This window comes from Neofelis nebulosa, chromosome 4 (genome assembly GCF_028018385.1).
Source record: "Neofelis nebulosa isolate mNeoNeb1 chromosome 4, mNeoNeb1.pri, whole genome shotgun sequence".
Classification (NCBI taxonomy): Eukaryota; Metazoa; Chordata; class Mammalia; order Carnivora; family Felidae; genus Neofelis; species Neofelis nebulosa.
The window spans coordinates 151,596,003-151,829,620 of record NC_080785.1 but is presented as its reverse complement, the minus strand read 5'-3'; the positions used below and the strand labels follow the sequence as shown (position 1 = coordinate 151,829,620).

General features: G+C 45.1%; 11 protein-coding genes, 1 long non-coding RNA gene, 1 other non-coding gene and 2 pseudogenes across 43 annotated transcripts; 5 read left to right on the top strand and 10 right to left on the bottom strand.

Moving 5' to 3' along the window:
• Nucleotides 1-7,714: 7,714 nt before the first annotated feature.
• Nucleotides 7,715-15,563, bottom strand: CCDC71 (coiled-coil domain containing 71). Its single transcript, XM_058726985.1, has 2 exons — nucleotides 15,437-15,563; nucleotides 7,715-12,856 (listed from the first exon to the last, which is right to left on the bottom strand). The coding sequence occupies exon 2, from the start codon at nucleotides 12,802-12,804 to the stop codon at nucleotides 11,383-11,385; it is 1,422 nt and encodes a 473-aa protein (XP_058582968.1). The 5' UTR covers nucleotides 12,805-12,856; nucleotides 15,437-15,563; the 3' UTR covers nucleotides 7,715-11,382.
• A 3,357-nt stretch (nucleotides 15,564-18,920) lies between these two features.
• Nucleotides 18,921-24,127, top strand: KLHDC8B (kelch domain containing 8B). 3 transcript variants are annotated; one of them, XM_058726997.1, is made up of 6 exons: nucleotides 18,926-19,394; nucleotides 20,352-20,860; nucleotides 21,934-22,098; nucleotides 22,452-22,676; nucleotides 22,775-22,876; nucleotides 23,268-24,127. In XM_058726997.1, exons 2-6 carry the CDS (start codon nucleotides 20,485-20,487, stop codon nucleotides 23,462-23,464), a joined length of 1,065 nt encoding a protein of 354 aa, XP_058582980.1. In that variant the 5' UTR covers nucleotides 18,926-19,394; nucleotides 20,352-20,484; the 3' UTR covers nucleotides 23,465-24,127. The 3 variants fall into 3 exon arrangements, with proteins under 3 accessions (XP_058582983.1, XP_058582980.1, XP_058582982.1); XM_058726999.1 differs by lacking the exon at nucleotides 18,926-19,394 and adding an exon at nucleotides 19,430-19,863; XM_058727000.1 differs by lacking the exon at nucleotides 21,934-22,098 and having other exon boundaries at nucleotides 18,921-19,394.
• A 712-nt stretch (nucleotides 24,128-24,839) lies between these two features.
• Nucleotides 24,840-39,364, bottom strand: C4H3orf84 (chromosome 4 C3orf84 homolog). 14 transcript variants are annotated; one of them, XM_058727002.1, is made up of 5 exons: nucleotides 39,051-39,364; nucleotides 36,134-36,169; nucleotides 32,734-32,854; nucleotides 25,622-25,678; nucleotides 24,840-25,249 (listed from the first exon to the last, which is right to left on the bottom strand). In XM_058727002.1, the coding sequence occupies exons 1-5, from the start codon at nucleotides 39,083-39,085 to the stop codon at nucleotides 24,842-24,844; spliced, it is 657 nt and encodes a 218-aa protein (XP_058582985.1). In that variant the 5' UTR covers nucleotides 39,086-39,364; the 3' UTR covers nucleotides 24,840-24,841. The 14 variants fall into 14 exon arrangements, with proteins under 14 accessions (XP_058582985.1, XP_058582998.1, XP_058582995.1 ...); XM_058727015.1 differs by lacking the exons at nucleotides 36,134-36,169; nucleotides 39,051-39,364 and adding exons at nucleotides 31,809-31,840; nucleotides 33,038-33,566 and having other exon boundaries at nucleotides 24,840-25,228; nucleotides 32,741-32,854; XM_058727012.1 differs by lacking the exons at nucleotides 36,134-36,169; nucleotides 39,051-39,364 and adding exons at nucleotides 31,809-31,840; nucleotides 33,038-33,549 and having other exon boundaries at nucleotides 32,741-32,854.
• On the bottom strand, nucleotides 29,222-31,796 carry LOC131510193 (large ribosomal subunit protein eL34-like; annotated as a pseudogene).
• Nucleotides 39,365-39,577: 213 nt separating the features above from the next.
• IHO1 (interactor of HORMAD1 1) lies at nucleotides 39,578-74,441 on the top strand. Of its 2 annotated transcripts, XM_058726954.1 has the most exons (10): nucleotides 39,578-40,138; nucleotides 41,176-41,209; nucleotides 43,473-43,543; nucleotides 46,304-46,374; nucleotides 50,197-50,371; nucleotides 52,218-52,381; nucleotides 64,854-64,902; nucleotides 65,317-65,404; nucleotides 72,591-72,694; nucleotides 73,157-74,441. In XM_058726954.1, the coding sequence occupies exons 4-10, from the start codon at nucleotides 46,319-46,321 to the stop codon at nucleotides 74,294-74,296; spliced, it is 1,776 nt and encodes a 591-aa protein (XP_058582937.1). In that variant the 5' UTR covers nucleotides 39,578-40,138; nucleotides 41,176-41,209; nucleotides 43,473-43,543; nucleotides 46,304-46,318; the 3' UTR covers nucleotides 74,297-74,441. The 2 variants fall into 2 exon arrangements, with proteins under 2 accessions (XP_058582937.1, XP_058582936.1); XM_058726953.1 differs by having other exon boundaries at nucleotides 39,578-41,209.
• Nucleotides 54,907-55,010, bottom strand: LOC131511187 (U6 spliceosomal RNA). Its single transcript, XR_009261391.1, has one exon. It is a non-coding gene; the product is annotated as a U6 spliceosomal RNA (small nuclear RNA).
• Nucleotides 74,442-77,414: 2,973 nt separating the features above from the next.
• On the bottom strand, nucleotides 77,415-86,062 carry C4H3orf62 (chromosome 4 C3orf62 homolog). 4 transcript variants are annotated; one of them, XM_058726952.1, is made up of 5 exons: nucleotides 85,726-86,062; nucleotides 84,917-85,337; nucleotides 83,888-83,979; nucleotides 82,488-82,749; nucleotides 77,415-79,396 (listed from the first exon to the last, which is right to left on the bottom strand). In XM_058726952.1, exons 2-5 carry the CDS (start codon nucleotides 85,330-85,332, stop codon nucleotides 79,315-79,317), a joined length of 852 nt encoding a protein of 283 aa, XP_058582935.1. In that variant the 5' UTR covers nucleotides 85,333-85,337; nucleotides 85,726-86,062; the 3' UTR covers nucleotides 77,415-79,314. The 4 variants fall into 4 exon arrangements, with proteins under 4 accessions (XP_058582935.1, XP_058582932.1, XP_058582933.1 ...); XM_058726949.1 differs by having other exon boundaries at nucleotides 84,917-86,062; XM_058726950.1 differs by lacking the exon at nucleotides 77,415-79,396 and adding an exon at nucleotides 80,283-80,684 and having other exon boundaries at nucleotides 84,917-86,062.
• A 146-nt stretch (nucleotides 86,063-86,208) lies between these two features.
• Nucleotides 86,209-136,443, bottom strand: USP4 (ubiquitin specific peptidase 4). 8 transcript variants are annotated; one of them, XM_058726943.1, is made up of 22 exons: nucleotides 136,247-136,423; nucleotides 133,057-133,184; nucleotides 128,073-128,203; nucleotides 126,803-126,929; nucleotides 126,039-126,184; nucleotides 125,853-125,914; nucleotides 114,464-114,604; nucleotides 113,487-113,604; nucleotides 109,987-110,160; nucleotides 105,614-105,772; nucleotides 104,520-104,744; nucleotides 103,704-103,787; nucleotides 102,438-102,532; nucleotides 99,985-100,176; nucleotides 98,968-99,056; nucleotides 94,169-94,396; nucleotides 92,605-92,675; nucleotides 92,224-92,342; nucleotides 91,716-91,865; nucleotides 90,582-90,685; nucleotides 87,324-87,412; nucleotides 86,209-86,962 (listed from the first exon to the last, which is right to left on the bottom strand). In XM_058726943.1, the coding sequence occupies exons 1-22, from the start codon at nucleotides 136,345-136,347 to the stop codon at nucleotides 86,801-86,803; spliced, it is 2,895 nt and encodes a 964-aa protein (XP_058582926.1). In that variant the 5' UTR covers nucleotides 136,348-136,423; the 3' UTR covers nucleotides 86,209-86,800. The 8 variants fall into 8 exon arrangements, 6 of the variants coding, with proteins under 6 accessions (XP_058582926.1, XP_058582927.1, XP_058582930.1 ...); XR_009260925.1 differs by lacking the exon at nucleotides 86,209-86,962 and adding an exon at nucleotides 89,820-90,003 and having other exon boundaries at nucleotides 136,247-136,426; XM_058726944.1 differs by lacking the exon at nucleotides 114,464-114,604 and having other exon boundaries at nucleotides 136,247-136,424.
• A 25-nt stretch (nucleotides 136,444-136,468) lies between these two features.
• On the top strand, nucleotides 136,469-141,085 carry LOC131510176 (uncharacterized). The gene is made up of 2 exons (XR_009260928.1): nucleotides 136,469-137,299; nucleotides 139,862-141,085. It is a non-coding gene; the product is annotated as an uncharacterized LOC131510176 (long non-coding RNA).
• A 3,635-nt stretch (nucleotides 141,086-144,720) lies between these two features.
• GPX1 (glutathione peroxidase 1) lies at nucleotides 144,721-145,842 on the bottom strand. Its single transcript, XM_058726937.1, has 2 exons — nucleotides 145,515-145,842; nucleotides 144,721-145,278 (listed from the first exon to the last, which is right to left on the bottom strand). The coding sequence occupies exons 1-2, from the start codon at nucleotides 145,773-145,775 to the stop codon at nucleotides 144,919-144,921; spliced, it is 621 nt and encodes a 206-aa protein (XP_058582920.1). The 5' UTR covers nucleotides 145,776-145,842; the 3' UTR covers nucleotides 144,721-144,918.
• A 1,003-nt stretch (nucleotides 145,843-146,845) lies between these two features.
• On the bottom strand, nucleotides 146,846-211,405 carry RHOA (ras homolog family member A). Of its 2 annotated transcripts, XM_058726938.1 has the most exons (6): nucleotides 211,213-211,405; nucleotides 206,386-206,463; nucleotides 158,910-159,066; nucleotides 155,200-155,320; nucleotides 149,045-149,175; nucleotides 146,846-148,105 (listed from the first exon to the last, which is right to left on the bottom strand). In XM_058726938.1, exons 3-6 carry the CDS (start codon nucleotides 159,063-159,065, stop codon nucleotides 147,932-147,934), a joined length of 582 nt encoding a protein of 193 aa, XP_058582921.1. In that variant the 5' UTR covers nucleotide 159,066; nucleotides 206,386-206,463; nucleotides 211,213-211,405; the 3' UTR covers nucleotides 146,846-147,931. The 2 variants fall into 2 exon arrangements, with proteins under 2 accessions (XP_058582921.1, XP_058582922.1); XM_058726939.1 differs by lacking the exon at nucleotides 206,386-206,463.
• On the top strand, nucleotides 180,623-182,529 carry LOC131510163 (eukaryotic peptide chain release factor subunit 1-like; annotated as a pseudogene).
• Nucleotides 211,406-211,508: 103 nt separating the features above from the next.
• On the top strand, nucleotides 211,509-214,926 carry TCTA (T cell leukemia translocation altered). 2 transcript variants are annotated; one of them, XM_058726942.1, is made up of 3 exons: nucleotides 211,509-212,040; nucleotides 212,365-212,419; nucleotides 213,543-214,926. In XM_058726942.1, exons 1-3 carry the CDS (start codon nucleotides 211,818-211,820, stop codon nucleotides 213,583-213,585), a joined length of 321 nt encoding a protein of 106 aa, XP_058582925.1. In that variant the 5' UTR covers nucleotides 211,509-211,817; the 3' UTR covers nucleotides 213,586-214,926. The 2 variants fall into 2 exon arrangements, with proteins under 2 accessions (XP_058582925.1, XP_058582924.1); XM_058726941.1 differs by having other exon boundaries at nucleotides 212,317-212,419.
• Nucleotides 214,927-215,824: 898 nt separating this feature from the next.
• AMT (aminomethyltransferase) lies at nucleotides 215,825-220,565 on the bottom strand. Its single transcript, XM_058726932.1, has 9 exons — nucleotides 220,067-220,565; nucleotides 219,797-219,964; nucleotides 219,185-219,265; nucleotides 218,164-218,295; nucleotides 217,687-217,765; nucleotides 217,238-217,383; nucleotides 216,973-217,153; nucleotides 216,510-216,665; nucleotides 215,825-216,411 (listed from the first exon to the last, which is right to left on the bottom strand). The coding sequence occupies exons 1-9, from the start codon at nucleotides 220,154-220,156 to the stop codon at nucleotides 216,233-216,235; spliced, it is 1,212 nt and encodes a 403-aa protein (XP_058582915.1). The 5' UTR covers nucleotides 220,157-220,565; the 3' UTR covers nucleotides 215,825-216,232.
• Nucleotides 220,566-220,681: 116 nt separating this feature from the next.
• On the bottom strand, nucleotides 220,682-225,014 carry NICN1 (nicolin 1, tubulin polyglutamylase complex subunit). 3 transcript variants are annotated; one of them, XM_058726935.1, is made up of 6 exons: nucleotides 224,795-225,014; nucleotides 223,437-223,607; nucleotides 223,068-223,181; nucleotides 222,546-222,617; nucleotides 222,106-222,210; nucleotides 220,682-222,032 (listed from the first exon to the last, which is right to left on the bottom strand). In XM_058726935.1, exons 1-6 carry the CDS (start codon nucleotides 224,924-224,926, stop codon nucleotides 221,991-221,993), a joined length of 636 nt encoding a protein of 211 aa, XP_058582918.1. In that variant the 5' UTR covers nucleotides 224,927-225,014; the 3' UTR covers nucleotides 220,682-221,990. The 3 variants fall into 3 exon arrangements, with proteins under 3 accessions (XP_058582918.1, XP_058582917.1, XP_058582919.1); XM_058726934.1 differs by having other exon boundaries at nucleotides 223,437-223,613; nucleotides 224,795-225,011; XM_058726936.1 differs by lacking the exon at nucleotides 222,106-222,210 and having other exon boundaries at nucleotides 223,437-223,613.
• Nucleotides 225,015-233,618: the final 8,604 nt, after the last annotated feature.

The following is a 233,618-nucleotide window of genomic DNA, read 5'->3' as shown; positions in this document are numbered from 1 at the left end:
CTTTCTCCCCAGCATTGTGAGTGCTGTGGAAGTCACCATCAACTAGGCTGTTCAGTTCCAGGGTTCCAGCATCAGCAGGTAAGTGAGAGAGCACACACGGAGGCATCAAGCTCCTCTCTTTAGGGATGTGGGAAGCTTTAGGCTGGCCTGGCCAGAGCCACAGGACAGGATGGAGGTAGGACGAGAGATGGAGAAAAGCCATCCCCTTGCCCAAGTCACTGTTCCAGGAGGCTCCACCTCCCTTAGTCACTACAGCAAGTATGCACAAGAAGTGCTGTCTCAGTTTCCCGGTGTGAAAATGGGTGCTGGGCAGCTGACAACAGAGGCAGGGAGTGAATCCAGATCTTATGGCTATTCATCCGTTCCGCACTTTCTGGCCTGCCAGGAGGCCAGAGCCCGGGCTTGGAATGCGAGCTGCCGGCGAGTGCCCCACCCAGGCCCCTGGGACCACAGGCGGACCGTGGACTCCGCAGGTCTATAAGTCCAGGCCCCTGTGGCTCTGAGCTGCCACAACTGTGCCCACTCTGTCTGGGGCCAAGTGGAGAGTACCCAGAGCTGTGGAACTGGGGGGTGGGGGTGGGGGTGGGTGGGGGGTGGGTGTGGAAAGCTGGAGGTTCTTCACAGGCATCACCAGGCTTCTCAAGGAGTGTCTGAGCAGGGGGCAGTCAATCTGATGGACTTACAGGGTCTCAGGAGCTTACTCCAGTTTTCTGAAGTAGGGGTCTCCAGTTACCCTGAGGGTCATGTAATCAACCTGAGGGGCTAGGGGTATTAGAGGTGATTCAATTTTAGATCACTCAGAAAAGGACCTATCAGTGTCAAAGGCACTTGATGGCCTCTGTGAGTTTTATGTCATCTCTGGTTTCTCAAGGACAGATCACTGGAGGATATCATGGAGTCACATGGGGGTTACTCGAGGTCAGTAGGCACTCAGTGGGGTCCCTGGTCCCTCAAGGTCAGGAGATTCTTGGGTCAATCTGGAATCATTCAGGTAGTCTGAGTTACTAGCTGGGATCATTCAGGAGTCTGTCTTACTAGCTCCATACACCACAGTCAGCAGGTGGCACATGCGTTTGCCCATAGCCACATGTGTTCAAGCAGGTTTGCTGCCCTCTGTTCCAGGGCCCCAGGATGACACCTGCTTGCTCAGTATCTGCTCATTCTGCACCAGGTGGTGCTCCAACCTTGAGGATCAGGTCATCTGAACCAGGTTCTGACCTTTGGCCCTAATCTCTGACCCTGGTCCTCAATTCTGTCATGACTTTAACTCTGACCCCAGCCCTAAGTGAGCTCTAACCCTAATTAACATTTGAGCCCTGTTGTGAACTTTGACCCCAGCTCTGATCCCTACAAGAATCTGGACCTGACCTGGACCCAGCCCTGACCCTCCTACACCATCCCTGTTCTGACTCTGACCTGTCCATCTGACCCTGATCCCACTCCATACCCCACCCCACCATGGACCAGCCATGCACCTTTTAGCCAACTCTAGCTGTTAGGCACCCACTTCAGCAGCTCTTGGGCTCAGCTTGTGCCTGCTGTACCCACTCTCCTGCATCTTGCCCTGTGGCCACCAGGCTATGTGTGCCCTTCTGCAACTCTACCACGCCTAACTGGGCCATCTGCAACTCCTAGAGCAGGACTTGAACCGAAAACCCACCCCACCTAGATCCTACTATTTCAGACAGATTGCTGCCCAAGGTTCCTGGGGGCGGAAGGGGGCTGAGACTCTGCCTCAGCCCAGTATAGCCCAGTCCCAGCCTAAATCCCACCTCTGACACCTCAATGCCCAGTGTACCCATATCACCTTGCCCAGGCCCCCAGCCATGCCCATGGCATGTACTGCTTGCTCTTCTGCCCTCTCAGCCTGCTGCTGACAAGGCCAAGTAGGTCTTGAAAGCCACAGCTGCACTGGACAGATGCCCCAGGACTGGGGTCACATCCACCGCCACTGCCAGTATCATCCAGGCCAGGTGCCCTGCCACCTGGGGCAAAGGTCAAAGATCACAGGGAGGTCCCAGCAGGGTAGCAACTAAGTAGGGTGCTCACATGGTCTGTGTATTTATTAATGCCAGGGTATCATAGTGGTTCAAGCATCTCAGGGGGAGAATGGAGAAAACAGCAGCCACTGAACTAGAGGTGTGAAGGAGCTGGGGGTAATGAGGCCTCCAGGCCTCGGAGTGTCTGTTTTGCTGACTGCAGTCCTTGTTCTGCAGCCCTTGTATGACTTCCCACCTCAGCCAGCTGAACATCCAGTGCTTGGTCCTGGGCCCTAGCTGTCCCCCACCCCAAACCCTGAAGGGGACAGATGATCAGTTGGACATCCCTGTCCTCCCCATCCTCTGACCTCTGCCTCCAGTCTCCTGGCCCTTCACCAGGTCTGCTGTGCCTGATGGAGGACACCTTCAGCTCTGGGCAGTTCCTGGCCTATGGTGTCTGGTGCAGGGAGGGCACTCTGGATCTGACTCAGCAAGAGGGCAATGCTCACTGTCCCACCTTAGGGGAGGGGCACTGCCAGCCCATGCCATGCACCAGCTGCACACTCACAGCATCTGCACCTTCATATGTAGGAACTGGAGTAGGAATCTTGGATATGAACTCGATTCCTGACCCAACAAACCCTGACTCTAACCTCTCACTGACCCTGCCTCTGACATGACTACATGGTGTGCTGGGGGTTAATAAGAGCCAAGTATTAAATTTTCAGGAATTTTACGGGGCGCCTGGGTGGCTCGGTCGGTTAAGCGGCCAACTTCGGCTCAGGTCATGATCTCGCGGTCCGTGAGTTCGAGCCCCGCATCGGGCTCTGTGCTGACTGCTCAGAGCCTGGAGCCTGTTTCAGATTCTGTGTCTCCCTCTCTCTCTGCCCCTCCCCTGTTCATGCTCTGTCTCTCTCTGTCTCAAAAATAAATAAACGTTAAAAAAAATTTTTTTTTTAATTTTTTTTTTCAGGAATTTTGTGAATTAGCTGATAAGTGGTAGGTAGACTAAAATCAGCCATGGTGGGTTTGCTCACACCATGCAAATTGATAAACACTACAAATCAGTTCCCTCTGACCTCCAACCAGCTGTTAAACATTTAGGAGCATACTAGTGCTCCCATCTGACCCCTGGTTAGCCCTTATGAATATTTCTCATTCTGGAAGGAGTATCACAACAGTGTTCTAGATGCCCACCTGCCCCTGCCCTCAGCTGTGAACAGACACACAATAAGCAGACATGTACCCAAGAGGAAACACTGGAGGATCTGCACAGTTGCTTGTAGAGGGGCTATGGTGGCCACACCCCAGGACCCCCTTACACGATGTCTCCCAGGCCTGGATTCCTGTGGAGCTTGCTGTGGCCTGAATTTGCTGCAGCTCGTAGGGGTGAGTCAGATGTGGAATGTATCTCCTGCACCCCTATGACTCCCCGCTTGGCTCCCATGCATGGCCCCAATGGCTCTGTACTAGTTGGTTAATGCTGCCCTAGGATTGTGGCAGCTATATCAAGGCTATTGGAAGAGTTATGGGAAGCAACCAGAGCCCACTGGGTAGTGGCAGGGTCCCAGGGCAAGAGGCAACACTACAGGGTATCAGGAACATAGGCCAGTCCAGGTCCCCAACCCCTGCATTCCTGTAAACAAGCCAGATGATCCAGTGAGAATTGTATGTCCCAGATATCCCCTATTGCCCTACACCCAGGTTTTGGCTAGAAGAAAGTCCTCGCCTTGGCGAAACCCCCTATAGTGATCCATCTCTCCACCCACCACTTCAACTTTGACTGAGTCTCAGAAGCTATGGACACAACATCTGGATCCTGTCAACCAGCTTCATCAGTTTCAGCTCCCACATAGTTGCTCCTGTCCCTGGCTGGCCCATCCCCCACAGCAGCTGCTCTGTCCACCACCAGTCTCTTGGGCCTGTCCTAGGATGCTGTCTCATTCTCCAAATGTGGTCACAAGCAGGGCCTCTTGGGAAAGCAGGCAGCTGAGGAGGCTTGGGCCTCAGCATCTGCAGGAGATGGCAGGGATGGATAGAGGGGTGGCTCAGGACTCCACTAGTTGAGGCAGGGTCAGTTAGACTTCTGGGTTTCCCCAAGGACATAAGCAAAAGCACCTGGCCCCTTCCTTCTGCCCCAGCCTAGCCCCTACCCTCAACTGCTGCCCATTCACCTGCTCATTAGGCCTCATCTTGGGCTCCTGTTGCCCTCTTGGGCCAGGCAAGCCCTTGACACAGTTTAGCTCCCAGGATAATTCTTCCAGACGTTCACACTGCCTCGTAACTCATGGCTCTCTTTCTGCCACAACCTGTCCTGTGGCCCACAGTGTCTGAGCCAAAGCAGTCACTTTCTTCCTGCAGGAAGGTGTACTCTCCTTTATGACTCCTCACTCAGGAAAACCCACCTGACTCCCAGACCCAGGACGCAAGACAGGCCGACCTGAGACCCCCTGAATCCCCAACCCTGAGAAGCTAGCTGGAGACCTCCCCCTTACTGACCCAAGACCCCTGTCCTGAATCCAGCTATCCACTCTGTTAGTTGCTCCAGAGTCCCCACAATGGGTGAAGAAGATTCCAGGAGAGTCTGTGCCTGGTGAAGTACTACCTCCAGGGCCTGTAGGTGTCCACCCTAGCCCTGGGCACCCCAGCCAGGCATCCCCTTGTGTAGGGGGGCCACCTCTTGGGCCACAGTTTCTAGCTGCAGCTGGAGCAGAGCTAGACGTTGGTCCCAGGAGGTGAAACAGGTGGGGCCTGGATACAAGACACAAACTCACAGGCCCAGACCACCCCAAGACCTGGAGCCCCAGGACTTAGGTTCCCATTAACCGAAGATCCCAGGGATCCCATCCCTACTAAGGCTCTAGTGTCCTATGACCCCACCCTATTTCTCAGACTCCTCACCTGGGGCAATTCACTGCTGTAATAGGTTTGCCATCAGGATGGTGGGCACATGGAGGGTCATGCTGTCTACAAAGTTGGGGCCAGAGCCAACTAGGAGAGGCCCCCGAGATTGTAGAGTGGGGAGGAGCAGGCTAGGGGGCTCTCTGGGGACAAGTCGAGTGTCAGTGTCCTCTAACATTCTGGCTCTCTCCTCTCCCACACTGCCCTGAAAATATGGGCTCTAAGACACCAAACCTCTGACCATGCTGATGCTCCCACCTAGACTTCCTCACCTTCCTAACCCAGCCCAGCCTCTTGTTCAAACCAGTCGTCTCCACACACTCCCTCCCTCCCTCCCCTGAAAACCAAGTCTAAGCTTTGGTTTTCTCTTGCCCCTGCTCCTCCTGGACACTCATAGGCAACAGGGGGTCAGCTGGCTGGAAGCCCTGGCCAAGTTCAGCTTCAGCAGTGGTTTGGTCAAAGGCAACACAGAAGTGCCCAGATGGGAATTCATGGCAGCCATGGAGGTGGGGGTGGCACAGGCAGAGGCCCTCCCCGGCAGAACACCTGAACTAATGTGGGGGCAGGGAAGGAGAGTCAACTCCTGACTCTTATCACTTGATCCCAACTCCCAGGCCCTACCTTGTACCCATTGCTGTAGGCATAGTCACAAGGCCTGTAGCCCAAAGAGTCACCGCTCAGACTCCAGAACTCGGACTGTAAGAGAGAGCAAGTAGGTGGAGAAAGGACAGGAAGATCTGGGGCCTAGGGGGTCATATGCTGGGACTGCCTGTTGCAAGAGGAAGGGGAGTGAGCACAGGGCCTCAATGCTCCTCTGGCTGTAGCTGAGAGGGGGTGAGGAGACCTCAGTATACTCCTGCACAGCTTCATAAGAGGTAAGATGAGGATACTGCAGAGGCTAAAGTAAAAGTTAAAGGATTTATGTTCAAGGAGAGGCAAGAAGTGGATGGAATTCTTTCTTGGACTGAGTCTTCCTCCAAATATGTTTGTTGCGAAACATCTTTAAACCCAGTGCACAATATGTTGTAACTTGCTTCATTGCTTTTCCTTTTATGTTCCCAAAGCTCCCACCTGAGGGCATATGCTGGTTCAGCTAGCTGAGGTGGTGTTGACCTTGGTAACCAGATCAAGGAGTAGAACCAACCCATGTGCAAGGCTCAGTCTAGAGTCACACTGATTATACAGCCTTATACTTGTCAGCTGCTAGAAGCCTAGTGCCCCAAATCATGGTCAAATCAGAAGGTGGGGCAAGGCTTACCAGATAAAGTCTGCAGTCCCATCCAGAGACAAAGCGTTTGTAGTGACAGGCACTGCTGGAGGTATCACAGGCATGAGTGCCAGGGACCTGGCCTCAGGGGTAGTGTCTACGGGCTAGGGCACAGGGCTCGCAGGGTGCTATTGGGATTCCTGCAGGGATAGGCGCATGCATGTGTCATTAGAGCAGTGATTGGGGGCAGAGCAAGGACATGAGGGTTGGGTCTACTCTCAGGGTAACTCACACTGACAACCTTCTGCCTGAGTGGGGCTTAAGCCACAGTGACCAGGCCAGCAGAAGTCACAGCACTGGCCCGACATGAACTCTGCAGCGACACTGCCCAGAGAGGAGGCTGCGGGTCTTTCTGTGTGGGCATCACACAACCCCCCTTCCAAAGTAGCCATAGAGTCATAGTCACAGGCTGAATCATGGGTCAGAAGTGAGGACAGAGTTAGGTCAGAGGTCACCATGGAGCTAAAGGATCAGGGTCAGAGGTGGGATTGGGGATTGGAAGGCTCACGTTTGCAAGAGTGAAGAGAATGGGGTTCCTCCTGGGGATCTCAGTGGAAGGGCTGGCAGAGTTCACAGTGGCACCCAGCTGTGTTGTGCTGACATGTATCACACACGCCTCCAGTCACATTGCCAGATGCCAGATACAGGGCTATGTCAAAATGACAACTGTGGGCGTGCCCATTACACTTGCATTCTGGGGCAGAACAAGGAATGGGGCAGAACAAGGATATGGAGCAGGCTGACTTAGGCGATTATGGCCAGGCACAGAGGACACGGCACGTATCCTGCCACGTGTGGGGGTGCCCAGGCTCTGCTGCATGCCATAGGTAGTACTAGCATAGGTCCTACCAATGCTCACAGTGGGTACCAACTGTGTGGTGATGGCAGACGCAAAGGCCACGCACCTGGCAGGGAGGAGGGCAAGATGAGTCTGCCCCAGTCCCCCAGCTTGCCCACCCCAGCAGCCACAGGATGCCTCTTTCATGGCACTCACCACGCCTTTCATGTTGGCTGGGGCCTTAGCTGTGGGCCTGCACTCAGAGGCATGGCCATGGCATAGGCACCTGCCTCTGGCCACAAGCTCCTAAAGGACATAGTAGTAGAAGGGGTGTCCCTTTAGGCTCCTCCAGCAGCCTATCACCCAGTGTGTGCAATTTGGAGTTCACATGGAGATTTGTCACATGCAAGAGTTCTGGAGACACGGACTGGGGACCTCAGGTGCACTGATCATCATCCCTCTATGGCTGGGATGGAATAGGGGTAGGATTTCTTCTCTCTCTGCATCATTGCAGCCACCTCCTCCAGCATTCATGCTGTGGGACTCCCCCATACCTGCTCCTCTAGGCATACCATCTTAGGATGACCACAGCCTAATGGTGATAATTCTACCTCTGCACTGCTCCAACCATGACATCACTCCTGAGGGGAGACCTGCACATCCCACCTCTTCCTGGATACCCCATCCTGGCATTACTAGTTGAAAACTACTTCCCCATTGCAGTAAACCATTCCATTCCCCAGTCTATCATCAAAACTAGAAATCAGTTTACCATCCAGCCAAACCATATATGGTATTAGTTTGCTTATTTATCAAGTTTTTCTCATTTTCATGTCAGATCCAAGACACTTTATCTGCTCCCCGCTGAACACTGCTCAGAAGACAGATGTCTGGCACACAGTGGAGCTCAATGGGCACTTGTTCAATGTACACATGGGACAGATGGGTCCATGGCTCCTTTCTGCTCCACAGCTTAAGTCAGTTACTGAACCAAGCTTCCTCTTACACCTCCCTTTGCTGAGTGTCTCTCTCCTGATCAGAAGAGCAAGCAAGACCTGCTTGGGAACCTAGCATGGGGGCTCAGGGCAAGTAGTTGGTAATAACCAGTCAAGGTAGGTGGAGAGTAGAGAAAAAGCCAGGTTGGGGGATGTCATGCTTTAGTACTCACCTGGCCTGACTCTGGGTTGCCCTGCTGGGTTATGGTTATGTGTCTTGTCTTTCAAGACTTGTTTTACAAGAAAGAGGTCACAACCCAGAGACGCCCTGGTGCCACCTAGAGGCAGCTGCAGAGATGCCAGACACCAAGTAAGGCCAGGGTGATGAATCAGGATGAGGACTCATCAGGGTGATGAGTCAGGGGGACCAGGATAGGGGCTGCGATGGAGGCTCATAACAGGGACAGTTATAAGGTACAGCGACAGGTGCAGAAATGGGGTACATTGTTGATAGCTGGCATAGAAAGTAGTGATGGGAACCACAAAGGGGTCCCACAAAGAATTTGTGATGGGGCAGAGATAGAAACTGCCAGTCCCTATACACTGGGCATAGGTATGGGGAACAATGATGGGACAGGAAAGGGGGGCCATATTAGGTCCATAATAGAGGACCATGATGGGATAGAGCCAGGGAATAATGCTGGGGGACGGAGCTGGCTTGCCTCCCACCATACCTCACTGGTGTACACACCCAAGCAGGACCTCACCTCCCTGCATTATCTGGCTGTCCTGACATGCTGTGGAGAGGATTACCCTGAATCGTGGGATTGTTTAGGTTCTCCATCAAAATGGCTGGGTCCAGAACTTTGAAAATAACCTGGAAGAAGCAAACCTGAGCCTCTGGCTTCACCCCAGGGCCCAACCTCCCTTCCTCTAGGTTGACCTTGCCCTCAGCGGAAGGCTCAATGTTGGAGTAATGCTGGTCACAAACCAGCCCTGTTTCTGTGGCCAGGGGTGGGAGGGATCCCAGGAAAGAGGCCTGAGCAGCTGTAGGCAAAGTATCAGCATAGATGCCGAGTGGCCATGGTCATTGAATGCTCCAGAAGGAGAGTTGCCAGGCAGAATGTCTAAGGACAAGAGGGGGTCCTTGGGTCACCAGAGGGAAGCATCACTGGTGGCTGTGAGGTCAGGAGGCACAGAGCAAGCCTTTAGGCTGGGGCATGATGAACGTCATGATGAGGTGGGTAACATAGAAGGCACTCTCTAGGTCCAGCTGGATGGTGACGTTCTCAACACCTGTAACCACAAGGGCCAATCAGAGTGACTGAGCCCTGACCCTAGACCTGCACAGAGGGGCACATGGGTACCGTCACCTCTCTCTGCTGGCCGTCAGGTCTTGTTTCTTCCACGACCACTCCAAATCACATTCTCAGTGCCATGGCCTCCCTGATCCCAAATGTCACAAAAGAAGGAATTCTCAGATTCCTGCAAGAGGTACGTGGTTGGCCCCCAAGCCCCAAATTTCACAGCACAGGCCTTCCCCTCCCAGCAATGATCTGAACCCCCATAAAGCCAAACCTGCCCAGGAAAGCCCAGAGATACCATCTCCAGGGCCCTCACCCTCCTCCCCACCTGGAGGTGACTGACAATGCAGTAGGGCTCAGAGACCACAGGAGGACAAAGTTCTGGCCATGGTCAACAAATTGCCAGTAGGTGGGTAGCAGCTGCCACTTGAGCATTCAGGTAGGGGAAGTGTGTCTGACACCTCCTCAATTGTTCTGGAAGCCAGGACTGGGAAAGACAGCATCTGAACAGAGATCCTAAGGGTTCCCCCACCTCATTCTGCCCCATAAGAGGCCTGGAGATTTTTTCTCCCGCTCTGGATGGCTCTCAGGGAAAGAGCCAACCTCTCACCCGCTGGTGGCAGAAGCAGAACTGAAAGGAGCTGCAGACTGGAGAGGAGGCCTAGCCAGGCTGGGGGTCCTGGGCCATGGGAGCTGAAATCAGACCTGAGAGAGAGGATGAACAGCGGGCTGCCCTTGAGGAACTGGGTGTGGCCCCATACTCAGATGGTAGATAAAAGCAGGATTGCCAGAGACAAGGAACAACAGGGCTGTGAAGCCATGGTGAGGCTGGGAGCAAAGGGGGTCCCAGAACCTGGGAGCCAATGGAGGTCACACCTTATTAATTGCAGCCACCAGATGCAGAATAAAGGTGGGGAGGGCGTATCAAGAAACAAACAGAACTTCTCTACAGGTCTGCCATCCAATATGGCTGGCACTAGTGGGGCCAGGATTCAGACTAACCCATACAGGCAGAAAAGATCCAATTCTCATTCAAATGAGGCTCCCACCTCTATCCCTGAAAGGCTGTAGGTCTCTAGGAGCCTCTGGGGAATGTGTCCCTGTCCCTGCCAGCCCCAGGCACTGCCTTTGGGCTGGGCAATCAGGAAAGGAGGGCAAATGGGCAGAGACCTAGTTCTGCTTGGGGCCCAGCCCCCTCTCCAAAGCATGAAGAGCGGAAATGTCTGAAATACACAGGCCCCTGTTGGGAGGCATAAGGCTGGACCTGGAAACAGAGTGCTTGGGACCCAGGCAGAAAGCACTGCTGATGGGGTGAAGCAGTGTGGAAACTCTCCTGGTTCAGTTAACAGAGTACCCAACTCATCCAAGGCGAAAATTCTGCAGTCAGTGGACAGACTCTGTGGCTCTACAACCCAGAACCCTGGCCTCTGACTCAACTCCCAACCCCTTGCTATCAACTGGGGAAGATGAGGCTGGAACAAGGAGAGGCAGAAATACTATAGCTAATTTAGGCCTGGCCCTGCCCCAGACAAGCTCAGGCAAAGCCCCAAAGTTTCAGCCAGAGCAGGGTAGGAGACAATGGCCCCTGGGGAGCAGTACCACAAAACCCCCTTTCCCTGGCCTAAAAACCTGCTGGCTGCAAAGTTCCCCACAGAGCCACCTACTGTCCTCCTGCAGGGGGCCTACCTGGTCAGTGCAGACCTAAGGGGAGGAATAGAGTGGCTTTGCCCCTGCCCTCAGGGGCAGCTTCTCACACATCTACAAAGGCCAGCATCTCTAGAGAAGCCTGGGAGCTACTCTTTTCACTCACATCCAGGACTTGTCAGGGGCTACCAGGACCCACTTTGGCAGCCCTGTTCCTGGGGCCACTCCTCCTATATGCTCAAGCTGGCCTACCAGCAGCTATAAACACAAAAAAGACCATGAAGGGTGGGCAGGGAGACTGGAAGGTGGAAAGGTATAAAACGTGATAGATGGAACAGTGGAGGTACAACTTGAAGAGTAACAAATCACAGTGCATCGCGCCATGAGAACACCCCTCCCACCCGCCCATACCACCCCATATCCTCCAGTCTCTGAAAGGAGAATGGTGGCTCTCAGAGCCCTGGAGAGGCACCCGGAGTCCTTGGGGTTGTAGAATCCATGGGCATTGCACACTGTGCCACTGGTCACACAGACAACTGGGCTCAGTTTCCCCAAACATTGCTACATGAAGGAATCAGAGTGCTGAGTATGGCAGCAATGGCTGGAGCTGTATTACAGGGGACAGGTTCACACGGAGGATCCGCTGAGCCCGCTGCCGAACCTCATCGTCTGAGGACCGCCTGTCCACCTTGATGGCCCGGAATTTCAGCAGCTTTGCTGTTCCAGGCCCTAGCCATGCCTTAGAGGATCGGGACCCAAGTCGTGTTCTTTTCCGGGGAGGAAGATCCTTTGCCTCCTCAGCCCTTTTCCTCTTCTGCCCCACAGTCTCAGGGTGGCTTTTCTGGCCCCTTCTTGCAGTCCTGGTCTGAACAGACCCTTTTGGCCTGCCTCTGCTCCTGGACTGGATCTGAGTTACCTTGGCCTTAGATCCCACTGCCTTGGCCTTGGCCCGCACTGCCTTGGCCTTGGCCCGCATAGCCTTGGCTTTGGCCTTGATCCGTGCTGCTTTGGCCTTGGCCCTGATCCGTGCTGCCTTGGCCTTGGCCCTCATCTGTGCTGCCTTGGCTTTTGCCCGGGCCTTGGCAGCTCTGGCCTGTGTTCGAGCCACCTTGGCCTGGGCAGCTTTGGCTAGTGTTCGAGCTGCCTTGGCCTGGGATGTTTTGGTGCCCAGGGCAGAGCCACTTTTCATTTGTAGGCCACTGAGGGACCCAGTAGCTTTGCAGGTCTTTTTCCGGGGCATAGTGCCTTGTTGGGGTCTGGCCCTGGGGCCTCTATGAGTCAGACATTTGGGGCCCTTGCTTGTGCCTTTTTTGGGAGCTTTGGGCCGAGAGTTCCCTGGTCTCTTCCCTGGACCTTTGCGCAGCTTCAAGGGAGAGTCTGTAAGTGAGAGCTGCAGTGACTGTGCCTTATGCTTGGCACCCAAGCAGGGCATGGGAGTCTTTAGTGGAACCAGGGCCTCAAGGACAACAGAGAGCCGCATGGCAGGGTAGACACCTGGATAGAGGTGGGCAGGGAAGCCCACTGCTGCACCCCGGGCACGGCTGGCACTTGACTGCTTCAGGGAGCTCAGCAGCAGGTTGGTGGTAGCATGCTTGGCAAGGGCTGGTGTGGATGCTTTGGCCAGCCTTCCAGATAGTGGCATAGGGAGCAGTGTGGCCCGGCCTGCAGGCAGTCGCATGGCAGTTCGGGGAGCACTGGCTGGAGGTGATGTGGCAGCTGGGGTGGGGGCACGAGCTTGCAGCTTCGTCTGGCTTGGGGGGTTAGCTGTGCATGAACTATAGCCATAGACATCACCGCTGCGCAGGATGGTAGGTTGGAAGCCATCATCCCGCAGGCCCTGCAGGAAGGCTACAAGCTGGGCCTCTGTGGCACTGAGATCCTGACTCATGGGGTTAAAGACAAGCAGCGCCTCCTCCAGGGCCTTCTTCCCTGCCGTGGAGATCCGCGACCAGGAGTGCACAGCTTTCTCCTCCACATGCTGCACCACCACGCTCATGGCATTAGGCACTGCAGATCTGCCTGGGTATCCGCAAATCAGCGCTTGGCACCTCCAAGACAAGAAGAAAAGAATCAGTAAGAATGGCACTGAAGGGCGTTTGGGATGGTACAGCATGTTACTCTTGATTTCGGGGTTGTGAGTTCAAGCCCCATGTTGAGTGTAGAGATTACTTAAAGAAGATATATCATTAGGGGCACCTGGGTGGCTCAGTTGGTTAAGCGGCTGACTTCGGCTCAGGTCATGATCTCGCAGTCCGTGAGTTCGAGCCCCGCATGGAGCTCTGTGCTGATCGCTCAGAGCCTGGAGCCTGTTTCAGATTCTGTGTCTCCCTCTCTCTCTGACCCTCCCCCGTTCATGCTCTGTCTCTCCCTGTCTCAAAAATAAACGTTAAAAAAAAAATTAAAAAAAAGAAAAGATATCATTTAATTAATTAAAAAAAAAAGATTGGGGCACCTGTGGCTCAGTAAGTTGAGCATCTGACTTTGGCTCAAGTCATGATCTCATGGTTCATGAGTTTGAGCCCTACATTGGGCTATTGTCAGCGTAGAGTCAGCTTCGGATCCTCTGTCTTCCTCTCTCTGCCCCTCCCCCACTGGTTTCCTCTCTTAAAATAATTAACTAAACTTAAAAAAAAAAAAAAAAAGATGAGCACTGGGATAAGGGACAAGGCATGTAGATAATAAGTCCATCAGGGCCTGTGCTCTCCTTGATAACAACTATGGATACAGAGGGCTCTTGCCATAGTGAGCCACTGCTTGGGGCAAAGCCCTGGTTTCCTGACTTACTATAGTGGCAGGGTGAGGATTGGGGTGGCAGGAGGGACCCACATGGGTCAAAGGCAGTTTTGAGATAAATGTCCAGAAGCTCATCAGAGCCATCTAACATGCTGTTGGGTCCCTAGGAAGATTTGGGCTTGGTTGGCCCATTTTAACTCAATTCTCTATTTTCTGAGACCAGAAACCTGGTATTAGACTCAACCCTGGGAATAGAGGTGAATATCCATCTTCAAGGAGTCCTGTACAGAAAGCAAGACAGAGACCATGAAAGTTCTTGGGAGTGCACACTGACACCCAGCTCAGCCTTCCAGTGGGTCAGGGAAGGATTCCTAGGAGAGGCAACACCTAGGTGGGACATGAGTGATGAATAGGAAGGACCAGATGGAAATGGAGCAAAAAGGGGAACAACCAATACAATGTCTTAGAAATGAGAAACAGTAAGGCACATTTAATGTGTGTGACTGGAGTCTGTGGTCAGGGCTGGGCAGTCTAGCTGTGAAACCAGCTGAGAGCAGGGCAACATGAGCCTTTAAGTCTAGTCAAAGAGCCCAGACCTACACTCAATGTCAATGCCCACCTCTGTTCCTCCAGCTGCTGTTATCCAGGTGCTCAGGGGTGAACCTCCCTGTCCACCAGAAGTTCTGCTTTTGGAGTCCCCAGACAGGCTCAGAAGCCTGACTCCCAGGACTCAAATCATAGAGACTAACCTCAAAGCAAGAGTCAGACTCTCCTTCAACAGAAACTAAAAAGATAAGTAGCAGATACTCATGACACATGTCTGGGCAATCAGGCTGCCTGTGGGTCAAGCAGCCAGACCAAGAGCTCAAGGTGTGACAGCCAAAGGCTCCAACAGGATGGCTAATAAGGTGGACACTAGAAATCTGAGCTGTCCTAACTAGGGTCTGGAGGGCTGCAGACCTCAGTACAGCCCAGATGGAGCTGTTTGGGAACACTCAAGTTGTCCCAGGCTTCTCTGAAGAAGCCACAGGCCATCAGTCATGACTAATGTCTAATGCCTAACCTGGTACTGAGGGCTCCCAGAGGGAGCCTGATCCCAGCTGTACCACAGCATTAAAAGATCAGCTGGGATCAGGCAGGTCCCTGGGGCCAAGAGGCGCGTCTGTGCAGCTTCTTCCCACCAGTTTTCAGAATCCCCTGGAGGAAGTGCCCTGGGGCTCTTTGTTTGGAAACATTCTTGGATCCTCAGGTGTCTCTGGCACTTCCTCTCTCCAGAGGCCATTCTCCAAACACAATCCTTGCACATGACTTTACTTCTTTTATTTTTTTCTTTCCAGGGGATGTAGTTTTCAGGGCTGTGAACTGTAGAATAGGGAGGAGCCTGTTTCCCCGCAGGCACAGATATTAGGGGTGAACCGGGGGCTCTTCCGCCCAGGTCGGTCTAGACTCTTGGGAGGGGTCTTCTGGGTTTTCCAAGAGGCTCCGGAAACAGAGGCTGCAGTCTGGTCCCCGACTTCCCTTCACACGTGCCCCCGGGGCGACAGGGAAGTTGATGAAAGATGGGAGACTGGAGAGGCCTCATCCAAAGGGGACCAGGTTGGGGGGCAGATCAGGGCCACTGGCCTGGGAGTCCGCGTCCCTGGGGCCTGAGCCGCGGGCAGGAGCGGGGATCTTGAAGGCAGCGAAACGCGCGGGGCGGGCGGGGCGAGCCCGACCCGGTCGCGCAGTCCCAGGGTGGGGTCGCTGAGCAGGGGGTGGGGGTGGGGGTGGGGGAGGATCTTGGCCGGGCTAGTGGAGGGCGCGGGTCCCGAAAGGGCCGACCGCCCGGCCCATCCGCCCTGTCGCCTCGCGGACGGCCCCTCCGCGGCGCGGCTAGGCCCATGGCCCCAACCTACCGGCGCCGCCGCGGGGACCCAGGACGCGCCTCTGCGCCGCCTCCGCTGCTCCAACATGGCCGCCCGCTGCGCACCGGAAGTGCGCCGCGCTTCCGCTTCCGGGACCTGGCCCGCCCTAGTGACCCTTGACCCCCCGAGACCCCGTTTCCCCCAAAGTCTGGGAACGGGGTAGGTGGGTACCTAGGAAGGCTTCCTGGAGGAGGTGGCTGCGGGGACCGCTCTAAATCCATCCAGTCCTGTGCAGGAGTCTGAGGAGCAGAGGTGCTCTCAGAGGCTGTGGACAAGGCCTGCCTCAGTCCCAAGCTCCTGACTTGAGGGAAAGAGGAATGTCCCCTGCCTCGCTGGGAGTGTTGCAGGGGTATCTCCTCTGAGGGCAGCAGGCCTGCCTCTCTTCCTGAGAATGAGGCCCACGTGAAAGGATGGTGCTGGCGTGCACACAGCCCAAAACTGGGCATGTACAATCTGAGAGTCCTAGCATACCAATGTGGGCCTGAGGGTACTTGCCTAAGAGCATGTACATGGGTGTGGTGGGAGAACCCTTGCCCAACCTCAGCCCTGTCAAAGGCAGGAAGTCCTGCCTCCCAGAATTCCTGTCCTTTGCCTAGGAGACTGGGACCTCAGTCTCGCTACCTGTACCGCTGGGGCCAGCAGAGGCGTGGTGGTTACAGGGCCCATTGCCCAAGCAGCACCAGATGAGAGGACACAGGTCAAAATTAACTCTAGGAGTCTAAGAGGTCAGTCTCTGATCAAAGGCCTATCTTAGTCAGGGGTCCCCCAAGTCCAGGATGGGAGCCAGCACGGAAACTCTGGTTTCATGGATGAGATAGTTGGGGACATTTGTACTTCAGTTAGAGCCTGAGCTATGAGGCAGAAATACTGCCACAACTCTTGGACCCTGACATGTACAATGGTGCCAAATTTAGTAGCTGAGGGTAGGTGGAAGCCTGTGGGCAGTCACAAGATGCTTCATTTAGGGACTGGTTAATAGCTTTTCTCCCTCCCCATATGACCCCAGGATCCTTAGGCATAGAAGGGTCTAGGCACCCCTGAAGGGAAACACTCACCCCCGCCCTCCCTAGGCCTCAGCTGGCACCTCTGAGCTTCCTAAGGCCTCAACACTCATGGTAAGGCCCTCAGTGCCTTCAAGCATAGCCAAAGTGTGCAACAGTAAATGCAAACTCCTGTTCCTTTGGGGTCAGTGCTTCTAACTCTTCATTCTGTTAGAAAGAGGAGAATGGTGGGGTCCCAAGGGCCAGGATCTCCTGGTACAATCAGGAAGTCCCACCTTGGTATGCCCAGTCTCCAACTGTGGGTGAGCCCTGTCTCTGCCCCATCCATGGTTGAGAATTAGCTGCTACTCTCAGGACCAATCCAGCCTCATCTTCTACCCCAGTTGTCTTCCACAGCTTCTCCAAAGTCAGCAGTGTTGGCCCCCTGTATGTAGGTGGTTCCAGGACTGTGTAAAAAAAAAAAAAAACAAGTCCCATGAAGAGGTAGAGCTCAGCCATCAGGGATGGCATGGACTTAGGTGTGTCCTGGAAAGGGGAATCCCTCTCTGGTGATGTCCATCCCAGAGTTCAGTGAAAAATGGAGGACTTAGCAGGGTAGGTCCATCCCCAGGCTGTATCCCTTGCAGACATTAGAACTGAAGGGATAGTAGGGGTTAGGGGTCAGGGTTATGGGTACCTAACACTCTGAGGGAAAGCTGACCCTTCTGCCTCTTGGTGCTCAGTATGTTCCAGATGGAACCCTGGGAGCATTCATCAGAGAAAAGTGTGACCTGACCTGGAATTTGGTGGATGCTGACCCTGTAGGCATAACTGGGATCAGACAGGATGAGGTTGGCAGAGACCACAAGGTTGCCTCAGGATCCAGCTCTTGCTCTCCATTTGGCATCTTTTACAGCCCTGAGTGATGGGACCTAGACCCATTTCCACCTAATCAGAGATCTGGTGGATATCTAGTTGTGGGCGAGGCCAGTGGGCCTGGGAGGGATCACTCAAGGAGGGAGTCTATGTGACAAAGAGAAAAGCCAGGGCTGGATCTTCAGGAGCCACTTCCAAGGGAGAAGAGGAACCAGAGCCTGTAAAAGACTCTGAGAAGCAGCACAAGCAGGAGCAGAGGTGCCAAGGTCACAAGGAATGAAACTCTGAAGATGTCAGCAAGATTTCAGTTGAGATGAAGACCAGAGGGACCTGTAGTTTTAGCTATATGGTGTTCCATAGAGACTTTGACAAGAGCAATTTGGGGGGAGCAGTGGACATGAAGTAGCAGGTATCAGGTGATTGGAGGGGAGGAAGGGGAGGCTGGAGGGACTTGGGGGTACTGGGATGTGTCTTAAAGTAGGAGGCTTTTAAGCGCTTAATTGCTGGAATGGAGAGGGGAAAGGGCCTGGAAAGGGAATAGTGGGAAATGTGAGGGTTCTGCAGGGCAGTGTGAACACCCCGTGGAGGAAGGTACAAATGTGCTAAGTGAAGAGCAAGTGAAAGGCAGAGTGAAGTGAGAGGATGGAAGCCACCTAGTCAGGTTCTGAAACCTGCCTTGATACCACCATTTCCATGTAGTCCTTCCAACTCCAACTGCCAGCCTGTGAAAGGAGCTGGACTCTCTCTCTAGTCATGGAGAAGGCTCTGCCCACACTCAGGGCAGGCTTCAGAAGTTTGGCAAACCAAGGACTTAGTGCCTCCCCCCCCTCCCCCCCCAAACAGCTCTCAACCCGTGACTGATGGAGATTTGAAAATGAATTCCTCAAGCAACCTTTGCTCTGGGAGAGAACCCAGCAAGATTTGGTCCCAGTTGCCAACAGTGGTAACTTGCTTGATGACACACCCTTTATTGGCTGCTTTCTCTTTCTGCCACTCCTCTGCTGGTGCTTCTTGGCCTCATCTCCCACATTAACTATATATACTGCTATCTTTATCTCCAGATGTGCTTCTGGGGAAAGTGAGACACACACTGTCCATGAAAGAGGGACAAGATAGTAGCAAGCACAGAAACCCACAGGATTTCTTCTGGGTGACCACCAACCTGCACGAATGGGCTCCCAGCTCACAGACTTAGCCAATACTCTGCATGCTCAGAAGATAGGCTGGGCCAGGGTCTGGGTCTGAAATAAACAGGCCTCTGTCATACCAACTTGCTATGAACAGTCACAAAATGTCTTGGGCCCCAGAGTAGCCCAGGCCTCAGGCCCTGGAGAGAGACCTGCCTGGCCTCTGATTCTTGAAGTTCATCCCTTACTCAGAACTACCCTCCCCACAAGAACTTTCCCCACCCAGGCCTGTGGAAGGGCCTGTCAAGCACTGAGGCCGGCACTGTGTGCTCCTCCATCCCCTGCTAGCCTCACTGTCCACCATAGGACTTACTCAGCGCCCTGCTGTGTGCCTGGGGAAGTGCGACCCAGCCGCCGACCCCACCAAAGGCCCAGGCCACGCCCCAAACGTCCTCCAGGGGGCGCCGCCGCGAAGCCGGTCTTTGGGCTCTTTGAGCTTAGTGCTGGTGGGCGGGCGCCGGTCCCCCAAACCTGCTGGTTCTGCTAGCCCGCCCTCCGCCCCTTCCCCCGCGGGTCCTCCCCAGGCTGGGTCCCACTCCGAACGATTCCCCATCACACACGTGTTGTGCTGCTCACTGCTGCTTCATTTCTCCTCCCACCCGAGGTCGGACCCTAAATCCTGGACAGGCCCAGCGTCCACATGTCCATTTGTCTGTTTACCGGTTTGCGTGTGACTGTGGGTCGACGCGCCCTGCTCTGGCCACGGCAGGTGCAGGGTTAAGGCGGGGGGAGATTTTCCCCAGTCGGGAGGGGGGACGAGGGGCGGACCCGGTCCAGCCCCGCCCCGCGCCGAGCCGAGCCGGAGCCCCGCCGGAGCCCCGCGGAGGCTGGCCTCAGCCCCAGCCAGAGCCGGCACGGAGCCGGAACGGCGGACCCCGCGTCCCGGCGGCGCCGGAGCCCCGGCCGGTGAGTCCCGCAGGAGCCGCGCTCAGGGGAAGTTTGGGGCGCTGGGCGCAGAGCCCCAAGCGCGCTCGCCTGGACCCGCCCCCCGCCTCCCGCGAGCTGGAAGTTTGGGGCCAGGAGGCCATCACGCCAAGGGTCCCAGGAGCGTGGCCCCCACGGGAAAGGAAAGGCTGAGGAACTTGGGGATCTGCTGTGGAAGTCCAGCTGCTCATTCCTACTGGAAACGCCCTGGACTATGGGAGTCTAGAGTCCTATGATCATGGGATCCCCAAATCAACCCTCCTCCCCTACTTCTGGACACCAAGGAGACTGGCCTCTGGGAACCTGGCGCGAACAACCCCCTGATAGTAGACCTGAAGGGGGAATGTGGGGCCCTGGCGTCCATCTCCTCCTCTCCTAGTCCCAAACGCCCTGATCTGGCCTTTTGCTGGTGGGAATGGATGATCTCTATGGAATGGCCCCCAAAAGGGTTGTAAGTATACCCTGGAGTCTGATCCCTGGCAGCATGTGGGAGACCCACTGGAAGCCAATAAAGGGAGGGTACAGTAGGACTCCATTCATGCAAAGCACCAGAATGAGGATTGTTGAAAGGAAGGGAAGGGGGCCAGGGTGGAGTGTCTTATCCTAGTCAACTTACCTACCACCTGGACCTAGATTACTTACCTACCACCTAGACCTAGATTTGGCTGGGGCGGAGGTGTTAGGTGAAGTCAGGGGGTGGGAGGAGAATCCTTCATGCCCCATAGGAAGAGGGGAATTTGCCTGAGTATCTGGTAATCTGCCTTCTTTCCCACCCCAGAAGCACCTCAGCAGTGGTGTGCTAGCCAACAGGGGTACGTCCTCCCCCATGCCTTCCCACCAGTGATTCTGGCCAGTCCTGCCCTTACCTATAGACTGCTCAACTGTACCCCAAGGGACTGGTCAATGGCCCTGACCCTTTGTTTTCCCTCTCTCCTCCAGGTGAAGGCAAGGTCCCTGGATTGGTCAGACACTCCCTGTAGTCCTGATAGAGTCAAGATGAGGCCGCATCATGCCCCTCAGTGAGGCCTACAGCCTGAGCAGATAGTATGGCCTACCACTGGAGGTGAACACCATGGCTACAGGAGGTGGCCGGGACTTTGCTTGGCAGGTGTTCCCACCCATGCCCACCTGCCGGGTGTATGGCACAGTGGCATACCAGGATGGGCACCTGCTAGTGTTGGGGGGCTGTGGCCGGGCTGGACTGCCCCTGGACACTGCTGAGACACTGGACATGGCCTCGCATACATGGCTCACACTGGCACCCCTGCCCACTGCCCGGGCTGGTGCGGCTGCTGTGGTGCTGGGCAAGCAGGTGCTAGTGGTGGGCGGTGTGGATGAGGGCCAGAGCCCTGTGGCTGCTGTGGAGGCCTTCCTGGCTGATGAGGGCCGCTGGGAGCGTCGGGCCACCCTCCCTCAGGCAGCCATGGGGGTTGCAACTGTGGAGAGAGGTGAGTGGCCTTAAGGAGGTCCCTGAGGTGCTCCAACACCCTCCATTCTTTCCTTGTTCCCTTACTCTTAGAGTTTGGAAAAAAGATGTAAATTTTGTCTGATTACCCTGGACATAGATTTGATTCTTATAAAGACCCTCTCCTACCTAGCTCCGAGCTGAGCTAACAGCAGCCTTAACTGCCTTTTCCAGCTGTGAAGTGGGAGAACGAGCCCAGGCTGGCCCCCAGAATGATGGGAGGCACCAACCACCTCCCTGACCATTCCTCCTCTCTAAGACACAAGGAGGAGTAGTTCAAGGACTCTCAGGGTTATAAATAGTCTGGGGGAGGGGGATGGGAACAGGGCCTTGGCTCAGAGCCCAGTAAGTGCTTAGATTCCCCCCACCTTCCTCCCATATACACACTTACCAGGGAGCCTGAGATGGGAAGGCCAAGCTAGCCTGGGGATAGTTGCCACGGAAGCCCTCAGCTGACTGATCCGGTTCCCCAAGGCCCCCCAGACATGCTCCCAGCTGACCCTGAGGGTGTAACAGGGCAAGAACCTACTCTAAAAGGGCAGGATATAGAGGTGCTGGCAGGGCTCTTTGGCAGAAGGCTTGCAGCCAGCACCTCCATCCTACAAGCCTAAGCTCCTCTCCCAGCCCCCAGCTGATCTCCAGAGTTCCCTCCCCAGTCTGAGCTCTATGCTGAGCAGATCCCCAAATGCCCCTCCCCGACTTAAATCATCCTCCACCTTCCTTCCCCTAGGGAAGTCCCCACCTTGTGGCCTCCAGGTCTGACCACCGGTCCTGCTTAGATGCCAGATTTGGTTGCCATAGCATCTCCAGGGAGACAGAGATGGATTATAATTAGATCATCTGCCTCCTGCTCTTCACTTGGAGGGGCCCTGGCCAGAGCAGGAATCCTAGCTCTCCCAGACCCCACTCTGGGAAGTAAGGAGGGTTTCTGCTGCTTGGGAGACGTACTACACAGAAGCGGGTCCCCACCCACCCCCAGACCTGACCAGTGCAGCTGTCAGGGTAGAGTGCCCTGGCCAGGCTGAGGTGCACTCTGAATCGCTCTTTTCTATGCAGATGGTATGGTGTATGCTCTGGGGGGAATGGGTCCTGACACGGCCCCCCAGGCCCAAGTTCGGGTGTATGAGCCCAGGCGGGACTGCTGGCTTTCACTACCCTCCATGCCCACACCCTGCTACGGGGCTTCCACCTTCCTGCACGGGAACAAGATCTATGTCCTGGGTAAGGGCCTGGGGGTGGGGGCGGGGGAAGGATGTGGGAAAGGGGCTCGAAGTGCAGAAGCACCTATCTTCATAGGTTGGCTGGGATCAGGCTTAGTCTGGGATGGCAGAACAAGAGAAGTTTTGGGTGAACCAGGCTTGCTTGGAGGCTCTGACCTCTGGTGGCCCTACTAAGGCTGGAAAACCAAACCCCAATGCCTAAGGATCTTCAGGGTGGGTGATTCATGCTCTGTTGTGCACACAGCTGGGTATGGGTAGCTAAGGTGGGCAGCAGTAAAAGCTTAGCAACCTGGTGAAGGAGGAGCCTGCCAGGACTCCTAGGCTCCTTCCAAGGTGCTCCAATTCCATTGGCAGGGGGCCGCCAGGGAAAGCTCCCAGTGACTGCTTTTGAGGCTTTTGATCTGGAGGCCTGTACCTGGACCCGGCACCCAAGCCTGCCCAGCCGCCGAGCCTTTGCCGGCTGTGCCATGGCAGAAGGCAACGTCTTTAGCCTGGGTGGTCTGCAGCAGCCTGGGCCCCACAATTTCTACTCCCGCCCACATTTTGTCAACACTGTGGAGATGTTCGACCTGGAACATGGTGAGCAGTGGCTGGCCTGGGCTGGCCTCCCACTTTCCGTGGGATGGAGGGGCACAGTGTGTGTTGGGGGACTTGATCTGACCTCCCCTTTCCTGCAGGGTCCTGGACCAAGCTGCCCCGCAGCCTGCGCATGAGGGATAAGAGGGCCGACTTTGTGGTTGGCTCCCTTGGGGGCCACATCATGGCCATTGGGGGCCTTGGTGAGTATCTGTGGGACTAGGGATAGGAGGCGAGTCCAAGACAGGCGGGAGTAACCCCAAGCATGAGCACTCCCTCCTGCCCTTCTCCAGGTACTCCAGGGATCAGGGCTTTGTGAGCTTCCCTTTCCCAATCTGTGAGGCAGGCAGGGTGTGGTCTGCACGGCCTAACTCTTGGGGTGTCCCTCAGCACCTGACTGAGGGCTTTGTACCAGCAGAGGTTTAGGAGACAGACACAGGTCAAGTGACCACTGAATGAATGGAAAAATACAAATACGAAGAAATGAACGAATGATGAATGGGAGCGATGAGTAGCAAGGCCCTAGTAACCCAAGCAAAAGAGCTGGAGTCCTTGCAGTCTGTGCCATTTACAACTTCTGTCTCTTTCCTGCAGGAAACCAGCCATGCCCTCTGGGCTCCGTGGAGGGCTTCAGCCTTGCACGGCGGCGCTGGGAGGCCCTGCCTGCCATGCCCACAGCCCGCTGCTCCTGTTCTAGTCTGCAGGCTGGGCCCTGGCTGTTTGTCATTGGGGGTGTGGCCCAGGGTCCTAGCCAAGCTGTGGAGGCACTGTGTCTGCGTGATGGGGTCTGAATGCCTGATGGGACAGGTCCACTGGAGCAGCACAGTGCCAGAGACAAATGTCTGTGGCTCCTTTTGCTGCTGAAGAAGCTCACTGTGGCTCTGTGGGATGAGGGAGGCACAGGGGCAGGCAATTGAGACAAATGTCTCAAAGGGTGGGGGGGGCTTTGTCTTTAGTGCAGGACATATATGCTTATACCCACTTTTATCCCCATTCATTCATGGACCACGCCTAGCTCCACACTTGCTCTGGAACTACTGGGCCCTCTGTCTAACTGGGAAGTGGGAGGCTGGGAGAGCTGGCCTCATGTCCCACAGGATTAGTGCCTACCTAGAGTTGACCAGTCTCACCCCAATGGCTGTTCCTGAAAAATCCTAGCTGCCAGCCTGCCTTGAAGGCCTCTGTGGCCCCAGGAGAGTTCAGAGAGGGCAGGGGACACAGAGGGGATGGAGGAGTAGATACAGGAACCTTTAGAGGACCGGAAGAATATAGGCTTTGGGCCCTTTACACTGTTGACTGTGTGATCTTGAGCAAGTCATTTCACCTCTCTGTGCCTCAGCATCCTCATCCGTAAATGGGGATCTCTGAAACCTTCCTGCCCTACCTACCTCACAGGGCTGTTGTGAGGACCCAGGAAGTTCAGACATGAAAGTAAAAGTGCTGCTAAAATCTGGTGTGTGGCCCTGGTGTGGACTCCTGTGTTGCCCCTGCAACATTTGGCCCTCCTTCAGAGGTCTCAACTCTCCCAGGGATGAGGGTTCAGAGTAGCCTTTTGAATCTGGCCTCTGATGTCTTAGCCCCACCTAAGCCTCAGCTTCTCTTTTGGTGACATAGGATGACTGCTGTCTACCCCACCCCCACCCCCCGCAACTGTCCTGGTGTTAGAGGATACTCACACGATAGTCAAAGAAAAGCTCAGAAAACTACAACAAAGCACCCCAGGGTCAGGATGACCTCAAGGTCCATGTCACCCAGCAGCTCCTCGTCTGCTCACCTCCATAGGGAGGGGTAGTCCAGCGTAGGCTGTGGCCAGGGCAGTCTCCCCCTGTCCCAGCTTAGGCATAACTATGTGGCCACCCACCAGACCCCTAGAGACATAATAGCCTCCTGGAGAAATCAAAGCTGCCATCCTTTGCCTCCTCCTCCAGTCTTTGCTGGATACAAGTAGGGGTCACTGACTCTGCTTTCCCTGCAGCCACACTGAGTGCAAGGTACTCCCAGAACTGACTTGCTTTGGCCATGGTACTTCCTATAGACTTTACCCCTTCTCACTTGGTGCCAGGGTTCCCAGGGCACATCCTCCCCTGCCCAGCACACAGGCGCCGTGGACCTTACTGCTCTCCAGCTTCTAAGACCCCTTGGGCTGTAAGCACAGATAGGCCTCTGTGTTAGCCATCCTTGTTTAATGCTCTGGACCAGTTTAGACACTCAGAGACCCCAGCATGAAGGTAATGCTGCAGCAGCTTGGGTCTTGGGATCCCTGGGAGGTCAGGCAATGTGTTGGTGACTGGCCCCACATTGTTGCTGCCACAATGGCCACCCTGGGATGGTTGGCAGAAGTTCTGCTGATAGGTGGTGCTGGTGCGGGGAGGCTGGATCTGCACAAAGTGGACAAGGCGCTGGGGGAGGTCACTGAGTCCAGGGCCTGACCAGAAATTGGCCTGGTAGGAGGATTCAAGGGGCTGCTGCTGGCTCAACTCCAGCTCACAGGGTGCCCAGCGCAGGAAGGTGTGCCGCTGCCACAGGTGCTCCAGGTCTTTTCGCCTTCCGATTCCCTGCAGCAGGCAGTAGGGGCCCTCCTCAACGGTATGGGCCATTGGCCCACAGTCCTGGCACCACACACCTCCCTCCTTAGGTCCTCCTCAAGCCAAGCCTGCTTGGTGATGCCTGGCTCCCCTGGCCCATACCCCAGCCTCTTTGGCCTGCTCCCCAGCCATGCCTTCCATTCCAGGGTGAAGCCTCTAGAAAGTCAGTGGGCCCCAGAATACTTGCACATTGTCAGGCAAGCTAGTGGCTGAGACCAAACCTCTGTTGGGGGAATGGGCTATTTTCCAGACAAGAGAGATTGTCAGGAGCCCTCCCTCCCCACAGTGTCTTATCCCCTCCACCCTACCTCAACTTCAACCTAGGCTGAGGGTCTGCCCACTCTCCTTCCTTTCTTCACTCACTTTGTCGAAAGAAGTACGGTTGTCATGCTTGGAGAAGAAGTGTTGCTGTGCTGGCTCCTTTAAAGACAGTGAGAAAGAAGGTGAATGGGGGGAAATGATGCCTACCTGCCCTTAAGATGTTATCTCAGGACCCATAATGGAGGGAAGCTGCCAGGAGCTACTACCCCTAAACTGCTAAACTTGCCAAAATCCTGAAAGGGCAGTTACAAATTAAAGCACCGCCTTACTCCTAGGACATCTCATGCTGGCATTTGCCTCCAAAGCAAAAGTCTCTAGGGCTGCTGATTGAGGATGGGGCTGAGGCATCTTCTAAGACATACTGCCATCAGGAGGGCAGTGGTTCAAGGTTCGTGTCAGACCCTTTATCTCTAGATTGCCCAGGACCAGGACCAGAGGCTTCCTTTCTGTCCACATTTAATCCCTCATCAGCAACCCAAACTCTTGGCCCTGAGTAAGTACCACCTGAAAACTGTCAATTCTCTCTCTAGCTTGAGCTCTCTCCTGAATTCTAGACTCAATAGCCAACAGCCTATTTCATAGCCCCTTGTAAATGTCTTCCGGGTATCTCCAAACACATGACTGAGCTCTGGATCATTCCCCAACCCCCCCTGCCCAGAGCCTCCCCCAGCTCAGGCCATGGCAGCTAGGTCCTACCAAACACCTTGAAGTCCCCTTGATTCTTTTCTTTCATACCCTACATCCAGTGTGTCAAGAAATCCTGTTGATCATTCCTTCAATATGAACCTAGGATTGGACCATTCCTCAGCAAGTTCACTGCTTTCTCTCATCCAAGGGCCACCTCCTTCTCTTGCTTGAATTATTGAAAGAGCTTCCTACCTGGTGTCCCTGCTTCCGAGCTTTCCCCTCCAGTCTGTTGTCCTCTTAATAGGCAGAATAATTCTTATGATACATAGATCAGATCACCTTCCTTGTTTGCTGAAAACCCATGACAGTTCCTCATGTTTGTAAAAGACAAAGTCTTCACAGTGGTCCATGAGACCCACACTATATTGATCCCTCCATTACTTGCAACTCGCACTGGCATCTTTACTGCTCCTCAAACACACCAGCTATTCCCACCTTGGGCCTTTGCACCACCTGTGCTTTCTGTCTGGGACTCTTCCTGCCACTGGCCATAGGACTCCCTCTCACTTCCTTCTTGGGAGGGCTTCTTCAAGCACTACACCAGCAGTGCCATCATGCCAACTCTGCATTTTTCACTTTCTGGAATACTATGTGACTACATAGTATGATGTTGCTTACCAGCTAATACTCCTGACTAGAACATAAGCTCATTGTCTGTTTTGCTCACATCTGTAACTCCAAAACTGAGCATAGTGCCTGGCACTGGGCCTAATATGTGTTTGCTGTTTAAATCATGAACAGGGACAGAAGGTCCCTGGGGCATTTGCTTTGGCCCAGCTGGGAGCCAGAGAACCATGCCCTATCCCCAGGCAGAGAAAGACCACCTCCCAAACCCCCAGACCTCAATAGAAATCTCTCCCAAGACCATCAACCTTGCCTTTGTGCCTGGTCTCTGCCCCCAGAGTCCCCAGTCTCTAGTCAGTCATTCAGCTTCTCCTGCTGTAGACTTGAATGAAGTGTCTGATCTGATGAATTCAGGCTTTCCTGGGTTGGGGTATGAGCAGTGGCTGACAGCAGGTTCCTAGAGTAAAGGCTGGGGCTAGATCCATCCCAGATCCCTGAACCAGATTCTTCAGGGTGGAGCCTGTGGTGTGTGTCTTTAACAAGCTCCTCTATGGGAGATCCTGCCTTAGACACCTGGTGCCGGTTTTCCAGGTAGATTGAAAACTCCATGAAGGTGGGAAGCCAGCCAGCCTTATCTTCCATTCCTCATAAAGCAAGCTGACATGACAGAGATTAAAAACCCAGGACCCTTTTAGAAAAAAAACATAGGAAAAAATCTTCAGAATCTAGAACTAGGGAAAGAGTTCTTAGACTTGACACCAAAAGCAAGAGCAATAAAAGAAAAAATTGACAAATTGGACCTCATCAAAAAATTTTTTCAAGTTTTGCTCTGTGAAAGTTTACATAAAGAGGATGAAAAGCCAAGCTACAGACTGGGAGAAAATATTTGCAAACCAAATATCCAATGAAGGAATAATATCTAGAATATATAGAGAATTCTCACAATTCAACAGTAAAAGAACAATCCAATTATGGGAATGCAAGCTGGTGCAGCCACTCCAGAAAACAGTATGGAGGTTCCTCAAAAAACTAAAAATAGGGGCGCCTGGGTGGCGCAGTCGGTTAAGCGTCCGACTTCAGCCAGGTCACAATCTCGCGGTCCGTGAGTTCGAGCCCCGCATCAGGCTCTGGGCTGATGGCTCGGAGCCTGGAGCCTGTTTCCAATTCTGTGTCTCCCTCTCTCTCTGCCCCTCCCCCGTTCATGCTCTGTCTCTCTCTGTCCCAAAAATAAATAAAAAACGTTGAAAAAAAAAATTTAACAAAAAAACCCCTAAAAATAGAAGTACCCTACGACCACTACTAGGTATTTACCCACGGGATACAGGTGTGCTGTTTCGAAGGGACACATGCATCCCCATGTTTATAGCAGCACTATCAACAATAGTCAAAGTATGGAAAGAGCCCAAATGTCCATCGATGGATGAATGGATAAAGAAGATGTGGTATATATATATACAATGGAGTATTACTCGGCAATCAAGAAGAATGAAATCTTGCCATTTGCAACAACGTGGATGGAACTGGAGGGTATTACGCTAAGTGAAATTAGTCAGAGAAAGACAAAAATCATATGACTTCACTCATATGAGGATGTTAAGAGACAAAATAGATGAACATAAGGGAAGGGAAGGGAAACAAAAATAATATAAAAACAGGGAGGGGGACAAAACAGAAGAGACTCATAAATACGGAGAACAAACAGAGGGTTAAAGGAGGGGTTGTGGGAGGGAGGATGGGCTAAATGGGTAAGGGGCACTAAGGAATCTACTCCTGAAATCATTGTTGCACTATATGCTAACTAATTTGGATGTAAATTTAAAAAAAATAAAAAGTAAAATTAAAAAAAAATCCAATTAGAAAATGGGCAAACAACATGAAGACATTTCACCAAAGAGGATATACAGATGGCAAATAACACAGGAAAAGATGTTCACCATCATTAAACGTTAAGGAAATGCAAATTAAAATCACAATGAGATATCATGACATATTAATCAGGATGACTAAAATAAAACATAGAGACAACACCAAATATTGGGGAGAATGCAGAGAAACTAGATCATTAATACATTGCTGGTGGGGATGTAAAGTGGTACAGTCATTCACTCTAGAAAACAGTTCAGCAGTTTCTTTTAAAAACTAACATACAACTACCATGTGACCCAGCAATTGCATTCCTGGACATTTATTCTAAAGAAATGAAAATTTATGTTCCCCCCAAAACCTGTACACAAATGTTCATAGCAGCTTTTTTTATAAGAGTCAAAAACTAGAATCAGCCCAGATATCCTCTAATAGGTGAATCGTTACACAAAGTGGTATATATGTACCATAGAATACTACTCAGTAGTGAAGAGGAATGAACCATGAACAACTTAGATGAATCTCTAGGAAATTATGCTGAGAAAGAAAAACCAATGTCCAAAGGTTTCATGCTGTATCATTTTATTTATATGATCTTTTTTAAGGTTTATTTATTTTGAGAGAGACAGAGATAGCGTGAGTGGGGGAGGGGCAGAGAGACAGGGGGAGAGAATCCATGGAGCCCGATGCAGGGGCTCAAATTCACGAAACTATAAGATCATGACCTGAGCTGAAACCAAGAGCTGGACACTTGACCGACTGAGCCACTCAGGTGCCCCTATATAACATTTTGAAGTGACAAAATTTTAGGGAGAAGAGAGTGGTGGTTGCTAGCGATAAGAGACAGAAGAAGGGTGGAGGAGCAGGAGGCTGGTGGGTATGGTCACAAAAGGCCAGAAGCAGGGATACTTGTGAGGTTGGCCAGTATCTTAACTGTGGTGGTGGATACACAAATCTACATAGGTGATAAAATTTTTTAGATCTTAATATACACACAGAAATGAAAATAAGTAAAACTGGAAATCTGAGATAGGTGGATTGCATTAATGAAAATGTCCTGGTTGTGTTATTATACTATAGTTTTGCAAAATGTTATCATTGGGGGAAACTGGGAAAAATGTAGAAAGGATTTCTATTATTTCTCATAACAGCTTATGAATTTATAATTGTTTCAATAAAAATTTCAATTAAAAAAAAACCCTGGGAATCTGCAGCAAGTTCCAATTGATCCCCAAAATTCTTTTGCATCTCTATCCTCAGCTGAAGAATTGTACACAGCCCTGGAATGTGGATGCCTCTGTTGTTGGAGGCAGCCCTGACTATGAAAACTCACTATATATATATTTTTTGTCTTTCGATTTAAAAAAAAATTACTCAAAAAAGTTTTATTAAAAAAATTAGCTTTCTGACTGTGCTTGTGCCTTCAACACTTTAACAGCGTTTTTCTGCTCCTCAATAAGGAAAGCACACTTGATCTGGTCATGGACACACTTAGCATATGTGAAGTACCACTCTGCTGACATGGTTTTCTGTTTTAGACAACCTCATAAGAACTTTAGGTCTCACGGCACAAACTTCTTGAAGTCAGCCTGCTCATGTGCCACATGCAGATTTGGGGGCTTTTCCAATCTTGTTGGTATAAAAGTACACAATTCTATTACCATGGATTCAGGACAGCTTAGTTTTGTTAGAGACTGTATTGTAGGATGGCCTATGATGGTATGCCAAACTTTGGATCATTCTGAATGCCTCTAGACACCATTCCCAGAAAAGCAAAACTCACTATTCTTACAGTGGCAGGATAATCTAGTGACTCCCACTGACTTAAGTTTTGTTCTCACAATAGTGAGAGCCTGGTGAGAAGTGTGGTCATTTCCTTCCACCCAGGCAGTTCTGAGTATTCCTGTACCTGGAGAGAATTTCACCTGCTTCTTTGCTTCTAAACCACCTAATGCTCCTGTTCCATTGAGGTAGTAAAGCCTATAGTCTCTGAGCAGGTGCAGCTTGGGCTGGGGTTCCAACTGAAGAGGCCTTGGAGGAGAAGTAGATTTCTTGGGAGGGGGCAGTATTTGTGTATGGGAAGGCTAAGGGACCCTGTGGAGGCTGGGCATTTTGCAGTCAGTAGGGTGCTGAGTGAGGAGCCCCTGTAACAGACTGAGGCATGGCAGGGGTTGCACCGCCAATGAAAGACCTACTCCAAATCATGGGTCCCTGGGACTCTTGTCTGATCTTAAGAACAAACAGAACCAGGATTACATGTCCCAAGAGTTAGGTAGGTGAAAGCTACCAATAAATTAATCTCATCTAGAAGATACAAAGAAGAAAAGAGAAATTTCTTGTGTCTAAATGACATGAACAAAATTTCTACCTGCTCCAAACTAAAGAAAAGTGGTGTCACATCTTAGAAAGGTTTTCAACAATAGCTATAATCAGCTGGCTGAAATCTGGTATCTCTCAACTAATAGGAAAATAAAATGTGCACCTTCCCCAAGCAGTCCCACTAATTAGAAGAGCTTTAGACCCAGAAAGAGCCACTATACTTGGCATTTATACAATCTGAGCCCAAGATACATAGATCATGCTGTTTGGAGCCAGTGGTAATGCTAGTAAATGCTTTGTGTAGCAAGTCTTCAATTAAAATATGCCCCAAAACATGTTCCCTACTTCTTTCCTGGGGACCAGATTGAGAGGATGTTCCAGTTTTTAGGATTACAACTGCCACTGGGCTACTACAAAAACCTAGCCAGAAGTCCCCGGTTTGCCTCTATCCCTGCACTACCCCGGTTCCATTACTCTCAAGGGGAGGTGGACCCAGATGAGCTGTCTGGAGCTGCATTTGGGCCTGGCTCACTCAGTAGGCATTGCCAGCCAGTGCTTCCAACTGAGAATCCTAAGGAGATTCAGGCTCCATAGCATGGCAGCCTCCAGGACCCTGTTCTTGGCCTGGGAAAGCAAGTGCTGGAGAATTCAGATGGCAGATCAAGTAGGATCTGTCTAGAAGCTGGGAAGCAAGAAGCTGTAGTGGGCAGAGCATGTTCCAGACACTCCTCCAGGTCCCTTTCCAAGGTCTTCCCACTGCTGTTGCCCACAGGGATGATCTGAGTGCATTCCTCACCAGGCTGCCTTCCCTCTGGCCACTGGAAAGCCCTGGGAGGAGATAGAGAGAAGAAAGGAGGAGGTGTTTCTTCTCTTAACTCCCTCCCAGGCTAGCCCTTGCCTGTCTGTGTCTCTCCACCCAAGATCATGACTCCTCTCAGTGTGGTTCTCTCCACACCACCCTCTCTTTCTGGGTTCTAGGAGCCATACCTTCCCCTGTCCCTTTGGGTCCAAAGGTACTGACCACCTGGTTGTTACCAACTTGTGATACCACCTTTACCTGAGGCTCTTACATCTATTCCTTTGCATGTACATTCTTCTGAGTTCTCTTGCATTGAGTGAGCTTTTTACTGTTGGGACCCCCAACTGATGCTCAGTGCCCTCTCCTTGTCTCCAGGCCTAGAAGCAGTGGAGGGTCTGGGCCCTGCATCTCTCTTCTGTTCTCTGGAAGGCTTTTCCAGCCACCTCTGCCATCACTCCTTTCTGGTCCTCGTTGGCTACACATGTCACTTTATATGCTGCTTCCCTCACCAGAGAAGGCCTCCTGGGGCCCCCAGACTATAAGGCTGACTGTGTGTTTGACAATGGGCTTTTATGACATCAAAGAATCTAGGCTTGAGAGCAGTTGTTGGCAAAACTCAAGGCTTACATTATGGATTCTGGAAGCTCTCTTTCCATGGCCACTTACCCAACCTGGGCCCTGACTCTCCCTACATCTAGAAAGAACATTGAGCAAGACTATCTAGCCTGGTACTGGCTCTTCTCCACCCTGTCTGTAAGGGGAAGACCTGCCACTTCAGGGAAGAGGAGCCAGGCCTCATGCATTTCCTGGGGATAGGCTGGCATAAGATGTCAGTCCAGCTGTGGTAGGTCTAGGGATGATGCTCTTGGGGTCTGAGACAAGTAGAAACTGGCCCAGCCACCCCAGCTTTCCCCAGGGCTACCTTGTACCTGACATCGCCGCAGGAACACTGCTGGAGGCTGGGGCTTGGCTGCAAGACGGTATTCTTGAGCACTTTCACTCTTGAATTGGCCTCTGTAGTGCCCATAAAAGCCAGTGTTGTGCTATAACAAGGCAAGTATGAGGGTGAATCCTTCACAAATCCTTACCCTGAGTCTCAGACCTCAGGGTCTCCCGGCTAGAAGACTCTCTTGGGAGCTACTGACAGAATAAAAAGAATCTGAGAACAAGAGACACCCGTCTGCCATCCATCATTAGAACAGTTGGCTTTAGCTGTGCTGGCTCACCTGGGAGGGCTATGTGTGTGCAGGGAAAGGCTACCTTTTTTTTTTTTTTTTTCTTTCCCTTCTTTCCTTTCTTCCATCTTTCTTCACTATCTTTCCCTTGAGGCCCTAATATAAGCTGGGGAGACAGCAGTGAAAGGACTGAAAGATCCTGGCCCTTGTGAATCTTCCTTCTAGTGGAGGAGTCAGACACAGCAAATAGGGTCAGGGAAGAAATAACCTGATGACTAGGATCAATAGTGATAGAGAACAGGGATAGCCCCTCATGACATTGAGGGTGGGACCTGAACGTGAGAAGGAGTCAGCTGTATGAGGAACAGCAGAAGAATATTCTATGGGATGGGAACTGAAAGAGTAAAAGGACTGGAGGTCAGAAAAAGAGAGATATGTTAGAAAAAACAAGAGGCTTTATGACTAAAGGATTGTGAGCAAACAAGTGAGGTAAGGTCAAGGAAACACTGGTTTAAAAATATGCATTCTCGGGCCACCTGCATTTTTTGGGTTGCCTGGGTGGCTCAGTCGGTTAGGCATTCGACTTCAGCCCAGGTCATGATCTTGTGGTTCATGGGTTCAAGTCCCTCATTGAGTTCTGTGCTGACAGCTCAGAGCCCGGGGCCTGCTTTGGATTCTATGTTTCTTTCTCTCTCTGTCCCTCCCCCATGCATGCTCTTTCTCAAAAATAAATAAACATTAAAAAAATTTTTTTTAATAAAAGAAAAAAGAATATGGATTCTCTTCTAAGAACAAAGGGAGACTTCTCAGCAGGGGAGGGGCTCAAACAGGTTCTGAGCTGAGGTGATTCAAAGCACTGAGCAAAGTTTTGAGAACAGGCCACTGTCCAGTGATACGATCTTTCGCTGGGGATTGAATGGATCCATCTTGGGCATCCATTGACAAAGTCATGAATACCTGTTTGCCACATACCCTGATGTTCTGGGGCAAGAAGGGCGCCCTCTGAAACTGGGACACCTAAGCAAGGGATAAACTTTTCAAAATAAGTACTTCACTAACGGTGATACCTTCTGGAGAGAATTTCAGAGACAGGGACTGGCAAAAGACAGAAATGAGCATTTATCAGGGGTCTAAGAAGGAGCCATACTGTGTTGATGTCATTAGGTGGACACCCTATGGACAATAAGCATGTCTAGTCAGGGAACTCCTAGAGCCCAACTCTTTGTCCTGAGAGCTCCCTGGAGAGGATAGGTGTGGTTGGTCCTCCATGATCATAGCCCTGAGCAGAAAGAAGCTCTCCCAAGTTTGTCCTCTGGCCATTACTGTGGGTTCTTATACATGACTAAGAGGCCCTTTATCTTTTCATCCCACTGAGGGCTCAGGTTGCCCAACTTGTCTGTCCATCTTTCTACTGTCTGTTGGACGCTGCTTGCTCAATATTCAGTTTAATTCAATAGTATTTACTGGGCCTTTACTGCATTCCAGGCATGGGATATACACATGGAAGAAAACAGTCTTTGCCTGCAAGATGTTCCCAGTATAGAGAACAGTCAAATTTCAGAAGTATGGGAGGACCAAGCAAAGAACTGGGAATAAATGGGGTGGCTATTAGACTAGGAGGTTCAGCTGGTTAGCATCAGAACAGGACACATAGAAAAGGACATGGCATTGTAAAGACTAGGTAGGCTACAGGGGTGACCTCAGAATGGCAGAGGGGGAGTGGGAAGTTCAAGGTCCTTCATGAGCCTGTGTGCTCAATGAAACCTGTCTTGCTAAATTTATTCTCATGATTCATTCAAATTTCAGGTACTACCCTAGAGCCAAGGGGCAGGATTAATTGTAAAATGCACTCTTACCCAGGATCCTACTAAAGCACTTTGCATCTTTCCAGGAAGGAAGCAGAAAAGGCAAACTTTCCTCTTGTCTTTTTGAGGCTATGCCTGAGGAAAGAGAATCTCAGAGGTCAACCTCTTGTTGCTTAGTGACAAAGAGAGGTTGTGACTGCACAATGCTGCTGGTTGTTGAGGCAGTGTCCAGTCTGCTACCCCTTTGTGCTTCCTGCTTGGTTTTACTTCTTTACTTCTTTATGAGAGAAATATGCCCCTCATCATTAACATTCTGGGAGAGTCCTTACATATAGAAACATAGTCCACAGTGGAGTGTGATGAATTCAGTCAATGAAATATCAAAGAACATTTTAGAGGTGAATCTTGCATTTTAGAATTGTGCAACCATACTGCCAGGGACATAAATTTAGAAAGCATTCCGTGGACTCAGAAGAAATGTTAAAAGGGTTTATGGCTCTTAGGATAAAAGTGCTGCTTCAGAATAAGGCTCTCTAAACTTTTCTCTCAGGAGTCTATGATGCCTGAGAACACTGGGGCAGGTGACTGTTACCACGGCCCCAGTGAAGAAAGAGAGCATAATAGAGCAGCAAAAGAAGGAGCATGAAAATATTTGACATTGTGGTTCCATTCCAAGCTACTCTTTGGCAGATTATTGTCTCTTTCTCATTTGTAACACAGGGACATGAAGAGTTCAGCCTTCACTAACCAAAAGAAGAGGCAATCAGCCTCTAAAAATGTACCAATAAAACGCAGGGGTGCCTGGGTGGCTCAGTCAGTTAAGTGTCTGACTCTTGCTTTCAGCTCAGGTCATGACCTTAAGGGTCAGGATCTCATAGTCAAGATCGAGCCCCATGTTGGGATCCATGCTAAGTGTGAAGCCTGCTTGGGATTTTCTCTCTCTCTCTCCAGCCCTTCCCTGCTCGTGTGTGCTCTCTTTCTCCCAATAAACAAACTTTTTTCTTTAATTTTTTTAATGTTTATTTATATTTAAAGGAAAGAGAGACAGAGCATGAGCAGGGAGGGACAGAGAGAGAGGGAGACAAAGAATCTGAAGCAGGCTCCAGGCTCCAAGCTGTCAGCACAGAGCCCAATGAGGGGCTCAAACTCATGAACTGTGAGATCATGACCTGAGCCAAAGTCAGATGCCCAATCGACTCAGCCACCCAGGCACCCCAAAGAAACATTTAAAAAAAAAGAGTTTAGCAGGAGGAAACATTTAGACCCAGCTGGTATCACTGGTATAAGCCCTACTAGCCAGAAAGCCCACCCTACTATAGTTACCCTTAAGATCCCTTCTCACATGTATTCACAGGTACAGAAATGTTCATTGCAGCATCTGCATAGGGAAAGAAACAAAACTGTAAGCAGTCTGAATGTTTTACCAACAGGGCAATAAGAAAGATACTTGAATCCACAAAGATATGTCTTAAAAACGGTGAGTCAAAAAGTCAAATTGTAGAAATATGCACAAATTATACCATTTATAAAATGATTCAATCATGTAAAACAATGTTATATATTGCTTATGGATACAAACATATGAACTAAAAGTATAAAACATGCATAGAAATGATAAGCATCAAATTCAGGATAGAGGATAGATGAGATCATGGCTTGAGCTGAAGTCAGACACTTAACCAACTGAGCCACCCAGGTGCCCCTAATATATGTACACATACATATATATATATATATATATATATATATATATATTTTTTTTTTTTTTTAATTTTTTAATGTTTTTATTTACTTTTGGGAGAGAGAGCAGCATGAGCAGGGCAGGGGCAGCGAGAGGGAGACACAGAATCTGAAGCAGACTCCAGACTGCAAGCTGTCAGCACAGAGCCCGACGTGGGGCTTGAACTCAAGAACCATGAGATCATGACCTGAGCCGAAGTCAGACGCTTAACCGATTGAGCCACCTGGGCACTCCTATATGTATATTTTAAATAGACTTTTAGAGCAATTTTAGGTTCACAGCAAAATTGAGTGGAAGAGATTTCTCATATACCTCCTGCCCCACACATGCATAACCTTTCCTATTATCAATATCTCCCACCAGAATAGCACGCTTGTAATTGCTGAACTTAAATAGACATGTCATTATCCCCCAAAGTCCATAGTTCACTCTTGGAGTTGTATATTCTATGGGTTTGGACAAATGTATACTGCCAATCACACGAATGCAATTACACGTATGCACCATTATAGTATCATACAGAACTGTCCTAAAAACTCTCTGTGCTCCACCTCCCAACCCCCTAACCCATGGTAACCACTGATCCTTTTACGGTCTCCATAATTTTGCCCTTTCCACAATGTCAAATGGTTGGAATCTTTTTGATATATATTCACTTAGGAAGATATATTTAAGTTTCCTCTATGTCTTTGCCTAGCATGATAGCTCATTTCTTTTTAGTGCTTAATAATATCCCATTGTCTGAATGTACCACAGTTTATTTATTCATTCACTTACTGAAAATGATATCTTGCTTGCTTTTAAGGTTTTGCAATTATGTAATAAAGCTGCTATAAATATCCATGTGCAGGTTTTTGTGTGGACATAAGTTTTCAAGTCCTTTGGGTAAATACCAAAGAGCATGATTTGCTAGATCATATAACAAGACTATGTTTAGTTTTGTAAGAAACTGACAATCTTCCAAGGTGGTTGTACTATTTAGCATTTCCATTAGTGGTGAGAGTTCCTGTTGCTCCATATCCTCACCTGCATTTTGTGTTTGTTCTGGATTTTGGCCATTCTAACAGGTGTGTAGTACTAGCTCATTTTTTTAAAGTTTATTTATTTTCAGAGAGAGAACACAAGCAGGGGAAGGGCAGAGAGAAAGAGAGAATCCCACGCAGGCTCCACAATGCCAGCATGAAGCCTGATGTGGGGCTAAAACTCATGAATCATAAGATTATGGCCTGAGCTGAAATCAAGAGTTGGGAAATCAAGAGTCTAGTCACTTAACTGACTGAGCCAACCAGGCGCCCCTCATTATTGTTTTAATGTGCACTTTCCTAGCGATATATAATATTGAGCATCTTTTCATATGCTTATTTGCCATCCATATATCTTTTTTTTTTTTTTTTTTGGTGCATTATGTTAGATTTTTAGCCCATTTTAAAATCGGGTTGTATTCTTATTGTTGAGTTTTAAGGATTCTTTATATATTTTGGATAACAGTCCTTTATCAGATACCTTGAATCCACACACTTAGTTATAATCAGGTTTTTGCCCCTACTACAACGATTAAAACTGCTTCTGTCAAGGTCACCCATAATTAATTCTTACTTTTCATTTTCCTTGACCCATCAGGAGCATCTGACATTGATGAAGTAGGCAGTTAGTTAGACGTGATAGGTGCAGAATGTGCACTCTCACTTCAACCTCTGCCCCAAAGTGACTCCCTAGGTTCATTATAATATATTTACATTGTGGGTTTCACACCCCCAACCCCATGGGCAAGATGGCCAAGACAATTCCAGCAAGAACCTTGTAGGGCCAAAAATTCCCCCTCCCAACCAGTAGGAGTCCTCCCTTCTCAGTCAGAGTTGGCCCTAGCTATGACCCATAAACTATGCAAACATAAAAAGAAAAGACACCCATCTTAAAGACAGTTGCCATCTCTGGGCCTGCCCACTTTCCCATCTTAATAAACCTAATAAACTGCTTTGTGCTTGCTACCTTCCTCTGGCTGTCTTTATTCCAGTGGGGATCCTCATGTAAATCTTTCCTGGGGAATCCAAGAACCAGCCTTCCAATCAAACCTCCATTCTCCCACCTAACAAAATAGCTGGTCTCCTCCTCCTCTTTGAAGGATGGTCCAGGAGGCTTCCACAGCACCTCACTCTCCTGGTGTCCCTCCCCTGTCCCTGACCACACCTACTTTGGGTCCTTTACTGCTTTGTCCTTATCTAGGCCTCTAAAGTGTGTGTCCTGGGGCTCAATCAACACAATGTTTTCCATCCATGCAACTTTATTGGTGAACTCTCTATTTCACGACTTTAAAGGCCATCTATAACCATTAGAGGCAGAGTTACATAGACCCCCTCCGCCCAACACCCTTTGCCCCTGTCCACTCTGCCCTCAGGCTGCCCCAGTCAGTACCTAGCAGGCAAGGTACCTTGGACTATTTCTTTCCCCAACAGGCCAGGCCCCCAGTTCTGTGTTCCCTTTTGACCACAGCTCCTCTCTTCCCAGCGGCTCCCCTTACCCAGCTCTTGTTAGGACCACTTGGGCCCTAGCCATGTCCTAGCCGCTGGGCACACAGTCCTCTCCGCATGCAGCAGGTGTGTGTCAGGTAACTCCTGAGCAGTCTGCCTTGCTGAGGCGATGCTGGGTGGGGTGTGGGTGGCAGCTGGGTGTGAATGTGGAGACACACAGGTACCTCTTGAGAGGTACACGTGGGACAGGTAAGGCATGCAGCAGTACTCGCCGCGAGGTAGACCGCCTGGCCTGGCCAATGAAAGTGCTGGTGAAACCTGCACGCCCGTTAAAACCTTTAACGCGATGCGGCAGAGGGGGCGGGCCCAGAAGGCGGGACTTAATCCTCATTGGTCAGATAGGGCCTTGGGGGCGGGACCACGCATGCTCAGGCAACTTCAGTGGGACTAAGTAGCCTTGAGGTAAGATCAGAGACGCCCCAGGTGGGGCGCGAGCTGTCCCTCAGAAGTGGAGGCGGGAGGGGTTTGGCCTGGAAGGGCAGGGAGGGGGAGGGGGTGAAGGTGGAGAGGTCCGGGAGCCATACGGGGGCCTTGAGTACAGGTTCGAGATTTCTGGCGACGTCGAGGAGTTTCTCGGGACGCCGGGTTGTCCAACTTGATCCTTGTCCTGGAATTCCTAGCCATTCATTCTTTCTCTGTGATGGAAGACCTCTCTGGCTCTTCAAGGAGACTTTCTGTGCTCACCTTTGGAGTTGTTTTCGTCAGATTCCCGGGTGTCCACAGCCTCTCATCCCGAGTCTGGGATTAGGAGACGCAAGAAAGAGAATCGGCCCAGAAAGCGTGAACAGGAACCCGGGAAACTGGGATTTGCCTTATAATTATGCAGTATCCCTTGGAGGCCTCTGGAAAGGACATCTGAATGATTTAGTCTGGGAGCCCATAGCGTGTCTCCTAATTGAAAAGAGACTGAAGATGAGAGTGGACGGTCGTATGAGGTTTAGGAGGGCCTGGTCGAGGCCCAAGGGGCACAAAGTCTGAGAGAGAGAACTGTTTTTTTCTGTGACCGAGTGGAGGAGCCAGAAGAGCACCTGGAGGACCTCACACTGTGGCCTCAGGAGTCTCAGTGTTGAAGATGGGGGTCAGATGATGGCGGTGGTGTACTTCCCCTTAGGGCATTCTCTTCACACATGTTTCTCCCTTGTCTAACTCCTTGCCAGCGCCCTTCCTAGGGAGACAGTTGTATACCTTGCATGCACTTAAACGTTTCCTCTGCTTTTATGCTTCTTCTAATAGGATTGGGAGATGAGAGGGAGAGAGAACCCTGCCCTTGAAAGTTTGTAATGTGTGCATTTCAGTTTTCATTTACCTAGTGTCCTACCTAAGAATGACTACTACTTCATTGCTAGTGTGCTAGCATCTACAAGGATAGGTATAGGCAGATGGGACTTCTGCCCTCTGGGAATTTAAAGCCTATAATAGGTAGCATGGTGACAGGTAAATGCATAGAGAACAGATAAACCTGAGGCTGAGCACATCAAGCCCCATGTGGTCCTTAGACATAGGCAAGGGTGCAACCATGGGATTTTCTCAACATTTAAGAAATCTCTTAGGAGTAAGTTTGGTCTGGAACCCGGAGCATAGTTATTCTAAACCCCAAGCCACATACTGCATAAATTATTCTCCTTTCTCAACATAAACAGAAATGGAAGATGATAAAGGATTTACATCTAGATGTAGTAATAATGGTCTTGTAGTGATGTATGTAAAATTGTCTAGATGCTAAATCAAGACTCTAGAAGGAAGAATTTCTGAAGTGTTGATGGAAGAAAAAAGCTCAGACTATCAAAGAAATAAGTAAACATGAGTCAGGAATCCTAGATTTACTTCAATTCTTCCTCTTTTTTTAAATATGTAATAAGTCTATGCAGATCTAGGGATTTGAAATGTAATAATTAAAGCCAAATCATATGTATTTTTAAATTTGTGGATACTTGGAAAGTTTTGCTCTATTGTCCTAATTTAGTTCTCATTAAAAAAAAACCAAACTGATTTAACAGTAAATATTTTCTGGGCACCTATTATGTGCCAGGCACAATTTCTAGAGTCTGAGGATATAGCAGTGAACCGAACACAAAAATTCCTATCCTCAAAGAGCTTAACATTACATTCTTGTAGGCTTGGATGTGCGTGCTGAGACAGACAAAACAAGGTAAATTTTAAAAATATATAGTGTATTAGAATAATGGTATGCTTTGGAGAAAAAGCAGAGAAGAAACATTGATTATTGAGGTGCTACAGTTTTGAATAATTTGAGAGAACCCCTGGAGGTGGTGGATGTGGTTTGGCCTGTTATGCTGATAATCTGAAGGAAGAGTGAACCAAGTGGAGAAAACAGTATGGGAAAGGGGCCTGAAGCTGGTTGTGTGCCCAGCAAGGGAAAGCAGCAGTGAGAAGCCCCATAAGAAGCGTGGAATGGAGTGTAGATGGAAAAAAGCAGGGCTAAGGGGAGATTGCAGACACCAGAGATAATCATGGGAATTCTGGCTTGTATTGGAGTAGGGTAGGAGCAGGGATAACATGATCTGACTTAAAGTTAGAGGAACTCTGAATCTAAAGTTGTCAGATTTAGCAAATAAAAATACAGGACACCAAGTTAAATTTGAATTTCAGGTAAACAATATTTTTTTTAGTACAAGTGTGTCCTGGGCAATATTTGGGAAGTTCAAATTTGAGCATCCTATATTTTATCTGGTAAACCTATAGAAGGAGGAACTTAAAGTGGACAGATTCTGAATATGTTTGAAGGAATCATAGTATTTGCTGACAGACTGGATGTGAGAAGAGAGTCAAAGAGGACTCTTAGATTTTGGCTTGAGCAACTAGAAAGATGGAGTTGCTGTTAACTGGAATAGGATGACTGTAGGTGGAGAATGTTTTTGGGGGAAAAATGACGATCTTAGTTTTGGACATGTTGGTTTGTGGTGCATATTAGTCACCCAAGTAGAGATGTCAGGCCAGCACTTGAATATAGGAGTCTGAAGTTCAGGAGAGGGGTCTGGGCTGGAGGTAACAATGTTGGGTGTTGTCAGCTAATACAGGCATTTACCAATTCATACATCAATTTTTTGTGTGGAAAATTTCAAACATGTCAAGTAGAAATCATTGGATGAATGAATGCCAATGTACCCATCACCTAGCTTCAACAGTTATCAACCTAGGGGCAGTCTGTACCCCTTTCCAGGTCCCCTAATCCATCTCTATTATTTTAAAGCAAAACAAAAGTTTTGAAGATTATTTTATTCATTTATTTATTTATTTATTTTATTTTTTATTTTTTTTTTTAAAGAGAATTTATTTTATTTTTATTTATTTATTTTTATTTTTGGGACAGAGAGAGACAGCATGAACGGGGGAGGGGCAGAGAGAGAGGGAGACACAGAATCGGAAACAGGCTCCAGGCTCCGAGCCATCAGCCCAGAGCCTGACGCTGGGCTCGAACTCACGGACCGCGAGATCGTGACCTGGCTGAAGTCGGACGCTTAACCGACTGCGCCACCCAGGCGCCCCTATTTTATTCATTTAAAATTTATGTATGTATAAAAGATAAGGACTCTTTTTATCATAACCACAATATCATTACCACACTTAAAGTAACAATTTATTGATATCATTAAGTAGCTAGTCAATGTTTAAATTTTCTAGGGGCGCCTGGGTGGCGCAGTCGGTTAAGCGTCCGACTTCAGCCAGGTCACGATCTCGCGGTCCGTGAGTTCGAGCCCAGCGTCAGGCTCTGTCTGGGCTGATGGCTCGGAGCCTGGAGCCTGTTTCCGATTCTGCGTCTCCCTCTCTCTCTGCCCCTCCCCCGTTCATGCTCTGTCTCTCTCTGTCCCAAAAATAAATAAAAAACGTTGAAAAAAAAATTAAAAAAAAAATAAATTTTCTTAATTGCTTTCTTATAATTCAGGATCCAAACACATTGTATTTGGTTGGTGTGGCTCATAAATCTCTTCTAATTTATAGTCTCCCACATCTCTTTTTTTTCTTGCCTCTTATGCTTTAAAAGAATATGATCATTTAAACTGTAGGATTAACCCCTCTGGATTTTGCTGATTCCATTCCACTGGTTCTATTTAACCACTGTATTTTCTGTATACTGGTCCTTACATCTAGAAGGTTAATTAGATTAGGGATCAATATTTTTGGCAAGTATACTTACTTCTTTGGTAATGCTTGGCACCTCTTGTTGAACCTCATCAAGAGGCTCATACTAGGGCTGGTTTCTGTCTTTGTGAATAAAAGATCAACTGAAGGGTTTAGGTGTTTTCAGCCTGATCTATTCATTATAAAGTTTCCTATTACCTTTCACCTCATGGTTTAAACAGCCATTTATGATCATTGTCTAGATCCATTATTTTCATTGCACCTCCAAAATGGTAATAATCTAATTGTGCCATTCATTCTGTGTTTATTAGCTGAAATACTTCTATAAAGAACATTCTCACATCTATATGTTGGTTACTTTGAAGTGCGTCTTTCTAGAAAGGTAAGAGAAATGATTCTTTTGTGTACCCTACCAGCTTTCAAAATGATAAGGTGGTTGTGTATCTTCCAAAGTGACTGACGAAGGTTTTAAAAACTATAAATTTAACAGAGGAAGCCCTTTAAGCTAGCTCTCCAGTAATCTTTGGCCCTGGTAGTCTTTGACAGCTTCCTTGTTCTCTGGGACTAGATATCCCAGACTCAAGTTGTACATTTTCTGCCCCAGAACTGGTTCCTTTTAGTGGTGAATGGTATTTCAAGACCAAAAGCTGGGTGCTAAGATTGTACATCAAGAATTACTAATAATTTTCTATTTATTTCAGACCTAGGATTGTAGGGTTTTTGCCTAACCTTATTTTGTATTTCTATCTCTTTTCTCATACACTGAAAATTTTTATTCCCAATGACTACATTAATATATTATTGATTTGCTGTATTCTGATAGATGCTACATGTATATATGTATGTATATTACATGTATGTCTATATACATGTATATTATACATATATATATGTATATATATATTTTTTACTAACTATGATTGCTGAAAACACACAGATTCCTTTACTGTTCATTTTGTCTTTAGGCTACACTTCACTAGAGATGTGGTATCAAATTATCATATTTAGAGGCACTGGAAATAGACCCTCCTTGTGGGGCTCAATAACCAACTTGTATGTTCCATTTTGCTCCTTTGTAGGAATTGCTTGGTTTTTCCCATTTTTTATTTAATTTCGTTTTGTGACTATGTGATTATATGTACTTATATTATAGTATTTACATTATTCTAAAGTTGAAACTGTAAAAACTGCTACAGTTGGAGAAGTCTAGTTTTCATTTCTAGCCTCTCCACCCTATCTCTGCCCTCCAAGGTAAACGTTTTTGTTGGTTTTCAGTTTATCTATTTTTCTTCTCTCTCTCTTCCTCCTTGCTTTTCTTCTCTCATTACTTAAAAAAAAAATAAGCACATTGCTATGTGTGTATATTTATTTATATTCATGTTCCCTTGACATTTTTGGATGAAATATTGCATACCACATACACTATTCTTCACCTTACCTTTTTTTTTCTTTGTGCTTAGCAATATTCTGGGAGGTCACTCCCAGAGTATATTGAAGTATATCTTATATACACAAGAGTATATATTCCTTTTAACAGTTCCTTAAAACTCCATTGTATGAATATACCATAGTTTGTTCAACTATTCACCAACTGATGGGTATTGAGTTGTTTATGGTCTTGCTATTATAAATGGTATTGTATTGAAGAGACATGTGTATATATAATTTTCTATTTCTGTCAAAGTATTATTGGCATAGATCCCAATCCTTAGAAGTAGGATTGCTGGATTAAACAGTAAATACATTTGTAAATGTTCTAGATAGTGCCAAATTCTCCTCCACAGAGGCCTTCCCAGCAGAAGTGCTTGAAAGTGCCTCTTTCCTTCCAGCCTCAGTAACAGAGTACATTATTATACTTGCATTTTACCACCTTTATACAAAAGAAAACAGTCTCTATGATTAACAAAAATTTTTTAATGTTTATTTATTTTTGAGAGAGAGAGAGAGTGCACAAGTGCGCAGGGGAGGGGCAGAGAAAGAGGGAGACACAGAATCTGAAGCAGGCTCTAGGCTCTGAATTGTCAGCACAGAGCCTGACGTGGGGCTTGAACCCATAGACTGTGAGATCATGACCTGAGCTGAAGTTGCATCAGCTTTCCCTCTGGTTCTTTTATGATTTCATTTTTATATTATCTCTGATCCATTTGGATATTTTGTAGTGTATGGTGAAAGGACTAGATCCAATCTTAATCTTTTTTCATGTAGCTATTCAGTTATCCCAACTCTGCTTTTTTTTTTTTTTTAGGTTTATTTATTTTGAGAGAGAGAAAAAAAGGCAGGGAAAGGGGGAGAGAGAGAATCCCAAGCAGGTTACTTGCTGTCAGTGCAGAGCCTGATGCAGGGCTGAATCCCACAAGCTGAGATCATGACCTGAGCTGAAATCAGGAATTGGATGCTTAACCAACTGAGCCACCCAGGTGCCCCTAAAGATTTTTTAATGTTTTAACGTTTATTCATTAAAAAAAAAATTTTAATGTTTATTTTTGATTGAGAGAGATAGTGCGCGAGCAGGGAAGGGGCAGAGAGAGAAGGAGACACAGAATCTGAAGCAGGCTCCAGGCTCTGAGCTGTCAGCACAGAGCCTGATGTGGGGCTTGAACCCACAGACTGTGAGATCATGACCTGAGCTGAAGTTGGATGCTTAACCAGTTGAGCCATCCAGGCACCCCATAAAGTTTATTCATTTTTGATAGAGACAGAGTGTGAGTGGGGGAGGGGCAGAGAGAGAGAGGGAGAGACAGATCTGAAGCAGGCTCCAGACTCTGAGCTGTCAGCACAAAGCCTGACTCGGGGCCTGAAACCATGAACCATGAGATCATGACCTGAACCAAAGTCAGATGCTTAATCGACTGAGCCAACCAGGCACCCCCTAAAGATTTTATTTTTAAGTAATCTCTACACTCAGTGTGGGGGGTCAAACTCACAACCCTGAGATCAAGAGTCACACATTTCACTGACTGACCCAGCCAGGTGCCCCCAAAATACCTGTTTCTGACACATAGGTAATGGGAATTTTCACCAATTGAATGGGAATATAGTTGCTGAAATGTCCTCATCCATATATAACAGTCACCAGTAAAGTCATCTTTGGGGGGAAAGTTATACTTAACCTTTTAAATTAATATTCCTCTCTTTTTAATAGGGCTAACCATAAGAAATGAATTTTAACGTCTGGAATATCAAAGAGATGCTCAGTATTCCCTCAGGTTCTGGGTAAGTTATATACTCTGATACTTAATGAAGGTCTTATAGTTGTATTGATTTCATTGAAAAAGGCTACCTTTCCTATTAGTTTATTAGTAATAGGGTGACTTCATACAGCTTTTTCCCCTTCTTTTCCCTTCACTACTACACTCTCCCATATTTGTCTTTTTCCTTTTGCCTATTTTCTTTTCTTTTCTTTTTTTAAAAGTAGGCTTCACACCCATCATGGAGCCCAATGCAGGGCTTGAACTCACGACCTGGAGATCAAGACCTGAGCTGAGATCCAGAGTCGGATGCTTAACCGACTGAGCCACCTAGGCGCCCCTCCGCCTATGTTCTGATGATAAAAGCAATGTCAACTTAGCTATTTGTGTTAATTGAGCAGTGGCTCTGTGTCCAGAACTAGGCCTCTGGAGTATGAGGCCTGTGAGAATTAGAAATGGCCTAACAATCTAGAAACTCACCTCAGTTGCAGTGATTTCTATTGAAACAGCAAGGATCAAATCAAGACAATGTTTAGATACGTATTCATTTGTGTGGTACCATTTGTAGGTACTGTGGAGTTAAGAGCTACTCCAGCTGTTGACAAGGCTCACTGAAATACTGCCCCTTCTACTACTCCACTGAGGTACTTATATTGGTGTCCATCAGCCATGCAGTAGACTTGCCATTGCTAACTTGGTGGATGTGCCCCAGAATTAGTATATATTTAAGGGATTTTTAATTGCTTTTGGTATGCTTTTATTATTAGTTTCTTTTCTTCCTAATACCTTCCTGAAGACAGTTATTAATTCAGCAAAAACCTAGAGCATTGTGCTTTTTATTTCTCAAAAAGAAAAAAAAAATGCTTTCAGTTGATACAGAGAAAATCTTTGTTAAATTCCAGATCCTAGCTTTAAGATGTAAATCCTACGTGGTTTCTGGAAGCTCACAGTTTTTTTTTTATCCAGCACAGCTAATTATTCTCTTTAACCTAAGAGGGGAGTCACAGCTATTTAAGCTATTTTGAGCAACGATTATGCAACCCATATTATAATATATGTGTGCAGCCCATTACCTTAGCTAATCTTAGAAAATGGTTCTATGAGTGAAAATAATTGCTCTTTCCTGTGCTGAATTATTAGAGTTTCTTTTTGTCTTGCATTAATATATGTTGGCTTGGATTATGTACTTATATGCTATGTAATTACTTTAATTTAGCTTTATTAAAAGGAATGATTTGTGTTTGTGCATTTTAATGAAAAGCATGTTTTTTTAGGTTACACAACAGCATTAAGTAACCCAAGTTGTTATTGAGATGTTTCTTTTTTTTTAATGTTTATTTATTTACTTTGATAAGGAGAGAGAGCGCATGCAAATGTGCACAAGCAGGGTAGGGACAGAGAGAGAGAGGGAGAGAGAGAATTCCAAGCAGGCTCTGGGCTGCCAGCACAGAACCGGACTCGGGGCATGATCCTACAAACTGTGGGATTATGATCTGAGCCAAGATCATGAGTTGGCCATTCAATTGACTGAGCCACCCAGGTACCCCCATATGTGAGGTTTAAATGTATATATCTGTGGGAAGCAAGTTGGAAGTCCACAGCTGGAAGTACTTAGAGCAAGCAAGAATAAGACACTAAAGGTGTGAAACGGAATACCACCTTGTTTCAAAAACAATTTTTAATGGATCCTCCTGTGCAAAAATCTGAGTTGATCATATTCTTCAATCTGGATGAGGCCTATTAGTCTGATGGACTGCCATAACAAAGTACCCTAAACTGGATGGTTTCAACAATAGAAATTTATTTCCTCAGTTCTGGAGATTGGAAGTCCTAGAACCGTATGCCAGGCAGATAATTTCTTATGAGGGCTCCCTTCCTGGTTTCCAGACAACTGTCTTCTCTCTGTGTCCTTACATGAAGGAGAAAGAGAGAGGTGTCTGAGTGGCTCAGTTAGTCAAGCATTCAACTCTTGGTTTCGGCTCAGGTCATGATCTCACAGTTTGTGGGTTCCACCCTGCATTGGGCTCTGCACTGTCAGTGGGATTGGGATTCTCTCTGCTCTTCCCCTGCTCTCTCTCTTTCTCTCTCTCAAAGCATAAATATATAAACTTAAAAAAAAAAGGGGGGGTGCCTGGGTGGCTCAGTCAGTTAAGCGTCCAACTTCAGCTCAGGTCATGATCTCACACTCTGCGAGTTCGAGCCCCACATTGGGCTCTGGGCTGACAGGTCAGAGCCTGGAGCCTGCTTCAGATTCTGTGTCTCCCCCTCTCTCTGCCTCTCCCCTGCTCATGCTCTCTCTCTCTGTCTCAAAAATAAATAAAAACATAAAATTTAAAAAAAAAAGAGGGGTGCCTGGGTGGCTCAGTCAGTTAAGCCTCCAACTTTGGCTCAGGTCATGATCTCACAGTTCATGGGTTCGAGCCCCACGTCAGGCTCTGCTGGCAGCTTGAAGCCTGGAGCCTTCTTCATATTCTGTGTCTCCTCTATCTTCCTCTTCCCTGCTTGTGCTCTGTCTCGGTCTCTCAAAAATAAATGAACATTAAAAAAAATTTTTTTTTTTTTTTTTTAATTTATTTTTTTTTTTTTAAATTTTTTTTTCAACGTTTTTTATTTATTTTTGGGACAGAGAGAGACAGAGCATGAACGGGGGAGGGGCAGAGAGAGAGGGAGACACAGAATCGGAAACAGGCTCCAGGCTCCGAGCCATCAGCCCAGAGCCTGACGCGGGGCTCGAACTCACGGACCGCAAGATCGTGACCTGGCTGAAGTCGGACGCTTAACCGACTGCGCCACCCAGGCGCCCCAAAAAAATTTTTTTTTAAAAGAGAGGGCAAACTCTGGCATCTCTTATTGTAAGGACCTTAATCTCATCATGAAGGCCTGCCCTTATGACCATGTCTAACCCTAATTACCTCCCAAAGACCCCATTTCCAAATACTATCACCTTAGGAATTAGAACTTCAACATAATAATTTGGACACAAATATTCAGTCCATAACTAAGCTGTCCTGTGTTTTTTCTGTTATGATTCCTACTCTCCCTCTAATTCTGGTCCCTTCCTTCCCTGTAGGCATACTCTAAGAGAGTTAATGAGAGTTCTGTACACGTCTATACACAGTTACATACTTGTTTGGTGTGCTATGATGTATATTTAAAAGGTTATATAAATGATATGTGAGTTCATTCAGTTTTTACTCTCTGTGCTCAAAATTACATTTTTGAGACTTATCCATGTGGCTATATGTAAATTTAGCTTATTACTTCAGACTAATGCATCAGTTACTTTATTCCCTTAGTGATTAACAAATTCAGCTTTATTTAAAGTTTAATTATTTATTTATTTTGGGAGAGAGAGAGAGAGAGAATATCCCAAGCAGGCTGACACTGTCAGCACGGAGCCCAACATGGGGCTTGAACTCACAAACTGTGAGATCATAACCCAAGCTGAAATCAAGCATCCAATACTTAACCGACTGAGTCACCCAGGCGCCCCAATAGATTCAACTTTTTGAAAGATAATGTTCTTTTAATCCCTAAAGATTTCAGGAACTTTGATCTCCAAAATGGTGTCATAGCCCACAGTGCTCTTGTACCACAAGTAATAGTGTCAGTCCTTAATGTTTGAATTTCCATCGGATTGTTCTTAAGTTGCTATAATCAAAATGTCTGACATTCAGAATTTCTTTGTGTTTCTTTGTGGGTAGTGCTGGCAGTGTTCAGGAGATTAGATCAGAACAAACTAGTACTCGGCCCAGGATATTCTGAAATGAATAGTTGTGAATTATGATTTCATTTGTTCAGGATGTTTGTCTACTTGCTATACTTTTCTTTTCTTGCTTAATTTCAGGACCACTAATTCCTCTAGCTGGAATAATAATCAGACTGATCACTCCAGTCTCAGTGATTCCCAGTTCCTCTTTGGATCGCAGTTCTGTCCAGAAAGTTCAGAGACTCTGTCAGCACCCTTGGACTCTGGTGTCTACTTGAGACACCCAAAACAGTCACAACAGAATTCTCTGGACGTGAGTCTCATTTCCACAGTTTCTCTGCATGCATTTCATAGTCATTATGGAGATAAGCTATAAAGACTTATTCTGTTGGATTGTTTTTTAGATTTATACATCTCTAAGGATTACTCTTCTAAATGGATTTGTGCTTGTTTGGTGATTCAGTACTCCGGTAGTCTTGGGATCAGATTTGGTAGTCTGAAATGGAAAAAAATATTTATTTGCAGTTTCTTCTATTACTAAAGCAATATAGAATATTGCCAGTACCTTGACCCTCTTAGAGGGAGCCAAATATTGCATGATATTTTCTTAAAAAAATTTTTTTTAATGTTTATTTATTTTTTGAGAGAGAGAGACACACACAGACAAGGGTGGGTGGGGTAGGGACTGAAAGAGACAGAGACACACAATCTGAAGCAAGCTGCAGGCTCTGAGCTGTCAGCATGGAGCCCGATGTGGGCCTCGAACTCACAAACTATGAGATCTTGACCTGAGCCGAAGTCAGATGCTTAACCAAGTAAGCCACCCAGGTGCCCCCTGCATGACATTTTCTAAGACATACTATTGTTTGTGAAAATTTCGTAAGAAAGAAGAGCTTTAGAAAAATAGGAATAAGGTAACATAAATTTTATTTTATATGGACATTTTTTCCTAAGAAACTTTAGATGCTTTGTGGATTTTAGTCTACTATGCTACATTATTTCCTTGAAGAAGGACATGAGGATTCTGAGGACTTGGTTAATGAATAAGGGCCAGAATCAAGAATAGAGTCTCAAAAAAAAAACAAAAAAAAAAAAAAAAAAAAGAATAGAGTCTCGTGAGTCCTCAATTTTCTGAGCCCAGCTTGTCTTCTTTAGTGGGTCAGAAATATTTTTACATATTTATTTATTTTGGTTTAAAACTATATTTAACTTTATATACAGACTTAACATGCATCAAACAGAGACTCCATGGATAAGATTAAGTCAGTGCTTTAAGATAGTAGAGTATGCTCTCAGATAAGTATTTCAATACAAAAATTGGTACCCAGTGATATGAAGGAGTATATGTACTCCCTGAATGTTTCAGAGTAAGTGTTGCCTCAAATGCAGGAAATGGCTTGCCATATGCCAGCATGCCTACTGTCCAGTTCATGTGAAATTTATTAAATTTAGTTCAACAGTAATTGAGTTAAACCTATTAATGTGAAAACTTTAACATATCTCAGAGACAGCATAAATAATTCAGTTATTGCCTTCAAATTTGTGCAACTGATTTTTTTTAAGTTATTCAAAGTTTATTTTGTGACAGAGAGAGAGAGAGAAAGAGAGAGCAAGCGGAAGACGGGCAGAGAAAGGGAGGGAGGGAGAGAGAGAATCCCAAGCAGGCTCCACACTATCAGCACAGAGCCTGATGCGGGGCTCAAACTGACAAACCGTGAGATCATCACCTGAGCCGAAATCAAGAGCTGGATGCTTAACTGACTGAGCCACCCAGGCACCCCTGTGCAACTGATTTTAAGCCATCTTAGCTGATATTTTATTTTTATTTATTTTTTAAAGTAGGCTCCACACCTGACATTGGGCTTGAATTCATGACCCCGAGAGTAAGAGTCACATGCTCTACTGACCGAGCCAGCCAGGCACTCCAATTAGCTGATATTTTAAATATCTCTGTGCTGGTAAGGCATAAACCTTATTAATAAAAAGAATTTCTTTAATATGATTTTCTGATGAATATGGAATAAAAAGGAAATACTATATGCCATGTTGTTTTTTAATGTTACTGTTTACACTTAAATGTGACTATATTATGTAGAAAATAGTGAATGCTATAAATATTTGCATGCATGAAATGCTATGATTTTTTTTTCATTTAACAGAGTGAACCAAGTATTTTCACAAAATACCAGACAAAACCCCAGCTATTTGGAGGAAATACAAATGATAGAGGCTTATTTCCTCTTCCTTTGTCAGTTGGAAAATCAAAGGGCCTCTTGGAACAATTTGAGGAGAAAAAGAAAAGGGCAAAAGACAAATGTGACAGGTATGCAAACCTTTCAAGTGGATGTGACAGCTCATCTTTTCTGAAGGAAACAAAATGGAATACTAACAGTCAAGTAATTCTATTTTAGCATATTAGCATTCTTGCCTTTATAGCTCAGCTAATAATTGCTCTTTATTTCTTAGTTGTCAATGTGACTTATGGCAGATTTGAATATGGGTGCCACAGTTCTGGCCCCCCTGAAAAGGAATTCTTAGAGAAATACAATATTCAAGTAATGATGTTTATTCTGCCTAAAATTCTGCCCTTTAATTTGTTATCTTTTCAGATCATCACAGTTGGGAAATTAGATAAAAGTTGTTTTATGGTTGGGCACCTGGGTGGTGTAGTCAGTTAAGCATCTGACTCTTGATTTTAGCTCAGACCATGATCTCACTGTTGGTGAGTTTGAGTCCTGCATCGGGCTCTGTGGCTGATGGCATGGAGCCTGCTTGGGATTCTGTCTTTCCTTCTCTCTGCCCCTCCTCTGCTTGTTCTCTCTCTCTCTCTCTCTCTCTCTCTCAAAATAAATAAATAAACAACAAAATGTATTAAGGGGTGCCTGGGTGGCTCAGTCAGTTCAGCATCCAACTTCTGCTCACATCATGATCTTGTGGTTTGTGACTTCAAGCCCCATGTCAGGTTCTGCTGACAGCTCAGAGCCTGGAGCCTACTTCAGATTCTGTGTCTCCCTCTCTCTCTGCCCCTACCCTCACTTGCAGTCTGTCTCACTGACTCTCAAAAATAAATAAACATTAAAAAATACATTTTTTTAAAAAGTTGTTTTTGGGGACACCTGGGTGGCTCAGTCGGTTAAGCGTCCGACTTCAGCTCAGGTCATGATCTCACGGTCTGTGGGTTCAAGCCCCACGTCGAGCTCTGTGCTGACACCTCAGAGCCTGGAGCCTGCTTCGGATTCTGTGTCTCCTTCTCTCTCTCTCACCCTCCCCTGTTCATGCTCTCTCTCTCTCTCTCTCTGTCTCAAAAATAAATAAATGTTAAAAAAAACATTTAAAAAGATGTTTTTGGCACAAAAACAGACACTCAGATCAATGGAACAGAATAGAAAACCCAGAAATGGACCCACAAACATATGGCTAACTAATCTTTGACAAAGAGGAAAGAATATCCAATGGAATAAAAACAGTCTCTTCAACAACTGGTGCTGGGAAAACTGGACAGTGACATGCAGAAAAATGAACCTGGACCACTTTCTTAACCATACATAAAAATAAACTGAAAATGGATGAAAGACCTAAATGTAAGACAGGAAGCCATCAAAATCCTTGAGGAGAAAACAGGCAAAATCTCTTTGACCTTGGCCGCAGCAGCTTCTTACTTAACACTTCTCCGGAAGCAAGGGAAACAAAAGCAAAAATGAACTACTGGGACCTCATCAAAATAAAAAGCTTCTGCACAGCAAAGGAAACAATCAGCAAAACTAAAAGGCAACCGACGGAATGGAAGAAGATATTTACAAATGATGTATCAGATAAAGGGTTAGTATCCAAAATCTATAAAGAACTTCTCAAATTCAACACCCAAAAAACAAATAATCCAGTGAAGAAATGGGCAAAAGACATGAATAGACACTTCTCCAAAGAAGACATCCTGATGGCCAACTGACACATGAAAAAATGCTCCACATCACTCATCATCAGGGAAATACAAATCAAAACCACAATGAGATACCACCTCACACCTGTCAGAATGGCTAACACTAACAACTCAGGCAACAACAGATGCTGGCAAGGATGTGGAGAAGGAGAATCTCTTTTGCACTGCTGATGAGAATGCAAACTGGTGCAGCTACTCTGCAAAACAGTATGGAGGTTCCTCAAAAAAATAAAACTAGAACTACTCTATGACCCAGCAATTGCACTACTAGGTATTTATCCAAGGGATACAGGTGTGCTGTTTCGAAGGGACACATGCACCCCCATGTTTATAGCAGCACTATCGACAATAGCCAAAATATGGAAAGAGCCCAAATATCCATCGATGGATGAATGGATAAAGAAGATGTACACACACACACACACACACACACACACACACACACACACACAATAGAGTATTACTTGGCAATCAAAAAGAAGAAATCTTGCCATTTACAACTATGTGGATAGAACTGGAGGGTATTATGCTAAGTGAAATTAGTCAGAGAAAGATAAATATATGACTTCACTAATATGAGGACTTTAAGATACAAAACAGATGAACATAAGGGAAGGGAAACAAAAATAATATAAAAACAGGGAGGGGGACAAAGCATAAAAGACTCTTGAATATGGAGAACAAACAGAGGGTTACTGGAGGGGTTGTGGGAGGGGGGATGGCCTAAATGGGTAAGGGCCATTAAGGAATCTACTCCTGAAATCATTTTTGCACTATATGCTAACTAGCTAACTTGGATATAAATTTAAAAAATAAATTAAATTAAAAAAAAAAGTTGTTTCAGGGTCAAGAATGTAGCACATGAATTTTTTTTTTCCTTTTTATTTCTTTCTTTCTTTCTTTTTTTTTTTTTTAATATGGAATGCTTCACGAATTTGCCTGTCATCCTTGTTCAGGGACCATGCTAATCTCTGTATCATTTCAATTTTAGTATATGTACTGCTGAAGTGAGCACAGCACATGAATTCTTTAAAAAGCTGATGCAGGCTATTCAGGCTCATTTTCTCACTTTGAAATGTTGGTATTTTTTAAAAAGATTTTATTTTTAAGTAATCTCTATACCCAACATGGGGCTCTAACCCACAACCCTGAGATTGAGTCACATGCTCCACCAACTGAGCCAGCCAGGTGCTGCAACATGTTGGTATTTTTTAAGATAGACCCTAAATTTTACATACAGTCTTAACTTGTTAAGTTTTTTTTTTTTTTAATGTTTATTTATTTTTGTGAGAGAGAGAGAGAGAGAGACAGAGCAGGAGCAGGGGAGGGGAAGAAAGAGAGGGAGACACAGAATCTGAAGCAGGCTGCAGGCTCTGAGCTGTCAGTGCAGAGTCCCATGCAGAGCTCAAACCCACAAACTGTGAGATCATGACCTGAGCTGTAGTCAGATGCTTAACCGACTGAGCTACTCAGGCACCCCTTATTTGTTAGTTTTATATTTACTCATTTACCTTAGCAAATACATGAGATACATTAGGGCTGCTATATTAATTTGTAAATAAATAAGTTGAAGTCACTGAGGATATTAACTTGTTCATTTTTGGGTACTAAGTTATCAGGGCAACATCTTTACATATCATGAAATCCTAACTTTCAAGCACAGATATACTTTATTATTTCTGTGACAGTGAAGATGTATCACTTAGTGTCACCACTAGTATTTTTATGTTGAAAGAGCCAGAATTTCTTTAAAAGTTCTTTTGTTTTTAATTTTTAAACATTTTTTTTTGAGAGATAGCATGAGTGGGGGAGGGGCAGAGAGAGGGAGACAGAATCTGAAGCAGACTCTAGGCTCTGAGCTGTCAGCACAGAGCCCAACGCAGGGCTCAAACCCATGAACCCTGAGATCATGACCTAAGCCAAAGTCAGATGCTTAACAGACCAAGCCACCCAGGAGCCCCTCTTAAAGACTTCTTAGACTAAGTATCCTTTCTCTTGAATACCTATCTTCCTTTAGTGAGAAAAGCAAAATGCTCTATTTGGAGTGTTTGATTCTATTGGTAAATAAACATTTTCCAGACATTGAGAGACTTCTTTCCCCTAGGAATTCAGGCTCTAGGACCCTACCAGTTTTTCAGAGGCCCCTTTTGGCTATGGTAGGGTACTGCAGATGAGAAGCTATACTCACTTTCTTCTTCAAATAGATCAGTGTTAATTTTTTTCCCTGTGGGCATGGGATTATATCTTATTTGATTAAGATTTCTGCAGCAGGGGCAGGCTGGCCAACTCATTTGGTAGAGCATGTGACCCTTCATCCTGGGGTTGTGAGTTTGAGCCCCATGTTGGGCCCAGAGATTTTTTTTATTTATTACTTTTTTAAATGTTTATTTATTTTTGGAAAGAGAGAGAGAGAGAGAGAGAGAGAGAGAGAGAGAGAGAGACAGAATCCAGGCTGGGGAGGGGCAGAGAGAGAGGGAGACACAGAATCTGAAGCAGGCTCCAGGTACTGAGCTGTCAGCACAGAGCCTGACATGGGGCTCAAACCCACGAACCGTGAGATCATGACCTGAGCTGAAGTCAGACACGTAACCAACTGAGACACCCAGGTTCCCCAACAGAGATTACTAAAAAAAAAAGATTTCTGCAGCTAAAAAAGGTTTTTTGAAATGTGAAGTTTATTTCGATATTTTCTTCCTTCCTTGCTCTCGCTCTCTCTCCCTATATCATTTCCTTTTTTTTTTTATAGTGAAATGAGTTTCTGTTAACAATTATTTACAAGATAGCAAAAATATATATAACATTTATACAGAGAGAACAAATTATGAGGACTCTGAAGAATCTCCATGAAAAAAGTCAAGCTTAAGATATTGACTATTATGTAGGCAACAAAAATCATAATTTTAATAAATTCTGGCAAAAATAAAACCCAAGATTCTAGATTTTAGATTTTTTTTGTCAATAAGTGCTTGTCAGAAATGTGGTGAGAATGGGGTACCTGGCTGACTTAGTCAGTAGAACATGCAACTCTTGATCTCAAGGTCATGAGTTCAAACCCTATGTTGGGTGTGGAGCCTACTTAAAAAAACTGTGGTGAAAAGGATTGAGAAATTTTTAAATGAGAGAAAGAAAGCATACCGCTGTAAATATGGAAACAGGAAAGTGATAAGACACGGTGCAGGATTCAAACATAAGAGATGCTACAAACTTATATGACATGGATTTACATATTGTGTTTTGAAAATACATATTTTCCCAAACTTATAGAAAGGGCTTATGAGGGTAAGAAATCTCAAAAGAAGCCTAAGCTTTCAGATTGCGTTTGTTACGACTCTTTTGGTGACAAATAAAAACTCACCTCAAACTACCTTTGACAAAACAGAGGATATATTAACTCTTTTAACCAATCTGGGAAGGACAGGAAATGAAATCAAATCAGAATCTCTTTTCTGTGCTTCTCTGTCCATCTATTCTTTGTTCTTTCCTGTTAAAGACCAGCTTCCTACCAACACAAAGAATGGGATTCTTTTTCCATAGTTTGAGTTTGAAAAATCCTAGTGGAGGCTTCTGGTAGGCTTGCTTAGGTCATAGGGGTGAAAGGAGGGAGGTGTGACTGGAAATCCTCACCAGAACCACTTTTTGGATGCATAAAGAATCAGTTCCCCATTAAAGGAGGACTCTGGGTACACCAGTGGATGGCCATTACCCGGATTATTGTTTTTTGCCTGTAATATTTGAGAAAACAGATTAGTCTCATAACTAATGAATCACCTAAGAATGACAAATAGATTATAAAAATAACCATGTTCTTTCAATAATTGTTGATTACCATAGTGAGATTCATTCATTCATTCATTAAATAAACACTGTGCTGGGCCCAGTACTACAAACTTGTCTTTGAAGTTCTTAGTCTGGTTAGGAAAACAGGCATTTGTTGGATAAATTATACAATTAGACCAGAGTTATTGTTTGTAAGCAATAGAAATAAGTTCATTTCAATGGAAAAGGAATTTTTTAAGAGAAGATTTGAATGGGTTGTGGTTCTGGGTATGACAAAGTAAGCATACTCCATCCCATCTCTCCCACTGAATGCACCTAAAAGCCCTAAACACAGTTCATGTGGCGTTTGAGGACTATGAAAAATAAATGGTAGCAGGTGGATTGGGGAAGGAAACCTGAGTTCAAAGTATGAAAGTTCTGGCTTTGAGTTTCCTGGGGTTTTGTTTGTTTGTTTTTTAAATGTTTATTTATTTTACTTTGAGAGAGTATGTGTATGTGAGCAGGGGAGGGGCAGAGAGAGAAAGGGAGAGAGAGAATCCCAAGTAGGCTTCACACTGTCAGTGTGGAGCCTGATGCGACACTTGATCCCATGAACCACGAGACCATGATCTGAGCAGAAATCAAGAGTCGGACACTCAACTGACTGAGCCACCCAAGCGCCTCTGTTTGTTTGTTGTTGTTGTTTTAATTTTTTAACATTTATTTGAGAGGCAGAGAGAGAGAGAGACAGAGAGACAGAGAGAGCAGGAGTGGGGGAAGGGCAGAGAGAAAGGGAGACACAGAATCCGAAGCAGGCTCCAGGCTCTGAGCTGTCAGCACAGAACCCTATGCAGGGCTTGAACTCACAAACCGTGAGATCATGACCTGAGCTGAAGTCAGATGCTCAACCCACTGAGCCACCCAGGTGCCCCTCTGTTTGTTTGTTTTTAAGCAAAATTTAAAATGCTTGCTCTACAACAATCACTGTTAAGAGAATGAAAAGATGAGCTGCTGTGCCAGTACAGATTCTGCTGCCCACCCCTATCCAGTGTAGTAGCCAATGTCATCCTGTACACTTTTACCATTACCCTGGAGCTCTATCTTCCTTCTACTGGAGCCACAGCCACTAGAGAGAGAACTCACGGTCTTTTTCTCCTGACTCCTTGTTTGCAAGTTATATGTGAGAAAAGAACCTAGGCTATGAAAGCAAGTCCCTGGCACTTCAACCTCTAGAGGAAAAAAGAGGCTCTTCTCCCCAGGATCCCTAACCTGAGGAACTACTTAAACAGAAAATAGAGTCAGATACAAACCAGCCTAAAATGAAGACTCTGGACTTCCTACTCTAAATACAAAGTTGTAAATGGTGTAGTAGAGCCTGCATCCAAATGCTCTGAAGGCATGAGGATTGGCTCCCACCTCTGACTGGGAGAGTCAGGAAAGACTCTATCCAAAGGAGCACATCTAAGCTGAGTGGGAATTTTGGGCAGAGATCTTGCCATCTGTCAGATTCTCAAGCGTGATTTTTGAATCAGCTTACTCTGTGAACCACCATTAACAACGTTTTATATAACTCTGCTCTATTTTTATGTATTTAAAAAAATAAAAAACGGTATCATTTCCTACGGACTGTTTTTCAATCTGCTTTTTAAATTCAGTAATCTTTAACGATTATGTTTCTGTTTCATCTACAAAATCATTTCTAATGATTTCACTGTATTCTATCATATAGACCTTTCAAAGGTTATGTTTTAAATATTTAATACAGCATGAGAGAGTGCCAAGAATACATGATGGGGAAATATTAATCTTTTCAACAAATGGTGTTGGAAAAACTGGATCCATATGCAAAAGAATGAAAAAGGACTTTTATCCTATACCATGCATAAAAATCAACTCAAAATGGATTAAAGACTTAAACATAAGACTTGAAGTTGTAGAAATCCTAGAAGAAAAACATAGGTAAAAAGCTTCTTGACATTAGCTTTCTGAATGATTTGTTGAATATGATACCAGAAGCACAATCATCAAAACCCAAAATAGACAAGTGGGATTACATCAAACTAAAACATTTCTATGCAGCAAAGGAAATAATCAGCAAAATGAAAAGGCGGCCTATGGAATGGTAGAAAATATTTGTAAACCATATATCTGATAAACTGTTAATAAATATATAAGGAACTCCTACAGTTCAATAGTGTAAAAACAAATAACCCAGTTAAAAGATGGGCAAAGGAACTGAATATACACATATGTAAAGAAGACATACAATGGCCAACAGGTGTATGAAAAGGTGCTCAACATCACTAGTCACCAGGGAATTGCAAATCAAAACCACAGTGAAATATCATCTTACATCAATCAGGATGAATATTATAAAATATTTGTTTGTTTGTTTGTTTGTTTGTTTATAAGTGTTGGCAAGGATGTGGAGAAAAGGGAATCCTTATATATTGATGGTGGAGAAAAGGGAATCCTTATATATTGATGGTGGGAATGTAAATTGGTGCAACCCCATTTCTAAGTATATGTCCAAAGGAATTATATACCAGTATCTCAAAGAGATATCTGCACTGCCATATTCATTGCAGCATTATTTACAATATGCAAGAGATGGGAGTAAACTAAATGTCAATCAGTGAATGAACAGTTAAAGAAAAAGTGGTATATACATATAATGGAATAGTCTTCAGCCTTAAAAAAGAAAGAAGTTCTGTCACTTGTGACAATATGGATGAACCTGAAGGATGTTATGTTAAATAAGTCAGACACAGAAGGACAAATACAGTTGACCTTTGGACAACACAGGTGTGAACTGTGCAGATCTGCTTATGTGCAAATTTTTATATTACAGTATTGTAAATATTTTTTCTTACGATTTTCTTAACATTTTCTTTTCTTTAGCTTACTTTATTGTAAGAATATAGTATTATTCAGTCAGTATGGCTCAGTCAGTTGAGTGTCTGACTTTGCTCAGGTCATAATCTCTCAGTTCGTGAGTTCGAGTCCCCCATGCAGTTTATGGGTTTGAGTCCCCATCGGGCTCACTGCTGTCACCGCAGAGCCCAGTTTGGATCCTCTGTCCCCCTCTGTCTCTGCCCCTCCCCCTTCAAGGTCTTTCTCTCAAAAATAATAAACATTTAAAAAATACAACTTGAACACTCACCATTCAGAACAAATGCTGACTGTAAGCAATTAATACAGCTATGTCTTCATGCGAGGTTGCTGTCAGCTCTGCATGTACTATAATTTACTTAAATACATTGTTATTGAACATCTCAATAAGCATATTTGATTCAATAAGCTTCGATCATTTTTTTAAATAAAGATCATTCAATTTGAATGGATTTTGAAACTGCATTAAAAACATTAGCTAGGTAAGCTCCTTGAAGGTAGGGAGTTGAGTTTCACTCCACATCACTAAAACTTATAACCAAAGACCTGCCATAAAAGAGGGCTCAATAAATAGTTGTTGAATAAATGAGTGGATTTTCAAAGCAAAATAATTCAACATAGGGCAGTAAAGAACTTCCTTCCATTCTTAAAAATAGGTTGTGTGTGTGTGTGCGTGCGTGCGTGTGCGTTTTAGCTCAGATGAACAGAATTTCCCAATTGACTTTTTCTAGAGAGAAGATTAGGTCACAGTTGACTTCCATGAACTTATATATAATATTGGGGAAGATGGGAAATCTCTATTTTTGAGCATTATTTTTTATTTTATTTTGGTAAAGAATAATAATTGCTTCCAAATGAACAGTAGCTTTTAATGAAAGTTTCAATTATCAAGCACTCAATGTTTTTACTCTGTTTACTAAGCATCTTTTAAGGACTTTGGATAAATCAGAACTTGACATTTCAATTCAGACAAGGTGTAATCAAGGATTAAAAAACAGTTAAGGTAATGGGAGCTATCAGATATATATAAAACATTTCAATATAAAATTATATACAAACAGTATTTAATTTGTATAGTATAGTTTCATGTTGGGAACACTGGTTTCCAATTGTACTAATAAGGAGTGAGGTCGTTACATATTATATTTAATAGAGGCTTTCATGGGCAGCATTTTGGTAGCATTATTAGACTTTAGACATCTTTAAAATTTTATGTATTTTTTCAATCAAGTTATTACATGTACATAGTTTTTAAAAAATATAATTAGGATTATAATGAAAAACACCAGGCCTATCTTTATCCATTTCTTTTTTTTTTTTAAGTTTATTTATTTGTTTTGAGAGAGAGAGAAAGAGCAGGGAGCAGGGGAGAGGTAGAGAGAAAGGGAGAGAGAAAATCCCAATCAGGCTCCCCACTGAGAGCTCAGAGCCCAACATGGGGCTCAAACCCACGAACTTATGAGATCATGACCTGAGCCCAAATCAAGAGTCAGATGTGAGCCACCCAGGCACCCCTCTTTCTCCACTTCTAATTCCCTTTTCCTTTTTGCAACCAAATTGCAACCTTTTTAGCTATGACAGTACTTAACCTCCATATATCTTATGGCATATGTTAGGTAACTTATATTATCATTTATTGATTTTTCAGCTTCAGAGAATGACTTGCTACCCTGGAATAAAAAGTTGCTTCTCTGCCTCCTCCATCATAAACTTCTCCTCTTCCATCATCCCAATATAGTTGTATGGACATTTTCAGTTAAATTACTTTTCTTTTTTAAAAAAATTTTGTTAATGTTTATTTATTTTTGAGACAGAGAGAGACAGAGTGTGAGCAGGGGAGGGGCAGAGAAAGAGGGAGACACAGAATCAGAAACAGGCTCTAGGCTCTGAGCTGTCAGCACAGAGCCCGACGCGGGGCTCTAACTCATAGACCGTGAGATCATGACCTGAGCTGAAGTTGGACGCCTAACCAACTGAGCCACCCGGGTGCCCCTCAGTTAAATCACTTCTCAATCTTTAAATCCTTATCTGGATAGCCTAGAAAAATTATATATATTATGATTATATTTTCCTAATGTTAAAAATTGTCTTGTTTTCTTTTTTGCTGAGTTTTCTATGTAGGAATCTGTCTTTCCCCAAATTCTACACAGAACTTTTAGTTAAAAAGCTCCTTGTTTGGGGTGCCTGGGTGGCTCAGTTGGTTAAGTGTCCAACTTTGTCTCAGGTCATGATCTCATGGTCCGTGAGTTCGAGCCCCATGTCGGGCTGTGTGGAGCCTGCTTCAGATTCTGTGTCTCCTCTTTCTCTGCCCTTTCCCCCTCATGCTCTGTCTCTGTCTCTCTCTCTCTCTCAAAAATAAATAAACATTAAAAAATTTTTTTAATAAAAAATAAAATTAAATTTAAAAAGCTCTTTGTTTTATATTCAAACACATCAGAAATTCTTTCAGTGTCATTTTCTTCTCAGAGCCATTCTTCCTAATTCTTATCTGAACTTGCTCTGCAGTGCAGCTGTCGTTCTGAATCTTCCCTTCACCATTGTCCTAGGCATTCCTACCTCTTCTCTCCAATGTTGGATTCTCTGTTACTTGGATCCTTTTCTTTCTTAGTTTACTCCTTGGATTTGGTGGAGCATATATTCCAGAAACTTCCTGACAACAGGTGCATGGCACCTAAGTAATTTTTTGAGATATTGCATATCTGAAATTCTTTACTTTCCCCTCACACTTGATTGCAAATTAGAATTCTAGATTGGTTCATTATTTTTCTTCAAAATTTCTAAAGCATTGCTCCTATTGCCATATCACTTTATATGTTGCTTTTAAGAGATTTGATGCAGGGGGTGAGGGGGCCTGGGTGACTCAGTTGGTTAAGCGTCCAACTCTTGATTTCTGCTCAGGTCATGATCCTAGCATTGTGGCAAGGAGCCCTGTGTCGGACTTTGTGCTGGGCATGGAGCCTGCTTAGGATTCTCTCTCACTCTGTCTCTGCCCCTCTCCCCTGCTTTCATGCTCTCTCTCTCTCTCTCTCAGAAAAAAAAAAAAGATAAGTAAATAAAATAAAATGACAATTTTATAGAACAATTAGACTGACTTTAAAAGGAAAATATTAGGGGCACCTGGCTGACTCAGTAGGTTGAGTATCCAAAAGACTTGGTACGAATAGTAGTTCTATTTGGATTTAAAAATTGATGTTTGCGTTTATATTGTGTAGATTAGAGAAACAAAATCTGTAAAATTTTTAATGATAATCCATGTATGAATCTTTTCAAAAGTGGGATATTCATTTGAGGAATAATTGTAATAGTTTCTTTTTCATTAGAAATTAATATTGCTCCCAGAATTGTCTCTACCCATTCTTACAGTCAAAATAATAGTCTTTAGACTAAGATATATCCAGGAATTTTGTACTACCAGAAAGAAATCACTATCTTCTGAAGCCATTGTTGCTATAAAAATAAAAGCTGGCCTGTTTTACTGTAGTAATTACTTGAGTTGCTAAAAAAAAAAATTAGCAAAAAAAATTTTTTTTAAGTTTTATGTATTTTGAGGGAGACAGAGACAGTGTGAGTAAGGGAGGGGTAGAGCACAGAACCCAATGTGGGTCTTGAATCCACGAAACTGAGATCATGACCTGAGCTAAAAACCAAGAGTTGGATGCTTAACCTACTGAGCCACCCAGGTGCCCCTAATATTTAACCTTTTTAAAGATACATATAGAGTAAATTTTATTTTCTTCTTCTTCTTTTTTTGGTATCTGGCAGGTTTAAATGTTCATTTATTTATTGAGAGAGAGAGAGAGAGAATGAGGGGGGAGGGGCAGAGAGAGAGGGAGAGAGAGAATCCCAAGTAGACTCCATGATCAGCTCGGAGCCTGGCACCAGGCTTGACGTGGGACTTGATGTGGGACTCAGTCTCACAACCGAGAGATCATGACCTGATCCCATATCAGGATTCAGATGCTTAACCAACTGAGCAACCCAGGTGCCCTAGAGTAGATTTTAAAAAGAAAAAAGTGGTTTGCTTTGGCAATGGTCATGAAAAGTCTATGTTCTAATTTTTTTGTAGCTGGACACTAAAGTTTTTCAGGGTTGAGTCTCCCAGCTCTAACTAAGCACTGTTTTACAGCCTGCCATGTTCATGGAATTGAATTCTGGTACATTTTCAGTACTTAACAAAGATTCATTTTCTTTTTTTTCTTGCTCATTCTAGTGAGACTCTATACAACTTCATTTCCCATATCAGAGAAAGCATTCACAAGGTAAGTATAGCTACATGTCAAGAAATTAGAACATTTTACATTTTAAGAAGTTTAATAATTACATTGCACTGACCTTAATTCAAATAGAATAGCAAGATTTTAACTCTTTTTTTTTTTTTTAACGTTTATTTATTTTTGAGACAGAGAGAGACAGAGCATGAACGGGGGAGGGGCAGAGAGAGAGGGAGACACAGAATCGGAAACAGGCTCCAGGCTCTGAGCCATCTGCCCAGAGCCTGACGCGGGGCTCGAACTCACGGACCGCGAGATCGTGACCTGAGCCGAAGTCGGACGCTTAACCGACTGAGCCACCCAGGCGCCCCTTAACTCTTTTTTTAATCATTAAATGACAATACTCCAAGTTAGTAAAATAAGGCAACAGTCTGAATTTTTTATTAATTTCGGGTTTCTTAGTTGCAGACATCTGTGGAAAAGTCTGAGGAACATCTCAGTTCAAGAAGTCAATCTATTTTAGATTGTTTGGAGACTGTGGCCAAGACATGTGAGTATCTCGTGTTTGAGGTTACCAGCAGAGGGCACTAGTAAGCAGAGAACTGAACTTTCTGACCCTAGCCAAGTTTCTGCCAGTGGTGAGGTTTCACAGTATTTCAGATGAGAGGATCGGTACATAAGGTTAGTCTTGAAGAGATGTGGAGCACACTGAACTGGATAGTAGGAACCCCTATGTATGGGGATGTTCCTGGTCCTTAGATGCCCTCTGTGAACCACTAATCCTCCACCCAGTAACCCCACTGCCTCCGGGTAGGCTAGCTCTGCCAGATTTCTCATCCCACTGCCTGAAGTGGATCAGCAGCATCCCTGAGTCCCAAATGAATTGCTGGTTATGCTGTCTGTAAAGACATTGTTCCCTTAGGACTTAGAAATAAAGACTCTGCTCACTTTGGAGTTAGAAATACTCCAGTCACTGCCTCTTCTTCTTTCTGTCTTGGTTTCAGTGAGAGCTATTCCGTAGTGAATCACAGCATCTTTCTCCATTTCAGTTATAGTTAGTGGTTTGTAAAGTCCCATGCTCTGCCAAGTAGTGATTTATGTTTACATAAAACCATGGCCCTGTCTCTTACTAAACAGAAGAGAGCCATAACACAGCTCTCCTTAGGTGGACACCTCTGTAGAACCAACAGCTTCTCAGCTAAATGGCAAGATGATGACTGCATCTGCACTTGTTTGCATTTCTCTGTGTGTTTATTTTTTATTTTAAACAAATTGAAGTCAACTTATTTAAATGCTTTGGGATGGATTGCTCATGATTTACAAAAATTAATGCCTTTGTATGGCTTAGAAATTAATCTCCATCTGTCTGCAAAAAAAGCACTGTACTGTCTGCTGGCTTCCAACCTGGGTATCCCCCACACAGGGCAACTGTGCATCTGTTTGGAAATCAGTTCTGGAAGCCTGGGACTATTATCCTCACAAGAAGTAACAAGACAAAGAGCAGAAGCAAATCAGGAATGCTTCCTTTGTGTAACATGATAGAATAACTCATTTGGAAGTGTCCAGGGAGAGTACTCTTCTCACTTTCTACATTTAAAACTAGGTGAAATGCAAAAGGAGGGTTGCAGCAAAAATGTGACATTCTTAGTCCAGTACGGGAAATGGAAGTGCTTAAGTCCTAATACAAGGTCAAGGCAGAGTGAGGACTAGAACTGGGTCTGGCTTATAGTAGGCATAGGGGTCCCAATCCTTCACCCCTGATGGTTCCTTTTTAGAGGGTAAGATTTAGGAGAAGGAGCCACATTGATAGGGAAAACAGTAACAGACAGTGTAGCATCATATTAATTAGAAAGCCAGATCATTCTTGAAAATGAGCACAAGTAGTCTGTCCAGAGTCATTCCCTTTCTTGGTAGGTAGTGATGAGGATCAGGAAGTTAGTCATTGAAAGAGGAACCAGACAAATCCTCTATCATCATCTGGTCTGGCCCAGTCCAGCTGACCTGAAGCCCTGAATTTGCCAGTCAATACATTCTGCAGCCCTCAGTATGCACTGACTGTGGCTTGTAAGGGAAAGGGAAAGAGAAAAGATGTTGTGTGAAAGTACTCTCTTGTGCTATTATGTAATTGGCGCCTTCACAGAATGAGGTCATGAAATCTTTCCCTAGTCACAGTCTGCCTGTTCAACCAGAAGGATCACTCAAAGGCATCTAATCTAACTCCTCTTGTTCTTTAGCTGAGGACCAAGAACGAGAATAACAGAATGAATTGCCAAGGCCATTCACATCCTACTTTAGTTTAGGTTTAGTTAGCCTTAGTAGAGAGCAGTACAATCTAATAGGTATCGGTTCTATTGAAAAATACGATCATTAGGAAAATAAAAATGAGGGGCTGTACTGAAAATCAGAAAATGTCTCTTTTTGAAAATAGATAACTATACATAAAAATAAATTCCATATGAATCAATATATTAAGTGTAATTATTAAGTCATAAAAAGAGCTATAAGAGGACCTCCTGGGTGGCTCAGTTGGTTGAGTGTCCAACTCTTGTTTTCGGCTCAGGTCATGATCCCAGGGCTGTGGGATAGACACCTGTGTCAGCCTCTGCTGAGCATGGAGCCTGCTTACGGTTCTCTCTCCCTCTGCCCTTCTCCCCACCTCAAGCACATGCACGCTCTTTCTCTCTCAAATTAAAAAAAAAAAAAAAAAAAAAAAAAACTATAAGAAAGCAGTTTTATAATTTTGGAGTGCAGCAGTGTCTTCTTTTTTTTTTTTTATTTTTTTTTTTTTTCAACGTTTATTTTTTTATTTTTTGGGACAGAGAGAGACAGAGCATGAACGGGGGAGGGACAGAGAGAGAGGGAGACACAGAATCGGAAACAGGCTCCAGGCTCTGAGCCATCAGCCCAGAGCCTGACGCGAGGCTCGAACTCACAGACCGTGAGATCGTGACCTGGCTGAAGTCGGACGCTTAACCGACTGCGCCACCCAGGCGCCCCAGCAGTGTCTTCTTAAGCAAAGCACATATAATCATTAAGAAGAATGAGGTCTATCTTTGTGAACTATGTTAAAATGGAAATATCTATTCATTGTTAAATAATAGCAGTAAGGTACTGCTCGTGTGTACATGGTTTACTCCAGGACACATCTTGTGGAGGAGTGTGACCAGTCAGTGAAAATTGGGAAGGGTATCCCCCCTAAAAATGAGAGACTGAGGAATCTCTTCTTATAGATGGAGGCTCCCAGACTTTTCATCAGGCTTTCACTGGCACAGCAGGGAAAGCAAAACTACGGGGTGTGTAAAAGGAAAACTACTGGCCATCACTGCAAAAGCATCAGAATCTCATCTGATGTCAGTAGAGCCCTTGTCAGAACACTAAAATAGAAATGAATAAAAAAGTCATTTTCTAAGAAAACAGTTATTGTGCAGAATATGGAACTGGATTTTAAATGGCATTGTTATAAAAAGCTAAAAATATCTGATGTTTACAGCCAAAGCAGAAATGAAATGAGTCCCCTTCTAAAGAACCACTCATACACACACATATACACACACAAACACAATCTGTAATCTATATATGGATATACAAATGTATCAATGTATCCATGCAAAATCCCAGAAAGTGCTCATAATGTTAAAATCTAGGAAGTGGAACCGAGGTCTGCATGGAAGAAAATGGGTCATTTTTCATTGTATGCCTTTTTATACTGTTACAGGTTTGAGGTTTTTTTTTAATGTTTACTTTTAGAGAGAGAGAGAGAGAGAGAGTATGAGCAAGGGAGGGGCAGAGAGAGAGAGGGGGACAGAGGATCCAAAACGGGCTCTTTGATGATAGTGGAGAGCCTGATGCGGGTTCAAACTCAGGAACCATGAGATCGTGACCTAAGTTGAATTCGGATGCTTAACCAACTGAGCCACTCAGGGACCACTAAGTTATTTTCCTAAACAAATTTTTTTAATGTTTATTTTGAGAGAGAGTGTGTGTGTGAGCAAGTGGGCGGGGGGGGGGGGGGTGGGACAGAGAGAGAGAGGGAGAGAGAGAATTCCAAGCAGGCTCCATGTGTCAGCAGGGAGCCCAACGTGGAACTTGATCCCACAAACTATGAGATCATGACCTAAGCCAAAATTGAGAGTCAGGTGCTTTAAAAATAAATAAATAGTCAAGTGCCACCCAGGTGCCCCTTAAATAAACTTTAAAAAGGGGCGCCTGGGTGGCACAGTCGGTTAAGCGTCCAACTTCAGCCAGGTCACGATCTCGCGGTCCGTAAGTTCGAGCCCCGCGTCAGGCTCTGGGCTGATGGCTCGGAGCCTGGAGCCTGTTTCCGATTCTGTGTCTCCCTCTCTCTCTGCCCCTCACCCGTTCATGCTCTGTCTCTCTCTGTCCCAAAAATAAAATTAAAAACGTTGAAAAAAAAAATTTAAAAAAAAAAAAGCAATTTTTTTTAAAGTTTATTTATTTTGAGAGAGCGAGGGAGCAGGGGAGGAACAAAGAGAGAGGGAGAGAGAAAATCTCAAGTAGGCTCCACACTGTCCACACAGAACCCGATGCAGGGCTCAAATTCATGAACCCTGAGATCATGACCTGAGCTGAAATCAAGAGTTGGATGTTTAACTGACTGAGCAACCCAGGCGCCCCAAATTAACTTTGTAAAAGAAAAAATATATATACATATATAGACTTTGGAAGTAATGAGCTCAATACAAAAAATCCTGTGAAAGAGAGGATCCCAAACATAGGTTTCTTAGGGGACAAGGAAAGAACGGGACCACAGATAGATGCTTTCTGAGTACTGAATCTAGAATTGAACACTTTGCTGGCCTTCCTCGTTCTCTGCTTTTGTGGTTGGTGATGTTTACTGTTGCTAGGAAACATTGCTATTTAGGAATTTATCTAGGATAGGATAATTACATTTGCTTCCTACTACAAATATCTGCAAGGATGTCTGAAAGAATATTTGACTGATTGAGTTTAGGAACAGGAATCCAGTACTTGAAACATAAGTAAACAGCCTTTTTCTAATTGGTTGACATACGGAATTTAACTTTGTATTGAGGAATAGTAGAACATTTGCTTTCTAAAAAATTCTTACTTTTTTTCTTGTGGTAAAGTACACATAAAATTTACCATTTCTTACTGTTACTTTGCAAGACTACACTGGCTTGTCTATTTCTGTCATAACAGGCTCTTTCTTGCCTCAGAACTTTGCACTTGCTGTTTTCTCTGTCTGAACAACCTTCCCCTAATCTTTGCAGGACTAGCTCCATTTAATCCTTCTGGTTTCACCTTAAATATCCCCATCTCTGATGATCTTATCTGAAGTAGATGCCCCCCTCTTATTTTTATTATAATCTCCATCATAGCATTTATTACAGTTTTTCACTTATTTATGTTCATGTTTATTTGTTTATTGCCATTTTTTCCTTTTCAAAATTGCAGAATTCATGTATGGAGTAGGTAGTTTTGTTCAAGACTGTTTCCATGTTCCTAGCACAGTATCTGATAATAAGTTTCAGATAAAACTGTAAATCTCCAATTAATGTGTTCAAACACATCAGGAATTGTTTCATTTTCTCATTAGAGACATCCTGGCTGGAGCTCAGTCTTCCAGCTCTAGACTGGGCAGATTACTCCTGAGGTCCCAGTCTTAGGGCTTCTCTTCACCATCATTTTGAGGATCAAATTATTTTTTCATCCCCAGTCTTGGATCCCTTTGTTTCCTGGACTTTGGCTTACATTTGTATTTGGTGATACACATCTTCTAGTAGCTTTCTGAGAAAGTATATGGGAGATAACTTTTTTTATACATTGCGTGTTTGAAAATGTCTTCTATCTCCACATGGGTCTAGAATCCTAAGTGAGAAATTCTTTGCCGTTAAAATCTCTAAGGCATGGCTCCATTGTCTTCTAGTTTTAGTTTTGTTATTGAGATGTTTGATGCTATTCTTCTTCTTGATTCTTTATGTTATCTGGGTACCCCCCCACACACACACTATCCTTTAATGGACATTTCTTGAGCCTCATGTTTTCCCTTGATATGCTTTTTAAAAATTTTTTTAAAATGTTTATTTTTGAGAGAGAGAGGAAGTGAACACATGCCTGGGTGGCTCAGTTGGTTAAGTGTCCAACTTTGGCTCAAGTTATGATCTCATGGTTTGTGGGTTTGAGCCCTGCATCAGGCTCTCTGCTGTCAGTGCAGAGCCCGCTTTGGATCCTCTCTCTCTGTCTCTGCCCTTCCCCTGCTCATGCGTGCTCTCTCTCTCAAAAATAAATAAGCATTTTTTAAAAATCTGAAATGTAAGACTCCTTTTAAGAAGGTAATCATGTTTTATTTTAAAGAGAAACTCTTAAGTAAATCACTTAAACTTTATGAGATACCATGTGGTAAATTCCTGCCTTTGGCTGATAAGAGAAGACAAAAGACAGAATAATTAAAACATGGGGAACTAAAAAAGCACCTATCAGAGTGAGGGAAGTTTTCAAGTAAGATCTAATTTGAGTTTATTATCCTGTCTTTTCAAGCACCAGATGTTACTTTGGTTTTCCTTCCATTTATTGTGAAGAGTTAAGTACTCTCTTGTTACCAAATTGTTTTTCACCCGTCTAAAATAAAAACATTTTGTCAAGAATCTTGAAACACTCTTTATATATATAAGAAGATAAAAGGAATATCTGGTGTATTATTCCAGATTATTTGTAAATTATACTTGCTATGCATTTAAGACGTATGTGAACTTACAATAGTTTATAGCATATAGTAGATACTCATCAAGTATTTGTTGAATAAATTTAAGAGCATCTTCACATGAGCTGCCATTTAGAAGAGGATGACAATAATTGATTGCAACACAATGTGTTATTAAGACTGTGTGTGTATGTGTATGTTTCAAATCTCTCTATGCCAGAGAGAGGAATCAGTATCAGTCCTGAGTGGTTAGCACTCAGGTCACCAAGTTCATTACAGCCCAAGTGAAAAGAGGGGATACATAAGTGGAGGGTGATAAGTGATGGTAGAGCACACACATGGTGCCAGCAGCAGAGAGAAGGAGCCCCCAAGCCAGCCAGGAAATGCTATTTTTCAAGGAGGGGACTCCTGAGAGAAGGAAGAATGGGAATGAGTTGCACTGAGGTGGTGGCTGAAGGGAATGGGTAAAGTTGACCTGGGTAGAAGCAAGGATAGATTCCAAGCCAAGGGAACGGCATGCACAAGGCCAGTGGCGAGAGGGAGATTGCTTAGGAAACAGAGCTCAGAGATGTGGAGGTGGATAGAGAAGGTAAGAGGAAGTGAGCTTGGGTCTTGATGGCCAATTTAAAGATTTGGACTTCATCCAGTGGCCAGTGTGGTGCCATTGAAAGTTTCAGCAAGGGTTTCAGAGGATGCATGATCATATCTACATTCTTGAGAGAATACTCTGATGATGGGACCAAGAAGGTGGGCCAAGGAGGAGGTTGGTGCCATCATCTAGGCAGCAGGTTTCAGGGTCCCCAGGAGGTGCTGAGATTGAGTCTGCCTTGGCCAGGATGTTCTCAGGGAGGGAGGGAAGAAGAGACAGTGGAGGAACTGCCCTACTCTGCTTTCTCTCCTCACCAAGGCTGATCTGGGTAGAGTTCTGGGCACTAGCAGAGTAGGCTCAGGTGCCCCATGCCAGATTCTAGCTCCTCCCTCTCCACACTGTGGTCCGGGAAGGGTGAGGCATGCCATAGTCTTGGTGAGGTAATTGTCATTTTTCTGTATTTAGTGCAAGAGACTGTGCAGGCCCAGAGTGATCTGCTGTTGGGAACTGTGCATGACAAAGGCAACATGGAGCAGGTTATCCTCGAGATACGGAAGAGATTTGAAGCTGTAAGTGTGGATCCCAACCTCTTTCCTCAAGTATGTTGTTTTTTTAAAAAACTTTTAATTATTTTTTGATGAACCTGTTTTCTTTTTTATTTTTTTAAATTTACATCCAAATTAGCATATAGGGCAACAATGATTTCAGACCTCAAGTATGTTTTTGGCTTTGTCACTAAGTCCCAGAGAGACACCTTTAAAGTTGCAATTTTTTTCAGCCAAGAACAGAAGCCAGACAGGACTTCTTGTAATGGACCAAGGTAGAGGCCAACTTCCTCCTCAAAGGTTCTCCGGCATGATGTGGGGCCCAGGGGCCCTACTCCAGAGTGTTACCATGCTTCCTCTGTAAAGCACCCAGCAAAAGACAAGCTGTGGTTCTGCCAACACATCCTTTGGTTGGTTTGCACATTTCACTGTGCATTCGGAGTTGCAGTGTCCATAACTCTTTTCTTTCTCGCTGTCTTTCCCTAGAGACAAGCAGAATTTACAGAAATGAAGTCCGACCTGAAACACCTTGAAGTTTTAGTTGCCCAGCAGAGTAAGGACTTCCAGCAGCTGTGTGAGCAGCTAGGCCAGCTGAATGTGGCCAGCGTCCTAGCAGAGCTGAAGAGATTGATTTCAGTCCCCCAGGTACCTGGGCATGTGAAAGACAGCACTTCCCAGACCTCACTACCTCTGGCCCAGAGCCTCAGTTTCACCAGGCAGGACAGATATGCCTCTGAGGAACCAGATATGGGGCAGACTCAGGCCATCCCTGCTGTCTGGAATCTTAGTATGGGCTCCCTGCAGCCTGGGGAGTTTGCTATCTATACTGAGGGAGCAAAAAGTGATGCTCTCCAAGGAGAGGCTGTGCTGATGGCTGCTGGAACCGGCAAAAGAAGCAGGCAAGTAAAGGACAAGGCAGTGCAGACCAACTGCCAGAATTGGACTCTTAATAAAACCAGCCCTGAGAATCATGGCTCTGGTTCCCCAGGCCACAAAGTTCCTTGTGACTGGAGCTGGGTTTCCCAAGGAGCCTCAAGGTTTATACCCCTGGACTTTGAATCCAGCATTAAGAACACTTGCCAAAAATGTCAAGCTGAAGGTGTGCTTTCGTGTGCCCCTTGTGAACAAAGGCTGGTGACTGCACAGAAAGGCAGAACTATGGAAAGAGGGGGGAAAGGCAAGAAGCAGCAGCCCAGGAAAGCCCGCAGAAGCAGGCTCCTAACCAGGAAGCAAGAACAAACCCCTAGCAAAACCTGTGCTTTCAATTCTAAGTATCCTCAGCTTCCAGTTTCTGGCCCACAAAGGCTCCCCCTGGAGCAGCAGGAACCCTTTGCTCAGTCCCTGCATCTGTGGGGCTCCAGGACTCCCACAAAACCAGTCATCCCTGTTCTGAGAGCAACAGTCATGCCCAGTAAGACAGTGAGGGCAGCACAGGAGAACATCTTGCAGCTCAGTGGGCATTCTTCCAAAAACAACAGCCTGCTTTCTAAAAGTTCCCTGGGGGACCACCAGATGAGCTGGTTCAGTGACCTCAACCTTGGAAGTTCAGAGTCTCCTCTGTGCAAGGATCCAGGGAAGAATATGCTCTATGATCTGGGTTTTGACAGCAGTGATGATGGCTTTTGACCAGCCCACAATCTGACTTCAGCTGATAGTTTATTGGTCTCAGCTGGAAAGACAAATTCTAGAACACTGGGGCTGGCTAACAGCAGAAAGTCCCTGAAGCCTGATTGGAGCCCTCAGGCTCAGAGGGCCTGCTGGGGGGTGGGGGGGGGGGGTGCGTCAGTGTAGGACAGTTGCAGGGCGGGGGAGTAGCTCTGGTGTTCTGGGTACCAGGTGCTGCCCGTGACAAGCATAAGGGATAATTGCATCCTTATTTATTGGAGTGAAGCACGTGGAGAAATTATTGGAGTGAAGCACAGTGATGAGCTGGAGCAGCAGCCTGGGTGTAGGGCATCAGGAGGAGGGTGCTGATTTTGGTGAAAGGAGGACTGGCCTCCATGTGGAATACTGAGTGGCAGAAGGGCTCTCACAGAACTGTTGCTGTGGCAGCCAGACTCCCAAACATTTTTGGTCTTCACGGTATTTCCTACACCTGACCAATACCTATCCAGGCCTCGGGATTTTTTAAATTATTTTTATCCGGTTTTACTGTCAGAGCACTTGCATGTTTTGACCAGTGGACATATTACAGGACACACTGTCTTCTTGTGAACAGAGAAACAGAGAATGTTAAGCTGCCAATGAAAAGAGGTGACAGGCACCCAATAAATTCCCAGAGCACCACTGTATACAAGCCACACAATCCCATTTTTCTTCCTGGCTGTTTTCCCTATGCTGTTTGCAACCACCCTTCAAGCTAATGAGAGCATCTAAGGGCCCCGTATTATTTCCAGAGAGCAATAGGCTTATGTGAGACTTTGGCTGTCTATTCATATCTTGCAGAAGTTTTGAATTTTTGTTATACATATATGTATATTTGTTTTATAACAAAAAATAAAAATTTTTTAAAGCATATTTTTTTCATTATGTTTATTGAACTGATCTCCCAACAACTTAAGAAAATCAAATAGGGTGCCTGGGTGGCCCAATCGGTTGAGCTTCTGACTTTGGCTCAGGTCATGATCTCACAGTTCGTAAGTTTGAGCCCCACATCAGGCTCTCTGCTGTCAGTACTGAGCCCAGATCCAGCTTCAGATCCTCTGTTCCCCAATTCCCCTTTCTGCCCCTCCCTGACTCGTTCTCTCTCACCCTTTCTCTCTCAAAAATGAATATTTTTTAGAAAGAAAATAAAATGGATAAGACATATACCATCTTTTTATTCCATAGACTTCGCCCAAATGATTTTGAATAAACACCACCCTACTCAGACTAGTTTCCTTTTTCTTTATTGTTTGAAAGTAAAAATCCTCACTGGATGGATTGGCTTCCAGAATTTGCCCATTTTCAAAGCAATGCAGTAAATGACACTGGGACCTCTGAGTGGACCATTATAGAAAGCAGTGGTTCTTGATTTTTATTTTCATTCTTTATTTTCAAGGGAATGTATCCCACAAAAGTTTGAGTTTAATTTGCCCGCAACACCTTTGGCAACCTAAGCTGCTCTTATTCCTGTTTCCAGACCAAGGGCCTCCTATGACCTGTGGCTGGGATCCTCAGGCAATGACAGCAGCCCTTTCCAAGGCCCAGGAAGTACAGACTTGGATGGACTCTGCCTATGACTGCCCTGGCCTTTTCTCCCCCGTGAGCCTCGCTGCATGCCTGTTCACCCTGCCCTCTGCCAGTCTCTACTGCCTTCCATACTAGTTTTCTCTGCTTATACATGGGAAGAAAGGGCCCAGCCATGCAATGGGCTCCTTCCAACCCGTCTCAAACTGACTACAGGTGGCTGTTGAGCGGTTAGCATGAGGCTTGTAGACCAGAGGGGTTTGTATCTGGAAATCTTCTATTACTCTAAGCTGAAAAGTTTGGTCATTTTAACTCAAAAGTTGAGATCCTGTTAAGAGAATTCCATTAATGTTTATGACTATGGCCTTCTCATTGAAGGGTCTGTCCAATTTTGAAATGCCAAAGCAGGGGGCGCCTGGGTGGCTCAGTCAGTTAAGCGGCTTTGGCTCAGGTCATGATCTCACAGCTTGTGAGTTCAAGCCCTGCATCGGGCTCTGTGCTGTCAGCACAGAGCCTGGAGCCTGCTTTGGATTCTGTGTCTCCCTCTCTCTCTCTGCCCCTCCCCCGCTCACACTCTGTCTCTCTCTCTCTCAAAAAATAAATAAATATTAAAAAAAGAAAGAAAGAAAGAAAGAAATGCCAAAGCAGGACCCTCTGTTCTTTCGATTCTGCTGTGAGTTATGCAGTAAATTTATCTCCCAACAAGGCTGGGTTAATTAAAATTACACTGCCTGTCTCTGGTAATCATCAGGAAAGGATATTCTGTTTCTTATTTTATTCCTAAGGCTTTTTTTTTTTTTTTTTTTTAACTACTGTGTTCCTGCCAGAATTGTTGAGCGTGACATAGCCCAGGCACATCCCCAGAGCACACGATGTCTTGCTCTTTGGATGCTGATAGAGATGTGGCTACACAGGGGCAGCTGTAGTGGGAGGTCTATGGACCTAGGGCCCAGATAGCCAGCCACCTAGGGGCTCCTCCCGCTGATGATCACTCCAGCTACATCTGAGGATGGAAATAAAGCCAACCACAGCACCTAATTGTCTTGACATTCAAGTATCAATAAATAAATAAATTTTCAGAGAGAGAACAGCAGGCGAAGGACAAAGAGAAGGAGATGAAATCCCAAGCAGGCTCCAAGCCATCAGCACAGAGCCCAACGCAGGGCTCAAAGTCACCAACCATGAGATCATGACCTGAGCTGAAATCAAGAGACGCTTAACTGTCTGAACCACCCAGGCACCCCTCAAGTATCAATTTAAATGTCCCCTACAGAGAGGTGTCTGGGGGGCTCAGTCAAGTGCTCAATTCTTGATTTCGGCTCAGGTCATGATCTCATGGTTTGTGAGTTTGAAATTTTTTTTTTTTTCAACGTTTTTTATTTTTGGGACAGAGAGAGACAGAGCATGAATGGGGGAGGGGCAGAGAGAGAGGGAGACACAGAATCGGAAACAGGCTCCAGGCTCCGAGCCATCAGCCCAGAGCCTGACGCGGGGCTCGAACTCACGGACCGCGAGATCGTGACCTGGCTGAAGTCGGACGCTTAACCGACTGCGCCACCCAGGCGCCCCACATGGTTTGTGAGTTTGAACCCCACATCAGTGCAGAGCCTGCTTGGGATTCTCTCTCAAAATAAATAAACTTAAAAAAAAAAAATAATGTCACCTACAGACAGACCTTTTCCTGACCTCTTCTGTAGGAGCTCACCCTACTCACTGCCCATTCCCTTACCCTGTTTTAATTTTCTCCTACAGCTCCATCTGAAATGGCATATTGATGTGCATACTTGATTTGCCTGCCTTGGTGGGCGGAACAGAAATCCCAGAAGCAAGATCGGCATCTGCCTCATCCCAGTTATATCTTCAGCATCCAGGAGAGTGTCTGACCTTAGTAGACACTTGACAAATAGTGAGGGCAGGGATTGCTTGCTTAACATTTGAAGAGCTCTTTGCAGCCTGTCCCAAAGTCAGGTCTCTCTAGCATTCCTTTGCAACTTCCCTTTTTTTGTGTGTTTTGTCTCAGAAGCTCCAGAGGTCTCCTGATGAGGGGTCTCCTGCAATATGCTCTCTTCTCTCCCAGGCCAGTTACCAGCAACCTCTCTCCACCCGAAATGCCCAGAAAACAACAGGCTTTCTGCCTTCCAAACAGTTGCTTCCTACAATGGATGAGCAATTTAGAAAAAATTTTCATGCTAGGCCTTAGGCCAAAACTCTTCATCAAATCAGGCATCCTCCAGTTGGCCAAGCACAGAAAGTCCTTCCCCAATAGGGCTAGGATCCATTGTCAGGTAGATTTCCTAAGTAAAACTTTGTCCACTCTATAAATATTTTAACGGAACATAAAATATTAACATTCTCCCACATACTCCAGGGAGAAAGCAAATTGCCAGAGCTTCAGATAGTCTTGGGATGAAAGTTTTGTCAATTGTTATCTACAGTCAGGTGCAGTGGCCTCCCTGGTTCGCATGTGCTATTCACTGGCCACTGCCATATTAAATGCCCTGTGCTTTAGTTAGAGGAGGTAGCATCCTGGTACCAGGTGAGCCCCCAGCTGAGCCATTCAATAAGAGGAAGATTGGCCTGAATTAGGCCTCTTTTGCAAATCCTCTTCCTCAATTTCTTTGATCACTGACAGCTCACAACTTCTCTAGTGGGAGGATGGTGTTGCTGCCCTATCAGCACATTCCTGGATACACAGGTGAGAGACACAGGGCCCCAGGTTTTGTTGCCTTCTACCTGGTCTCCTGATCCCCTTGCGTTTTCTCCTGGGATTAGAAGTGGAGGGTCCAAGGAACCAGGGCAGGTGGGCCAGGAGGTGGCTCAGCTCCCCTATTCCCCGAGTGAGGGGAGCAGGAGGCAGGGGGAGGGGGACCTGGAGACCCGGAAATGAGAAGGCAGGCCCCAGTGCCTGACTGAGCTGGCTGGAACTCAAGAGAGGGAGAGGCATACTAACCGGAAGTTCTCTCAGAACTCAACCTGGCAAGATTTCAGACTCTGATCTAGACCCATGTGGCTAGACAGCCATGCCCAGTAATGTGGAGAACATGGCAGTCTGGATGAGGCTGAGGGCAGGGTCAACACTTCCAGCCCTTGAATTGTCCTTTTGAAATAATTGTTGCTCTGCTCTCAGGCCTCAGCTGTGGTTCTCTGCTCCCTGCTGACCTTTACTCAGCCATTGGCTCATCTCTCTCCTTTCTCCTACCCCTTCTTCCTCAGCCTGCCCTGCCTGCCCTCTCGCAGGTCCTAGTAGCTTCTGTGAACCAGCTCCTGCCTTACAAAGTCTACAAATAGAGCTGCATATAGAGCTGGTTTCTAGTGGCTTCGGCATGGACACTGGTGGGACGCAGCCAGGGGACCTGAAAACCTCTTACAGGGCTGGATGGGCCCAGCTTCTCACGTGCCTTGTGCTGTGGCTTGAATTTGCAGTTTGCAACTAGTAGGTTCCAAAGCTCCTATTTATTCTTGAGGTTGCCTTGTTTCTATTTTGATTCTGCTAATCCAAAGCACAGTTTGGTGTTTCCACGGAAACAATTCAGTGATTGTTTAGTTTGCCAAGATGAGCTGCGGGGGAGAGAACCAAATGACGTAAAACATTTTTAGTTTCTCAAATAGGACTATCATTGTCTCAAGAAATTGTTGGTCCCAGCCCCCTGCAAACCCAAGGAAATATTCTAGACTCCTTTTCCCCTTCTAGCTAAGTCTCTAGAGACCATTCCCCAAACCCCTGCTGTGTGCAGATAAGCACACATCTGCCCAGTAAAGCAGATGACAAAGGCGGGAGGGTCTCCTTAGGACACTCAGGAAGCCAGGGATGCAGAGACAGGAGTCCATGTCACAAGGGAAATGACCATATGGCTGCTCCTGCTAATCTGGGACTGGAGAGCCAGAGGCTCAGGGCTCACCTGCTTTAACTGAACAAGCTGTGTTCCTACAGTGAGGAAAAGCTCCTCATCCAAGGATTCAGGGCGAATTACCCCTCTGGCAAATTTGAAGTTTTACAGAAAGGTTTAGCTAAAACAGTGGTGTATCTGTCTGGGGGCATGGAGAGCTGCGTCTCCCCCACCCATGCTGAGCCTTGTTCTCAAGGACCACAGTCTCCTCCACAGGCAGAAAGTCCTCTCTCTGCAATCTTCTCAGGTTGGGGCGAGGCCCCCATTCCCAGAAATCACTCCCTGTACAAAGACCCAGGGGGAGCATGAATGGAGACCTAGAGCTTCTGGTATCGGGGATCAGGCAACTCTCCTGCCAAGGCCCTGTAAGTCCTCCCATTGTGGGTCTGGTTTCTGCTCCAGTTGCTGGGAACTGTGAAGGTCAGCTCTGGGCAGTTAGCTGGTGAGGGATACCCTCAGCTGGCTGGTGGAGATGGGGGTCTTAAGAAGACATACATGTCCACTGCAGAAAAATTAGAAAATATGGACAAGAAAAAACAAGACAAAACCCCCTTGCCTTCCATAACAATGTCCTGTATATGCTGTGCTCATACACACATTTGTACAAACTTGGGATCAACTGCACTTTCAAAAAATAAATACATTTTAAGTTTTGGAATAACTTTAGATTTACAGGAAAGTTGCAAAGACAGTTTCTATCTACCCTTCACCCAGTTTCCCCTAATGTTAACACCTTACATAACTGAGGCATATTTGTCAAAGCTAAGAAACTAATACATGAACTCCAGCCTTTATTTAGACTTCCCCAGTTTTTCCATTAATGTCTTCTTTCTGTTCCAGGATGTAATCCAGGATACCACACTGTGTTGTAGTCAGAGTGTCTTCACTGGTCTGTGACAGGTTTCAAGTCTTTCCTTGTTCTTCATGACCTTGACAATCTGGAGTGCTGGCCAGGCATCCTGCAGAACGTCCCCCAATCTGGGTTTGTCTGACATTTAGTGTATGATTAGACATTGCTCCCTGTGGGGGTGGAAGGGTCAGCCACATGACGTCACTGGTGGTGTCACCTTCATCACGTGCTTAAGTGCTGTCAGGCTTCTGCACAGAAATCTGTTTTTCTTTTTCCCTGCTCTGTTCCTTGGAAGGGACTCACTGAGTCTAGCCTGGCCTCAAGGGGTAGTGATGGGACACAGAGTGGATTAAGCTCCACCTTCTCTATGGGAGACAATCCACATCAACACTTCATATTTGAACTACAGTGTTGAGCCCTGGCTTTTTTGGATCCCAAGTAGACCTCTCTCCATGCACACAGCTGTTCTTCACCTGAGCAGTACAGCTGAGGATGCTGTGAGCATTATTTTCATTTGCTCCCATCCTTTTTGCTAAGGGAGAAGAAACTGGTCCCTAACTCCACAAACGGTGAGTGCTTATTGAGGGTGCCATTCCCTGCAGGGACTGAATGTCCTCTGGTTAACCTTGTCCTGCCCTCTGCCCCCCGCGGGGCAGTGGTGGTGGCTGCCTTGGCAGGGGAGGCCCATCTCATGAAGTGGCCAGAGGCTAGTGGTGCCATTTGCTCCGCTAAGGGGTGGGCATGCAGTCTCCACCTGAGAGCTCGCAGGAATCACCAGACCTGTGTCACCAGCTCTGCAGCCTGCCCTATGCTGAGGTCTCTAGCCTAAAAGATGGCCTGTCAGAGGGGGGCCCTTGGCCACAGGCCTTCCTTCCCAGTTCTCTGGGTTGTTTGGGCTTTGGGTCTTACAACAGCCCCTGTGCCAGCCTCCTCACCCCCATCCTCCCCATATGAGCCCAGAAGGCAGGCACTTCCCTGAGACTCAGTTTCTGGGCATCAAATCTTGCCCAATAGCTTATGTGTCCCAAAAGAACATCATGATTTTAAGACATCTGCTAAAATAATTTCTGATGATGTCCTTGTCCTTTCTTTCCAGGAGTGTGGCTAGTGCCAGGCCTGTTAGGCTTTTGCTGCTATGCCGACCTCAGGGGAGCAGTGGGCTGGCTCCTCCTTCACTCCCTGCCCATCTTGCCCTAGCAGGGTCATTGCTACAGGGATTCCCTGTGGCCTCCAGGGTCTCCAAGCCTGGAGTGGGATGCATGAAGGTGGGGCATGGGCCCACGGGCAGAGTGTGGTGGGGAGGCCTCATGGGAATGTCCTGTCGGGAGGAGACCAGACTCTCCAACATAACCATGAGGTCCCTGTAGAGGCTTTCAAGCTGAACAGGGGCAGGGCTGGGGGGCACTGATGAGAGGTTGGTCTAGACAAAAGGAGAGCATGGAACCCATGCAGAGAACAGGCAGCCCTGTGTGCAAAGTGTGCAAGGGTGGCAGAGGGCCTGGGGCCACAAGTCTGTGTAGGCTGTGCTGGCCTGAGGGCTGGTCCCAGGGGATGCTCAAAGCTCACCCTGGTTGTGGCCCCAGTACTTACTTATTCAGGGGCCCATGGGAAAATAATACCAGGAGACACAGCAGAGGCCCACAACCCATACCCGCCTTGGGTACCGGATGTATTCAACGTCAATCAAAGACACATTTGAGATGTCAAGAAAAGTGAAAAACAAGTCAACAGTAAGAAACATTTCAAAGCAACAGAAAAAAAAAAAATTGGGCTTTCAGATCAAAAAGGGACACAACTAGAAGTTAAAGAGGGTGTGGTAACCCAGATTCTGCCAGCCCACAGTGGCCCACAGTGACACTGATCACTGCCTGAGAGACAGCCTCCTGCTGGAAAGAACCAAAGCCGTCCTTACTCAATTTGGTATTTAAAAGAGGTCATCAAATTGTAGTCCTCTTCCAAGTCCAGCACAGTCTCGACGATACTGTGATCATCAAAAGCCTGCTTGAGGCTGCCAGGCTCTGCATCTGAGGCCTTCTGAGGGCTCTCATCGGAGAGCAGAGCCCAGGCCTCCTCCCTGAAGAGCGAGCCTCCGCAGCGGCCACACACACGGCTCAGCGCATTTTCAAATTCTAGCTTCCCAGCCAGTTCTTCAATAGCTCGGATGCTTGCATGGTCTTAAAAATAAGAACATCCAGCATTACAATTCCAGTGAGAGGCTCCCAAAGCCATTTCAGGCACAAGTTAAAAGCCACAAATGGGCACTCACTCTTCAGGGACTGTGCCAAGCCTGGCATTCCCGCCCTGAGGTGGGCAGGCTGCTACAGTAGGTGCCTAATTTTTAGATGGTCTTGATGCCCTCCCTCCCAGCTCCACATTTATTAAGCCCAACTACCTGCCAGTCCCCAAGGAAGGTGTAAGTGGGAGGACACAGAGATGCACAGGCTTGTCTTGGATCTCAGGGAACTCCCTGACCTGCAGGCATGACCGGACATAGCGTGAAAAAAATGCGAGTCTTTTGGGGAATCCAAATGCTTCCCGGGGCTGGCAAGGGTGTGAAAGCTGGTAAGCCGAGGCAGGTGACTTCAGCTCCCCTCCTGGGACTACTGGAGGAGACTCCGTCCTCTCACATAGTGGGCTGGCAGGGGTCTTGCTCTGTGGCCTAAAGTGAGTATCCTCCCACTGGGCCTCCCTTTCATCCCCACAACCTGGAGACCCTTCCAGAGACAAGAGCTTCAGGCAGCCCCCAAGGCTATGCATGCCTTAATTAGGGGCTGTTGGTCCACTGTGCAGTGTCAGTCATTTAGAAATAGGACATACCAAAATAAATAAACAAATTAGGTCATGCACAGTTCACACAATGTACAGATGTGTGTGTGTATAAAAAAAACCTCTGATCGGATGTATAGCACTATGTTAACAGTAGCTTTCTTTGGGTACTGGAATTACAGGGGAGCTTTGGAGATCTTTCCTTCTAATCTTATGTTATCTACCCACTCCACCCTGACCCATCTTTGCCTATGTCCTTGTCTCTAGATCTAAGCTCAACCACCAAGTCCTGGGGAGCCACTGTCCCTTATGTCCAGGGTTTCACTGTAACCAGACATTTATGAAATGACCCATCAGGCTATCAGCTCCATGAGGGCTCTATGCATAGAGCCTGCCCTGGCAAAACAAATCTACCATGTAGATGAATGAGAACTAAGACAGTGGTTTTTTGCTTTGTTTTGTTTTGTTTTAAAGACACCTGCTGACTCAGGAGCCTGCAAGGAGGACCTATCCTGAGGAGAGGACAGACCTGCCCTCTGTACTCACCGATCACATCAAGCAGATCCTTTGTGACCTCTTGGTTAGAATTGCTGAGTGGCATGTTTGAGTCAACCTTCAAATCTTTCTCCATATCTTTCCTGCAACCCCCAGGTAGGAAAAAAAAAAAAGAAGAAGAAGAAGAAGAAGAAGAAGAAGAAGAAGAAGAAGAAGAGGAGGAGGAGGAGGAGGAGGAAGAAGAAAAGGTGGAGGATTAGAGCCTCTTTCAAGAAAATATCGTAGGGAACTCAGTGTTAGATAATCTTAAAAACAAAAATACACTGGCAACTTTAAATCAGCTCCTGTGCTGTGTATACAGGACAACTGGAAACTGCTAAATCAGTGAAGTTGACTAATAACATCCTAATGACTCACAGGCATCACAGACAGTGCATTAATGAGTATGCATGCCCATATAACATTTGTAGAATTGAATCAACTAAATGGCTTCTTCTTTCTCTGCCTCCATGGAAGCCAAGATGACAGGACCCTGAAGTTTCATCCCATATGGTCATCCTTTCTCCAAAGCAAGGTGCCTAAAACCAGGCAGTTTAAACCTACCAGGGAGAAGGGTGCCCGACTGGCTCAGTCAGAAGAGCATGTGACTCTTGGTCTCAGGGTGGTGAGTTCAAACCCCATGTTGGGTGTAGAGATTACTTAAATAAATAAACTTTAAAACTACCAGGGAGAAAAAAAGGTCTAGGGGACATCTTAACCCAGTGATGGCCTAAAAAACCGGTGGGATGGGGTGGGGTGTGGGTGAAGGGAGCAAAAACAAGGATGAAGGCAGGAAGTATCCATTCAGCCTGTCCCTAGTATGGACATTGTTTCTGCAGCATAAAAAATAAAGCATTTTAGAAATCAGGTTCTCTAACATTCACAATCCCTGTGGGACCTGCAAGGCAGTTTCTAGGACTAGTCTGATGGTCCTAGAGGGGAGGCAAAGGCAGTGCTACAAATTCGATTTAGGGACTTCAGACATTTTCAGAAATGCGATCCCCCTAACTGTAACTTTTTACACTGGCAAACTGGAATCACCTTAGGCTGTCTTTTCTCCAGTTCTCCCCATCTCCCGCAGCTCTCCAAAACTGTCTTTCGGGTGCCAAAACGGAGGAATGCATCAATACGTTTTCCTTACTGGTCAGAGGTTTTCTTTTCGCGCATAAAGCATGTGGCTTTGCATTCATTGGGGCATGGTTTGGAGCAAAGGCAGGGCTCTCTGTCTCAGAAGCACAAGGGACTGGAGCAAAAGGAGCAGGGGAGGAGGAGCAGGCTGCCAGCGGGTGCCTCCTGCAGAGGAGCCGGTGCACAGGGAGGGGGAAGGAGAGCGGCGGCGCGGTATTCTGCTCCAGCCTCTGCTGGCCTGAGCACTCCTGGGAATGACTGACACCTTCAAAGGCTCGGTCAATGGCTGCAGTCAGCTCCTTTCTGCATCTTCTCAGTTTTTCAGACATTTCCCCTAAAAGCGACCACGTCTTTATTATGTAATACATTGTAAATGCACAGAGCATCATGAGTATAACGTTACAGATGAAGTTGCAAACCACCCCCGAAAGGCGCATCTCCTGGAGTTTGATCCACGCCACAGGGCAGAGGCCACAGTAACCCACACTCCAGGTGTGGGGGGCGGGGGGGGGGGGGGGCTTCCTCCCGTGCGGCGGGTGTGGCCCTTGATTCTCGGGAGGAACCTGCAATCTGCCCGGAGCCCCGGGGACGCCCGGACCCGCTTCCCCCGGCTCCCGGCCCGCCCGCCCCTGCCGCCCGTCCAGTCATCTCCGCGGCCCCCTCGGCCCTCGCCAGCAGCCCGCAGCCGGCCCTTGGGCGAAGGTCCGCAGACACGTCCTCACCCAGCAACGCCGCCACACCGCCACCCCCGCCAACGGTCGCCGCGCGTGCACGAGAACGGCGCTCCCTCTCCAAGGTTAAAGGTCAGACAAGAATGCTGGGACGACCACCTAGTTCTTTAAACCCATGGGGCCCAGAGGGGAAGCGAGCTAGCGGGATCCCCGCCTCCCTCCCCCACCCAGTGAGCCCAATGAGGACTGCGGGCGGGACGGCCTGGGATTGGGGGGCGGGGGGGGGGGGGGGGGGGGGAGGACCGCCCAGAAGCCGCTGCAGGGGCGATCTCATTTCTTACCAAAGTTGGCAAGAAGGAAAAGGTTCCTGTTCTCCAGCTGACATGGAGAGAAACCGGATGGGCCACCGTACCCAGCAGTTTTGTGAACCGACTTCTTTTACGTGAGATCTAATAAAAGCTCCACACCGTATCCAACGGTCTCAATTCATCAAAAACGGTGAGGGACATAACAACTGCTAGGTTCCACACGAGATTGCAGGGCAGGAGACCCCAACACCAATTCTTTTCATTTCATTGGGAAGAAAGATGGAAATTCCAAGATGGCTCAAAGGGACACAGAAACAGGCTTCAGTGGCTAATTTTGAGGGAATTACAAACCCATCTCAGTGCACAGCAAGGGAGAAGGGGACAATATCAAGTGAACTTGAGGCTTGGTTTACTGCGGGCAGACTGCTGGGGTGACCAGTAATCAGCACCAGAATAAGAAATCCAGGAGCTCAGGGCAGCCTCCTGCATGTCTGTCTTCACGGCCACCATACTCAATTACTGTTCCTCTCCATTCTTTGGAATTCACAGGACTTACTCCACTGTGCACCCCCCACCCCCTACTTTGCAGCTCCACAGGTCTTACAAGAAATTTCTCACCACCTGCATAAAAAGAAAAATAATTCAGCCTCTTGACATAACCCTTCTGAGCAAACAGGGTCTTTTCTTTTTTTTTTTCTTCTGCTCATAAAAGGGAATTTCCTCATCTGGTTTTTAGACTAGAAGTCTCCAGAGTGTCAAAGCTGTTCTCCTGGGGGATTACACTGGTGCTGTGGGGTGGCAGAGTCACGGAGACAGCATCAGTTGGTGTCCATGCTGCAAGCCTCATCGTCCCCCATGCCCTGCTGTGAGCTGCTTGGGCTCGTCCCTCCCTCAGAGGATCCAGAAAAACTGATGAGTGAAGGTGTCTTATAAAATTCATCATCTCGACGTTGGTAAAATAGCACGTAAGCTGCTTTTGTCTAAAACACAAGAGGGGAAAAGTTCATTCACTGGTTGGAATTACCACCCATTCTCCCCAGCTTTTCTCTCACTGTTCAAAACCCACTCTCAGGCATCTGCCATTGTGCCCTATGCATCCATGCACAGAGGCAACTATGAAGGTGACTGTGCCCAGAGTGGGGAAAGGCCAGTGCCCTATGATAGAACCCAGATGAGAGTCCAGCTTCTCATTTAGGAAGCGTCCCAGAAGGAATGGCAGTCAATTCTTTCTCCACCACACCCAGCTCCCACTGTCACATCACAATGACCAAATAACCAACCAGCTCAGGAGACTCTACCCATAAAGGTAAGATGAGGAACCAAGTATTAGAGCCTACTCACCACTATCTGATCCTCGGAGGCCAGGGACACATTGCTATCATCAAAATAATACCATTTCCCGTTCAGTTTGTTCTTCGCGTATGCGGTGTCTGCCAAGTCAACAAGAAAATACCTCTAGCAATCACCAGAGAACTAATCTGGCTAGTTTATTGCACTGAACAATAAAACTCTAAAAAAATGAAACAATGTCCTCACTCATATGTGGAATTTAAGAAACTTAACAGAAGACCATGGGGGAAGGGAAGGAAAAAATAAGTTACAGAGAGAGGCAAACCGTAAGAGACTCTTAAATATAAACAACAAACTGAGGGTTGATGGGGTATGTGGGGGGGGGGGGGAGGGAAAATGGGTGATGGGCATCAAGGAGGGCACTTGTTGGGATGAGCACTGGGTGTTGTATGTAAGTGATGAATCATGGGAATCTATCCCCGAAACCGAGAGCACACTGTATACTCTGTATGTTAGCTAACTTGACAATAAATTGTATTTTAAAAAAATGAATAAAACAAAACAAAGACCCTGAAATTAAATTTATAGGTAACAACCAAAAGTCAACTACTTTTTTTGAAATCTATTCTTTCTCAAAAAGGCTCTGAAAGGGTAAAAACGGAGTCATCAGGGACCAAGGCTTTAAACTGTAATTTTGGAGGGTATCTGGGTGGCTCAGTTGGTTAAGCTTCTGACTTCAGCTCAGGTCATGATGGGTTCAAGCCCCGCATCAGGCTGAGTGTGGACAGCTCAGAGCCTGGAGCCTGCTTCTGTCTGTCTGTCTGTCTCTCTCTCCTCCAACCCGCCCCCTCCACACACTACTTGTACTCTCGCTCAAAATTAAAACATTAAGCAATTTTTTATTAAAAAAAATAATAATAGGGGTGTCTGGGTGGCTCAGTCAGTTAAGCATCTGACTTCGGCTCAGGTCATGATCTCATGGTTCACGAGTTTGAGTCCCATGTCGGGCCCTTTGCTGACAGCTCACAGCCTGGAGCCTGCTTTAGATTCTGTATCTCCCTCTCTCTTTGCCCCTCTCCCCCTCATGCTTTGTCTCTCAAAAATAAATGTAAAAAAAAAAAAATTTTTTTTTAAGCCTGTAATTTGGGGAAACTAATCCAAAAAAATAGAGAAACCCAGTATTAATGTTCAGGATGGCTGTTAAACCATAGCCAAGGGACCCATAAAAGAAGCTGATAATGGGGCGCCTGGGTGGCGCAGTCGGTTAAGCGTCCGACTTCAGCCAGGTCACGATCTCGCGGTCCGTGAGTTCGAGCCCCGCGTCAGGCTCTGGGCTGATGGCTCGGAGCCTGGAGCCTGTTTCCGATTCTGTGTCTCCCTCTCTCTCTGCCCCTCCCCCGTTCATGCTCTGTCTCTCTCTGTCCCAAAAATAAATAAAAAACGTTGGAAAAAAAAAAATTAAAAAAAAAAAAAAAAAGAAGCTGATACTTTTAAGATTTAAGCAAAAATCACTCTCCCCAACTTGGTTCAGGGAGATGGCTACTACTGCCTCTTCCGGCCTCTTAGAGCCTCTGGGGTAATCCCAGTGAGGGACACTGGGTTTGCAGAGCTGGGATGTGGACAAGATGACTCACAGTTTCAGAGAAAGATCAATCTGAGTCCAAGTTGGTGGCTGGATAACAATGCCTCATGGTGATCTAAGCATTTACCACAGCCAACACTTCCTGTCTTGATTTTATACTATTCCCCAGCAGGATGTGTTTACAACAGCAATCCCAGCAGCAATGACCAATTCCCAGACTCTACGAAATGACAGACTCTAACGGAGGACTGGTTACTAGTCTCCAACTGCCGCGTGACTTTGGGCCAGCCGTTTAGCTATTCCTTATCAGAGTGCCTGCACAAAGCGGGGGCGAAGAACATAAGGAAAAGGTGCCGAGGGCCTGTTCCCACTGTCCATGCTTGGCATAACAGCAACAATGGTGGTTCTCGATCCTGGAGTTCCAACTGTGGACCCAATGTGGGTTCACACACCACCAGCCTGAGCTTATGGATGAGAACACTGAAGGATACAGAGGCTAAGAAAGTTGCTCAAGTGGTATGTTTATATACTAAAATAGCACTTAAAAGTAAATTCATTTTTTTAAAGTAAATTCATTTGACATTTATGAACACAGATACCAAAATTAGTTTGGGGAGGAAAAAAGTTGCAGGAAGTGTTGCAGGTAATATGTGATCAGAGGTCACCAATAGCCATTCCAGTCAACCCCAATTTTCAAACAGGCGCAGTTTTTATTTTCCAGCCTCTCCTACAGCTAGATGTAGCCATGTGCCCAGTTATAGCCAATGAGATGTACATAGAGGAGTTAAGGGAGATTTCTGGGAAGCTGGCTTAAAGGGGAAGGTTGTGCCCCTTTTCCTCTTCTTCTGATGGCCTGGAATGTAGACATGAGGGCTGGACACTGAGCAGCCGTCCCAGCCATGAGGTTATACAGTAAAAACGGAGGGGCAGGAAAGCAGACTGTTGGACCAACAGAAAAAGCTTACCCGTACAGGGGAGAAGACTGGGGCTTAGGGCAGTTCTGTAATCTGCTGTGAATATAAAAGGAACTGATATCTCCCATGGTGTCATCTCTAGGGTCCTAACGTTGGGTGTAGTGGCAGTTGGCATGGTGCAGATGCAGCAGAAACAGGAGGAAACCCAGCTCTTGACTTCAACATCACTAACACCCTTCCACAAACAACAAAATATAAGTCTTTTCATTATAAAAGTAAACCTACACATTCCAGACATTTTGGAAAATAAAGTAGAGCAAAGGGAAGGTTTCCTTGTTTTGCTTTAACGTAATTGTGGCACTAGTTCCTGCAATGACGCAGGCTGAACACGTCACAGGCATTTCCCCGTGATCATTAATTTTATTTTGCAACGGCTGTACACTCTTCCATCAAGTGTGTGGACAGTAGTGCCAACTGTGGGTCAGCAATCCTGATACGAATTTTTCACTGTTATAAACAGGTGAATATCTTTGTGCATAAAGCTTTTTCCCAATGTCAAGTACTTTCCTCAGGATAGATTCCCAGAGGTGGGATTATCGGATTCAAGAATACAAAGACAAAAAAAGACAAAAAAAAAAAAAAGACAGAATGGAGAAGCAGCAGTTTGGACCAAACCTGAAACCTTGACACTGGAGGCATGAGGTGCTGTGTAAATAAAGTACTTAGGGCAGTGCGTGGCACACAGGAAGAGGCTGGTGAGAGACTGGCTGAGGGCATTTCAACATCTCGGAGGAAGCAGATGCCAGTACTTACAGTGGCCAACCCCCATGGCTCCATAATGATTAGACACGGCAATGAGGTCGTACACATAAGGCCTTGCTGACAGGTCACACACAAACTCGGACATGTTCAGAGCTCTGAGCACAAAACACAAAAATGGCCTTTAATACATTAAACTCAGAGAAAGAAGTCAGAGTAACCCAGCAATCCCTTTTATGCAACAGGCTAGAACATAGGAAAGCACTCAAAAACTAACTGCAGAAGGAAGGAAGGGAACAGGCCACAGCGGCAGGGGACCCAGGGTCTTGTTCTGAGCACCAAGATGTTCAGGCTGGAGAGAAGTCGCGTGGCTAACTCTGGCCCCAGACCAGGCGAGGAAGGGCTCTAGGCACAGACGGGAGGGCTGCAGCAACTATGTAGAAATGGCTGTCAGTATCCAAATTCTAGCTGGTGCCATAAAAATTTAAGCTAAATGCCAAAACAGGTCCCAGAAAACTTTTCCCCCCAATATTTTATTTTGAAAATTTCAAACATAAAGAAAAGTTGAACGAACTTTACAATAAATACTCATATAGCTACCACCTAGGTTCTCCCACTGACACGTCTATACTTCATTGTCTATCTACCTCTAGTCCCACTACCCGGGAAACACTCTAAAATCTGCATTTTGTGGACAAACTCTTATTTGGTTGACTTATTTTCCTGCGTCAGTTATGCTCTGCATCCTGGGACCTGAGGACACTAGTAGACAGCCAGTCCCACTCTCCACCCAGGGACAGGACAGGCGGCTCTGCGTCCCCACCTGCAGCCCAATTCTCCTCAGCAGACTACGCTCCAGTTACTCTGTAGCCCTGTTAACGAGACTCGGCACTGCATTTGTGCTGTCCAGCTGAGCCCAGGCTCCCTGGGACCAATGATGGATAGGATGACCAGTTCAGTCAGGTGGCAGCAATGATCAGCATCACCCTGAACCTGGGAAGCGCTTCTGTTGGAGAATCTTTTCCCCAAACGCGGGAGGATGGGGAGAGGGGGTGAACCAAAGTCTAACGGCCCAGACCCAAGCAAACATCCTAATGCAGAAAAGTCTTTGGTGGCAAAACCCTTAGCCAATCAGTGCCTAGGTTTCTCGCCTACTTTTTAATTTTCCTAAGAACACTCAGGACCCACCTGACGGGGAATTCCACAACGGTGTCGAGCTTATCCCTCCAGTATCTATTGTAGGAGAAACGTTTGAGGTGGACCACCAGGATCTTCGGCAAGGACCACAGGTCAAACTTCTTTGTGGCCTGCTGATGCTTCTTACAGTTGGGACAGTACCTGCAGAGAAAAGAGAAATCTCCATTTAGCGGGGGGCCAGGGAGCCAGGGCCACCTGGGCACCCAAGCATGGAGGCACAGCCACAATCCCCTAATGTCTTTTCTTGCACTCAGCACGGGCTGCTTCAGTGCGGCGTGTGTGTGTGTGTCTAAGCCACCTTCCTAAATAGGAAGATGGCTTTCTTAGTCTGGAAAACACAATTTGCACAGAAAGACTGTGATATAGGGACAGCCACATCACAGCCATGTGATAAGAAGTGACACATCTCCTCCCAAAAGGGTTTTTGTGTACAGATGGCCCCAGCAGATCTCAGTCCAGGGTGCAAGGGTGTCCCTGCCCAGACTGGGGTGCCACGTACCAGGGGTCATGCTCCCCAAGGGTCTCCATGGTGGTGAACAGCTCGATACAGTCTCTCAGCGCCACCGCGGTCTTCTTCTTCTTCTGAGGCTGCAACATGCTCACGTGCTTCTCATAGGCCTATGGGGGACAAAGTGCGGACTTCTGTTGGGAAATATGAGTCCTAACCCCATTAAGCCACAACCTCCCAAGCTCCCATCCCTGGAATATAATGCACTTTCTGGAGCCTCTGAACATATAATGACAAAATCTTTAAGTGCTTTCCATTCTCCATCCGAAGTAGAATTTGTCAAATTGCTGGGGAACTGGGGTGAGTGACCTGAATACACAGCCAGAGCAGAAGCCAGCATGTACCACTGACCAGGAGTCCCCAGTCACCTACCTCAGATTCTTGCTCATCATAATAAAGGCTCCGGGTCTCACTGTCCCAATCAATGGCCAGTGTGGATCGAGCTGTGGAGGAGGACCAACGTGTCACTTATAACTGAATAGCCAGCAACAGGAGAGGCTCTTCAGGTGACAGGAGTGACAAGAAAACACTCAGGCTTCATCATCAACACCTGCTCACCTATCACCAGCCACTGCCAAGAGCAATGCTTTGCCTTGAGCCAGCCTACTCTGAACCCTGGGACCCCCAAAACCTTTGGCAAAGATTTCCTCAATGTCACAGTAAGTTCCAAAGGCTCTAAATATATAAGGATACTGAAAGAACATAGATCAAGATGAAGTTACAGCAACCAGATTTACCCTCCCACCTTAACCCATGAGAAAACCCGACAAAATAATAAAGTGGTTTTGAAATGAGGGATATTGGGCAGAGCAGGCGTGCTATCCCCAAGGGGAGAAAAACAAAAAAGGTGATGCCTAGGGGCCCCTGGCTGGCTCAGTTGGTTAAGCGTCCGACTTCGGCTCAGGTCATGATCTCACGGTTTGCGAGTTCGAGCCCCACGTTGGGCCCTTTGCTGACCGCTCAGAGCCTGGAGCCTGCTTCGGATTCTGTGTCTCCCTGTCTCTGTCCCTCCCCTGGTTGCTCTCTCTCTCTCTTTCTCAAAAATAAATAAACATTAGAAAAAAATTTTTTTAAAAAGGAAAAAGATGATCCCTACACTGCCCAGCTCACTGCCCGCACTTTCCAGGCCACAGCTTGCGAGAGACGGGGAAGGAGACGGAAAGATTGAAGGGGAGAGTCAAAGACTAGAATTCAAGAAGCTGGCTAGAATATGCAAGGCCTTGTACAAGAGGAGGCGGCCACACAGAGAGGAAGGAGCTGCAGGGACACAGAGAGAGAGATAGACACAGAGACCCAGAAACACATTGGTAAAGCTGTTCTCGAAACCAATTTTTTAAAGAAATGTAACAAAAAAGAAAGAGAGCGAAAGGACAGTGTGCTCATTTCTTTGCCAATGAAGGAGACACGGAGATGCTTCTAGGCAGGGGTCTTCACCGTCCTCTTGTGCTCTCCGTACATCCCGTGTAGGTGCCTCTTCTGTCTGCACATCAGCCCCCATTACAGGCTCCAGCTAACAAACAGCCTACACAACCCATGACCATGGGTCACATTTCATGAGTAGTCTTATGGAACAAAAGAAATCAGCATTTAGCCAGCCTCGTTAAGTGACATGGCTCTGGCGAAATGCTGCCAGAGGTACGAGAAATGTTAGCAACCCAGAGCGAAGGTCCTGAGGGTGGTGGCAGTGAAGGGAGAGCTCACTTCCATCCAAAGTCATCAAGGGCCAAAGAGAAAAGCCTGACAAGATGGCCAGGGCAGGAGGGGTGAGGTCTCTGAAACTAGGGAACTTTAAGCCAAGGACCACACAAACATCTGTTCCCGGAGCTACAGGAAGATGGCAAAAGCCCAGTGCAGTGAGTGCTGAGCGCAAACGGGATTTTCAAATGGATCCTAAGCCCCCAAATGCCCAGTTTGAAAAGTCAAAGAAAGTGCTTACAATTGAGTTTAAGTAGTTTTCCATCAGTTGCAAGGGAATTTATATCCGCTGTTCCGTAGGAGTTCACGAGGCTGAAGGTAAAAAGCCTTTTCGGGCAGGACTGGTCTTTGACCTTCTTTTGGGTGGTCTCCCCGCAGTCATTTCCCAGCTCGTCCTCCCCACTGCCTTCTGTGTCTGAAAGTTGCTCTCTACCTTCGTCCTGATGCTCCATTTCTTCTTCATCTTCTCCTGGCATACAATGAAAACCAATGTGTACATAAATTGCCACCATTTTGATGTTGAAAATTTTACTTCATGTTTAACTACAGTGCTTCCTTCCAGATTCTGTCCTGTTTGTGTGAAACTACACCTAGCCCTTCACAAGGTAGCAAAATTCCTGTGTGACCCTCACAAGCTGGTTAAGACAGGCAAAGTGGGCACTGCTAATCTGTGATGAGGAAGCACAGGCCTAGGAAGAATCAGTGACGCTCCCGAAGGTACACAATGTGGTCAGCAAGCCCACCTGTCCTAAATTTGGGCCCCTCAACACTTGAGTACTTTACTGGGCTTCGCCCCACATCCTCTGACTCTTTCAACTTCATCACTTGACCCACAGAGAGAAAAGGGAAAAAATGAGAAGCCAAGAAGACAGTTTGGTTGAGAAACATAATTTAAAAGACAATTAAGGGGCACCTGGGTGGCTCAGTTGGTTAAGCACCCAACTTTGGCTCAGGTCATGATTTCAGTTTGTGAGTTTGAGCCCCACATCAGGCTGTCTGCTGTCAGCAAAGAGCCCGCTTTGGATCCTCTGTCCCCCTCTTTCTCTACCTCTCCCCCACTCTCACACACACACACACACACACACACACACACTCTCAAAATAAAAGTCAATTAAAAAATATTATGATCACAAATATTAAGCAAAAGTCTTCAGTTCCTCTACAAGAAACAGGCTGACTGTCCCTTCAACAAGTAGTCAGTGAATGAATGTCTCTCAGGTACAGGTGCCATGCTGGTGGGTCCCAGTGAACACAGCAGACAGGATCCTGCCCACTTTTTTTTTTTTTTCTCTTTATTCATCGGAGATTGCTGAGCTTCAATAATTTTTTTTAAGTTTTTTTTTTTTTACATCTTTACACCTAATGTGGGGCTTGAACTCAGACTCCAAGATCAAGAGTTGCATGCTCTTTACTGAGCCAGCCAGGCGCCACTCAAGAGTTTTAATAGGCATTCTACAGACATATGCTGATGAGTAAATTTCCCAGGCATTTCCAGAGAACTGGTATATGGGGCTGCAATAAAAAGATCCATAAACATATTCATTGTAGGGGCGCCTGGGTGGCTCGGTCGGTTGGGCGTCCAACTTCGGCTCAGGTCACGATCTCGCGGTCCGTGAGTTCGAGCCCCATGTCAGGCTCTGTGCTGACAGCTCAGAGCCTGGAGCCTGTTTCAGATTCTGTGTCTCCCTCTCATTCTGTCCCTCCCCCACTCACACTCTGTCTCGCTCTCTCTCAAAAATAAATAAACATTAAAAATAAGAAAATAATGCGGCGCCTGGGTGGCTCAGTCGGCGGAGCATCCGACTTTGGCTCAGGTCATGATCTCACAGTTCGTGAGTTCGAGCCCCGCGTCAGGTTCTGTGCTGACAGCTCGGAGCCTGGAGCCTGTTTCGGATTCTGTGTCTCCCTCTCTCTCTGCACCTCCCCCACTCATGCTCTGTCTCTCTGTCAAAAATAAATAAAAATTAAAAAAAAAAAATAAGAAAATAACATAACATAAAATATGAAGTTTACATACTGGGGAAATAGTAGACATGGACGACATGGACTACTCCGAGGAAAACAGTATGTTGTACATAAAAATCCTCTTTTTCTTAGACAGTCTGCCATGGGAGTGTTCATAAGGAAAGACAAGTCAGGCCCAGGACAACGCAGCAGTTTCCTCTCAGGCCACAAGAACAACATAGCCATGGATGAGGGCGGGCCACGCACCCCTACTGGCACCCTTCCGAAACAGCCAGCTGGCACAAGACCACAAGCCCAGCCCTCATGGACTTTCCTTTTCCAATCGGCCCACTTGGCTCCTGAGGCACTGGCACTGCCCCTTTTACACCTAGGTGAACCTGCCCCGCTCCCAGACCAGCAGGTGAGACCCTGCCCTACCTGCTACCTGTCTGACAGGGACACAGAAAAGCCTGCGTCCACCCCACTCAGTAAACAAACAGAGCCCTAAAACTATAAGAACTCCGTCCCTGGTTGTACCACTGGCTATCAGCTCCTTGGAAAATCTCAGGAAACTTCTGCTAATGCAGTCAGAATTAAATACAGTGAAGTGTATATAACAGGATGAGAATAGAAAACAGAGTCCACTGAAAGCAACTACCCAAGATCAGGAGAATCAGGAGACAGCCACCATAGGCCTGACAAGAAGCCATGGCAGTAAAAACATTAGAAGTATTTCACAACATTAAATAGGGTTTGAAGTCTATTTGCCAAGACTCAGTTAAAGGATTCAAAAGAAGGCAGTAATTCTCCCTGAACAGGAGACTGACAAATGCAATATCTAAAAAGCTAGGCTAAATATAACAACAGCAAATACTGACATGGTGTTATTATTAATCGTGTATCTATTATGTGCCAGGTACCTTAACCCACATTATCTAATAAATTGTAAACTTGGGGCACCTGGATGGCTCAGCTGGTTAAGTGTCCAACTCCTGATTTGGCTCAGGTCATGATCTCACAGTTGTGAAATGAAGCCCCACATCAGGCTCTATGCTGGGCATGGAGCCTGCTTGAAATTCTCTCTCTCCCTCTGCCAATCCCCACTCTTCAAAAAAAACAAAAAACAAACAAAAAAAAAACCCACCAAAAAACCTGTAACCTCAAATCTGTGAAGCAGACGTCATCATCCCATTCTGCAGATGGGTGAACCAAGGTTCAGAGGAAGAAGGTGACTTGTCCCCCCACACTTTGAGCTAGAAATCACAGTGCTTTAACTGCCAGAGCACCAAAAACCTATGGGTCTCCCAAGGTCTGCTCGAGACCGTCATGACCACCCTGACCTCTCTGCTTGTGGGACCTGGACACAAAACACCCTCTTGTTCATCCCTAGTGGAAGAACATGATATTCTGGGCAAGAATCAGAATATAATACTCAACATCACTCATTATCAGGGAAATACAAATCAAAACCACAATGAGATACCACCTCACACCTGTCAGAATGGCTAACATTAACAACTCAGGCAACAACAGATGTTGGCGAGGATGTGGAGAAAGAGGATCTCTTTTGCACTGCTGATGGGAATGCAAACTGGTGCAGCCACTCTGGAAAACAGTATGGAGGTTCCTCAAAAAACTAAAAATAGAACTACCCTACGACCCAGCAATTGCACTACTAGGCATTCATCCAAGGGATACAGATGTGCTGTTTCGAAGGGACACATGCACCCCAATGTTTATAGCAGCACTATCAACAACAGCCAAAGTATGGAAAGAGTCCAAATGTCCATCAATGGATGAATGGATAAAGAAGATGTGGTATGTATATACAATGGAGTATTACTCGGCAATCAAAAAGAATGAAATCTTGCCATTTGCAATTACATGGATGGAACTGGAGGGTATTATGCTAAGTGAATTAGTCACAGAAAGACAAAAATCGTATGACTTCACTCATATGAGGACTTTAAGAGACAAAACAGATGAACATAAGGGAAGGGAAACAAAAATAAAAACAGGGAGGGGGTCATATTCTCTTAAATATGGAGAACAAACAGAGGGTTACTGGAGGGGTTGTGGGAGGGGGGATGAGCTAAATGAGAAAGGGGAATTAAGGAATCTACTCCTGAAATCATTGTTGCACTGTATGCTAATTTGGATGTAAATTTAAAAATTAAGCTAATAAAAAAAAAAATGGCAAAAAAAAAAAAAAAGTATGACTAGAATAAACAGTAAACCTAAAATACTCACAATGTGCCGTATCTGGTGAGGACAGAGCCTTGTGAGCATTATTTTTAATGTCAAGTCTCACTTTTGAAGACTGTGCACATCTTGGAGAAATCTTGGCATTTGGATTTGCAATTGAAAATTTATGGCACTAATTTGGAGAACATTTGCGGTTGTATAGTGATAAACCCACTAAGTCGCCTAGGCCCCCAAAAGGGTAACAACCACAATGCAGGTCAGACACAGCTCCTCAGTCAGGGATAAGCTTGTGAGCACTTGGACATGAGAGAATGGCGAGGGCTCTGGGTTTCCTGCAATGAGCCTTATCCTACTGCTTTGTAGACTGTGGCTCTCTTTGCTGCCACAGACGGAGCTCTCTAGAGTCAGCTATTAACCTGTAGCTTCCTGGGCAGAAAGAAACACTCAAGAGAAACTCTCTGCCCTCTGATTGGCTGGCCAGGACTCCTGTCCTCCCCAGAGGCAGTGCCACATCAGAGTGGTGGGCAAGAGCCAACCTAATAGCTCTGCAGACAGAAGCCAAGTCATGGAGGCAGTCAAGTGCCGGATAAGCACCCACTGCAATCCCAACACACCTCATGATCCTGGGCAAGTCACCGAGTCCTGTCAGTCTCACTCTGCCTGAGGTGAAACACAGTCTACATGTCTAAGAAGATTCCATGAGGCGCTGAAGTTGGATAACATGCACTGGCAGCACGGAGTGGTGCATCGGGGCTCCCAGATCTGCTCTCTAGCCAGAGCCCCCACCCAGCCTTAGAGCCTCCCTCTCCCGTGTGTACAACACCTTTGGAAGAAGAGGGAGGTCAGGAGGGATTTGGTCAGTCACAGCCCCACAGCGTGGCGAGCGCTCACCTTCACAGCTGCCCCTGGAGCCATTGCAGGCCCCCGGCTCCAAGGGCGAGCTGCCAGACTCATCAGGCAAAGGCTGTTTTATATAGCGGCTTGAAAAAAAGGAAGAAAAAGAATGATGTGTTAGCTATAACATTTACCTGTTTTTCTCCACTATTCAGCTAGAAGTAGTTCACAACTGATATACTCCCAGCTATTCACAAAGCAATTCAGGTAAATAAAGGGGCTTTAAAAGCATGTGATTGTCAACACTTTAGATATTGAGGGGAACCCAAAAGATAAGATGTCTAAGTACCAAGTCGCCAAAGACTCCGAGTCTTCCATGAATGCTTGTTTCAAGTCTTCTATGAATGTCACATGGCATCACCATTAGAAAAATATTTCCCAGGAACATTAATTACCAGCTTCAGAATGATCGTGAAGCTACTTCAGAAATTGTATTCTGACACAAACTGCCCTCAAAACACTAGACCGCCTGCACCCAGTGACTGACAGATGTGACAGACATGATTCTAGGAACCCCAGAGAAGGCTTAAGTGACAGTATCATGATGCTTAAGATGTGCCAGATGGGGAGCACCTGGGTGGCTCAGTGGGTTGAGTGCCCGACTTTAGCTCAGGTCATGATCTCAAGGTTCGTGAGTTCAAGCCCACGTTGGGCTCTGTGCTAATAGCTCAGAGCCTAGAGCCTGCTTCCCATTCTGTCTCTCTCTCTCCGCCCCTCCCCCACTTGTGTGTATGCACGCATGCACTCTCTCTCAAAAATAAACAAGCTGTAAGAAAAAAAAACCAAAAAACAAAAAACGAAACAATGTAAGACCCCTTAAAAAAAAAAAAAAAAAGATGTGCCAGGTGCCCCATCCCAACAGCACCTGTTCTGGCCCTCTGGGGGCAGGCCCAACTGCATTTTCACAGGATTAAGCACGTGGGACCAGCACAGGGACACTGCATGGGGAGTCACCACTATGACCAGGCCCGTCTTGATTTTAGATAACAAGCAAAATGCATTTCTGTCACCAACCTGATACGCTCACAAACAGCCTGGTACAAAGACTCAAGGGTTAGCTTGTGCTTGGGAACAGAAACCAGCAGTGGCTGTCCATACAGCACTGCCCCGGAAGAAGTGCTCGACGGCCTGGACTTCCTTTCCCTGAAGTAGACTGGAAGTGTGACACACTCAGAGCCATCAGCGGAGGTGCTGCAGACCTCGTACCTGTGTCAATCACACAAGAGGGCACCTTCAGCAGCAGGCCATCATGAGCAACGGAGATCTGAGCTGCAGCTACATGGTGGCCAGGTTACTGGGACAAATCATACTTTAGCATAAAAGGTGGATAAGCCATTTCCAAGAAGATTCTGGAAGCTGGGTCAGGAATCCCAAGGATCACTATCAGCAAAATGTGAACCTATGCAACCCGGGAGTCAGGGATAATGTGATTCTCCTTCCCCCAACCGTGGCCTCAACTCTGTGGTCCTTTAATGGGACTCAACACAGATGACAGCTGTCATCGGGACCATCACTGCAGACATAAAGGCGCAGGAAGGGGGAGGCCTGGCCACCAAGTTCATCTTCTGTCACCAAGGAGCTCAACTTTTGAAGTGTTATAAAATCAAATATTGTACAAGAATGTATACCTAGAATATTATGCAAAGATGCTTTCTTTCAAATGAGGAAGCAAATTTATAAAACTAATTGTTTGCTATCTTTGTTCAAAAACATTGAAGTAAAAGAACCATATTTAATTTTTTAAAAATTAGAGATAACCAAAGAAAATGCTAAATATAAATCAATGATTTTGAAAAATGTGTCTTACTTAGTGAATACATGGGATTGAGGAGATTTATAGATGTTTTATCCTGGAACAGATGTTACCAAAATTGCTGGCAACCGACTGTAGTCTTTCCCTCTTCCTATAGGGGGAGACACAAACTTACTGATTCAATTTTTGAAAACTATAAACACACACACACACACACACACACATACACACACACACACACACACACACACCCCTCCCCAGATGCCTGGCAAATAGTCCTAAATGACATATGTGCAAGAGGAGTTCTAAGAAAAACTCACAAAAATGTCTAAGGTGTGCTCTAGGTAAGGGCCCTGTGGTCCAGCATTAGTGTCAAGAATGAGGTCTTGGAGTGAGGCTGGCCCAGGTCTGTCACTGTCACCTTCTGGCCACTATAAGGGGGCCAAGTGCTCCCTTCTGAGTCTGCTTACTCAGTGAACAAGTCTACCTTCTAGTGTGGCGGTGAGAATTCAAGGACTCAGCGGCAGAGTGCGCCACACACTCAAGTAATATTAGTGCCACCAGCGTGTTTTCATAATTACCAATTAATCTTTAAAACAATCTGCTTCCTGATGGTTGGCACTCAAGCCCTCTGCAAATTCCTTTGTTGGTGGTGGTTTGCTAAGCTTCCCACAGGGCAACACCCCAGTTCCTCTGAGCTTGGGTGTGTACAAACACTAGTTTCCAGAATTGAGGGGAGATGTTTGCTGTTAAGGACTTGGGGTCAGAAATGAACAGCCTTAGCCTGACACTGAGCTGACTTTGTCAAGTAAGCAAAGATGGCTGAGTGGGGAGGCAGCCTGTGCAAGTGAACAGAACTGGGATCTTGGGTGTGGTCAAGAACTACTTCTTTTAGAGTGATCTGGAAGTCACAGGCCCAAAAACTTAAAGGGAAGGAAATGATTCCTTCGTGTACTGCAATCCTCAACCAAAACAAAAACCAAAACAAATGCTGAAAACCTTTCTCAGCAGAGGCAAGTTTCCAAGCAAGAGGGAATGAGGAAGAAACAGCATGGGTGTGGTCCACATTCAAGCTTCCCTGAGCAAGTAAGTGACTGTCAGGGAGTGCAGACAAGCTCATATTCTACTCCACCCCACCCGGGAGAGGGACACACACAAAATTACAGGGAGCAGCCTTCAAGTAAGAGGACCTGGGAGAGGCTAAAGAGATCACTGGAGCTGGCATTGTACTGTCCCCACATGGATGAGAAAATAGTCTCAGAGCTTACAGAATGTCAGAGCAGAAAAAAGTTGTTTCTGTCAACCCTCCTGTCACTCTGAGATCGCCTGCCCAAGGAACCACGGCCTACATCACATCCCTTCCCTCATCTTCCTGTGGCTCCTTGTACAGCTGTGACTCTTCTTGAGAAAGGCATTTCTGACATCAGGACCATCTATAGGACTACTAAATAGGCCCTCTTAATAGGTAGCAACTGGTGACAAGAGACTATGTCCATGCTAAAGAGAGTTATCTGGAATATCTAGCTCTGAAGTGCCATGAAGTGCTTAGCATTGATGGCTGTCAGAATTCCCTGAACCCCATCCCCTGGCACAAGGAGTCAGGGCAAATCCACATGAGCACGGACTACCAGATCTTCTGCTTTGGAGACACCTACAAGGCAAAGCCTCTAGAATGTTTCCTTTGAGCCTGCAGCAGAAACCACTGAGTACTCACACAAAAATGTCATCCCGAGGCATGATGTGGTTTAAACCTTCATCCATTTGGAAAATTTTGTGGAACCGGTGATTATATACATCTGTGACCACCATCTAAGAATCAACAGTAACAGAAAGATTACAGGATGGATAAGGGCCTCTACATAAAACCCCAGAAGCAAATGAAAACAATGTGCTGCTGGAGTGTTACCTCCAGAGAGACCATCACTCAACCAGCCCCAGAGTTCAGGGGCCAATGCCCAAGGGAGAAGAACAGCATGACTGCCACCAGCAGAAAACCTGCTGGTTAACATTTGTCCTGAGGGTTACGATGGGATTTGACCTCAAGTGGCAGGAATGGTGGGGAGTGAGTGTTGATCAGAGACTGGTGGTCATCCAGACGTCTCTGGGGTGTCTGCCAGGGCCAGAAGTCTCCAAACCATCCTCAGCACATAGCTGAACACACCAAACCCCAACTATGCAACTGCCTAAAACCAGCAGGGCTATGAGGGAAGTGGGGCTGAGCAAGAGCAGTGACCAGGGCTGGGACAAAGAAGGTACTTGGAGCATACAGGAGGATGGGGAGGGGATTTTCACTTTCCCCACCACCACACAGGGCCAGGTTCGGCAGAAAGCCCAGAATGGGCAGCTGCTTCTAAATAAAGATTTCTATCAAGAACATCACAGGGGCGCCTGGGTGGCGCAGTCGGTTAAGCGTCCGACTTCAGCCAGGTCACGATCTCGCGGTCCGTGAGTTCGAGCCCCGCGTCAGGCTCTGGGCTGATGGCTCGGAGCCTGGAGCCTGTTTCTGATTCTGTGTCTCCCTCTCTCTCTGCCCCTCCCCCGTTCATGTTCTGTCTCTCTCTGTCCCAAAAATAAATTAAAAAAAACGTTGAAAAAAAAATTAAAAAAAAAAAAAAAAAAAAAAAGAACATCACAAAGTCACTCCAGACTCACAGAGTTTAGTGTAGGAAAGAAATTGCAGCTTCTCATACTACAGAAGAGGTCATGTAGGCAAGGGCAGCAAAGCTGAGAGCAGAGCCCTACTCCTGGCCCTCTGACCGTGGCTAGTGTGACCTCACTGGAGCAAGGACAGTGTTCCCGTGGCTGAAGGGAGTCTCAGCCACAGTGTGCACAGTGAGCGAGGGACAGGAGGCCAGAGGCATCCAGATATAATCACATTTGTGCTGGCCAATAAAAACTACCCCCTAAAAATGGCTACAAGTTTGAAAATACACTCCAAAGGACTATGAAGTAGTGAGTGCCACCGACCACCCTGCCTTACGTTTTCTGCAGCAATGCCAGACAGCCTGGAGAGAGCCTCGCACAGGTCAGACACAGCCCCCATCAGCGGCACAACCACGCGGTACTGCAAAAAGATAGATGGGAGGGGTGACAAAGGCACTCAGCAAAGGGTGGGAGATGAGCTGGGAGGAGCAGGCAACGCAGGTCACCTAAGATGACCTCCCAGAAACAGTGTACATGAAGTCAGGGTCCACATGAGTCATCAGAAGAGCCAACAGGCAAGTCTTCTGCCTCAGCACTTGCCTTTCTACTCAGGAGGCAGCCCAGGGCCCACCCATCTCTTTCCCTCCTAAATACTACTTTGTTTCATTCCTAAAGTTTGCTTCCTTTAAGGAATTGTTAAAAACTATACAGACTGCCATGTCATGTCATCTCTAAGAGGTGAAGAAACCAGAGACAGAAGACTAAGCAGTATAGTCACTCAGTGAGCCATCAGCGGGGTGGGACGCTAAGACCCGCTCGTCACTCCATTCACACAGCCTTCTGTTCTAGCCAGGCTCTCTTGGCTGACTGGCCCAGAAGACCCTGCTGCTGCTTCCCAGCGTTCTGATACAAGGACCACTTAGCAAATCATTTGTACTACCTTAGCTGCATGAATGAAGCATGGGGGAAAAGTGACAGAGAAGCCCAGAGCACCTTCACAATCTTCTCTGAATGATACAGGATTACAGAGGTCTGATGGAGGCTGGGGGGACACACTCAGGCAAGTGCCACAGGGATTCAGAAGCAGTCGGTGGGAGAAGCCCCGCTCTGGGTCCCACGGTGAGGGGCGCTGTGAGGGTGCAGATTCTCTCACCTGAGTAGGTCTGCAGCAAGGGTCAGCAGGAACCAGGAAGACCTCCATAACTCTATCTTTCTTCAGGGGCAGTGGGAGAGTTAGATAGCAAAATGGGTCAAAGGTCACAGAAACCTTAGCACATTCTGGGCAAACCAAAGTAGATTTGAAGAGGCCATGGAATGTGTCCACAATCACAGAGTCATTCCTCAACCTGTGATTCTCCCAGGCTTCCTTTGCCACCACCTAGAAGGAGAAAGATAAAGAAGACATTCTCAACACACTTGAGTCATTTATCCCATCATCCAGAATGATCCACAGCAGAATCTGAGATGGACCATGAGGCAGTCTCTATAGCAAAGAACTTGGTCCAGGCTAGCCAGGGTGTGGACTACTCTTGGTGTACCATACAGCCACATGCCAGCTTTATGCCCAATCCCACATTTAACAGTCTTCACTTAGGATCGATGGACACACCAGTATCTGTGTATCCTCTGATAGGAGATAGACAGCCCTGAGAACACCGTGGGTAAATGGGCCTGACCAGAGCAAGGACTGCCTCCTATAAGGTTTTCAATGAGCCAAAGTTTCTTCAGTGAGGTTTTAATTCATACTACAGTTCAGCTAACTCATGGTTTTTCCTTCAAGATATAAATGCTACTTTAAAGTTTTCGTATAATGAATCCCAATGTGATAAGGTAACTTAAATACTAAATTCCCTTTTCGTAGATCAGAAAATCGAGGCAAAGAGTCAGTGCCCTAATAATGTTAGTAACAAACTATTTTAATGATCATGTATGTATTTTAATGACGGCCCATAATACAGACACTTTACAGAATGCCCTAGTCTCTGGTTCAGCAATGAAATTATACTAACAAACTGACTCTCAATTAAAGAAGCCCAAGCCAGAGAATTAGGAGTAACTAGGGGTAGTCTCTTCCTGACCTGGAGCACATTACTCTACCACAACATGTGTCCATGTCATCAACAGCAAGAGGCAACCAGGGTCCTGGTGCCAATACTCAAAGACCAAAAGAATTTTCCTGCAACTTTCAGAAGGAGGCAACTTCTATGAAATACTACTGCTCAAAATCCTCAATCTTCAATATCCTACCGCATCTGGCCGCCCATTGGCATCCTTCAGCTCCAGGTAGGGCTTCTTCTTTACACGGTTCAGATCTTCATGCAATCCATCTAGAAGAAAGGCTAACAACTCCTGAGAGTCTTGTTGCTGGTAGCCAGAAAACTGAGGGGCGAAACGTCCCACTTGGGTCTACAACAAAAGCAATCACATCAGAAAGTATAAGATTTAAACCAGTGAAGTCAGATGGGAAATTGCCATCAAAAATAACTCTGCAGGGGCACCTGGATGGCTCCGGTGGCTGAGCATCCAACTTCGGCTTGGGTCACCGATCTCCTGGTTCATGAGGCTAAGCCCCACATCCAGCTCCATGCTGATGTGCAGAGACAGCTTGGGATTCTCTCTCCCTCTCTCTTTGCCCCTCCCTGACTTGCATGTGTGCCTCACCCTCTTTGTTCTCAAAATAAATAAACTTGAAAAAAAAAAAAAAACAACTTTGCAGGGTCACCTGGGACAGTAAGGGAGAATACCATCTGGTTGAGTGGCCCAATTAATTCATCAGGAGCCTAAAGGAGGCCAGTAGTTCTCACCAGAGAGAGAGGGCTCAGATCAAAAGCCAGGAGAACAGCAGACTTGACACCTGGGCACTATCCTAAAAGAAAAGTGAAGAGTGGCATCCTGAGCAGCCACATCTCCTAAATACTGACACGAATCCCCCTCTTACTTGCTTCTTTGGTTCAGAGTCTCCATGAGAACTTTATAAATATCTGTATCAGTCAGAGGAAGCCTCCTGTACCTAACAGCCCTCCTATCCTTAAATAAACTGTCTGCCTTGTATCGCTTTACACCCATGATCTTCAAGAGTGTGGTCCCCAACTAGCACCACCAGCATCACCTGGGAGCTTGTCAGAAATGCATATTCCTTGGGAATGAAAGCTGGTACAGCCACTCTGGAAAACAGTATGGAGGTTCCTCAAAAAATTAAAAATAGAACTACCTTACAACCCAGCAATTGCACTACTAGGTATTTATCCAAGGGATACAGGGGTGCTGTTTCGAAGGGACACATACATCCCAATGTTCATAGCAGCACGATCAACAATAGCCAAAGTATGGAAAGAGCCCAAATGTCCATCGATGGATGAATGGGTAAAGAAGATGTGGTATATAGATATATGTATATACATATATATATATGTGTATATATATATATACACATATATATACACATATATATATATGTATATACACATATATATACACGTATATATATACACACATATATATGTATATACATATATATATATGTATATATATATACACATATATCTATATACACACATACATACAATGGAGTATTACTCGGCAATCAAAAAGAATGAAACCTTGCCATTTGCAACTACGTGGATGGAACTGGAGGGCATTATGCTAAGTGAAATTAGAGAAAGACAAAAATCATACGACTTCACTCATATGAAGACTTTAAGAGACAAAACAGATGAACATAAGGGAAAGGAAACGAAAATAATATAAAAACAGGGAGGGGACAAAACAGAAGAGACTCATAAATATGGAGAACAAACAGAGGGTTGCTGGAGGGGTTGTGGGAGGGGGGATGGGCTAAATAGGTAAGGGGCATTAAGGAATCTACTCCTGAAATCACTGCTGCACTATATGCTAACTAATTTGGGTGTAAATTAAAAAAAATAAAATTAAAAAAAATAAATAAAACAAAAATAATAAAAAACTGAGGACATCAGATTCAGGACTCCTTCCATCAAAAATCTGCCAATAGTTGGGGCGCCTGGGTGGCGCAGTCGGTTGAGCGTCCGACTTCAGCCAGGTCACGATCTCGCGGTCCGTGAGTTCGAGCCCCGCGTCGGGCTCTGGGCTGATGGCTCGGAGTCTGGAGCCTGTTTCCGATTCTGTCTCCCTCTCTCTCTGCCCCTCCCCCGTTCATGCTCTGTCTCTCTCTGTCCCAAAAATAAATAAAAAACGTTGAAAAAAAAAAATTTAAAAAAATCTGCCAATAGTAATTTATTCTAGCAAACAACTTAAGTGTTTCCAGTGAACTTTTTTTTTTTTTTTTTTTAAATTTTTTTTTCAACGTTTTTTATTTATTTTTGGGACAGAGAGAGACAGAGCATGAACGGGGGAGGGGCAGAGAGAGAGGGAGACACAGAATCGGAAACAGGCTCCAGGCTCCGAGCCATCAGCCCAGAGCCTGACGCGGGGCTCGAACTCACGGACCGCGAGATCGTGACCTGGCTGAAGTCGGACGCTTAACCGACTGCGCCACCCAGGCGCCCCTCCAGTGAACTTTTAAACTACCTTTTGGTAACCTGGAACTATTGTAATCTCAAAGAATAACTAAACACTGAAATTTAATTTTTGGTTCACTGGACATGAGCTCAGCAAAAGATGCTCTTTGAGTACACATAATTATACCTTAATATGTTCATTATAGACTAAAGTACCTGAACATTTGACAGTGCTAGCAAAGGAAATGAATAACCCTGAAAGTTTATCTCTTGGTCCTCTTGGTTCAAAATTCAAATTCCTAGAAATACAACTCTTTTCTATTGCATTTATTATTTTTTCTGGTAGAACCTAATAATAATTCCAATTTTGTTGATGTCAAGACCACTAATAAATACAAGAAATGAACAAACTAAATAAATCAGTTTTAACTTTTAAAAGTTAAAAAAAAAAGAAAAGAAAAAGAAAAAAAATGCACATTCTTGGGCCCAACCCAGGTCTACAGAATGAGAAACTCTCAGGATAGGTCCAGTGGTCTATGTTTTATTTATTTTTATTTATTTACTTAAGTTTATTTATTTATTTTGAGAGAGACAGAGACAGTGCAAGTGGGGAGGGGGCTGGTGGGGAGGGGCAGAGAAAGAGAGAGAGAGTCCCACGCAGGCTCCACACTGCCAGCACAGAGCCCAATGTGGGGCTCAAACCGACAAAGCCACGAGCTCATGAGCTGAGCCAAAACCAAGAGTCAGACGCTTAACACTTAACCAACTGAGTCACTCAGGCACCCCAGTATTCTGTATTTTAACAAGCCCTTCCAGAGGTTCCGATGAATCCTGTAGTTGGAGAACCAATGCTCTCTACCTGTGTTGCCCAATACCATAGCCACTGGGCACATGTGACTATTTAAATTAAAATTAAACACAATTGGGGCGCCTGGGTGGCACAGTCGGTTAAGCGTCCGACTTCAGCCAGGTCACGATCTCGCGGTCCGTGAGTTCGAGCCCCGCGTCAGGCTCTGGGCTGATGGCTCAGAGCCTGGAGCCTGTTTCCGATTCTGTGTCTCCCTCCCTCTCTGCCCCTCCCCCGTTCATGCTCTGTCTCTCTCTGTCCCAAAAATAAATAAAAAACGTTGAAAAAAAAATTTTTTTTTTAAAAATAAAAATAAAATTAAACACAATTAAAAAATCCAATTTCTTGTTCACACTACCCACATTTCAAATGGCTAGTGGCTACCACAACAGACAGTGCAGAGAAAATGTCCGTCATCAAGGAAACTCTACACTACTTCTAATATCCCTAAATACGATCTGTCAATTGTTTATTTATAAGAGCTTGAGCCTAATGTGTTGTCACCCGATTCCATCTCTTTATGACTTTATGGCATGTGAATAGTAATTTACATGTATTTCCTAGAGATTAATGTGACTATGGGGGTAAAAAGAATTAGTTTTCCATTTCAATAAACTGTCTAAGATTTAAATTTTCTCATTGAGCTACGGTGCTACTTTGCTCCCCTCTTTGCATAAAAAACATGCCTATCTTTTTCTACCATGTGCTTCATGAAGGCTCCTTGAACCCTGGTGGTGCAGGCTAAGTAGGATTTCTCAGATTTAAAAATATGAAGCAAGGGCCCTCCCTCAACAGGAAAAAACATTTAAGGTGAGGGAAGGCCCAAGATGATCCAAGAGCCCACTACAGTTCACCTGATCTCCCTTGCTGGAGGGATCTAAGTGAGAACTGCCTCTCAACCACATTCCACGAATATCAACCTGACTTAGGGGGCCCAACTCAAACCACAGCGGGTATAGGTTCTCAGCTCAGAGAACCTGGGAATACCCTTCAGATAGTGCTGGAAATTAAACTGAATTGTTACGGTCTGGCTTATTAGAATGTTGCCTATTTAAAGGCTGGCACCACAGAATACAGCACAAATGACTTCTGAAGTATCCCCTGCCCAGAGGTGCGGGCTGAGGTCACTTAAAGTACCTGTGCGCTGAATGACTCAACAACAGGAAAGGCGGCTCTCAACGTGTGAGGCTTTTAGTCCCAGGCCCCATCTTAACCCCAAAATGCAACTGGAATGCCTCATTTGAAAACTAAATCACTCTCCCCAAAACGGAAAAAAGGAAACATATACAGCAACCTACTTTGAACATGCGAGGTGCCACGTGAGCATCCCTTCCAGACCACATCTGTCTAATGAGCTCTGCATAGGCTTCTGCAATTTCCCCTTTCATTCCCAGAGGATTGTCTCTGTTGATCTCAGCCTCATACTCATCTTTGAGAAAGTAGTCAGTCAGTGGTGCGGTGTTGCTCAAGCACTGAAAGAGAACACAATGAGAGCTCACACCCCTTATGGACAACACACAGAGATAAAGATAAACCAAGTTCTCAAGGGCCAATGAGGGTCAACTCCAACAAAATGAAGTTCTCAGTAGATTCTCTGCAAGGCTCACAATAGTAAGGCACAGCCTTCCAGAATCCTTGCTGGTGGTCTGCCTTGCAGCTAACCTCCCAAGGATATAGTTGGGAGCTCACTCACTGCCTAAGAACTCTCTCTGAAATAACTACCCAAGGGTAAAAGCTGTGCACCCAAGTGCCTGACATAGAATAATCTTCTATTCAATGAAGGATGATAAGTTTTAACATAATAATTTTAAGATGATAATTTTTTAAATTAGAATTGATTTGGAAGGGCACCTGGGTGGCTCAGTCAGTTAAGCATCCAACTTCAGCTCAGGTCATGATCTCATGGTTCAGGAGTTTGAGCCCTGCATCAGGCTCTGTGCTAACAGCTCAGAGCCTGGAGCCTGCTCTGGGTTCTGTGTCTCCCTCTCTCTCTGCCCCTCCCCCACTCACGCTCGCTTGCTCTCTCTCTCTCCCTCCCTCAAAAATAAACATTAAAAAAAAACCAAGAATTGATTAGGACATTCCACTGTCTCATGGGAAGATAAAATATAAATAAGCTGAAGGCAAAATGTTTTACTAGAGCTGAAACATTAGAGGAAAGATCAGGATAACGAGATAGTAGAAAAAACAAAAAACACTATCACTGTACATGTGTACATACTAATTATAATTCTTCAAACTCAAAAATTGAGTTTGATCAAAGGTTTTTTCCTACATCTATTGAGATGATCATAGGGCTTTCTCCTTTATGTGAGAAATTAATTTTTCAGGTGTCAAACCAACCTAGTTCTGCCGTTACAAACCCCACTTGTTCAACCACTTTCATCTATATTGTTGAATTTGATTTGCTAAAATTTCATTTACATTATTTGTGTCTATAGTTATGAGATATGATCGTCTAAAATTTTCCTTTTTTTCAAAATTCCTAGTCAGGGCGCCTGGCTGGCTTAGTGGGTGAAGCACGCAACTCTTGATCTCAGGGCTGTGAGTTCGAGTCCCATGTTGGGTATAGAGACTACTTAAAAAAATCTTTAAGGGACATCTGGGTGGCTCAGTCAGTTAAATGTCTGAGTCTAGATATTGGCTCAGGTCATGATCTCTAGGTTCATGAGTTCAAGCCCCACATGGGGCTCTGTGCTGACAGTATGGAGACTACCTGAGATTCCCTTTCTCTCTCTGCCCCTTCCCCACTCACACATACACGTGCATTCCTTCTCTCGAAAATAAATGTTTTAAAATAAATGAAATAAATAAATAAAATCTTAAATTTGTCAGCTAAATTGTCTAATTTAATGGCATAAAGTTGTTCCACTATCGTCTCATCTTTTTAATGGCTATAGGATCTGTAGTGATAGTCCTTTTTCATTCCCAGCTTTAGTCATGTCTATTCTTTTATTCCTGATCAGTTTCTCTGAGCATTTCTGTCAATTTAAGTTTTTGTTTTTTTGTTTTTTCCCCAAAGAATCACATTTAGTTGTACTTTTAATCAGCTTTGTATTTCACTGATTTCTGTTCTTCTATTATTTCCCTCTTCCCACTTTCTCTGGGTTTCATTCGTTCTTTTCCTAGCATTAGGAGATAGAAACTTAAATTACAGAATTTACCCTTTCTTCTTTTTCCTGATATTTACATGTGGAGCTATAAATCTCCTCGTTGTTATCTTCATCCAATAGTCAAGGAAAATTGAGGATACAAAAGAGTTGAGAAAACCTACCCATGAAAGGCCAAATCTCAAGGTTCTTTTCTTTAGTACTCAGCTCTTCCCATCTCACCACAGTGGAGAAAAACAACTTCAAAACCCAAGAGTCACCTACTTTTTAACGTATTTTTTAATCTTTTCCTTTATACTCCAAGAAACTTCCAAGTTAGATTGTAAGTCCTGTGGGTACAAAAACCATGTCTGATTTGCTCACCACTGAGTCTCTGTGTATAGTAAAGAATCTGGCCTTGTCCAAAGAGAAAGTCTGGCCTTTGCCCTTGGCTTCTGGGGAAGTATTCTGTTGATCCTTGGAATATTATCCTTGACAGGAGTATCTTTGTTTGCCTGGAGGTCTTTAGTTAGTCCTAATATAGAATCTAACACTGTGATTTAGGGTGGTGGTGGCCACACTTATACAGTCATCTTAGGGTAGAGAGCCAGCCACTCTGGAAAGACCAACAATGTGACTTGGTGGGGCAGGGGTGGGGAGGCTTGGGTCACATCCTATCAATAGTCAACCTGGGCACTCAATCAATCAATCAATCAAGCCATGAAAATAAAGTACTGATAAAAATTCTGGACACCAAAGCTCAGGTGAGTTTACATATTTGGCAACACCCCATGCTTAATGTTACAAGTCAATGCTAGAAGAGTTATGCGTTCTGACTCAACAGACAGACAACAGAAGCTCTGCACTGGGGACCCTCCAAGACTCCTATTTGCTCCTTTCCATGGCTAATTTTAACTTGTATACTTTTCCTATAATAAACCCCAACTGTGAGTATAATAGTTTTAAGTGAGTCTGTGAGTCCTTCTAGCAAATTATTGAAACTAAAGGTGGTCTTGGGGACTCCCAAACTTGCAGTTGGTGTCAGAAGTGAAAGCAGTCTTGGGAACTGTGCTCTCCTAACTTTCTAACTGGACCCTAACTCCAGCCCATGTCCACCACAGTACTGTCACATAGTATGCCCAAATAATTTTTTTTTCTCTAAGTAGGCTTTACCCAGCATGGAGCCCAATGCAGAGCTTGAACTCATGACCCTGGGAACAAAATCTGAGCTGAGATCAAGAGTCAGACACTTAACCAACTGAGCCCCCCAGGCACCCCTGTCCCAATAAATATTTGATCAATGAACAAATGAAGTATCAAAGGGAGGATATGGGGATTCAGCACAATCAGGGGCATGATATAAGCTATCTTTGGTGAAAAGATGGCATGAGCTGCTGGGAGTTCTCATTCTATCAGAAACCAACCAGGCAAATACTCCAATATTTTCTGACCATTCCCTAATGGTCAAAATATTTTAATGCAAAACCAAACCCAGAACTGATTAGGAAGACATTTTGGGGTCATTAACACTGATGAGGCCCTTCTGTACTAACAGGTGGGAGGTGCCCTGACAGGGATCCTTGAAGTATTAACAAAGGATAGGCAGGGACCCCTGGGAAAGGATCCTCCCAACATTTTAGCATGCCTTTCTTAACCAAGCCACAGTCCTGTGAAGAAGCAGTGTTATTTAGATGGTAGTTTCCCTCTACCTGTAAAGCAGAGTTCATGAAGCAAGTGTTCCCCAAGTTTCCAAGTCCGCAGAGCCCAGGCTGTATGTGAGACGATGGGGACTCCTGACAATTATACGAAGCAGAGAAGGCAGATCCACTGGAAAACACAATCCACAATAGCAATAAAAGCGAGTGCTGTACACATGCCCTCAGGAGGAGCCTTTTTGGGCTCCTCCAGGGCTTCTAGAATTCTTATCTGGAAATAACCTCATGATACAAGTTCTTTCTACTCCCCTCGCCAGCCCTCAGGCCACACGCCTTTGCCCACCCCTGCCCTTGATGTGACATAATGGCAGGTTACCACCTGCTACATCCTTAAGGGGAGAAACGCTACCTGAGTTGTCTCAGGCTTTTGGCGAATGCTAACTGTGTATCCCTCTAGAAGGCTAACTGCGTATCCCTCTAGAAGGCTAACTGCCATGTGACTCCAGGAAAGAACATGTGGTTGCCAAGATCAAGGGCTCACACTTGCCACCACCCACCAGGCCACACTAAGTCCTGACTGTGCCTAAGTATTCATGCACACTGTCTCACCTCACCCTCCTCCTCCACTCTATCCCTGCTGTGTGGCAGGCACTCCTGAGATGCTTGCACAAAGAATCACAGCCATCCAGAGGGGGATACAGGCAGGGCTCTCCCACAGCAAAGAACCATTCCCTCACAGCTCTTTTGCCATATGGCCAACCCATCCCTTCATAGACAAAAGCAGTGACTCCCCAGAACCACCAGTGACTTAGGCTGTGGGCAAAACACCAGCTCATAGAAGAACAAGCAATGTAGTGAGAATGAGGAGGCACACTCTATGGTGGGTAGGAACCAGAGCAAGAAACCACATGCACCACGTCCCCATTGGGAACCCCAATCCCACTATGCTTAGTGTGGCAACAGAGCTCTCCAGGTACAGCCTGGGAAAGGACCCAGAGGGAGGGAAGTGAAGTGAAAGGGCCTGCTCTTACCCCCTGCTGACACCGGAACTGTGCATCCCAGAGGTGTTAGTGCTATCACCATTTGCAATGGAAGAGGCAGACACTGAGGAATACAGACTTGCTGATGATGTTGGAGAGGTAGGAAAATTTCTGCTAGGTGCAGTGCTTGATCTGGGAGAGAGAAGCAGAGACAATGCTACTGACTTTCTGCAAAAGCAAGCCCCAAATGGGGCGCCTGGGTGGCGCAGTCGGTTAAGCGTCCGACTTCAGCCAGGTCACGATCTCGCGGTCTGTGAGTTCGAGCCCCGCGTCAGGCTCTGGGCTGATGGCTCGGAGCCTGGAGCCTGTTTCCGGTTCTGTGTCTCCCTCTCTCTCTGCCCCTCCCCCGTTCATGCTATGTCTCTCTCTGTCCCAAAAATAAATAAAAAACGTTGAAAAAAAAAAATTAAAAAAAAAAAAAAAAAAAAAGCAAGCCCCAATGAATGCCTTAGGTCTCTTCTTAAGAAATAAATGTTCTCCACATTCAGTTATTTAAAATAAACTACAAAAGGCCTACTTTCATACTACTTCAAGATAAATTTTATTTAAGTGAGAGTCAAGAGATTAATTGGCCTTCCTGGTCTCATTCATCTGCATGGTCACCCACTGAATCTCTCAGGAGGATAAACCACAAGGTTGATCTTTAGGGCATCCTGGTTTGATTTATAAATCATAAGCTTCCCTGAACTTTAAGAGTTACCAGTGAAAGACACAGAAAAATGGCAATAAGAGATAAATATCCAAGAATACCTGACCCAAAATGAACAGCTGGCTAAAAATACATACGCAAATAAAATTTACATATGTAAATTTACAATGTAAATATATATATATATATATAAACACATATATAAACAAATATGAACAGGAAAATGGTAATTTGGTTTCACTACGCTATTCAAGGAAAATTGCTTTTGCTTCCTCAAATTTACCAAATGTGAGTAATCTCTCTGTTTCAAAGGCTGGCCTAATATGTTTCAATATTTTTCACAGCATCTTATTTTAGATTTATACCAACTTTCAGAATAATTAATTCAGGGGCTAAATGCCCCAAGTATTAAATTGGTATGAGTTTTATCAATTTTCTACTAAAATCTGTATAAGAACTTGTAGAAGAAAGTGAATCATTCTGAATCGTTTTGAGTATGTACAAATGTGATTTTTCCTTCTAGGCTTGGGGTTATTTTTAGACTACAGAAAATGATTATAATATGCCCCAGCAAAGAGCCCAACCTCATGAGATCTGATCTCAACCAGGGTTCTCTGCAAGAAGAAAGTGAAACATGGCAGCAGAGATAAGGAGTGATCCTGTACCCACACCTACAGTGCAGAGACATTAGGAAACTATCGAGGGGCCTAAAGGGGAATCAGGAACTGAGTTCTGCTCCACACTGAGGTCACAGTGAGGGAGAGGGAAAGAGAACTCCCCAGCCTCTCAACTTCCCATTGAGAAATGTACCTTCTCTAATGCTGAAGAGCATTTGCTTCACAGAGCTTCATCCTCATGCTGCCAAGAAGTCCAAGAACTCAGGTAGCTCATTAAACGAGAACGGGCAGGGCCAAGGGACACTCTCTTCTACCAGACAGGTAACTTTAGCACATATCTGAAGCCTGTCCAATGTGATGCAGGTATTCCCAGCCTACTATGTAGGGAGGAAAGTCACTACCCACGGTTGGTCTAATGTGGCATACTGTTATCTCAGTTCTGTTGACAGGTACTACAGGATGGTGAAATTCAAAATCTGATGTGCAGAACCTAAAGGCATATAGTGTCACACTTCCCTTTTTAGTAACTATTTACTGGTAACTTATGCTATTTCTTTGAACTTAAAAGGGCAAAAATCCACAGAAGCCATAACCAAGACCTGTCAATTTCTTAAACAGAACATTTCTCCTTAAAATGAAAGAAAACAAAACAAACAAAAAAAATGACATTTAAAATGTTCTAGAAAATGCTGTATTTTCAGAATAAATTCAGTTGGAAAAAAAATCTAATGATGAATATGTAAGATTTCTTTTTTTTTTTTAATTTTTATTTACTTTTGAGAGAGAGGGAAAGACAGAGCGTGAGCAGGGGAGGGGCAGAGAGAGAGGGAAACACCAAATCCAAAGCAGGCTCCAGGCTCTGAGCTTTCAGCACAGAGCCTGATGTAGGGCTCCAACTCACAAACCGCGCTCAAACTCACAAAACTCAGATCATGACCTGAGCCGAAATCAGGCGAAGTCAGAAGCTCAGTCGACTGAGCCACCCAGACGCCCCAGGATTTCTTTTTATATGCTTGAAAATTTACATATGACAAAGTTGTTCTTTTTTTTTTTTTTAACATTTATTTTTGAGAGAGAGAGAGAGACAGAGCATGAATGGGGGAGGGTCACAGAGAGAGGGAGACACAGAATCTGAAACAGGCTCCAGGCTCTGAGCTGTCAGCACAGAGCCCGACGCGGGGCTCGAACCCACGGACCGTGAGATCATGACCTGAGCCGAAGTCGGACGCTTAACCGACTGAGCCACCCAGGCGCCCCGACAAAGTTGTTCTTAAACTCCACCCTTGACAGACAAAAGCAAGACCTCTGAAGAGTGACTATCTGGGAACTGCCTGGGCACTTGTCACTTGTCATTAGGCAGCTTTAGAGCACAACCTGGGACACTGAAGGCTGGCAAATAGGGAACTGGTAGGAAACATCTGACTCTCAAGCGTACATATTAGGTGAAGCAAGACCCCACTGGGTCCCATGCCACAAACACTCTGAAAACAGAGACTACAGCTCCAAATAAGGATCCCTCTGCTCCTTTAAAAGATGCTGGCCAAGCCTCTGGTCTCCCAGTACCTTTCTGTTGAGGTATTTCCTGCTCCTAGGCACATCCAGTCCTTACCAATCATGACTAGAACCTGCTCTGAACCCATGACTGAGGCCCATGCCCGCCACATGCCACACCCATGCCCGCCCTCCTTGCTCGACCATGCTCTGCATGCTTCTCAGTTGTTCTCCAAGCTGAGGGCTGCTCTGGGGATGAGCCCACCCTTTAGGGGTGACCTCAAGTAGCCAGAGTCTAGCACCTGGTATTATCATTAAGGTAACAATGAATTCTTTTTTAAATTTTTTTTTTTTTTTCAACATTTTTTATTTATTTTTGGGACAGAGAGAGACAGAGCATGAACGGGGGAGGGGCAGAGAGAGAGGGAGACACAGAATCGGAAACAGGCTCCAGGCTCCGAGCCATCAGCCCAGAGCCTGACGCGGGGCTCGAACTCACGGACCGCGAGATCGTGACCTGGCTGAAGTCGGACGCTTAACCGACTGCGCCACCCAGGCACCCCATAAGGTAACAATGAATTCTTAGGCAGAATCCTCACTGCCTTCACAACAACCTTAGCTGGGCTCACCCCACACCAATGCTGTTAACTCTCATCTGTGTGCGGCCACATCTCCACTTCAGGAACACTGGCCTTTTCTTTTTTTAAATATTTTTTTTTTCAACATTTTTTTTTTATTTATTTTTGGGACAGAGAGAGACAGAGCATGAACGGGGGAGGGGCAGAGAGAGAGGGAGACACAGAATCAGAAACAGGCTCCAGGCTCCGAGCCATCAGCCCAGAACCTGACGCGGGGCTCGAACTCACAGACCGCGAGATCGTGACCTGGCTGAAGTCGGACGCTTAACCGACTGCGCCACCCAGGCGCCCCAACACTGGCCTTTTCTAGTTCTGGGCAGGCAGCCTTGAAAAGGGGTCATGGTGGAGAGCTAATCAGGCCTTAGCAACCTCAGGCAAGGTAAGTCAGAGGGAATTAGAGAGAGAAAGAGAGAGATAGGAGGCCAGCTCTACAGAAAATGTTTGAAGCATGAGAAAATGATCTTAAAATGTTCAAAATTTACTAGGTGGCCCTAATAAAGAGCTGAACAGAAACAATTTAGGAAGTTTTCCTGCCACAATACATGTCAAGCTGACTCTATAGGTAGGTTAAAAAAAAAAAAAAAAAAAAAAAAAAAAAGGATTAGGCCAATCAATGACTTCCCCTGAATGACACATTCACTTGATGTATTTTCCCATTCTCTCCAGGTTAACCCTGGGTCTGCTTGACAGATGATGTATTACTTAATATGGCTGGTCTGAGAGTTTTGATTAGTGAGTTTAACTCATTTATAGTTGTTTTAATCACTATTCTACATGGCCTTAATTCAGCCTTCTTATCTCATGTTTTCTAATTACCAAACTTTTCAGTTCTTTCTTTTCCTTTTTTTGCCCTCAATTTCCCTTCTTAGGTGTGACAGTTTCCTAGTTGTATCCTAGGGTGCTGTGGTTTGTAATAAATATATATATATATATATTTTTTAAATTTTTTTTAACGTTTATTTATTTTTGAGACAGAGAGCGAGCATGAATGGGGGAGGGTCAGAGAGAGGCAGACACAGAATCTGAAACGGGCTCCAGGCTCTGAGCTGTCAGCACAGAGCCCGACGCGGGGCTCGAACTCACGGACCGCGAGATCATGACCTGAGCCGAAGTCAGACGCTTAACCGACCGAGCCACCCAGGCGCCCCAATAATAAATATATTTTTGATCTTGTTCAAAATTCCTGGTACACAGCCCCTAAAACACTTGTAATTTCCTCAGTGATAAGAGCAATGGAAGCATCTTTTGTTATATTTGTGTTTTTTTGTCCTTGGTTCCTGAAATAGTTTCAAGGTGATAAAAGTGAAAGGAGTTGTCATGTTGGGGCGCCTGGGTGGCGCAGTCGGTTAAGCGTCCGACTTCAGCCAGGTCACGATCTCGCGGTCCGTGAGTTCGAGCCCCGCGTCAGGCTCTGGGCTGATGGCTCGGAGCCTGGAGCCTGTTTCCGATTCTGTGTCTCCCTCTCTCTCTGCCCCTCCCCCGTTCATGCTCTGTCTCTCTCTGTCCCAAAAATAAGTAAAAAACATTTAAAAAAAAAAAAAAAAGAAAGGAGTTGTCATGTTATTTCCAACAAGCACTTTTCAACCACACCTCAGTTTTTATTAATCACTTTTGGAAAATCACAAAGAATGGGGGCCAGTTGCCAGGAGATCTAACCATGTGATTAGAGGGTTGGAACTTACAGCCACACACCCCCACCCTTGAGGAGGCAATAAGGGTTGGCAATCTGAATTCAGTTACCAACGGCCAAATGATTTAATCAATCATGCCTACTTACTGAGACCTCCACAAAAATCCCTGAAGTATGGGAATTTTGGAGAGCTTCCAGGTTGGTGAACATGTGGAGGTGCTAGAAGGATGGCATGCCTGAACAGGGCATAGCAGCTCTTCACCCCTTCCCTATAACCACCTGGTTCTTCTTCCATCTCACCGTTCCCAGGTTATAGCCTTTTGTAACAAACTGGTCATCTAGTGAATAAACTGTTTCCCTGAGTTCTGTAAACTATTCTAGCAAACTACTGAGCCCAAGGAGGGATCATGGGAACCTTGGATTTATAGCCAGTGACCCAAGCACAGGTAACAACCTGGACTTAGAACTGGGATCTAAAATGGGCCAGTCTGATTGGACTGAGCCCTTAACCTGTGGGATCTGATGCTACCTCCAGGTAGATAGTGTCAGAATTTAGTGAAATTCCAGAACACCCAGCTGGTGTCAGAGAACTGGATGGTGTGGGGAGAAAACCCACACACATTTGGTGACCATAGGAATTGGTAGAGTAGACAAGAAAAAGAGGGATTTATTTTCCCCTTTTGCCTCCCAATAAGCTATTCTGCTCTTCTTCCTTAGTTTTTGATCCCCAATTTTTAGTTAGACACCTTGCACCTTTGCTAAACAGCATTTTCCAGCCTCCCTTGAAGCCAGCTATGGTCTTATTATTGACCAAAATGATGCAAAAGGATGTGTGACTTCTGGGAAATTTCCTTAAAAGGAAGGGTTATGTCCCTCCTGCTTCTTCCTCCTTGCTACTTGAATGCAGGTGTAACCACTGCAGCTCCAGGATCCTGGACCCACAGGGGGCTACCTTTGAAGTAGAAGCTGCACGCAGTAGGGCAACACAATAGAGCGGCTGGGTTACTAATGATACCAGCACTGGACCACCCATCTCAGAAGTTCTTTTTGGAAAGACCTCAGCATCTTTCTTCACAAACTGATCGTCTAGTCTTTCTTAACTGCCAGCAAACCCTTCCTAATCGACACAGTGTATTTCAAAGATAAATATTCTATTTTAGATTTCTGGCAGTTACTCCATTAACTTATTAGGACCTGTAACTATTTTTATTTTTCCCTATCAATTACTTAAACTTTACCTACATTTCTCCACAAGAGAAAGGGCGGATGACATTCCCATCTCTTTCTGCTTTTTACTGCCTCCCATTTCCTCACTTGCCTTCCATGTTGGGATTACCCAGAATTTACTTCTGGACTGCTTTTGCTATGGATTGCTTTCTTAAATTTTTCTTCTTATTAAACTTTTTAGCAAAGAATTACATAGAGAATGCATAAACCACCTAAGTAAAAAATCAAGAAATTTTCATCAAGTGAATACATCTATATAACCAGAATCCTGACTCTGAAGCAGGACAGCACTAAACCTCTGGTGTCCTCTTCATACTCCCTTTAGTTACGATTCTTCCCACAGCTAACCACTACTATGACCTTGAGCCCCCTAGATGAGCTTTGCCTGTTCTTAAACTTCCTATCAAGAGAATACAGTATGCTGCTTTATGTCTGGCTTCTCTCATTCAGCAATGGTCATGACACTCAATGTTGTCGAGGCCCTACAGAATTCCACTGTGTGACTATGCCTCAATTAACCTATCCACTCTATTTTGGTGGATGGACATCTGGGTTAACTCCAGTGAGTATGATAAGCAGTGCTGTTGTGAACATCTTTGAACTTATCTTTAAGTGAACATGAGATGTATTTCTGTTGGCAGTATGCCTAGGAGTGGATCGTTGAGTTACAGAATACACACACAGAATTCTTCATTTAGCATGGGTTGCCAACTCTTCTAAAATCACACCAATTTATATGCCCCATCGGCGGGGTCAACAATTTGGGGTGCTCCACACCTCAACATCACTTGGTACTGTCCATCTTTTTCACTAATCCATTCTGGTGGGTGTGCAGAAACACTGTGTTGTGGTTTTAATTTGCCATCTCTGGATGACTGCTGAGGTTGACACCTCTCCATAAGCTCACAAGCCATTGGACATCCTCTTTTATAAAGTAACTGTTAAAGATTTTTTGCCCCTTCTACTAATGGAGTTGTCTTTTTCTTACTGATTTAAGGCATTTCTTCAAACTTCTGGATAAAAGCAATTTGTCAGACATATGTATTGCAGGTATCTTTTCTCACCCTGTGACTAGCCTTTTTACGCTTTGATGAACAGAAGTTCTTAACTTAAAAGTCACCCCCTTTATCCATTTCCTCCTCCGTGGTTTGTGGTGCCGTGTCTTCTCTCTTGTGTCAAAAATCTTTGCTTACTCCAAAATCACAAAGCCCTTGCTTTTCTGGCCAACAGAATATTTTCCTAGGTATGTGCTCTCTCTCACACGTTATGGATTTTACTGCAAGCGCCTGAGTTCTAACAGTAGCTTCCACATAGGAGCTCTGTGTGGAAAATCTTCCAAGGTCATCTACGCTAAAGAAAAAAATTATTTCATCTTTACATTTAAGTAATAGTTTTGTAGGGTATAAAATTCTGCTTTTAAAATTTTACTTTTGGGGCATCTGTGTGGCTCAGTAGATTAAGCGTCCGACTCTTAATTTTGGCTGTGGGTTTCAGCCGTGTCAGGCTCTGCACTGACAGTGTGGAGCCTGCTTGAGATTCTCGCTCTCTCTCTCTCTCTCTCTCTCTCTCTCTCCCCACCCCCTACCCCATGCACACTCTCTGTCTCTCAAATAAGCATTTTATATATATTATACATATACATAGAATATATATAATATATATGCATTATATACATATTTGTATATATAAAATATATTCATATATATACATACATGTATATATGTACACACACACACACACACATATATATTTTAAGAAAGTTATTTTGACACTGACAAAGTAGCTCTCAGATCTACTGGTGCTACTGAGAAGTTTGATACTAATCTGCTTCTTATTCCTTTGTGATTTTTTCTTTCAATAAGATGTGGAATTTTCTCTACATCTCCATTGTTAAACTTTTACTCTAGTGTGTCTAGGGGTGGGCTTTCTTCCTTCCATCTGTGTTTAGCATTCTTTAAATTTCAGATCTTTCCTCTTTTGTGATCTCTGAGAAACTCTTGGTCATTTTATCCTCAAACATTTTCTTCCCCTTGCTCCAGTCATTTCCTCTCTGCTTCTGAGATACGAATACTGCCACTTCTACCCTCATCCTATAGCATTTTGCTTCTCCTATCTTTCATCTCTTCATCCCTCTTAATGCTTTCTAGAATTCTTCAACTTGACCTTCCAACTTGTTCATTCAGCTTCAGTTACATCCATTCTGCTACTCAACCCATCTCCTGAATTCTTTGTTCCCAAGAATGCCACCCTGTTCCTGTTTCAAGTACCCACCTCCTCCTTTCCTTGATGGTATTCTTTATGCTTGCTCCATCCTCCTATGAGGCTGGGAACATGAATTATGCTCCCACTAGCACAGGCTGTCAATCTGCCATTTTCCTTTCATTCCAACTATACTGGTCAGCTTCTCATTATGGCTCCCTCTGAGCTGTTCACCAGGTGAGATCCCACCAGGTGAGATCTCTCCCCTTACCACACCTCCTCCAAGGAGCTCCTTACCTCCCCCAGAGGCACAGCTAGAACCGTCAACGGGGCCTACCACCTTCCCGCAAAAGCTCCTGCCATCACTCCTGGCACCACAGCCACAACAAACTCCTGTTGGTCTTCAACAAAGCCTGCTTCTGCCTCAGAACTTCCACTGCTGCTGGCGCCTTTGCCTCACAATGTTATTCTTAATAAGCACTCCACTCACTGCTGATTCCTTCACCTCCTTCATAACTGTGTTCAAATGGCACCTCAGTGGGGCCTCCCCATTATCCTATTTAAATCTGCCTCTTCCCAAAGCCTATACCTGCTGATTTTCTTCCCTGATTTTTCCCCATGTGGATTTTTCTTATTTGTCATTTACTTCTCTTTGAGGATGGAGACTTTATTTACTGCTACATCCTCAGTATCTAGAACAGTACCTGGTGCCATTAGGGGAGTGGGGAAGGGAATGTACCTCAGGAATCCCACTCTGGGCCCACTGGCCACTGGCCACACTTTGCAGAGAAACTCTAACCTTTAGGCAAATACAAGGAGACACTGTTCTTTTCCAAAAGCCATCTCCCTTGACTGGAATCTGGGACCCTAGGGTGTGGAAGGGATGGGGAGAAGCAGCACTGGGAAGAGAAAAGGGCAGAACTCTAACAGTCTCCCTTGACCAGTATATCCAGCCTCTTCTGCTCCAAACTGTCAACCCTACCTCACAGACTGGAATCCAATCACCTTCTGTCTCCCCAGGGGTTCCTCACAGTTTTTAATGTTATTTTCTCTCAGTTCTGTGGCATTTCCAGTTCCAAGAAGGGAGTCAGCAGCCAAGGCTAGCCTTCCAATTACTGTTGTCCAAATTACCAAAAATTTACTGGCTTAAAACAACACAAATTTATGAATAAACTGAATTTATATTGAAAAAAAAAAACCGCACACGCAATGCAAATTTATTATCTTAACAATTTTGCAGGTCAGAAATCCAAAATGACTCTCACTGAGCTAAAATCAAGAGCTGTATTCCTTTGTGGAGGCTCTAGGGACTTCTTAAGGCTGCCCACATTCCCTGGCTCATGGCCAGTGAAGTCTTTCTCCCATTTCATCAGTTGGACTCTGCTCTGTCCCCACATCTCCTTCTCTGACTCTCATCTCCCTCGTCCATCCTGTGATTACATGGGGCCCATCCAGATAATCCAGGATAATCTCCCCATCTCAAGACCCTTAATCACATCTTAATCACTTTTGCCATGTAACCTAACATATTCAAAGGTTCTAGGGGATTAGGACGTGGACATGGAGGGTGGTATTATCCTGCCTACCACAGCTATTTTGTCAATTTGTCAGGAACTGGTGACCAGGGTTTCTAAAACTGGAGTCCATGGCTAGAGTATCTGTAAAACCCTTGAGATTGTTGGGAAAACGCTGTGTCTTCTTGAGTGTTTCTCAAGAGAGAGCAGGTAGCTTTCATGACTCTCAAAGGAGCTACGAGCCCATCACTATGAAATAGTCCCTGTCCAAGACCTAACTGAAAGAAGAGAGTAAAGACCCACACTGTCCCCATAACTATCAGACCACAGACACAATCCCCCCACCTGCTACCATAAAAAAACATGGGGCACCTGGGTGGCTCAGTCGGTTAAGCATCCGACTTTTGGTTTCGGCTCAGGTCATGATCTTGTGGGTTTGTGGGTTTGGGCCCTGCGTCGGGCTCCATGCTGAAGGTGTGGAGCCTGTCTGGGATTTATTCATTCATATTCTCTCTCTCTCTCTCTCTCTGCCCCTCCCCAACTCGTACTGTCTCTCTCTCTCTCAAAATAAATAAATACGGGGCGCCTGGGTGGCTCAGTCGGTTGAGCGGCCGACTTTGGCTCAGGTCACGATCTCGCAGTCCGTGAGTTCAAGCCCCGCGTCGGGCTCTGTGCTGACAGCTCAGAGCCTGGAGCCTATTTCGGATTCTGTGTCTCCCTCTCTCTGACCCTCCCCCGTTCATGCTCTGTCTCTCTCTGTCTCAAAAATGAATAAACGTTAAAAAAAAAATTTTTTTTAAATAAAAAAACCAAAACAAAACAAATAAATAAACTAAAAAAAAAAAAAAAAAAAGAAAGAAAAACTCATGTTTCCTTTCTGTCCCCTTCTCAGGACATGCATAATTCCACACCACCCACAAACCTCTCCTGAGACAGAGATGCCTGGGGTCCCAGTTTAGCAACATTCCCCGAGTAAGCAACAATGACTAACAGGCCCGTGGTTAAAAAGCGGGGTGGGATCAAACTACTACCTTTAAGTCATACAAGATCCCATGCCTGAGCCCTCTTCTTTCCCATCCAAGCCTCTCACCACAGGTGGAGAAAATGAATGGCCTTGACAAAAACAAAGCCACCTCTTGGCAGAAAAGCATTCCCAGATCTGGGCCCCTTCTATTCCTTCTCTCATTCTCAACAAGGAGAGGCTCACCATCTTGTTCACACACCTTGACAGCTTTCCTCAGACGGCTGCCCAGCACACTGCTCACCCAAGGCCAGGATTACAGACTCTGGATATGAAATAGCATGTTTCTTCATCTGACTCCCCCAAAATTTTTCTTAGCACAATAACTGCTTTAGGAAACGGCGTCTCTCTTACACCTGTGTGCCCACCCACAAGGGAGAAAGAGTTCACTTACTTTGACTGCAAGGTCTGCCTCGGCCATGTGCCATCTTCATTTTGGGGCTCAATTACTAGCACCTGAGTGAAAGGGAAAACCATATAAGGAATATGCAAAGCACCTCACTGCTAATGTGCTCAGAACCAGATGTCTGGCAGGTATCTGGCAGAGCCGCCTGCTGGGGCATGGCCTGAGCCCTCCTACCTGACCCTGGTACAGCCCCGCATCCTGGACAGTGTTGTCTAGCTTGCTCAGCTGCTCATAAGTGTTGCTCATGTATTTGTTCCACAGCCGTGTTTCACGCTCAGCAGGGATGTTGAACAGCTTCCGCATCTCCTTCTCGATGGTTGCTAGGGACAAGCAGAAAGATCACTCAAGGCCTTCTCCAGATGCAAGGCTAAAGGTACCCATACCGGGCAACTGCTCATCCTCCTTCCTGTTCAGAGGGTCACAGGGTGCTTTGGATCAAAAGTTCTGACTGACCTCAGCCCCATGGTGACTCCTAAGGCCACACATCTTCCACTGGCATCTTCTCGCACTCACATACCTAGAAACTTTCTCTATGCTCCTCCTTCCTTCTTTGAGGATGTGGGTCCCATTTACATAGCATATCAACAATACAGAAAGGTGAGAAAACTTATCTTTGAAGTTAAGACCCATGTGGTTTCAAATACTAGCCCTGCCACTTTCTCACAAAGATTTTTTAAGTTACTTTGACCTCTCTGAATCTGCATTTCCTCATCTTTACCACCGTATGTCAAATGGGCAGGGGCCATGCCAGGTGTTTCACAGAACACGATTCCCAGGCTTGGCTCTCTATGAGAGCAGGCTCCCACGTCAGGACTGGTAACCACAACCTGAGACTATATGGGTAACAATTCTGAAGGGGGTGCCTGGCTTCCCTCCCATTAGCCACAATGCCCTGCACTCTCCCAATGGATACCTGGGACCCCAGCCCAGCTACTCACCAATGGTGTCTGCCTTGCTGAAATGGCAACTCAGCACATTGGTGGGGTCACTATTCTCACAGAGCTTCAGTTCCAGCAAATACACCTCCACTTTGCAGTGTTTGACAAACAGGCCGTGCTCCACAACCTGCAAGTAAGAGGCACAGGTGAAGAAGCAGGGGTTCCACACCGGCAGTCTTGGAAGCAATAGGTTTTGTCAGTGGTAAAAGGCAGAATTCACACAGTTATCAGTTTCCCTAAGTGATCAGATTTTTAAAGCCACTGGCATCCGTCCTAGGAGTTTAAAAATCTTTTTCCCACTCATGAGGAAAAGCGTCCGGATGAACAACACTGCACAACAGGGAAGCCATTGTTCATCTCTAAATCAGGATCATGATGTCTCCTTTTCAAGGTTTGTCAAATGAGAGGACTAGAGAATATAGTTAAATCCCTGAGGCAGCCGAACACTCACCATATGGCAACACTGTGGGCATTAGGAGACATCTGCAGGACACTGGCATGCCCCCAACTTTTTGATCCCTAACCCCTCTCAGGGGCCCAGGTTTCTAGCTGGAAAAGAAGGTAGCTCTGGCCCCGAACAGTGATCCTTAGAAGCATGGCCTCAGGATTGCAGTTCTTTCCTACTCTAAGAAGGGGAACTACAAACCAGACAGTGAGAAATTTACTCAATGGCTACCTATCAGCAGGCATGTGGGATCTTGTGATTTTCCCTCTGGTAGGACAAGCAAACAACTATGGGAGTCAGGGTGGGCGGTCTTCTCATGAGTCCCATCTACCAGAGGGGTTAGGAATCCAGGTGTCTATCCCATAGCCTGTTTCCCTCAAGAGGCTATTCTCTGGCTTATAAACACCTGCTTTTTGAGACATTCAACAATGTGGCCAAAGACTCTTAAACACAGAGGCAAAAGCAGTTTCAGAAAAGTTTTAAGATAAACAGGAAGCGGTACATTACCGTAGGTCCCTATGACCCCAAGTAAACTTTCTCTCATACAGCCTTCCAGAAAGTGCTCTCATGGCACTGCTGGACACACCCCAAGCCATTGGGCAGCTCTGATGTTTGGAGGCCACTCACTATAACACCCCAAGTGAGCAGCCTCACTCACCACCACTCACGATCACAATTCCCTAAAGAGAACCAGAAACAAGGCCTCAAACACCTCTACTCGACCACTTAGGCACATCCAGTACCCCAGGAAACCAACTCTAGTCAGTGTCCCCCCAGGAGCACTCACAGACACTGACCAACAGCTGTGACAATTCATGTACTCACTTTTCTGACAATGGGCTGCTGGCCTTCTACACAGCCATACCAGTTGAGTAATTTATTCCAGGCCTCGGTTGGGACCAATACATAATCCAATTCATCAATTAAATGTTCTTTCAAGGTCTGACTCTCCGGATCTGAAAAAAGAAAACAGCTCATAACTCACTGCTCTTCTCTCAGAAATGTTTGTTTTACAGGATTCTTACGTAGTTTTCAGAAACAAGAAAATTATTTATAATAACAGGACAAAATTCCAAAATTCTGTCTCTGGCCATAACACAGAGCAGACCTGAAAGCCATCTTTAGCCATGCTTTCAGAACATTTTATGAGAAATGTGTACTTCTCCTGTAATTGAATGGAGAAGGAAGAATAAAAGAGAAAACCTCCAATTTACATTTTCAAAGTGCTTCCAGAGTCCACAATTAAAATTGTTAATTATGAATATTTAACATAACATTCTGCTTAGTGAAATTTCACTGAGGTCAAATACCATCTTCTCCTCGGGGTGCCTGGGCGTGGCTCAGTTGGTTGAGTCTGACTCTTGATTTCGGCTCAGGTCATGATCTCACAGTTCATGAGTTCGTGCCCCACACTGGGCTGCATGCTAACATTGCAAAGCCTGCTTTGGATCCTCTCTCCCTCTTTCTCTGCCCATCTCCTGCTCACTGTGCACACATGTTCTCTCTCACTCTCAAAATACATAAAACAAACACCTAAAAATATATACATCGTCTTCTCCTGAAATACTAATAATTTTTTAATGTTTGTTTATTTTTGAGAGAGAAAGAGACAGAGTGTGAGTGGGCAAGGGGCAGAGAGAGAGAGAGAGAGAGAGACAGTATCTGACGCAGGCTCCAGGCTCCACCTGTCAGCACAGAGCCGATGCGGGGCTCGAACTCACGAACCACGAGTTCATGACCTGAGCTGAAGTCAGACACTCAACCAACTGAGCCACCCAGGCAACCCTTCTCCTGATTTACTAAGAAAGCAACAAACACGTCATTGAAGTCAACTTTATTTTACCAAGAGTCATTTGGTATTCTTAGTTTTCAACAGTCCAAGTCAAAACCTAGCTAGATAACCCCCTGTGAAGGAAGAAAATATGTAATACTCCAACATGCTAAACGTCCACCTCGCACCTACCACAGGCAGGCAACATGATTGGGAGTCAGAAGTGGAAGTTCATGATCTGAAACCTACTCCCTCAATTGAGGACCAAGGAACTGGATCAAGGAAAGACTGATCCCCTCCCAAGAAGGGAGCCTCTGTGCTCTTCAACACCCACTCCTGTGGTAGCGCAAGCCACAAAACTGGGAAAGCAGAAGTACCCACAATGGTGCAACTCATCCGTAACTCAAGGCAGACGATGTTAAAAACAAAAAACTAAAACCATAAGCAGCATTCACAAGGTGACCAGGGCTTGTCATCACCCACCCCCTCAACACCAGTTTATACCCTATCCAATCAGCTCTTCTGCCTTTCCTTAGAGCAAAATTCAGATCTGATCCACCTCTGCCTTGAAATTTCATCTCCAAGGAAATAGGAAAGGAATTAAACAGCGGTGGAGGACAAGAATACCAAGGGGAGATGGATGAATGGATAAACATGATGTGGTATATACCTATAGCAGAATATTATTCAACCTTTAAAAGGGAAGGAAATTCTGACCTCGCTATGAGGATGAACCCGAGAATACTATACTAATATACTAAATAAAATAAGGCAGTCACAGGAAAACAAATACTGAATGATTCTACTTAAATGAGGTATCTAGAGTAGCCAGATTCAGATACAGAAAGTAGAATGGGGGTTTCCAGGGGCTTGGAGGAAAAGAGGCTAGGAGTTACTGCTTAATAGGTATGGGGTTTCAGTTTTCCAAGGTGAAAAAGTTCTGGAGATAGGCTGCAAAACAATGTAAATATGCTTAATACTACTGAACTGTACACTTAAAAATGGTCAAGGTGATAAGTTTTATGTTATGTGTATTTTATTATAATTAAGGGGCACCTGGGTGGCTCAGTCGGTTGGGCGTCTGACTTCAGCTCAGGTCATGATCTCACAGTCGTGAGTTTGAGCCCCGCGTCGGGTTCTGTGCTGACAGCTCAGAGCCTGGAGCCTGCTTCGGATTCTGTGTCTCCCTCTCTCTCTGCCCCTCCCCAGAGCCACCCACTTTCCACAGCAGCTCTGGCATGATTACTAACAATGACAAACCAGGCCTTTTCTGTTCAGAAGGATGACCCACTGGTATCAGCCTGCTTGAGACAAATGCTTCCCCCCAAAACTGACAACCTAAATTCCAAACTTGTCTCTGATTTATAAATTAAAACTCACAGAAGTTATTCGCTTATTGTCTTACTTGGGGAGATATCCCTTCTTCATTTCCAACACTAAGCACTACACAGATCTGGCCATCCATACTGTGCCTAGCAACAGCCAGAAACCTTTAAATGTGGGAAAAGAACACACAGCTTTCAGCAGCACCATCCCCAAGCCCATCATTTCCACAGGGCATTTTCCCATCTAAGGCTCAGTGATGATTTTCCCAAACATGTCATTCTTAGACACAACAGTGCAAATGGGATAAACACAACTGGGATTTCAATTTCACTTAACTGGAAATTTCAAATTTCACCTAAAACTGGCATCATGCTAAAAAATCACACAGGGGTTTTGAATTGGGGATTTAGTCTGCAAATTTCTTCAACAGAGTGGCAAATAAAGGGGGGAAATGAGAGTACTGGTTGGCCTAAGCACAGATATTCCATCTGATAGACAGTAGGGGCAGAGGTGGCAATGAGAAAAGGGGTGCTCTGTGGACAACATAAACAAGGACATGTTGTACCCCATCCCTCCCCACTTTCAAGAGCCCCGTCCAGCCACTCCTGTGACCCTAGATGAAAGGCAGCCCGACTGGGACTGGCAGGTGACTGAAAGCCTGGGGACTAAGGGGTGACCCTCAATCATAAGATAGGTCATTCCTGCACTGTCAATGTTCCAAGGAAGCAGGGTCTGAACAGAATGTACTTCTCACTTCCTAAGCACACAGCAAATGTTTCAAGCCAAAGCCAGATGACATCAAATTGGGGGACCATGGAAGAAATGCCTGCCCTTAGCTGAAAATCATGCAAAATGACTTCAGAGAGCCCCTCTAGCCCTAGGATTCTTATCACTAGTACTATTAAAAGCATTAAGAAATCTCCTATTCATAGGGCGCTTGGGTGACTTAGTTGGTTGATAGTCCAACTTCAGCTCAGGTCATGATCTCACCATTCATGAGTTTGAGCCCCACGTCAGACTCTGTGCTGACAGCTCAGAGCCTGGAGCCTGTTTCGGATTCTGTGTCTCTGCCCCTCCCCCGCTTGTGCTGTTTCTCCCTCTCTCAAAAATAAACATTAAAAAAAAAAAATCTATTCAAAAAAAAAAAAAGAATGGGGACCTGGGTGACTCAGTCGGTTGAGTGTCCTACTTTAAGCCCTGCGTTGGGTTCTCTGCTGTCAGTGCAGAGCCCGCTTTGGATCCTCTGTCTCCCCCTCAGTCAGTACAGCATGCGACTCCTGATCTCAGGGTCATGAGATTGAGTCCCACGTTGGGGTTAGAGATTACTGGAAAAAATAAAATAAAAAAGAGCGGGGCACGGGGAAGAAAAGTGCAAATACACTGCTGTGCTCCCTTAGGGCAACTTCACGGTATGATGCCACCATCTGTGACCTACATCAGGAAACAAAGTACATGAATTATTCATTATGTCATTAGACCTCCACTAAAACAAGTCTGGGCATTTTTGAGAGAGAGAGGAGTGAGAGAGAGAGAGGGGGAGAGGGAGGAGAGAGAGAGAGAGAGAGAGAGAGAGAGAGAGAGAGAGAGAGAGAGAGAGAGAGAGAGAGAAGGGAGAATCTCAAGCAGGCTCCATGCTGAGCATGGACCCCAATGTGGGGCTTGATCCCACAACCCCGGGATCATGACTTGAGTCGAAAAAGAGACACTCAACCAACTAAACCACCCAGGAGCCCGAAGCACTGCTCATTTTTAAAAACACCCAGCTTGGTGTTAGGTACTTGGATCAAGCTTCATGTATTGTCTATCTTCCTACTGCTCTGATTTGGGGCAAAATCAACAGATCACCTGTGTCCTGCTTGCAAGTTGAGTCTAAAGCTAGGCAGAAAAGAGCCTGAGAAAGCCCAACTGTCATCTCAATGCATCTACAGGTACAAGCCCAGCTCTGGTAGGTCACACATCACTTTTTCAGTCACTTCTTCCACTGGGAGCTGATCGTGATGGTAGCTCTACCTTCCACTTCTCCTCACACCACTTCTGTGACAAACAACCATCACAGGAATGTTTGATGGATGAGACAGGTCTACAGTTTGTTCAACTGCAAAGGTTAACACAGAACATTCTGGTGCCCAAATTTCAGATTCCAGATGCAATTTCAAAATGATATCCTATTCTTTCCATTCCACATGCTAATCTAAAATCTGACATCTCTAGCAGAACTAATTTGCAAAAAGAAAAATACTGGAAGCTGCTCTTTAGAAGCAGTTTAGGAAAAGAGTAACTTAACCTCTCCCTGAGTGTCTACAAAGCCTTCTTTGATAGATACAAATCAAGGATACTTGTTTCTATCCCCTCATAGTAGCAAAGTTAGGTTTGTCATGTCCATGTTACTGATAAACACCACCTCAGACCACTGCGTGCCTGGAATATTTCAGTTAGAAAAGCAATGACGGGGGGGGGGGGGGGGGCACCTAGGTGGCTCGGTCAGTTAAGTGTCTGACTTTGCCTCAGGTCATGATCTCACGGTTTGTGGGTTCGAGACCTGCATCGGGCTCTGTGCTGACAGCTCAGAACCTGGAGCCTGCTTTGGATTCTGTGTCTCCCTTTCTCTCTCTGCCCCTCCCCTGCTCACACTCTGTCTCTCTCTCTCTCCAAAATAAATAGAATTAAAAAAAAAAAATTTTAAAACAAAAGAAAAGCAATGGGATACTATACCTGAAAAGAGTCCAGAGTTATCTATTGGGCCAGGAAACAGATTGTGTTCACCCACATTGTACATATCCCAGCTGTCGAAGCCCACATACTTCTTCCACTGCTTGAACCACCGGCTGTCAATAAGATACCTAGAGACAGACAAAAATTTACTATACCAGAAAAGCTGAGGTTGTAAGTTTCTGCAACTGCTCTCTTAATTTTTTTTTTATGGTCTTCCCACCTGAGCAATACACAGTCCCCACTCAGAAACACACTCTTAAGAACAAAAGCTGGAATAGGCCCCACATGGCAGACACGGCCTGGCAAAGGTAAAAAATCCATAAACTGAAATGATTTTTGAAAAAATGAATAGGGGCAGCTGGCTGGCTCAGTCAGTGGAGTGTGTGACTCTTGATCTCCGGGTCGTGAGTTCAAGCCCCACGTTGAGTGTAGAGCTTACTTAAAAATAAATAAATAAATAAATAAATAAATAAATAAATAAATAAAATTTATATTTATATTATAATTTATAAATAACTAATGAATAAATAAAAGGAACTGATTGGCTTCAAAAGGCCTTTTTAAATAAATGTTTATTTATTTATTTACTTATTTATTTGAGAAAGAGACAGTGAGCAGGGGAGGAGCAGGGAAAAGAGAGAGATTGAGAGATTCCCAAGCTGATTCCACACTGTTAACACAGAGCCTGATGCAGGGCTCAAACTCACAAACCATGAGATCATGACCTGAGACAAAATCAAGGGTTGGATGCTTAACTGACTGAACCACCGAAGTACACCTCAAAAGGCTTTTTTAAATGATGTCCTTCTGGGGTGCCTGGGTGGCTCAGTTGGTTAAGCGTCCGACTTAGGCTCAGGTCATGATCTCACGGTTCATGGGTTCAAGCCGCACTTCAAGCTCTCTGCTGACAGCTCAGAGCCTGGAGCTTGCTTCAGATTCTGTATCTCCCTCTCTCTCTGCCCCTCCCCTGCTTGCACTGTCTCAAAAATAAATAAACATTAAAAAGAAAAATATCTACTACTCATTTAATAAATAAATAAATGATGTCCTCCTATGAATAAAATCTTGTTTGCTAATAAGCAAGTCATTAATTTCATAATGATCTTTATAGAGGTCCTTGTCCAAGACAGTTTGGTTACACTGTTTGACATGTAGAGCATTAAGTTAATTTTCTTTCTGAAAATGCGATAACACCACACACTTCAGACTTCCTGTGAGTACCAAAGAAAATATTTAAAAAATGCATGTGTTTCGTATCTATAGACATCTAGGCACAGAGAGTTAGCTCCCTGCATATAGAAGGCACTTGATAAATATTTGATTAAGACTAAAACATAAAAAGAAAAATATCCCAATCAGTAAAAATCTGTCTTCTGTTTTGTAATCTGACAAAGGGATACTAATTTCTTATCAAATATAGGCATATACATTTTTTCCCAGACTCAGGCCTTTTTAAGATTCAAAAAAACTTCATTTGAAGTCAAGCAACCAGGCCATTCCCCCACACTGTTGTAGTTTGTAAAACTATATTAATGTTTGTAACATTTCTAAGAAAAAGGCTTTATTTTAAAACTGTAAATATGGCACTTTGTAATAAAAAAATCAATTCATAACTTTTTTTTATAAAAGTTACGTGTTTAAAACAAGTGTGTGTGTATACATATACATGCATATACAACAGTGTCTAGGTGTGACACATAATAGTTTCTAGTCTCTAGTTATTAAGTTGCTCTGGTTATATTTAAAAAGTATCACTATGCTGTTGGGGTGTGGGGGTGGCTGTCAGTTAAGCATCTGACTCTTGGTTTAGGCTATCATGATCTCATGGTTCATGAGTTCAAGCCCCAAGTCCAGCTATGTGTTGACACTGTGGAGCCTGCTTGGGATCAATCCTGTTTCTCCCTCTCTCTCTGCCTCTCCCCTGCTCATATTCTCTTTCCCTCTCTCTCAAAATAAATAAGCTAAAAAAAAAAAGTATCACTATGCTGTTTTACAACTAAGAAGGAGGGGGAAATCTCAGGGCGGGGGGGGGGGGGGGGGCGGAGCACAATCATATTGGTGAGTCCTTTAAGTTTTATAGCCAACAAACCTCAGAGATCAGGCAGCTTCCCAGAGGCCGCAAAGATCCATAAATACATCCAAATCTCTACAATGCTCTTTTCCTTCCAAACCCCTTGAACACCACCCTCCAAACACTTTTAGTGCGTGTTCTTAGTCTATCTCAAATTTCCTCTGGTTCTGCTGAGTGTCCTTCATATATCACCTCTATGCAGGGTAATTTCCTCTGCTTGCCCTGCATTTCACAGCTTGGCCAGCAGAAGAACACTGTAAAGCCCTATCTGAACTCCTCCTAATCCCAAGGTTTCCCTTCCCTGCTCAATTTCTCTGTTACTGTAAACGGCATTATCAACACAGCCACAGTTTCTTAAAGACGGATGTTCGTTCAATCAAGTTCAATGCAAAGCCAAGCCCTAGCTTTCTACTCTCACACGATAAGACTACCAAGAAATCTAACTAGTCGAAGTATCTTCTCTTCTACTAAACAATTTAAGAAACCTCTGGTCTCAGACTTGCTCTTCTAAACCCTGAACTTTTAATCTTTTTATCTAGGCTCCAAGCTATCCTCCTCTCCCACTCCAAAATGCTGCCGCCACAATTATTTTTGACATTTACTACCAAAGTAACCTGGAGCTCTCAAACATTTGTTCAGCTTCTAACCTTGGCACCCGCACGGCAGTTTACAAGTAACAAAAGTATCTACTTCTGATACTCTTCTCAACCCAAAAGGCGGGGGTGCCAAATACTGGTTACCCTGGCTTTAACAGTAAGGAACCAGGGTCTGGGAGGTGTGGTCGCCTTCGCTCAAGGTCACACTGCAATTCCTCGAAGGTAAAGGGATCTTCACATCCTGAAGGTCCCCGTGAGCACCCCCCCCCCTTCCCCGCATCCTGCAGCCCTCGCCCCCACCGGGTCCACTCTCTGGGGCTCTGAATGGGCCGGGACGACCTTCACTCTTTCCCAGAGGTGATCCTGCTTTCCTCTCCTGAGGGACAGGGCTCAGGACACCCTGCAAGGGTCACTAACATCGCCCCCGCCCGGCCCCTACCCAAGCCGGGAAAGAGGGGTCCGGCCTTAGGGCCAGAGCCCCTGCCCCTGGCCTTGAGGGCGGCACGGCGGGCCTGGCGCTCACCACTGCGCCCCTCGTTGGAGCGTGGTCCTCATCAAGGCCCCGAGCTCCGATTTCTGGGTCTCCGCATCCGGTCGCTCACGGCACCCTCCACCTTCCGCCATCTCGTCCGCGGCCCCGGCCCAGCCGGCCCGGACATCCGCCTCGCGCACGGCGTGCTGTGGACCGCGCCCACGCACGCATGCACGCACGCACGCACACGCGCGCGCGCGGCCTAACCCCACCTCGGGCCGCGGCCTCGACTACCCGCTGGCCTTTGCCTTTTCGGCCCGCCTCTGTCGCGCAGCTCGACTCCCACTGAAGCGCGGCGGAGCCTGGAGGAGGCCGGAAGAGGAGGCGGGCGGAGGGAAGCTAGCTGCGCTTTTCTCCCGCCCTGCGGGCAGCTCCGCGGGATGCCTGTTCCGCACCTTTTTCTCTGTCTTTCCCGGCCGTCTCTAGCTGACTGACGGAAGGCACTCCCTCCCCCACCCCGGGCACACCACCAGGGCCTGCACTGTTAGCCTGCTCCTAGCTTTTCTTGCTTTCCGCTGGAGACCTTAGGCCAGTCCTTAGCCGCCCAGACTTGGGATCGGGGTCCCTGCCCTGGAGACCCTACAGGGATTTGGGGACTGCCGGGTGCACCAGCGCCTTGGGACCAGGACTCAAAGGTGTGGTGTAGTCATGAACACTCGTCTCAAACAATCTAGATGCCAGAATCATGGCCCACAACAGAATTCCCCAAGCCCACCTCACTGAGCTAGTCAGGGAGACAAGCAGCCGCTGAGGGGCGATAGCACCTGGGGGAAGCAGAGGTCCAGATGTGTTCTCCACATTAGGTGCCCAAGCTGTTTCTTAGTTTTTTGCTGCAACAAGAAGCAGTGTCCTGAACACTATGTTTTCCACTCGACCCTGCATACAAAAAGTACAGCCCTCCTCATAGAGTGGGAAGTAAGCCCGCGAGGAAGCCAGGCAGCTGGTGTCCAGCAGTTCTGTCCTCCAAAATAAGACACAGTGCCTGACTTCGTACAATCTACTGGAGAACAGATCTTACACAGACCCAGCGTCACACTGTGTGTGGTAAGTGCCATTAGAGTATGAATAAAAAAAAAAAAGGGGGGGGGGATATGAACCAAAGACTGTAGAACCCTGAGCTGTGAAAGGCAGCCTTTGGCTTGTGTAACATTTGAGTGTGGTCTTAAGCGTAGAAATGATGGTGCATGTTACAGGAAGTGAAACTACAGGAGTCAATTTCTGGAACACGCAGGGCAGTATCAAAGAGTGAGGATTAGACCAATTAAGCTGGAAAGAACCTTCAATCTAAAGCTAAAACGGAGGCCAGAAGGGCCACATGCTCTGCCTTAAATGGCCCACAGATATATAAAAGGTTTCAGAGCAGAGATGAAATAGCAGCCCAGAGAACTGTTAAGAACCTTTCACTGTAGAGATGGCAATGAGGGAGGAGAAACAGATGAGCCATGTTTAGTGTTGGGGACGGAGGAGGGAGCACAGGCTTGGTGAAGGTGTGGTAAGTCATTTGAACAGACATAGTATTTTTATATTGGGTTTTGGCTAATTGAAATTAGCATGAATTCAATTTGCACTAGCTGGGACAGCTTTCACGTATCATCTGGTAACACAGGCCTCTTGGCAGTTGGGTAGATAGGAGGGGAAAGTAAATTTGGAATTAAAACTGCCTTGAATAACCACATGGCAGTTAATCCCCTGCAGATAAGAGTTACCACGACATGATAATTCTACATCTGGGAGTCAACCCTGACAACCTTGAGTGCCCTCCTGTGAAAGTTCTTTGAAATTGTTAAAAATGTTGTTTTTGGAACAACTGTTATTTATGGAAAAAGAAAGTTGGGTTATCAGAACCTACACTAGAGGGTGTCTGCTTCTCTCTTCTTTTTTTAGCAGTTTCTCCTGTACCATTTATGGTCTGGGTCAGAGTCTTAAGGAAGTAGGACAAGTCCTCAGCACCACTAGAAAAGGGGACAAAACCTAATTATAAATATGAAAACTTTGGAAAACCTTTTTAAGGCAGGATCTCTTCAGTGCTATTAAATGGCTGTAAAAACCATACACTAATTATGGATGGTTCCTTATACTAAGATTATAAAATGCTAATAGTTAAAATGCAAGGAATAAAGTGAAACTTCACAGTCAGAAAATCATTATCTCCAAAGTTATTAAATGTTTTTAGTGAGTTTGATTAAAATGTTAAAGATTGCAGGGGCACCTGGGTGGTTCAGTCAGTTAAGCATCCAACTTCAGCTCAGGTCATGATCTCATGGTTGGTGGGTTCAAGCCCTACATCGGGCTCCGTGCTGACAGCTTGGAGCCTGGAGCCTGCTTTGGATTCTATGTCTCCCTCTCTTTCTGCCTCTCTCTCAAAAATAAACATTTAAAAAATTAAAACATTTTTTTAATTAAAATGTTAAAAATTGTGAACTGGAAACTATCAACATCTGCCCATGTGCTCCTGCTGTTGTGGGTGACCTGTGGATTTGGTAGGAAGTGCATGATTCAGCTCAGGAGACACCCAGGCACCAGGGCTGTGTTCTCTGTTGGGTCTCTTACCCTAGGGAGAGGTTTAGGCCTAGTAGGGCACTCACTTGGCCTCATAACAAATCCCAGAACTGAAGAACCCACCCATTGCCATGGAAGCTTGGACTGCAAGAATAGGAAGGCAAGCAGGAAGTCAGCTAGAGGGAACAAACAGGCTTGTATTGGACTGTGATGATCCAACTGAGAGTTTGTAATGTCTGAGTGTGCGAACTTCAAGCTTTATCTGATTCCAAATCAAAAAGTTCTTGCCTTGGCTGGCAGTATGGCTTGCTCTACACCTAACTGCAGTTGGCCCTCCCAGCTTAGACTTGGTCCACACTTGGCCAGCAATGACAGAGACGTGTGGCAGTATTCACAAATATATTGGGCAGCTTTTGGTTACAGGTCTCTTCGGGGAGAAATACATACATATATATATATATGTATATGTGTTGTTCAACTTAGTATATGTATATACACACACACATATATATATGTGTGTTGTCTAACTTAGTATATGTAGGTATTTACCATTTACTTATTTTTGAGAGACAGAGCACAAGCAGGAGAGGGGCAGAGAGAGAGAGGGAGACAGAATCTGAAGCAGGCTCCAGGCTGAGCTGTCAGCACAGAGCCCGATGTGGGGCTCCAACTAACAAACTGTGAGATCATGACCTGAGCCAAAGTTGGACACTTAACCCACTGAGCCACCCACGTGCCCTGGGAGAAATATTTTTGTTTCCTTCTTGTCTGTGCTTATTTAACCTGCCCAGAGGACCGTGAAACAATAAAAGATTCTACAAATACATTTTAGAAGAATTAAATACCTTATCAGTGACATTATAACCTCTGTTATAGAAGGATTATATTACTGGGGAAGGTGACAGAGGCAAAGACCTGAAGGAATCTCAGAGAGGAACTAGGAATCACCTTTCCTACATTGAAGACTCATGCTATTGGATGGATTCCATTCTGGTTATGCCACTATTGGTGACCAGCCCTGATTGGGCATGGAGAGTATGGCACCCTGAGCCCAGGTGTGGCCAGTGTCCTCTCTTCCTCCTCTAATTCTTTTTTTTTTTTTTTAAGTAGGTTCCACACTCAACGTGGGGCTTGAATTGAGGACCCTGAGATCAAGAGTCAGATGCCCTACCAACTGAGCCAGCCAGGCCCACCTCTTCCTCCTCTATTACCATTGATGTCTTAGCCATACACAAGTATTTAGCTGTTAATCGTGTTGTTTGCCCTTTATACAGAGCAAATTCTCAATAGGCATTTCTTGGATGAAATGAATGGAAGAATATCAGATACAGCCATTTTTTTCATTTCGCTAATAATCTATTACATACAAGTACTCACAGCCCCTATCCTCCAGGGGTTCACAGCCAGCATGGTTGAGGAAGATGTTGTCACATGTAATTACACTTTGTGTGTTGTGTGACAAAGTGCTCCAGGAACATGGAGGGTGATGGTACAGGCACATTGCTGGGAAGGAAAACTAAACAACTAGTATAGATAGGGAACCAAGTCATGCTGACATTTCCCTTGGCCTATGGGCACGTATGATGAGTCTGCAAGGGATGCTCAGGGGACCAGGGTTCCTTTAGATTCACCCACATATGTACACAGGCATAGTTACATTCTGGGGACAGAGGAGGCTGGGGTAACAGGTGCTTCCTCTGCAGGGAGACTTGGATTGCTTCCATTTACCTCCCTGTGGAGCTAGGTGGCCTGTAGGACTCTTCAGCACCACCCAAGGTGGGCTACACATTCTCCTGGCTACTGCTTGGACTTTAGGCATTTGGATGACATGGGAGTGTTTTGTGGTCTCATACTCTGGCCTATCTGGCTGCAACTAATACTAGGACTGGGGGCAGGGGCACTGGAGATGGGGTGTCTGTCTGTGAGATGAATAATGGAAAGACTGCTGGGCTTCTGCTTAGCACATCACTGTTATGTCAGTCTTAGCTCTGAATGCAGCTAGAATACCCATCAGCAAGCTGCCTACCTAGTTGATGATCTTAGTTTTGCTTTCTCACATGACAAATCTGGAGTTCAGTTCTTGGGGAGGTCAAAGCTGAAGGATCTCGGGGCTCAGAGTTTGCTTCTCTATTACTCCTAGGGTTAGGGGCTGGGCCCATGAGCCCTTACTCCTTAGGCTAGAACTCCTATTTGTGCTCCCAGCTCCCAATTCATAGTTACTGATGCAAAGCATGTATCTGGTAACTTGTGTGACTAGCTGGAGCTAGTCTATTTGCTCTTCTAGCCTATTTGGTGATTGTAATATAATAAAAATTTGCCAAGTTCAGGGTTCTTTGGCAGGGATCACTGTCCATTCTTTATAGGTCCATGCTGGGTTCTCTTAGGGAAATCTTTAGGCAGTGTTTTCACTTAGTATTATCCAAAAGTTTAAGCTTAAGAGATTTATTGAACTGATAGGGACAGGAATGTTTCTCTGAAAATAAACTTGTTTTACTTACTCATTTTTTAATTTTTAATAAAAATTTTTCTTTAATATTTATTTTTGAGACAGAGAGAGACAGAGTGCAAGTGGGGGAGGGGCAGAGAGAGAGGGAGACTCAGAATCTGAAGCAGGCTCCAGGCGCTGAGCTGTCAGCACAGAGCCCGATGCAGGGCTTGAACTCACGAGCCATGAGATCATGACCTGAGCCAAAGTCAGACGCTTAACTAACTGAGCCACCCAGGTGCCCATATTTTAAATTTTTAAAAAGAAGCTAGTTTTTGGGTGCCTGGGTGGCTCAGTCGACTAAGTGACTTCAGCTCAGGTCATGATCTTGCGATTCATGAATTAGAGCCCCATGCACTGATAGTGCAGAGCTTGCTTGGAATTCTCTTTTCTTCCCTCTCTCTCTGCCCCTGTCCCCCCCCCCCCCTCCAAGAAATAAATTTTTAAAAAATGCCTTAAAAATAAATTAAGCTAGTATTAAATGTTGTTTGTGGAACTACATTGAGACAGAATGAGGAAGTCATCTCATAAAGGGCTAACTGCAAGAAGTGTCTAACTGAATTTTATCAGATTTTTTTTCAATTTTATTTATTTATTTATTTTTTAATGTTTATTTAGAGAGAGAGGGTGTGCACAAACAGGGGAGGGGCAGAAAGAGAGAGGGACTCATAGAATCTGAAGCAGGCTCCAGGCTCTGAATTGTCAGCACAGAGCCCAACATGGGGCTTGAACCCAGGAACTGTGAGCTCATGACCTGAGCCCAAGTCAGACACTTAAAAGACTGAGCCACCCAGGTGCCCCACCCCTCAGTTTTATTGAGGTTTAATTGACCAATAAAATTGTAAAATATTTAAGGTGTACATCATGGTGGCTTGATGTACATCTACATAAGCTTATCAGGTTTAATGCTTTAAAAACAAAACAAAACAGGGGCGCCTGGGTGGCGCAGTCGGTTAAGCGTCCGACTTCAGCCAGGTCACGATCTCGCGGTCCGTGAGTTCGAGCCCCGCGTCAGGCTCTGGGCTGATGGCTCGGAGCCTGGAGCCTGTTTCCGATTCTGTGTCTCCCTCTCTCTCTGCCCCTCCCCCGTTCATGCTCTGTCTCTCTCTGTCCCAAAAATAAATAAAAAACATTAAAAAAAACAAAACAAAACAAAACAAAACCAATATTTCTGGAAAAACTGCTAAAATGGAAGCTTCTGAATTTGAGTAACAGCAGGGTCCATTCCCTTCTCAAAAGGTCTGTGGCCTAAATGCTATTGCCTGCTCCCAGATCAATGTTCTGCAGCCATTTTAACTAAAGGCTAGGACCTCAGGAAGGCTCACTGGGATTCCTTCGCTTACTTTTACTTGTTCTTTTAAGCTGCTGATTCATGACAGGGTGGGGTGGGTGTAGGTCAGAGCCAGTAGCAGTTTGATGGTCGGTTTCATGGTCGAATGATAAGGAATGTGTATGTGTAGGAGTGTGTGTTTCTGTGTGTTGGGGGGAAGATGTCTGGTTTCTTGGGGAGGAAGAGGTGGTGTTAACTGGCTTTATTCTGATTCTTCCTGAAGGAGAGAGTTGGAAAGGATTTTCAATTATGGGAGGCAGGCAGCTTGAAGTCCTAGGAGGATATGCCAGCCAGGGTCAGCCACCCTGAGAGCTCATAAATTCCCATCCTTGGCAGCCCTAGGCATAAACTGAGAGGGAAAAAAAAGTGGGCAAGTAGGAGTGAGTCACCAGGCAGCTTGGGGGGGAAGAGGTTGAAGTCAGTGCAGAAAGCCCTGGGTTCTCTTCTAGGAGCCAACCAGAGAACGTGGCCTGGGCCACACTGACCGAGCCTTTACAGGAAAGGGGAGAGTTGGAGCAGAAAGTCTGTGCTCAGATCCAACTTACAGGTAGCTGAGTAGAACCTATAGGTCCTAAGTCCCCAGACTTTCCAAAGCAGTTATCTCTGGATGTGGGCCATGGAACATGGTGATTCTTGGGGGAGGGGGCTATGTTTAGCTCCTAGGACAGGACCTGGCCTATCTTGGGCACTTGGTTATCTGGCTTCAGCTCCTGCTCTCCCCCTGAAACTGTACTTGATGAGGAATACTCAATCCATAATCACTTGCCCCAGTAACCATTCTTCATGAAATATCCCTTCTCATGGCTCCTTGACTCCATCCTTGTTGTCCCAGCTTGCCTGTTACCTGACCCAGGGTTTTGAATCCAGACCTCAGGCCTAGCCCCCACTGCCTGACTTTTTTCTTGCTACTGTCCCCAGGTGATCTCATACTCTCTGATGGCTGTTTACTGTCCCCTTGGCTAGACCTTTGTTTCCAAGCCATACTCCTTTTCTAAGCCTCTTGTAACCACCTGCTCCAGATACTCCATCTGCATGTCTCATGCAAGATGTCTGAATCTGAACACTCTCCTCCCCAAACTTCCTTGCCCTTGTGTTGTCCAACTTAGTCAGTGATGCCACCTTTTCACCTCAGACTCTTGCACACCGTCCTCCCTGTCTGTCTACCCTCCATCAGCTCATTCCTCAGCTGACTGCTTCTTGACCTTTTCAGCTTCACACTCATTTCCTCCAGGAGGGAAGCATGATCCCCCCTAATGGGCCTGGCTCTCCTGTTCTCAAAGTACCCTGTACTACCTCAGAGCTTTTAGTAATTCTATACTGTCTCTTTCTGACTTCCTGAGGACTGCATTCCTGAAAGCTAACAGAACACATGGCCTTGGACTGAATGATGAGCCCACATTCTGGACTGGGTGACCCTGCTAACATGTTTCTGCATTTTTGTCTATCCAAGGAGAACCTGCATCCAAGCCCTATAGAATCCCCTGTACTGGTGATAGGATGTGCTCCAGATCAGTCTCAAAAGATTGACAAGCAGAGCCAACAGATGGGAGAGATTAGACCCAAACCACACCTGAGAAGCAGCAGCTGGCCTGTGAGATAAGCCCCTACCCTGAGCCTGACCAAGGACACAATTCCAACTGTTAATTACCATGCAGCACATGGTCAGAAGGGCCAGTTGTACACTCTTTTCTCACTCTGAATACAGGAGAGGTAACAACCAGTAAAGGCAGCATCAAAGCAGACATAAATAAGCCTGGGTTGCAACATGCAAAGATCTGACAAAGTAATGGAAAAGAACTTTGTAAAAGTGCATGGGCTTACAACTGTAAAATGGGTGGGCCTGACACTTGAGAGAGGCCACAAATTCTGAATGTGAGTGTGAATCCAGTGTTATTTTTTTGCAAATGTCATTTCATGCCTAGCAAATACAAGGAGAGGCCCTACTGAATATCCTGGCAGAGGGAAAAACACTGGGACAGGAGTCAGGCTTCCTACACAGGAAAGAGTGGATTCCACACACTGCAAACAAAAGCATAGGAAATTCAGGCTTGGCTAAAACAAAGGCCAAAGGAGTGAAGGCTTAAGCTCACAGCCCTATGACAATGAGATTACTAGGAAGGTGTCCCCAACTAACAAAGGACATACACTCAGTTCTGCTCATATGTAACACTTTATTAGCGAAAAGCCTTGGTTTGGGAAAGGAGTGCTGGGATGGATAAGCGCCCAACTCAGGGGATTCTTCTGGAAATCAGGCGTTCCTCTATGCAAATTTCGAGGAAACGCGGTCATGGATGAAATCCCCAGAGGGCAGTGCTGTGGCTGCCAAGCAGCAGGGATAGGAAGGTTGCCCTAGGCACAGCTGGGCCCCTGGGACAGCAGGGCTTCGATGTCAGGCTCAATGTCGATGGTTGGAAAGCGGCGGCTGTACCTGCGCACAGGCACACCATCTGGGCCCACCAGGAACTTCTCAAAGTTCCAGGCGACGTCGTTGCGACACACTGGAGACCAGGTGATGAACTTCGGGTCGGTCATGAGCGCAGTGGCGTCGTCACTGGGGGCAGGCAGAGCCTGGCGCAGGAAGGCGAAGAGGGGGTGCGCCTGCGCGCCATTTACCTCGCACTTCTCAAAAAGCGTGAAGTTGGGCTCGAACCCGCCGCCAGGTCGGACGTACTTAAGGGAATTCAGGATCTCTTCGTTTTTAGCGTTCTCCTGCGTGAGGGAAGAGCAGCTAGAACCCGGGGCCGCGAGGGGAGGGGAAACGTTCGGACCGCAAACCAGAAGTTCCTCGGTGAGTTACAATCCCTAGGCGGACCTGAAACCCAGACGGGACAAAAGCAAGTGGCCCGCCTCTCTGCTGCCAGGGACTGCGGCTGTGCGGCCCGCGCGCCCGCTGATGCTCCCAGCCCGGGTTGCACGCCCACCCCGCTCTGCCCCGCGCGGCGCACCTGATGCCCGAACTGGTTGCATGGGAAGCCGAGCACGACCAGGCCCCGGGGCCCGAGGCGCCGCTGCAGCTCGTTCATCTGGGTGTAGTCCCGGACCGTTGTGCCTCAGAGCGACGCCACATTCTCGATGAGCAGCACCTTGCCCCGCAGGGAACCCAGGCTCATGGGCTCCCCGCCGGCCAACGGGCGTGCAGAGAAGGAATACACGGAGCGCGGGGCCGCTGCGGCGAGGGCGGCGGCCGCGAGCGGAGCAGCGCACATGGCGGACTGTCGGACAAGAGTGCAGTGCACAATAGTGCGGAGCTTCGGCTTGGGACAGTGCTGACTGTGGGGTCACGTGGCAAAGGCACTTTTCCGGCAGCTCCTCCACCCTCGGCCCCGCCTCATCCGGCCTTCTCCCTCTCCAGCCGGGCGGGAGGGTGCGGCCAGGCCGGATGCGGGCACCGCCCAGGCAGTGCAGAGCCGCAGGCAGGCTAGGTCAAGTCTAAGCGACGCTGCGGCATTCGCGCGAGTTACCCCGCCCAGGGCTCGCGTCCAAGAGAGCTCCGATTATTTCTCAAAGGCTTTTAGTAAAGGGTTAGGGCAGAGCCCAAGGGGACTGGCCAGCAATAGCAGTGAGTGCCGCGTCTTGCAGTCTGTGCCCTATTGTCTCCAGGCGCACAGAGCAAGTTGTAACTTGCGGTGTTGGTGCAGTTGGCAGTGGCTGCCAAGGTAAGTTCTCTCTGCAATGAGGCGCTGTGGCTCTAATAAGGTCAAATTGGAGGAAAGTGGTCAACGCCCGGGACTCGCTCAGGCTCCGGCTCCAAATTCCAGCTGTAACTCATTTCCCTGTTTTCTGGGGCTGCCTGGAGCATATTCTTGTCCACACCTCCAGTGTGACACTGCCCTTAACACTGGTTTTCCCAAGGAGTCACTTAGGCCCAGCACCAGCCTTCTGGAGTGGACCCAATCGACTTCAGGCCATCCTCCATACCTAATCACCTTAACCCCAGACTCAGGCCTGTAAGTATTAGACACTGAAAATGGGCAGGAAGTGAAAAATGTCACACTAAGATTTGTCCAGAGGAGTGACTGCTTGGAGTGTCCCTCACTCTCAATACACTGCATTCCCCACACTAAGCCACTTAAGAACTTGAATATGACACAAAATAATTGTTTCCACCTTCTTAGGAGGAGCCAGGTTAGTGCCAGATTAGGGGGTGGGGGGGTGGTGGGGGGGCAAACGTAGCCTATTTCACAGTCTGAAGGAACCTTCCAAGGACAGCTAGGCTGGGTATATCCTCCCACTCCCAGCCCTGGAGAGAGCAACACAAACACGAGGATACAGGAAGTTTAGAAAACTGCCTTTATTCTATTAGTAGTTGGAAAAATTAACTGGTACAGAAAAAAAGTTTAGTCAGCTGGAGAGAAGTGAGAAACCGAGTGCCGCCTAAGAGAACTGGCGGCTCCTCTGGGAGGGAACCTGGATACAGTGAGGAAAGGGAGCCTGTGAATTAGAGCCAGAGCCTGCAGTCCAGGTGAAACAGGCTATGCCACCTTCTGAAGTGTCTAAATGCCTCAGGCATGAAACCAAATTCCTATTTCTTTAGCCCAGCTCTTGGGAGGGGGTACTAGGATATGTGGGGCCGAAAACAGGTGATATGGCCATCTTTTATCAGAGAAACTGACAAAACGGGAATTTTAAAAATGAATTTTCCATCTGACTTTATTTTCAAATACACTTTCTTTTTTAAAAAACCAATACACTTTCTGCAGGGATGACAAATATCAGTATTAGGAAATCCAATTATACAAAAAATACTACATCTAGTCTGGGGTAGATATATTTATTTTTTGGTAACATACATTAAGTGGCACTAATTACACAGTAACTATAAGGTAACTAACATGAAACCACGGAACTGTAACTCTGCCACAGCTGCATGGACTTGGACCTTTCTGGATGAGCACATTTTCAAAAAAAATTGGATGCCCATCACAGAGTTATGCCAATATAATCTGTTAAGGAGTAAAGCTCTGAAGTAGTGACTCACCAGAGTACCTTGCAGCTGACAGATGACAGGCAGGACATGTTAGTTATAAAGTAGTTACAGCCTAATTCACAAAAGTTACCAACTGTTTCTCTTTCTAGAAAGAAGCAAGAAGTTAAGAAATTCCTTGAATTAGCGCCTGGTGTGTCAGGTGGGAGTGCAGAGGAGGGCTGTTAAAGAGCGGTGTCAGAAGGACCCCGGTGGTCAGGTGGGTTGGACATCATTAATAATCATGGTTGGCTTCTAAATACTGGTAGCAAGATGACTTCTGATTTGTGTAATCTTAGGTAAATTATAGATAAATGAAAAAGGCCAGTAATCATACACTAAGATTAATAAACAGCACTTCAAAATTAACCGCATGAGGGCTGTGCTTGCAGCAGGGTTTCACAAGACAAGGCACCCAGATTTTTTCTTCCCACGTCTGGCTTGCAGAGCGGCTCTCGTGGCCATTTCAAAAACCTCCCTCACTCCATCTTTGGTCTTTGCTGAACACTCCATGTACCCAAAAGCACCAATCCTGTTTGCCATATCTCTGCCTTCTTCTGGTTTCACTGGCTCCTAGCAAAGAGAAAAGAGCAGTTTCAGTTAAGCATCACATATATGAAGCATAGAGTACTCAAATTCAGCTTTAAAGGCTTCTTTTAAAAGCTGCCAGTAGTAATTATGATAATAAAAAAATAAAAAATAAGTGCTGCCAAACCCAGATTTGAATTCTGTCTTATGAAACTCATATGCAGTGACCCTCCCCAGCTCTAATATAAAATCCCTATTAAACAAGCTCTTCTCTGAGAAGTTGAGAGAAAGGAGGGAGAGGCCTGAGAAGCCCCGCAGGGTTAAGCAGGGAATCAAGGGAAAAATTATTCAAGCTATTGATCCAGGGTAAGCACTGGGGTTCCTGTAGTTAGCTTCACAGAGGACTGAATGCCCAAGGAAGTAAACAGATCCTGACCTTGACATTCAGACAGAGAAACCTCAGTGGGAAAACCTAGACTAAAGACCTCAAGGCTCTTGTCCTGCATGGTGGAAGCCCTGCCATTGGGCCACCTGGCTTCTCAGAAGCCAAGATGTCAACTCCATCATCAATTTTATAAAGGCATCAGGGCTCTGTCTGGACTCCCTGTCCTCAGGATTTCCGAACCCTTTGGTTGCCACCAATTTAATCTTTGGCCTCACATATACCAAGGTAATAACTGGAGAGGGAAATCAAGAGTCTGATAGAGTTCCTGCATTTGGAGCACTGACTACTGCTGATGGTCCCTTCTCAGGCAGGCAATCCTTGGAGGCACAGCGCTATCCCACAGGAGAGGTTCCCATCTCATATGAGTAGGGAGTCTTAGGGACCCTCTGTGGGGCCCCAGTGAATAAGGGACAGATGGAGAAAGATAGACTTCTGGGACCCTCTTTGAAACAGCCTGGCTATTTCTACTGGGCCTCCTGAACATCCAACCTTGGGTTCAAGAATGTTATAGGAAAACAGAGCCCTGCCCCAGATCATGCCTGCTTCATCTTGGCCAGCTCCCGCCTTGTGTGCTCATCATTCCGAAGATCCTTCTTGTTTCCAACCAGAATGATGGGCACATTGGGACAGAAGTGCTTGACTTCCGGAGTCCATTTTTCTGGGATGTTTTCTGAAAGAAGCAAAATACATACAAGATACAAGTAATTCTATCTTGAAGAATCTCCAAGAGCCCTAGCTAAACTGCAAAGAAACTATTTAAAAAGCATGCTGGATATTTAATGGAATCTCACTAGTTTCAAAACCACAGTAAAAGGCAAAATCCAACCCCCTTCCCTTAGGCACAGAATCATCAGCTTTTTCTCAGTTCCCACTAAAGAGCTCACCTCCTGTGGAAGTGGGACCCAGTTAAAGTCTCTGGAGGAGGAAAGGTTCCAGAACACAGGGTGGCTCCACAATGATAGAACCTGACTGAAGGAGGGAAGCTATCCATGGACCATCTCTGTCACTGCTGGCTAGTAACTCTGACCACATCTTACAGAAAAGGTCTCCATTCTAGGGTTGCAGCTGGCCCAGCCAGGGTCTACATGTTCTCTCTACACCTAGCTTATGGACCTTTAGCATGACCCCCATTGTGTAGGTTATTGGTATTTCAAATGGCTCAAGAATGACTTCTGAAAATGAGTGATAACCAGCTGTAGCTTCTTGCCAATACTCTGCTAATTTAGAAAGGTTGGACATACATCATGGAGTGTGAGTGGCCTGGGTTCAACCTCCCATAACCACTGCCTTGGGCATCTCAGTGTCAGGCATGATTTTATAAAAGGGGGATAACAGTAATACCTACCTTACATAGGATTATTCTGAGTCCACACATACAAAGTACTTAGTATGACAATCATTTAAATGGTCTGCTTGTAATTTGAGTCTATATTTTAGAAGTAAACTGTTTGCTCCCTGACTTCAAGACAAATTACCAAAAAGACAAGAGTTACTTAGAATACAGAAAGATGCTCTGTCTTCTGGCTGAAAGACCAAATCAGGTAAAGAAACTACATGAGGGAGGTCAGGAAACTCCTGTAATTCAATGCTCCACTCTTCAGCACACAAGATTGACACTTGAATGCTTCCTTCTTCCTTTGTTATTGCAGCCACAGAGTTGACTGTATCACTAATGTCATAACTTGATACTCAAAGCTTTATTCTGAAACAAAGAGTTTCTCAAAGAAATGCAGTGTTTCAGTCCTCAGAACAATAAAGAGTAAAGGGCCAGCACATCTAACAACAAAGCCAAACAGCCTCAGCCGCAAACTCTGCTCTCACCTGTGCACCTGTGGTCAGTTTTCAGTTCAGCTACAACAGTGATCACTTTTTAAAAAAATTTGTTTGCCGTTTATTCAGTTTTGAGAGAGAGAGAGAGACAGAGCATGAGCGGGGGCGGGGCAGAGAGAGAGGGAGAACACAGAATCCAAAGCAGGCTCCAGACTCTGAGCTGTCAGCACAGAGCCTGATGCGGGGCCTGGGCTCACAAACCATGAGATCATGACCTGAGCTGAAGGTGGACGCTTAACCAACTGAGCCACCCAGGTGCCCCAACAGTAATCACTTTAAAAGGTAAGTGAGACATCACTCCCTTGTTCAAACCTTCCAAGAGCTCCAATCTCATGAGGAAAAAGGAAAGGTCCACACCATTAACCACATTGCTCTACAACCCTCACTGCCACCCCTGCTGCTACACTGGATTCCTTCCCTCCTCTTCTTGCCTCAGTGACTTTGCACCTGCTGTTCTCTCTACCTGGAAGGCTGTTTTGTTGGGTATCTGTATTGGCTTCCCTCAGTTAATTTAGGTGTCTCTCAGAAGTCACCTTTTTAGTTGGGTTGCGACCATCCATCCCATGGTCATCCTCTGAAACAGAATATTACCATGGACCACTCTATACCACCTCCACGAATGTTATTTTTCCTTTTTTTTTTTTTTTTTTTTAAATTTTTGGGGCGGTTGGGTGGCTCAGTTGGTTAAATGTCCAACTTCGGCTCAGGTCATGATCTCACGGTCCATTGAGTTCGAGCCCTGCGTCGGGCTCTGTGCTGACAGATCAGAGCCTGGAGCCTGCTTCGGATTCTGTGTCTCCCTCTCTCTCTGACCCTCCCCTGTTCATGCTCTGTCTCTGTCTCAAAAATAAATAAACATTAAAAAAAAAAAATTTAAAAAATATTTTTAATGTTTATTTATTTTTGAGACAGAGAGAGACAGAGCATGAGCAGGGGAGAGGTAGAGAGGGGGGGGGGGGGGACACAGAATCAGAAGCAGGCTCCAGGCTCTGAGCTGTCAGTACAGAGCCTGATGCAGGGCTTGAACTCACAAGCCATGAGATCATGACCTGAGCTGAAGTCAGCTGCCTAACCAACTGAGCCACCCAGGCACCCCTCCACGAAAGTTATTTGTGAAATTTCTTGCTATCAGATTTACCATTAAGTTTTTTGGGTTTACAGTTGTTCTTGCTTTTGTCTCCCTTAATCTAGAAGAAGTTTCTTCTACAAATAGGTGGTCAATAATATTTGGTGAATATATGAAATTACTACTCCAGGGGCACCAGGGTGGCTCAGCTAGTTGAGGGTCGACTCTTGATTTCAGCCTAGGTCATGATCTTATGGTTCGTGGGTTCGAGCCCCACGTTGGACTGTGTGACACAGCAGATCCAGCTTGGGATTCCTTCTCTCTGCTCCTCCCCTGCTCATGCTCTCTCTCTCAAAATAAATAATAGACATAAAAAAGAGGGGGGTGCTTGGGTGGCTCAGTCATTAAGTATCTGAATTTGGTTCAGGTCATGATCTCACAGTTCGTGAGTTTGAGTTCCACATCAGGTGAGCATGAGCCCTGCTTCAGGTAAACACAGGAGCCCTGGGTGAGTCCCGCTTCTCTCTCTCTCTGCCCCTCACTCACTTGCTTGCGCCTTCTCTCTCTCTTAAACAAAACAAAAAGAGAAATTATTACTCCAATGGTCTCCCTACCCCTGGAACTCAAGAAACATAAATTAAAATTAAAATGAATTGCCTCTGTCTTACCTTTGCCACTTTTCATAAATAAAGAGAATGAATTCTTTTTTTTTTTTCTTTTTTTCTTTTTTTTTTTTCAACTTTTTTTTAATTTTTTTATTTTTGGGACAGAGAGAGACAGAGCATGAACGGGGGAGGGGCAGAGAGAGAGGGAGACACAGAATCGGAAACAGGCTCCAGGCTCCGAGCCATCAGCCCAGAGCCTGACGCGGGGCTCGAACTCACGGACCGCGAGATCGTGACCTGGCTGAAGTCGGACACTCAACCGACTGCGCCACCCAGGCGCCCCGAGAGAATGAATTCTTATCATCAACAGAGATCGGCAAATAAAATCTTGTCTGGAGTCTTTTTTAATTTTTTAATTTTATTCATTTTTGAGAGAAAGCACATGAGCAGGGGAGGGGCAGAGAAAGAGGGACTTGAATCCATAAACCGTTGAGATCATGACCTGAGCCAAGGTCAGATGTTTAACCAACTAAGCCATCCAGGTGCCCCTGGAGTCTATTTTTATAAGTAAAGTTTTACTGGAATACAGCCAAGTTCATTCATTTATATATTTTCTATGGCTGCTTTTGTGATACAACAACAGAGTTGAATAGTTCCAACAGAAAACATATGGCCAACAAAGATTAAGTTTTTACTATTTGGTCTTTTACAAGTTTGCTACCCCAGGTCTCAACTAGAATACAGACTAGAGACCAATTGCCAGTCATGGTCTGGCATGGTCATAGACAGCATAGGCTCTAAAAAGTAAATTATCATAGGACTGGCTGGCAGCAGGGCTGAAACTCTCACACCGAAATTCTGATTCCTGATCAAACTTGCCATCCTACACCTAGATGCAGGGCCATGGACTAACATCCAATCAAATAAATCAAGTCCAGCATTAGGTTGACATTAGCTTTTCATTTTCTCGATCCAGACTTTTTTTTCTTAAAAAAAACAAAACATTTTTTTAAATGTGTATTTATTTTTGAGACAATGCGAGAAACAGAGTGCAAGCAGCGGAGGGGCAGACAGAGGGAGACACAGAATCTGAAGTGGGCTCCAGGCTCTAAGCTGTCAGCCCAGAGCCCGATGCGGGGCTCGAACTCATGAACCGTGAGATCATGACCTGAACCGAAGTCAGACGCTTAAATGACTGAGACATTCAGGTGCCCCAGACTTTTTTTTTTTTCTAATTAAGTAATCTCTATGCCCAATGTGGGGATCGAACTCACAACCCCAAGATCAAAAGTCACAGGGTCTACAGACTGAGTCAGCCAGGCATCCCTTGATCCAGCTTTTGTGTTTCCTTAACACATTTTACTTAGGCAAACTACTGGTGGGATTCTCCCCTACACCCAAGCCAAAACAAATTTTTAAAGGGCTTTGGCAGGGGCGCCTGGGTGGCTCAGTTGATTAAGCGGCCAACTTCGGCTCAGGTCATGATCTCGCGGTCCGTGAGTTCGAGCCCCGCATCGGGCTCTGTGCTGACAGCTCAGAGCCTGGAGCCTGTTTCAGATTCTGTGTCTCCCTCTCTCTGACCCTCCCCTGTTCATGCTCTGTCTCTCCCTGTCTCAAAAATAAATAAAAACCGTTAAAAAAAATAAAATAAAATAAAGGGCTTTGGCAAAATGAAGCTAGTTCAGTCATCTGAGCCAAAGTCAGAAGCTTAATGACTGAGCCACCCAGGCGCCCTTTATTTTTTTGTTGTTTTTTTTTAAAGGAGCTCCACCTACCTACCACACTCCTGCAGTGACTTCCAGGGAAGGCAGAGTATCTATCCTCCAACATCAGACCCTCTCTCCCCAGGTGTGTCTGTACTTCAGAGATCCATCTCTCTGCCTCTTTACTTTCTACCTCTGCTCTCCTCCCCAGAGCCTACCCTCTGGGGGGAAAGGCCAGTAGGAAATAAGTCATGGCCAGTAAACAGACAGAGGTCAAAAGCTGAAGAACCTCCTTTGAGACAGGAGACATGTTCTTTAAAAAGTGAGACTAAAGAGTAACTTTCTGCTCTGAAGGTGTTTTTGTCCCTAGAGGACTATACCTTGGATGATGAGCTACAGGGCACACATTCCTCTTCATTCCTATAGGACTTAGACAAAGTCCATGATGTGTATATGAGGGGAGGGTTTCACATGGCTCTATTTTTCTGTGGTCTAAAGCTCTGCCCCACCCTCTAGGGCCTTCCAACGGCCCCCCAAAAGAAGCCAGATTTGTTTGAAAAACAAAAACTAAAACAACTATTGAAAATGACCAAAGTGAACCAATGGCAGAGAGTACTTGCTCTGTTTCAGTCCTAGGAGATACTGCCCAGAGGCTCAATCTCAGGTTGACTCCTTGGGATGCATAACTTTGATCAAGTGGTTCAAAATCTTGGAAGGCCCCAGTATATTGTCATTAAAATGAGTACATCCATGACAAAAAAAAAAAAAAAAAAAAAAAAAAAGTCACATAACCCTAACTGGCCAGCACAAGCCCACACCACCAACAGGCTCTCCAAGGTTGTTTGTTAATGACAATATTCTTGGCCCACATGCTACTCTGTCGATATAGAGCACTGCATTATCAAGAGAGATATTTTGTCGTCTTCAAGTAAGTACAAACTGAAAGTAAGTTCTGTTTCAGGCCTTGGTGCCTTGTTTAGCAGAGTGTGAGGTCAGTGTTATTCAGTCTTTTTCTGAAGGAAAGTAGCTACTGAGACAAGTCACCAACTGAGCTAGTGGAAAAGTGAAGTTCAAGTCTCTCTTTATTACCTAAGACACTTTAGAAAAGAGCTAAAATGGAGCTTTGAAAACACTACTAGGAAAGAGCAAATCAGAAGATATTAGAAGGCAACAAGCTCAATATGAAGTATTGAAAAAAGGTGTGGGCACCCACAAAAACTTCCCCAAATCTTAGTCTAAAAGATGGGTTTATATTTGGAACCCAGCTACTTTACAAAGTAGACACATGGCAGCTATGGGAGAACTAGGCTGAAAAGCCACCCAGGCCCAGGCTGTATAGTCCCAAGGCTCTAGGATTCTGGCCACTGATGATTCCTTCTATGAAGATCATGTTTGCTTTTCAACCACTTGATGCCCAGAAAGGACCTGAGAAACCAGGTGCTGGCCAGGCACACAGGCAGTGACAAACATCAGGCTGCAGGGCTACTCACCTAAACTATCAGGGCTGTCAATGGAGAAACACATCAGTATAACATCGGTGTCCGGATAGGAGAGAGGCCTCAAGCGATCATAATCTTCCTGCCCAGCTGTATCCCACAAAGCCAACTCTACCTGTGATAAGAAAAATAAACACGTGAGTGCAAGGTTAATCCTACCCATTTTCAGAAGTGGTACTTACCAAAGTACATTCAAATGGCAAACTATCCCAAATAATAAAACAGAAGAATGTTCACTTTTATTAAGCATCAAGCCTGAGGTGGAGGGTATGATTAAATTGTTTCAGGTTGAGGGGCATCTGAGTGGCTTAGTCAGTTGAATGTCCAACTCCTGGTTTTGGCTCAGGTCATGATCTCACAGTTTGTGAGTTTGAGCCCGGCGTCAGGCTCCGTGCTGATGGCACAGAACCGGCTTGGGATTTTGCCTCCCTCTTTCTGTGTCCCTCCCCCGCTTGTACACGCAAAACAAACATTTAAATAATAATAGTTGGGGCGCCTGGGTGGCGCAGTCGGTTAGGCGTCCGACTTCAGTCAGGTCACGATCTCGCGGTCCGTGAGTTCGAGCCCCGCGTCAGGCTCTGGGCTGATGGCTCGGAGCCTGGAGCCTGTTTCTGATTCTGTGTCTCCCTCTCTCTCTGCCCCTCCCCCGTTCATGCTCTGTCTCTCTCTGTCCCAAAAATAAATAAAAAATGTTGAAAAAAAAAAAAATTAAAAAAAAAAAAATAAATAATAATAGTAATAGTAGTAGTAGTAGTTTTAGGCTGAAATTTCTCAAAATACTATACTTACATAATTCAAAATGTGAAGTCAAAAATAACTTTGTGAGAAGTATAGTATTTAATTATAAACAACATTCTACATAGAAAAGCAGATGAACAAGAAGGGAAATCAAACTGTAAATAATATTCCACCAGGTGTATACGGCAAGACAGGGAAACACCAGACTGAGTAACTTTTGCTAATACATTCTAACTCAACCACTTCCTTGTTTTGTCTCCTCATTCTGCTCAAATGTGGAAACACGGAGAGAAGACTGTATTTGAGTTGATGGGTAAGAAAAGACACCATGCTGTTAGGCAAGGTCTGAGCGGACAGGAAAGGTCTCTGGCTGTGCGTTTTCTCCTCAAAAAATGTTTGAATGAAAGCATCACTAAGGTAGCAGAGTACTCCTTTCGCACTTGGGAACCTGCACACCTTCACGTGACAGGAGGGCAAACTGATGATTGGGCTCTGGACATAGGTCCCTTTCCATGTTGTCCAGCACTGCAGGCAGCCTGTGGTTTCCCACAACCAGAGTGGGACTTTAATATCTTCTGCTCAGGAACACGTTGGGGCCCAAGGAACTCTCCCTCTAATATGTGGAATACTTTTTTTCTCCTAGAACCTTCACAGCCTGTATTTAAAAAAATTTTAATGTTTATTTTATGTTTGAGAGACAGAGAGAGAGAGAGAGAGAGAGAGAGAGAGAGAGAGAGCGCGCGCACGCAGGGGAGGGGCAGAGAGAGAGGGAGACAGAAGATCTGAAGTGGGCTCTGCACTGACAGCAGAGAGCCTGATGCAGGGCCCTAACTCATGAACCAAGAGATCATGACCCAAGCCAAAGTCAGAGTCTTAACCGACTGAGCCACCCAGAAGTCCCACTGCCTGTATTTCAGAGTTTCTACATATCATTCTTTCCTTAAAGTTGATGGCTAATTATCTCTCCCACCCTCAACCTTTGCCCTAGGATGCATCACTCACAACCTCCACTAGGCCCATTGCACTTGTCATGTACATACACCATTAGTTGGGTATGTGTATTTACTTATTAAAAATTTTTTCTCATTTATCTTTTATGAGAGAGAGCGCAAGTGCGTGCACATGCAAAGGGAAAGAGAGGGAATCCCAAGCAGGCTCCATGCTTAGTGCAGAGCTTGATGTGGGGCTTGATTCCACAACCCTGGCATCATGCATGACCTGAGATGAAACCAAGAATAACACATTCAACCAAATGAGCCATGCAGGCGCCTCTGGTATGTATATTTATAATATATTGATATCAATATCAATCAATATTGATTATCAATATAATCTTTGTGATAATATATCTATTATCACAATAGACCTGCCCTCAGAATGATATAGCTCATTCACTCTCTGCCAAATCACACTACCTTGACCCCTCCATGCCTCATGTGTGTTTAGTCAGATACATCCAACCATGACTGTCTCCTGATAAACGGTTCAGGTGTTGGACCTTGTCTCTTATCAGAATGGGCCTTTCCGTCTTTGGTATGTCTGTTCCTGGAACCACAATCACCTAGAATCTTGGATGGTTTCCTAGGTTCTATTACTGTATACTCTTACATGAACATTCCTAGGCAGCACCCTCTCCCAACTTGGAGGTTACCGAGTTGCTATCAAGCACTTTTATTTCGGGGACCCAAGAATTCTGAGCAGCTGGCTTAATGTGCCACAAACTACTGGCAAAGAGCCCTTTGTTCTAGTTTTCTTTTCAGCATACCTATCTGCAGTGGGAATTTCATTCCTTTTCAAAAGATGCACAGAGAGCTGTGTAAGAAATTATTTTGACAATGAAAGGAAGAAGACTTAAAAAACAAAACAAAACAAAAGAAAACAAACCACAAACATATACTGAGGTGCCTGGCTCAGTCAGTTGAGCATCTGACTTCAGCTCAGGTCATGATCTCATGGTTTGTGAGTTTGAACCCCATGTCAGGCTCCCCAATGACAGTGCAGATCCTGCCTGCGATCTTTTCTCTTTCTGCCACTCCCCTCCCTGCTCATGCTTTCTTTCTCTCCCTCTCTCTCAAAATAAATAAATAAACTTAAAAAAAAAATCTTAAAAAAAAACAACAACAAAAAACATATACTCTAATTCCAAAAGAGTTTTGCTCCAGTCTTGCTAGTGGACTTTCAAGATAGACATGAAGAAACACTGTCCTCATTGCCAATGACAGGCAGTTGAAGCAACCGTAGCAGCCTATTTATGTTAAAGTCAAAAACATTTAAAAAAATTAAATGTGAGGGGGTGCCTGGGTGGCTCAGTTGGTTGAGTGTCCAACTTCAGCTTGGGTCATGATTTCGCGTCACGGTTTGTGGGTTCAAGCCCTGCATATGGCTCTGTGCTGACAGCTCGGAGCCTGGAGAGCCTGCTTTGGATTCTGTATCTCCCTCTCTGTCCCTCCCCTGCTCATACTCTGTCTCTCAAAAATAGATGAACATTTAAAAAAAAAAATTTAAATGTGAGTATGTTGTTTAAATGTCATACTGCTGGTGGTACAGATCAATACACCCCCCTTTGAGACACAAAATAAGGACCTCTTGACGTAGTAATCTCATTCTTCAGCACTTAAGGAAATATTGACAGACTGGGAGGAAAAAAAAAGTCCATCCATACAAAGAGGTTCATTTTAGCATTATCTGTCTGGCAACAAACTAAATTTCAAATATAAATAAAGCTGCGAGGACCACATATACTAAGGCTTTTCATTTAAAATACATATGAATTGAGCAAAGTCTAGATGATAGCAATTAAAAATGAATAAAGTTGGGCTAAGATGCCAGAACAGAATGAATTTCTCATTCAAACATGTTCGTTATTATATTGTATACTGAAGAGACAAAAAGGCCTAATTCTCTACAGGCTCTATGAATAGTCTAACAGGCAAAACAATACTAGTTGTTAAGAAAAGTATACTCACCTGCTTTCCATCAACTTCAATATCTGCCACATAGTTCTCAAACACTGTGGGTACATACACCTCTGGGAACTGGTCCTTGCTAAAGACGATGAGCAAGCAAGTCTTGCCACAGGCTCCATCACCAACAATCACCAGTTTCTTCCGGATGGCAGCCATGCTGAAACAGGAGACAAAGGTGTTATCTAAAATGAACAAGAAGTTGGGGCGCCTGGGTGGCGCAGTCGGTTAAACGTCCGACTTCAGCCAGGTCACGATCTCGCGGTCCGTGAGTTCGAGCCCCGCGTCGGGCTCTGGGCTGATGGCTCAGAGCCTGGAGCCTGCTTCCGATTCTGTGTCTCCCTCTCTCTCTGCCCCTCCCCCGTTCATGCTCTGTCTCTCTCTGTCCCAAAAGTAAATAAAAAACGTTGAAAAAAAAATAAAAATAAATAAATAAAGAAAGAAAGAAAATAAAATGAACAAGAAGCTATTAATAGCCTCAGGCTATGACACACACTGTTCTGACCATAGGGAACAAGCCTCTATTAGCACACCCAAATACAAAATGTTAGTACCCCTTTCCACTTGACACCAAAAGGTCATACCAAAACCCCACAACTAAGGTTATACTTAATGGTAAAAAGACTGAAAGCTTTCCCCCAAAATCAGGAACAAGACAAGAATGGCCACTCTTAACACTTCTATCCAACATGATACTGGAGATTCTATCCAGAGTAATTAAGCAAGAAAATGAAATAAAACATCCAGATTGGAAATGAGTAAGTAATACTATCCTAATTTGCAGATGACATGATCTTATATATAGAAAATCCTAAGGAATCCATTAAATTATTAGAACAAATTCAGCAAGGTGGCAGGATACAGGATGAACATATAAAAATCAATTTTATTTCTATAACCTTGCAATGAACAAACTGAAAATGAAATTAAGACAATTTCACTTATAATAGCTTCAAAATGAATAGGGATAAATTTAACAAAAGTACAAAACATACTCTGAAAACTCTGAAACACTGTTGAAAGAAAGATCTAAATAAATGAAAAGACATTCATGTTTCCAGATTGGAAGACAATACTGTTAAATGACAACATCCTCCAAATTACTCTACAGATTTAAGACAATCCTTATCAAAATACCAGTTGGCTTCTTTGCAGAAATTGACTAACTGAACGGAAAATTCACACAGAAATTCAATGGACCCAGAATGGCTAAAACAATAGTGAAAAAGAAGAACAAAGTTGCAAGACTCACACTTCCTGATTTCAAAACTTACTGCAAAGATACAGTAATCAAGATAGTGTTGCTCTGTCATAAAGACAGACACTGTGATCAATTGAGAGTCCAGAAATAACCCCCCACATTTAGAGTCAAGTGTTTTGTTTTTTTTTTAATGTTTATTCATTTTTGAGCGGGGGGGGGGGGGAGAGGAGAGAATGTGTGCAAGTGAGGGGGAGGGGCAAAGAGAGAGGGAGGCAGAGGATCAAAGCAGGCTTGGAGCTGATAGCAGAGAGCACGATGCAGAGCTCAAACTCAAACTGTGAGATCATGACCTGAGTCTGATGCTTAACCAGCTGAACCACCAAAGTGCCCCTAGGGTCAAAGTGATTTTCAACAAGGATGCCAAAACAATTTGATGGAGGAAAGACAGTCTTTAGAGGAAAAAGTCCATTTTCAACAGATGGTGTTGAGACAACTGAATAGATCCATACAAAAGAATAAAGTCAGAATGCTACACCTCAAATCATATACAAAAATCAACTCAAAATGGATAAGCCCAAATGTAAGAGTTAACACCATAAAATATTTAACTCCCTATCTCCCTTTTCTCCCTACTCACCCCTGACAACCACCATTCTACTTTCTGTCTCATGCTACCTCATTTGGAAGTGGAATCAGCACTATTTGTCCTTTTGTGACTGGCTTATTTTACTCAACATAATGTCTTCAAGGTTCATACATGTTGTATCATGTGTCAGAATTTACTTCCTTTACTTCTTTTTAAGGCTGAGTAACATTCCATTGTATGTATATACTACACTGCCCTTTGATCCATGGATAGATACCAGGTAGCTTCCAGCTCCTGGCCACTGTGATTGATCGATTGATGGTTTATTTTTGAGAGAGAGTGCAACTGGGAGAAGGGCAGAGAGAGAGAGAGAGAGAGAGAGTCAGAGGATCCGAAGCAGGCTCTGCACTAACAGCAGTGAGCCTGATACGGGGCTCAAACTCATGAACCGTGAGATGATGACCTGAGTCGAAGTTAGATGCTCAACCGACTGAGCCACTGACTCTTGATTTCAACTCAGGTCATGATCCTGGGATCTTGGGATGAAGCCCAGAGTCAGGCTCTGTGCTGAGTGTGGAGCCTGCTTAAGTCTCTCTCTTCTCTCTTCTCTCTCTCTCTCTCTCTCTCAGACACACACACACACACACACACACAAAGAATATATTCATCATTAGCAACCAACTTTTGTGCTTCAAGAGATACCATCAAGGGGTGCCTGGGTGGCTCCGTCAGTTTAATGGTCAGCCCTTGATCATGATCTCAGGGCATGATCTCATAGTTTGTGGGTTCGAGCCCACAAGCCCTGCTCATGCATGTGCACTCTCGCTTTCAAAATAAATAAAGTTAAAAAAGACAAAGAAAACAAGAAGACATGGGGCACCTGGCTGGCTCAGTTGGTAAGGCATGTGCTGGCTCAGCTGGTAAGGCATGTGACTCTTTTTTTTTTGTAAGTTTATTTCAGAGAGTCAGGGGCTGGGGGCGGTGCACAGAGCCTGACATGGGGCTCAAACTCACAAACTGTGAGATCATGACCTGAACCAAAATCAAGAGTCAGATGCTTAACCCGCTGAGCCACCCAGGTGCCCTGAGCACATGACTCTCTCTTTTTTTTTAATGTTTATTTATTTTTGAGAGAGAGAGAGACAGAGTGTGAGTGGGAGAGGGGCAGAGAGAGAGAGGTAGACACAGAATCTGAAGCAGGCTCCAGGCGCTGAGCTGTCCGCACAGAGCCTGACGTGGGGCTCAAACCCATGGACCACAAGATCACGTCCTGAGCTGAAGTCAGACGCTTAACTGACTGAGCCACCTAGGCGCCCCAGTGAGCACATGACTCTTGCTCTCAGGGTCCTGAGTTCAAGCCCCACGTTGGGTGTAGGGCCTACTTTAAAATAAATAAATAAGTAAATAAAAATGAGAGGACAACCCACAGAATACTGGCAAATGTTTACAAATAACATATCTAATAAGGGACTTGTATCTAGAATACATAAAGAACCTTAAAATACAACAGAAGAGCAGCTTAGGTGGGTGGTCTGGCGCAGGGTGTTGATTTGGATCCAGAATATATAAAGAACTACAAACTCAATAACAAAAAAAATCAAAGAATCCAGGGCGCCTGGGTGGCTCAGTTGGTTAAGCGTCTGACTTCGGCTCAGGTCACGATCTCATGATCCGTGAGTTCGAGCCCCACGTCGGGCTCTGTGCTGACAGCTCAGAGCCTGGAGCCTGCTTCAGATTCTGTGTCTCCTCTCTCTCTGACCCTCCCCCGTTCATGCTCTGTCTCTGTCTCAAAAATAAATAAACATTAAAAAAAAAAAAATCAGGGGCGCCTGGGTGGCTTGGTCGGTTAAGCGTCCGACTTCGGCTCAGGTCATGATCTCGCGGTCCGTGAGTTCGAGCCCCGCGTCAGGCTCTGTGCTGACAGCTCGGAGCCTGGAGCCTGTTTCAGATTCTGTGTCTCCCTCTCTCTCTGACCCTCCCCCGTTCATGCTCTGTCTCTCTCTGTCTCAAAAATAAATAAACGTTAAAAAAAAAAAATCAAAGAATCCACTTTAAAAATGGGCAAGGGATCTGAATAGACATGACCCAGCAATTCCATTCCTAGACATACATCGGAGAAAAACAAAAACCTATGTCCATACAAAAACTTGTGGACAAATGTTCATAGCAGCATTGAAAATACTCATCATATTCAAAAAGTGGAAACAAACCAAACATCCAACTAATGAACAGATAAAATGTAGTATATATATCCAAACAATGGAATATTAGGCAATTAAAAGAGAAAAGTACTAATACATCCTACAATATGGATGAAATCTGAAAACATTACATATGTGAAAGAAGGTGGCCACAAAGAACCACATATTAAATGACTCCCTTTATATAAAATGTCCAGAATAGGAAAATACAAAGTCAACTGGTGTTTGCTTAAGAAAGGGAGTTGGAAAAGAAAGGAAAGGAAATGATTACCAAGGGAATGGTGGGGTTTCTTTTTAGGATGATCAAATTGTTAGGAGATGGAGCACGTCTCTATGAATATACTGTATACTATGAATATATGACACTGAATTGTATACTTTAAATGGTTGAATTGCAACATATACGGGTTGTATTTTAATAAAGCTATTGTTACAAAACAAAACAAAACAAAACAAAACAAAACAACCTGCAGAATCCTTCCATTTGCCAGAGACGAATAGTCAGCCACTCAAATTCCCACCATTGCCTCTTAGAACAGCATTCTAATTTCTAGCTGGGTGCTTTGTTGCCTAGCTAAAAGACTACATTTCTTAGCTTCCCTTAATTAGATATGGCCATGTACAAAGTTCTAGCCCATGAGATGTAATCAGCAGTGCCTGTGGGATTTCCACGAAGTCTTTCCTAAAGTGAAGTCACATGCCCTTCTTCATCCCCTTCCTTCTTTCTGCTGCTTAAACCTGGAACCAGGACTGCTTTCTGAACAGCCATCCTGGAATGTGAGGATGTAGAAGTGTGGATGAAGAACATGAATACCACATTCTGGAGTTGGAGGCATAACAGGTAGAAAGAGCCTGGATCCCAGTTGTTCTTGGGAGTCACCATCTCAGCCCCAGACTGCCTACTTCTACACTTCTTTTCTGTGAAAAATAATTGTCTTGTTTCAAATGGTATTTTTCAGGGGCGCCTGGGTGGCTCAGTCGGTTAAGCGTCTGACTTCAGCTCAGGTCACCACCTCACGGTCCGGGAGTTCGAGCCTCGCGTCGGGCTCTGGGCTGATGGCTCAGAGCCTGGAGCCTGTTTCCGATTCTGTGTCTCCCTCTCTCTGCCCCTCCCCCGTTCATGCTCTGTCTCTCTCTGTCTCAAAAATAAATGAACATTTAAAAAAAAAATTTTTTTTTAAATAAAAATAAAATAAAATGGTATTTCTCAGGTCTTTGTTACTTGTAGTCAAACTAATCCTCAACAATACAAACCCACAAAACCAGGTTGTCTAAAGCGAATGTTTCCCAAACTGGAGTGGATTCAACAACCCACTGGGATACATGAGGGAAACAAGAGAAACACATTTTCTAAGTCCAGAAAACATAAGAAATTTAGCTTTAAAATTTAAATCGCAGGGGTGCCTGGGTGGCTCAGTCATTTTGAGCATCCGAATTCGGCTCAGGTCATGATCTCACAGTTTGTGGGTTTGAGCCCCACATCGGGCTTCCTGCTGTCAGCGCAGAGCCTGCTTCAGATCCTCTGTCCCCCTCTCTCTGCCCCTCCCCTGCTCACACACACTCTCTCTCTCTCAAAAAATGAATACACATTAAAAAAAACTTTTTTAAATTTAAATTGCATAAACTCCTTAGGAGAAGATTCCATAATGGAAAGGGCTCACAGTGCTGCCATCACTGATTTGTGACATCACGGTATGCTTAACATACTGCAATGAATATGTGCCTGGCTAAGTATATACAAAGGCAATACAAAGTTTTAATCAAACCCATAAAATGACCTAGTGATTTTAAAGGATTTTTTTTTTTTTTTTTTTACACAAAAGCATTAGATAGAGGACAATACTAATAATGAAAGCATGACACTAAGCATATAGGTAAACAGGAAATGTGCTCAATATCATTCTTTAAATAACAGTATGCAGGGGCACCAGGTTCACTCAGTCAGTAGAGCATAAAACGTGATTCTTTAAAAACAAATTTTTTTTTAAATGTTTATTTATTTTTGAGAGAGACAGAGACAGAGTGTGAACAGGGGAGGGGCAGAGAGAGGGAGACACAGAATCCGAAACAGGCTCCAGGCTCTGAGCTATCAGCCCAGGGCCCCACGCGGGGCTCAAACTCACAAGCCATGAGATCATGACCTGAGCCGAAGTCGGACCCTCAAACGACTGAGCCACCCAGGTGCCCCCAAAACATGTGATTCTTATCTCAGGTTCGTAAATTCAAGCCCCACACTGGGCTTGGAGCTTAATTTAAAAAAAAACAAACAATCGGAGCATGGAATGAAAACAGTGTTGAGACCAGACTTTAAACTACAATCTGGCACTCTGGCCACCCCATTCAGCTCCCTCTTTCCCTTTTTGCTTTGGATTCCTAATGGATATGGGACCTGCCTCAAGGTCCTATACTTGTTTCCTGTGTGTTTTGTCTTCCAAGCAGACTGCAAATCATCTCAGAGCAAATAACCTATCTTACATTTCTTTGCGGCTTTATGTGGTTTGGTACTTTAGTGGGCATGTAGTAAGTATTAAATAGAAGAAAATAAAAAAATCAAAAAACATTTCTTTGAATGAGAAAGGAGATAGATTACCTCATTTTCAGAATCCAGGGCCCAGACACTAATGGATTTCTCTCTTAAAAATTGTTCCTCTATGTTTAGTCTGACTGCAAACATCTTGATAGGATTCATATATCATTTTCTGTTTTTCTCATGCTCTCAAAATCACTTCAAGATTTTATATACTCTATACATTTCTTCAGGCCTAGTTTGTATCGGTTTGTGCCCAAAGTCAAACAACCAGAGCCTCACAGGACACAAAATTCATCAGGAAATCCCTGGCTCAAAAAAAGGCTGCCAGCTTTGAATACATCCTTCCTAGAAGGCACTCAATTCTCAAGAAATAATCTCTCTCAATCTAATGTGGTTAAAGACACACAAAATGAAAATGCCAGGGAGAACCAAAAAGGCTCTGGAACTTTTTCCTTATGGAACATGTGGCCCAGGAGAAGTGTAAAACCAATCAGCCCCTACTGCTGAGGAAGACAGAAATTACAAGTGATTACGGGACAAAATGAAAATGAAAGCCTCGAATTACAAGATGATTTCTGGGAGTCTGGCCATACAACCAAAGTTGTTGACAAGAAGTGAAAAGTACAAACATCAGGTTATTTCCTGAAATGACCCAGGAAAATTTACTCTAGTCTTTCCTTTAACTTCGCTATAATCTAGCATCTTTTTCAAGTACATGGCTTGCCAGCTTGAAAGGAAATCACGCTGAGCTCTCTGCAGTCTCTCTGCCAGATGTGTCATTTTCTAGGCTGAATACAGTCTCAGAAATAATTCTTAAGAGCTTTGAGTAAAGGTTTATTTTTTCAGTAACCGTCAGCTGTAACATATCTATTTAAGTCACCTGTCAGCTATAACATATCTATTTAAGTCACCTGTAACAATATGTAAAGGACTGTAAATTTCTTTCATTGGTTCAAAATCTTTATGTAGGTTACTGTGCCGCCCTCACAAAAGTTGAAAGGAAAAAGAAATGACAAAAGGAGATCTCTGATGGTGCTGAGAGGGCACAGAAAATACCTACTCCAATTTATGTTATCTGCCATTACAAGACCAGTTTCTCCCACAATCTCAAAAAACTGTGTTTTGGTTGTGGACTAAACTTTGGCAAATTACATTAAGCAGTTACTGTTAACAAAAACAACCAATATTTTAACATATTTCTCACCCATATGCAAATAGAAACGGGTGTCCAAGAAAAGCAAGAGAAGGGCTACATGCAGTATCCCGTGTGATCCCATGCTTCATACTCAAAAGACACAAGGGCAGACAGCTCACTCACTCTCAGGAGCCACACCTGAGGCCTCCAGGGCAGCACCCGAGGGGGTGAGGTATCTCAACAAGCATCTCTTATGGGGTCTGGCATCACCAGAGGCACTCAGTGAATAACAACTCCTACTACTAAGGTCTCTCCCGCTGCCAGCCTTAACCTCATGTCCTCTTTTTAATTTATATAGTATTGCCACTTGTGGTATCACACACCTCCTTCATCTCTCCCTCTCTAATGGCTTCCTTCTCTCAGTCTACAATAAAGTGCAGAATGCCCCTATTTTAAAATAATAAATCTTCCCACATCCATGCTTACTTCTGGTTACCTTTCTCTCTCTGGCCTGTTCAAAGAAAAGGTATACATTTCTGCAGCTTCATACTGGCTTGCTTAAAATTCCTCCCATCTGCTTTCTGCCCAAACTTCTCCTGAAACTTTCTCAGAAATCAACAATGACCTACCTTCACAAAATCCAGTCTGCATTCTCCTTGATATTTTTTGTTGTAACTTACCTCCCTAACAAAATATGATCTCTGCTGTCTGTCTCCTTAGCTACAGCCTCCACGTCTAATCACTCCCCCAAGACTGGGTTTTTCCCTCATTCTCCTTATACTTTATTCTCCGGGGATCTCAATTCTTCAAAAACTACTTTTATGAAATGTCATTCCCAAATCTTTCTCTGACCCAGTCCCTGTTCTAAAACTCCTGATACACCTCCACTCTATGCTCCACTGGCATCTCAAATTCAACATCTCCCAGACATCATCCCAATCTCTGTCAAATCTTCTCTTTCCAGTTACCTCAGTCTTGGTGATGAAAACAAAATTACATTCCTAAGGTACTCAACTCACTGTAGAAACCTTGTGGTTAAACAATTATCTTACTTTCTTTTCTTTGCTCCTCACAGCAAGACTGCTTTCAAGTTCTGAGGAATTCTGCCCCTTCATGAGTCTCCCTTCCACCACTACCACCACCCACTTTGAGTTCCCATAATCATTGTTCCAATTCAAGTCTTCAGTACTACCTATCTAGGAAGAAGGCAAAATTCCAACTGGTCTCACCTCCCTTCTATCCTGCTTGCTGCAGCCAAATTCTCCATTCCTATGTCTGGGCTTCAGCCCATTCTGCCTTTGCTCAAGGGCCTTCAGAAGGTCCTCAATGCCAAAATCAGGTCAAGACTCCTCCGCCTTACCATGAGGGTCCTTTAAAATACTAAAGCAGCCTATTTTCTCCTTTCATCTTCTCTCTCATCTTTATCACATACCTAATTCCGCTAACTGGCCTTGTAAACCACCCCCCCCCCCACCTCAGCTCAAAGTAATGCCTTATTTGAATTTTTTCTTCCTTTCTTCAGAAAATAACACCTCACCTGTCCATCCTAATATTGCCTTCTGTTCCAAAGCCTTTTATTTTTTAAGATTTTTTTTTTAATTTTATTTTTAAATAATCTCTACGCCCACTGTGGGGCTTGAACTCATGATCAAGAGTCACATGCTCTACCAACTAAGCCAGCCAGGCGCTCCCCAAAGCCCATTTCTTATTTCTGGTCCTACATCTTCCACCCCCGAAAATCAAATGTTGCCTCTAAGCAGGGCTTTGGTCCTCTCTTGGTACTTATATTCAATCATATCCTACTCTATGGGAGAGAGATAGCAGTTATATTTCTTGTGTACTTGACTCATATCCATTCCTGGAGTTTAAGCTCCTTCAGAACAGGTACCACATCTTGCTTGGCCTTTCCCACTTGGAGTTGCATAACTAATGGGGCAAGGACATGCTGAATGGGATGCTTATAAAGAGAAACAAAAACTCAAAGAAGGAGCATGTATCCCAAAAGTACTCCTAAAAACTTGACTCATTGGCACTCTCTGATCACTTTTCTTGCAGCAATCATAGTTTTTTATAGGACTCAGCAGAATGAAAAAGCAAAACAACAACAACAAACAGTTAAGAATTTGTTGACTGAGAGGCACCTGGGTGGGTCAGTCATTTAAACATCTGACTTAGGCTCAGGTCAGGATCTTATGGTTTGTGGATTCGAGGCCTGTGTCAGGCTCTGTGCTGACAGCTCAGAGCCTAGAGCCTACTTCAGATTCTGTGTCTCCCTCTCTCTCTACCCTCCCCTGCTCATGCTATGTCTCTCTCTCTAAGATAAATAAACATTAAAAAGTTAAAAAAAAAAAAAAGATCGGACAACTGAAATTCTTTTATTTATTTATTTAAGTGATCTCTGCACCCAATGAGGGGCTGGAACCCATGACCCAAAGATTAAGAGTCACATGCTCTTCTCACTGAGCCAGCCAGCCCCGCCTGGAAACCTGAAATTCTAATCAAACTACCATAGGCTAAGCACAAAAATACTGAAAAAGACTTCAGTGTAGAATACTATTTGGACCTGGATATATGCTATACTAAGTAGAGAATTTCAATGATATTCTCTTGAAAAGCAGACTATTATCTAGAGAGAGAAAAAGAGAGAGAAAGAGAGAGAGAGAAAACTAGTGGGAGAAGGACAGAGAGGGAGATAGAGAATCCCAAACAGGCTCTGCACTGTCAGCACAGAGCCCTATGCAGGCTTGATCTCAAGGACTGTGAGATCATGACCTAAGCCAAAATCAAGAATTGGACACTTAACTGACTGAGCTACCCAGGTGCCCCTCAATGGCCTTCAGTTTTAAATATATACTTCCCACCCAAAAACATCTCTGTAAAATGCTGCTAGAAAGCCAGGTAGCACCTGAGCAAAGATGACTGCTCTTAGTGGTTATTGTTCATAGTAGGATAGTGTACCAAGTATATAGGGCCTGGTTCTGCCCTCTGACTTACAAAGCCAAGAAAATTCCCTGGAAAGGCAACACAGGCAGTTAACAATATCAGTGGCTGCTGCAACTCAAAGTCACCTACAACAGTGAAAAATGAAGAAGGTGACCCTGACTTGGATATGGAGCCTGCCTTGCCTGGTTCCTGGCTTTGATAATAGACCGTTTCATTCTATAGGCAAAATGAAAGCCCCTCAGTCTTCCTGGTATAGTCTCACTCACAAAGTTACTGATGACCACACACACAAGAAGTCAATAAGACCTTCTGTGTCCAGAATGCTTGGACACAGAGCTTTAAGTTACAGCAAGAGGGTGAACTCAACAATGACACATAGGTAGCTGTCTACAGCTAGCATTCAATCATCTCGTGGTTGAAGCATAAAAAACAAAACAAAAAGAACCCTTTATAACTGCTAATGGTCTCTACTAAAAGAGCAGGAACCTTTTGTTTTACTTGTCCGAAGACTCAAAACTTATCAAAGACTGGCTCTTCCTCAGAACTCAAGAGGATGGGACTTGGGGTGCCTGGGTGGCTCAGTAAGTTAAGCAACCGACTGTTGATTTTGGCTCAGGTCGTGATCTTACGGTCCACACTGGGCATGGAGTGTGGTTAAGATTCTCTCTCTTCCTCTACCTCTGCCTCTACCCCCCTCAAGTGAGTGATTGCTCTAACAAATAAACAAACAGACAAACAGGATGGGACTGGCTTTGCTGCTTAGAAACACAGTGCTGGGAATGAATGGTAAGATGACACCTTTGTGGAAACCACCATCTTCCTTCTGCAAGAGGAAACGGGCTGTTGGGACATAAACTTTCTCCCCTGAACAGCAGTGAGGACAGAAGGTAAGAATGTTTTTTTTGTGTGTGATGTGCAAATCCTGGCCAACATGGTCCTAAGTACTTGGAGCAATGCTCCTTTTCAGGGTGACTCCTCGGCTGGGACTGCTAATGAAGCACTTTTCAAAGCATATACCTCACTGGCCCTATCAGAGGCCCGGGATTTTGGAGGACAACCACAAGATAAACTTCACTGCCATATCTCATAGTGCTAATCACATGCTGGTTGTGGCTCTCAACTACATTTCTGCCTATTACCTAACATACAACTTCAAAAAAAGACCAAAACACTATACTAACCATTCTTCTGGACTTCTTTTTAATAATACAAATGGTGCCAGAAGTTTCAAAATCTGCTATACTGCAACAAATCCTAACAAAATGTGTGGACCTTCATGAGTGACCATGATACCTTACACTGGTATATCACAATGCCCTTCCCATACATTTGGCAGGAACTTATTTGATCCTGAACTTCCAAAAGCAGATATAATTGTCATTCATTCCCATTTTATCAATGGGGAAAGAAGCTTAAGAGTTATTTGAATTTACTGAATGTAAGGCCAGTATGTTATTAAGACACATTAATTTTCAAACTGAAAAACCATTCTGGCCTAAAGGTCTACAGTTCCCCATGTACTTTTAGAGAGGCTGCTGAAATGTAATCTGTGCAACAGGGACAGACAACAAAGGATTTACTCCTTGCCAAAGAGGCCTACAAGTCAATCATACTCAAACTCTATTAGCCTATTATTTCTGCCAGCAAACAGATAAACTAGGACACGTCTACAAACGTAAGCAAACGTGTTGTGGAAGGACACCTAACTGGTTACACGGTGGAGGGTGTGGGGGGTGGATGGGAATAGACACATGTGAAAAGAAGCTATTCTATTAAAGTGCATGTATACACACACACAAAATCTTTCTTAAAAATAGCTTTACTGAAATAGAATTCATATACCATACAATTTACACATTTAAAGTATACAATTCTGGGGATCAAATGTACAGCATAGTGATTACAGTTAATACTGTATTACACACTTGAAAGTTGCTAAGGAGTAAATCTTAAATGATCTCACCACAAAAAATTATGGTGATTATATGACATGATGCAAGTGTCAGCTAATGAATAAAAAAAAAAAAACCACTTTGCACACCTTCAATGTACACAATGTTTTATGTCAATTATACCTTAATAAAGCTGGAGAAAACTATACAATTCAATGGGTTTTGGTATATTACATTACTAATGTTTAGAAGTTGTGATAATATATAACAAAATTTGCCATTTTAACTATTTTTTTCATGTTTTACTTATTCATTTTTGACACAGAGAGTGAGTCAGAGAGAGAAAAAGAGAAAGAGAGAAAGAGACAGAGAGAGAGAGAGGGAGAGAAAGGAAGAATCCCAAGCATGCTCTGTGCTGTCTGTCAGTGCAAAGCCCAACATGGGGCTAGGTCTCACAAACGTGATCACGACCTCAGCCAAATGAGTGAGATGCTTAACCGATTGAGCCACCCAAGGACATTGTAACTAATTTTTTTACCTTTTTTTTTTTGGAGATACGGGGGGGGGGGGGGGCAGAGGGAGGGAGGGAGGGAGGGAGAGAGAGAGAGAGAGAGAGAGAGAGAATGAATATGAATCTGAAACAGGCTCCAGGCTCTGAGCTGTCAGCACAAAGCCCGACACGGGGCTCGAACCCACGAACCATGGGATCATGACCTGAGCTGAAGTCAGAAGCTTAACTGACTGAGCCACCCAGGCACCCCCCCCATTTTAACCATTTTTAAGTATACAACTGTAATACTGTGATTTATATATATTTGTTCTTAGTGTCTGTTCCTGGCATATGGCTCCTGAAACTCTTGTAATTTCCTAAATTACATGAACAATGGGAGGATTTTTTGTTATATTTGGTCTTTTGTCTTCAAATAGCTCCAGTTCCTGAAACAGCTCTGGGATGATCGATCAAAGTGAAAGGAGTGTCTCACTATTCATAACAAACTCTATTCAACCACACCTGAGCTTATGTCAGTGAAGTGACTTTGGAAAATCCCTAAAGATGGGGACTGGTTGCCAGGAAAACCAACCTTATGATTAGGGAGTTGCAACTTTGAGTGCCTGCCCCCCAACCTAGGGTAGAGAAGAGGGGCTGGATGTTGAAGCAATCACCAAAAGCCAATGATTTAATCAATCATGCCTACTTAAAGCCTCAAAAAAACCAAAGGGCAGGATTCAGAGAGCTTCCAGGTTGGTGGAGATGTGCAGGGATTGAGAGAGTGGCACATCTTGGGTGGGCAGGCAAGCAAGCTCCACGCACCCCTTTCCACATATCTTGCCCTATGCATCTGGCTGTTCTTGGGTTATATCCTTTTACAATAAACTGGTAATCTAACAAGTAAAATATTTTCCTGAGTTCTGTAAGCTGTTCTGGAAAATTGACTTCCAGGAAGAGATCACGGTAACATGGAATTTATATTCAGTCAGTGAGAAATATAGGTAACAACCTGGACTTGCTACTGAGGTCTGAAGTGGGGGAGCTGTGGGGCAGTCTTGTGGGACTGAATGTTTAACCTGTGGGATCTGATGCTAACTCCAGGTAGATAGTGTCAGAACTGAACTGAACTGTAAGACACCAGTCAGGGTTGCAGAAACGTTTGGTGGGGGACCCTCCTCCATATTTGGTGACCAGAAGTATGAGAAATGGAAGATGTTATAGTGGCGTACTGAGAGTAAAGATACAAACAGGAGATGTTTTTTCCTTTACAACAATTCACTAGCAATAATTACATTTACAATGTTGTGCAATCATTGCCACTATCTATTTTCAAAGCTTTTTCATCACCTCAAAGAGAAACATCACCATTAAGCAATAACTCCCCATTCTTCTCTCCCCTTAGCCCTTGATAAACTACTCTAATCTACTATCTCTATAAATTTGCCTGTTCTACATATCTCATATAAATGAAATTACACAATATTTGTCATTTGTTCTTACTTCACACAGCATAATGTTTAATGTTCATCGATGTTGTAGCATGTACCAAATTTCATTCCTTTTTATGGCTGCACTATTTTCCATTGTGTGGATATATCACATTTTATTTGTCCAGTCACCTGCTGATGGATACTTGACATTACTTTCACCTTTTAGCTACTGTAATAATGCTGCAATGAACACTGGTGTACAAGTAAGTATCTGCTCAAGTCTCTGCTTTCAACTCCTTCGAACAAATACACACCTAGGAGTGGAACTGTTAGGCATTCTATGTTTAGCTTTTTTCAGAACTGCCAAAATGTTTCCTACAATAGCTGTACCATTTTACATTCCCATTGGCAATGTACAAAGATTCCAATTACTCCACATCCTTGTCAACACTTGTTATTTTCTTTTTTGTTTTTTTAATTATTGCCATTTAAGTGGGTGTGAAGTGGTATCTCATATGGGTTTGTTTTTTTTTTTAATGTTTTATTTGGTTTTTGAGAGAGAGCGAGAGAGCAAGAGAGAGAGAGAGAGAACAAGCAGGGGAGGGGCAGAGAGAGAGAGAGAGAGATACACACAGAATCCGAAGCAGGCTCCAGGCTCTGAGCTGTCAGCACAGAGCCCAACGTGGGGCATGAACTCACGAATGGCTGAGAGATCCTGACCTGAGCTGAAGTCGGATGCTTAACTGACTGAGCCACCTAGGCGCCCCTTGTATTTCATATGGTTTTGATCTGCATTTCCCTAATGACTAATAATGTTGAGCATCTTTTCATAGGCTTATTGGCCATTTGTAAATCTTCTTTGGGAAAACATCTATTCGAATCCATTGCCCATTTCTGAACTGGATGGTTTCCACTATTTTGTTTGTTTCCACTTTCTTGACGGTGTCCTTTGAGACACATAAGTTTTTAATTTTGATACAGTCCAATATCTAATTTTTTCCTTGACTGCTGATACTACAACCTTGGATTGCGAATAACTTGTTCTGCGAGTGTTCCACAAGATAAGCAAACGTTTCTAATAAATTTTAACTTGATAAATGAGTGATGTCTTGCAATATGGGTGGTTTGTGATGCCAAATGTCACATGATCACAACTGAGCCAATGGTTCTTGAAAATTCGCTTTTTAAAAAAAAAATTTTTTTTTTTAATGTTTATTTATTTTTGAGAGAGACAGAGACAGAATGCAAGTGGGTTAGGGGCAGAGAGAGAGGGAGACACAGAAGCAGAAGCAGGCTCCAGGCTCTGAGCTGTCAGCACAGAGCCCAATGCGGGGCTCGAACTCACAAACCGTGAGATCATGACCTGAGCTAAAGTCGGACGCTCAACCGACTGAGCCACCCAGGCGCCCCTTGAAATTCGCTTTGATATACGAGTGCGTTGGATTACAAAGCATGTTTCCGGAATGTATTATGCTCACAAACCAAAGTTTTACTGTAATTTGTGTCATATCTAGGAAATCACTGCCAAATCCAAGGTCATGAAAAACCTAATGCTTTTTTCTTTAAAAAAAATTTAATGTTTATTTTTTTTTTTTTAATTTTTTTTTTTTTTTCAACGTTTTTAATTTATTTTTGGGACAGAGAGAGACAGAGCATGAACGGGGGAGGGGCAGAGAGAGAGGGAGACACAGAATCGGAAACAGGCTCCAGGCTCCGAGCCATCAGCCCAGAGCCTGACGCGGGGCTCAAACTCACGGACCGCGAGATCGTGACCTGGCTGAAGTCGGACGCCCAACCGACTGCGCCACCCAGGCGCCCCCAAAAAAAATTTAATGTTTATTTTTGACAGAGACAGAGACAGAGAGAGAGAGAGACAGAGCATGAGTGGGGGAGGGGCAGAGAGAGAGGGAAACACAGAATCTGAAACAGGCTCCAGGGTCTGAGCTGTCAGCACAGAGCCCGACGCAGGGCTCGAACTCATGGACAGTGAGATCGGGACCTGAGATGAAGTTGGACGCCCAACTGACTGAGCCACCCAAGCACCCCCCTAATGCTTTTTTTCTAAGCGTTGTATAGTTTTAATTCTTATGTCTTGATTACTGTTGGTTTGTAATAAGTTTTGAAACCAGAAGGTGTGAGTCCTCCAACTGTTCTGTTTTCTAGATTGTTTTGGCTATTCTGGGTCCCCTGGATTTCCAAATGAATTTTAGGAGCAGCTTATTGATTTCTGCAAAGAAGGCAGCTGAGGTTTTTAATAAGGACTGCACTGAATCTATAGACCAATTTGAGAATTATTACCACCTTTACAGTATTAAGTCTTCAAATCCACGAAGACAAGATGTCTTTCCATTTATTTAGGTCATCTTTTGTTTTTTGCAGTCCTCTCCTTCCCAGCTTCCTTCTTCTCCTTACATATGCCTAAACCCATATATATTTAAAGGTGGAGAAGTCTGGTCTCTCACCACTTTGTAGGAAATAATAGGGAAATGCCAGAAATAGTAAACACTTAAAAATATTATTACAAACTTTTTTACTTTTTATTTACACATTTAATCATCGTAACTGCCCTATGAGACAGAGCCTAGTATTCTCATTTCATAGATAAGGAAGCTGAAATACAGAAAGATTAACTTGCTCAACTTAACTGGATTACTAGCCAGTAAGGTGCAGAAATGGACACTGAACAAATAAGCAATCTGTTCCAGAGTCCCTGTTTCTAAACACTCCACTTTCTTGCCCTCCTTCCTCACCCTCAAATGTCAAGAAGCAATCCTATAGTTCGTAGTGTCCTTTTCTCCTTTGCCTACCCAAGTAAACGTTAGTGACATTGTTAAAAATTAAGTCAATATGTAACTTAGGGGTTGCCTGGGTGGCTCAGTTGGTTTAGCGTCTGACTTCGGCTCGGGTCAGGATCTCGTGGTTTGTGGGTTCGAGCCCCAGGATGGGCTCTGTGCTGACAGCTCAGAGCCTGGAGCCTGCTTCAGATTCTGTGTCTCCCTCTCTCTGCCCCTCCCTGACTCATGTTCTCTCTCTCAAAAGTAAACATTAAAAAATTAAAAAAAAAAAAAAAAGTAACTTAGGAGGATTGATTACTCTTCAATATTTCTCATTGAGTTTTTGATTTTTTGATCCAAAGTCCTATGGTTTTGGGGCACTTTGCTGGCTCACTAGACAGAGCATGCAAGTCTTGATACTGGGGTTATGAGTTCAAGTCTTATGTTGGGGGTAGAGATTACTTTTTTTTTTTTTTTTTAAGTCTTGTGGTTCTAAACCTATGTTACATTTATTTCATGTTTCCTAGCCTTTTATGATTTTTTTTTTGCACCCATTCTTTTTAGAATGTCATTTACATAAAAAAAGGAAGAAAAGAATTGCCAAACATCAAGTATGTTTGAATTGCTATGAAGTTAGCAACTCTTGGTTCTAGTGTGTCTTAAGTCTGCTTACTCTCACTGGGGGACAGATGGATGTCAAGCAAGGGCTGTGGCTTACGTAGCTACAGGAAACTCCGCTACAGTTAAGACTGATAAGTGGTAGCCAGCCCTTTTTCACACTTGTTTTTACAAGTCTGATGATTTCCTGTGGTAACTACAGCCTATTTGCACTCCTGCCTGCCTTGCTCACACTTGCAGTGTGGAAGTGGTCTGTCCATCAGACATTTTTAAGCAGTTAACAGTGGCTGCTTCCTGCACTTGGGGCAGGTAAACCACAATCACACATTAACATTCAATTGTCTCCATTTCACATAGCAGTCTGGTAATTTCTTCATGTTTCTGTGACCATGATGTAGATGCATATATGTCTAAATAGCTTCCTGAAGGCTTTCTGGAGTGCTCATTTAGCCTAGAATTTAGTATACAACATTCTAGCCTTCCTAGTTTAACTGAATTGGAAATTAGTAATAACTGCTCACTGGACAAAAAGTAAATACTGTAAGACACTAATGACTGACCTAATGCCCTATATTTTTAATCCTAAAATCATTATTTTTCAATTAACAAAATAACTTGTTAAGGCAAGTATCTAGCCATAACACTTCAACTAGCTGCTATTTCCTTAGGAATCCTGGGTTTCTAGTTAGTGGTTCTGAAAGTGGTCCTCAGACTAGTGCTATCAACCTCACCTGACAACCTGAAAGAAATGCAAATTCTCAGCTCTGACTACAAACCTACTGAATCAGAACTTCTAAGAGTGAGTCCATTAATCTGGGTTTAAACAAACCCTCCAGGTAATTCTGACTCATGCTCAACTTTAAGAACCTCTGAGTTAGTGTATGTGTAGCTTTACTGTATGGGTAAAATGAAATACCTACCCACCACGTACCCAGAGCTAAATTTTACTGAGTCTTATAATTTCTCTGAAATCTTTTTATCTGCTTCTTAGTGATTGTCTGAACTACTCTTTTGGCTTCTATTATAAAATCTCAATCTACATTTTAGAATGTTTCATAGGAATCTTATTTCTCCAATCAGATTGAATTTCTTAGTCCAAAGTAATCCTTTTTCAAAAAAGCAGCTTTCTAAAATGGCCAATAAACACAGGAAAAGGTATTCAAAGGTGAATGAAAAGATATCCGATGTTCATGAATTTAAGGACTTGACTTTAAGAGAGAGTGAGCATGAGCAAGGGGGAGGGAAAGAGAGAGACACTGGGATCATCACCTGAGCCTAAACCAAGAGTTGGACGTTCATCTGACTGAGCCACCAGTCACCCCAAGGACTTGATACTTTTAATATAACAGTACTGTACAAAATGATCTACAGAAGGGCGCCTGGCTGGCTGGGTCAGTGGGGCATAAGACTCTTGATCTCAGGGTCATGATTTTGAGCCCCACACTGGATGCAGAGATTACTTAAAAATTTTAAAAATACACAGGGACCCCTGGGTGGCTCAGTTAGGTGTCTGACTCTTGATTTCGGCTCAGGTCATGATCTCATGGTACATGGAATTGAGCGGTGCCGGGCTCTGCAATGACAGCACAGAGCCTGCTTAGAAATCTCTCCCTGCCCCACCCCTGCTCGCGTGCAAGCTTGTACACCTCTCTCTCTCCCAAAATAAATATTTAAAATAATAATAATAATAATAATAATAATAATAATAATAATGGCACAAAAACAGACACTCAGACCAATGAAACAGAATAGAGAACCCAGAAATGGGCCCACAAATGTATGGGCAACTCATCTTTGACAAAGCAGTAAAGAATATCCAATGGAATAAAGACAGTCTCGTCAGCAAGTGGTGCTGAGAAAACTGGACGGAGACATGCAGAAAAATGAACCTGGAACACTTTCTTACACCACACACAAAAATAAACTCAAAATGGATGAAAGACCTAAATGTAAGACAGGAAGCCATCAAAATCCTCGAGGAGAAAGCAGGCAAAAACCTCTCTGATCCTGGCTGCAGCAACTTCTTACTTAACACGTCTCCAGAGGCAAGGGAAACAAAAGCAAAAATGAACTACTGGGACCAAAATAAAAAGCTTCTGCACAGCGAAGGAAACAATCAGCAAAACTAAAAGGCAACCGACAGAATGGGAGAAGATATTTGCAAATGACATATCAGATAAAGGGTCAGTATCCAAAATCTATAAAGAACTTATCAAACTCAACACTCAAAAAACAAATAATCCAGTGAAGAAATGGGCAAAAGACATGAATAGACACTTCTCCAAAGAAGACATCCAGATGGCCAACCGACACATGAAAAAATGCTCCACATCACTCATCATCAGGGAAATACAAATCAAAACCACAATGAGATACCACCTCACACCTGTCAGAATGGCTAACATTAACAACTCAGGCAACAACAGATGTTGGCAAGGATGCAGAAAGAGAGGATCTCTTTTGCATTGCTAGTGGAAATGCAAACTGGTGCAGCTACTCTGGAAAACAGTATGGAGGTTCCTCAAAAAATTAAAACTAGAACTACCCTACAACCCAGCAATTGCACTACTCAGTATTTATCCAAGGGGTACAAGTGTGCTGTTTCGAAAGGACACATGCACCCCCATGTTTATAGTAGCACTATCAACAATAGCCAAAGTATGGAAAAAGCCCAAATGTCCAGTGGATAAAGAATATGTGGTGTGTATGTATACATATATATACACATATATATACATACATACACAAAATGGAGTATTACTTGGCAATCAAAAAGAAATGAAATCTTGCCATGTGCAACTACATGGATGGAACTGGAGGGTATTCTGCTAGGTGGAATTAGAGAAAGACAAAATGACTTCACTCCTATGAGGACTTTAAGATACAAAATAAATGAACATAAGGGAAGCAAAAATAATATAAAAACAGGGAGGGGGACAAAACATAAGAGACTCTTAAATATGGAGAACAAACAGAGGGTTACTGGAGGGGTTGTGGGATGGGGGGACAGGCTAACGGGTAAGGAGCATTAAGGAATCTACTCCTGAAATCACTGTTGCACTATACACTAACTTGGATGTAAATTAAAAAAATAAATTAAATTTTATTATTATTTTTTTAACGTTTATTTTATTTTTGAGACAGAGAGAGACAGAGCATGAATGGGGGAGGGGCAGAGAGAGAGGGAGACACAGAATCGGAAGCAGGCTCCAGGCTCTGAGCCATCAGCCCAGAGCCCGACACAGGGCTCGAACTCATGGACCATGAGATCGTGACCTGAGCTGAAGTCGGACGCTTAACCGACTGAGCCACCCAGGCGCCCCTTTTTATTTTTTTTTTAATTTTTTTTTAAATAAATTAAATTTATTTTTATTTTTATTTTTTTTAAATATATGAAATTTATTGTCAAATTGGTTTTCATACAACACCCAGTGCTCATCCCAAAAGGTGCCCTCCTCAATACCCATCACCCACCCTCCCCTCCCTCCCACCCCCCATCAACCCTCAGTTTGTTCTCAGTTTTTAACAGTCTCTTATGCTTTGGCTCTCTCCCACTCTAACCTCTTTTTTTTTTTTTTTTTCCTTCCCCTCCTCCATGGGTTTCCGTTAAGTTTCTCAGGATCCACATAAGAGTGAAACCATATGGTATCTGTCTTTCTCTGTATGGCTTATTTCACTTAGCATCACACTCTCCAGTTCCATCCACGTAAATAAATTAAATTTTAAAAAGAAAATAATAATAAACAAATGGGATAAGATAAAGACACCAGAAATAAACCTTCACAAATATGGCCAATTGATTTTTGACATGGTACCAAAATATTCTATGAAAAAGGACAGTCTTTTCACTAAACAGTGCTGGGGGAAACCATATATTCACATGTAGAAGAATTTAGACTCAGGACACCTAGGTAGCTCAGTTGGTTAAGCATCCAACTCTTGGCTTTGGCTAGGGTCATGATCTCATAGTTCATGGTTTTGAGCATCTTGTTGAGATCTGTGCTGACAGTGCAGAGCCTGCTTGGGATTCTGTCTCCACCTCAAAATAAAATAAACTTTAGACAGGCCCATGTGAGCAGATTCCAACACATGCAACTGCCTGGAGAGAGGGAGCCAGTGTCCTATGTCAGAGCTGCTGGTGGGGAGGAGCAGCCGCTGCCACCCAGGACTGGGCTCTTAGGGAGGAGGAGACAAGAAAATGGCAGACGACCCCAGTGTGCTGACAGGAATGTGGAGATCTGGAAGATCAAGAAGCTCACCAAGAGCTTCGAGGCAGCCCGCGGCAATGACACAAGCATGGTACCGTTGATCATTTCTCCCAAAGATCAGATTTCCCAAGTGGCAAAAGTGTTAGCAGATGAGTTTGGAACTGCATCTAACATTAAGTCATGAGTAAACCGCCTTTCAGTCCTGGGAGCCATTAATTACATCCATACAACAAAGACTCAAACTTTATAACAAAGTACCTCCAAATGGCCTCATTGTTTACTGTGGTACCATTGTAACACAAGAAGGAAAGGAAAAGAAAGTCAACATTGACTTTGAACTTTTCGAACCAATTAATACATTGTTGTACTTGCGTGACAACAAATTCCATACAGAGGCTCTTACAGCACTACCTTCGGATGACAGCAAGTTTGGCTTCATTGTAATAGACGGTAGTGGTACACTTTTTGGCACACTCCAAGGAAACACAAGAGAAGTCCTACACAAATTCACTGTGGATCGCCCAAAGAAACATGATAGAGGAGATAAGTCAGCCTTACGTTTTGTTCATTTAAGAATGGAAAAGTGACATAACTATGTTCGGAAAGTAGCTAAGACTGCTGTACAGCTGTTTATTTCTGCAGACAAAGTGAATGTGGCTGGTCTTCTTTTAGCCGGATCAGCTGACTTTAAAAGTGAACTAAGTCAATCTGATAGGTTTGATCAGAGGTTGCAATCAAGTTTTAAAATTAGTTGATATATCCTATGGTGGTGAAAATGGATTCAACCAAGCTACTGAGTTATCTACTGAAGTCCTCTCCAACGTGTGATTCATTCTTCAAGAGAAGAAAATAGGATGATACTTCGATGAATCAGTCAGGACACAAGGAAGTACTGTTTTGGAATTGAAGATACACTAAAGGCTTTAGAAATGGGAGCTATAGAGATTCTAATAGCCTATGAAAATCTGGATATAATGAGATATGTTCTTTATTGCCAAGCCACAGAAGAGGAGAAAATTATCTAACTCCAGAACAAGAGAAGGATAAATCTCATTTCACAAAGAGACAGGACAAGAACACAAGCTGACTGAAAGCATGCCCCTGCTGGAATGGTTTGCTAACAACTATAAAAAATTTGGAGCTATGTTGGAAATTGTCACACATAAGTCACAAGATCCCACTTTGTGAAAGGATTTGGTGGAATTGGAGGTATTCTGTGGTACCGAGTAGATTTCCAAGGAATGGAATACCAAGGAAGAGATGATGAATTTTTTGACCTTGATGACTACTAGGTAGTCGACATGGGTCTGGCAAAACATGCCTCACCCTCTAGCATCCAACCCAAGAAGCATACCCATGGTGGAATCCAAACAGATCCCTGCCTTACAATTGGAACACTTCCGGAACTTAATCCACGGGCACTGGATACTGAAAAGAAAACCAAAACAAAACCAGCCCCAACCCTACACTTTGGTTTGTCATGATGTCAGCGCAGCAGCCTACAACTAAGTTCCTAAAATGCCACTTTGGACTAATTTAAGAAAGTATCCCAGTTTTTACTTTTACTCAATAGTGACATTGGTTGCTCTTGTACTTTATGGAAAAAAAAATGGTTTTTTTAACCTTCATACATAGTATCAAAAATACTTAACTGCTATATACCTTCAAAATTTAATAGAAATGAGATCATATGGTTTGTTTCTTATCTTGATTGCAGAAAAACTGCTGCATTTTGCAGTGACCCATTTACATGGCATTCTCAGCTTAGACTGCATGAGAAGAAATACATGCGGTGAAATGTTGGAACCAAAAAATAAAATAAAATAAAAACTTTTAAAAAATCTTAAAAAAACCTGTAACTGTCTACAAAGCTGGCTTCATTAAGCAATTAAGCAATATAACAAATAAGAACTTCACTGAGAGGTAAGAAAGATGTTGGGATAGAGAAATCAGCTCAGGGATCAAAGATCAAAAACTTAAGTCGGGGGCACCTGGGTGGTTCTGTAGGTTAAGTATCTGATTCTTGATTTCAGATCAGGTCATGATCTTAGGTTCATGGGTTCAAACCCTGTGCTGACAGTGTAGAGCCGGCTTGGGAGTCTGTGTCCCCCTCCCCTGCTCGCATGCCTGTGTGCTCGCTTGCGTGCTCTCTAAGTAAATAAAATAAATAAATAAACTCAAAAAAAAAAAAAAAAAAAAAGGAAATTTAAGCCTGGATCACAAAGCCATCCTGGATCACAAAGATAACTCCTGGCTATTAAGGACTGCACTGCATTAGCAATGTTTTCCAACAAAGTTCTCTGAAACTGAAAGTCCAAGTCTCCAGGTAAAGGGTCCAATTCACTGTATTCCATTATCATCTGCATCACAATATAATTTTATAAAAAGTAAAGGCATATTTGGTCCTAGACACATCTTCCTTCTGCCTAGGAATCCTCCCCACCTCTTGTCTATCTAGTAAATATTCACCTTCCAAAATAACAAAAATCATACTTTTAAAGTTTTTTTTAAGTAATCTCTACACCCAATGGGGGGCTCAAACTCATGACCCTAAGATCAAGAGTGGCACGATCTTCCAATTGGGCCAACCAGGTACCCCAAAAGTCACTTCTTTCCTGATCTCTGCCATTTCCCTTTCCCTCCCTACACAACCTCCTTCATAAATATCTTCACACTTATTTACCACTCTTATTTAGTGGAGATTCTCTTTACTAAATTGAAAGCTAATTTAGGGCATGGGTAGTATTATTCATCTTTATACCACCAATGCCAGGAGCACATGGATGGATCAGTCTGTTGAGTGTCCAACTTTGGGTCAGGTCATGATCTCATGGTTTGTGGGTTTGAGCCCCGAGTTGGGCTTGGCGCTGACAGCACCTGCTTCAGATTCTCTGTCTCCCTCTCTCTGTCCCTCCCTCCCTTCCCTGCTCATATGCCGGCTCTCTCTCAAAAATAAATAAACGTTAAAAAAAAGAAAAGTGTACCACCAATGATGGACACCATTAGGCTACCTATGTGTGTTTCCTGAATGGGGGAAAAAAAAAACCCACAAAAAACACTATGTAATCTACCAGTGGCTGCTATATACAGAAAAAATTTTTCAATTTCAATCCACCTTTCAAAGGAATCACATGTGAAGCTCTACTTAATACCATGAAGAAAGACTTCCCTCATATCTGAATCATACATAAGCAGGGAGGAAGCCAAAAACTTCTACAAGTTATAAACTGGAATATAAAAATAGTGGGAAAAGTATATAGGGGGAGCAGAATTATTGTTTGAAGCACTTTGAACGGAAGAGAGAGAATGTTAAGTCTGCACTCTCGGGCACCTGGGTAGCTCAGTCAGTTAAGCGTCCAACTTCAGCTCAGGTCATGATCTCACAGTCTGTGAGTTCAAGCCCCACGTCGGGCTCTGTGCTGACAGCTCAGAGCCTGGAGCCTGCTTCGGATTCTGTGTCTCCCTCTCTCTCTGCCCCTCCCCTGCTCATGCTCTGTCTCTGTCTCAAAAATAAATAAAAACATTAAAAAAAAAAAAAAGTCTGCACTCTCTTCCAAAGACGGTACTATCATAGTTTTACTGCCCAACACAGTAGCCACTAGTCACGTGTCTATTTCTTAATTAATATTTTAATTAATTGAAATTTAAAAATTCACTTCCTTGGTCCCAATGACACATTTCAAATGCTCAACAGCCACAAAGGACTATTGTGTGGACAAGACAGACACAGAACATATCCATTATCACAAAAGGTGTAATTCTAAACAATTCTGCCATGGCTGTTTGGCAGACGCAGGATCTTATTCAATGTTCTCCTCATTTTCTTGCATGCTACAAAGATCTTCCAAAGAAAATATACCCACAATCTCATGCTATAGGTTTCCTAGAAAGCATTTACAGCAAACATCAGGTCATTTAAAGATAAATTCTGGCAGGCACTCCCACTCATCCCTCATGCCTCCTCCAAGTCAGTCCACTCTTCCACCCACTACTTCAGTAGGATGACAATCACCTCCTTCCTTGACAGGTCCAGCCTTGTCTAAATTCTTATCTCCTTACATCTGATCAGCCTAACACAAACCTAGAGTTTTTAATGGGCCATTCCCTGTTGCTAGAGAGCAGCCTTATCTGAAAGAAAGTCTTAGAGAAAACAATACAATGTAATTAAGTGCTGTAACACAAGTTCTTCCTCTCCTGTATGAACAAAGAGAAAGTAAGCAATTCTGCTAGAGGCTTCAGAGAAGGTAACATCTGACCTAGATAAGCAATTCTGCTAGTGGGCTTCAGAGAAGGTAACATTTGACCTAGACCTTGAAGAATGAGGACAAGTAACCTGAGGGGAGTTGAGAGTGGTAATGGCTTAGGAATACTTTCCTAATGTGAGGAACAGCCTGAGCAAATGACCTCAATGACCCTAAATATAAAAATTCAGAGGGGCGTCTGGGTGGCTCAGTTGATTAAGTGTCCAACTCTTGATTTTAGTTCAGGTCATGATCTTATGGTTTGTGGGTGCAAGTTCCACACAGGGCTCCATCGGGCTCTGCGCTGTCAGCAAGGGATTTTCCCTCTCCCTCTCTGCTCCTCCCCTGCTTGCGCACTCTCTCTCAAAATAAATACACAAATGTTAAAAAAAAAAAAAAAAAAAATCAGAGAGGAGGGGCACCTGCCTGGCTGGCTCAATCTGTAGAGTGTGCACCCATGTTGGGTGTAGAGATTACTTAAAATAAATAAATAAATAAATAAAATCTTAAAGAAAAAAAGGAATTCAGAGAGGAGACTGTTGGAAAATGAAGCTAGAAAGATGAATGGTTACACTGGAGGATCTGGAATGTCAATATACAGCAACCTGTATTCTATTCTGTAAACGAGGGAAAGCCACTGGAAAACACAATCAGATCTGTGATTTACAAAGACAGCTTTGGCAGCAGCATTTGAAATAGCTAGAAGGTGGACTGGGCAGGGATGAGAAGACCATGATGAGAGTATGAGAGTGCCCTGGAGAGAGAAGCCTAATGAAAAGGTGAGGTGAAGGAGCACAATCTAATAGGCTTTTCCTAACACTACACACATTTCTGTCCTACCCCCAACCCCCCTGAACCAGTTGAAAAAGATTAGTGCCCAGGTAAATTGTTACTGCAGGTAAAAACAGCATAGCCCTCAAGTGTATAGAATGGGGAGAGGCAGTGATCAATCCACAGAGACTGCCAGTCACATGGAAAAGGTAGGCACAAAAAACCCAGAGATATTTATATTTGAAGAGAGCAGTCAGAAAGCTATGATGACAACCAGCACCAAGAGAAAGGAAGAGGGTACTTCAAGGAATGGCTTCATATTATATGGCTAGCAAAAAGGGCATGGGCACAGCAATCAAAACCCTTTCAGTTGACCACAGGGGAAGAGTAGTAGACTGTGGTAGACTTGAGAAGTAGACTCAAGGTAGACTTGAGTAGACTGTGGTAGACTTGAGGGCACGGAGGTCGGTGATATAAAATGTTCTTTCAGAAAGTTAGGAAATACATGTTACAACATGGATGAACCTTGAAAACTTTATGTTCAGTAAAAGAAGCCAGTCACAAAAGACCAAACATATGGTTCCAGTTATATGAAATGTCCAGAACAGACAAATCTACAGAGACAGATTAATGGTTGCCTAAGGCTGGGGGTTGTGATGGGAGACTGGGGAATGACAGTTGAAGAGTATAGGAGTTTCTTTTTGAGGTGATGAAAATACTCTAAAATTGATTATACAACTCTGTGAATATACTAAAACCCACTATTCGTACACTTTAAATGGGCGAATTGTATGGTATATAAACTGTACCTCATAAAACTGTTAGCAGGAAAAGTCCCCCCCCCCCTTCCCCCCCAATTAAGAGAAAAAAAGGTCTGGAATGTGTGGTAGACTACCCATTGTGTGTCTGCCTCATTATCGTTCCCTTTCCTGGTCATACAGCTACCAATAATAAAGACTACATTTCCTGGACTCTGTTGCACCTAGGTGAAGTCATTAAGGTCTGGCCAGTGGACTATATGCAGAATTGATGCAGGATAGAGGAGACTTGCTAGAGCAATGTTTTGAGATTAAGGGGAGTGTATCTAGTACAGAAGTGGAAGGCGTGACCCTGGATATGAAATATTGACTCCTACAGGACTGCTCCACTGTTAACAGAGGAGGAAGCAGACCACAACAGCCAAACCACAGGCAAGTGAATAGAGGTGGTGGCAGACCCTTGTATTTGCTTCCATGTTCTCAATTAAAGAAGCAAGATCGTTAGTTGACAGTAAGGCTAGGGAAGGAAAAAAGAAAGCGTGAGCTAAAGAGGTGGTGCTGTCTAAAAGTAGGAGAAGAAATGGGCTAAGGAATCGCAGTGGAACTGCTAAGCAGTGGTACAGGCCACCTTTCAAGTTAGGGGTCATGAATTCAAAGCAAGACCAGTAAGCATGTTTTTTTCCTTCACCAGCTACATTCAGTTATAGGTGTAGAGTGAGTGAAAAGTTGGACTGAAAACAGGGCTGAGGTTTTCAGCCCTGAGCCTGGGTGGCTCAGTTGGCTAAGTGTCCAGCTCTTGGTTCTGGCTCAGGTCATGATCTCATGGTTCATGGGTTCAAGCCCTGCATCAGGCTCTGCCCTGACAGTGCAGAGCCTGCTTGGGATTCTCTCTCTCTGCCCTTCTCCAACTCATGAGCATGTGCTTGTGTGCTCTCTCTCAAAATAAATAAAACTTTAATTTTTTAAAACACATTTTATTTGTGGGGCACCTGGGTGGCTCAGTCGGTTAAGCATCCAACCTCGGCTCAGGTCATGATCTCATGGTTCGTGGGTTCAAGCCTCGCATCGGGCTCTGTGCTGACAGCTCAGAGCCTGGAGCCTGTTTCGGATTCTGTGTCTCCCTCTCTCTCTGCCCCTCCCCCACTCGCACTCTGTCTCTGTCTCAAAAATAAACAAACATAAAAAAAAAACCACATTTTATTTTTTTGAGAGACAGAGCACAAGAAGGGGAGGGGCAGAGAGAGAAGGAGACACAATCCAAGGCAGGCTGCAGCCTCTGAGCTGTCAGAACAGAGCTCAATGCATGGCTTGAACCAAGGAACCAGGAGATCATGACCTGAGCCCAAGTCAGACACTCAACTGACTGAGCCACCCAGGCGACCCAAAATAAATAAAACTTTAAAATAAATAAATAAAAATAAACAGGGCTGAGGTTTTGCCAGATAAGATGAAATGGGACAGGAGAAAAAGGGTTGAGAATATATACAAGGGAGTGATTACAGTAATGAACTATGAACTCTAAGTTGAGTAAGGAGAAAAGTGGTAACTGAAGATGAGGAGCAGTAAAAGGGAAGTAAGATCAATGGACTGTAAGCCCCAGTGAGGCTGAAGAATTTCAGTGTCTGAGTATTAGATGGATTAAGTCATAAAACTAGCATATTACCATTGTTGTAGGGGGCAATTTCTTTGTAGGGTCACTGGCAACATCTATCAGAATTCAAACTGCATATATCCATTGAACCAGCAATTCCACTTACAAAAATTTATTCTACAAATATATTCACACATAAATACAATCACTTGTGTTCAAGAATGCTCACTTCAGCAATATTCATAATACCAAAAGACTAAAAACAATCTAGATGTTCCTTCTCCACAGAAGAAGATATTGGTTAAATATCTTAATCATACAATGGCATATTATGCAACCATTAAAAATAAAAAGGATTTGGGGCACCTGGATAGCTCAGTTGGTTAAGCATCAGACTTCAGCTTAGATCATGATCTCACAATTTGTGAGTTTGAGTTCCGCTTTGGACGAGCTTGGGCCCTCCTTCAGGTGAGCTCGAACCCCATTTCGGATAAACATGAGCCCCCACATCAGGTGAACCCTGCTTTTTTCTCCTTCCCTGCCCCTCGTGGGATTCTCTCTCCCTTTCTCTCTGTCTCTTGCTCACTTGCGACCTCTCTCTTTCTGTCTTGCTAAATACAGATAGACAGCTAGATAGATAAAAATAAAAAATATATAAATAAAAACAAAGGCTAGACTCTTTAAAAATAAAAAGATATGTTAACAAGTGATCTCCAAGATAGACTATTAAATGAGAAGAGTTAAGGTGCTAAATACGTATACTATCATAACACTGTGTAATGGTGGGATGTATAGACATACAGAACAGGGCCTGGCAGAAATGCACAATATTCACTGAAGAACAATGGACACTAGTGTAATCACAGACTCTCTCAACAAAGGCTGCCTCTAGGAACCATATATCATTTTGTATTGAATCTACCAAATGTATTATGTTTTTTGTTTTGTTTCAAAGTAGTCTCCACACCCAAAGTGGAACCTAATACAGGGCTTGAACTCGCAATCCTGAGCAGAGATCAAGAATTGGATACTGGGGTGCCTGGGTGGCTCAGTCAGTTGAGTGTCCGACTTTGGCTCAGGTCACGATCTCACGATTCTTGGGTTCGAGCCCCACCTTGGGCTTTGTGCTGACGGCTCAGAGCCTGGAGCCTGCTTAGGATTCTATGTCTTCCTCTCTCTCTGCCCCTCCCCTGCTCTTTCTCTCTCTCTCTCTCTCAAAAATAAACAAACATTAAAAAAAAAAAAAAAAGTCAGATATTTAACCAACTGAGCCACCCAGGCACTCCTGTATTTTTTTTAAAAGATTACAGCACTGACATATAGATCTTTCCAAGTCAGTACACGAGGTAAAAAAAGAAAAAAAAAAAAAGAAAAAAAGAAAAACCAAAGCAGTAGTACAACATACACAAAGATCCATCTTGGAATCTGACGTCCTAAAGGCTTATAAAAGTATACTGTCCCCTCTCCCCCTTACAACTTCCCTAGGCTAGCCAAGACTGACTCACTACTCTCTCTTCCCTACAAAGAAGTAAAATAAGAGTATCTGTGATCAAGCACAGTTTAACACTGCCAACAACTGATTCCCACCACTCCTAACACTTCTCTTTATCTCCTTTTAGGCCAAGAGTTACAACTTCCCCCAGAGGGGCCTCCCTGACTACTCAAACACATATTTTTCTTCATCTATTAATTCCTATAGTGCTTGGTCTACTAGGTGCTGCTTCCCAAATTACGTAAGCCTACATCACTTGGTATTCTGCTTGCACTGGTAGTGAGAAGGCTCTGTACCCTGGTACTAGTATTCAGAACACCTGTGAATCTTTGGGCAAGTTACTTAAGCCCTCTGTGTCTCTATTTCCTCATTTGTACCAACGGGAAAAATAATGGTTCCTATCCTCACAGAATAGTGGTAATTATTAAATGAGTAACAGAGGAAAGGGCTTAGAACAAACAATACCTAGCATGTAACAGCTGTTTAACTATTGGATACTATTACCTGTAAATTTCAATAAAAAAGACTGTATCTTCAATTCTATATTCCCCATAATGCCCAACAGGGTCAAATATGGCAATGAAGGGAAGTGTTTGCTGACTGAATCAAAGAAAAGAAACCTAGCCTTTCTAAGTTAATAGATAAAAATGCACTGGTATAGGGGCACCTGGCGGTCTCAGTCAAAAGAAAGAACCCGCTACTCTTGATCTCAGGGTCATGAGTTTGAGCCCTGTGCTGGGTGTAGAAATTATTAAAAATAAATAAATAAATAAACTTAAAAAAAATGCATGGGTGTAAGAAAGAGTTAATTTTTTAACTTTTTGAAGGGAAACTTTCAAAAGCTCAAGTTACTAAGATTAGACATTAGCCTTCAAATTTACTTCCTCTAAGCACTTCCCTTCTTTTCTAAGTTGGCCTTAAGTCTCATTCTTAAGAAGAAACTGCTTCTTTTCCAACAAGACTTACAAGCAGCAAACTATTATATATAAAACTCCCTAGTCCATACATTTATGTATGAAATATCATAAAGGAGAGGGGGGGGAAAAAGACTAAACATCTATCTTATCATCTTCTATATGGCAAAAAAGCCTTGAAGTAAGCAATCCTGGGAGTCTTTTTTTAATTTTATTATTCTTATTTTTAGTAATTTCTACACCCAAGAAAGCTTGGGTGCTTGGGAAATCTTGGGGCTTGAACTCTCAACCCCGAGATCAAGAGTCATGCACTACTGACTGAGCCAGCCAAGCACCCCATTCTTGGAATATTTTAAAGCAGCAACTTCAACTGCTGAAGAGACTCACTACGGGAGATTAAAAAGTAATCTATTCACAGCTAAAACACTGAAGATTGCAAACTATTTTTCCCATAAATTAGAGCAAATTCAAGGATACCTGAATACAGTGGTGTTTTTTCAAAACTGAAGCTTTTCCCAATCTAGCAAATAACTGTTTTTTAAGGCCAAGTGTTTTTAAGGCCTATAAGGATTCCTTTCTTGTATTCTAGTAAGTGTTTCCCGAACAGTAGATAAAGGGCCTAGAAATTGTGCACTACCATTACCGTATCTTACCTTATGAATAATCTTGACTGTTCACTATAGTTGGAGGAAGATATGATCACATACACTCCAATCCCTATTCCATCCACACATGCTAGAAGGGGCCACCTGACACATGTTCTCAAAGATTTCCAGGTGATTCTTACCCACCTCCCCTCCCACCTAAAACACTACCAACAACCTTACCTGACCAAACATTACACTAGGGTTTCAAAATCTGAATCCCATCCTGCATATGTCTAACAAGAAAACAGCATCTACCATACGAACTACTAAAATCAGAAATGTTCAGTCCCATGTAGATTAACCAAAGTAAAAGTTTTGGGTTTGTTTGTTTTGTTTTGAGAGACTGTGTGTGGGGGAGAGAGAGAGAAGGAAAGGAGAATCAATCCCACATAGGCTCTGCACTGTCAGCACAGAGCCTGATGTGGGGCTCGATCCCACAAACCGTGAGATCATGACCTGAGCTGAAATCAAGAGTCAGACACTTAACTGACTGAACCACTCAGGTGCCCCAAGGTTTTTTTCTTTTTTCTTTTCTTTTTTTTTTTTTTTTTAACGTTTATTTATTTTTGAGACAGAGCATGAACGGGGGAGGGTCAGAGAGAGGGAGACACAGAATCTGAAACAGGCTCCAGGCTCTGAGTTGTCAGCACAGAGCCCGACGCGGGGCTCAAACCCACGGACCGTGAGATCATGACCTGAGCCGAAGTCGGCCGCTTAACCGACTGAGCCACCCAGGCGCCCCTTTCTTTTTTCTTTTTTTAAGTTCATTTGTTTATTTTGGGAGAGAGCAAGAGAGAGAATAGTGGGGGAGGGGCAGAGAGAGAGGGAGAGAGAATCCCAAGCAGGCTCCACACTGTCAGCACAGAGCCCAACACAGGGCTCGATCTCATGAACCATGAGATCATAACCTGAGCTGAAATTAAGAATCAGATGCTTAACTGAGTGAGCCGCCCAGACACCCTCAAAGTAAAAGATTCTACTAGAAATTAATTTCAGTTATAGGCAGCAATAGTTACTGAGTTATAGGTAGTTGACAGTAATGGTAAAGGAGCTATGCTACTTAAGAGTTCATCAATGCTCTATCGCTTACTAGCTTTGTGCTCCATTACAAGCAGTTTCCTTACATGTCAAGTGGCAAATGAAATCTTCTAAACATGGTTGGTATGAAGATTAAATAAGACCAAAAGAGCTTACTTACTGAAAATAGGTCAGTGTTCAATAAAGGTTTCTCATTATTACTTAGGTCTCATTTTGGACAAATGGTAACTCCCTCCAAATTCCAACTGTCCAGAACTTGAGGACCAGTTTGTAATATGGCCTGACCTGGAAAGAATGTTGTTTCTCCTAAAACAAAAATTTTACCAGTCTAGCAAATATAGCTGACCCTTGAACAACACCGGTTTGAACTGCACTGATCTACTTAATATGTGGATTTGCAGTAGACTACTAAACATATTTTCTCTTATGATTCTTTTTATTTTTCTTTTTAAGTAGGCTCCATGCTCAATGTGGGGCTTGAACTCATGACCCTAAGATCAAGAGTCACATACTTCTCTGACTGAGCCAGCTAGGTGCCCCTCTTATGATTTTTAGTACTGTATCTTTTTATTTTCTTTATTTATTTTGAGAGAGACAGAGACAGCGCAAGTAGGGGAGGGGCAGAGAGAGAGAGAGAGAGAGAGACAGAGAGAGAGAGAATGCCAAGTAGGCTCCACACTGTTAGCATGGAGCCCGATGCAAGGCTTGAACTCACGAACTGTGAGGTCATGACCTCAGCTGAAATCAAGAGTCAGACACTTAACTGACTGAGCCACCCAGGTGTCCCTCTAGCTTACTTTAAGAATACAGTATACAGGGGCACCTGAATGGCTCAGTCGCCTAAGTGTCTGACTCTTGATTTCGACTCAGATCATGATCTCACAGTTCCTGAGTTCAAGCCTTATATTGGGGTCTGTGCTGACAGTATGGAGCCTGCTTCATTCTCTCTCTCCCCCTCCCTCCCTCTCTCTCTCTCTGCCCCATCCCTGCTCACTCATGTGCACAGGTGCTCTTTCTCTTAAAAATAAATAAAACTCCCCCCCCCAAAATACAGTATATAACACATTTAACATACAAAACACATGTTAATCGACTTTATGTCATCAGTAAGGCTTCCAGTCAACAGTAGGCTGTTAGTTACATATTTGGGAAGTCCAGTTATACTCAAAATTTCGGCTGCACAGGGGTCAGTGCCCCACCCCCCATACTGTTCAAGAGTCAGCTGTAATTAGTTTTTCAAAGTATGTATCACATCCATACCTGACCCCACCCTCTTCTTTCCTATTGAAAAAAATAATAAATTACTACTTATCTCTCACTGCCTGAAATTATAGGCCCACAATACTTCATCCAAAAGCCTTGGGACTAGATATTTCTAAAGTCAGAATTTTTCAGATTTCAGAAAGATGGTATGGTACAAATGCCAAATACTCTGTAATATACCCAATGGGTTAATAGTTCTTCAGTAAAATAAATGAACATATAAGGAGGATAAAAACTAAACAACCTCTCATCAGTTCAGTTCAGGTTTTACCATCAAATGGGTTTGTGATCTTCAGAACTTTCCAAAAGAAAGTTATGACTATCCCTAACCCAATGCCAATTTGCTTTAAAATATGCACACGCCAGGGGTGCCTGGGTGGCTCTGTCGGTTGAGCGTCTGACTTCGGCTCAGGTCATGATCTCGCAGTCCGTGAGTTCGAGCCCCACGTCGGGCTCTGTGCTGACCACTCAGAGCCTGGAGCCTGTTTCAGATTCTGTGTCTCCCTCTCTCTGACCCTCCCCCGTTCATGCTCTGTCTCTCTCTGTCTCAAAAATAAATAAACATAAAAAAAAATTTTTTTAAATAAAATATACACACGCCATCACATTCTTCTGAATACTTTTTAAGCACTTTTTCTAATGCCCTCAGGTCTGATTTTTCCCATGACGGGTAACTATGCTATTATCTCAGAGAAGTGGACTGAGCCATTCCTGCTATTTCTCTTGGGAAATTAAAACAAAATAGCCTTTAAATTAGGTAAGCTGGGGGCTGGGGGTGATGTGCATTTAAGCTAAACTTCAGGGCTGACAGTAATTTGAATTCTACAACCTAAATTAGCTGAATGATTTCAATAACTTGTTCAGGGACTATACATTTTACAATACTTACTTTCTTAGACTCACAGTAAATCTGCCTTTGTGCACAATTTTTAGCAGATAAGGAGCTACCAAAGGTGTTTCAGATGGTGCTATTTGGTTATAATGCATGTATTATCTAGACATTTATTAACCAAACATTCATTATAAGCAGGCACAAAACAGTTCTCCAGCTGAGAAACAGTTGTAGAAATAATTCAACTGAATAACTATGCTGCTTCTGCTGGATCAAGATCTTTACAATATTTTGGAAAGATAATGAATAAATTCCTATGCAGAAAAAATAATCACAGCTTTAAAATGATAGCATACTTCAAATAATTACAATTTTACCTCATGATTCTACAAAGGGACTAATTACACAAAAGAAATAGTGATGATTACAGTAAGCTTTCCTCAACCACTGAAGAAATAAAAGCATTTAATACAGCATAACTTTAGACATGACTTAATTTTTTAACTTTTACTGTATTCATTACTTTAAACACATTACTTTAAAAACAGATTAGAAGCTGAGTTCAGGGGTACCTAGGAGGCAGAGTCAGTTGAGCGTCTGACCTTGGCTGGGGTCATGATCTTGCAGTTTTATGAGTTCCAGCCCCACAACGGGCTTGCAGCTGTCAGCGCAGAGCCAGCTTCAAATCCTTTGTTCCCCTTTCTCTGCCCCTCCCCCACTCTTGCTCTCTCAAAAATAAAATAAAATTTAAAAAGTTGAGGGGCGCCTGGGTGGCTCAGCTGGTTAGGCATTGACTTCAGCTCAGTTTATGATCTCACGGTTCATGAGTTCGAGCCTCGCGTTGGGCTCTGTGCTGCCAGCTCAGAGCCTGGAGCCTGCTTTGGATTACGTCTCCCTCTCTCTCTGCCCCTCCCCCACTCACTCTCTGTCTCTCTCCATCTCTCAAAAGTAAATGAACATTAAAAAAAAATTTTTAAGGTTGAGTTCACGAAACTTACCTTTTTGACATCCATATGCCTCAATTATATAATCTAGTTTGAAATTTTACATCTTGTAGTACCCCCTTCTCAACAAAGGATATGTTCCAAGACCCCCAGTGGATGCCTGAAACCACAGATGGTACCGAACCCTACATACACTACGTCTTTCCTGTACATACATACCTATGATAAAATTTAATTTACAAATTACACACAGCAAGAGACTAAACAATAATTAATGAAATATAACAATTACAATATGCTATAATGAGTTATGTGAATGTAGTCTCTCCCCTCAAAATACCTTATTGCATTGTACTTACCCTTCTTGTAATGATGATAAAATGCCTATGTGATGAGATGAAATGAGGTGAATGATGTAAGCACTGTGATGTAGCATTAGGCTGCTACTGACTTTCTGACATATGTCAAAAGGGAGGATCATTACTTTCGGACCATGGTTGACCAGGACAGAAAACCAGGATAAGAACCAGTGTGTGTTTTATTTTATTTCTCTCTCCACGTAAGTTGTTACGAATCAGTATTGTACAGATGACTATTATAAAAGCAAAAGTTGTCTAGTCTTTTAGAAACTAAAAAAATTTTTAAAGAAATTTTAAAAATCATAAAAATCCTGTGAATTTTACTCAGAAGAATGATGATCCTAATGAACATTAAAAAGTTCCTCCCAATCCAGGTTTTGTCAATGTTTCTGCAGCAGGGTGTAGTGTCAATGCAAGCTGTGCAAAAAATATTTTGGATGAAATCTAGGTACAAAATGTCGTATTATAGATAAGAAAATATATAAATCCCAGGACAGTATCTTATAAAATTATAAAACCCAAAGCATACAACCACCCTCAGCCAAAACAATATAATATCCTATAACTCAGGCTATTAACCCAGGGTATCTTCCTTCTTTCCTTTGCCCTTAATGCACCCCACCTACCCTTCCCCACTTAGATAACTCATACTCAGGCTAAGTCAGTCTCTCAGGGTGTTCCCTGAGCTCCCAATTTAGATCAGGCCTTTTGGATACTCCCACAGCACCAAACCTCTCTCTGCCTCACTCATCACACCCCTCCAAAGTTTCTTCCTCCCAAACTCCATTAGTATAAGAATCATATCTGTCTTATTAACCACTGTCAGACAAGCATAGGTGCAAGCACATAATAGTTAAGTGTTCAAATAATAAACCTGAAAAAAATAAATTTCCAGGAGCAAAGAAGCTTTATACAACCAATTTGGCGAACACAGATTTTAAAAAGAAAACAGTTACAACAACCTCGGCTGTGTACACTAGTGGTGAGGCTACCTCCTAGGGTAGGAGTCTAGTAATTCAAGAATTCACCCTTGGGGCGCCTGGGTGGCTCAGTCGGTTAAGCGTCCGACTTCGGCTCAGGTCGTGATCTCACAGTCCCTGAGTTTGAGCCCCGCATCGGGCTCTGTGCTGACAGCTCAGAGCCTGGAGCCTGTTTCAGATTCTGTGTCTCCCTCTCTCTGACCCTCCCCCGTTCATGCTCTGTCTCTCTCTGTCTCAAAAATAAATAAACGTTAAAAAAAAAAAAAAAAGAATTCACCCTCACAGAATTATAGAAACCTCTCATACAATCAGAAACTTAAACTGGGGCGCCTGGATGGCTCAGTCGGTTGAGCATCCAACTTCAGCTCAAGTCATGGTCTTGTGGTCCGTGGGTTTGAGCCTCACATTGGGCTCTGTGCTGATAGCTCAGAGCCTGGAGCCTGCTTTGGATTCTCTCTCTCTGCCCCTTCCCCACTCACACTCTGTCTGTCTCTCAAAAATCAACATAAAAAAAAAAAGAAACAAATTATCTGTAACAGTAATGCTAAAACTCAGATCCTCCCTATGAACTTACTTGCTCTTATTTTTTTTTTTTTTTTAAATTTTTTTTAACATTTATTTATTTTGAGACAGAGAGAGACAGAGCATGAACAGGGGAGGGGCAGAGAGAGAGGGAGACACAGAACCGGAAGCAGGCTCCAGGATCTGAGCCATCAGCCCAGAGCCCGACGCGGGGCTCAAACTCACGGAACGTGAGATTGTGACCTGAGCCGAAGTCGGACGCTTAACCGACTGAGCCACCCAGGCGCCCCTTACTTGCTCTTATTTTATAAACGATTCTGTAAGTCTAACTGGACAGTAGCTGAGTTCACAACAGTTTAGAAAAACGCATGCTTGGGTGAGAAAGCAGTGCGCCTATGACAAGACTTAGGACACAGAAAACCCTGTAAATCAGGTTAGAAACATAAAATGGAGAGGGAGAGAAGTGCCATTCTGGCCAGTCCTAAAGCAGGCTGACAGACTCCAAGGACAGAACTCAAAAACTCTCCCTTAGGAGGAAAGACCTCATTCATTACATGGAGAAGCTTAAGTCCTAGATACCGTAAGACAGGGAAAAAGACGTCCACTGCAGAAATAAAACAAAAAAGTTGTAAAGCTTAAGAAAGAAAGCTTCAGTTATCTAGAATACAATGATACTATTTCAGTGGTTTAAGATCTCGATTTTTTCACAAGAGCCATACTGTACCTAAACACACATGAATTCCATAAAAGCTTAAAGATGCCTTACAATGCCTTCTCTTGGAGCAAAACTATCAGTATTATGAAGGTGAAAATAAAGGTCAAAATACAGCTTTTTTAACCAGCCAGTCCTCAATGTAACAACCAAATCAGAATCAAATTTCTGTTCAAACAATAAGCCAGGTTGAAAAGCATAGGCTTTGGGGCGCCTGGGTGGCTCAGTCGGATGAGTGTCTGACTTCGGCTCAGGTCATGATCTCACGGTCCGTGAGTTCGAGCCCCGCATCGGGCTCTGTGCTGACCGCTCAGAGCCTGGAGCCTGTTTCAGATTCTGTGTCTCCCTCTCTCTCTGATCCTCCCCTGTTCATGCTCTGTCTCTCTCTGTCTCAAAAATAAATAAACGTTAAAAAAAAATTTAAAAAAAAAAAAGAGAAAGAAAAGCATAGGCTTTTCATACGCACTCCCTTCTCAAATACCTTCCATTCTACTGCTTTTGTCCTTTGTCAAAGTACACATTTAAAATGAATAGAGAGGGGCGCCTGGGTGGCTCAGGAAGTTGAGCATCTGACTTTGGCTCAGGTCATGATCTCACAGTTCATGAGTTCGAGCCCCGCATCAGGCTCTCTGCTGTCAGCACATAGCCTGCTTTGGATCCTCTGTCCCCTCTCTCTCTGCACCTCCCCCACTAGAGCTCTCTCTTTCAAAATTAAACATTTAAAATTAGTAATAAATAAATAAAGTAAAATGAATAGAATACATACTACTTCATTAAGAGGAAAAAAATCACTATATTGAAACTCTTTCAGTGCCATGGGCAGAACTGTCCTATCGACCCCAGGTTCACCCACACCCAGGACTGTCCCTGACACACAGGAAACACCATTAAACACTCGGGAAATTAAATTGAAAACATAAAGCCATTTATTTGGTTTGCAAACAACATAGGAAAATGCCTGGCAAAAAGGCTCAAACCAACTGTCCATTTGTTCACAATGCACTTGAGCCTGGTACTATTGTTATTTTGCCATCTTGATCAAGCAGTTGTTAAGGGTCGATGTCAGTTCAAGGGCCCTTAGAGATGGAGAGCAGCAAACCTAAGGCAAATGAAGGCAAGCAGAGGAAAACCCCACAAAGCCTCCAATATACGGCCAACTAAGAATAACCCCAGACTAAAATTCTCTTTTGAGGCTAAAGGAAAGAAATACTCCCTTCTGGCTTTCTAAGTAAGAATATCAGATCATTCACCTTAAAATGTAAATGTGCCAAGGTTAACCTTAAATAGATGGGCAGAATCAGAATTTGATTTTGTACAGTCTAATTCTCCACTTATATTGCTCACAAGACAATGCTTGTCTGGAGAACCACCATAAAGAGAAGAATAAACTAACTCCAATGAGTTGCCTAGGTGTTTCAGCAATGACAATGCACAGCCAGACACCCTGCATTCTGGCGCAAACATCTCTATTCCTTTCAAGGTTCCACAATTAGCAAGATAAAAACTCTGTAAGGCCTAAACATCTATTTAAAACTTTTTTTTAATTCAGGTGAAATACACAATATAAAGTTCACCTTTTTAAAGTGTACATTTCAGTGATATTTAGCATATTCACCATGTTGTAAAACAACCAAGTCTATCTAGTTCCAAAACATTTTCATTACCACAAAAGAAAACCCCATGCTTATTAAGCAGTCCATCTCCAGTTCCCCTTCTCCTAGCATCTGGCAACCACCAATTCGCTTTGCGTCTCTACAGGTTTACTGTACTAGATACTTCATATAAATTAAATCATACAATATATGGCCTGTGCTTGGCTTCTTTCATCTAGCATAATACTTTCAAGGTTCATCCATGTTATACCACGTATTAATACTTCATCTTTTTAAGTAGTTGAAAAATATTCCGTTGTACGTATACAACCACATTTGTTTACCGACTTATCTGTTGATGAACATTTGAATTATTTCCACCTTTTGGCTATAAGAATGGTGATGCTATGAACATCTACGTACAAGCATTTATTCGACTACTTGTTTTCAATTCTTTTGGGTATAGAGCTAGGAGTAGAATTGCTGAGTTGTATGCTAAATCTATATATTTAACCATTAGAGGAACTGCCAAACTTTTCCACAGCGTATGCTATTAAATATCTTGCGAAATAGTCACTCAGACCTATTAAGGGGAAAGAATAAGATACATAACAATGTGATGTGCAACTGCATGTTTCTAAAAAAAGAAAAATATGTAATATATACATATAGACACAGTATCTCTAGAAGGATATATAGAAAACAGTTATATGGTCTTCTGTAAAGAAGGACCTTGGAGGCTGAGATGGGAGAAAGGCTTTTACTTGTCATGCCTACCTACCCCCTTCTACAATGTTTCATACACATGCTTCATCAACCCCCTTGCTCTAATATTTTTAAATTTTTTGAAAGTAATCTCTACACCCAACATGGGGCTCAAACTCACAACCCTGAGATCAAGAGTGAAATGCTTTCACAACTGAGCCAGATAGGAGCCCAAATAAAATGTTTTCTTTTTTTTTTTTTTTAAAGAACCATTTAAAATTTTTTTTTTCAACGTTTTTTATTTATTTTTGGGACAGAGAGAGACAGAGCATGAACGGGGGAGGGGCAGAGAGAGAGGGAGACACAGAATCAGAAACAGGCTCCAGGCTCCGAGCCATCAGCCCAGAGCCTGACGCGGGGCTCGAACTCACGGAACGCGAGATCGTGACCTGGCTGAAGTCGGACGCTTAACCGACTGAGCCACCCAGGCGCCCCCCCCAAATAAAATATTTTTAAAGCCCAAAGGAAGTAATACAATGAGAGGAGGATTATGCTCTGGAATAGGAAGACGATACATTTTTTTAAGTAAACTCTACCCTCAATGTGGGTCTTGAACTCATGACCTCAAGATCAAGAGTCACATACTCTTCCAAATGAAGCAGCCAGGCACCCTCATTTTTTAGTATAAACTTTTTTTTGTATGATTTTATTTTTACCTAGTGCATTTTTCCCTCTCTTCTTATTGAAATAAAATACACATAACATAGGGGTGCCTAGGTGGTTCAGTTAAGCATGTGACTTTGGCTCAGGTCATGATCTCATTGTCCATGAGTTCGAGCCCAGCGTCAGGCTCTGGGCTGACAGCTCAGAGCCTGGAGCCTGCTTCATATTGTGTCTCCCTCTCTCTCTGCCCCTCCCCTGCTGGTACTCTTGTCTCTCTCTCTCTCTCTCTCTCAAAAATAAACAAACATTAAAAAAAAAAATTTTGTTTTAAATACACATAACATAAAACTTACCATCTTAACTGACTGAGCCACCCAGGTACCCCCCATCTACTTAAAAATGTATACATTTTTAAGTATACATTTCAGTGGTATTAAATATATTCATGTTGTCATGCAACCATCACCACCATCTATCCCCATTAAAAAAATTTATTTAAAAAAATACTAATTAAAAAAGGCAAACTTAGGGGGTAGGGCGCCTGGGTGGCTCAGTCAGTTAAGCACTCAACTTCGGCTCAGGTCATGATCTTGTATTTCGTGAGTTCGAGCCCTACATTGGGCTCTGTGCCGACAGCTCAGAGCCTGGAGCCTGCTTCGGATTCTGTGTCTCCCTCTCCCTCTGCCTCTGCCCCTCCCCCGCTTGTTCTCTCTCCCTCCCTCTCTCTCTCTCAAAAATAAATAAAAACATTAAAAAAAAATTTTAGGGGCGCCTGGGTGGCTCAGTCAGTTGGGCGGCCGACTTCGGCTCAGGTCATGATCTCTCGGTCCGTGAGTTCGAGCCCCGCGTCGGGCTCTGTGCTGACAGCTCAGAGCCTGGATGGAGCCTGTTTCAGATTCTGTGTCTCCCTCTCTCTGACCCTCCCCTGTTCATGTTCTGTCTCTCCCTGTCTCAAAAATAAATAAAACGTTAAAAAAAAACTTTTTTTTAAATTTTTTTAAAGAAAACTTAAGGGGCACTTGGATGGCTCAGTGGGTTGAGTGCCCGACTCTTGATTTTGGCACAGGTAATGATCACAGAGTCATGGGATCAAGCCCCATATTGGGCTCTGCACTGAACATTGAACATGCTTAAGATTCCCTCTCTCTCTCTCTCTCTCTCTCTCTCTCTCTCTCTGCCCCCCTCCCCGACCTACCCTCTCTCTTAAAAAAAAAAGGGGGGGGCGCCTGGGTGGCTCTGTCGGTTAAGTTTCCAACACTTGATATGGGCTCAGGCCATGATCTCACGGTCATGAGACAGTCCTGCATGGGGCTCCACACTAAGCACCAACCCCACTTAGTACTCTCCTCCCTCAGCCTCCCTCCCCCATTCTCTCTCTCAAAATAAACTTAAAAAAAAAACAAAAGGAATCTATCAGACTTAGAACAAGTATTTCTACTAAGGGAGAAAACTAGCATGCATTGAGCATCATGCTCTTCATATACTATTTCATCTAAAATTCCTATAAAATAAATGTAATCTTCATTTCACAGATACAGGTCCTGAGGCTCAAAGGAATACCTGGCTAAAGGTATATACATACAGAGTTCTTCTATAGCAAAACTTCTTTGTCATTATAGGGTCATCAGCATTTTTGGTGAAGAAACTGGTAAGCATAGCTTCACTTTTGTTTTAAAAAAATTTTTTTAGGGGCGCCTAGGTGGCTCAGTCAGTTGGGCATCCAACTTCGGCTCGGGTCATGATCTCATAGCTTGTGAGTTCAAGCCCCACATCGGGTGGGCTCTGTGCTGACAGCTCAGAGCCTGGAGCCTGCTTCAGGTCCTGTGTTTCCCTCTCTCTCTGTCCCTCCCCCACTCTCACTCTCTGTCTCTCAAAAGTGAATAAACATTAAAAAAAATTTAAAAAAAATTTTTTTTAATGTTTATTTTTGAGAGAGATAAAGTATGAGCAAGGAAGGGGCAGAAAGAGAGGGAGACACAGAATCTGAAGTAGCCTGACGTGGGGCTCGAACCCACCAACTGTGAGATCATGACCCAAGCTGAGGCATGAAGCTGGATGCTTAACCGACGGAGCCACCCAGGCACCTCTGTTTTTAAATACAATGTAGAAATACATAATTGAGAAAACAACTTTGAAACAAACAGTCTCCCCTCTTACAAGGGAGGCCATCAATCAAACCACCCTAATGCATTACTCAATGTACTGAAAGGAAAAATATTTTTAAACATTTTTTAAAATATTTATTTTGAAAGAGAGAAGAAGACAATGCAGCAGCAGCAGCAGCAGCAGAAGGGAGAATGAGCAGGGGAGAGGCACAGAGAGAGGGAGACAGAGAATCCCAAGCAGGCTCTACACTGTCAGCACAGAGCCCATTGTGGGGCTTGATCTCACAAACTGCGAGATCATGACCTGAGCTGAAATCTTGAGGTGGACACTCAACTGTTTGAGCCACCCAAACACCCCTTAAAGGAGAAATTTCAAGCCTTGTGGACAACAGAGTATATATGCAGTGGTGCTAGGCTAGTTGTCTTCTTATGCCCAGCAGTTGCACTGAGCTAATCTTACCATAGATCAGGGATTCAGGAAGCCATATCTTCCAATTTATCAGCAAAGCCTATGATCACTCATTTACAACATACTGTGAATCCCTCTACTTCTACCGTTGTCATTCTTGTCCAAGCCCCAATCATCTGTCATTGGATTTAAACAGCCTCCAACAGATCTCCCTACCTCCATTTTTGCCACCCTGTAGTCTATTCTCCATACGTGAGCTAGAAATCTAAATAAATCAGATAACATTACTCCTGTTATACGAACCCTTTAATAGCTTTTCAATGCATTCTGAATAAACTCTAAATTCCCAGTTCCTAAAAGATCTGGCCCTTGCCTACCTATAAGACTATTTCTTCCACTTTTCCACTTGCTCTTTAGGCTCCAGCCATTCAATTTTTTTTTCTTTTGCTGTTCCCTAAAAAAGACAAGTCCATTCCTTACCTATCATCAGTCTCTCCTACTAGAACAATAACTCCATAAGCAGGACTATTCATATTTTTGTGACTATTTACACCTGAAGTGCTTTCTACTTTGTAACACTGAGAAAAGTAGATGGTATGATTCAAAACTAACACTTTTCAGTTCTAAATCAAATGTGCTCGTATTTTTAGGAATAAAGACACTGTAAAACAAACAAAAACTATTTGAGGGCGGGGACTTTTTTTTTTTTTTCAAATGTGAGAGTTAATTTATTTTTTAAGTAACTTCTAAGCCTAAAGAGGGTTTGAACTCATTATCCCAAGTTCAAGAGTTGCATGCTCTAGGGGTGACTGGGTGGCCCAGTTGGTTAGGTGTCTGACTCTTAATTTTGGCTCAGGTCATGATCTTGTGGTTCATGAGATCAAGTCCCATGTCAAGTTTTCCATGGAGGCTGCTTGGGATTCTCTCTCTGCCCCTCCCCTGTGCGCATGCATGTGCTCACTCTCTCAAAATAAACTTTAAAAAAAAAAAAAAAAAAAAAAGAGTTGTATGCTCTACCAACTGAGCCATCCAGGTGCCCTGAGGACAGGGACCTTCTTTGTTTTCTTCAGATATGTTCCAGAACAGCATCTGACATGTAGTAGCTATTCAATAATTATTTGTTCAATGAATGAATGACAAAACCACAAGCTAGCTTGTTCATTCTTCTTAGCATGCCAAGGAGGAGTTCAAAGCCAACCAAAACCACTATCACTGTATGCCTTCACTGCCAGGTACCCCATTTCACCAAATAAGAGTATTCACCTCCATGGATAAAAGAGATATGTGTGTGTGTACACACACATGCACACACACATACACAATGCAATATTACTCAGCCATCAGAAAGAATGAAATCTTGCCACTTGCAATGGCAAGAATGTATTATGCTAAGCGAAATAAGTCAATCAGAGAAAGACAAATACCATATTATTTCACTTATGTGGAATTTAAGAAACAATACAGATGAACATATGGGGATGGGGGAGGGTGGAGAGAAGAGAGAGAAACAAACCACAAGAGATTCTTAATGATAGAGAACTATGGGTTGATGGAAGCAGGGGGGTGGGAGATGGGTTAAATAGGTGATGGCTGATATGATACCAAGGGGGGCACTTACGATGAGCAGTGGGTATTATATGCATCGTGTGTAAGTGATGAATCACAGAATTCTACTCCTGAAACCAATACTGCACTGTATATTAACTAAAATATAAATTAAAAAAATAAAACAAACAAGTTGGAAAAAAATAAACAATATTCATCCCCATCACAGCTCACTTCTCCATATACAGAGTTCCCTCAGACCCAAAGAGAACAGAAAAAGGCGATCAAAACAGTACCGACTAGGATATATACCATGGTATCAATCAAATTAAGATTATTTCTAACAATTTCCTTTATTTGTAATAAGTTTAAATATCTGAAGAACCCCTGGATGGATCTTATACCAGCTGTTAACGTTGTTCCCACCTAAGCCAGTATCACTCTGACCCCTCTGGTAAGAGGGAAGATTGTCCTCTGATCTTCATTCTCTACCTGACTCATTTGCCACTGATAATTAGATAGATATACCCACAACATAAGCTGTGGATAAATGTATGATAACTAAACTACTGAAAAAAACGAAAACTTGGGGCGCCTGGGTGGCTCAGTCGGGTAAGCATCCGACTTCGGCTCAGGTCATGATCTCACAGTTCGTGGGTTTGAGCCCCACGCCAGGCTCTGTGCTGACAGCTCACAGCCTGGAGCCTGCTTCGGATTCTGTGTCTCCCCCTCTCTCTGCTCCTCCCCCACTCATGCTCTGTCTCTCTCTCTCAAAAATAAATAAACATTAAAAAAAATTAAAAATGAAAACTTAAAGATGAAAACTAGGAGCGCCTGGTTGGCTCAGTTAAGCACTCGATTCTTAATTTCAGCTCAGGTCATCATCTCACAGTTCATGAGATCGAGCCCCAAATCGGGCTCTGTGCTGACAGCATGGAGCCTTCTTGGGATTCCCTCTCCCCCTTTCTCTCTCTGCCCACCATCCCCCCTGCAAGAGTGACCGTCCGTGCACATGTGCACTCTCTCTCTCTCAAAATAAACTTTAAAGATGAAAAACAGAAGGAATAAGATGGGAATGGTCCAGATGTAAAAGAGGTATGTGTACAACACAGTGAGTTTCATCTCCTTTAAGAGAGGGATTAGGAAATCTATCTTCATCTAAAAAAGAAATACCACTTAAAAGTAAAAAAGTTAGAGGAGTACCTTATGGAGAGGTGGGACAATAAGACTAGAGAGAAAAGGTATGGAGTAAGATAAAGAACTCAAGATTGGTGAAGAGAATCATTAACAGTAATGCACTGACATTTCTCCAGAATTTACTTTAATATATAATAATCTCTCTTTCATGGGAAAAGAGAAATAAAAGAAGAGGTTTCTATGTTACATACCTTACAAATGTGCTGCAAGACCCACGGCCTGTGTGCCAGGAGTTTTACAAGTGCCTTGAACTTCTCAGATGAAAGGCACTATAAAAATATAAAAATATCAGGAATTATGTCTATTCACTTTACAATGAAAAAAATCAAAACACAGGATGTAAAAAGGCTTGCCCAAAGTTCCCTGTAATTCAGAATTCAGGAGAGGGGAAGAAGTATAGAATTTAATCTTTGATTGGTATATCATCAAATATATCACATTTATACAAGTTTTAGCCTCCTTTACTTAAAAGGTACACAACCTTATCTTACAAATATTACAAATACTGCCCTTTTAAAAGCAAAAAGCAAAAGAATCCTACATAAATTAATTTTCCAACATTTTATTATAAAAATTTTCAAACCAGAGTGAAGTTGAATCTTACAATGAACACCTGTAACCCTACCACCTACACTACCACAAACATTTATTTAAATAACTTGTTTTATCTACTTACATATTCTTAATACAGATATTAGAGAAATTACAGGCTGAAAGGCAACTGTCAGAAAAATCAATGGTTTCAAAAAAAAAAAAAACCAGGATGAAGTCATTAGGTCAAGGAAGATAATTATTCAGAAATCCTGATATTTTTGTCAGAGATGATCAATATTAGTTTACTATTTAAAGTCAGAAAAGAGGGACACCTGGCTGGCTCAGTTGGAAGAATGTATGACTCTTGATCTCAGGTTGAGTTTGAGCCCCACACTGGGTGTAGAGATTAAACTTAAAAAAAAATTTTTTTTTAATGTTTATTCATTTTTGAGAGATGGAGACAGAGCATGAGTGGAGGAGGGGCAGAGAGAGAGAGGGAGACACAGAATCTGAAGCAGGTTCCAGGCTCTAAGCTGTCAGCACAGAACCCGATGCGGGGCTCGAACTCACAGACCACAAGATCATGACCTGAGCTGCAGTTGGACATTTAACCAACTGAGCCACCCAGATGCCCCTAAACATTTTTTAATTTCTTTTTCTTTCTTTTTTTATTTTTACTGTTATTCATTATTGAGAGACAGAGAAAGAGCACAAGTTGGGGAGGGGCAGAGAGAGAAGGAGACACAGAATCTAAAACAGGCTCCAGGATCTGAGCTGTCAGCGCAGAGCACAACGCAGGGCTCGAACCCACAAACCGTGAGATCATGACCTGAGCCAACTGAGCCACCCAGGTGCCCCTAAATGTTTTTTTTATGTCTATTTATTTAGTTTTGAGTGAGAGAAAAAGAGGGAGAAAGAGCGTGCGCACAAGTTGGGGAGGGGCAGAGAGAGAGAGAGAGAGGGAGACACAGGATCTGAAGCAAGCTCCAGGCTCCAACTGTCAGCACAGAGCCCAACACAGGACTCGAACCCATGAACTGCGAGATCATGATCTGAGCCAAAGTCAGAAGCTTAACTGACTGAGCCACCCAGACGCCCCTTACACTTTTAAAACATAAAGTCAGAATGGACTCCGATCTACCCCTATTCTTAGTGAGGGATTCTAGTTATTTAATATCAAATCATATCATTCCCCTGCTAAAAAACATCTAATGATTTCTCATCTCAGGACAAACCCAAAGAACTTCCTGTATCCTAAAAGCCTTAACATGATCTGATCTCTGGTCACCTCTCTTTCATTTTACCTTCCTCTTCTCCCTTTACACCACTCCAAACATTTCAGTTGCTTATGTTCTTCTCTCTACCTTCACTTGAATAGTAAGATACTATTATAAACATGCCTAATTAAACGTATTTACTTTATCCACCCTCTTCACAAGAAAAAAAAAATCAAGCTCAGTTTGGGACAAACTGCAAACTGGCTAAGATGTAACAGTGTATCTCATATTCTGACCATTGTTAACTATAAAATGTTATTCAGAATCATCTGGAAGAACCACCAATAAATTCAGACCAACACCCAGAATGAACAGCTTCAATGCCTACCTGATTTTTAGTCACATGACTACCACAATTATGAGTATACAAGGTCTTCACTTAATACTGCAGTACCACAGACTATAAATGAGTCATTTGAAATAGAAACACTTGAAATAGGAATTTTACATTAATTACTAACTTTAAACTATCTTGGAAATTTTAATTTAGTAATCTCACAAGTACTTAACAGTGAGCATATACCCAAAGATCAAGAGTGTAGTTAAGACACATTAACACAATTTTACAATTTAGTTACGTTAATGTGTAGGTGCAGGCAAACTAAGTTCCACTGGCCAGGGGCATAAAGGGATAAAGTGGTACAGGAAGGTTAAGTAACTTTTAGTTACCTTTTACTACTACAAACATAGGTGATTAAAATCCAGTGAGTATGTACCATTTAGCTTTATCACTAGTAGCCATAATGCAATAAAACCCAAAGTCCTGTCTATAGAAGCTCAGCATGCCCAGATTAGTTCTCTTAGAAGTTGAAATATCAGTCTATCTTCTGAGTTAACATAAATCTCAGCTCTAGAACAACTAAGAAAACCCTAAGTAGCAACTTCTCTGGTCACTGCTTCAACTCCACTAACTCCTTGAGGAAACACCTCGAGATCTACCTGTTTTCACTCTAATATGAATGAAGACTATGAGAATACTCCACCAAAACCACTACCACACACATAATACACAGGGAACTATTTACTTGATATGTGCAGTTTCTCTCCATCCCACCTCAAATCAATAGTCAAAACAGCCCTCAGTCACATGACAACATCTTAGCCTGACCTAATTATGTGGGATTTGGAACAGAGGAGTCTGGGCCTCCCTGTGGAAGAAGCTTGTCCCTAAGAAGACCCAAACACCAAAAGCCAAAACTAGGCCAAGCGGAGACCCTGTATATTCATTTATCTATTTCAATCAACTGCTGCAGGACCACCCAGTTGCAGGGAGGAGAGTGTTGTTTAAGGCTAAATAACTGAAATTCGTTTAGAAAATGAATTTTTCGGGGTGCCAGGGTGGCTCAGTCGGTTGAGCGTCCAACTTCAGCTCAGGTAATGATCTGGCAGTTTGTGAGTTCGAGCCCCGCGTCGGGCTCTGGTGCTAACAGCTCAGAGCCTGGAGCCTGCTTCTTGTTCAGTGTCTCCCTCTCTCTGCCCCTCCCCCTCTCAGGCTGTGTCTCTCCTCTCTCTCTCTCTCTCTCTCTCTCAAAAATAAACATTAAAAAAAATTTTTTTTAATGAATTTTTCAGATTCTCACAACATATCAGTAATACATAAATGAAGAAAGCACTGGAAACAAGTTGTTAAATCCTGAATGTTTACTTAACTCTAAACAAGCTGTTTAGGAGTACAAGGAAAATACCACACAGACAAAATAGTTTTGGCCTGTACGTGACTAGACATATAACATTGGTATATTTACAAAAGTCTCTGGAACTCAGTTTCCTCATCTGCAAATGGGGTTGGACTATAGAAGTCCTGAAGATTCCTTTAGGGTGTAAAATTCTGGATCTATGAAAAAGTCAGTGGATCCCTATTTTCTTCTCTCTAGTACAGACTTCTTTGAGAACAGAGGTGATAACTCTAGGACTAGACTGACTTAAAGCAAGTTGTCTTCTATTTTGTAACATCCCCATGGGCCACCAGTGCTCTACAAAAGTAGATGGAACTATTCTTAAGATAATTTATCAAAAGAGATCCTTTAGTAAGTTATCCTTCACAATTAGGAATTAGTCTTGTACCTTCAGTCCAAACAATGTCACTCGTACCCAAACCTCAAACCGGTATGTTCAAAGCGACAATCATGCAATAGTACACACACCTTACACATTTGGGTGTTTGACACTGGGTGAAAAATTCTCACCACATATAACATTTTTAAGACATTTTTTAAAGTATTTTTCCCCTTTAGATCTGGCAGGGAGGACTATAATCTGATTACACACCTGCAAGAAACATTTACTTCAAAACACAATCTTAAACACAAAAAGAACCAAACAAGTCACTAACGCTGGTAAAAATTTTAAATCAGGACCATTAAAAAACACAAGTGGAACCAATTCTGAGGCAAAAAGGATGCCAGTTTTCCACCACAGACTACTAAACATGCTTTTGACCAAATCGATTTAACTGCAAACAGTGCTATTTAATAATGATGGCTCGTAACTGAGTCAATCGGTAACTAAGGATATGTTTAGGTAATTCCTAATCAAGGTAGTAACTGAGACTAAGCAAAATTGCAAATTAATACTTTATTTCCATACAAGTCATGAAAAAAATGTTTAACAGGAAAACATCCTTTCAATACCCAAGAATCCTAACCCATAAGATTTCAACACTACCTTTTTACTTACACAATCTCCGAGAGTACTACATTTAAAAAGAAAATGTACCCAAAACATAACTGGACTTCACCCAGTATAAAACGGTGATTCATGTTTCCTATTCAATGTAAAGCCAAGATGGAGTTGTAAAGAGTTTCTTTCCCATTTCAACTCCGACAGCCACGCGCACTTCGCAGGGGCCGGCTGCACCGCGCGGTTGCCGGGCCCGGCTCGAAGCCCCCGCCCTGCCCGGCGCAGCCGAGAGAGAGAGGAAGCGCCGGGGACCGCGGGCGGGCGGCTGGGGCTCCACCAGGCCTGGCCGGGCGGGGGAAGGGGCGCGGGAGGCCGCGGGGCGCGCTTCCGGGGACTGCGCGGGCGGGGCCGCTTCTTTGGGGAGCGGGGCCCCGGCCGGGAGGCAGGGGCCGGGACCCAGGGGCAGCCAGCCGAGAGCAGCAGGTGGGGCGCGGCCGCGGAGGGGCGGCGGGCGGGCAGGCGGCCGGAAGAGTGCCGGGCGGGCGGGCCCCGGGCGCCGCGGCGCCAGGAGGGTACCCTCTCGCTCACCTCAGGCGACGACTCGCAATCCGACCTCTCCACGCCAAGGACGCCTGTCCGCGAGTAGCAAGCTCGGAGACTAGGGCGGGTGGCTGAGGCGACGGAGGCAGACTAACGAGAGAACCGACGGAGGACGGCGGGCGGCGGGCGGGGAGCTCGAGCGAGCGAGGGCGGTCGGCGGCAGGAGGGCGGGGAGCGACGTGCGCGCTCCCGTGTGCCAGCGGGCTCGAGCCAGCCCCAGTCTCGGCCCCGCGCACGCGCGCGCACTCACAGCTCAGCTACGATTGCTCAGGAGCGCGTCCACGCCCTAAAGGCAAGGCGTTTAACCAATCACTGCAGCCGCGTGGGGCATCACGGGAACTCCAGGGCTATAAAAGACCTGGTTGCTATTTTATGCTTCACGACTCACTCATCCTTTAAGTAAGCAGGGTGGGGCAGGGTGCGCGTGCGCGGTTTTAATACTCCTCCCTAAACTGCCAACTCTTCGCGCAAGCGAAGTAGCCTAGCCTTGCCTAGTTTTACGCGTGCGCACTAACGGCCCTGGCCCCGGAAGACCAGACGCCTGCGCAGTCGGAACTACGGTGACAGTCCCCCGGGTGGGGTATGGGCCAGTCATGGCGGAGCCTTGGTCTGGGCAGTCCTTGCAGGCTCTTCCGACCACGGTGTTGGGCGCGCTGGGCACTCTGGGCAGCGAGTTCCTGCGGGAGTGGGAGGCGCAGGACATGCGCGTGACCCTCTTCAAGCTGCTGCTACTCTGGTTGGTGTTAAGTCTCCTGGGCATCCAGCTGGCGTGGGGGTTCTACGGGAGCACGGTGACAGGGCTGTATCACCGCCCAGGTGAGGCTCCCCACCCCCCACTGGACTCCATCATTGGGCTCCCCAGAACCCCCTAGACTACCACTGATCCCCTAAGGACCTCATCACAGCTTAACTCTGCACCCTAATCCATGCCAACATACCGTTTCATGCCAGAAACCCCGGTCCACCCATCACATTTTAACTTCCTTTGAACCTCAATCAGACAATACCACTAGTCCCTTTAGGGCCCCCACGAGACTCTTCACCAAACACCGCCACTGGCCTCAAACCTGACCTGGGCTGATACCTGCTCAGATCCCCACCCCCAGCCTGCTGCAGCTCTGGATGTGTTCCTGCCCCCAGGTCTGGGCGGCCAGAACGGATCCACACCTGATGGCTCCACGCATTTCACTTCGTGGTGAGTAAATCTGTGCCCATCACAACCCCATGCTTGGCAGGCAGAGGATAGGCCTGTGCTGATAACAGGGATGGGGGCAGGAAGTTCTCAGGGTAGAAGTCCACTAGTTTAGCGGTCTTTACAGCAAGCCCCAAGGTCTTCAACTGGAGCTCAGACTCTAATTTCTGAACAGCCCACCAATATGCCGTTCAGCATGCTGCCTGTGGGGCTATTGTCACAGTTTCAGAGATGAGCTGACAAGTCTGTTGGGTTCCACTCTACTGCAAGCCCTTCAGTTAGAAAGGCAGGAGCCTATGTCCTTACTGCACTTACTGGCCGCATCAGGCCAGCCTCCTCATCTGTAAAGCATCTACTCACTAATCAGAGTATTCATTCAACTAATTTCTGAGCTCCTTCTATATGAGGGGTGTGGTGTGGTGGGGGAGGGGGGGCAACTAGGTCCAGAGAACAAGGACAACCCAGGCCCTGTTTATAGGGGGAGCCAGAGATTTAAAAGGGAGGGCAACAAAAAAATAATAAAAGGGAAGGGCAGCGGTGTGGGGGCAAGGGTAGTCAAGAGTTTTCTCACAAAACAGACACCTAAGCTAATGGCAAAGGCTAGGGAGTGATTAAGTGTACCAGGCAAAGAAAATTGATAGAATAAGGCCCAGGGCAAGAACAAGGGTGTCATATTGGAAGGATAGACAAAGCTGTGACACTGGAGCTCAAACATGAAGGCATTGGAGGGACCCACAATACCCTATGCCAAATTTCAGGAAGCTATTGAAGGACTCAGGAAGGCTATGGCCTGATCTAATTTGTCTTTATAACTGCCTGTTTCATGGCAAGAAAAGGGGTCCAATAGAGAAGGCAAGAGGCCAGTTAGGAGGCCTGCCACTGTCCAGGTCCTGAGCAACTTGGGGAAGGATAGGAATACCATAAGGTGAGGAACCAGGAGGAAAAATGTGTCTTCAGGGGAAAGGTGAGGGACCCAGTGTGGGCTGTGGGAACTTAGTACAGAGATATAGATTGTAGTGTGGCTTTACTGAGCCCACCTCAGCCCCTACAGGGCTAGAGAGAGCCAATCTCAGGGACTGTTGTGCTGCCTGTGGAATAATCCTTTTCTCTTTTCCATCACTTTTAGGGAAACAACAGCAAATGAACCTCTCAAAACCCACAGAGAATAAGGGAAGGCAGCAGAGGGATCTCCAGGGACATCACCGGGTCTGCTGGTTCCCACACTGGGTTCTGCTGCTGCCCAGACCCCAGAGACTGCATGGGGGGAGGGGTTGGGGGCAGGGAGTATCCCAGTGCTTGAAGACCTGGCCCTCCACTGCTCTTGGCCTTGCCTCCAGCAGCTCCAGGCATTGGGCCAGTAAAGTTTGCCTCTACCCAGATCTGGGTGCCTTAAGGAGAGAAGACATGTTCCTCCTCTCTCAGGGGTCAGCTCAGGAGGAGCCTCTGGGTTGGGGAGGCCAACAGTCCATTTTCTGCCTTGGCTTTTTCCTGTCCCCCTTCCGATCCCCTGGGATGTGACCCCATAGAAATTTCCTTGAGAAGAAACTTGAGGTTGACCAGCTCTGGGATTTGTAAGGGAAGTCTGTTTTCTCCTAAGCTCTTGAATTTGTTTTTGCTTTGTTGGCAGGGAGCCAGGAAAGACTGGCCTAGACATGGCCTTATACTCCATGGTTACTTAGCTGGCCATTCAAGTGTAAGGCAAGGGGCACTGGCACTACCTGGACGTGGAGGCACCAAACACCCACTTCCTAGCCCATCCCGAGCTTTTCAGGTGTGAGTCAGGCTGTGGAAATTGTCTTTTCCTGAATATTAACTCATTTATACTCTTCTCAATCCTTGTTGGGAGGTTGGGTGCCTGAAAGACGCTAAGCCCCAAGGGTGACCTTCCACCCCCACCGCTTTAAGTGCCCATGGGGTTGTACCCTGTCCCCTCACAGAGAGGTACTAAGCAGTTAGCGCTGAGTGGCTCTGCCACTTCATCACTTCCCATCTTGACCCGGAACCACGAGAGCTTCATCCTAAGAAGCCACAGGCTCAGCTCGTCCCCGCTAGCACCATCTCAGCCCCCAAGAACCCTCCCTCAACAGCCGGGAAGAACCACAGGCTAGGCAGGCCTGCCACTTACACAGTGGGCCAGGGGAGCTTCCAAAGGTGTGGGAGGCACATGCCAGTTTCTGAAAGCAGCATGACCCTAGAACTGCCTCCCTTCCTGAAGGCTGTATTTCTATACTTGTTTCTGCTGGACCACCAGCTACCTCAATATCCCGCTGCCTGCTTCCTCTATCCATCTGGCAGCCTTTGGCTAGGCCACCTTTGCAGCAGAAACACACTGGAAGTAGGACTACACTGAATTCGTGTACATGTATCTACTTTGGAGGTATCTTCTGACTGGTAGGATGATGGTTTTGCAGCCTCAGGCCTACCCACTGACACCACCACACATAGAATGAGGGTCTCACATTTCACCCCAGGTTCAGCTGAGGATGTGGCTTATTAAACTTGGAAGTGCATCAGTTGTGTGGTTATTCAGACAGGACAAGGGTGTGCATGCACAGGGAAAAGTGGAAAGGGAACACTTGGTGCTACTGCCCCTCAGCGCCCAGAATGCAATGACTTGCAGAGGTGGAGAAATGACACCAGCTCCCTGGAGGAGCAGTGGTAGGTGCCCAATAGGGAAGGGGCACTATCCTCACTAGTTTTTATAGACCTGGCCCTCTCAAGGAGAATCTACTCTAAGCCTGCCTCAGAGGCCAGGCAAGGAGGCATTAGGCTGGCACCCCAGCAATCATGTGGACAAAGGACAATGAAGCTAGAAACTCTGGCAAGCAAGAAGAAAGGAAGCTCGCTTAATGTTTTGTTGGAAGTCAGTGGAGTCCAGTAATGGGCCCCAGGGGCAAAGGTCAGCCCAGGGTAAGGCAGGTCCAGGAGGAGGCCCAGTGTGCTCTACAACAGCCCTGGGGCTCAGAACAGATGGTGAGCCTGGCATGGTTTGCTACTAAGCAGCAGGCTGGGATAACTTGGGAATGTGGAAGAGTGAGTCTGTGTCCCCTCAGCTTTCCCAAGTTTACACAGGCACAATGGCCCTACAGGGCCAAGCCTTTGTGAGTCAGGAATCATTCCTACCCAGGGAGAGGCAGCACTACCCAAGGTAATAATAACCCCTTTGCAGTGTGAGAAACCATGATGAGGTAGGTTGGGCAGGCTTTACCTCCTCCCTAAATGTAAGCCTCTGTTCCACAGCCAGCACCTGGCAGAGTGGAAGGGAGAGAAGCCAGAACTAGTGCTTCCCATAGCCCTCCAGCAGACAAGAATGGGGTCAATGGGAGCACAAGCTGACATTGCATGAGGTGATCCATTGCTCGGAAATGGGGTCTTTTTTTTTTTTTTTAATTTTTTTTTTAACGTTTATTTATTTTTGAGACAGAGAGAGACAGAGCATGAACGGGGGAGGGTCAGAGAGAGAGGGAGACACAGAATCGGAAGCAGGCTCCAGGCTCTGAGCAGTCAGCACAGAGCCCGACTCGGGGCTCGAACTCACAGACAGTGAGATTGTGACCTGAGCCAAAGTCGGACGCTTAACCAACTGAGCCACCCAGGCACCCCAGAAATGGGGTCTTTCAAGAAGTGTACCTCTCCAAGAGGAGAGGCACATGAGAGAGAGAATAGGTGGTTTGCCCCACACACACACCAGAAAATCAGAAACATCCTCCACCCTAGCCACCTACCCCAGAGTATTCAGCCTTAGCTTCCTAACTCTTGTAGAATGCCCTCCAGGTCCAGGCTCCTGGATGGGAAGGGCCCTGACCCAATTCACCCTCACTTGAGGGTATAGTAATTTGTAGTCACAAAGGGCATCTTGCTGACCACAGCCATTTGCTGCTTCCGCCGCACCTCTACCAACAGCGGGGTACCTGGCCGACTATACTCACAGGGCACATAACCCATGGCCACATTCTTCTTCAGGCAGGGAGAGGGGCAGCCACTGGTAACAGTACCTGTGTGAGAAGAAGCCATGTCAGCACCACCTTACCAGTCCAATGCCCACCCTCCTAGGGAAGGGACAAGGGCTCTCCAACTTCCCTGGTCCACCTACCAATCATGGTGCCCTCCATATTCAGGATGGGGCTGTGTGCCCGCATAGGTGCCCCCTCGCACATTAACCCTACACGTCTCCGCTGCACTTTGCCCTTCAGCTGAGGAAGAATGACCGACGCTCCAGGGAAGTCCATGGCAGTTCGGCGGCGCTTCCCTGAAGCATGACACCAGGCTTAAGCCACAGTCCATAAAACCCTTGGCCATAGGAGGTCCTAGTTACAAGGACCCCAAGTAAAATCCATCCAGCAGTGAGGTCCCTTTGCTCAGGGACCCCCAAACTCCATTCCTCCCCTGCAATGCAGTCAGCCACCCACCTCTTGTCCCCAGGTCTTGAAGATTATGCTGCCCACCTCAGCCTGCTGAGGATCTAATGGGCAAAGCCACAGTGGCTACACAGCCTTGGGAGCAGTCATAGGCTGGCCACTGTAGCCTTCAGGATTCTGAGTGCTGGCCCAGCTCACCCAATGTCCAACTGAGACTGCCTTCCACAGGTGTGGTGTGTTCATCAATGTCACTCCCATACAGGCAGAGGCCTGCCTCCAGGCGTAGGCTGTCCCGGGCCGCCAGCCCTGCCAGCTTCACCTCTGGGTTTTCCAGCAGAGCTGTTGCCAGGTGGACTGCCCCTGCAGCTGGCACCGAGATCTGCATGGAACACCAGAGAGCAGGTGGGCAGCTGGCTCCAGAATCCTGTGTCCTGCACCATCCTACACCTACTTTTTCACATACCTCCACACCATCCTCTCCTGTGTAGCCACAGCGGGTCACACGGCAGCCGGACACGCCAAACACTTCCATCACAGCACTGGTCATGAAGGGCAATTTTCTTAGGTCATCTGCCACGCCAGCCTGCAATACCTGGGCCGCAGTGGGGCCTAGGCCCAGGGATACCGTGACCAATTGTCCAGGTCCTAGTTTCCTCTCAAAGCTGGACCACAGCCCTTACTCAGGGACCAGAATAAGCCCTGAGCAAGTGCTATTCTGCAGGTGGGAGAAGGTGCTCTTGCCCACAGCCCATGGAGCCTTACGGCAGGTAGAGGGAGGACATTAATACCAAACAGAATTATGGCACACAAATGTCACACCATGTACACTTTCCTCCTGATAGGCCTTCTGTGCTTAGTAGTTGAAAAGCCAGGAGGCAAAGGTCAGCTCCAACCCTATCCTGGCCTGCTTACCTTGCAGGGCTAGCAAGCCATTATCCACCACTTCCAAGCTCACATCACTGCCCATGTTCTGAAGCTCCCTGACCTTGCCCTGAAAGGAAAGACAGAAACACCACATCAGCTTCTGGGACCACTTACTGAGCACTTACTGTGGGCTGACAGCTGGCTGAAGAGCTGGGCAGAATAGGCCAGTTCCCATCTGACAAAGTCACATAACTAAGTGGTATGGATGACCCGAGGCCAGGTCTGCCAGCGCTAACATCAGGCTCCAGCTTTTACCTTAACCAGAGGATGCTCACTTGGGAGCCAGGGTCAGTTTTACCTCCCCTACTACCCCATCACTGAAACCTGGCATTCTCCAGGCAGGACCCACTCTGGCCTGCTGTTCACTCACTCAAAAAGCCATTGTTTGAGCCCTTTGTCCCTGCTGGGTCTGTCCTGTTCTGTGAACAAGGAACATAGGGTACCTAGAACACAGAAGGGCTGTACCTGCATGAGGGCCAAGTCCTTGTCCCAGCAGCCAGCGTTGGACACCACATACAGGTACCCCTCAGAGGTGCTGGTCACGATCAAGTCATCTAAGATGCCTCCAGCCTCATTGGTAAACAGTGACAGCGTCCCCTAGTGCCAAAATGGAGCATCTTTGCCTCCAGATCCAGGAGTCAGACAATGCCCCCGCCCCCCCCCCCCCCCCCCCCCCGGGCCACTCAGCTGTCACAAATTCCTGAACAAGAAGCCTCATGTGCAGGGCTGGAAGGGGAGGAGGAACAAAGCTAGGTGAGTCCAGGACCCTGTCCAATCCCAGGGTTTTTGATCCTCATGCACTAAGAAAGTTTTCACCCCTTCCCACCTTGGGAGACCTCCCTGATCTGGTGGGGCTTCTGTACCCCTCCCCACTCAGTACTGAGAGCCCCACCTCACACTTAATCCATGACACCTAGGACTTGCTGCTTTATCCCACCCAGACCTGGGACAACTCAGTCCATTCCCCAAACCCCAAGATGGAAACTTCAAAGTGCATCTTGATGATCCCATGAGCTCCACAGCAATACTCCAAAATACTGTGAGCCTGGCCTCACAGCCTCCCCACTGGATGGACAGTCTGAGGTTGAGAGGTCATACGAATCACCTGGGGATCATGTTAAAATGCAAGTTCCGATTCAGCAGGTCTAGAGCAGCGCCTGACAGTGTATTCCCTAACAAGCTCTTGGTGATAATGAGGCTGTTGGTTTAATGGACTGCCTTTGAATTTCAAGGGTTTTGGCAGCATGGAAAATCACAGAACAGGACATAAGCCTGGGTTTCTAGCCTTCCAGCCTGATGTGGTAAGGATGGAATAGCCCCCCCTCCCCTGCAGATAACTAGATGTCCAGACATGACACAGGGACCCCATGCCCCAAGACTGCAAGCCCTGAGAAGCTGTATCTGAACATTGCTGTCCTTCCACCCCTCCCCCCATTTGCTGGCTCATGACTAAGAACACCCATTTAGCAAAATAAGAGGGACCCACCTGGTTTGGCCTTAGCTCTGCAATATCTCCAACCACTAGACTCTCCATCAGCTTCACCCGGTCACAACCAAGTATCTTGGTCTGGGAAAAAGATCCAAAACCTCAGACCACAGTAATCGCTGCAATCAGGAAAGCCACTGGACAAGGAGGCATCCTCCCTGCCATCCACAGTACAGTCCAATGCAGCCTAAGTGCCTGAGCAGTCTTTTGGTTCTGCGGATGGCAGATCCCCACCTTCTGGTTCCCCCACATCCACCAACACAGGAGGGGGTGCAATGGAGGTGTTTAGGAAACTTGAAAGGGCCCAGCACCATCATGAAATACACTCTTTTCCAAACCAACACCCAGGACAGTTGATGAGAATGGGCGCCAGCCCTGGGAAACCCAGGACATAAAGTCATGCTACTAAGAGGGAGTAGGCTGAAGAGATTAAAGAGGAGACAATCAAGAGATCCTCTGAGTTAATTTCCTGGGCTATAGTCTCCAACACCTGAGACCTCCACTTCTGCAAGGGCAGCCCTTGGAATCCACCTCCCAACAAAGCCAAAAGCTACACCACTGTGGAAGGGGAGGAAGCCCTGACCTGGCAGCCAGTATGCTTCCCTGGCTCACCTGCAGCATGTGGGACACATCAAAGAGTGAGCAGTGCCGGCGTGTGTGCAGGTGTGAGGCAACGTGACTGTCCCGGTACTGCACAGGCAGACTCCAGCCTGCAAACGCCACCATCTTCCCGCCATGAGCCAGGTGGAAATCATAGAGTGGTGTCCTGCGGAGCAAGTCCTGCGGGTGGCTGGGTTCAGGGCTACCAGGGTCCCGGCCTCAACCCCCCACCCTTCCCGCCCCTCCAAAATTGGCACCATGCCCCAGTACCCTCTATCCCACCTGTGCACAACTGAGTGGACGGCCCAGGGCCGACGGGAGCGCCTGCAGACGCAAGCCCAGATGGGCCACCATGCTTACTGCCCGCTGCATTGTTGCCCGCAAATGGTGCAGCCGGCACACAGAGGCCACCACTCTGCCAGGCACGCTGGGAGATGTAGTCCAGGCTCTGCTTGGACAGGTCTCTCTCCCATAAAGGGGATCAGAAGGGGCGGGCAGCCCAAAAGGCAGGCAGCCCTAAGGACAGGCGGGGCTTTAGAGCAGAGTGCAGTGACTCCTTTCTGTAGGGAAACAGCCCCAGGTGCTTCCAGCTGATCTTTCTGGGCAGATTAGGCAGTCCAAACCAGTTAAGCTGCTTGGAGTCAGAGCCAGGGGCTAGACCTCCCCTTGATGACAGCCCAGCCTCCAAAAGGCCAAAGTTCCATAAAGGGCTGGAAGGCCTGAATTGCACATTCAGGACACCCGGAGTGCAAGGTCACATGGGGGAGGGGAAGTGGGGGGGTGGGGAGAGCACGCAGGAAGGTGGAGCCAGCCTGGCAGGCTGAGCACATCAGTAAACTGGCCTCTAGTGAGGGTCTCCAGCTCTCCCACTGGGAGGACACAGGCAGCCAGCAGTCATGCATTTCACAAGTATTTATTGATCTTGCTGCACACTAGGCCCTGTGCGGGTACTGAAGACACAGCCATGAATGAAGCACAGTCCCTGCCACCCCCTCAAGGACCTCCTCCTATACTTTCTCTCTCTCTCTCTTTTTCTTTCTCTCTCTCTCTCTCTCTCTCTCACTCTCTCTCTCTCTCTCTCCCCTCTCTCTCTCTCTCTGAAGGCTGCTACTCCCGGAGCACAGGACTGTGGTCATTACCCTCTTAGCAAAAGCTAAATGAGGCTAAATAAATGACCCCACAGGCAAAGATAACACCTGCAAGAACTGTAATAGTTAAGAGCAGAAGGTAGCCACCAAAAGGTAGCTGACCTGCCTCCAGAAAGCTGTTGAGCCACACAAACTTCCAATTTTCCAGGTCTAACACATATTGCAGTGTTGCTGCAGCATAATGCCCTGGAGCAAAGCCAGGAAAAAACAAAAGGTAGATTTTCTCATAAGAGTAGCCTGCCTTATTCAGCAGCAGGCCTGGGGTTATAGCAGACCTCAGCCTCTTGAAAGACACCAGTGCAAATGCCCACCTGGACCCACACCCTACCAAGGTTGGTCTTTCATCACACTTAGCATGATTCTTGAAGGGGGAAGCTGGGAGAAGGGACAGGGTGTGCTTTAGGCAAAAAGGTCCCAGAACTCATTAGACACCAGTCTTGCCAGAGACACTGCCCAGGCTGGATGGGCAGGCCCATTTGAACACACATCCAGGAGCCAGCTCTGGGACCAAGGGATTCAGGCTGCCCAAATCCCCAGCTTCACTCCCTAGGCAGACAGCAGGAGTTAGGACAGGAAATTTCTTCTTCTGGGCATAAGAAAGACGACCACTAGGGGGCGCAGAAGGAAGACGTGGGCTCCTGTTTTTCCCTTGAGCTTCCAGACTACATGACTGCCATGGCTACAGCAGTCTTCCAATGATAGAGCAGGTTTTAGTAGGTCACCCCAGTGCACTGCATTCAGGGTGAAGGATCAGGCAGAAGACTGGAGTGTGCATGTTGGCAGAAGGGGATTCTTAGTAAACAGAACTGGAATGTTTTCAGGGTAGGAAAAGGAGTTTCAGGTTGCAGTCAGATGAGGACAGAGTACATCCCTGCTGAGAGCTCATGCTGAAGCAACTCAGTTTAGCCCCCAAGAATCTTGAATCTGTGAACGTGGCCCAGACACAGTGGGCATGCAGGCAACACTTGTAATGCACAGGGAAAGCACTTCAGCCTCTGGTGGCCTAAACCAGGTCTGGGTGGGCATGGAAGGCCAACATCTTGGCTAAGAGCCATGGTTCAAGTGTAGGAAAGCAAGTTCAGGTCATAACAGCCATCCACCTGAAACACAAAACACCATCAATCTGACCGGCTCAGGGCAACGGGAGCCAAGCAGGGGGAAGCGATCACTCACATCAAAGCGGCCGATCCTTGTGGAGGTGTGACTGGCCCGGATCATCTCTGTCAGCGCCCACATCTGCTGCACCTCGGAGGATACCCTGCTGGGGTCTGGGAGACCCTGCTCCAGAAGGAGGGGTCAGTGGCCATGGGTCCGTCCCCAGCACTGCCCTTAAAGCTCCAGAGAGGCCAAGTTGGGCTACAGGGCCCTCAAACTAAGACCAGTAACATTCCCAGATAACTGGTAACACGTGAGGTTAGGGCCTGATCTACAGTAGGCAGCCCAGCCCCACTCAAAGATGCCTCAAATGGACCACCCCTGAGGAAGATGGCACAGAGTGAACCAAGGGCCCTGGGTCCAGTCCCAGATTTTTTCAGAAAGAGGCCTAGGTGGGGCCTCCTGTGCTGGACACAGGGGCTATTCACACATGGTTTTTACCCAGGATGAGGGCTTACCTCAATGAGGGGAGCAGGCTGCTCACAAGGCACTGGGTGGGAGAGCCACTTGGGGAAGGTCATGGAGGGGCTCTGCAAAGCAAAGGCATACTTCTCTGAAGGAGGCAGAGTGGGAGAGCCCTAGGACCATATTCCAAGGTCCTCAGAACAGAGAGAAGGGCACCTGAGCCTCAGACGCTGAGAAAACCCTGTTCAGGGGTCCACAAAAGTCCAAGGGGGCATTCAGACTACCTAAGTTCTTCTGCTATGCAGGAGGCCCCAGGAACACAAGGAACAAAAGTATCTCCCAGACCCTAAAGTCTCAAGCTCTGAGAGAGGCAGGTGACCTCAAAGGTCAGAGGATATGAGAACATGGCTTCAACTCTCGCCATGAACTTCCAGCATTCCCACCTGACTAATTTCCATGAAGGCCTCCTTCTGAGTCTTACCATCCACTTCCAGCCCCATACCCAACAACCCTAGCCATAGCTAAGAGCCTCCCTGGGAAAGGGCCAACCCAACAGCTCTGAGCTGGTCACTTACCTTTGATCCCTGCTGGTAAATCTGCAGTTCTTCCACTGTGAAAGACAGCCACAGTGGTGATGGCTGTCGCAGAATCAGGCGCAGCTCCAGTACTCTGGCCATGTCACACAGCATCTGACATACATACACACACACACACACAAAAGGACCCAGCAAGGCCCTAGCTCACTGCCCAAGAGCCTCCCAACCAGCAGTGAATGAAGATGCTGCCTCCCCAGACCTTTGAGAAGGAAAGAATGGTAATCCCTCCAAGGCACAAGCCCAGGCCAACCTTGCCTCCCCTCTTCCTTCCTAGTATCCCGGCCCAATCCCCAGACCCCCTGTGAGCCCTCATCTGGACTCCCCTAGTCATGCTGAGTCCCAGCTGACCTGGTGCTTGAACAGTGATACATATTCTTGGGCTCCCTCCTCACTGTGTGGGTCAGGCATGAGGCAGTAGTCCCGCAGGCAGGTCACCCACTTGGCCGGTGTGTGCGGTGAGGTGTGCTGGCGAACACGAATGCTCAAAAAGGCTGTGTAATAATTCTTAAACATGATCTCCTGTAACTAGAGCACACACAACCCACCATGACAAATCAGACCCAGGGCCTGAGAGGCTCAAACATACCATCTCCTCCCCTTAGGAATGTACTCTACTACCAATCTAACAACTTCAGCAAGCATCCACTGGGGCCCAAAGCCAATTTCACTTCCCTAGAAGAGCTCATAGTCTAAATGAGCAGGTCATACAAATAAACCATGACTGCAGATCTTGTCACAAGTCTAAGATGCTGCCAGGTCAGAACCCTAACTCTAGAGGAGGCAGGAAACACGGCCTGAAGATGAGGCCTGAAGGAGTTCATCAAGTGAACCAGGAAAGATAGACAATGTAAAAGTAACATATGCAAAGGGGCACCAAGGGGTGAGAAAACCTGGCCTACCTCTGAAATGGCAGTGATTCAGCCCGGCACCGGGAATTCTCATCATTGGACACTCATCAGAATCACCCAAATAAGTTTTTTGTTTGTTTTGTTTTTGTTTTAATATAGATGAATAGGCTCCACCCTAGGTCTACTGAATCAAGATTTACAGAGTTGGTCCATTTAGTGAAGTTTCCTAGCTTATAGCAAGAAACAGCTTGAAAGATCACCACACACTATAGGACAAAGTGCATGGGGTCAAGAGGCAGGCAGGGTGCAGACACAGGGTGCAGACTCAGGCCACTAGAAAGTGGACTTTGTCCTCTGTGCTGAGGTCTTGTCGTGTTAGTCACTCTGTCAGTAGATGTGGACTGGACAGGCAACTGGAGATTGGAACCTGGAGCCATTAGGATGATCCTGATGAGGAATGAGCTGAATCTGACCTGGCAAGCAGGGACTGTAAGAATGGGCAGGAGGCAGGTTTTGAGGTAACTCATTGCCTAATGATCCCTAGCCCAGTAGCCAGGAACAAAATGACCTCTCACCTCTCCTTGGCTCACAATTGTATTACCAGCATCACCCTACTATCTTGGCACTTCTACACCAGCCCTGTCCTGGATACGGGGCAGAGATGTTGAAGAGAACAGGTCAGAACGCTGCATTCTAGTAAATATGTGTTAACTGAAGGAATAAGTAAATGGTTAACTGGCTCACGAGGGCAAGAACACTGCAGAGGCTTTCTGTGAAAGATTAAATACCCAGGACACGCCCTAGTTCCCGGGTCAGCCCCGCCCAGGAGCCCCGGTCGCGCCCACGGGGCTTGCTCACCTCGAAGGGCGCGACGCTGGGGAAGGTGACATCGATGACCAGCACACCAGGCCTGCCTTGGGAGGTTCGCACGTCGCCCACCTGCAGGGCCACGGTGCCTTTCACATGGCAGGGCACCGACACGCGGGACATGGTGTCAACAGGCGCGACCAAACCCAACTGCCGCTCCTGGCCTTGGTCCACTGGCCTTCCCGGCGTCCCCAGCCGAGTCCCAAGAACTACAACTCCCGGAAAGACTCGCGCTGGGCCAGCCCAGCCAATTACAGATGCTCTGGGCCTGCAGGGAGTCGGAAGTGCCTGCGGAAGTGTCCCTTCAGCCAATCACGGAGCGAGCGTTTAGAAGGCATCGTGGGGCCCTGCCCCGAAACGTCCGAGCCTTCTATATCTGAGCTGTCCTGCCCTTCACTGCTCCGGGTCTTGTGCCGTTCCTGGTTCTGTCCCGGGCAGTCGTTGCTTAAAACTCGTAAAGCCACGAGCACTACTGAGCTTTGTGCCCGGCCGACATTAGTTTCAAAAATAGGTATGAACGCCTCCCCTTTTTCTTAATGGACAAAAGATTTGAACAGATAATTTACAAAAGAATATAAATAGCCAATAAACCCATGAAAAGATGCTTAACATGGTTATTCATCAGGGAAGTGCAAATCACAACTCCCACAAACCCACCGAATAGGCTAAAACTAAAGACGCCAAGATGTGGAATGCCTGGAACCTTAATCCACTGGTAATTTCCAGCCATTTTGAAAAAGTTTGGCATTTCTTTAAAAGCTGAATTTCAGGGTGCCTGGGTGGCTCAGTCGGTTAAGCATTTGACTTTCTTCCTTTTTCTTTCTTTTTCTTTCTTTCTTTCTTTCTTTCTTTCTTTCTTTCTTTCTTTCTTTCTTTCTTTTTCTTTTCTCTGCCCCAGTTTGTAAGCTAACAGTAAGCCTGCTTGAGATTCCCCCCTTACCCTCCCCTGTTCGCGCGCTCTCTCTCTCTCTGTCTCAAAAATAAATAACTTTAAAAAATTAAAAAATAAAAACTAAGTTTGTACCTACAGTATGATCTAGCTATTGTATCCCTAAGTATTTACCCAATAGAAATGAAAGGATATGACTGCTCAAGGAATTTATTCATAATAGCCAGAAATTGGAAGTAAATGTCCAATATATAAACAGATAAACTAACTGCAGTGTATCCATAAAACAATACTGCTCAAAAATAAAAAGTAATGAACAAATCCAAGTATCTATCAACATACGAATGGGTAAACAAATCATGGTATGTACATATAATGGAATTACTCAGCCTTAAAGATGAATGAAACTGATAAATGCTTAGGTGTGAACATTGAAAATATTATGCTAAACGAAAGAAAAAAACAGACATGAAGGACAAATATTGATTGTATGATTCCACTTACATGGGTTACTTAGAATAGGTGAATTCAGAGACAGAAAGTAAAAGTAGGTGGCCAGGAACTGGGTGTAAGGGGAAATAGAGAGTTACTGCTTAATAGGTACAAAGTTTCTGTTTAGGATGATGAAAAAAATTATGGAATAGTGGTGATGATTATACAACACCATGAAAGTACTTAATACCACTGACTTAGACACTTAAAATAAGTAAAATGGTAAATATTATGTATATTCTATCAAAATTTTTAAAAAGGAATGAAGATGCATATGCATAACACCACCAGTAGATCTCAAATGTACTATGTTAAGCAAAAAAAGTCAAACCCAAAAGAGTACATACTGTATGATTCCACTTAACATGAAATTCTAGAAAAGGCAAAACTAATCTACTGTAATATAAATCAGATTTTTTTTTTTTCTGGGACTGGGAGTGAAGGGAAAGGATTGACTATGAAGAAGTACAAGGGAATACTTCGGGGGTGATGGAAAGGTTCTACAACTTGATTGTGGTGGTAGTTAATATTCATCAAGACACTTATCAAAATTTATTAAACTGAGTATTTGGGGCGCCTGGGTGTCTCAGTCGGTTAAGTGACTGATTCTTGATCTCAGCTCAGGTCTTGGTCTAGGATGGTGGGCTCTACGCTGGATTTGAAGCTACTTTAAAAAAAAAAAAAGGGAAGAAAGAAAGAAAGAAAGAAAGAAAGAAAGAAAGAAAGAAAGAAAGAAAAAGAAAGGAAAAGGTTTTAGTTTTAAGTAATCTCTACACCCAACATAGGGTTCAAACTAACAACACTGAGATCAGGAGTCACATGCTCTACCAACTGACCCAGCCAGACGTCCCAAGATATGTGCATTTTTATTGTATCTAAATTATACCTCAGTAAACATGATTTTGAAAGAAAAAAAAGAAAGCAAAAAAAATTAACCATTATGTTTATCACCATCACCATCCTTCCAGGCACTTGTGCCTCAGAGATCATTGATTAAGCCTATTTTATTGATAACAAAGCTGAGGCCAGAAGTGGTCCAGTGATTTTCTGAGCCAATAAAACAGTATAGAGTAGAGATGGAACAAGGCCGCCTTTTGGGCTTCTTCCTCACAAGTCAGAAACCTCCAGGTAATGGTCAGCTTTGGTGACCTGGGCCTTCTCTGCGTTGAGGAACCCAAAGACACAGGCCCAGTGTAACCTTTAGGGCTCTCATAGTAGGGTATCAGACAGAAACAAAACCCGAATTTGAGGCCAGCCCAAGGAATAGACTGGAAGAGTTGTGCTTTCCTAGCCTAGGCACCCAGACTTACAGTGACAGAAAACATTCCCTGGCTTCTCATTGACTGTTGTCAAGGGAAAATAACTTGTGTCCTTGGGTCTCTTGGACTGACCATTGCTGTCTCCATTTTGGCTCAGACTAATGATTCACTGCCTGGGTCTCTCCAGGTTTCTGAGACTTTCCTCTTCATGAAGACCACTCTATCCTGGAGCAGAGGCTTCCTCAAATCCCAAAAGATTATAGGTTCCCTGGGAATCATGAGGGTACACAGTCTCTGGTCTTCAGGACTCACCTCTGAGGGCACAGTCACAGTGTCACCAGCTAGACCCCAAGACGCGAACTTAAATGCTCACCTGCTTGTACTTACCGACTTCTGTCCCACATTTTTCCTTAAACTCTTCTTTCCAGTTTGTCTCTTAACTCAGGCAAAAGACCCCATGGGCATAGAATCCTGGATGGAAACCAGAACAACCACTCAAGGAATAAGGACTGCCTGAATAAGGAACTCTGGCAACCCAGACTACCCAGACCAGTTGAGTTTAACCCCTGACTCAGGCCTGCAAAGATGGACCATGGAGTGACCCACGGAGTAACTGACAGTTACCTTTACCTCATTAGAATACTAAAATCCCTGCCCAAGAAGAAGTCCAAGCTTCATTTATATAACATACAACATATGTTCAGGTATGTTTCTTTAAGACACATTTGTAAAAAAAAAAAAAAACAAAAAACAAGGGGCGCCTGGGTGGCGCAGTCGGTTAAGCGTCCGACTTCAGCCAGGTCACGATCTCTCGGTCTGTGAGTTCGAGCCCCGCGTCGGGCTCTGGGCTGATGGCTCGGAGCCTGGAGCCTGTTTCCGATTCTGTGTCTCCCTCTCTCTCTGCCCCTCCCCCGTTCATGCTCTGTCTCTCTCTGTCCCAAAAATAAATAAAAAACGTTGAAAAAAAAAAAAAAAAAAAAAAGACACATTTGTAAACTTATGCCCACTTTCACATACAATGACAAGGCTCCCATTTCTTCTTCTTCTTTTTTTTTTTAATTTATTTGTTTTAGTAATCTCTATACCCAACATGGGGCTCGAACTCATGACCCTGAGACCAAGAGTCATGTGTTCTCCCAAGTGAACCAGGTGGGTGTTCCAAGGCTCCCATTTCTAAATATTCATCTAACCCTAGGGTGGCACTTGGTTGGCTTAGTCAGTAGAGCATGCTGATGTGGGAAACAAAGGCAAAAGAATAAATTTCCTTACTACTTACATTGAGACAGACAGAATGACCTTCCTCAAAGAACTCAACTGCCTCAATGTTAATACTTTGCTAGAGGCAAAAAGTAACCTTAACTTGACTGGAGCCTACCTCCAGGATCCTGTAAGTCTTCTTTAACATATAAAAATCCCTTTGGAAACTTCCTTTATCTCTGCCTGCCCAAGATATGTGTTAGCAATCATCCTCTAAACGTATGGCCCATTGATATACATCTGAAGGATCTCATGACTAATATTTTACTAGACAATAGTAAATAACCTTATCTTAACAGCAGCTCGTCCCTCAAGGTCCTGGAAACCTTGCTTCTAAAATACGTTTAAGACTTAAGCTATCCCTACCCACCTCCCAATTTGAAGGCATGTAATCAGTCACCCATCACAACCCCAGTTCAGCTCTTTCTGCCCATGGGTCCTGTCCCCATGCTTTAATAAAACCATGTTTTTGCACTGAAGATAGCTTTTTTTAAAATTCTTTAACATTTTTATTTATTATTTTTGAGAGACAGAGATAGACAGAGCTCGAGTGGGGGAGGGGCAGAGAGAGAGGGAGACACAGAATCTGAAGCAGGCTCCAGACTCAGAGCTGTCAGCACAGAGCCCGATGAGGGGCTCGAACTCAGGGACCGTGAGATCATGACCTGAGTTGAAGTCGGATACTTAACCGACTGAGCCACCCGGGCATCCCTGCACTGAAGATATCTTAAGAATTCTTGGCCATTGGCTCCAAACCCCAACACTTCAAACCACATCACATGCGACTCTTTTTTTTTTTTTTTTTTTGAAGTACACTCCATACCCAGGGACCTGAGATCAAAACCTAAGTGGACATCAAAAGTCTGATGCCCAACCAATGAGTCACCCAGGTACTCTGAGCATGAGACTCTTGATCTCAAGGTCATGAGTTCAAGCTCCAGGTTGAATGTAGAACTTACTCTAAAAAGAGAAGAAAGGAAACTGCTGAGAAACAGTAGAAGGGTGACTAACTGACTGTCTCACGACTATCCCAATTTTGAGGTGCCTGGCTGGCTCAATCAGTAGAGGATGTGACTTTTTTTTTTTTAACCTTTATTTTTGAGAGAGAGAGAGAGAGGGAGACTGAGCATGAGTGAGGGAGTGGCAGGGAGAGAGGGAGACACAGAACCAGTAGCAGGCTCCAGGCTCCAAGCTGTCAGCACAGAGCCTGATGCAAGGCTGAAACCCACGAACCGTGAGATCATGACCTGAGCCGAAATCAGACACTTAACCAACTGAGCCACCCAAGTGCTCCTAGAGCATCTGATTCTTGATCTCAAGGTTATGAGTTCAAGCCCCATGTTGGGTGGGTTTTAAGATTTTTTAAATCTTAAAAAATAAGTAGGGGTGCCTGGGTGGCTCACTTGGTTAAGCATCCAACTCTTCATCTCAAGTCTTGATCTCAGGGTCCTGAGTACTGGGCCCTGTACTGGGCCCTGCACTGGGCATGAAGCCTACTTAAATACATACACACATACATATATATTCATCCTAACCCTAAATAAAAGGAACCTATCCACCCTTGCTCTGGGAGTCAAAATTGGAAGTTATTTCCTGTGATCCCCTTTGCTGCAAATAAAATGTCCTAATGAAAGAGCGGACCTCGGCCGGTCGACTCCATTTTGTTGTGTGTCCTCCATCTCGAGTGACTATGTCCCCGACATGGCCCCCTTTCCGGGAAAACTGCAGAAAGAAATTCCCGCTCAAACCTCAGACCACACCTCCTCCCCTTGAGTAACTTCCCGTTCACCCGTTCAAACCACGCCCAGCAACCTGCGCGCAAGGGGACTCTGACCCTTCCCCAGCCAATTGGCTAAGGCCACGACCGACCACTACTCTACCAACTGCCCCTAGATCCCTATAAAACCTTTGTGCTTTTGAAACTCGCTCTCTCTCCGGCATCTCACCGCTGCGTCGGTGCAGGTAGGGGATTGAGCTCCAGCTAGCTCGAATAGTCTCTTTGCTTTTGCATTGGACTCTGCTCCCTGGTGGTCTTTGGGGATCGCGAATTCTGGGCATAACACTTTGTGCGACAACTCCATCTAGTGTAGTTTCTATCTATGACTCACCAAGGAATGAACTCATGTTAGTTCAGTTACAAGAGCAGACAGCAGACAGCAGGCCTGTGTGGCCCCTCACTGAAGATAATTCTCATCTCATATCTCTCACCTCCACTCCAGCCCCTCCAATCCTTTACCCACACTGTAGCAAGACAATGTTTTCAATGTGAAATCTTCATGGAATCCCTCTGCCTCAAGGTCAAATCCAAAAGCTCTTGATAAATCCATGAGTCCAAGACATAAATGGCCCTTGCCCATCAGTCTATTCAAAACTTGCACCCTAGGAGCACCTGGCTAGCTCAGTCAGAAGCCCATGTGACTCTTGACCTTGGGGTTGTAAGTTTGAGCCCCACACTGGGTGTGTAGAGATTACTCAAACAAAACAAAACGGGCACTGGGTGGCTCAGTCAGTTAAGCATCTGACTTCCACTCAGGTCATGATTTCCTGGTTCATGGCTTCAAGCCCCACATCGGGCTCTGTGCTGCCAGCTTGAGGCTTGGAGCCTGTTTAGGATTCTGTGTCTCCCCCTGTCTCTGCCCCTCCTCTGCTTGTGCTCTCTCTCTCTCTAAAAATAAATAAACATAAAAAACGAAACAAAACTTAAAAAAGAAATCCTGTCCCCTTCCCCAACCCTTCATTCCAGTTCCTATCACATGTTGCCCTTTCTCTCCTGCCAGCCTGCTCACAGAACACTCTTTAGATCACTTCTACCCTACCACCGACCACCTATCTACCCTTAAGTTCTTGGTATAGACTTTGATTTTTCAAGGAGTACTTTTTTTTTTAATTAAAAGTTTTTTTTAATGTTTATTTTTGAGAGAGACAGAGGATGAGTGGGGGAGGGGCAGAGAGAGAGGGAGACATAGAATCCGAAGCAGGCTCCAGGCTCTGAGCTGTCAGCACAGAGCCTGACTCAGGGCCCGAACTCATGAACTGCAAGATCATGACCTGAGCCAAAGTTGAACGCTTAACTAACTGAACCACCCAAGCACCCCTTTAAGGTTTTTATTTTTTAACTTTTTTATTTTTGAGAGAGCAAGAGCATGGGGGAGGGGTGTAGAGAGAGGGGGGGACAGAGGATCTGAAGAGGGCTCCACCTTGCCAGCAGGAAGCCTGATGCAGGGCTCCAACTCACAAACCATGAGATCATGACCTGAACCAAAGGCAGACGCTCCACTGACTGAGCTACCCAGGAACCCCAGGGAGTACTTTTTTAATCTCCTGGACTAAGTTAGATCACTGTACACTGTCAGAGACCCTCCACGTTTTATTGTAATCATTCCCCAAAACTTGTCTCCTTCACTGGGCTACAATGGGGTAGGAGAGCAGGAATTTAGTCTGTCAGCTTGTATCTCACATCTCTTAGCATCATGCTGGGCAAAGTTGGTGCTCAATAAATACATACCAAAGGAACAAATTATTGTTAGATTTTAGGAACTCATACTTCCAGCTAAGATGGAGTAACTGGGAAAAGATTTACACTCCCACATGACCCAACCAAAGAACCAGACAAAATATATGAAACAATCATTTTCAGACGTTGTCCATCAGGCAACAGTGATTCCTGAAAGAGGAGATACAAACAATATAAGCTCAATGATTGTCCAGTTTGCTGTCTGAAAAGAGTTTCCAAATATAATGAGGAGGAACTCAGATAGAGTCTGTCAGACTCCCTGAGTTGAAGAGACAAAACTGGGAGTTTGGGGAGACAAAGATGGCTAGAAGCTAGACAGGACAAAAGTGCTCAGAGAGATAACTCCAGAAATCTCTAGGGGGCTCCCCTTGAGGCTTCAGCTTAGTAATAATCAGTACATACATGTGAGCAGACTGTCCAAAGCCAAAGAAAGAACTACCCCAAAGAATTAAAAGGTGACAGCACCAAATCTTACTCAGAGCCAGAAGCAGTTTGTGTTCCCATCAGCCATTAGTAAAAAACCCAAACAAACAAAAACAAAAAGCAAATGAGACAGGCAAACTATTAAGGGCCCCCTAAAAAAAGCCATTTATTTCCCTTTGCTCTGACATATTCTTGCTGGGACCTGCACCCTCGCCCCACTCTACACATGTCTTGTAATGCAAATAGCATATGTCCTCCTCCTCCTCAAGCACACTCTCTCCATCTCTCTCTCTCTCTCTTAAAAAAAAAAAAAAAAAACAAAAACAAAAAACGGGGGGTGGGGGCGTACCTGGGTAGCTCAGTCAGTCAAACATCTGACTGTTGATTTTGGCTCAGGTCATGATCTTATGGTTCATGAGTTCGAGCCCTGCATCCAGGCTGACAGTGCAGAGCTTACTTTGGATTCTCTCTCTCTCTCTCTCTCTCTCTCTCTCTCTCAAGTAAATAAACTTAAAAAAATAAAACAAAACATCTGTACTAGACTAAAATCTGCTCAAACTCCAGCTAACAAAGCTTAAAATCAAGCCTCAAAGTTATCAAAATGACTAAATGTATCCCAGAACAAAGGTCACAAATATTTATAGGAATATAATAGTATCAGTACCTAAAAAGGTAAAACTTGCAATGTCTGGCATTCAATTAAAAATTACCAATCATGGGGCACCTAGGTGGTTCAGTTAGTTAAGTGTCCAACTTTAGTTCAGGTCACAATCTCATGGTTCCTGAGTTTGTGAGTTTGAGCCCTGCAGTGGGCTCTCTGATATCAGCATGGAGACTGCCTCGGATCCTCTGTCCCCTTCTCACTCTCCGCTCTTCCCCTGCTGGTTCTCTCTCTCTCAAATAAATAAAAGTAAAAAAAATAAAAAAGTATAAGTTACCTATCATGTAAAGTAGGAAAACAAAAAGACCTATAATAAAGAG

Coding starts and splice junctions, on each gene's coding strand:
- CCDC71 (XM_058726985.1), bottom strand. CDS start 12,804: ATGAGCGTGGTGGTGCAGCATGTGGAGGAGAAAGCTGTGCACTCCTGG.
- KLHDC8B (XM_058726997.1), top strand. CDS start 20,485: ATGGCTACAGGAGGTGGCCGGGACTTTGCTTGGCAGGTGTTCCCACCC. Junction 20,861..21,933: donor GGTTGCAACTGTGGAGAGAG/GTGAGTGGCCTT, acceptor TTTTCTATGCAG/ATGGTATGGTGTATGCTCTG. Junction 22,677..22,774: donor GATGTTCGACCTGGAACATG/GTGAGCAGTGGC, acceptor CCTTTCCTGCAG/GGTCCTGGACCAAGCTGCCC.
- C4H3orf84 (XM_058727001.1), bottom strand. CDS start 33,114: ATGGAAGAAAGGAAAGAAGGGAAAGAAAAAAAAAAAAAAAAAGGTAGC. Junction 32,855..33,037: donor CACACACATAGCCCTCCCAG/GTGAGCCAGCAC, acceptor GCCTTGTTATAG/CACAACACTGGCTTTTATGG. Junction 25,679..32,733: donor GCGGCGATGTCAGGTACAAG/GTAGCCCTGGGG, acceptor CTGTCTTTAAAG/GAGCCAGCACAGCAACACTT.
- IHO1 (XM_058726954.1), top strand. CDS start 46,319: ATGAATTTTAACGTCTGGAATATCAAAGAGATGCTCAGTATTCCCTCA. Junction 52,382..64,853: donor GCAAAAGACAAATGTGACAG/GTATGCAAACCT, acceptor TGCTCATTCTAG/TGAGACTCTATACAACTTCA. Junction 65,405..72,590: donor GGAGACTGTGGCCAAGACAT/GTGAGTATCTCG, acceptor TTCTGTATTTAG/TGCAAGAGACTGTGCAGGCC.
- C4H3orf62 (XM_058726949.1), bottom strand. CDS start 85,440: ATGCGCCTTTCGGGGGTGGTTTGCAACTTCATCTGTAACGTTATACTC. Junction 83,980..84,916: donor TGGAGAAAAGACAGCCTAAG/GTGATTCCAGTT, acceptor TGGGGGTTGCAG/GAAAGATATGGAGAAAGATT. Junction 79,397..82,487: donor TCTTTTAAATACCAAATTGA/GTAAGGACGGCT, acceptor TCTCCCCCGCAG/CTCATCTTGGCAAACTAAAC.
- USP4 (XM_058726943.1), bottom strand. CDS start 136,347: ATGGCGGAAGGTGGAGGGTGCCGTGAGCGACCGGATGCGGAGACCCAG. Junction 105,773..109,986: donor TGGCACCTCGCATGTTCAAA/GTAGGTTGCTGT, acceptor CTTTTGTTGTAG/ACCCAAGTGGGACGTTTCGC. Junction 103,788..104,519: donor CTTGCTGCAGACCTACTCAG/GTGAGAGAATCT, acceptor ATCTTTTTGCAG/TACCGCGTGGTTGTGCCGCT.
- RHOA (XM_058726938.1), bottom strand. CDS start 159,065: ATGGCTGCCATCCGGAAGAAACTGGTGATTGTTGGTGATGGAGCCTGT. Junction 155,321..158,909: donor TTGAAGTTGATGGAAAGCAG/GTGAGTATACTT, acceptor TTCTTATCACAG/GTAGAGTTGGCTTTGTGGGA. Junction 149,176..155,199: donor TGACAGCCCTGATAGTTTAG/GTGAGTAGCCCT, acceptor TGCTTCTTTCAG/AAAACATCCCAGAAAAATGG.
- TCTA (XM_058726941.1), top strand. CDS start 211,818: ATGGCGGAGCCTTGGTCTGGGCAGTCCTTGCAGGCTCTTCCGACCACG. Junction 212,041..212,316: donor AGGGCTGTATCACCGCCCAG/GTGAGGCTCCCC, acceptor ATACCTGCTCAG/ATCCCCACCCCCAGCCTGCT. Junction 212,420..213,542: donor TCCACGCATTTCACTTCGTG/GTGAGTAAATCT, acceptor CATCACTTTTAG/GGAAACAACAGCAAATGAAC.
- AMT (XM_058726932.1), bottom strand. CDS start 220,156: ATGCAGCGGGCAGTAAGCATGGTGGCCCATCTGGGCTTGCGTCTGCAG. Junction 219,965..220,066: donor GTCCACTCAGTTGTGCACAG/GTGGGATAGAGG, acceptor AGCCACCCGCAG/GACTTGCTCCGCAGGACACC. Junction 217,766..218,163: donor AGGACTTGGCCCTCATGCAG/GTACAGCCCTTC, acceptor CTTTCCTTTCAG/GGCAAGGTCAGGGAGCTTCA.
- NICN1 (XM_058726934.1), bottom strand. CDS start 224,926: ATGTCCCGCGTGTCGGTGCCCTGCCATGTGAAAGGCACCGTGGCCCTG. Junction 223,614..224,794: donor CCAGCGTCGCGCCCTTCGAG/GTGAGCAAGCCC, acceptor TGTGTGCTCTAG/TTACAGGAGATCATGTTTAA. Junction 223,182..223,436: donor TATCACTGTTCAAGCACCAG/GTCAGCTGGGAC, acceptor TATGTATGTCAG/ATGCTGTGTGACATGGCCAG.